Below are 288,358 nucleotides of genomic sequence, written 5' to 3' on the forward strand. Positions count from 1 at the left end.
AGTTGGCCATACGTTTGTGGGTCTAGTTCTGGGGTTTCTATTCTATTCCATTGGTCTATGTGTCTGTTTTTATGCCAATACCATGCTGTCTTGATGATGACAGCTTTGTAGTAGAGGCTAAAGTCTGGGATTGTGATGCCTCCTGCTTTGGTCTTCTTCTTCAAAATTACTTTGGCTATTCGGGGCCTTTTGTGGTTCCATATGAATTTTAGGATTGCTTGTTCTAGTTTCGAGAAGAATGCTGGTGCAATTTTGATTGGGATTGCATTGAATGTGTAGATAGCTTTGGGTAGTATTGACATTTTGACAATATTTATTCTTCCAATCCATGAGCAGGGAATGTCTTTCCATTTCTTTATATCTTCTTCAATTACCTGCATAAGCTTTCTATAGTTTTCAGCATACAGATCTTTTACATCTTTGGTTAGATTTATTCCTAGATATTTTATGCTTCTTGGTGCAATTGTGAATGGGATCAGTTTCTTCATTTGTCTTTCTGTTGCTTCATTGTTAGTGTATAAGAATGCAACTGATTTCTGCACATTGATTTTGTATCCTGCAACTTTGCTGAATTCATGTATCAGTTCTAGCAGACTTTTGGTGGAGTCTATCGGATTTTCCATGTATAATATCATGTCATCTGCAAAAAGCGAAAGCTTGACTTCATCTTTGCCAATTTTGATGCCTTTGATTTCCTTTTGTTGTCTGATTGCTGATGCTAGAACTTCCAGCACTATATTAAACAACAGCGGTGAGAGTGGGCATCCCTGTCGTGTTCCTGATCTCAGGGAAAAAGCTCTCAGTTTTTCCCCGTTGAGGATGATGTTAGCTGTGGGCTTTTCATAAATGGCCTTTATGATCTTTAAGTATGTTCCTTCTATCCCGACTTTCTCAAGGGTTTTTATTAAGAAAGGGTGCTGGATTTTGTCAAAGGCCTTTTCTGCATCGATTGACAGGATCATATGGTTCTTCTCTTTTTTTTTGTTAATGTGATGTATCACGTTGATCGATTTGCGAATGTTGAACCAGCCCTGCATCCCAGGAATGAATCCCACTTGATCATGGTGAATAATTCTTTTTATATGCTGTTGAATTCGATTTGCTAGTATCTTATTAAGAATTTTTGCATCCATATTCATCAGGGATATTGGCCTGTAGTTCTCTTTTTTTACTGGGTCTCTGTCTGGTTTAGGAATCAAAGTAATACTGGCTTCATAGAATGAGTCTGGAAGTTTTCCTTCCCTTTCTATTTCTTGGAATAGCTTGAGAAGGATAGGTATTATCTCTGCTTTAAATGTCTGGTAGAACTCCCCTGGGAAGCCATCTGGTCCTGGACTCTTATTTGTTGGGAGATTTTTGATAACCGATTCAATTTCTTCGCTGGTTATGGGTCTGTTCAAGCTTTCTATTTCCTCCTGATTGAGTTTTGGAAGAGTGTGGGTGTTTAGAAATTTGTCCATTTCTTCCAGGTTGTCCAATTTGCTGGCATATAATTTTTCATAGTATTCCCTGATAATTGTTTGTATCTCTGAGGGATTGGTTGTAATCATTCCATTTTCATTCATGATTTTATCTATTTGGGTCATCTCCCTTTTCTTTTTGAGAAGCCTGGCTAGAGGTTTGCCAATTTTGTTTATTTTTTCAAAAAACCAACTCTTGGTTTCGTTGATCTGCTCTACAGTTTTTTTAGATTCTATATTGTTTATTTCTGCTCTGATCTTTATTATTTCTCTTCTTCTGCTGGGTTTAGGCTGCCTTTGCTGTTCTGCTTCTATTTCCTTTAGGTGTGCTGTTAGATTTTGTATTTGGGATTTTTCTTGTTTCTTGAGATAGGCCTGGATTGCAATGTATTTTCCTCTCAGGACTGACTTCGCTGCATCCCAAAGCGTTTGGATTGTTGTATTTTCATTTTCGTTTGTTTCCATGTATATTTTAATTTCTTCTCTAATTGCCTGGTTGACCCACTCATTCGTTAGTAGGGTGTTCTTTAACCTCCATGCTTTTGGAGGTTTTCCAGACTTTTTCCTGTGGTTGATTTCAAGCTTCATAGCATTGTGGTCTGAAAGTATGCATGGTATAATTTCAATTCTTGTAAACTTATGAAGGGCTGTTTTGTGACCCAGTATATGATCTATCTTGGAGAATGTTCCATGTGCACTCGAGAAGAAAGTATATTCTGTTGCTTTGGGATGCAGAGTTCTAAATATATCTGTCAAGTCCATCTGATCCAATGTATCATTCAGGGCCCTTGTTTCTTTATTGACTGTGTGTCTAGATGATCTATCCATTTCTGTAAGTGGGGTGTTAAAGTCCCCTGCAATGACCACATTCTTATCAATAAGGTTGCTTATGTTTATGAGTAATTGTTTTATATATCTGGGGGCTCGGGTATTTGGCGCATAGACATTTATAATAGTTAGCTCTTCCTGGTGAATAGACCCTGTGATTATTATATAATGCCCTTCTTCATCTCTTGTTACAGCCTTTAATTTAAAGTCTAGTTTGTCTGATATAAGTATGGCTACTCCAGCTTTCTTTTGGCTTCCAGGAGCATGATAAATAGTTCTCCATCCCCTCACTCTCAATCTAAAGGTGTCCTCAGATCTAAAATGAGTCTCTTGTAGACAGCAAATAGATGGGTCTTGTTTTTTTATCCATTCTGATACCCTATGTCTTTTAGTTGGCGCATTTAATCCATTTACATTCAGTGTTATTATAGAAAGATATGGGTTTAGAGTCGACACTTGTTTTATATTTTAATATTTTCCCTCTTAGTTTATAATTTTAGATTTTAAAAATGCCAGACCCGTAATCCCAAGTTCGTCAAGTGTGAAGAACACTTTAAAAAAATGCTTATTTATTTTTGAGAGAGAGAGAGCGAGAGCGCACATACGCATCCACACATGAGCAGGGGAGGGGCAAAGAGAGAGGGAGACATAAGATCTGATCATGACCTGAGCCCCAAGTCGGCTGCTTCACTTACTGAGACACAGGTGCCCCATGAGGAACACTTTTTAACATAAAATGTTTCATAGGTCTTTATATGATTAAAATTAGTTTTTATTAAGTTGTTAATTTTAATTCTAGTATAGTTAACATGCAGTGTCATTAGTTTCAGGTGTACAATATAGTGATTTAACATTTCTATACATTATACAGTGCTCTTCATGATAAGTGTACTTTAAATCCCCATTAATTATTTCACTCAGGATCCCACCCACCCCCCTCCGATAACCATCCATTTGTTCTCTACAGTTAAGTGTCTGTTTCTTGGTTTCTCTCTCTCTCTCCCTCTTTCTTTGTTTCCTTTGATCTTTTCTTTTTTTCCTTAAATTCCACATGTGAGTGAAATCATATGGTATTTGTCTTTCTCTAGCTGACTTATTTCACTTAATATTATGCTCTAGCTCCATCCATGTTGTTGCAAATGGCAAGATTTCATTCTTTTTTTGGCTGAATAATATTCTATTCTATGTATGTGTGTGTGTGTGTGTGTGTGTATAAAATAGATATCTTCTTTTTTAATGTTTATATATATTATAATCTATATCTTCTTTTTTAATGTTTATTTTTGAGAGAGAGAGAGAACACAAGCTGGGGGTGAGAGGGCAGAGAGAGAGGATCCCAAGCAGGCTACATGCTGTCAGTGCAGAGTCCATTGTGGGGCTTGAACCTGCAAATCGTGAGATCATGACCTGAGCCAAAATCAAGAGTAGGACGCTTAATTGACTGAACCACCCAGGCGCCCCTACATACCACATCTACTATATCCATTCATCAGTGGATGAACACTTAGGCTGCTTCCATAGATTGGCTACTGTAAATAATGCTGCGATAAACATAGGGATATGTGTATCCTTTTGAATTAACATCTTTTTATTTTTTGGGTAAATACCCAGTAGTGTGATTACAAGATCATATGGTAGTTCTATGTTTAATTTTTGAGGAACCTCCATACTGTTTTTCCACAGTGGCTGCACCAGTTTGTATTCCCACCAACAGTGGAAGAGGGTTCCTTTTTCTCTGCATCCTCATCAACACTTGCTGTTTCTTGGGTTTTTTATTTTAGTCATTCTGACAGCTATGAAGTGATATCTCATTATAGTTTTGATTTGTGTTTCCCTGATTATCATTAACGATGAGCATATTTTCATGTGTCTGTTGGCCATCTGGATGTCTTCTTTGGAGAATGTCTGTTCACATCTTCTGCCATTTTTAAATTAGATTATTTATTTATTTATTTGTATCGTATAAGTTCTTTGTATATTTTGGATACTAACCCTTTTCCAGATATGTCATTTGCAAATATCTTTTCCCATTCAGAAAGTTGCCTTTTAGTTTTGTTGATCAGTTTCTTTGCTGTACAGCAGCTTTTTATTTTGATGCAGTCCCTATAGTTTATTTTTGCTTTTATTCCCCTTGCCTCAGGAGACAGATTAAGAAAAATGTTGCAATGGCTGATGTCAGAGAAATTTCTCCCTGTGCTCTCTTCCAGGATTTTTATGTTTTCATGTCTCACATGGGGTCCTTAATCCATTTTTAGTTTCTTTTTGTATGTGGCATAAGAAAATGGCCCACTTTCACTCTTTTGCATGTAGCTGTCCATTTTTCCCAACACCATTTGTTGAAGGAACTATCTTTTTCCCATTGTATATTCTTGCCTCCTTTCAGAAAGATTAATTTACCAGATAATTGTGGGTTTATTTGTGGGTTTTCTATTCTGTTCTAGTAATCTGTGTGTCTATTTTTATGCCAGTACCATACTATTTTGATTACTACAACTTTGTAATATAACTTGAAGTCCAGAATAGTAGTACCTCCAGTTTTGTTTTTCTTTCCCAAGATTGCTTTTGATATTTGGGGTCTTTTGTGGTTCCATACAAATTTTAGAATTGTTTGTTCTAGCTCTTCCAAAAAAAATGCTGTTGGTACTTTGGTAGGGATTGCATTAAATCTGTAGATTTCTTTGGGTAGTATAAACATTTTAGCCATATATTTTTCTTCTAATCCATGAGCATGGGATGTCTTTCCATTTCTTTGTGTAGCCTTGAATTTCTTTTATGAATGTTTTACAGTTTTCAGAGTACAGGTCTTCCACCTCTTTGACTAAGCTTATCCCTAGATATTTTATTGCTCTTGGTGAAATTGTAAATGGAATTGTTTTCTTAATTCCTCTTTCTGCTCTTCATTATTAGTGTATAGGAATGCAAAAGATTTCTGTACATTGATTTAGTATTCTGTGACATCACTGAATTCCTTTATCAGTTCTAGTAGTTTTTTTGTGGAATCTTTAGGGTTTTCTATATATAGTATTATATCATCTGCAAATAGTGAAAGTTTTACTTCTTCCTTATAAGTTTGGATGCCTTTTATTTCTTTTTGTTGTCTGATTGCTGTGGCTAGGTCTTCCAGTACTATGTTGAATAAAAGTGGAGAGAAAACATTCTCATCTTTTTCCTGACCTTATGGGAAAAGTTCTCAGTTTTTCACCATTGAGTATGATGTTAGTGGTGGGTTTTTTGTATAAGGCCTTTAATATGTTGAGGTATATTTCCTCTAACTTGTTTAAGAGTTTTTATCATGAATGGATATTGTCCTTTTTCAAATGCTTTTTCTCCATCTATTGAAATGATCATATGGTTTTTATGCTTTCTCTTATTGATGGGACATATCACATTTTTTTTTGCAAATATCAAACCACCTTGCATCCTAGGGATGAATTCTATTTGATTGTGGTGAATGATTTTTTTTTAATATATTGTTGGATTTGGTTTGCTAGTGTTTCATTGAGGTTTTTGTACCTATGTTAATCAGAGATGTTGGTCTGTAGTTCCCTTCTTCACGTGGTGTTTTGGTATCAGGGTAATGTGGCTTCATAGAATGAATTTGGAAATTTTCCTTCCTTTTTTATTTTTTGGAAAATTTTGAGAAGAATAGGTGTTAACTCTTCTTAAAATGTTTGGTAGAATTCACCTGTGAAGCCATCTGGTCCTGGACTTTTAGTTTGTTGGTAGTTGTTGATTACTGATTCAATTTCTTTACTGGTTATTGGTCTGTTCAAACTTTCTATTCCTTCCTGTTTAAGTTTTGGTAGGTTATATGTTTCTAGGAATTTATCCACTTCTTCTAGGTTGTCCAATTTGTTGGCATATAATTTTTCATAATATTCTCTTAGAATTGTTTGTATTTCCGTGGTGTTGGTTGTTATTTCTCCTCTTTGTGATTTTGTTTACTTGGGTTCTCTCTCTCTCTACCCCTCTGTCTTTTGATGAGATTCTGTTGACTTTTCAAAGAAACAGCTCCTGGTTTTATTGATATTGATCTCTTCTATTGTTTTTATTTTCTACATCATTTCTTTCTGCTCTGATCTTTATTATTTCCTTCCTTCTGTTGTTTTTGGATTTTGTTCTTCTTTTCTATCTCCTTTAGGTGTAAGGTTAGGTTGGAGGTAAGGTTAGGTTTAGTTGTCAGGTTAGTTGAGATTTTTCTTGCTTCTTGAGGTAGGCCTGTATTGCTACAAACATCCCTCTTAGAAGTGCCTTTGCTGCATCCCAAAGACTTTGAACCATTGTGTTTACATTTTCATTTGTTTCCATTACTTTTTGACTTATTTTTTGATTTCTTAATTGACCCATTCATTGTGTTGTAGCATATATTCATCCTCTACGTATTTGTGCTCCTTCCCGATTTTTTGTCATTCTAGTTTCATAGTGCTGTGGTTGGAAAAGATGTATGGTATGACTTCAATTCTTGATTTTTGAGGCTTGTTTTTGTGTGCTAATATATGATCTATTCTGAGAGCATTCCATGTGCACTTGAAAAGAATATGTATTCTGTTTTAGTATGGAATGTTCTGAATACATCTGTTAAATACATCTGGTTTAGTGTGTCATTCAAAGCCACTGTTTCCTTGTTGAAATGTTTGGATTATCTGTCCATCTATGTAAGTGGGCTGTTAATGTCCCCTATTATTGTATTACTATTGATTAGTTCCTTTACATTGGTTATTAACTGTTTTATGTATTTGGGTGCACCCATGTTGGCTGCATAAATGTTTACAATTGTTATATTCTCTTGTTGGATTGTCTCCTTTATTATTATATAGGGTCCTTCTGTGTCACCTATTATAATCTTTGTTTTAAAGTCTATTTTGTGGAATAGCAGTATTGCTACCCTAGCTTTCTTTTGACATCCATTGACATGATATATATTTCTCTATCCCCTTACTTTCAAGCTGCAGGTGGCTTTAGATCTAAATGAATCTCTTGTAGACAGCATATAGATAGGTCTTAATTTTTATCTACTCTGACACCCCATGTCTTTTTATTGGAGAATTTAGTCCATTTACATTCAAAGTAATTTTTGATAGATATGTATTTATTGCCATTTTATTACTTGTTTTATGGTCGTTGGCTTTTTTCATTTTTTAAACATTTATTCATTTTTGAGAGACAGAGTATGAGTGGGAGAGGGGCAGAGAGAGAGGGAGACACAGAATCTGAAGCAAGCTCCAGGCTCTGGGCTGTCAGCACAGAGCCCAACATGGGGTTCAAACTCATGGACCATGAGATCATGACCTGAGCTGAAATTGGACGCTTAACCAACAGCCACTCAGGCATCCCTGTTTTGTGGTTGTTTTTGCAGTTTTTCTCTGATCCCTTCTTGCTGTCTTTCATGGTTTATTGCTTTCCTAATGTTATACTTGGATTTCTTTCTCTTTATTCTTTGTATATCTATTACTGCTTTTTGATTTGTGGTTACCATTAGGTTTGTATAGAACATCTTGTCTTCTGCATATAGCAGTCTATATTAAGTGGATGGTTGCTTAGGTTTAAATCCATTCTTTACTGTTCTCCTCATCACATTTTGGATATGTGGTATAATATTTAACATCCTTTTATTTTATGAATCCCTTGACTCATTTTTTCAGAAATACTTCTATTTTTTTGTTTAACTTTTCATACTCTTTCCTTTCCACTCAAAGAGTTCTCTTTACTGTTTCTTGTAGGCCTGGTTTAGTGGTCATGAACTGCTTTAACTTTTGTTTGTATGAGAAACTATCTCTCCTTCTATTCTGAATGATTGCTTTGCTGGATAGACTACTGTTGGCTGCAGATTTTTTTCCTTTCAGCACTTTGAATAGATCCTGTCACTCTTGGCCTGCAAAGTTTCTGCTGAAAAACCCACTGATATTTTTATGGGACGTCTCCATAAGTATGTAATTGTCTTCCCTCTTCTTGCTGCTTTAAAATTTTTTTCTTTATCCCCACTTTTTGCCATTTTAATTACTATGTGTCTTGCTGTGGACTTCCTTGGGTTGATTGGCGGGGGAGTGGAGATCTCTGCCTCCTGCATCTGGATATCTAGTTCCTTCTCCAAATTAGGGAAGTTTTCAGTTATTATTTCTTCAAAAAATTTTTCTTCCCCTCCTCTCTTCTTCTTCTTCTTCTGGGATCCCTATAAAGTGAATGTTATTGTGCTTGATGGAGTCGCTGAATTCCCTAAGACTATTCTCAATTTGCATAATTTTTTCCCTCTCACTTTTTTCAGCTTGGTTACTTTTCATTACTCTTTTAGCCTGCTATTTAAACCATCAAGTGTATTTTTAATTTCATTTCTTGTGTTTTTCATCTGACTGGTTCTTTTTTATCTATTTATTAAGGGTTTCACTGATGTACTCCCCTCTTTTCTCAAGTCCAGTGAGTATGTTTGTGATCATTACTTTAAATTCTCTATTAGGCATATTACTTGTGTCTGTTTGCTTAGGTCTCTTGCTGTGATTTGGTCCTATTCTTTTTTGGGGGGACATATTTCTCTGTCTCCTCATTTTGTCCCTCTGTGTCTGTTTCTGTGTTTTAGGAAAGTCAGCTACCTTTCTTGCTCTTGAAGTAACGGCCTTATGAAGAAGAGGTCCTGTATGCCCTGCAGTGCAGTGTTCCCTGTACCCCAGGGTCTGCTGCTTCAGGGAGTATCTCCTATGTGTGTTGCATGGGCTCTGCTGTTGAGTCTTGATCTCTTTTTCCTTCAGTCTAGTTGTCTGGACAGGTTCTCTTTGCCTGTTGTGGCCATCGTTTGGTCCCCAGGAAGGATGGGGCATGTTTTGACAAGATTTGTGCTGTTCTGCTTGTGACATAAGACCCGCCACCTCTGGAACTGAGGTCTCATAAAATGCACAAGTCTGAGATAAGATGTTGGGGGGTTTGCACTTGTCTTCTGGGGGAGGGGGAGCATAGCACTGGGACTGAGGCAAGTGTGACTGGGAAGGGTGGATCCTTCCAAGCATGAGGGTCAGGCTTGGTGTAAGCAAGTTAGGTAGCAAGTGTTGTTGCAGTGCTGTTTCCCACAGGTGGCCCTGTGTTTACGGAGATGGCACTTGCCAACTCCTTTGTTCATTGTGGAGTCTCTCCATGATCTTTGCCTCTCTAGGCCACACTTTGAGATGAGTGAGTCACTCTCCTGCCTGTATGCCCCAGGCATTTTTCAACCTGCTGATTCTATGCTGTATCTGCAAGAGTTGTTTGTTATGCTGTTTCTTTATAGGTGGGGTCTCTGCTTCCTAATGCCCTTAGGCTCTCCCAGAGCCACCTGCTGAGTTTTATAATTCCAGGCTTTAAGTCCTGCTGGTTGTAACAACTCACACAATTTGTCCATTCTCACTTTCAAAGCCAAATGAATGTTATGGGGATTCATTTAACCTGTGCAGGCTAACTATAATGAGTATTTTTAAATGAGAAAATACATCAGAAAAAGCTATAGTGATGCATTAATATATTGAAGTAAGTCTGTATTAGTCATGGGCTGTGTATGGTGTTGTGAGAACATGAGCTCTAGAGCCAGACTGCCCATGTCCTAATCCTGTTCCTTCACTTCTGGTGTGTGACAAAGGTAACCTCTACATATATCAGCTTCCTAATATTTAAAATGGTGAACAACTGTACTTATTTCATAAAGTTGATGATGGTTCATTGGTATCCGACATGCAAAGCCCTTAGATTACCTGGCACATAGTATATTTATTTGAAAAATAACACACACACACACACACACACACACACACACATATATATATATATATACATACCTACATATATAATGGATTCATTTTTTAGTTAACATGTAATAAATGTCCACTGGGCTGTATAGCTTAGAGACTAAGAATAAAGTCCTGGAGGGCAGGGGCTGTGTCTGTATCACTGGTCTGCATCTTCAGCACTATGCATGGTGCCTGGCAGGTAGTAGATGCCTGAGTTAATGAAATCAGACATATTTTGGTTCCCATCATAGTTCTGTCATCTATAGTCAGCTGCCTAGGTTACTTGACCTCTCAGCTATAAAATGAGGAGAACTTCATAGTTTTGTTGGGGGGATAAAGTATTCATGTAAGTACTTTATAATATGTCACATACTGCATCACAGGTGTTTGTTGTTAGCAGGAATTCAAATGCTGACAGCTTATGGAATTGAAAGTTTGAGATGTTAAATTGTGTATGTCAGCCTATCCAACTGTCTGTCAAACTATAGCTAGAAAGCCCTGCCCAGGAAAGCAATCTGTATCACATCCATTTCATCACTTCCTCCTCTTCCTGCTAACTAAACAAAAAAAGTTTCTAAGTCTTCTTTTGATTGCTCTAGTGTGGAAGGCACTGTTGGATGGCTACTCACTAGCTATTCCTTTCTCTCTTGCTCTCAGAGCCCCAGTTTATTTGGAATGAAGGGAAAGATTACATTTTTGTTCCCAGTCCTTCATTCCCTTTCTGTAATAGAATTATACATCTAAACCTTTTGGTATGTGACTTTGTAGCAATTTCCACTGGAGCTGGCAGAATATATATCCTTGCCCAGTTTGTGTTGGAATTAGCCAGGGAATTTTTTTGGCAAATGGAATGTTACTGTACATGACATTAGCAGAGACTCTGAATGTGTGTGATTTTGTGATTTTTATCTGGCTTCTTGCACACCTACCATTTGCTATGAGACTATTCTAGGGTCATCAGTAGTGCCAGAATAAGAATATGCATGGGGCAGACATGAAAACACACACAGTCTGTATTCAAGCCCAGTTGATCCCAGCCAAACCCAGCAGAATTACAGACGACCTACGTGCCCATAAGTGAGGAACAGATGCCTGTTCTTATAAACCACTAAGATTTTGGGAGTTGCTTATTATGGAATATTATCACAGTGAAAGCTGGCTAATATAGGCACTGCCTGTATATAATGTATATAATATTATATAATTATATACATATTAAATATAATATATACATATACATGTATACATACATATATTAAATGTATATATTATATACATACATATTAAATATAATATGTAATATAATACAGGCACTGCCTGTATATAATATAGTCTGTCTACCTCCAGAAGATTAATCATAATTAATCTAAGCTAATCCTGTTGCCCTTTTCCATACAAGAGAATTTTCCAGATTTGCATGGAGCTAAATGTGGCCAAATGACCCAGTCTTAGCCAGTGAAATATGTAACAACTACTGGAGCTTTTAGGAAAGCTTATGTCAGGGTGGCATTGTAGGGGCTGAAAGTGGTCTTTCCCTTTTCTTCTTTGCTTGAAGTTTCAGTGGTTATCTTGAGACCATAATTGGAAAACACAAAGATGGAAAACTAACAGCTAGCTACACATGATGGAGCAAACAAATAGAAAGTCTAGGCTCCTGATGACATGGCTTAGTGGTTGACCAACATCAGCAACCATCTATCTCTACACTTCTTATTTAGTCGGATTTTTTGCTTCTTGCTTTCCAAGTCATTCTTGACCTACTATCACTGAAATAATGTCAATTTCATCATCTTAGTCACTATTTCTCTGAGGTAAGTGATGAATATGAAAAGGGAGCTATGTGATCACAAGTCTCCTCACACAAACCTTAGGAAACCTTATTTGTTAAGTTATTAGAACCTGGTGTGTGTGTGTGTGTGTGTGTGTGTGTGCGTGCGCGTGCGCATATAGTTTTGTTTGCTTGTTTTTCCTGTGTTGCCTCTTTGTAAGAAGGTTTGTAATAACAATGAACAATTAGCTGATGGTTACTTTTAACCAAAAATGTGGTGGCGACTGATTTGGATATCGTATGCTGGCCAAAACTGGGGACCACGATGTCAAATTGTTATTTCTTAAAAAGAAGCTGGTTCAACCATGGAGTCACACTAAGAACAGCTCTTACAGAGTTGCTGGTGGGTGGGCTTCCAAAGATATTTAAGAAATATGTGATGTGTGCAATACTACCATCTTCAACTTGCACTGGGTGTATCCTCACTGTAAATTTGGAGTATGTGCGGACTGCTACCAAATGAAAAGCAAAAATTGCCAAGAGAGTATTATCTACAAGGTTTTCCTCAGCTGGGATGAATGAAGAGTCAGGTATATGAAGCAAGGAACTTGATGCCTACACAGGTCAGTCTTGGAAAAGTTCTTTATAATGTTGGAGACTGTTCATTTTGTAAGATCAAATGTGGGATAGAGGCAAATTGTCCTTGTTAAAACAGTAAATTCAAGCTCTTTTCAAAGCTAGCCTCAGAAGAAGACATTAAACAGACACCTTTAATGAGAGGAAAAACCTATTCTTAGTGTTATGCTTCTGTAGAATCCCTCAGTCTTGGAAGCAGCAGCTGTAGGCAAGGGTGCAGCCTCCGAGCCAGCCAACAGCATAAAGCTGACCTGTCCAACCAGCACTTTTCCTTTACATTGGCCAGCAGACTCAACAAGAGGGAATGTCAACACAGAAAACAAAGACAAAATGGACAAAAGAATGCATAAAAAATCCTTGATATCTTTCCTTCTTTGGTAGAAAATAAGACTTCTCTGATTTATGGAAGAACCTCAAGGATTGATACTAAGCATGACATTCTGATAACTCGTCACTACTGGCTGTGTGGTAATTGCTTACTGTGCTTGCAGGATCCCAAAAATAAGAGGAACTGGAATGTTTTCAAGGAGTACGGGAAACAGGGTAGCCAGTAATGGTGTCTGGATGCATCATAAATTGAAGGCTGAATTTTGAAAACTTTACTCCCTCATCAAAGAGTTTGATAACCAGTAAGTTGATCTAGTTAATTGTAGGACTATCTTAGTCTATTTGGGCTGCTATAATAAAATACCATAGACTGGATAGCTTAAAAAGCAAACATTTATTTATCACGGTTCTGGAGACTGAAAAGTCCAAGTTCAAGGTATTGAAAGACTTGGTGTCTGGTGAGGGCCACTTCTTGGTTCATAGACAACTGTCTTCTTGCTGTGTCTTCTCAGGATAGAGGCAAGGGAACTTTCTGGGGTCTCTTTTATAAGGGCACTGATGTATTCATAAGGACAGAGTCTAATCACCTCCCAATGGCCCCACTTCAAAATATCACATTGGGGAGTTAGATTCAAAAAATGAATTTTGGGGGAGACACATTCAATCAATAGCAAGGACAAACGAAATTATCACTGAAGTCACAAAAGGAGACTTTTGAATTGTACTTGAAGGTATTCCAAATCTCTTGAAAAATGAAAAGGAATTAGTGATTTTGAAACTTAAGGTCTGGTTACCAGGAAGAAATTTTAGAGATATAATGCCTTACAGGTTTGATGATCTAGTGGCCAACATTCCATTGTTTGAGTACACGAGGTGAGATGGTGAACTGCATTTTTTCCTCTAGGCTACCAAATGACTATGGCCAGATTGGGGTACCAAGATGTATGGTGCTTGTAGACTAATTATTCTGGAAGATCAAAAATGTGGAATAACATCTTTACTGAGATATATCTGTTGCAGCTGGTGTCATGGTCTATGTGGAAATTTCAAAAGGACAGTGACTGAGAGAGAAGTCCTTAAAACTTTCCAAGATAGAAATTTTCATGAACTCATAAAAAAGCAATTTATTGAAGGAAAAGAGAAGCCAAGAACCTTCTGGTACATACATACCACTAAAGACACAGAGAAGTTATTAGCATTTCTTTAAAAGTTATCAGAAAAGCAAGTTCAGGAAAACCCAGCAACCACGATCTTACTAATCAGATCTGGTGTTTAGACCTATCACTAAGAAAACATCTTCATCAAGAGTATGAAGTTGAAGGCTGGGCAATTGTAAGTTTCTCAGAGATGTGGTAATTATCCCAACAGGAACTCCATATGAGGTTCATAACTTATTTAGCTGTATCAAGTGGTTGATGATTTTGTTTCTCAGAGCATTTTAAACAATGTTTCTGGCTTACTAAGGAATTCTGTTATCTGTCACAGACTCATACCAATCATGAAGATAAATTATAGGTGAAGGATGTTATCTACAATGCAGTGAAAGATGCAGTAGCTATACTAAAAGCCAGCAAATCCATTTTCAACAAACCCTAAAGGCCCCAGAGATGCTGTAACCCTGGCACAATGGAAATGATTTATTGGTAGCTGTCAAAACTTTTCAGGAAGGATTCCTGGGGATGTTAAGAATCAAGTTACTTCATTTTTAAAAACTGTGCCTGACTTTTGAGGGTACACTGATAATGTACATCTCTAGTGTTTGCAGATGCTAAATGTGTATATGTAGTGAGTATTTACAGAGCATGCATCCTTAAACTGTGACTTCTTACCTACTATACAAGTGCAGACCTTTTACCAAGCTGCAAAAGCAAAACCCCTTACCAGCTTTGGATCAATACCTGTGGTTATCCCATAGCTACTTATTTGGATAGTTTAGACGAAATGCATTTATAACTATTAGGAATCACTTTGCACAGTTTATTTGGGTTGAATTTTTTTCATGTTTGTCTAAGTAACGCTCCTCTGCATTTTAAGATTCAAAAGAGCAATGGAGGAAATCAACAGCTAATGATGGAGTTTTTATTATACTGCATAAGATTGACGTTATATAGTAGAAATCAATCAACTGGGAGGTAATAATCTTTTTTTTTTTAGTAGCCAACACTTTTTTAAAATGTTTTTTTTTTTTTAACGTTTATTTATTTTTGAGACAGAGAGAGACACAGCATGAACGGGGGAGGGGCAGAGAGAGAGGGAGACACAGAATCGGAAGCAGGCTCCAGGCTCTGAGCCATCAGCCCAGAGCCCGACACGGGGCTCGAACTCGTGGACCGCGAGATCGTGACCTGAGCTGAAGTCAGACGCTTAATCGACTGAGCCACCCAGGCGCCCCAAAATGTTTATTTTTGAGAGAGAGAGGAGAGCATGCATGAGCAGGAAGGAGAGGGGCAGAGAGAGAAGGAGACAGAATCCTCAACAGGCTCTAGGCTCTGAGCTGTCAGCACAGAGCCCAATGCAGGGCTCAAACCCACGAACTGTGAGATCATGACCTGAGCGAAAGTTGGATGCTTAACTGACTGAGCCACCCAGGCACCCCAATAATCTTTTTTTAAATAAAATTTTTTACTTAAATGAAGCTTTGCTGACTTTAAGTGTTAAGTGTTTTGCACTATTCATATAATAAAGTTTGCAAAATACCTTTGCTAAAAGTAATGTAGCATCAAACCATGTAAGGTAAAAACTAATATATTTGCAGAGAGAAATAAATTAATTCATTATCATGATTGGAGACTTCAATACCCCTCTGTCAGAATGGACAGATTCAGCAGGCAAAAATTAGTAAGGACATAGTTGAACTCAACATTATCAATCAACTGAATATAATCAACATCTACAGACCACTTTATCCAAAATGGCAAAATACATATTCTCCTTAGGCTCACATGGAACATTCACCAAGGTAGACCACATTCTGGATATAAAACACACCTTAACAAGCTTAAAAGAATAGAAATCAAACAATACCTTCTCTTAGACCACAATGGAGTTAACTAGAAACCAAGAACAGAAAAATATTAGGAAAATCCTCAAACATGTGGAAATTAAACAACATACTCTTAAATAACACACTGGTCAAAGAAGATATCTCAGGAGAAATTTAAAATTACTTTAAACTACATGAAAATGAAAATGCAATGTATCAAAATACATGGATGCAGTGAAAATAGCACTTAAAGTGGATTAATATACATACAGCATTAATATATATATTAGAAAAGAAGAAATTTCTACAATCAGTATTCTAAATTTCCACCTTAAACTAGAAAAATAAGAGCAAATTAAATCCAAAGTAAAAAGAAGAAAATAATAAGAATTAGAGCAGAAGTCACTGAATGGAAAGCAGGAAATCAATAGAGAAAATTAATGAAACCAAAAGCTGTTTCTTTGGAATGATAAATGAAATTAATAAGCCTCTAGTCAGGCTAATAAAAAAGGACACAAATAACTGATATTAAAAATGAAAGAGAGGACATCATTATAGATTCCTTAGACATTAAGAGATAATCAAGGAATAGTATGAACAACTCTATGCCTACAAGTTTGATAACTTAGATTAAATGGATCAATTCCTTGAAAGGCATCATCTGCTAAAACTCACACAAAAAGAAATAAATGAAGCAAATAGGCCTATATTAATTAAAGAAATGAAATCAGTAGTTAATAGACTTCCAAAACAGAAAGCACCAAGTACATTTGTGTATTCTACCAAACATTTAGGGAAGAAACTATACCAACTCTCTACAATTTTTTTTTCAGAGGAGAGAAGCAGAGGGAACACTTCATAACTCATTCTATGAGGCCAGCATTACTCTAACACTGAAACAAATAAATTGCAAGAAAATAAAACTACAGATGAATATCTCTTATGAACATAGAGGTAAAAATCTTCAACACAATATTAGCAAATCGAATCCAGTGATGTATAAAAAGAATTATATACCATCACCAAGTAAGATTTGTCTCAGGTATGCAAGGTGGTTTCAACATTTGAAAATCAATTGATGGAGAGCCAAAGCATAAGCGACTCTTAAAAACTGAGAACTGAGGGTTTATTGGGGGGGGGGGGGGGGGGGGAAGTGTAGGTGATGGGCATTGAAGAGGACATCTTTTAGGATGAGCACTGGGTGTTGTATTGAAACCAATTTGACAATAAATTTCATATATTAAAAAAAATAAATTGATGTAATCCATCACATCAATAGGTTAAAAAAGAACAATCTAATGATTGTATTAATAAATACAGAAAAAGCATGTGACAAAATCTAACACTAATTAATGATATAAACTCAGTAAATTAGGACTAGGGAACCCTTCCTCAACTTGATAAAGAATACTAAAAAAAAACCCTCAAAAACCCAAAACTAAAAACAACAACAACAAAACCCAACAGCTAACATCATGCTTAATGGTGAGAAACTTGAAACTTTCGCACTAAGATCAGGTGCAAGGCAAGGATGAGGATGTTCCCTTAAACCATTCCTTTTCAACACTGTACTAGAAGTTCTAGCAAATGCAACATGACAAGAAAAGGAATCTGTACAAGATGGGAAAGGGAGAAATAAAACTGCCTTTGTTCACAGATGACATAACTGTCTATGTAGAAGATCTGAAAGAATCAACAAAAAACTCTTGGAACTAATAATTATAGCAAGTGTGCAGGGTCCAAGGTTAATATACAAAAGTCAACTGTTTTCCTATATACCATCAGAGGACAAGTTGAATTTGAAATGTAATTTCAAATTTATATAATACCATTTATATTAGTATTCAAAAAATGAAATAATTAGATATAAATGTAACAAAGTATGCACAAGATTTATATGAAGAAAACTACAAGCTATGAAGTGCATTCTTCTCAATTTGATCTGTTAATTCAATGCAGTCCCAGTCAAAATCCCAGCTAGTTATTTTGTGATTATCAACGTCCTTAATCTAATGTGTATAAGGAGAGGCAATGATCCAGAATAGCCCACACAATATACAAGGAAAACAAAATTGGAGAATTGGCCCTACCTAACTTCAAGACTTACTATAAAGCTACATTAAGACTGTGTGATATTGGTTAAAGAACAGACATATAGAGCAATAGAACAGAATAGAGAGCCAAAAAATAGATGTTAGCTGATTCTTGACAAAGGAGATAGTCTTTCTGACAAATGGTGCTGGAACAATTGGATTTCCACATACAAAAAAGATGAATCTAGACAGACCTTATACCCTTCACAAAATTAACTCAAAACGGATCACAGTCTTAAATGCGAAATGCCAAACTATAAAACGCCTAGAAGATCACATAGGTGAAAACCTAGATGACCTTGGGTATAGTAATGACTACTTAGATATAACACCAAAGGCACAATCCATAAAAAAATATTTGACAAATTAGACTTTATTAAAATTAAAAACTCATGCTCTGGGAAAGACAATGCCAAGAGAATGAGAAAGCCATAGTCTGGGAGCAAAATATTTGCAAAAGACATATCTTATAAAAGACTGTTATCCAAAATATAAAATAACTCTTAAAAGTCAACCATAAGAAAACAACCTGATTAAAAAATAAGCCAAAAACCTAAACAGACACCTCATCAAAGAAGATATTCAGATGAAAGATAAGCATATGAAAAGATGTTTCACATAATAAGTCATCAGGGAATTTCAAATTAAAACTATGAAAGACCACTGCATTCTTGTTAGAGTGGCTAAAATCTGGAATACTGATAGCACAAAATGTTGGTGAGGATGTGGAATGATAGAACTCTCATTCATTACTACTGGGAATGCAAAATAGTACAGATACTTTGGGAAGTCAGTTTGGTAGTTTCTTACAAAACTAAACATACTTTTACCATATGATCAAGCAATTGATCTCCTTGGTATTTATCCAAAGGAGTTGAAAACTTATGTCTACCCAAAACCTGCACACAGATGTTTATAACAACTTTATTCATAATTGCCAAACGTGGAAGCAACCAAGATATCTTTAGTAGGTGAATAGATAAACTGTTGTATTCCCAGACAATGGCATGGTATTCAGCACTAAAAATAAATGAACTATCAAGCCATAATAAGGCATGGAGATACCTTACATACATATTACTAAGTAAGAGGAGACAATCTGAAAAGGCTATGTACTGTATGATTCCAACTGTATGACATTCTGGAAAAGAAAAAACTATGGAGACAGTAAAAAGATCAATGGTTGTTGGGTGCTGTGGGGGTGAGGATGGGAGAGATTAAAAAATGTCATCTTAGATTGTCACATACTCAATTAGCCTACCTGCTGCTGCCATTTCCCAGTATTCAGTTTATGCCATACGGCAACAAGTGGGGCTTCAGTGCATCCTTACACAATTTCTTCAACTAGACTGGTTTAAGAATCTTTAACATCCTCATATCCTAAGAAGTTGAATGAAAGATACAGCAACTATTACAATAATTGACATGACATTGGCAGTATTGGGTGCTTACATAAACTTATACAGAACTTATTTAGTGAAAATGATTCTGGCTTTGTAATAAAAATATGAATTAGAATTTGAGTTGTATCATTTATTCATCATATGACTTTGAATAAGTTACTTAACTTCTTTTGGCCTATACTAACCATCCTTCTGCCTACTGTATAATTACAGATACCAGTGAGGTATTCAATGGGCATTGTATTTGGTAAACTGCAGAGGGGTCTGGATAGGTAAATCTCTATTAATAGTACATGTCCTCAGAACAGATGTGTGCACTGACAGAGTGAGGCAGCAATTTGTATGTGGCTGTTCTGGGGCAGGACATCTGGTTAGAATCTTCTCTATTTCACATGAAGCTTGCCTATATGTGATGATGATGGGCCTGCTCTAAAACTATAAACTGCAGTTTCAGATCCCACTGGCCTATAGCAAATTGACCATATGCACCGTTGCAACTCAGGGACAGGGACTGCATCTTACCTTTTCACAGAGTATAAACCCAAAAACTTGTTAAGTGAAATGAATTTTGGGGCACCAGAAATTTCCAGGCACTTTTGGTATAATTAGAACATTGTGGGTCTTTTCAGGTAAATAAAACTTCCCTGGATTTTGTTCTGCTCCAGTAGAAATCCCTACCTTATTTGCACTCTTCACATACCATAAGAATTAGATCTGTATGTATTTGTCTGGTTAATCGCTCTTATCTGAAATGATAATAAAATTTCTTTTATATCCCTGAGAGAGCCAAATGGTTACACAACAGACAGGTCCCTAAGTTAGGCCACAGTGTGCAGATAAACCGATGGCAGTGCTATCTATCTTCATATGAAGATAAGGTATGAAGCCCAGACATTGGCAACACCTCTAGGTCATAAAATCTAAGATACATGGGGCTATATGGCCCTTGGAGATATTTTATTCACTCAGACTGATTACATTTCTAAGAAGAGTATTTCAGGAAGGCAGGAGACAGCTGCATTCTACACTTTTCATCACCACTCACCTATGGAGCATCCAGATATTTGTGTAAGACATTTGACTTTGCTCTCTTTTTGATACCCTTGCAGGGGTGTGAGGCTAGTATACTTATTATTCACTGGAAGGTAATTGACATGAACTCTGTCTCTGATCCAGAATACCTTATTTGCATATTCAGCATGAAATAATAAAGATAAATATTTAAAACACAGTAGTTTTGGCATAATTATAAAATAATGCTGAATTTCTAGTGCAGGGGAATGATGGGCAAGATGTGGCCTGAACTGTATATGTCTCACCCAGCCCCACACTTAGTTTAGGAAAAAACTTAGAGTATGGGGCAGAGCCTGCAGTGAGGGAGAATTGAAAGGGTAGGAGATTACAGCACAGTTGGGACCTGGGGAGGGCCAGAGACCTCCACTCCCAGAAGGCACGTGGTAACAAGTTAAAGAGGACACAGGAGTGAGGGGTCACAAAACTTGAAGATGAGGTTTCTTTGGTAACTTATCTGCTGCTCTTCTAGGAGCTACACCCCTGGGTAGGGGTAGAGGAGTTCCAGAGGCCAGAGGGAAATTTGGGTGTGTGTCCCCTCAGGTCTAGGGAGGCTCCTCCCCCCCCCCCCCCCCCCCCAGCAGCAACAGGTCCTCCAGAGAAGAACTATCTTAGGAAGAGCCAGGAGGATGCCCAGGATTTGCACACCAGCTAAGGCTATGACAAGTTTGAGAAGAGGTAAGAAGGAGACCAAAGGGCCTCCATAGGGTGGAGATGGGGCAGAGGTAGCAACCATTCGACCACAGCACAGCTAGCTAGGAGAGGCAGAGGCCCCAGCGCTGACCCAGCCTGGTCAGAGGGAGGACCCTCCAGAGGGGTGCTGTGTTAGCTGGCTGTGGGAACTGCAGTGGATAAGGGTGCTGGTCCATTTGGCTCTAGGAGCCTCAAATGTATCTCAAACCTCCATTCTGTGACTTACTAGCACTGTGACCCCAAGCAACTCACCTAACCTTTCTGGGCCTCAGTCCTACCTGCAAAAGAGAGATAACAAGACTACATTTTAATGTGTAACTGAATCCTAAGGTGAGGATTAGATGGCACATGGTGAGCCCTAAATAAATGGTAGGTATTATTCTCATTGTTTAGTCATTATTGTACCTGTGGGGCCCTTAAGAAAATTGGAATTATTTCTGCAATGAGTTGTTTCATGTCTGACTGTCCCTCCACCCCCTTTCCCCAAACATGCACACATGTCTAGATGTAAACACCCAGAGAGCAGGACCAGGGCCAGTGTCATTGTGGCATGGGCAGAGATAGTTGTCAAATCTTGCTTCTTTCTTAATTGTATAAGGAATTCTGCACACCATAGAAGGCTTCCCTAGTCTATTAACATATTCAACAATGAATTATTGCTATCAAAATATTGCCATCTTTTAAAAAAAGTATCCCTGCTTTATTCAAGTGGAAATTGTCCTTAAAGAGAGGGTAAGATTGGCCCAGGGTCACACAGCTGGTGAGTCACGGACTTCAGCCAAGGGCCTCTGTTTCCAGAGTCTATTCTCCCAAACATTATATTACATGGCTATACAAATAGATTTAAAATAACATTTTTTTCTCATTACAGTAATTCAATTGAGAACAGATATAATGCTTCATGTATGAATCATACATGAATCATACTAATTTTGATTAGTCAAATCTATCATGAGTAAACACATTTTAAAATTATTTTTACTATCTTAATTGCAAAAGATATTATATAGTACTCTTGCAGTCAAGGACTATCAGAGCTGGAAGTCACCTCAGAGATGACAGTCTCCTTCCACTTTACTGATGAGGAAATGGATGCCATGGAAGTTTAAGTGAGTTTTTCAAGCAATTCAGTAGAACCACTATGACTGAGTCAGGGGTTGAGCTATACTTTCTTTGCGCTCCAAGAGCATCCTGGCAGTAGATTCCATAACATCCTGAATCAGAAATATGGACCCCTAGTAACTGGCATACAGATTGCTCATGCTAGAGTTCTTCCAAAAGATGTAGAGATATTCAAGGTGACTTAATTTCCCATTAAAAGAGGACTTTGAAAGTGTTAGGAGACAAAGGCAAAATATGGAATAGCAATTATTCTTGGTTCAAGATACTCCCAATTATTGGACATACCAATTAAAGGTATATTTTCTGGGTAGTTTGATCTCTATAGCCAGTCATACATCTCTCTGCTCCTTTATTTAAGGGACCTGAACATATTGGTATATTTTGTAGTGTTCAATGTAATGTTCAACGTTTTCTTTAGGTTGTCTTATAAAGTCACTAGGATATTTTCTACCAAGGTTATGAATTGGGGGGATGAGAGGAGTGTTACACATTGGATACCCTGGAGGGTAGAGTGAAATGGATTTAGGTATATTAAGTTAGCAGGAATTCCAAAAATCTCCCCCATTATAGGGGAGGCAGTGTAGAAAGGCAGAACAGATTATGTCACATAGTGGGAACCATTTGAGAAGGAGTGTTTACTGCCTTGAATGCAGGAAGCAAGGAAATGGTAAAGATCTTAAAATTCAACTTGGAGGACAAAAACTGGTTCAAAGGCAATAGAATAGAAAGGCGAGAGAAACACAAAGGAGGATAAAGGAGCAGGGAGTAAGAGGATAAGCAAGGAGGGGTGTTATCAAAGTTGAAGCTAGATAAATTGCTTGAGAGGAGGTTGTAGCTGGGAAAGTTGAGGGTAGTTAATAGTTTAGGAGGAAAGAAGGAAGTCATCAAGAGGCATATCAGGTGAGGAATCTGGGCAGTTCTGATGACAAACCTGTCATCAGATAGCTAGACAGGTTGCAAAGCACTTAGTCCTGCAGCAATAGAGATAGCAGAAGTAGAATTTTTATAAAATTTTTTGGAATTTAAAAAATTTTTATTTGGAAAACCTTCAGCCTATAGAAAATTTGCAAGGGAGCATTAAATATCCATGTACCCTTTACTTAGATTTACCAGTGGTTAACATTTTGCTAGATTTGCTGCTATCATCTCTATGCATCCTTATTTATTTTTTATTATTTTTAATTTTTTAATGTTTATTTATTTATTTTGAGAGAGAAATATAGAGAATGAGCAGGCGAGGGGCAGAGAGAGAGGGAGACAGAATCCCAAGCAGGATCCGCATTGTCAGCATGGAGCCCAATGCAGGGCTCGAACCCACGAACTGTGAGATCATGACCTGAGCCACAATCAAGAGTCGGGCAGTTAACCGACTGAGCCATCTATGCATCTTTATTTAACAAAACATTTATATTACCTGTGAATTTTTAATATTTTATATCACACTTCACACCTAAATATTTCATCATGTATTTTCTGAGAATAAGGGCACGACTACATTCACTTATCACCTTCAGGAAGTTTAACATTGATATAATCCTATATCTAAAATTTGTATATATGCAAATTTCCCCAGGTGTCTCCAAAATGTCCTTGATGGCTCTTTCCCCTCCTCCAGTCCAGTATCCAACCAAGGATAACACATTGCAATCAGTTGTTATATCTATTGTCTCCTTTAGTCTATAATAGTTCCCTAACTTTATTTTCATTCAAAACTGCCATTTTTTACTCCACATCAGTTGGTTTGCAAAATGTCCCTCAATTTGCACTTGTCTGTTTTCTCATGGTTGAATTTAGATTAAATATTTTTTTGCAGCAGTACCATATAAATGGTACTATGGACAATAAACTATTTGGTAAGTCACAATGCACCAAAGTCCTATAAGCCTGTTGCTGATTCTACTTTTCATCTTGAATATGTGTTTTGGGAAGAGCAAAAGGGATATGCTAAAAGCAGATCTAGACCTCCATGACATAAATTGGATTCATGTCAAAATTCTACCTCACTCTGTGCTACGTATAGCTCAGGAATCGGAGGAGTGGTTTCTATTACTGATAATCAAATCTTTTCCATTTTAGAGCTTATACTTTGTATTTTCCTTTGTCTTAAAGGAACCAATTTATAAAACAGATACAATATGTTTGTATTGTATCAAACAATATGTTTGTATTATATCTCAGATAAACATCAAGAATTAGCCTCAGGATAGATCTGAGTCTTGCTGTGATTCATCTTTAAGTGAAAGTGAAATCCTTCCACTTTCAAGGTAATACATTTTAGCTAGAGTGGCTAAATCTGCCAACTAGTCTGCTTAACATTTATGTAAAAACTTATATTTTTGTGAAGAGCTTTATCATACATGATTCTATTTAATGCTCATAATGATCCTATGAGGCTGGGAGATGACTGGAGCCTCAGGAGATTCAGATGGTCCTAATTTCCAGTAAGACTCCCATCTTTGCTTATTGAGACTGGTTTGCAGCCACACACACACTACCTTCCCCTCTGCCTGCCTGAAAAAGGTTTTTGTTTCAGAATTGGTTACTGGAAAGATCAGATTACCAGAGAAATAAGGTTAACCGAGATCTTTCAATCCACAATTTCTGTAGAAAAAGGCCAGTTCTAAAACAAAAATCTCACTTTAATTTGTTGTTTTAACTGCATGCTACTTGATAAGTGAAGATATTCATTTGCTCATTCAGTTTTCAAACTTTAATTTGGAGCTCACTTTGCTAGATCTAGGTTGACAAGTCGGATATGATACCTGTTAGGATACATGAATATTTGCATGTCCTGTATTCAGGTCTGTATCCAAAAAGATTTAATATCACTTACAGAAATACATGTGGCTTAACACAAAACAAAATAAGAAGAGAAAAAGTAAGTAAACACAGTTGGGGGTGAAAGGAAAAGAATGCCAACAAGATTCATAGGTAACACCATGTAAGCTGTGGGATTTTGTTTTAAAGGTTGAAGGTACTTCATGTAAGCATGTTCCTATCAAGGGGAAAGGAGAAAGTGAAAATTAGAAGAGTAAGGGGTAATGATTGCTGAAGTAAAGTCCCAAGCAGACTGGAAAGAATGGGATAAAACCAAGAGGGTGGGAGTGAGAATTAGTCCCTCATCAACTCAAAGGATGTGCTGGTATACAAGGATGAAGCAGCAATGGTTTTTGTCAGTGTGGAACACAAAGTAAGCCAACCCCTTCTCTTGGTACTGAGGAATGTGGGGAGTGGAGAGCAGCCTCAAATATCCAGTGCAGCCCTATATTCTAAGATTGGAAAAACCCAATCTGTATTCAGGTTTCTTTAGCTACCCCACTGACAGACTAAAATTCATGGACTGTGTTGCCTATGTTGCAGAATATATAACTCCTCATTGATTTCTGGGAGTACTTGGAGCCTGGGACATAGATTTGATTAGATAGGACAAAAACTGTAAGCCTACCTTTTCATCATCTTTACCTTATGGTCTTCTTCATTCAACAAATATAGGTGCTGCTTGTGTGTCATACAGTCTGCTTCCTCATTCCATTTTTTGCTTTTGTTCAGTTTCTGTGCAAATTACTAATGAGGATCTCTAATTCTGTTTATCCAAAGGATACAGGAGTGCTGATTCATAGGGGCACATGCACCCCAATGTTTATAGCAGCACTTTCAACAATAGCCAAATTATGGAAAGAGCCCAAATGTCCATCAATGGATGATGAATGGATAAAGAAACTGTGGTTTATACACACAATGGAATACTACTTGGCAATGAGAAAGAATGAAACCCTGCCATTTGCAACAAAGTGGTTGGAACTGGAGGGTATTATTCTTAGTGAAATAAGTCAGTCAGAGAAAGACAGATATGTTTTCATTCATATGTGGAACTTGAGAAACTTAACAGAAGACCATGGAGGAAGAGAAGGGGGAAAAAATAGTTTCAAACGGAGAGGGAGGCAAACCCTTGAGACTCTTAAATACAGAGTACAAACTGAGGGTTGATTGAGGGGGGGGTGCTCAGGGAAGAGGGGAAAATGGGTGATGGGCATTGAGGAGGGCACTTGTTGGGATGAGCACTGGGTATTGTATGTAAGCAATGAATCATGGGAATCTACTCCCAAAGCTAGGAGCACACTGTATACACTGTATATTAGCTAATTTGACAATAAATTATATTTAAAAATATAAAAATTATATATATTTAAAAAAAGGAGTTCTAATTCTAATCTGTTCTCTTGGGTAAGGTCTGCAGAGATTCAGGTCGAGTGCATCTCAAGCCTAAGTAGGTACAGGATCTTCTTTCTTATTCAGAAATGAAATAATCTTTTAAGCTGCTTGTTTGCTCTTGTCTCTAGCACCAAAGGAGGCTGTAATTAAATCAGCAAAGCCACACACACACACACACACACACACACACACACACACATATATATATATATATATATATATATTTTTATTTTTTTTTTTTTTTTTTTTTTGAGTAGGACTAAAAGAATTCTGGATATGTTTGAGAGCACAATTTGAGAGGGGGGAAAAAAGCCTTAGAGGACCATCTAATGAAACACAGCCCTCTTAGTTTACAGGTAAAAAATTAGGTCCTCAAATAAACTTAATACAAGCACATACCTAGAAAGAGGCAGGGCTGGAACTAGTAGTCTTCTGACTCCTAGACCAATGATCTTTCTGGCATGAGATACTGCTCACCAGATAAAGATTGGCTAGTGGACTCATATTTCAGAACTGCCAAGAGGCATTTCTGAGGGAACAAGAAGTTTAAATTTACCTTCCTATGTGAGCTAGAATATAATATCAATATTTACATTTAAAGTGATTGTTTTCAGAGCACTTATATTCGTCCTTCCGTTAAAGTAGGCAACCACTGTGTAGCAAGGATTATCAAAACTCCACACAACAATGGGAGGAACTGGTGCACTTTCATGTCTGATTATTTCATTTTGTGAACTAAGTGCTCTGATCTCTCAAGGAGTTTCCAAGGCAGAGGTATGTTATGCCTGAAGATGCAAAACTAAGATAGCTATAGCTCTATATATTTATATACAGATACCACAAACTTAGTACTTGTAAGATCAGATTCTTGGCATTTGGGGGGCATGCGGTGGGAATGGGTGCTGTAATATACCACTCTGGCTCTTAGTTTTGTGGTCACAGAGTATCAGAGCTGGAAGAGATCATTTTATTTAATTATGCAATTTAGATGAAGGAACTGTGATTCAGAGAATACGTGGTTTGCTCGTGGTTTTAGAAAAGCAAAAGCAATTTTAACAGTTCAGTCATTGCATCTCTCTGGTCGATTCTACTCTACTCACATTATCCCCTCTGTGGTATACTACTATCAACTTCCAGTTACTTTCACTTCACTTTTATTTCTCCTTAATCTCAATGATAAGTAATCTACCTGGGATCCTAAATCCTTTCTGGGTCTTATCTTTTACTCTTTCATTTAGGATTGTGTGATGTTACAGTATCTTGACTTTGGTGTTGTTAAGACAATTTTGCCATTTTCATGGCTGCCAAGAAATGCAGCTAACAGAAGAAAGCACAATTTTCAGAAGTTGTAGTTCAGATAAAGCAGCCTCATAGAAAAATCAGTGCCTTAGTTAATTTTAACCAAATGGTTATGCTTAACATAATAGGTTTCTTTCTGTTAAAGACTCCATTATAGTCATAGTACAAAGAACTGGAATTATTTAAGACACATTATTACAACATTATAACATATTTTATAGTCTCTTTACTGGTTGCTAGTTTATGAGAAGGAAAACAACAACAAAGAGGAACATTGTTCCAGCACAATAACAATGAGCTTATTCTAGGGTGCCTGGGGGGCTCAGTCTGTTAAGTATCCGACCTAGGCTCAGGTCATGGTCTCATGGTTTGTGCATTGAAGCCCCATGTCAGGCTTTGTGCTGACAGCTGAGAGCCTGGAGCCTGCTTCAGACTCTGTCTCTATCTCTCTCTGCCTTTCCCATGCTCACGTTCCATCTCTGTCTCTCTCTCAAAAGTAAACAAACATTTAAAAAAAATCAAAAAACAATGAGCTTATTCTAATTAATATGTAGGTGTTTAGTTAGCTTAGACTTTTCGTTAAAAATCTGCATATAATCAAGTACCTTGTGTGATACAATATCTAAATTTTATATACTTTTCCTATATTTGGAACATAATAGCACTAGTCAGATAATCAAAACCATTTGTATAGGGAGGGAGTGCTTCATTTTACAGATGAGGAAGCTAAAGTTCAGATTAAAGGACTTCAGCCAGGTCACAAAGCAAGCTAGCTAGTTCTTGTCTGGGGCTAGGACAGTCTAAATCTGAGCTCTCTATTCTGTTGGTTTCTTATCACAATTCCTCCAAAGTTACAGATTCATTTGTAATGCTAACTTGCTGTCTTAAGTGTCTGGGACACAATGTGCTATTCTAGAAAGAGCACAGGATTTGGGATTTGATGGGGAAGGGTTTGTGTCTTTGCTCCACTTCTTGAGAGGCCGGTGATTTAGATACAACTTACTTCCTGTCTCTGGAGTCAGTTTCCTCATTTGTCAAATTGGGGTGACTACCTGACATATGGAGTTGTCGTGGAGAAAGTGTGATGTGTGTGAAATGCGTGGCATGTAGTAAGTGGTTAACATGTTGTCCATCCCACAGTGGGGTGGAGATTGTCTACTTCCTGACGTACAGCCTGCTCTCATGAAAGCACCAAGTAATGGGTTCATGCTGGACAGATAAATTAGATACAATGAGGGAGGAGAGAATGTGAATAATCTTTATCGGTTCACTTATTATGATGGCACTAGTTTTCTGTGTGGGGGGGAAAAACCCCTAAGGGCCAGAACTATAAATCTGCTGGGTAGGTGCAGATTTTAATGACTAGAGTGGCCATTTTCCTTTTATTTGTAGAAATGCCTTTGGAAAAATAAACTTTTTTTTTTTTAATATTAGAGGAGGATTAATTAGAATAATTATTCACAACAGTGTTGTCATGTTTTAGTGTTAGAGTGATAAACTTTTTAGAAAAAGTAATGAAATCCACACTTACAAACCAACTATTCAGATTGTATAATCATTATTTTTAAAATACATGTTCCAAATTTACTTTATTTGATTTGAAACTCTGGAATCTTTTATATATAACTTCAAAAATAAGTATTTCTTAAACTTGGAAGTACCATGTTAGTTCTGAATATAGCAAAATAATAAATTTATTTGTAACTATGCCAATATGTCCCATTCCCTAGGCTGGAGAGCAGGCTGGGAATACTGGAATCCTGGTCATCTTTACCCCAGCTTGCTTTGGGCAGGTTCCAGAGATAAGCAAAGTCAAGGTTATTGTCTCTCCCAGTTTGTAAAGCAGGGTGTCACTATGAGAGAAGAGGCCATTGTGTCTACAAAAGGCAGTCCATAAGAATAGAGAGTTCTGACATTATTTGAGTAAAGTTCAAGTCTAAGGGTGTCCCTGCAAACAGTGGAGATTTTGGTGGTACACAATTAAAAGAGGGCTTGTAAGTAGCTCCATGAGTGCAATAAACTAAAACATAAACCAAATAGTTTACGAGAATCAGGAAAAGAGACAGCTAAAAAGAATCCTCCTGGGATCAGAATAAACCTCAAAATCTGACCTCAAAATTAACCCTGCAAACAGACCTAAATTCAATGGACTAGATTTTGGAAGAATGAATGCTCCACAGAATGTAAATAATATAAAATAGATTTGTGAGTCTTGTGATTCTTCAAAAAGTTAAACACAGGCTTACCGAGTAACCTAGCAATTCCACCCTTGGGTATATACCCAGGTGAAATGAAAAAAATGAAAAATGAAAAAAATGAAACAAATGCTATGGCATGAATGCTAAGTGGAAGAAACCAGCCAAGAAAGACCACATATATGATAGGATTCCATTTATATGAAATGTCCAGATATACAAGTCTATAAACACAGAAGTATTAATGGTTGCCGAGGGTGTGGGGTCGGGTAGGTTGGGAGAAATGGGAAGTGATTGCTAATGTACCGAGTTTTGGGGTGATGAAAATGTTCTGAAATTGTGGTGATGGTGTACAACCCTGTGAATATTCTAAAAAACTCCCGAATGTACACTTTAAATAAGTTGCATAGTGTGTGAGTTATATCTCAATCTAGCTGTTAGTTAAAAAAACTGTATAGGCCTTACTTGGATACTGATTCAAACACACTAAAAAGCCATTTATAGCAATTCTGTTAACATTCTTCGAAATGTGCTCTTATAATTTGTCTACTTGACTGTTCTGACGACACATAATGCTACATTAGTTTCAAGGGAATAACATGGTGATGTGACAACTCTATACATCACCTTATGCTCACCATAAGCAATCATCTGTCACCATACAAACCTTACAGTATCAGTGATTATATTCCCTAAGTGGCACCTTTTATCCTCATCATGACTTATTCTATAACTAAAAGCATGTATCTCCCACTCCCCTTCACCCATTTCACCCATTCCCCCAACCTCTTTCCCTCTGACAACAATCAATTTGTATATTCTTGCCTCCTTTGTTATAGATTAATTGGCCATATAAGCATGGGTTTTTTGTTTTTTTTTCTGGGCTCTCTACTCTGTTCCATTGATCTATGTGTCTTATTTTTGTGCCAGTTCCATATTGTTTTGATTATTACAGCTTTGTAGTATATCTTGAAATCTGGGAATGTGATACCTCCATGTGTTCTTTCTCAAGATTGTTTTGGCTATTTGGGGTCTCTTGAGCTTCCATATAAATCTTATCATTTAGTCAAATTCTGTGAAAAATGCTGTTGGTACTTTGATAGGGATTGGATTAAATCTGTAGATTGCTTTGGATAGTGTGCACATCTTAATATTAATTCTGCTAATCCATGTGCATGGAATATCTTTCCATTTGTGTTGTCTTCAATCTCATAAGTGTTTTATAGTTTTCAGAGTACAGGTCTTTCACCTCCTTGGTTAGTTTATTCCTAGGAATTTTATTATTTTTGGTGCAACTGTAAATGGGATTGTTTTCTCAAGTTCTTTCTGCTACTTTGTGTATAAAAACACAGCTGATATATGTGTATTTTTTATCCTGCAACATTACTAAATTCATTTATTATTTCTAAAAGTTTTGTGGTGGAGTCTTTAGGTTCTATGCATAGTACTGTGTCATCTGCAAATAGTGATAGTTTAGCTTCTTCCTTACCCATTTGAATGCCTTTTCTTTTTCTTGTCTGATTGCTGTGGCTAGGACTTCTAATACAATGTTGAATAAAAGTGGTGAGAGTGGACATCCTTATCTTATTCCTGTTCTTAGGAAAAAAGCTGTTTTTCACCAGAGTATGATCTTCACTGTTTTCCATATATGGTCTTAATTATGTTTAGGTATGTTCCCTCCATACCCACTTTGTTGAGATTTATCATGAATGGATGTTGAATTTTGTCAAATACTTTTTCTGCAACTATGGAGATTTATATTTTTATCCTTCATTTTGATAATGTGGTGTATCCCATTGATTGATTTGTGAATACTGAATTTTCCTTACATCAGCCATAAACTCGATTGTGGTGAATACTCTTAATGCATTTTAAATACAGTTTGCTAATATTTTGTTGAGAATTTCTGCATCTATGTTCATCAGGGATGTTGGCGTGTAGCTTTCTTCTTGTAATGTCTTTGTCTGGTTTTGGTATCAGGATAATGATGACCTTGGAGAATTATTCTGGAATCTTTCTTTCCTCTTCTACTCTTTGGAATGGTTTGAGAATAGACGTTAACTGCTCTTTAAATGCTTGGTAGAATTCATTTTGGAACCCTGGACTTTTTTGGAAGTTTTCTGGTTACAAATTCAATTTGTAACTAGTAATTAGGTTTCAGGTTTTCTATTTCTTCCTGATTCAATTTTGGAAGATTGGTTCTAGGAATTCATTTCTTCTAGATTGTCTGATTTATTGGCATATAACTTTTCACAGTAGTCTCTTATAATCCTTTGTATTTTTGTGGTGTTGGTGGTTATGTCTTTTTTGTTTCTGATTTTGTGTCCTCTTTTTTTCTTGAGGAGTCTGGTTAAAGGTTTATCAATTTTATATTCTGAAAGAATCAGCTCTTGGTTTCATTGGTATTTTCTATTTTGTTGTATTTCATGTATTTCTGCTTTGATCATTATTTCCTGTTTTCTACTACACTTTGTTTTTCTACTTCCTTTAGGTATAAGGATAGATTGAGATTTTTTTTTTTTTTTTTTTTTTTTTTTTTTTTTTTTTTTTGAGGTAGGTCTGTATTGCTGTAAATTTCCCTTTGAACTGCTTTCACTGGGTCCCAAGGATTTTGGACAGTTGTTTTCGTTTTCACTTGCCTCCCTTGTACTGATTTCCTCATTAATCCATTAGTTATTTAGAAACGTGTTTAGATTCCATGTTTGTTTTTTAGTTTTTTTTTTTTTTTTTGGCGGGGGGAGGATTTTTAGTTTACCATTGTGGTTGGAAAAGGTGTGTTATAGGACTCCAATCTTAAATTGATTAAAGTGTTGTGGCCTAACATGTGAACTATCCTGGAGAATGTTCTAAGTGCACTTGAATATAGTATGTTCTGGGGCGCCTGGGTGGCTCAGTCGGTTAAGCGGTCGACTTCCGTTCAGGTCATGATCTCGTGGTCCGTGAGTTCAAGCCCTGCGTCAGGCTCTGTGCTTACTGCTCAGAACCTGGAGCCTGTTTCAGATTCTGTGTCTCCCTCTCTCTCTGACTCTCCCCCGTTCATGCTCTGTCTCTGTCTCAAAAATAAACGTTAAAAAAAAAAAATTAAAAAAAAAAAAAGAAAATAATATGTTCTGAGGTTTTTGGATGGTATGTTCTGTACATATCTGTTATATCCATTTGGTCTAACATGTTGTTCAAAGACACTATTTCCTTATGGATTTTCTGCCTGGATGAACTATCCATTGATGTAACTGGGGTAATATTCCCTACTATTTTATTGCTGTCAATTTCTCCATTTATGTCTGTTATTTGCTTTATGTATTTAGTTGCTCCAGTGTTGGGTGCATATTTACAAGTTTTGTATCTTTTGTTGGATTGATCCTTTTATCATTAGGTAATGTCCTTGTCTCTTGTCATAGTCTTTGTTTTAAAGTCTACTTTGTACGATATAAATATTTCTACCCCAGTTTTATTTTTTTATTTCTATTTGCATGAAGTATTTTTCTGCCTATTCACTTTTGGTCTGTGTATATCCTTAGGTTTGATAGAAGTCTCTTGCAGGTAACACATAAATATGTCCCCCCACTCCAACCCTGTATTTGGATTGACAAATTTAGACCATTTAAAGTAATAGGTATGTACTTATTGTTGTTTTCTGGTTTTCTTAGTACTTCTTTGTTCCTTTCTTCTCCTGCTTGTTTCCTTGTGATTGATGATTTTTAGTGTTATGGTTGGCGTTCTACTTTTTTGTGTGTCTATTACAGGTTTTGGGTTTGTGGTTACTATGAGGTTCATCTATAACATCCTAAATATATAGCGGTCTACATTAAGTTGATAATCACTTAAGTTCGAACACATTCTAGAAGAACATTTTTACTCCCTCCCTGTTTTATGTGTATTTTATATCTTTATTCCTGATTTTCCTATTTCTAATTATGTTCTTTTTCACTTAAAGGAGTCCCTTTAACATTTAAAAAAATATTTGAGAGAGTGCATGTGTGAGCAGGAGAGGGGCAGAGAGAATCCCAAGCAGACTCCATGCTCAGCGCAGAGCCTGACCTTATGACTGTGAGATCATGACCTGAACCAAAATCAAGAGTCACTTAACTGAGCTATGCAGGCACCCCTTAACATTTAAGGCCTGTTTAGTGGTGATGAATTCCTTGAACTTTTACTAGAATTTTGTTTTTTACACCTCTCCTATTTTGAATAGCCTCCCTAGGTAGAGTATACTTGGTTATAGGTTTTTTTCCCCTTCAGCACTTTATGGCATGCCACTCCCTTCTGAGCTGCAGTTTCTGAAAAATCAGCTTTTATCCTTATGGGGTTTCCCTTGTACTTAACTATTTGCTTCTCTCTCACTGCTTTTAAAATTGTTTTAATCTTTCACATTTTAATTATGTGTCTTGGTATGGACCTCTTCGGATTCATTTTATTTGGAACTCTTTGTGCTTCCTGAACCAGAGTTCTTCAGGTTAGGGAGTTTTCAGCTATTGTTTCTTCAAATAAGTTTTCTCTTTCTCTTTTCTTCTGGGGCCCCCAAGAATGTGAATGTTTTTGGTTTGATGTTGTCCAACATGTTCCTTAACCTATCCTCATTTTGTAATTTTTTTTTCCTGTTTAGCTTGAGTGCTTTCCATTAGCCTGTCTTCCAGATGGCTGATCCGTTCTTCTGCATTTGCTAATCTGTTAATTCCATCTATTTTTCATTTTAGTTAATGCAAATAGAATTGGTTTTCTGGATTTTCTCTTTGTTGAAGTTCTGAGTTCTTCCACTCTTCTCTCCAGTCTGGTGAGCATCTTTATGATCATTACTTCAAATTCTATCAGATTATTGCCTATCACTATTTCACTTCTCTGAGGTTTCATCTTGTTCTTTCATTTGGATCATATTCTGCTGTGTCATTTTGCTTCATTTTGTGTTTGTTTCTATGAATTAAGTGGATCAGCTACTTCTAAACTTGAAGCAATGGTCCTGTGTATGGTCATCTTTTGTGTAAACTGTGAATGCCTGTTGACTTTGGCATGGGCTGGGGATGCCCTGGTGGGATGGCTGGGCCTTGAGTGTTCCAAGTACTTTGTACCTGTGTCACCTTGGCAAGATGCCTGCAGCTACAGGAGTACTGACCAGGGGTATTCAGTATCACACTGGGGCTACGGATCTGGGACTCATTAAAGTGCTAAGCTGGTTAGGGTGCTCTGACCTTGCTCCCATCCATGCTATCAATATGGAGGGAGAACATAAACCATGACACTCACCAAGCCCTCACTTGGAGTGAGGGCAGCAGCTCTCCTACTGGTTGACAGAGTTCTAGGGCTGAACACTTTCTATTCTAGTTGCTCTTTTAAACCATGGCTTTTTTCCTGTGCTCCAGGGCAGACAAAACTGTTTGCATGCAATTCCTCAGTACTATTCCTCCACTGCAGTTTGCAGTGTGGGGAGTAGATGTTCTCTCCATTACTGTGTCTCTCTTTGGCTGTTGTGTACGTGGTTTATCTTTTGTTGTGCAGAAGCTGTTCAGTTAGTCCTCAGGAATTGCACCAGAAATATGTATAGATTTGGTGTGTCTGTGGAGAAGTGGAGTTCCGGGTCATCCTATGTCATGGTCTTGGACTGGAGAGTTGTGTATTTTACTGTTTTTGTGTTAATTTTTTAATGTCAATTTAATAGGGATAGAGTAGGAAAACTCCAAATGCTAAATGGTTAGAAAGTAGCCACTTCAGTACTTTAATATAAAACAGAGACTTGCATTCTCCTCTATTAGCAGTGGGACTTTTGGTTAAAAAGTAGTTGTTCTTAGGGCACCTGGGTGGCTCAGTTGGCTAAGCGTCTGACTTCAGGTCATGATTTCACGGTTTGTGAATTTGAGCCCCACGTCGGGCTCTGTGCTGACAGCTCAGAGCCTGGGACCTGCTTTGGATTCTGTGTTTTCCTCTCTCTCTGCCCCTCTCCCGCTCATGCTCTGTCTCTCTCGCAAGAATAAACAAACACTAAAAAAAAACAAAACAGAAAAAAGGTAGTTGTTCTTTGACTCAGTACACATAGTGAAAACACTGACAAAGTAATATCAGCTCTTCTTATTTTCCAAGGCTTTCCTAAAAATTGTGAGTAGATAAGCTTTTAGTCAACAGGCTCAGGGCCAAATGATTTGAATTTAGAATTTTTCAGATTGTAGGCAGCCCATGTTATTTAATACCCTTAGTGGGGTCTGTGGAACACCACATAATCAAATAATTGCTCCACATTTCTCTATGAGAAATAAATACACCAAAAGGTATGAAGCAGGACTACAGAAACATCACATCTGTTCAGGTCTTATTTGGTTATCAAATGAGTTTTGATGTTAAATTTAACAGTATCATCAACAAAATCTTTTAATTTTTGACTATTTATATCTCCAAATTGCAAATAAGGGGACATATGCTATAATCATCTGTGAGAAAACTAGCTTTTTTTAAGGCTGATGTTACTCAAAAAAAGGAGATGGTGTCTATGTGAATGCACCCAGGAACATTAAGAATGATGCAAAGACAGCTTTGAATTACCAGTTATTTAAAAAGTAAATCCTGTCCACATTTAATATTTTAAGAAGAGAAATAACATTAGATGTTTTTGGAGTATCAATGTACAATAAAAAAACACAAAGTGCAAGAACCTTCCCCCATCTCCAAGGCTCAAAGGACAGTTATCCAGCTGTAGTCTACTTTCCTGAATTTTCTTAGTTCTTTTTCTTCAGATTTTGACAACTGATGTAGAAGGTCTTCTCCCAAGTCTGTGTTATTTGTATCCTGGATCTTTTCAGTAAAATCATTTTCTTCATCTGAATCATCACTTTCTTTTCCTTCTTCCATATCTACGTCTTCAGGAATTTCTTCACCACTTTCGTTACAACAGAATAAAACAAAACAACTTAAACACACATTTTTCTATCTAAACAATAAGTTTCTAAGACACCTATGTAGAAATGTAACCATACAGGGAAAGTAAATGAAAAACCTTAATAAGTGCATTTTAAAAATGATGGGTTAGGGCGCCTGGGTGGCTCAGTTAGTTAAGCATCTGACTCTTGGGCTTAGGTCATGATCTCACGGTTCATGAGACTGAACACCATGTTGGGTTCTACACTGACAGCACATAGCCTGCTCGGGGTTCTCTCTCTCTATGCCTCCCCTGCTCTCTCTTTCAAACAAACATGAAATTTTTTTTTAATAAATTACGGTTATTATAAAAAACAGGTGTGTAATTTTTAATCATAGATCAAATCCTTAAACCGTACACACATGAGGTCTTCCTGAAAATTATTTTCAATGTATTTTATTTACTTGGCTTAATCGTCATATATCCTTTAACTACATGTTAAAGCTTAAATAAAGAGAAATACAGCTGACCCTTGGAGAACATGGGTTTGGACTGCAGATCCATTTATACATGGATTTTTTTTTTTTTTTTTTTATGCAGTACAATACTGCAAATGTATTCTCTCTTATGATTTTCCTAATTTCTCTGGCTTATCTTACTGTAAGAATACAGTATACAACACATAAAATGTGTGTTAATTGACTGTTATTGGTAAGATTTCCAAGCACCAGTAGGCATTAGTAGTTAAGTTTTATAGGAGTCAAAAGTTACACACAGATTTTTGACTGTGCAGGTCAGTGTCCTAACCCACACATGTTGAAGCCTCAAAGTGAAAGAACATTCTAATAAAGGCTAACATAACCATCTTGTTTCCCAAAACAATATTTAAACATATTTTAAAAACCGCTTTACCTCTTGGTCTCCTTAGACAGCAGCAATGAGCTTACAAACTTGGAGCACAGGAAGGAAGCAGATGGCAATACATGGGCTGGAGTATGAAGAAGCTAGAGTAAAAAAAACAAGAAAAATAGAGTTTCATTTAAAATGATTTAATGCCACCAGCTGAATGTAACAGGGTTTCTCCACAGAAAAACCAAACCAAAAAAAAAAATTTATTCCCGCCTTCCTATACTTAAGCGAACAATAATCTCTCCCCTCCTGTCAGGTCAGACCATAATAATCTGGAATTGCAAATTTATGTTATTGGTTTAGGTATTAAAACTGCACAGTATACAAATAATTATTCAAAAATTATGTTATAAACTGTATAAAAACTATAATTTAAGGTGCTTTAATGTATTTAATCTGTTTCATGTTGTGAATCACTTACCTCACTAATCGCAGGTATATTTTCTGTTAAGGGTAGTTGTACCAGTTCACTCTCGAAAGCCTCATTTATTTTTTCATCCTGCTGTTCCCTGTGCTTTCCCAATATGAAATAAAATGGGGTTGTTGGAAGACTTTCTTCTGCTAGTAGCTATAAAGATTTAAGACAAAGGGAAATTTCTTCAATAAAAAGAATTGCCTTTGACTCCATAAAAAAGTACTACAGAGTCGTAAAATGTCAAGGATGGAAAGAACTTTAAAAACTATCTAGCATGATTCTTACACTTTATAGGTAAAGCAACTGAGGTCTAGCAGCCCACTTACTATGGGAAAAGCTAACAGTGGACACTTGACAGAACAAAATACTTACCACTGTTTCTCCCCCAATGACAAATGACAGCAAATGGGTTTTCAAAAGGACATAAACCCACAGGAGAAAGAAAATGGGTAAATAACATGTTGGAAGGTGGAAAGCAGGTTCAAGAGTGATAAGTAATTTAGTAGACCCGAGAAAGAATCCTAAGCTGGCTGGGAAGCATTCTGATTTATATTGTGGAATCCTGCAAAGGCCCAGGAATTGGTGCTAACAAATAACCAGGGAGCCAGGCTGTATGTCTGCTTAGAGAGGACTCAGATTCCTAGATCTTCTTTTGAGCCCCAGCAGAGGGCTGGAAGTACATTCTTGGGAGAGTGGAACAAAAGTATGACTTTAAACTGAACTGCTTGGTGGGGGCTGGTGGCAGTGTCGTCACAGCTGCAGGCAGTTGTACTTCACAGAACGTGCTTCCAGGTTGATATCCTCTAGGCAAGAACTTAGAAGAATTTTATCTGGGCAATCATAAAAAGACCTAAAAATAATGACTTTGGAGACTTTCTCAAAAATAGCCAGATGGTGGAGGCCAGCAGAGAAGTTCTACTTAGGCAAAGACCTTCCAAATGACTTTTTTGATCACTTTTAAATAAAAACAGCCAAGAAATCATCAGACTCTGATGAAAACCTCTGAAACGAAAGACACCAAAACAGATGGAAAACACACATATGCAGGATGTGGGAGTATGCGAAAGAGAAAAAAGCAGATAAGATGATAAAGATGAAGCAATCTCCCTGAAAGTAGAAAGAAAACAGGTAAAAAAATAAGAATATTAAAGCACCATTCGAGAAGGTCCAGCACTAAGTAACAAATAGACAAATTGAAGGCAAAGAAGGAATTCTTTCTTAGTCATTTCTTGGATTAAAACTCTCGAAGGGGCGGGGAACCTGAGTGGCTCTGTTGGTTAAGAATCTGACTTTGACTGCTCAGGTCATGATCTCAAGGTTCAGGAGTTTGAGTTCTGCATCAAACTGCGCTAACAGTGCAGATCCAGCTTTGGATCTCTTGTCTCCCTCTCTCTCTCTCCAAGGTTCTCTCTCTCTCAAAAATAAAAAACATTAAAAAAAACAGAACTCTCCACGGGGTTCCACATTTTACTTGGAGGAAAAGCCAAAGTCTCTTATTCATCAAGCCCTACTTTGCCCTACATAAAATGGCAAGCTGCACCCCACACCCATTTCTTCTTTTCCTCCATCCATAATTATCGCTGGCGGGGGAGGGGGGAGAGGTAGAGAGAGAGAGAAAGAGACTCTTAAGTAGGCTCCATGTTCAGAGGAGAGCCTGATGTGGGGCTCGATCCCACGACCCTGGGACCATAAGCTGAGCTGGAATCAAGAGTTGGACACCAAACTGACTGAGCCACCCCGGCACCTCTTACCACTTCTTAAAGTACTACATATTTTACTTATTTCATGCTTGTTGTATCTTGCTGCTAGAGTGTAAACACCATTAAGTTTAGAGACTTGAGTGTTTTTGCTTACTGGTGTACTCCAATCATCTAGAACAGTTCCTGGCCTATACATATTCAACAATAACTTGTTGAACAAATTCAAGGAGTTTTCAGAGGAAAACAAAGCTAGTTTACAGACAAAGGAATAGGAATAAGAATGGTATTAGACTTCCAGTAACACCCAAAGCTATAAAATAGGACAATACCGCCAAAGCTCTAAGAGAAAATGATTTTCAACCTATTACTTTATAACTCAACCAACCACTCAAGTGGGAGAGAACAGAAACATTCCCAAACATCCAAGGTCTTAAATTTGCCTCCTGCGCACTAACAGAATGTGCTTCATCAAAGCAAAGGAGTGACCAAAGAAAGGGGAAAGCTATAAGATCTATTAGAGTAGAGGTAAAATGATTCCCCAAATGATGGTGAATGTAGATCCTATGACAACTACTGTGTAGCAAGTTTGTAAGTTTATAGAGCAATCAGTCCAGACTGAAGCAAATCACAGGCTCCTGGGAAATACTCAAGATTTGAAAGAATACTTAATATACCTGAAAATTCTGAGAGAATATTTATACAACTTGAGCAAATAGAAAACTATACAAATAAGAAGATAATCATTAACCCTAGAGAAAACAAAGTTGCAAATAAAAGAAAAATAATCTGTTGGTTACTACATGACTCAGCTGTGAACTGCTATTGGTTATAATGAATACTGACCTGATTTGTCTATACTGAGAAAACTGGGGAACAGGAAAGGTGTGTATGTTATGTACATGAGGGAAGTGGTGGTGTGAAAAAGAGTAACAACTTGATCAGTTAACAGATAATAACTTAATCTGAAAAATAAAGAATTAGTAACATAGACATGTTTCTTAGAGATAGAGAGGCAAATAAAAACTCCAGCTAGAAGAGTTGAAAGTGATGATCTTTGTGGGTGATGGCAGTGATGTTAACAAGTTTTCCTGAAAGTCTTGTATAACTATTTGACTCTTTAAATCACAAGCATATATTTTTGATATTTCTAAAATGTAGTTTTAATTTGTAAAGCAAATATAATCTCAAAAGAGGCCAAGTAGCTTACAAGTATATGTTTAATTCCACATTAGGGCAGGTGGAACATTCTTCTCATAGCTGAATTCAAACAGATAAGGTTATCTGTGTAGGGAGGCAATGTAGTCTGCACCATTAGTGGCTAAAACATACCTGTTTGCTTGTTGGTGTGAGTTTCTCTTCTGGAGACTTTGTACTGAATGTCAATAAAGTCTGAAAAGAGATTAATGATGCAAAAGCTAAATAAAAATTTGTTGTAGAGTTAAAAAATGAGGTCAATATTTCATCTTGATATGTTTATCTGCCCAAATAGAAAACTTCAAACATATTTAGTGACAAACTGCTGTGACAGTTAAGATTGTTCTGAGAAATCTTATTTAAGAACTGACTAGTAATGAAATAGAATTCAACTGATGGATCAACCAGAAGCCACACTTGTATTTAAAAAATATATATATCAACCACACTAATAGCTACCATTCAAAGGATTTTAGTTGTCTTCTGCCTTTCTATAGTCATGGAGATAATACAGACACTACTTAGAAGAATCTCAAAGGTACGGGGTAAAGTGGTGCTAATATACTTACACTAATAAGACTGCTGTGTGAAGCATAATGGATTCCTTCTTTTGGGAAGTAATCTTTTAATGAAACTGTTCCACCAGTTATGGGCTATTACTCTCAAATATCAAATCAGATGAAAATTATATATATAAAGTGGTTCCCTTTTTGAGGTGGGATGGTTACCTGTGATTTTGTTAGGAAGTAAAACTGGGATCTGTTCAGCCATTGGTAAGCTTCTGAGGTGAATGATTCAGGGACATCTCGTGGAACAAACACTCCCCACTGGACTTCCTCTCTGGAGATATTCTTTTGAATATACAATGGCCTTGGCTCACTAGGTTTAAATACAAACACTAGAGGGAAAAAACAAACAGACAATAACATTTTGCCTGCAAAGGTCAGTTCCAGCCTCAGGTTGGCAGATCACACTAATCCTGGGACTTACCCCATTGAGTAAATGGCCCAGGTCATGATTATTTTAGGCTCTGATTCAACAAATATCTACTGGGTGCCTGCTACGTGCCAAGAAGGTTAGGAATGAGGATATGAAGATAAAAAAAGAGGAAGAAGAATCCCCGTTCCAGAGACCAGGTCCTACTGCAGAAGGCAGACACCAAGATATTATTGCACTATTTTGTTGTAGGTACTAGAATAGGGATCTGTAGAAGTGTTTCAAGAGCATAGAGGAAGAATGATTAAAGCTTCCTGAAATGCTTCAGAGGGGCAAAATCAAGAAACTTTAACTCAAGAAAGGGCAATAGCACACCTCAGGCCAAATGGCCTAAAACAAACATTGGATTTAAAGGCAAGTCTAACTCAAATTATATTAAAGACGTTAAAAAGAAAATTTTGGTAAGAGATTTACTCGTGTTACAAAGTATGGTGTGTACTTACAGTCTGAACCCACTGAAGACCGAGAGATTGCAGCAATATTCTCTGAATTAGGATCAGTTTCCATAACTCTAACATTTAATTTTGCACTCCATTCCACTGGGGAAGGGGGGCAGAGCAGAAAAAGAGCAATTTACTTCTGAGATTTACCAAAAGCTTTTTTAAGCCTGTTATTTAAAGTACATACTCAATTTTTACTGGGACAATCAATTCTATTATTCTTAAGAAGACGGATTTTACATTTCCAAATAATACATGGAAACAAACTGAAAATGTCTGTGGAAGGCTGCACTAAAGCTAGGGGCAGGAAGTGGAAAAACAAAGTACTCCTTCCACATACTATGACATGGTTATTATTTCAGTGCTTTACCGTAGCTGCTAAACGTGGGCAAAATGTTAACCAGAATCACTGTAGAGAATATAAAAAGAGACTATCACATATGCTCATTACTAAGCAACCACCATGCCTTCCAAACATAGTCAACTGAGTAAAATACCAATGAATGAAATGAGTAGAAATAAGTAAGTCCACACTTGTTAGGAGGCTTGTGAAAGGGTACAAATTAAAGCTGTTAGGGATACTGCTTGTTAATGCACATTACAAATTAGCAGAAATACTCCTCACATTGTTATGAGGACAGATATCATGGAAGGCAACACAAAATTATACATAGTAGAGAAAGGCCAGGATAATGGAAATCAATTTATGGCCAATTAGGCAGTTTATAAATAATAGTATGTCTATTATAGGCTTAGCCCTCCAAAATTTGGTGGTATCACATGACATGTGACAAATCATATACTCTTTGGATAGAGACATGAAGATATGACCCAGAAGTCCTAAAATGCTGAAGTTTGATGGCCACTTGTTATATGCTTTGCCAAGTCACTTTATAGTAAAACAAGATCTTACATGCACAACTGAGCAGATTCCAACAGCAAAGAATGCCATTTTCAGTAGCACCAAGAAGATACTTTGAACAAGTCAATCTCCCAAAGCAAAGGTGCCTATATTAAAACCACAAGGAAGTTATCTGTCAGTTCCAGCACACCGAGTTTGGGATTGCAGACTTCTAGTATAATTTTACACAATGCAGATTTTTAGATAGACACATATTTTTGTTTACAACTATCCTGCAGGAAAAAGGGGCTAAAGAGAGCAAAAGGAAAGGTTTACTTAGCTCTTTTATTTCTTTACAAACAGGTTTATGATCAATTTTTTTCTCTAATATGCTGCACAGTATAATTGACACATACTATAGACAACATGTATGTGAAATGTACAAAGGTATTTAACAAAACCCTTTTTTATGCTCGTTTAACGTAGAGGAAGAAACAATATGAATTCTGAAGGACGTTTTACAAAGCAAAATATGTTGGGAATTAAAAACTATTTTGTTCGCCATCTGCAAGTCTGTCCTCAAATGCCAGTTGCCTGAAGTAAAATCGCAGATAACTGATGCTTTTTCTTCTGCCCTTCTTAGATGCAACAAAGTTTCAGTACGACATTGTTTTTATGGGAAAACAGAAGATAAGCATTGTTTGGATCCACTGAGGGTTATCAGCTTCCATTATGTAGCACAACCATGAAAAGTATTTATTATAAAGAAAAAATTTCTGTAGGTCAAGAGTTAAATGTTAATCTGGATTTCAGAAAGGGGTAAAATCACAGCAAATGGTTCACATACCCAGAATTTTTAGCTTCCCAACACTTTAGTTTGCTGCTGACTCTCACTGACCCACAGACTACCTTTAGCAGAAGCATAAATTACCAATGTTTATGTAGAAAGACTCATTTAAGTTAAAGAAAAAAAAAATGATATACTCCCCAAATTATTTACCTTATTTTCCCAGCTCGTTGACAAAATGTACATTTAAGTTCCCATGTCTCTGAATCCCATATTGTAACTATTTCCTCAAAACTGACTGCTAGTAAAGAGCCATCTTCAGAGAAACAACAGTTAGTTGCTTGGTATTTGTGATAACTACCCACAAAGTCACAAGTCCAGCCAACAGCTTTTTCTGTGAAAACATAGATCATATAATTCAGAAGTGGTATAAATGCTAGATAATACTTTAAGGTAGTTATAAGCAATAAGGATTACAAAAGAAGCACAAAAAAACCACCTCCCTGAAACTTTAGAAATGCTACAAAGCTTGATTGGTTTGAAATTTATGCCCATTCCTGGAGATCCTGACCTCCCTCTAGTGGAACAGTGAAGGAACTGCCTTTTTTTTTTTTTTTTTTAACTGTACCCTAACAAAAACAATCAGCACTTAATTAATCAAGACACACAGCATTAAATAAGGTAGAAAATGTTCTTCCAGAATGGATACAACTCATGAAAGAGAAATATTTTAAAACATTTTTTAAATTATGCATTGATATACCTTAATTAACTTACTGTATATATCAGAATCATCTGTTAATATCCATACTTTGAAGTGACCATCTTTACTAGATGTAACCAAGGTGGGGTTTTCAAATTTTTCTGCATTACAGAAACAGAGAGCTGTGATGTGGTCTTCATGTGGCATGTTAACCTTTGTATTAAGAACAAACCTAACAGAAAGGAAATCAATTTATTTTTACATCAGAACAATATGATATATACTGTCATGTAAGAATTTCTTATGGTACATCTTATAAGAGCATCTTTAGGAATGGGCAACTTAAAAATTATCATCTAGACAGACAATTGAGTGTTCTATCTCTAATGGCCACAAGACATAAAGACTTCTAACACATTATCTTTGTCTGCATGTAACTTACACAATATAGAGATGATTATGTATACGGTCAACTTATGGTGAAAGCCTACTGCATTAACTCTGCAAGAAAACTGTACAGAACTCAGATGCCTTACTATCTACCTTTGAGAGAATAAGCAAAAAATGGAACGGCTATGAAAGCCCCTACTTGTGGCAAGAAAATACAGAAGGAGAACTACCTATTCAAACTTCCCTGGTCAGTATTCAATATTTACAGTCATAGAAAATACTTTTTCAAAGCCTGTTTCCAGCTTGACAGGGTGCTGCTATGAAAGATAATCTATGCTAGCACAGTGTACTTAAAAGAACATCAGGAGAAAACTGTCTTGTGATTTTTTAAAAGTCCATGTTATAAGAAGCATGACTAGTGACAATCTATTAATCCCTCCGGGCCTGTTTCCTCACCTGTAAAATGTAGAAAGTAAGTTTTTCTTACAGTATTTCTGTGAAGATCGGTAGGACAAAAGCACTAAGCCTAATTCTTGGCACACACCAAGGACTTGATAAATGGCTACTATAATCAACGTATGAAACTAGTGAACCCATCTAATCAAAACATGCACCTTATACTACAATACACTTCTGCTGCCTACCACTGCCATTTTTTCCGAAGAAGGTAGCATAATGTTAATGAAAGAGCAAAGGAACTAAGAAATTTGGGTTCTAATTTTGGATCTGCTTGAAATTAGGTACTATGTCCTTGCGGTGTCACTTTTTCATGTTTCTTCATTTATGCATTGAGATGACATTAAAACTTGGAGGACACCAATACTTTCTCAAAGCAGAAAGCTTAAAGGCTTTATTTGGAGAATAACACCTCTCTCATTTCTCTAAATCTAAAATTTATCAAAATGAAACATTTTAAAGACCAATGAAACCATAAAATAAAAAGTCAAATATCTTCCATTCTGAAATAGCCACATAGGTAGTATTACCCTTGTGTTTTCTTATTATACAGCCACAGTTTCATTTGCAATTCAAGCTCTGTTTCCTTTTCCTGACGTTGTTCCACTGTTGCAAGCCAGTTACCATAGCAGCCAAATGCAGCCTTTGTTAGCTCGATTTGGATCAGACCAGAATCATTGATATATTCTTGCTGTATAATATCTAACTGAAGGGTTAAAAAAAGAATCCAAAATGTTTATTAATGTAAACACATACATGTTCAAGTTTTTAAGGAATTACAGATAATTTCCAGAATCTATAGTAACAGGTTTTTAAAGGAAAAAAAGGAAATATTTATTAGTTATGGATACCAAAACTGCCATTATTAAGCACATTATATAGCACCAGTTCAGTAGCATTATTATTATTCTCCAATGACCTTAAACTTTAGTGATGACCGACCCATTCACATGATACAACAGAACCTTTAGTTGATAATGCTTGTCTCTTGTTTCTATAAACAAAGAGCTTTACATAAAATCCCAATGTTAAATTCTGTATCATTAAAAATGAGAAGAGCAAAAATAAAACCTACAATTTTTAGGAAGTGAAGAAAGACAGCAACGTTATAAGTAGACAGAATTTTATGTATGGTTGTTTCTTTTATCCCATTCCCTTGTCTATTTACTAAATATGGATCAAGTAACTATTATTTCCAGGCACTGTACTGGAAATGTACAAAGAAATAAATTTCCTTTCTTTAAAGGGTTTAAAGGCAGGGGAGTGATACAGATCATGTGTATAGCCATTATGATAAATCTATAAAGGGTACCGTGGGGCACAAAGAAGTAGGAAGTCTGGATTGTGTTTATCAGGATTAATAAGCATCCCTTTTTACACCAAAAATTTGTGACACTTTACCACAGAGACATATTTGTATTTACAACCCTCATATTCTTATTTCTGTATTCTTGTGACTCAAAGGCACAGCTGTGTGTGAGAGATAGTTAGAATGCAGTCTGAAACAAAAATACGGAGCCAGCATAAGAGCTGACTTACATGTAGATTTAATTTGCAACCATGGCGTCATTAGAACCATGCTGTAAACAATTCAACTAAGTAACCACAGATAGTACTGATAATGTTGAAGTAAACAAAGGCACAGAGTCTTTTTTAGAAGCTACTAAATAAGTTACTTGACCCTAGTGATGCTGTTGGAAACTTTCATTAGATTTAAGGCTAATTAATGGATCAAAATCTTACATTGTACAACTGCTTATCATGCTGGAGAGAATAAAACTGCAAATGGCCAGGTTTTCCATTTAAAACCAAAGCTTTAGTTCTGGGATCAACCATCAAACCGGTGAAGATATTACTGTCTGCAAAAGAAGTGACAAATAACAGTTAAACTCATACAAATATTCACACTTCTAAAATGTGCAGACCCATTGGGTTTTGCAATACCTTTCACTAGGCCTTGAATTACTGCAGAAGCCTCAAGGTTTCTGTGAATGACTATTATTTCTGTGGATTAAAAAAATAAATAAATAAATAAAAAATCATAGATTGGTCAGAACTTCAAGGTAAAAAAAAAAAATCAATTGAATTTATGTCATTCTAAAATACACCAGAATATGAAACTGGTAAGTTCAATTTACTCAGAGTATTATTAGAAAGTCAAGAATTTATTTTGTGATTTAGCTAAAATACTAGAGTTGGGGAGAAGGAGTTTTTCTGGAGGCTTTAAGTTTTATCAATTGTGCATATGAATATATCAAGTGTTAATTCAGAAACTTACCCTAAAAGACACAATTTACCTTGAAACGAGTCACGGCACTAATAGATTGTTCACAGTTATGTTTTTTGAAGGGAAAGGAGGCAGTGAGCTCTGAGATCTACATTTAGGCTCCGTAGTAAGAGAATGCGCAAAAAGTTTTGGAGGCGTATGAGACTGCGCCACCCCTGTCAGAATGCACAGGACTCTTAACGCAGAGTGGCCACATGAGCATTTTTTTGAAAGTGTCATTACATCTGTGAAAGCACAGATGCTCACTTTCTATGCCCACATCATCTCACATGTAAAGGTTTCGAAATAGAAGTGGTACAACAAGAACCAAATACACTTAGCTCTACATTTTCATAAAAATGATCCTGAAAATGTTGGATTCTGGTGGCATTCAGAGTCAAAAAGGGGGTAGAGAAAAAAGGAAGAATGGAAGAAAAAAATCCTCGTTAAATCCTATGCTACTCTTAATTAGATCTCCCATTTTCCATCCCTAGAGTTATAATTTAGGCATTATACAACCCCATCTCCTCACAACAAATTCAGACTTACTATTATCAGAGTGAGAAGTACAGAACAAATCCCCTGCTGGTGAGACTGAAATGTGTTCAATAGTAGCTCCTAAACGGGGGAGGAACTCCTTATTCTTCTCTGTTGCATCGCGCCACTCTACAAGGACAGATTCACGACCTCCACTCAGCAGACTGGTGCCTTCTCATCCACCCACAGAAATGAAAAGCGAAGTGTTTGGGGGGGGAAAAAATCAAAAGAAAAATATAATCAACGTTTAAAATTTCCTTACCATGTTAGAGAAATACACTATTTTTAAAGATATGCAAACAAGTGTCTTCCTAGCTTTTAATAAACTTAAGATAACACACTTAATAATCACTGATCCTAGGATTTTCCTTTCCAACAATATCTGACTCGTTTGTTGCTGACCGGTTCTTCTGCCAATGAGGAAAAACTAAATGAAACAAACATCATCTAGGGCCAGATAGTTTCAATGACAAAATTTTCCAAACATTTAGGAAATAAACCAATTTTATGTTCTTCCAGGTAATAAAAAAGAGAACATTTCTCAACTTGTTTACAAGAACAGCATAACCTTTTACTAAAACTAATAAATTTTAAGAAAATTACAAGCCAATTTCATGACCGATGAAAATTCTCCAACAAAAATATCAGCAAGCAGAATCCAAGGATATGTTAAGAGGATAATATATTGCAAAGTTGAGTTTATTGTAAAAATGTGAGATTATTTTAACACTTGAGAAATAAGTGTAATCAATTCCTACTATGGGATAAAGAGAATAATCATGAGTATCTTAATAGATGTAGAAAAAGTAAATAAACTTCTACACCCATGATAAAATTTCTCAGCAATTTCAGTGCTCACACACAGTGTGACTGGGTGCAAAGCACCAGCCCAGTTTATACTGTTCATATTTGCCTGAACTTATAACCTGTTCTCAAAGCAACTAGAAGTTGTAGCTCATTTACACAGGCAACTAATTTTCTTTTTCTATTAATTCTCTTATACATATACAGGATCAATGCTGACATTTTACTGATAACCATATACCATTTTAACTATTCTCTCTTAGAAACAGTCACGTGGCTTATAATATAAAAACAAGAATTCAACTTTCTAATAAGCCTAGGTTAGTTGCCTACATCAAAGCATTGGTGCAGGGTAGGGTGCCCTGTATTCTTTTCTTCCCTTTGAGTGCCAACTAGCCGAACTACTCCTTCTTCCCCAAGACCCATCTGAAAAGGCTAATCCTAAATGTTCCAAGGCTTAAGTAAAGCCACCACAGATAGCTGTGACTGCTAACTGCTGTGAGAGGTGGCAGACAAGATGCACAAGGTAACAAAATAGAGAAGAGTCGGTGACAATAAGTATTAACCGGTCTTGCCCCAGATTAGGGTAGAGGCCACAGCAAAGAAAATAGAAGTGAGGATGAAGGGCAGAAGAAATGACACTGCCTGGAACATGACATACATATGCACACACACATTCCACCCTAGTAGATCGCCTCATTCACATTCACAATTTTAAATAATTCAGACCTTGTGTTCCATTTTAGCTACATGAGAGTTTGTGTAAATGAGCTACAACTCATCCAATATTTGAAAACATAAATTTTTGAATGAGACATAGGTCCAAATCCCACTTACCAGCTGTGTGACCTTAGGCAAGTTAGTTCTCAACTACAAATCTCACTTCCTTTACATGCAAAAGGAGAAAGACGATGCCTATGTCATGGCTTTAAGAATTAAATGAGGTAGTGCATGTAAAGCACTAGCATAATCATTTGCTCTGATAACCTACAGCTATTCTTATGAACAAGCACTTAACCTTGCAGACATACATTTTAAACAACTAATATGATTTAAATTTACACCTTTCAAACTATAAATGCAGTGAATACTGATCCACATACTTCAAAAGATTATTTTAATTATTAAACTTGCACTTACCTGTCACTGAAAAAGCCAAATCCATAACCATATCATGGTGCCAATGTAAACATGTGTATGTGTATTTCTTATCATCATCAAAATTCCTCCTATTGGAGAAAACCAAAATTGTTATTTTGACCAAAGGCATTAAGTCAGGAAAGTAATGGCATGCCAAATATAATGAACATAATATATGCCAAAAATAATAAATTATATTATTAAGCTTGTAGGTCTCAATGTGTAAAAATTACATTTTCTCTAACCAGAGTCACTTCTACAAACAATAGATCATGGTGTCCTATTAGGTATATGCTCTTGTTACTTGTCTTTTCACTCAAAGCTTGATAAAAAAGTTCTCCTCAATAAAGCAATCAGAGACAAAATGGAATTAACTCCTCCTACAAGCTCAAGCTTACAAATTTTAAAATAGTAAGTCTATGCAATGAAGAGCACAGTAATACAAGAAACAGGGTACCAGCAAAGCCGAATCTCTATCACCAGTAATGGCTTTTCAGTACTATCCTTTTTTCCTGAACCCAGGGATAGCTCTGTTGTGCAGGACTAATATACTATACACATTCACCATACTCTTCATGAGTCAACTGACCAAAGACGAATTTTGCCATCCTTGTGACCAGTTGCTATGCAATCTTCCTTTGGGTGACATGCTACACATGTGAAATTGTTCTTAGCATGTTTCTTATTTCTTGATGATGATAAAGTAAACCTAGAAGAAAAAAAAGTGTCCCTTATTAAAGTCTCTTGGTAAGTGGTGATGTAGTTAAAAAAAAAAGGGGAGGGGGCGGTGGGGGGAGTTTGTCCCTTATTAACCAAACTGGAGAATTCTCAAAATTCACTGAATACAAATACAGGATTAAAAAAAAATATACTGTGTCTAAGAATCACGAATTTGCAAACACTTACGCAGTATAAACTTCACATGACTAATATTCTACCATGATAACTTGGCTACAGAGGCCACTGACTCTGAAATAAAGCCAAGACACTCTTCTCAGTGGCTTTTGCTCGAGCCAAGTTTGTTCAAATTTCTTGTCAATTGAAGCTAAGTTTTAACATTAGGTATGAACAAGCCTAATAAATTATATCTGTGACAACTGGCTAATGTATCCAAAGGTATCAGGATCCTTATTATACTGCAAAGAAAAACAAATGTTAATCCTGACAGGGTAAAAGGGAAGAGGGGAGTGTCACTTGAGGAGTCACCATGCGTGCTTCGCACTAGTCTCCTTAAATATGTTATTTTATTCATCTTTACAACTGTTAGATAGGTATTATGCCTATTTTAAATATATGCTAATTTGAGGTACAGTGAGATTGCAGAAACTAAATTTGACTCATTTTTTTTTCAAAAAAAATTTTTTTAATGTTTATTTATTTTTGAGACAGAGAGAGACAGAGCATGAACAGGGGAGGGGCAGAGAGAGAGGGAGACACAGAATCGGAAGCAGGCTCCAGGCTCTGAGCCATCAGCCCAGAGCCCGACATGGGGCTTGAACTCACGGACCGAGAGATCGTGACCTGAGCTGAAGTCGGACGCTCAAACGACTGAGCCACCCAGGTGCCCCGACTCATTTTAAACCCAGGTATCTCAAAGCCTATATTTACTCCAAAGCCCCAAAACTGGCCAGTAAGCATCACCACCTGGGGTAGCCTTTTCCAACTACATCCAATTTTGACATCGTGTATGAACACCAGAATCTAAGGGGACAAAGAGTTTTGGCTGGACAAAGCTCCCTAGGTGTTTGTGACTAATGATTGATTCTCTCAACCGCATGCATTGTTGTGTTAAAAACTCTACCTCTAAATCCAGTGGTTTCACAATCACTTGCAACAGGAAACTAGACACAACTCTGGATCACAGGTATGAAGATGAAATAAAATTGCAACAAATTTGAGTAAATAAAATGATCAAAAAGGAATTCTTACCTTGATGTTGTTTTCTTTTTGAAAAAATAAACAGACAAGTAAAAGTCCCGTACTGCAGCAACATATTCCCCCTGGTATTTCAAAGAGAAGATAACATTCACAAAAATAGGCAACACTCTTTAAGAAGAAACGTTCTCATCACAAAAGTTAACACAATTAACAATTTTTTTTTTTTCAGATTGAGTATATCAATATAAAATGATATAGGTAGCTATGGAAAGGATACTCCTGTTAAAATAATCATAGAAAATTAAAAGACAAACTTAGGTACTATATCTGAAAACTAAACTCTCTAGCTTTAAGAATAATGACTTGAAATTTTCCCATTAAGGCATAATTTACATACAATACAATGTCTGACATGTATATATCCATGTAACCACCACCACCACAATCAAGAAATCAAGATTTAGAACATTTTCTTCACCTCAAAAATGCTTCCTTGCTCCTCTTTTTAGTCATTTCCCAATGGTCCTGCCCCTGCCAGCAACCAGTGATTTCTATCACCACAGTTTACCTGTCTGTTCCAGAACATCATATAAACAGAATGGTTCAGTATATACTTTTTGTGTCTGAACTCTAGTTCAAAATCACCCTTTTGAGATTCATTCATGCTCTTTTCTGTGTCATTCGTTTCTCTTATTATGAAGCAGAATTCCAATAAATTAATACATATCACAAATTATTTATTCTCTTGAGGAACATTAGGGTTTCCACTTTGGAGCTACTATGAATACTAATCATTCTTGTACAGGTCGTTTTATGGTCATGTTCTCATTTCTCTACCAAGGAGTGTAACTTCTGGCTCATGGTAAGGACAGATGTTTATCTTTGTTCCATATATTCCCAATGCTCAGTACTGTCAGTCTTTAACGTTACGTTCCTCCACCATAAGAAATTAAACCTTTTCAGAACAATGCCAAAATAATGCTATAAACTTAGATTATAGAAACATGCCACCACAATGTCATCTAGGGGCTTTTGGTGGTACCTGATTTTAAAATAAAAAAGTTAGTTATAGGGTTAGTAATAGGGAAATAGTTATAGGTTAGTAATAGGGAAAGGTGAAATAAATCATGGTATAAACATAACAGAGTTATTATTTCTGATGAACATTTAAGTATACATTCATGCTGGGATGTCAGGTGAAAAAAAGGTAAAGAGTCTTCAGATCCTGAGTTTGAGAAAAATTATTTTATGAATGTTTAGGAAAAAGTCTAGGAAGACATTCCCCAAATATCACTGGTAAGACTTAATTTCTCCACTTTATTTTTAACTTGCAAATTTTCTATAATGGGCACACTGATTATGGACAGGAAGACATAATTTTCTAAAGACACAGTCCAAAATGAAAGGATTTGAGTAGCTTTTACATGAGGCAGGCTAAGAAAGAATACAAATGCCAAAATATTGGTATTTTTTGAACAATTAGAGGATTTACAAGAGCAATAGGTATACACAAAATTAAGTATCCTAAAAACTCTATACCAAAAATAAATGCTAAAGCAACGGAACAAACTTCTTCGCTAACAAAAATACTATAACTCAAGGCAACATTCAATCACTGGCATATAAAATGCTCAGAGCAAACATTGCTGAAAAGAGATTTTATGTACAAAATAGGAAACTAAAATTTTACCTCATTTCCAAAGGCAATGCACTTGGGTGACTGGTTTATATAATCCAAAACAAAGGAGAGCTCCTTCGCTTCTATCTCTTGGCTTGATGATTTTGGCAGTTTCACTGAAACCAGCTGAAATACATCTAGCCAAAGGAAGCTATATTAATATAAAGCTTCTCTAGAGAAAATGAACATGTGCACTTATTCACAGGAAACTGTTAATTAGTATTCTAGATACATTTGATGCCAAGATAATAATTCTAGGCCATCTTGAACAAAATGTACCTTCACCCTGGACTGTTCATTTGAATATACAAGTTCTGAATGGCAGTCTAATTTCACAACTCGTATACATACATGCTCTCTCTAAATAGAAATACAAAACAATTTAGCTTACTGGTGCATTCTGTCTTCCAAAGTATTAGGCTGACCTTTACAATGGATATAGTATATCACTGAACTGAGCAGCCAAAGGCAACAAACCAGCCGAGAGCTTTCAGAAATGAGATGTGCTTGCCACATATTTATAGGATAAATCTCTTCTAGAATATTGACATGCTGTTCTCTTTATATCCCATTTTAAAAAAACTCACAAGTGAATATAGCTATATTTTACTATGTATGCTATTTCCTTATCCTCTCAGACATTATAATGAATATGAAATTCTGTAACACATTGATTTACCATTTTCCCATTTTCCAGCCTGTTTAGTATTTGCTTTGAACTCTTGATTCTTCTAGCCTTCTCAGTCATCACAAACTTCACATCCCCAAACCCTGTACATTTGATTTTTTTTTTTTTTTAGTCTTCCCCTCTGCCCACTGCAGGAAGTGGCACCGCCATTTACCAAGTTGCTTAGACTAAATCCTTGAGTTATCTTTGAATTCTCTCTCATATTCCATATTCAAACCATTAGTAAATCTTGTTGGCTGTCTCTTCCAAAGATACCCAGAACTCAATCATTTCTTATCATCTAACTGGTAAGAGGTACCTCTTAACTGTACCCTGTACTTCTATCCTTGTCCCTCTTTAGTCTATTCTCAATAAGCCAGTGAATCTACTACAATTAACATTTCACTTTTCTGCTCAAAACTCTTCAATGGCTTTTTATCTACTCAGAATAAAAACCAAAGTCCTTTCAATGGCATACAAGGCTGTATATTATCTACTCTTCTTTGGATTACTCCAATCCAACCTCCCTCCTAGTCCTCAAACATGTCAGAAATGCTATAGAATATGCTTCCCCAATATGACCATGCGGCTTATTCTTCTCAGAACCTTCCCTGACCACTTATTTAACTAGGTATTTCTCCAATGTTGCCTATTCCCCTCCCCTGCTATATTTTCCTCTAAAACATCTTTCACCTTCTTATATCTTATGACTGATTTGTCTGCTAGATCAGACTAGCAGACTGTTGAGATGGTCCGTTTTATTCTCTCCAACAGAATAGAATGTGGCACATAGTAGGTTTTCAGTTAGACACTAAATGAATAAATTACATATAGTCAAAAAATGATACTATAAAAGATGACGTGTAAATAATTTATTTTTAAACCAGAAGCACACTTCAATATGATTTATACAATTTCCTAACAGAGACTGGTTTTGCATTGTGGAACAAAGATGAAACAAATGAAGAATATGAATTTAAATCTATTCTATGAAATGCTAGTTCAAGCCCGGTTCACAATTTTATCTAACAGCTAACTAGATTTTCATATTCTGAGTGCTCATGATATGGGCCAAGTACTGGAGAGTAACATTAATCCCACTATAAACAGAATTCCAATTAGATTATAGCATTTGGTTTACTCCAAAAGGCAAATGCCAAGGTCTTCACTTTAGATCAGTATTCTACCCTGGTTTGCACATTGGACTTAAACTAGGGAATTTTCAAGTAAACAGGCCCCACCACAGAGAATCTTAAAATTTTAAATTCTTTGCAGTGATTCTAATGTACAGCCAGTGTTAAGAACTGCTGATTTCACTGATACAGATAGCAAGTTTTGCTACAACTATTAGCAACTACTCTTGCAATTGAGAATCACAGTGTTAGTATACAGAGTGGTTACCAACTGTGAGTGATGAGTATAAACACCCGGGGAAATATAAAAATGTAGATTCCTAGACTAAATCTCACAACTAGTGCATCAATGGTCAGTTAGGGAGATTAGGAACCTACATTTTTAGTAAGGATGTGAATACACCTTAAGAATCCACACACTCTTCTATAAAACAGAGCTTAAATACTGAAGAGTTTTATCTAAAATAGTCAACTAGGAGACTTAATTATTTTAAGAAATGTTGCCATTTCCAGAACATTTTTTGGAATACTTTAGAGGTTGTTTATGGGCTAACATAACTAAACTTACTGCTTTTATTCTTTCACATTTCTGACAGATAAATATTAATCATTAACAGACTTCATTCACTAAATGATTTTTAGCTTAAAAACAGATTTAACTTTCAGTTTTAATAAAAGTCCATGATAGAAAACAATCTGCCAATTTCTCCCAGCCAAAACAACACACGAAACCAATCCTCCCCTCAAAAAACCCCCCCAAAAACAACAAAAATACACCGTGGAAAGGATTCACTTAGCTAATGAGCCATGAGGCTGTGTAGCAGACTGCTCAGTAATTACCTTAAAGCTGCTTTCATCTTTGAATTCTGTATACAGCTATACTTTAGAGAGAACACCAGAGGTGCAGCAACCTTCTTGAATTCTGATACTACAAAAATTCTTTGGATATATCCCTCATGTCAATGTTCTGATGTATCAAATTCTCTGCTATAGGGTAATTATTTGTGACCACTAAAGATATTCCAGAAATTCATAAAATGCTCTGAAACATGGCAATTTCAATGAAATATGTTCCAATAATAAAAATGTAATTAATAATTTAATCACACTATTACCTCTTAATATCAAACTGTTTTCTATACCATTTCTGAACAGATTCAGGGTCAAAGGGGTGTTCAATAATGGGTAAAATTATAGTGATACTTAAGAATGACAGATTAAGTTCAGTAGAAAGATAAACTCTAGTCCACCTCTGCAACACAGCTTTGAACTCTGAGCTCTGCAGTCTATTATTACAACTATATATTAAGTAATCATTCCCTCACTATGTATTTCACAACTGGTATGAGGCTTCCCCAAAATAAATCCAATAACAACAGAAGGAACTGAAATGCCAGCTCCAAAAACTGTTAACTTCAGACTAAAACCAAGATGTTAACTTTTGAGAAACTATGGAAACAGTAAACCCATGCTATACAAAACAAAATAAGTTAATTATACTATACCTGGTTTTTCTTTATTTATTATAACAAAGACAGAATCCTCAGCACTGGGTAGAGTAAAGAGGGCATGAAGTTTAAGCCCTACTACGAAAGTCTGAAAGATAAAAAGCACCATATTATTTATCACCTGTCCTCCCCACCCCCCAAACTTACGTTCCATAAAGGGCAGGGATTTTTTTTTTTTTTTTTTAACCCATTTTGCTCACTGCTGTATCCCAACGTCAGAAGAGTATGTGGTGTACAGAATATACTCAATATGTATTTGTTGAATACATTTTCAATTAATACATATAGATCCACATGTGTCTTTTAAATGGTACTATGGTATTCTAATGAATGAATATAAAATTTTAACTGACCTCAAGATCATATTCAATTTCTTTCTTCTGTAAACAATGCTGTAATAACTACACATACATGTTGTTATTTCAACAAGAAATTCCTAACAAGTGAGATGCTGGAATAAAGTTATTTTTTCATTATCAGTTGTACTCTGATTATGTACAAAAGTATCTGTTTCCGGGGCGCCTGGGTGGTGCAGTCGGTTAAGCATCCGACTTCAGCCAGGTCACAATCTCGCGGTCCGTGAGTTCGAGCCCCGCGTCAGGCTCTGGGCTGATGGCTCGGAGCCTGGAGCCTGTTTCCGATTCTGTGTCTCCCTCTCTCTCTGCCCCTCCCCCGTTCATGCTCTGTCTCTCTCTGTCCCAAAAATAAATGAAAAACGTTGGAAAAAAAAAAAAATTAAAAAAAAAAGTATCTGTTTCTCTGCACTTTACCTATTACTAGTGTGTTTTTTTTTTTTTTTTTTTTTTTTGCAGTCTCCAATTTGGAACTGATAGGGAAAAATGCTGTGTCGTTTTTTATTTATGAGATTATACACCTCTTCACATTTACTGGCTATTTGTTATTTTTTTTCCTGGGAGTTACATATTCTTACCCTATGCCAATTTTTTTCCCACTGAGTTATTAGTTTTTCCTTATTGATTTTGGGAATTTTCTGTATTTTAGGGATAATATCTCTTGTAAATATTTTCTTCCAATTTTATTACTCATCTTTTCATTGAAAGTTTAAAATTTTCAAACAGTCCAATTTCTTTTATGGTGTGACTTTTACAACTTGTTTAAAAGGCTATTAGGCCTTCTAAAAAAAAACAATGTGTCTGTCATTACATTATGTTGCCATTCCTTTTCAAAAGATAAAAATGGAAGATCAATCCACGTACCTTTATTAAAATGCCATCTACATAGTCCCACAGTTTAACTGTGCCATCAAAGGAACAAGAATACAACTAAAAGGGTAAAAATAGTACAGAATTTATTACAAAATACAACTTCATTAAGATATTAAACAAATAATTAAGCAAAACAGATGGCATTTTCTGTTCATTAAATCCTTAGCTTTAAAGAGGTAGAGTCACTTACTCCTATTATTTTTTAAAATAGAAAATCTAATCAGAGCTCTGTGAAGTAATTTCAAGTTTTAATTAAAATGAGGGGGAAAAAGTCAATCCTCTATCTTCAAGAAGATGGTAAGTTCTTGAGCTATGAAAATACTTAAGAGCTTGTCTAGAGCCCAGTCCTCTCTTATTAGCAAAACCACTTTCATCTTACATACATTAAAGGACTGCTTCTCAAATGATGAGAATGTCCTCTTAAAAAAAAAAAAAAAAAAAAAAAAAAAAAAAAATCCAACACACTAAAGACCAATACTTTTGTAAACTACAATTAAGTTATCATGCACTCGAATGCTGTGGCAATGTCACAGTGCTCTACAGTTCTGGGTCATTCAATTCCCACACTTATCTCATTGCAGAATGGTAACCAACCTTTTGTGGCACTGGTTTGTGCACCACACTTTGGTAGCACCAGAAGGCCTTAACAGCATGTATTTTTAGCTTTGTCCCAGAGGACTTAATTTTACTAAGGCTACACTGGATTACTTGTTGCCATTACGGTGAAAATACATCACTTAGAACATTTATAAAGAATTTTAAGTTTTCTGAAAGCGGCAATTTTAAGATTTCTGCCAATGAGGACATGGAATCAGAGGACAGAAAATGGTATCATCTATTCAAGTAAAAGAATTATGTCATGTAGAAAATATACATCACAATTACTACATATAAAGAAAGGATCATGAAAAAGGATTAGTAAAACATAACAACCAACCATACAATCACTGTCAAAACACAATGGTTAACACACAAATCCTATGACTCTGAAGTGCAGAGAATCTGCACTCCTCATCACCTCAACCAAACCTTTCAATAAAAGCATTCTCTAACTTTATTAACTTTCAGTCACGTGAATAGATCTTTTATGCAATGATACATGGTTTTTGGCTACAAAACGTAGTCATACCGATTTCACAAATTCCAGTTTTAATGAAAGGATACTGCTGCTAAGAAAAACATCCAAGTGCTACACATAACAATGAACTGTTCTGTTAAACCCTCAGAGGACAGCAAGGAAAGTAAACTGTGCTTGCACTCTGCAGAAAAGCTACTTAATTTTGACTTTCATGTAGTAGCTCATTTAATTTTGGAAAGAAAAGATCCCTGTTACGTTAGGCCCGACTTCTTTGTGATAACAACACAGTGAATGGCGATACAAATAAACCCATTCTTGTATCAAGCAATAACTTCCATGTTGGCAGTAAGTAATCTAGAAAAATGGAACTTGATAAAAAACTAGAGCAAGAGAGGGGTGCCTGGGTAGCTCAGTCAGTTAAGCATCCAACTCTTGATTTCAGCTCAGGTCATGATCTCATCATTTGAGAGATTGAGCCCTGCATCGAGCTCTGCACTGACAGTGTGGACCCTGCTTGGGATTCTCTCTCTCCCTCTCCCTCTCACTGCCCCTTCCCCATTCATGCTCTTTCTCTCTCTCTCTCTCAAATAAATAATTAAAAAAACAAAACAAACTAGAGCACGAGTCAACCATTTTTGAGATGTCTTTAGTGGTTGCTGAAATTTAAGAACAGAATTAAAATGACATTATTTCTGAATTCTGAGCTGCTTTGTGGGGTGAGTGGGAAGGTCTGGACTAAATTAGATTCCCAAGTTTGCCCTGAAATTAACTGGTCCATCCACTGACTAATCCTTCTTGTCCAGCACTGGCCTTAAGATAACATCTGCACCAACACTAAAGAGCCTCATATGTAAAGGAAAAGATCTAAAACATCAATACCTCTTGGCCAGCATTTTGAAAAATGGGTTCCAGAAACCAAAGGGGTTAAGGACATTTAAGCTTGAGAAACACCAAACAGTATGCACCCTTTTTGGATATTTGTAATGCATATAAAAGTATTTGAGAAGATCTACAACCAAGAAATTCATCTAACTGTGCCTAACCTTCAATTTCAGTAACTCACACAGCCAAGAATGTTTTCTTTCAAGCAACATCTATTAGCATTCTCTGGAATAAATGGTTTTACAGAATACAGCATGGGCAATGTAGATCTAGGCTGTGACCCTATTTTAATAACTAAAAATGTTAAAAAGTACCCTGAATCAAAAAAATCAACATATAGGTTTCTGTTGCTACCTGAAAGTAGAGTAATTCTATGAAACCTTTCATAGAAAGGTGGAAATGGTGTAAAACAAAGAAGCAATTACCATTAATTTATACAAACAATTTTGAGCATTCCCACATCCAAAGAATAACCTCTCTTAGGCTTTTCTGATACTTTGGGATTCATCTTGCTAATGGATGTACAACATATATTGAGATAAAGCACAGATGATCATAGCTTAAAGCTATGGTAGTTTGATGCTGAGCAGTTCCTGGGGAAGGAGCCTGGTGGGGCCACTCTCACTGCCAGGGGTGCGTGCTGCCTCTACATCACCCTGCTGCAAAATAAACATGGAATGCTATTTTTGATTTTCATCCTTTTTTGGTTTGTTTTTTTTTTTTTAAAAAAACGAAGTGGCACAATACGAACTTTTGAAAAGCAAGGGATGCATGTATTTTTCTAATTGTAACTTGGTAAGTTTCCCAGCTAAAATCAAATCATAATTTTCTGGTAACAACAAAGCCAATATTACATTTAATTATAAATCATTTGACACCTGTAGATGATTGTTGGGGTTGAGCTGGATTCCAGTCACCAGATTTCTGTGCCCTTGCAATATGTGTACACATTCTTCTGTAGCTGTGCTATGAACTTTAACAAAGTCACCAGAGACACAGAAGATATACCTGGAAATAAGAAAAAAATAAATTTCATGTATTCTGTATACAGCATAATCTTTGTTTTATAGTTCATGAAAAATCTTTTTCACTTGCAACAGAGGTTTCTTTTAAAACCAACAGTTTCAAAAAAAAATAAAATAAAATAAAACCAACAGTTTCAAGAACTACATACTAAAAATTCTGTGCTATGTTCTCACTTACCACGTACCATTACTCTAACAGCATCTTCCCATGTCCCCCCTGCTCTCCATTGTTCACTGGGGACACCACCTTACAAACGCTAAGTCAAATCTCTCTCTAGTTGGCAAGGCCTCTTTTATAGCAAAGTACAAAGACTTTGTGACAGTTTTTTCACTTGTTGTCGAAATGTTGGTTTTGTTTTTGTCTTTCTGGATTTGTGGCTTTCTTCAAAATAGGAGAGGCTACTACTAAATTACTAAAAGGAGTTAAGTGGGGGCAATATTTGGCAATTTTCATTACGGATATAACCACAGAACAGAGCTCATAGTATAGTAGTACAAACCTTCTAGTCTCTACAAAATAAAAAATGTTCTGTGCCTATTACGTAGAACATTATACATGTCTAATAGGGTGCTTTTCCATGCAGTACAGAAGGTACAAACCACAGAATCCCCAGGCCAGATCTCTTCTCTGTGTTCCCAAAGCAACCTGTACATGACTTGATCCTACTACTTTTCACACTGTGTTGCCATTACTTGTTTACAAATATATCCCCCTTCCTTATTAGGCCATAAGCTCCCATCAGGCAAATGCCTTAAATTTATCTTTGATTCCCAATGTCCAATCCAGTTTGTTGAACAGAACCCACTCAATTCTCAGAGATTTTGTAAACTATCTGGATAAAATGAACCAATAAAAAAAATTATAAGATAACAAAAGAGTAAATCTTCTAATGCTGACCAGGATCACTACTACCCTATTTTATCAATTCTAAGACACCTGCTTTTTCACATGTTCACCTCTCTGAAATCAGGATGCATTATTCTAAGTGCCAGGAGGCAATCATGAAATGCCTTGTTTCACTGTCTAAAAGATTAAGCAAGTTCAAGCAACAAAACATCTGAGACATATGGTTACCCTTCTGGCTGGATCCTCCTCTTCATTCCCATGAGTACCTTAATTCAGAGTCTTAACATCTCCAGCCTGGACCTAAGGGCTTCTTACAGTCTCCAGGTGTGGCCCTTCAATTCCTCTTTCCCACTCACACCAGATTAACTTTGCAAATTTGACATTACTTCTCTGAAGATAAAATTAAATTACAGTTTGTCAATGTTTTCCCACTGCCTTTGGGATATGATCTAAACTCCTAAGGCCTTTGGTGATTTGACCTGATCTAAGTGGAGCTACTTTGTCATTTTAAAACTGTCCTCTAGTCAAGTGGTTTACAACTCCACTACCCTCCCACTCCCCACAGACACACCCCATTATACCAAAAGGTTGGCTAGGCATTCCCTGAGATGGTGGTGGGTGAAGGGTACTATGTGCCGGGAAAACTCCCTGATTCTGATATGCTTCCCCAGAGAAAAGGAATTTCCTCTCTCCTTGCTCCTCCACAGGGAATGGCTTTAAATTTGAAAGCAAGCCCCCAAAAGAAACACTCTCTCCCTGCTTTTGTATACATCGCTGTCTACACAGAATACTCTTTCTTTCTGACTACTTCCTTAAGACAGATTCAGCACACGTGAAGCCTTCCTGCATTTTCTCATTCTAGAGCAGCACCACTCTTAATGTGCTTATACAAAAGGTAGGCTTAGCTCTATAAGAGCACTGACCACACAGCATATTGAAGCCTTCCCCTACTAGACTGTAAGCTCTTTGAGGGGAGGAAAGGTGTGTTTACTTACTATAAATAATAATAGAAATATAGTAGGTAGAAAAAGGACACAGTTTTAAGAAGTCAAACAAATGGGTTTGAATGCCAGCTTTACCACATATGGGCTGAATGCTGGGAGAATTTAATTCTCTAAAACATCACTGTTCTCTGCTGTAAAAGGCAGGTAATGGTTTCTCACAGGGTTATTATGAGGACTAAAGGAAACAACACATGCAAATGCACCCTTAGCACACACAGTATGGTTAGCACACTCAAATGCTTTCATAAAATCAGAATACCTAAAACCCTGCAGACAGAAATGCATGTAAAGCATAGACCACAATGCCTGCCACATGATTCAATCAACTTTACTGAAATGGAGAAGTTAGGGATGCTTTCAAACAGGAACCAGAATTTAAATGAGGCTCCAAAGGATGCATAGAGCTGGGAACGAAAGAGAATACCAACATAAACATAAGCTGGGAAATAATTAACACAGTACCTACAAGAGATAGGAAATGACCTAACAAGCAAAGTGTATATGATGGGTTATGTCAGGAAATAATTGGGTAAGGAGAGTCAAGCTAGATCAGGGAAAGTCATGAAAGCCAGAGAAAAGAGCTGTAGATAAGGAAGGCAACAGAAGATTAATAGGGTTCTGAGCAAGACTAGGAATAAGGGTGAGAGTTATGATAGTAACACTTAAGGAAAATTATTACAGCAGTATACAGAATGGTCTGCAAAAGAGTATTTAGAGTTGGACACTAGCTTTGTGGGAATTTAGGAATGTAAAAGACAAGAATGACCTACTTTTTAAATTTTCTATACCTTAGCAACCTAATGCTTAGCACCATGTAACTGTGGGAGCTAAAAGGATGTAATATAAACAGTGCTGGACTGGGAGTCAGTAATAACTGATACAGGAATACAAGCTATTCTCATGTATACCCACCTCACGACTTGCCTCTTGTAACAACCCCCTCAAGTAGGCAGAACAGAGTTTTTGTCTTAGTTCCAAGAGGACCCAATGAACAAGAGGAAACAGATAAAACTCCACGATTCTAGTCTTATTTACTATCTCAGCTTTCTTGATGACCTCCTTGAAGCAAAATACAAAATTACCTTATTCCTTTTTGTATAAATTTTTGTATAGCCAAAATTTTGTATAGCCAACACCTGTAGTACCTTTTAGATAACATCCAAAGCCTTGATGAGTTCATTATGACCCTGTTCATTTGCTAGACAGCTGATTTTAATTACTACTTTTTATATAGACACAAACAAAACCCAAACACTCCACATCTAAATCTTCACCAAATTCCCCAAACTTCAGTACTGATTTTCTACCTACTTATTAGGTCCACCTGGTCGTTTCATAGGTACTTTAAACTCAACAAGTCCCAAAGTGGACTCGCTATCTCATTAATCCTAAGTGCTGATTCACTCCAAAATTGTCTATTCTCTTCATCTTCAATATTATCTTGGTTTAGGCCAAAGTAATTTCTTGTCTGAATGCCTGCATTAGCCTTTTAAGCCATGGTCTGCACTCTTCCAGATTCTTCTCCCACCACTTCCCTATACTTTATGCTACAAACTATACTGACTTTACACACATCACACTACCTACCCCTCCCACCCTACCCCAGCAACTTCAAGCTGCGCACTTCGCCTGGATGCCTTCCCCCAATATCAGTGGTGGAACAAACTCCTGTTAGTCTTGCAAGGTCCCACTACTGAAGGGAAACTTTCACTATATAACTCCCTCCTCTATGCCATCTGTGTACCTCAAGTATGCTAAGTCAACCTACCTCTGATCTTGCCACTCTCCACCACTTATTAGTTTTATGCATAGTCTTCGGATTAACATTCTTGAAGAAACACAATCATGTTACCTTCCACTGCCCTCCATCTAGGGAATAAAAAAAATAGTCTCTTTGGACCAAACAACCAAGAACGGGCTTCACGTTCCTTTTTCAACCTCACTAGCTCTCTTCATATAGTAGTCATATGAGCTAACCGTACCACAGTCTGTTCAATATATTTAGGTTTCTACTCTTCTTGCTTATACTGTGCCCACTATCTGGAACGCCTTGCATCCATATCCTCTAGTCAAAATACCATTCACCTATTTAGGCCTAGCCTAAATGTCATTTCCTCAGCAACCTGTCCATCCTCACCAGTCTGAAGTACTCTCTCTTTAGTAACTCCCAAGGAACCATAGTATGCAACATCTGTTACTAATTATTTTTTTCCTCACTAGACTGTAAAATCTTGAAAATAGGATCAATATTAAAATTATCTTAATTTTTGTCATGTCAGCTTGTTATAAATAATACGTAGCTGACAAATACTTTAAAACGAATTGTAGGACTTGGTAAATGAAACACACTGCATCTCATCCTAAGTTGTAGAAGCACTACACTGGAAAAAGAAACTGGATTCCTAGCTGTAAGCAGAACTTTGACACCTTGAAATCTCAGTTTCTTCCTGATTTATAAGATGAATATCAACAAAGCTCTCTTTCATGTAAAGACCAAGGATTCTTCTTTTTTTTTCTTGCCTCTACTGCTATTTATGAAAACTCCTTCAGTCATGCATGCATTCAACAACTATCATACACCCATAAGCAAGACACTGTGGGGGATACAAACTTTCATAAGATATTACCGTTACTCTTCTAAGACAGAAAGGGTTAATTAACTAAGGGTCACTCGGTCCTTAAATGATTTGAAAACCTCTTTCTACAGGATGTCATTTGTAAATTATACTGACAATAGAGCAATGACAGCTGACACACACTGAGCCATTAAGTACCAGGCTTGTTTTACCTGATTTATATGTATTAAAGCACTTAACCCTCTCAACAACCCTAGGAATTGGATTACAAAATACTATTCCTGTTTTAGGATGAGACTACTGAGACAAAGATAAAGAACTTGCAAAGGTCACACAATGTAAGAACCGGGTTTTGAACCCAGGGAGTAGTTTGGTTTCCAGCTATACTGAACTCCCGAGAATAGAGACCAGGGCTTCCATACGTAATCATTCCGCACAGACTCCAACATCAGTATCACGCATAGTTGCAATAAGGTTGCCAAAATACATCTTTAGGGGAAAGAAGAGTGTGGAGAAAATGGAAATCTTTGATCTTTCAGTAATTCAAAGTCACGACTCTTTCCGAAAAAACACTCCTCGCAGTACTGCAAGGGCAGTGATGTACAGACCTTTGCCCAGACTTTCTCGCCGCCCCACGGCAGAGCTGATTCCAGGCACGTGGGCCCGCCCCCGGTCCCTCAACCACCTGCAGGTAAACTGTTCTGTAAAGAAGCCTCAGCCTGCAGTGCCACGGGACTAAGTGGTTTCTCACTCCTCTAAACAGCACTGAGGCAACGGTTCCCTTACGCGTGGCCTGGGGACTCCCGCACGCGCCCCCTTCCCAGAGCCTAGAACCGCCGGTTGGCGAGTCCGGACTGGCCTGACAGTTCTTTCCTCCCCCTCCCCGGGGACTCACGTCCCTCAGCCCGGCTGACAGTGCGCGGTGGCCCCATACTTAGAATCCGCAGAGAACACAGCTCTCCTAAAGTTCAACTCGCTGCCGCCGCAACGAACCACGCGGACACTCTCCTCCTCCACCATCTTCGCGCAGACGCAGGAACTCACGACCGCCCGCAAGCCCCGAACTTCCTTGACGGAGGCCGGGCGCTAGGGCACGAGTCTCAGCCCACAAAAGGCGTGCACGGGCTTCTCTAGGCCTCAGTCTCAATGGTAGGACCCAGCGCCTGTGCCGCCATCTTTTTTGGGGGCAACTTTAAATTACAACACAGGTAGGAAAGGTGAGACAATGAATTTGTATTAGAAATCTTTGAACTCTTAGTACAAATAAATTCCTCTCTGGCCTGTTAATTTGATTCTACCTACAACTTCGTTCGCCAGAAGGGAAGGGTGGCCTATTGTGTATCACGTGACCTCCAGACGGCCTCCCTTTCCACTCACCAAGGCCTTTCCTTTCTCGGTAGTGATTCGGGCGCTGCGAGATGACGCCAACATATTCGTGCCACCTGGTTTCACCGCTCAGCTTAGTTCTTGGGTGGAAAGGTAGCTTTCTACTATTTGCATAGATGTTTGTCCCTTTCATTAGCCGTCATTTTCTCCTTTTCCGCCGAGCGTAGCATAGGTCTCTACAAAATCTCCGCAACTCCGAAGGCCTTGCCTTTTCCTTTGGACACCTTGGCTCCTGCTCCGGAATTCTGGTGCATCCGTTTTTCTGTTCGGTGGAGCTGCTCGCACCGATCTGACATTCCCTCCCACTTCGGCCCAAGTTCCGACGCCGCTGCTCCCAGTTTGGCTATTTTTTTTTTCTTTTTTTTTTTTTGTGCCTGTTGCTTTGCTTTTAGCTTTTCCATTAGTCCACCTTGCCTGTAGGTTAGGAGCCCCCGAACTCGGAGCATGGGTAGGCCTCTATCACCATTCCTTTTTATAACGCTGTGTACATCCTCTTCGTGGTCCAGGTCTATTAGGGGTACACTTACCTTTATTCACTCATTAAGTACACATTTATCAATCCCCTTGCCGGCACTGTACCACTACTAAGTGAAGAGCCACTGACAGCTTAATTTTATTTATTTTTTTAAATGTCTTTTTTCAAAAATGTCTTATTTTATTTTTGAGAGAGAGAGATTGTAAGCGGGGGAGGGACAGAGAGAGAGAGAGAGACAGAATTTGAAGCAGGTTCCAGGCTCTGCACTGTCAGCGCAGAGCGAGGCATGGGGCTCAAACCCAGAGATCGTGACCTGAGCCAAAGTCATTCGACCGACTGAGCCACCCAGGTGCCCCCTGACAGCTTAATTTTAGCAGGAACAGGTCTGCCCTGTATGTGTTACCTCTTGCTAGGTTACAATTTATCAGTTTTCTGGAGACAAATAATAATTATTGTGAGGTACGGTGCAAAACAGATGGGACCCCTGTCCTGTTAACCTTCCACGGGAGGGACAATAAAATTGTTTTACAAATTAATGACAGATTGTGTGCTAAAGTAAGACTTTAATATGAGAGAAAATGGTTTTCTCTGAGGAGGTTTAGGTTTAACCTGATGAGTATGTTTGTTAAAGTTATGCAGGTTAAAAAATACTTTAAAAATTCATTGTTAATACAGATTTGCTGTAAAATAATTCAGTACAGAAATATGATTAGGATCACTCCCACCCACGGATATCTCTCCACTGCTAAAAGTTTGGTGTGTATGCTTCTTGATATTTTTCTAGGTATCCATATACTTTCACATTATTCTTCAGTACAAGGCACTACATAATTTTTTTTTCCCTCTCTCTAGGTTTTTCACTGCATACAGATTTTATCTCCTTTTTAGTGACTGCATAGTATTCCACAGAGTAACCGTGCCATCATTGATTAAGGCATTTTCCCAAAGGTGGATATTTAGTCATTTCCATTTTGTAAAGTGGCAAATAGTGCTATAGAGAACATGAATTTGTGACAGCATTGCTATAGGAGAGATTCCTAGAATAAGTACTGTAGGATTGAGGGATATCTATATTTTTATTTTGAAGGAATATTTTGTGGAACTGAGATATGTGTTATTGGGGAAGCTAGGGGGAATAACTAATGGCATCCAAAAAAGGGGAGACATTTAACTTTGCTTTGTAGTCTCAAGTTGGGGGGGGTACATAAGGAGAGAGTTATAAGATAGTATGTTTTCTTAAGAACTCATGAGGGAAAAGGACTGATGAAATGGTGTTAGGCAATTTTATTTGGTGTTAGGCAATTAGCAACAATTGAAAGGTAGCCAGGGCTAGGTAATCCATTATTTGAAATTTAGATTGTAATGTGGGGTTTTATCTTTTACTCATTGCTTTATTGGGTGGTTGTTTTCTTACTGTTGAGTTTTGAGATTATTTATTTTGGATACACTTTCCTTGTCAAATATGTGAATTGTGAATATTTTCTTCTGAACTACGGCTTGTCTTTTCATTCTGTTAATAGTGTCTCTCGTGGTACTAAAGTTTTAAATTTGCATGAAGTGCAGTTTATCAGTTTTTTTTCTTTTCTGGATCATACTTTTATTGTTGGACCTAAGACCTTCTTACCTATTCCACACTCATGATGATTTTCTCTTATATTTTATACAAGGAATTTTATGTTTTATAGTTAATATTTAGGTCTGTGATCCATTCTGAATTAATTTACATTTGATTCTTTTTTACAGCCTCTATTTTTTCCATGAAAATTTCTATCTTTCCATTTCTTTTAAGAGCATTTTGCCTACTTTTTGGAGTATTGTTATAGTTACTGAATTAAAGTCTTTTCTAATAATTTCAACATTTGGGTCATCTTGGTGTTGGTGCCTGTTAATTGCCTTTCCTTTAAGAGTTATTGAGATTTTTCTGGTTTTGGTTTTGTGTGTTGAATAATTTCATATTTTATCTCAGACGTAATGTTAAGAGATCCTGGATCCTATTAAAATCCTTCAAGCCTCGGCCATGTTAATTCTGCGTAGTCTCATGCATGCATAGCTCAGAAGTGAGCCCAGTATTAATGATTTAAAAGTTACCTCTCTCCAACTCTTGCTTCTGTGGTATTCTATATTTTTGGGCTTCCTTGATTTTCCTTCTTGGTGTTCTGATTAGAAAGCGCAGGCTTTTTCCTCCCACCTTATTGCATACTTTTCCACAGTAAGGCCTTGTAATGAGGCTATGTGGTAAGGGCAAAGGATATGTGGGGCCATATGGCCATCTCCCTCTCTCCACCATTGTCATTGCTGCTGAGTAACTGTACCTTTATTATTGGATCTCATCTGGGGTGGATCCAGGAGAATTAAAAGAGCTCCATCTCATAGGGGACATTACTCCCAAATGGGGGTAGGAGAAAGAGAGAGCTGCTTCATTTCTTGTCACTTGCTACTAGGTCTTCCTTGGAGTCCTCATCTTCCTACCCTACCACTTGTGTTTACCTTGCAGAGGCAGCTGTTAGTTTATTTTGTATTTTGTTTAGAATTTTTAGCTGTAGTTAGTGGGAGAGATAGAGTAGAGTACCCTAATTCCAGTTTGACAGGAGCTGAAATTCTCTAGGTTAACTTCTTAATAGAATTACTCTGATTCTTGTACATAGAGACTGGTGAGATGTTGCAGGGAGTATGGCCGGAGTCGCACAAGATGAGTCTGCAAACAAAGTGCAGTTAAGTGAAGGTCCTCATACTCGAGTCGGAATGAGGCTGGCCCGACTCTAGAATGAAGCTTCTTTTTATTAGGATAATTGCTAAAGACTACATGCATAAAGTCAGCTAAGCAAGTGTGTTGATCAATCTAATGGTTTAGCTTTTCAAGGTTGAATTTTGAGTTAATTGGTTTCTATAACACTAGGAAGGGTCAGGTGTGAAGGAGGATCTGGCCTTGGACACTGTTAATGGCTCTAGGTGTTCCTTGTAAGCCAGATGCAGTGCTATGTAAACATGTCCTAAGGCTTTGCACCTTCTCCAGCCCTTCCCATTTGAAGTCTTTTCCTTTGATGCTTCTCTCCTGCATCTCCCACAGTATGGAAAAAAGGTTTGAAGCTTGAAGCCCTACTAGGAGTGTCTTGAAATACTGCAGTTGAGAGATAATGGTGGCTTAGACTCGGGCAGTAAGAGTGGTGAGAAATGTTTGCGTTCTGGGTATATTTTGAAGGTAAAACAAATAGTGTTTTCTGATGGATGAAATGTTGTATGTAAGACTATGGGAGAACAGATGACTCCAGAGGTTAGAACTGAGAATTTTGAATATTGAGATCACCATGTTCTGTGAAGGAAAGACTGTGAGAGAACAGATTTTTTTTTTTTTTTTTTTTTTTTTTGCGGGGGTGTGGGGCGGAGGGGGGTGGAACTAGGTATGAGTTTTTTATAAGACATTGAAATGGAGATGTTGAGTAGGCAGCTGAATATCCCGTTGGAATTTAGTGCAGAGATATAAATTTGGGAGTCATTTGGATATAGGTTATATGGAGGGGCAATGAGGATGGCTGAGGTCACCAGTGGAGTGTGTGTAGATAGAAAATGGAAGAGGTCCAAGGACTGAGTCTCTGAGGTACTTTAATATTTAGGGATCAGGAAGATGAAGAGGAAATGAAAAAGATTGGCTAGTTTACGAACAAAACCAGGAAGGTATGATGCCATGAAAGCCAAATGAAGAAAGAGGTAGAACTGATCTTTTTGTCAACTGTGACTGATAGGTTAAATAGCTAGAAGACAAAGAATTGACTGTTGCACTTAGCAATATGGAAATCACTGGGGGTGTTGATAAGAGTAGTCTTGATGGGAGTGCTGGGAATGAAAATCTGATTTGAGTGGGTTCAGGAGAGAATAGAGAAGTGAAATTGAAGATAGTAGGACTTCTAGGAGTTTTGGTGTACAGAGAAAGGAAGAAACATGATAATAGCTAGAGGGAAAGTGAGGTCAAGAGACACTTTTTTTTCCTTTCTGTTTCTAAGGTAAAGATATAGCAGATAGTAGGCTGATAGAAAAGACATAGGAGAAAGAGAAAAACTGACAATCAAAGAAAGTAAGCAAATAATTGCAGGAACACATCTTAAATAGGTGAGAAAGGATGGAATCTAGTGTTTAAGTAGAGGGATTGGCCTTTGCCAGGAGCACTGACACTTCAACCATAGAAACGAAAAGAAATAAAGATGAAGGTAGATGGGAAGATGTATTTATGGGAGAATTTGAAATTTTTCTTTTGTTTGCTTTCTATTTTTTCAGTGAAACAGCAAATAAGATAATCAATTGAGATAAGGATTGGGAAGGAGTTGTTGGAGGTTTGAGGAGAGAGAAGATATGGAATAACCATTTAGGATGGCATTCAACCAACTGTGGCCTGTAGGCCAAATGTGGCTTGTCATCTCTCTTGAAAATAAAGTTTTGGGAACACAGGCGTGCCTCCTTGTTAATATATTGTCTATGGCTGCTCTTGCACTACAGTTTCAAAGGTGAGTAGTTGTGACAGAAATTGTATGTCATGAAAAACCTAAAGTATTTACTGTTTGGTCCTTTTCAGAAGAGTGATGCTGACTCTCGGCTTAGGAGGAAGGAAGGGAGAATGGGGGTGTCTATGAAGACTAGAAACATAGATAATATTCTATTTTTTTACAGAATTAAGATATAATTCAACTGGGGAGTTTCACTGTAAAAGACAACTTTTGTTGTTATACTGATAATTTTTTTTCTCAGATTATCAAAATGACATCTCAAAATTTGAAGATTCTAATTTAACTCTCAGATCTCAATTTAAGAGACAAAGCAATAGGGAAAAACTTCATAAAACTAAAATAATTGCACATTTTAATGACAGCTATGCAAAATAAGCTCTTCAGTAGACTCTGAAGCCCTATCCCCATAAAAATGAACTTACACAAAACTCTATACTTAAGTACCTGGCGTTAATACTTTATGCCTGTTATATACCCAAGGGATAGTCTAGCTATTTATACTAATCTCTTACTAAATTCTCATTACTATATATAAGCTATACATAAGAAGTACCTGGAGTGCTTTAGAAAATAATGAAACCTCCATAGATTCTGATGAAATTGGTCTGCAGTGTCACCTGGACATCAGAGTTGGTTTTTTTTGTTTTTTTTTTTTAAGTGTGGTGAAGTACACATAGTATAAAGTTTTTATTAGTGACATTTAGTATATTCACAATGTTACAGAACTATCACTGTATCAAGAATGTTTTTGTCACTCCAAAAGGAAACTTTTTACCTTTAAGTCACTTCTTATTCCCCCTTAATTGCTAGTGTATAGAAATAAAATGGATTTTTGTGTGTTGATATTGTATCCTGCAACTTTGCTGAATTCATTTATAGATCTAATAGTTTTTTGTTGTGTATTCTTTAGGATTTTTTAAAATTTATTATATCATGTCATCTTTTCTAGTTTGCATGTTTTTTGTTTCTTTTTCTCACCTGATTGATCTGACTAGAACTTCTAATACAATGCTGAATAGCAGTGGTGAAAGTGGGCATCCTTGTCTTATTCCTGATCTGAGGGGGAAGGTTTTCAGTCTTTCACTATTGAGCATCATGTTAGCTGTGGGTTTTTCATAAATTCCTTTTATCTTATTGAGGAAATTCCCTTCTATTTCTAGTTTGCTGAGTGTTTATGACTACATTAATGAGGAATATTGGCCTATAGTTTTCTTTTCTGTGGTGTTTTTGGCTCTGGAATTAGAGTAATGTTGGCCTAATAGAATGAGTTAGGAATTGTTTCCTTATCTTCTATTTTTTTCTGGGCAGCTATGAAGGGTTTGTTTTAATTTTTTTAAATATTTGGTAGAATTCACCAGTAAAATAATTTGACCCTGGACTTTTCTTTGTTGGGAAGTTTGTGATTGCTGATTCAGTCTCTACTTGTTATAGGTCTATTGAGATATTCTATTTATTTTTCTGTTAGTTTTGGTAATTCATAACTTTGCAGGAATTTCCTCATTTCATCTAGGTTACCTAGTTTATTTGCTTGTAATTCTTCATACCATTCTAATTTTTTTTTTTATTTCTGTAAGACTGGTGGTAATGTCCCCACTTTTATTTCTGATCTTAGTTATTTGCATCATCTCTCTCTCTCTCTCTCTCTCTCTCTCTCTTTTTTTTAGTCTGCCTAAACATTTGTCAATGAAACATTTTGTTGATCTTTCTAAAGAACCTAATTTTGGTTTCATTGATTTTTCTCTCTATTCTATTTTATCTTTATTATAACTTTTATTACTTTTCCCAACTGTCTTTGAATTTAGCTTTCTTTTCTTTTCTTTTCTTTTCTTTTCTTTTTTTTTTTTTTTTAAGTTCCTTAAGGTGTAAAGTTAGGTTATTGATTTGAGATCTTTCTTTTTGGGCATTAGGGTTATAGAAGCTTCCCAGTTGATCCTAATGCTAAAAGACAAAAGTACTGTCGTGTTTGGAGACAGTCTAGACCTTGCTTATTGGTTATTTACCTTGAGTGTCTATTAGAAACATCTGAAGATCTAAATTTGAATTGGAAGCATCATTATGGGCTTACAACTTATTTTGTTTTTAAAAACATATTTTGTTGGGGTGGGCACCTGATTTCATCTCAGGACATGATCTCATGGGTTCATGAGGTCAAGCCCTGCATTGGGCTCTGTGCTGACAGAGCAGAGCCTGCTTGGGATTCTGTCTTTGCCCCTCCCTTCCCCTCTCTCTCAAAAATAAATAAACTTTAAAAAATGCATTTTGTTACTAAGCCTGGGTGTGGCTTATAACTTCCATTTTCTACTAAAAGGAAACAAAGCTCCTTGAAGAAATGGCTGACAGAGATGTACAAGATTTCTTATACCAGAAAGCAAGAGAGCTATCAAAGACTACTGAGGTTGAGTTAAATGGACTCAGGAACAACTTGAAGAGGGTCTCACTGAGTTGGGACAATTTGAGTATCAAAAATAATAATTGCAATGGATTGAAACATGTTATGGTTGAAGTCATGAGTTCATAATAATACAAACAAAACAAAGTCATTGGTCATCTTTGGAGGGTATTAGAAATAAAGTTATTACTTCAAAGAACTTACTGAAAAAAAGAAAGTAAGAGTCAAGCGTTTATAATCAGGGGTAAAATGGTGCAGTTAGAGTTTCTCTAGTAGAGGAGCTTTTATCCAATAATAATAGTTTTATAAAACTAATGCTACAATGATCAATAGATATTTCACAGTGGACAATAAACTTCAGAGCATTTTTAAATTTGGTTAAACTCTTACTTGAGAATCAGACTATGTATTTACCAAGGCAATAATACTAAGTCAAGCGGTAGGAGAGTATTGCCTGTATTTTGCAGCCTTAAGCAAGGTTCTGTAAGAAAAAGATTAATGCAGATAAAATTTAGGTCAACTGAATGCTGAGAGGGAAAGACATGGAAAAGCTGGATTCATTACTCTAAGTGGTTAATGAGAGAAGACAGCAGAAAGGCAGAAAATTAATATTTATCAGAGTTAGATTGGGCCAAACGATAAGGATAGTACTACAGGTCTTTCTCCAACCCCTCCCTTTGAGACTGTGAGAGAAACCAGTTGCTTAAATTAGATTATGGGTAGTAACTCTGTATCTAAAACCATTGAAATATTTCATGAAGTTTAAGAAACATTTTCAGATCTCTGATTGAGATATGTCTTACAGTCAATGGAATCTTATAATTGATGACATCTTAATTCACTTTCAGGAACAAGTCATAATGTAATTGTCATTGTCTCTCTAGGCTGGGTCTTACTTGTTATTTCTGGTCACATGACTGAATACCTACAAACTCTTGATATTTCAGTCAACAGACCCTTTAGGGACATTTCTTATTCAGTGACAAATTTCTATAATCAGTCAAGTCTTTCAAAAGGTATAGCTATAACAATTTTTTTGTTTTGTTTTATTAAGAACTCTTAAGTAACCTTGAGGTTTATCTGACACACACATCCTAGGCACTGCGTTTCTCAGAAAGCCCCCATACTTGTAAACTTCTCCCTTATTCCTATATGCTTGGTTTATACTTGATTCAAATTTCTTGACCTGAGTGAGGTTCGAACTAATTCTTATAGTCTCCGGTTCTGCGTATGGTAAGATCTACCTTGTTCATTGTTCTCCATTGCTACATCTGAGGTGGGCATTTAGCAGACTGCTTTTTAGAGGGGCTATATATTTTCTGTGGCTTATTTCATGTTGGTATACATTCATTCAGAGACCCAGGGATCAATTAGGGATTGGGTTGTTGTAAGTAGTTTTAGACCAAACTTAGAGTTTCTTTGAACAAACTCCATAAAAATTGAAGTCATTTAGTTAATTTGCTCTTCATCAATTCCATGGTAAAAGAGTATGACACACTAAACTTAAATTGTCACATGTATAATAGTATTTCAAAAGTCTGTTCTCATATTACTACTATGTAACAAATTGCCCCAAAACATAGTGGCATAAAACAAACGGTTTAATTTTGCTCACAGTTTTGGTGGGTGGCGAATTCAGGAAAGGCTTGACTAGGCACTTTTCACTTGGTGTCTGTTATGCAGCTGTAATCTTACATTGCTGGGCTGCAGTCTTTTGAAGGGTTGATTTGACTGGACATCCAAAATGACTTACTCATAGTTGGCAAGTTGATGCTGGCTGTCAGCTGCAAACTTAGCTGGGGTTATCAACCTAGATAACCTGGCCTCTCCAATGTGCAGTGTCAGGGTAGTTGAAATTTTTACATGTTGGCTGACATCCTGCAGAGAGAATCTCAAGGAAATCATCAATAGCTTCATGACTTTTTATGACCTAGTATCAGAAGTCCTACGGATCCCCACTGCTGTGTCAAAGTAGTCATAATTCAGCATGTAAGGAGCTTAGAAGTCATTACTCTCATCCTCACAGTAAGAAAAAGCTGAACAAACCAAAAATCAGCAACTCTTCTTAGATTCTTCAAAGAATTGAGGTTACAGGAAAAAGTACTGCCCCTGCTCTCAAAACTGAATATAGGTAGATAGAGAGAATCATGACATATTAGAACAGATGCCCAAGAGCAGTAATCACTGCTGGAGCCAGTACTAGAAAAAAAAAAATTGAACTGTAATTGACAAATTATTGGAGGATCAGTGTGGACAAGTTTAAGAGTTAAAAAAAAAAACACATGGGAGCGTAGTCTTAGAAATACCTCACACTTTCATGTGTTTTGCCTTCAGGAACTCTACCAGATTCTTACAGTGAAGATGGGAGATGAAAAGTCCCTCATGTGTCCAGGACACTTTTTTAAAATAGGCCCAGAGCATTCTCTCCTTCTTGACAAGTCCTGCCCTTGATAGCTATCTTACCAGAGCCTAACTGATTGGGATTTTACTGGATTCCCACTGACCAGGGGGAAGGAAAATACTCAACTCTATATTCTCTCTAGCCTTCTTGTCTCACTTAAGATGGAAAAATCTGAGAAGCACTCCTGAAGGTTACAATGTAGGGGAATAGATTCACTAAAAGACTGGGATCTGATCATATCACTGTAGAAACTTCCCCTCCCTCACACTTTACCACCACATCAATAGCTCTGCTGTATAATAAAATGGGTATATAACTGAAGTAACTGCATGACTCAGATCCTGTATAAGGATAAATCTCTAGGGAAGTCTGAAGACAAAGGGAAACCCAAATACAGGAAGGGAGACAAAAATAAGAATACCATAGGATATGTTAGCCTCTGACACTTAAAGCTAAATAAAAGCTAAAGCTACCAAAGCCATAAATATGGCTTAACTAAAGCTACTATAAACACTAACTACAGCCAAACTCCTAGCTAGATAAACACAAAACCTTTTTAAGCCTATTTACCTCAGTTTCTTTTACCCAGTGCATCATGTCTTTCAACAAAATTATGAGGCATATTAAAAGACAAAAACTAGTTTGAAGGAATGGTGGAAGCATTAAAAACAGACACAGAGATGGCAGAGATGTTGGAATTATCAGACTGGAAATTAAAACAACTATATGCTAAGGGCTGTAATGGAAAAAGTGGATAACATGCAAGGACACATATGTAGTGTAAACAGAGAGCTAGAAACTCTGAGAAAGAATCAGAAGGAAATTCTAGCAATAAAAAAAATACTGTAATAGAAGTGAAGAATGTCTGATATGATCATTAATAGATTGGACACTGCTGAAGAAAGAATCCGTGAGCTTGAAGAAATGTCAGGAGAAATTTCCAATGATGAAATGTAAAGAGAAAAAATAATGCAAAGATAGAATAGAATATCTAAGAACTGTGATGCAGTTACAAAAGGCATAACTGTGTGTATAATGGTAATACCAGAAGGAGAAGAAAGAGACATAGAAAAAGAAGAACTATTTGGAGTAATAATGATTGAGAAGTTTTCAGAATTAATGATAGACACCAAATAAGAGATCCAGGGAGCTGGAAGGATACCAGACTGGATAAGTACCAAAAATTTATGCCTAAACATATCATATTCGAACTGTGGAAAATTAAGGACCGAGAGAAGATATTGAAAGAAGCCAAAGGGGAAAAAAACGCACACCACATTAACTATAGAAACAAGGATAAGAATTACATTGGACTTCTCTTGAGAAATGATGAAAGCAAGAAGAGAGTGGAGTGGAATATATAAAATGTTGAAAGCAAAAATCACTAGCTTAAAGTTCCTATTCAGTAAAATTATCTTTCAAAAGTGAAGAAGACAGACTTTCTCAGACAAAAACTGAGGAAATTTATCTCCAATAGACCTGTCCTGCAAGAAATGTTAAAAGAAGTTCTTTAGAAAGTAGGACAATGAGATAGTCAGACTCAGCTCTAAATAAAGAAAAGGAGTGTTAGAGGAGGAATAAATTAAGGAAATAGAAAATCTTTCATTTTTCTTATTAACAGACAACAGTTCAACATAGTAATAGCAACAATTATTGGATGATTATAGCATATGAATAAATGAAATAAATGAAAACAATGTCATGAGGGTGGAAAAGGCAGGAGGTATTAGGGATATTCTGTTTTAAAGTATTTGCACTACCTGTGAACTGGTATTGTGTTATTTGAAGGTGGACATGTATTAGTCGTAAATGTATATTGCAAACTCAAGGACAGCCACTAAAATAGTAATATATATATGTATATACATACACATATATAGAATTGATATGCTAAGACAGTTAAAATGTTTAATTGAAATGAGAAGGCAGAAAATGGAAGAAAAAGAAACAGAACAAGGGAAACATAGAAAACTGAAAAATTTATGGTAGCTATTAATTCAACTATAACAATAATCACTTTAAACATCAATGGTCTAAATACACCAATTAAAAACAGAATATCAGAGTGGATTAAAAAAAGAAGACCCAACTATATGTTTTCTATAAGAGATTTATTTTAAATGTAAAGACACAGATTAAAAGTAAAGAAAGATATGCTATGCTAACACCTTTTTGAAGAAAGCTGGAGGAACTGTATTAATTTCAGACAAAGCAGACTTCAGAGCAAGGAAAATTACAAGCAAGAAAGGGGCGTTACATAATGATAAATGGGTCAATTCTCCCTGAAGACAGCAGTCTTTAATGTGTATGTGCCTAACACCAGAGCATCAAAATATGTGAGGCAAAAACTGTTAGAACTTCAAGGAGAAATAGATTGAATCCATTATTAGAGTTGGAGACTTGAAAGCAGTCCCAAGGCTGCCTAGTTTCAACTAAAGGGGAAGTTGACTGACTTCAAAGGAAGAAGCGGTACCATCATATTGTAGAAAAGACAGGAGACATAATAGTCATCTCTGTAAAATACAGTCCTCAAGAGTATATATTCACACAAAGGAAGTGTCCTCTTTTCCAGGTTTTCCTTCCCTTTATGGAATGTTTTGGTCTCACTAGTTTGTGTGTTCTTGGTGAGGTTACTTTTTGTCAAGGTATATACAGGTGTTGGGATTCTTATGACTGGAGCCTCTGCCAGCAATATAGCTGCTCTATTGATGTTTGCCTGTGTCTCCAACCAGTAGGGAACAGTCTTCTCCTATGCTTTCAGTCATCCCTGAGAGCATATATGAACCTGTGGCAATGTATCCTTTCATTTTACTACACAAGCACTTTTGGAGGATGAATAGGCATGCAGTTAAGAACAGTTTGAAACAGTACTGGAAACCAATGATCTCCTGACTCTCAGGTCCTAAAATATTTATTAGTCCTGGGGATCTTTTTTCTCAGGGGTGCAATTGAATCTCCTTATAATGTGGCCTTTTTTTGTTCTATACCCCTTCTTTTTAGTCATTCCATCAGATGAGTATCTATATCTCAATCAATTTGTATGTAGATAGGGATAAATTTCTTTCCTATGGGTCTTAAGAGTCCCATGCACATTGAGATATATCTGGGCAATCAATATGTTCCCTGAGCATTTTTGGACAGGAGATTTAGGAGGTGGGTATGGTGCAGGAGAGAGGAGGGTGCCTAATTCCACTAACACTCTCTGGCCTGTGGTTTCCTTGTTTGAGGGGAGCTTCAGATCAAATTTGTCAATCCCAGTTAAGTACATTAAAGGACCCATTGTGAAGAGTGTGGGCAAAGGATTAATAAAACCTTGACTCCTTCTACTGTGGTAATGTGACCTTTAGTTAACTTTCTATCTCTGTCCTACTGGAAACCATATAAAGATAGGATATCAATTATATTACAGGCAATATTACTTATGGTAAAATGACCCCTGATTAATAAATTGCATCTGGTTAAGGAGGAACCATAAATGAACCATACATACCTGATGAGGATGCTTTATGCTCCTCTGAGTGTGTTCAGTCTTGTAATTGAGCATGTCCCTCCTGTGAACTCTGAAGTAATGTGTATGGGTTTGGTGCAAGAAATATTGTCTCTTGTGGGACATTTGGCTTTTAAGCAGGGCAGCTTCTTGCCAGATGAGATGAGGTTGAGATAAATAATAAAGGTAAATTGAAGTTATAATTTTTAAATCTCATACCCCCAGGCATCACCTTATAAGTGACCTTCTTTGGAAACTACTGCCTCAGAGATATCCCTTTAAGACACAGACAATTGGAGAGGGTATCTGAACTAAGGAGCCAATCAGATTCTCCCACATAGGAATTTGGGATACAAAAGTTGAAACTGAAGGCCACAAGGATTTGGATTCTGAAGCTGCAAGTTATAGTGAGGTCATTTGTGTGTAGAAGAGATATCAGAGAAGAATATCTTAATTTGGTCTATGGGCCTACTATAAGGTTAGAGACGAGTTGTTTTTATATTTAAGTGAAGTATATTAGTACTTTCAAAACATGACAAGAAATAGAATACCTATTGCCAAACTTAGTATTCTTTTACATTTTTAATTTTAATTTTTAAGCTTTTTTTAAATGTTTATTTTTTTGGGGGAAGGGGAAGACAGAGGTGGGGACAGAGGATCTGAAGCAGGGTCTGTGCTGACAGCAGAGACCTTGATGTGGGGCTCAAACTCACGAACCATGAAATCATGACCTGAGTGGAAGCTGGATGCTTAACCAATTGAGCCACCCAGGTGTCCCTATTTTTAAGTTTTGATTTAAATTCCAGTTAGTTGGTATACAGTGTAATATTAGTTTCAGGTATACAATATAGTGTTTTAATACTTCCACACATCACTCGGTGCTCATCAAAGTGCACTCCATCCCAATCCCTGACCCACCTTCCTTCTAGTAACCATCAGTTTGTTCTCTATAGCTAAGAGTCTGTTTCTTGGTTTGCCCTCTCTCTCTCTTCTCTCTCTCTTTTTGCTTCCAAATTTTTATTTAAATTCTAGTTAGTCAACATATAGTATAATATTGGGTCCAAGAGTAGAATGTAGTGATTCATCACCTACACATGATACCCAGTGTTCATCATAACAAGTACCCTCCTTAATGCCCATCATCCATTTAACCCACCCTCCTCCCCCCAGCCTCCTTCCACCAACCCTGTTTGTTCTCTGTCGTTAAGAGTCTGTTATGGTCTGCTTCTCTCTCTCTTTTTTTCCCCCTTCTCATATGTCCATCTGTTTTGTTGCCTAAATTCCACATGAGTGAAATCATATGGTATTTGATTGACTTATTTCGCTTAGCATAATACACTCTAGTTCCATTCTCGTCATTGCAAATGGCAAGATCTCATACTTTTTTATGGCTGGGTAATATTCATATATATATATATATACATACACACATGTATATGTGTATACATACATATATATACACATACATATATACATACATATACGTTCATACACACCACATCTTCTTTATCCATTTATCTATTGATGAATACTTAGGTTGCTTCCTAAGTATTCCTAAGTATTCAAGATTTGAATATATCTTCTGCAATTCAGTAGGTTGCCTTTTTGTTTTGTTGATGGTTTCATTTGCTGTGCAAAACCTTTTTATTTTGGTGTAGTCCCAATAGTTAATTTTTGCTTTTGTTTCCCTTGACCTAGAAGATATATTTAGAAAAATGTTGCTACAGCCAGTGTCAAAGAAATTACTGCCTGCATTCTCTTCCAGGATTTTTCTCACATTTAGGTCTTTAATCCATTTTGAGTTTATTTTTTGTATGGTATTAGAAAATGGTCCACTTTCATTCTTTTGCATATATCTGTCCAGTTTTCCCAGCACCATTTATTGAAGGGACTGTCTTTTCTTTGTTGTATATTCTTGCCTCATTTGTCAAATTGACTATATAAGTGTGGATTTATTTCTGGGGTCTCTGTTCTGTTTCATTTGTCTATATGTTTATTTTTGTGCCAGTACCATACTGCTTTGATTACTCCAGCTTTATAGTATATTTTGAAATCTGGGATTGTGATACAGTTTTATTCTTCTTTCTCAAGATTGCTTTGGCTATTTGGGTCTTTTGTGGTTCCATACAAATTTTAGTATTGTTTGTTGTAGTACTGTGAAATATGTGGTTGGTATTTTGATAAGGGATGGAATAAATCTGTGGATTACTTTGGATAGTATGGACAGTTTAACTATACTCTTCTAATCCATGAGTATGAAATGTTTCCCCATTTGTTTATGTTGTCTTCAGTTTCTTTCACCAATGATTGATAGTTTTCAGAGGTTTGTCAGTGTTTTTTGATGTTAACAGATGTGTGCTTTTTTGTGATCAAGACAATATACTGTTCTGCCAGATATAATTCAGTGCTTCCTACATTGTGATAAAATAGTTCCTACTTATTGGTTGATGATTAATTAGTATGTAAATTATCTGTGAACCGACCCTATGTTCCTAAAACTTTGATAATATTTGCATACCAGCGGTTTGAGCTGATGATGAAGACTTCAGAACTAGGTATAAAAGTTATTATTTACAAACTTCAAACTATGACTGCAAAGGTACAGATATACCACATGGTGGCAGCAAAGGAACATCATTAATTTTACAGGTTTTGTATTCTACTTGTCTATGAGACATTGTAATTGTCCTATTAGCACAGGAAAAAGATTTTTAATGCCTAATAAGACTAGGGAAATGTTATTGAATAAGCATTTCTTAATTTTAAAAAATTCAAAAAGCTTTTTGTATCTTTTTCTTTATTTACAAAAACATCTCTTTAAAATTTAACATGCCATGTTGTTTTAGAATCAAATTCCTTTACTTTCTTATCCCTCTCTACTGTAAAATTTTCATGAGCATTAGGGGCTGTTCTTTGACCTTTAGGTTTTGAGACTGGAGTCACTGGTGACTCCCAGGATATTAGACTGTGTAGAATGTGGACCTATACAAATTCCAGCTGTTGATGGTACATGTAGTTCTTTTGCAGACAGGCTTCTTAGGCATGTTGCCTAAGTTTAATTCCATGTATAAAGTCATTCTCAAAGTATGTAAACTGAAACAGATGTTAGTACTCTGAGAATGCATTTGGTGCACGAAGGAATAGTTTCCTTGCCTCTTATTCTACCCCTACTTTATTTTGAAAGCTCTTTTGAATAGAAAAGGGCCTCTAGGGAATCATGTAGTGTCTTTGACCCCATTAGTGTGTAGAAATTCATTCCTGGGAAACAATTGCCCCAAATAAATGTTAGAATCTGCTTTAAAGTCCTTCTTTAATAACCGTATGGTTCTATTTCCTTCTCTGTAAGCTTTGTTTAACTATTCTTTAATTAGGAAGCTATTCACTCTAACAGTACAAACCAAACTAGATCTTACTGATACTGTGATTTAAATAATAACTCTGAACTGTGATTTTCCTAAAGATTAGCAGTAATAAAGGCAGATGTTTTGCAACACCTATATACCTTCTTATTACTATGTTTTGAGATATTAATGTACCATATTTGAAAGTCTTCCCAAACTGAATTATGTTGATAATAGTTCATAGAGTTCAAGTCATACACTCGGTGATTCCAAAAATTTCCAGAAAAAAAACCAAAAAAAACAAACAAACAGAAAAAACAAAAGTAGAGTTACTGGAAGTAGTATCTGACTTTTCTTTACTTTCTTTGTATCTTATTTCCTTCCTCTTCCCCTTTCTCCTTTTCTTTTTTCAAAGATATTTGTTAAGGGCCTACCCCAGGTACCATGCTAGCCTTAAAGACAGATCCTGGTGTTAAAGAAAGACATACAATTAAAAGTCTCTGGCAGCACAGAAGAGCCAACCCACAATTCTGGGGAACTAAAGAAGACTTTACAGAGGAGATAGTATTGGAGCTAGGCATTGAATGATGGAGGAGAATTTCTCTTAGCAGTGAAAGGGAAGGCAGATTTTCTAGGCAGCAGGATGATATGAGCATTATAGGGTGGGTTTGTGGAACCTGGACTCTGTTATGGTTTTCTTCAGATACTGGGGTGGGGGATGTGGTAATTAGGTGATGAGAATGGAAAGACAGGGTGAGGCCAGAATTAGGTCGAACGGTTTGGAAATATAAATGTAAAATCTTTTTTAAAATTAAAAACTAGTGATTATAGTTTTAAATTTTTGATACATAATTTATAATATGTTCTTGATTCATAATAATGTTTTGATTTATGTTACTTCAGGGTGGTAGTATGTGATCTTTTTCTGTATAGTAAAAGTTAGATAGATATCATAATGAGCCGATGTTCTTAAAGTTAGTGAGTTACCTTTTACACGCATCAGTAAAATACATCAATTGAGTAAAATTTATGCAATTCCATGTAATTCACATAATTTTGTTACATAAACCCAAAAGTCTCCTTGAATTTGTCTTTATATTTAATCATTCAAGTTCATGATATTTAGCTACTAGATTAAGAAGCAAAGTTTAAGTGAAAAATTATGCAGATGTATAATTATAATGCTGTATTGGTAATTAATATTGGTAATTTGGCCTTTATTAATGGGCAACTTAGCTAAAAGATAGCTCTTGTATATGTTACATATAACAGGAATAATTTATGTATTAAATGTAACAAACAGAGTTTTCCTCACAAAGAATGGACAATATTTTCCTTAGAAAGTAAAACCCAGGTTCAAAGTATATGTGGAGAAATTCATGTTCAAAAAATAAATTCCATGTTGTTTATTCTAGTTTTTAGAATCACTGATGAAAGTGTTTCATTAGCTGTAGGTTTTTTTGATAATCCTATTTTATAAAAATAAGTTAAATTTTTCTACTTTTGATTTTAGTATTTGTTTTATTCTCAAATCATACATCTTTTGGTCTTGCTACCATGGTCTTATTTACATGGAAATGACTGATGCTATTTGTTGGGGCAATTGTGGATGTTTAAAAAAATGTTGGTAGATGTTTCAGAGTATTTTATATATCTCATCTTTCTATTGGATCAGAATAAAACATACTTCTAAATGTAGAAAAAAGCATTCATATTGCTTTCTTCCATTTAATGCTGACATTTAACTCCTTCTTTATTTTTTCAGCCTGAATTATACTTCTAAAACAAACAAATTCTTAGTACTTAGCTTTCCATTTTAAAGTTCTCAGCAAAGTGCAGTTAGGGAGTGGATAGAAAACTAACATGATATTCTTCAGGTTTTCTGGTCTGCTTGAGTGATTTCATAAATAAATTGTAAAGCTTCAGTAATTTCATTTATGAAAGTCACTTGAAAAAAATAATTCACTAATAATTTTGTCACAAATTCAGTCTTAGAAAGGGGTGTTATAAAGACTGTGTTTTTTATTTTTTGCATTAAGATAATTTTCTTTTTATTTTTGAATTTTATTTATTTAAATTTAAGTTAATTAACATACAATGTAGTATTGGTTTCAGGAGTAGAACCCAGTGATTCATCACTTACATATAACACCCAGTGCTCATCCCAAGTTCAGTCCTTAATGCCCATCCCCCATTCAACCCATCTCCCCATCCACCTCCCCTCCAGCAGCCTTCAGTGTGTTCTCTGTATTTATGGTTTGCCTCCCTCTCTGTTTTTATTTTTTTTTTTCCCTTCCCTTCCCCTATGTTCATCTGTTTTCTTTCTTAAATTCCACATACGAGTGAAATCACACAGTATCTGTCTTTCTCTGGCTGACGTACTTCTCTTAGCATAACACACTCTAGTTCCATCCACGTTCTGTTTTTCAGATGAAGTAAATCTGAAAAGTAAGGATTTAAGTGGTAATTTCAATCTGAATTTTCATAATTTCTTAAGGTTTCTCACCTCACCTCCCAGTTAGAAGTATAATCTAACTCTTATTTCTAGGACTTGTCAGAGAACGTATTGAGAAGTAAAAAAAAATTCCTCGTTTCTTTGAATTCCTTACACAATGTTGTAGGACAATGCTAATTGAGCAATTAGATTTGCATTTCTGATTGACTAGGGCATATGTCCCAGCATTGAGTGGATTTATGGAAATCAATAAAATGTAAGGGTATTTAAAGTAAGGCTAGTGGTAAAAAGATAAACTAGTATGTATGAATCATGGTATTTAAATTTTTATTATATTCCAATTTATTTTTTAAATTTTTTTTGAGATTTAATTGACATAACATTGTGTAAGTTTAAGCTGTAAAATGTATTTATTTGATACATTTATATTATATTCCAATTAAAGAATGACCATCAAAGGTCACCATATTCACTGAGTTTTATTCTCTGTGTTGCTTTCCTTTTTATAATTTATATGCTGTGGTCTTCAAACCAGAATTAAGAATTAGGAGTCACAGAAAATTTTTTTTAAAACACCTTTATTGGGATATAATTAACAAAAATTATATATATTTAAGGTGTATAACTTGATGTTTTGATAGACACAGATGTTTTTAAAAGTCTGAATGTAGTATTCCAAGTCTGTTTACATAGCAATGCTATCGACACATTTTCAACATCACACCATCGGAGAGGCAAAAAGCAAAACTGCACATATCCAAGTTCTGTGGTTTGTAATGAGCAGGATATTAATGTCAATGAGATTTAATTACCTTCAGCTTCAGCTTCAGGTATAGCCTCTTACTTCAGATAACTGAGTGTTATTTCTCTTTAGATTTGCATTTGCTTCCCATTGTCCTTCACTCAGAAAGAATAATGGCTTTCTGACTTGGAGTGGGCCTCTTGTGCTAAATAACTGGCTGACGAACACAGCACAGTTTTTTACAACACAGACGTCAGAGTGGATTTCATCTTGAACTGTAAATCAAGCACATGAATCAGGGTCAAGATTAACAGGTTAACAGCCCAGGTTAATAGAACCAGTCAACTGAATCTTGGCTTGATCAGCCTTAAGTAATGCACTCTAGTTTCACCATCAAAAATACTGTACCCATCCTCAGTGAAAGATCTTTCATCTGCCATAACAAGATCTGAAGTTTAAGTGTGACTGGAAATACAACCTTAATATTTTTCTTTTCCTAGAAAATGAAAAACAGAGAATCTCTCATTTTCTGACATGCCAACTGTTACAAATGTCTTAAAGCAAAGAAAATGGAGTCTGATTTTGTTCAGTACAACAGTACTAGTTAAAGAAGTGTCTTGCTGCAGTGTTTCCAAAAGTGAATTTATTTGTTGCTTTAGAAAGAAATTCTGCTGCCATTAAAATTATGTCTCTGGGTAGGTGGTTCATAAACAGAGAACCTGGAAATGGAATCAGTCTCTTGAGCCTATTTACATTCTTAATCATCCACAGCTGCTGAGCTCTTGGAGGCTTTTGGATTTTTCAAAAACAGAGTCTTATCTTTTGCGATTAAAATGTTAGATCATGATCACATAAATACAATGCCAAGTAACAATAGTTTAGAAAACTAAGTTTTGAGGAAGGTGGACATCCCTTTCAATGTGTAGTGAATCTCTTTTTAGGTACTTTGAGCTAGCTTTTAGCACATATTAAAAACATTTCCTTTGATGCAAAACAGCTGTAGCTATGTTTTGAGAGATGTAAACATTTCCTTCCACCTCCTCCTTACTCTTACACTTTCCAGACTCAAGGCAAAGGATTTAAAAACTTTGCAGTTTCTTCTTACCATGTACTTCCTATGACTGTTTACCTTCTAACTAACATTTTTTAAGAAAACTTTTACAGAATGGAGTTTGAACACTTACTTGAAGCAAAAATGGTTGAAAAACATCATTTTCTTGAAAATTTGGTATAATCTTAAAACACCTTCTTAAGGTATAGCCATTGACACATTTTCAAATGCATTTCCTGCTTGGGAAGAACTTGGCCAGCACAAAGAGTACAAATTAATACATGTCCACAGATATTTGGGTTGTAACAGGCAAGCCAATTACAGTACTTTCCCTTTAGAGTTTATAGGAAATGATCCTTCCAGTTTCTTCAACCCATATAAATTATAGCTCTATCTTTCTTGCTTTTGTGATGATTTATCTCGGGCTCTTGTGTGAACATTGTTAAGGTCTTGCATGCACCAATTCTGAATTTCCCACACTTTAGATATATTAACAAATTAATAACTGTTTCTTGTATCTGAAGAATACCATGCCCAAGGGGCTTTTAAGATATAAGTAGTCCAGTCTAAGCCAGTTTTCATTTTTCCTAGACACATGGCTGTAGGTGAGAGCTGGGTCAATCATGTTTAGTTACAAACCTTTTTCCATATAGATATTATCTCCCAAGACCCTCAAGGAGTACATTTCCTGGTGGGGTTTGGCAGGGGAAAGAACTTGATTTTAGACTGAAGTGAAGTGCTGGGGCACCTAGCTCAGTCAGTTGAGTGTCTGACTTCGGCTTGGGTCATGATCTTGTGGTTCGTGAGTTCGAGCCCCACGTGGACTCACTGCTGTCAGTGCACAGCCTGCTTCAGATCCTCTGTTTCCCTCTCTCTGCCCCTCTGCTGCTTGCACATGTGCTCTCTCTCTCTCTCTCTCAAAAAAAAAATAAACATTTAGACTGAAGTGAAGTGCAAGGATAAGACTATAATTGGTGGCAGGAAATATGCACTAAAACTGATTTTTCAGATTTTAGCAATATATGCTTTTGGATGGCCTTGGATATTTCTCTTGGATGTTAGTCAACTTTTAGTAGTGTCTGAGATGTTACTATGTCAGAGATGGAGTCTACCATTTCTTCATTTTATTTGTGAAATGTGTTGTTTCCACAAAATATACATTGGAATGTATCTTAAAAAACATTAATTCTGTGCTTTTATGTTAAGCAAACAAAGCTGGACAAAATAAATCAAACTGTATGTTTCCATTTATATGAAGTTCAAAAGCAGTTCCAAATGTGAGAACTTTCAGGGAAGCTGGAAATAAATATTCTATCTGGTGGTAGGGATGTGAATTATATGGTTGTACTCATTTATCAAAATTATACTTCTAAGATTTTTGTACTTTATGTTAAATTGTACCTTAAAACTGTTAAGAATAATAATTGAATGGGGATGGAGTGTGGAGTGGCTGAAGATACGGACAAAATAAGAATGGCCAAATATTGATAATTATTGAAGTCTGGTAATGGATACATGAGCGTTCATGTACTCTTCTAATTACTTATATATGTTTGACCTAGTTTGTAATAAAAGTGAAAATTGACATCTTAGTGATTCTGACGTGCAGCTAAGGCTGAGAACCCACTGATCTAAGTAGATTAGAGTAAGAGCAAATTGTGTTATGTAAAGCTTGAGCCTGGCCACCCTTTGTGAGGAATTAGAAAACAGTGTCCTAATACCATAGCTGGAATTAAATTTATCAAGTCTCTATTATTATCTCTAGTGCACTGAAGAGGAGATGGAGACCCATGGGAGCCAAGTGTCTGAACAATGCACATAACTGTAGCTCTGGGGCTAAAACTGAGAAAAGATACATCTTGCCTCGGTTTGTTCTGGAAATTACCCTGGTGGCTCTCTCTTCTCCCTTTTGGTGGCTTTGCAAAAACTTGGTTCAGCAGGAGCATGCTTGTTCAGTGAGCATAACAAGATCTTTCACTGACACCTGCTATGTTTCTAATAAGTAATAACTTTATTTGAGCTGCATATGCCCCCTTTTCTTTAAACATTCTTTCACCCAGGAAGCTCCCATTGATGAATAATCCACCTGAAGTTTATCTTGCACCCATACCACTCGACAGTGATACACGGGCAGGGTTTTTTACAGGATGAACGTAGCTCTGCCCAGTCCAGTTGCTCTGTTCTGTAGGATTATAAACACTCCTGGTATCTTGTGCAATCTGATGTTTTCTCCAGTTGTAAGTTTACTTTCTAATAAACCTTACTTTATGCTTATACCACCTATTTATAGGGCTGTTTTTCTGTTTCCCTTGAACAATGGTTGTTGACCATGAAGGTAAACATAGTACTCATTCCAGTGTTAATTATTTTGTTTTAATTAATTGTGGAATAGTTCAAATGGAAGTATCTGCTTTCCAGTTATGTCAAACTAGTAAGTGGTAGCTTTGGCTTCTCCTAGCCACCATAACCCCAGAACACTAGAGTCTAGTAACAGGTGGATCACCCAGAATTCCCACAACAATGGATATGCTAAGAAAGTAAAAACTAGAGGCGGGGGGATAACTTGAGGATATGTCAACATTTACAATATCCTGGATGCTGGAGCATTTTTGCTGGATTATGTTTTTTTTTTTTTCTTTATCCTTTTTTTTTTCCTCCAGATTGCATTCCTGATATAGACTTTCAGAGCTACCTGAGACTAGTGTGAATGCACCAATAATCTGGCTGGAAATATTTTTTTAAGATTGCAAATTTAAGTGATATAATGTAGAAGAAAGAGAGTAGCCAAAAGCCAATAGATAAAAAAATTGAAGTTAAAAAGAGCATGGGCCAGAGAGTTTCATTATTGTCAGTTGTAGACTTGGGTTACTTAAAATCAGTTCTGTTGAGGATGATTATAAAGTCTGGATAAACTATGAAAAAGAAAAGAATATCTCTATGAAGGCATTAGATAGCTACTAGTATTTCTAAGCCAAGATCTGAAAGAAGATGGAAACTAATAAAAATGAGCCCAGGATTTGATACTTTCACCTTCAAGGAAATTGTAGATCTCAAGAGCGAAACCAGTGGTTGAAATGCTGAGAAGCCGAGGGAAGCTTCTTTGAGTATTATGGAGGTAGAGGAATAAAAATTGGAGCTGAGGATTTGTCAAGGGGGTAGACTCCATTAAATAGGCTACCTTTTCAGGTGGGACCTTCAAAGGCTGCTTCCTAGAATAAGGGTAAATCAGAAATTTACTAGCCTTGAAGGCCAGGAACTGAAGGCCAGTTTCAAATCATATTGATCTCTAATTTGGATTAAAGCAAACTTCTCTTGGCCTTGATGCTTACCAAAAGCAAAAGTAGATTATCTGGAGGAAGATAACATCACCCAGATCTTCAGATTATATTTACAGTCTTAAAATCTGCAGCGTTTTTCATCCAATAAAAACCTAATCCACTCTTAGAGAAGTAAAATAAATGACCCAAACAAAGGATGATAGAAATATGCTCTCAGGAGGTCCAGGTGCTGATGTTCCCAGATTTTAAAATAATGATGATTAATAGTCAAGCGGAAGAATTTTGGCAGAAAACTGCCAACTGTAAAAAAGTCAAATAGAAATTCTAGAACTCTGAATATCTGAAATTAAGAACTTAATGGGCACCTTACTAGCATATTTGGTATGACTAAAGAGAGATTTAGCAATTTGGTATATGGAAAATAAGAAAATGTTCTGATAGAATCACAGAAACAAAAGAATAGAAAATGTAGAGAAGAATGTAAGAGACATGAGACAATGTGCAGAGGTCTGATATATGTGTAATTGGAGTTCTGTAAAAAGAAAGAGAATGGGGCAGAAACAATATTTGAGGAGATAATAACTGAGAAATTTCCGAAACTTATTAAAGAAGTCAAGTCATATATTCAAGAAGTACTGTGTACTCTGAGCAGGATAAATATGGAAGGGAAAAAAAACATATCTAAACAAATCATAGTAAAACTGCTGAAAATCATAGCAAAAAATTAAATCAGACTAGGAGAGGTTTCATTGTCAAATGAACACAATGTCTTACAGTTGACTTTTCAATAGAATAGAAACAATGGAAGACAGAAGATAGTATGATTATGATTTAATGCAAAGAAATGTGTAATATAATATATATCAGCCACAAAAATTCTATCCTATAAAATAATAACCTTCAAAGAGGAGGATGAAGTAAATATTTTTAGGTAAACAAAAACTGAAAGAACTTATCTTCAGAAGATCTGTACTAAAAGAAATAGTAATGAAGTACTTCACATAGAGGGAAAATATTTCTACCTGGAAGTGTCGAAAATGCAAAAAGGAATGAAAACCTATGGAAAGAGTAAATACATGGATGCATCCAAATGGTATTGATTGCATTAATCAGTGCTACTGTCCTGCTGGTTTTAAAATACGTAACAAAAAGAGCATAAAATTTGAGCAAGGGGAAATGGAATACAATTATTCTAAAGTCCTCACATTGTCTAAAAATGGTATATATACTGTTAGAGTTAAAAGAATCAAGGATGCATGTTCTAGTTGTAGAGTAAACTTAAAATTTTTTAAAAAAATGTTTGTTTATTTTTGTGAGAGGGAGAGAACGCAAGTGGAAGAGGAGCAGAGAGGAAGACACAGAATCAGAAGCAGGCCCCAGGCTCTGTGGTGTAGAGCCCAGCGCGGGGCTTGAACTCAAGAGTTGTGAGATAGTGACCTGAGCTGAAGTTGGACACTTAACCAACTGAGCCACCCAGGTGCCCCTGTACAGTAAACTTTAATATTAAAAAGAATGTTTAGCTAATAGAAAGGAGGAAATGAAATAATAAAAACTACATAATTAATTGAAAATAGTGCAGGAAAGAAAACAATGCTAATTTGCAAGATTGAACCCCAAAAGATCAGTTATTTAACATGAAATGTAAAGAGATGAAATATAACAATTTCAAGGCAAATATTATAAGACTTGATACAAAAACAAATCCCAACTACACTCTGTTCTGATACTCACGGGTTGAATATAAGCACACAGAAAGGTTGAATGAAAAAGGATTATGGAAGATACATCACAGAACAGCAACCAAAAGAAAGTTGGTATAGACTACAAAGCAAGAAACGTTGTAAAATGTTGTAAACGTAACATTGTAAACACATTGTAAATGTAAAAGGAGATACAGATAATAGGTGTCAATCTTTTAGAAAGATATAATTTAAAATTACATGTGTCTAATGAAATGCCTTCAAAATATAGAAAGCAAATATTGCTTTTACTAAATGTAAATATGGAAAAAACTATACCAAAGTGGGAGACTTATAACCTCTTTAAATAACTGCTAGTTTGAGCAGATATAGAAGAATATTTGAATAATAACAAACATTATTTAATTTGAATAATAAAAAGAAAATTTGAATAATAACAAAAATTATGTAATATATAAATATTTAGCACACATATAAACTTACACCCTGCAACTGCAGAATACTTAATATAAAATATTTCCCATGTGCTTGGCTACAAAGAGAGTCTCAACACATTTAATCAGACTGAACATCAGAATATGTTCAGTGAGCACAATTTAATTATTCTAGAAATCAATGACTAAATTTCAACTAGAAAATTACCAAATGTTTGGAAATTAATAAATACCATAGTGAATAAATCCCTGGGTTTAGAGAAGAATTGCCATAGAGATTAGAAAACATTTCAAACTGAATGCTAATTAAAATATAACATATTAAAATTTGTGGAATGCAGCTTAAGTCCTGCTTAGAGGAGAATTCATGGTCTTCAATAAATTTATTATAGGATAAAGGCTAAAAATAATTCATCTTAAAATCATTAAGTAGCAAATTAAACTCAAACTAAAAATAAAAGACATAATGAAGGTAAGAGTAGAAATTAAGGAAATAGAAAAAATAATGTAATAGAGCAAATTAAGAAGCCTAAATTTGATTTTTATAAAAGACCAATAAAATGGATAAAACTTCAATGTGATTAATCAAGGAAAAAAGAAAGAAGGCACAAATGTCCAATATTGAAATGAAAATGGGGGACATCACCACTGATCTTACAGACATTAAAATGGTGGGAAGGAAATATTATAAGCCAAATTAGGCTAATACATTAAAAAGCTTAGATAAACAAGTTACTTAAAAACTCAACCTAACAAAACTGACATGAATGAAAGAGAAAATATGAATCCTTCTAGATATTAAGTAGAATCAATGATTGAAAGCCTTCCAAATGGGATTAAGTTTTACCTTTAAATTTCTAATACCAAGTAGAATGTCTGATATATATAGCTCACATAATAACTAGTTGACTGAATAAATAAGTCTCAAGTATTGAAATATTCCTACCATATTGCCAATATGTGTCTCCCCTGTTAAACTATGATCTTGAATGGAACATGGTGTCTTAGCTGTCTTTGTACCCCCAGCATCCGGCACCAGTATTTATAACTGATCAACAAAGTTTTGTTGAATAATTGAATTAAAAAGGAAGAGAACTACTAATGTTTAGTGTCTGTCTTCTAGACACCAGGATCTATGCTAGGAACATTTACATAATTATCTTATTCTTTTTTTTTTTTTTTTTTTTTACACATTTTTATTTGAATTCCTTCCTGGGAATTTAAAGCAGGGGAACAAAAGCAAAAATAAATTATTGAGACTTTGTCAAAATAAAAAGCTTCTGCACAGCAAAGGAAATGACAAAACTAAAAGACAGCCTATGGAATGGGAGAAGATATTTGCAAATGATATATCTGATAAAGGGTTAGTATCCAAAATATATAAAGAATTTGTACAACTCAACACCCAAAAAAATGAATAATCCAACTAAAAAATGAGCAGAAGACATGAATGACATTTTTCCAAAGAAGACCTACAGATGGCCAACAGACACATGAAAAGATGCTCAACATCACTCACCATCAGGGAAATACAAATAAAAACTACAATGAGATATTACCTCACATCTGCCAGAATGGCTAAAATAAAAACGCAAGAAACAACAGGTGTTTGGTGAGGGTGTGGGGAAATGGGAACTCTCTTTCACTGGTGCAGCCACTCTAGAAAAACAGTATGGAAGTTCCTCAAAAAGTTGTCGTATTCTTAACAATACTTCTATGACAGGAATTTTTAGTCCTATGAGGGGAAATTGGGTAATTGACTTGCGTATGCTCATGAGTGACAGAACCAGGACCTGAAGTATCTTTAAAGCCCATTTCTTTCCTCTATATCAGTGGTTTCCAAATTGCCTGCATGTACCCTGGGGGTACTCAAGGAAAATATTTTAAGAAGGAACAAACTGGGAATGAAAGTTTGAGACAATAATTTGTCTGAGATCATACACATCAGCTTTTCATCTAGCTCATTTATCATTAAGAAAATATCTATAAATTGCTTAAACTTTACGAAGTTTAGCAAAGCTAATATTGATACCTTGGGACCAATGGTAATAGAGTTTTCTAAATTCTGAATAAAAGGATCTTGGTTTCTACTCTCACTCAAATATTTTGATTCTGATCTAGTAGTTTATATATATTCTCTGTAAATGGTGTATTCTAAATATCAACAAAACAAAAAACAAAGTAGATACCACTTCTCATGCAAAATTGTGAAGTCAGCCAGTAGCTTCTTAAGTGTGGCTTTCTATGCTGTCTTTGCTCCAAATTTCATTTAGAAATGTGAACTATCAGCTATGTTTTCCTAAGATTGTTAACTAAAATAATGTAGTAGTGACAAAAAATTCCAAGTTGTATCTGGAATTTCTAAGGTAAAAAATAAAAGGAGAGCTCGTGGAGTTTATTGAAGTTCATTATTTTTTGTTTTGTTTTGGATTCCAAGTGTATGCATAGAGGTGGTTTTATAAAATGGAAAAGGAGAGATTAAAATTTGGCCTGTAAATTGTGATGTGACCTTGATAGATGTTGCTTTCCAGCATATATCTACTCTATGGTTTTCTTTATAAATTTTGTTTCATTTATTTCATTAATTCATAATGTAAAAAATTATCCTTGTTCCAAGGATCATGATAAGTATGAAACCATTTTAAATGACATTAAAAAGTGTGCAATAAAGTATGACACAGAACTTTTCAAAATTGTAGGCACTTTTTGACAGTTTCTCAACTTTTAGTTAAATTATTCTTGGGGCGCCTGGGTGTCTAAGTCAGTTAAACATCCAACTTTGGCTCAGGTCATGACCTCACGGTTTATGAGTTTGAGCCCTGCCTTGTGCTCTGTGCAGACAGCTCAGAGCCTGGAGCCTGCTTAGGATTCTGCGTCTCCCTCTCTCTCTGCCCCTCCCCCACTCTCACTCTGTCTCTCTGTCTCTCTCTCAAAAATAAATAAATACTAAAAAAATTATTTTTAATTATTCTTGTAGCATCATCTGGGAGTAATTTTATTGACTTAGAAATTCTTTTTAGAAGATTATGCTTATAGTGACTCAGACATTTCTCTGGTATCTTTTTTTATCCAAAGAGCTTTGTGGAAGTTTTAATAATGATCATTGTACTCTTTTTTTTTTTTTTAAACGTTTTTATTTTATTTTTGAGACAGAGAGAGACAGAGCATGAACAGGGGAGGGGCAGAGAGAGAGGGAGACACAGAATCTGAAACAGGCTCCAGGCTCCGAGCTGTCAGCACAGAGCCCGACGCAGGGCTGGAACTCACCGATCGTGAGATCATGACGTGTGCCGAAGTCGGCCACTTAACCGACTGAGCCACCCAGGCGCCCCAATGATCATTGTACTCTTAAGAAAATAACACAAATTCTGGAACTGCTAAAAACCATCTCATGGAAAGACAGACCTAAAATGAACAATTAAAATGTGTAAATCAAGACTAGTTATTATTCACTCTAGTTTAGAATATTTATTTTGCTTTGAGCAAAATGTGAATCTCTGGGACAGGGACAGTTTTTAATTAGGTAGAATGAGCCTTCAGTGAGCTTCACTTCATTTTATTGCACACCTTTTCCCTACTCCATCTTGCCTCTTATTCTTTGTCTCTTTATAAGCCTACAGAGATGAAAATATTTTATAAATCTCTGACTCTGTCATGTGAATAGTTTGCTGAATTAACCCATCTAGGTTATTTTCGGCTGTTCTAACAGAATACCATAAACTGTGTGGCTTAGACAACATTTATTTCTCAAAGTTCAAGAGGCTAAAGTCCTAGATCAGAGTGCCAACATGGTCAAATTCTTAGGGGAGGTTCCTCTTCCTGTTTGCAGATGGTCGTTCTCTCATTGTATCTTCACATGGCAGAGACCAGAGAGAGGAACCAAGCTGTCTTGTGTCTCTTCTTATTAGGGAACTAATCCCATTATGAGGGCTCCACCCTTTGACCTAATTACTTCCCAGTGGCTCCATCTCTGAATACCATCACAAAGGCAAATAGGATTTTCAACATATGAAGTTTGGAAGGGACACAAATGTTCAGTCCATAGCATAACTCTTCCAAGAATATTCATATTTTAAAAGGGAACCTTTGCATGAAGAATTGTAAAGGGATACTTTTTTTTTTTCCAGAATCTTCCTGATATTCCTTAGTCATATCATGTCTTACTCTCGCACAGCGCATTACCTACTCTAACTAGGTTAAGGTCAGTCTTATCCGGGAACAACTTAACTTTTCTGCTGGAGGGGTAGATCTTTGAAAAGAAACCACAATAATAACTAGTACGTAATTGTAGAGGGTTGGTTGCCATGGTAACTTGTAATTAGGCGGTGTGCCAGAGGAAAGGCCTGATTTAGGCTGATTAATATAGTTGAGCAGAGGAAAATGCCTATGAAGGATGATAAAGCATAAAAATGGTTGAGAAGGTGTGAAAATTAAATGGACAGTATGTCTTTAAGGCATTAACAGCAGAAAGGCAGTTGGGAACTAGTGTTGTGTGAAGGCCCTGCATGCCTTGAAAAGCCAGACGTTAATATGTCTTGCCACTGTAACTGAGAAACACTGAGAGGATTTTGGCATAAAGGAAAGGCTCTTTAAAGTTCACTTCTTTTGGCATTCTAGGAATAGCAGAGCAAAGAGAAACTGCAAGAAAGGAGGGATAAAAAGTAGTTATTGAAAAATCTAGTTATCACTTTATAACTGTTTTTTGTTGATTAGCAAAGAGTTTGTATCACTGTTGTCTAGGAGAATCCAACTTTAAATCTCTCTGTTACAAACAGCATTCCTCATATCATGAACCCATCCCATCAACCGTCATACATTATACAGATAGTGCTTTGACAATGACTCACATTCTAAGAGAAGAAATTAGTCTTGTAAAATATAAGTAGAGATGTTAGTTAGATTGTAGAAAGATAGGTTTCTCTGGTTTTAACAAGCATTTGGGCTGATGGTAATATTAAAAAATGAATTAACAGGAATGTGTCAAAACTCTTAAAATATGAAAATTTCCAGCTACTATAAAATGAGACATGGTCTAGTCCCATTAGTTATTAGTTTTATTTTATAGTTAATTTCTTTTTAAAGTGTTGAACTGAAGAATAAATATAGAAGTTACCAGGCCTAAGCCTGGACACGTGTAGTATCTTTAGACATACGGAATGAAGTCACAGCTGGAACCAAGCTTCTTTTTACGTTTTTTCTGTAAAAAGGATTTGGCGATTTTAAAAAAGTCAGAAAGAGGGAAGACTATGAGTTCCAGGGGCACACATAGAATGTTAAATTGGCTCTGCTAATTTAAGAAGCAAATTGGCAATGAGTTTATTTTAATCTACTCTTACAGTAAAGTTTTTCATTTGTCAGAATTCTGTGCAGTAATCAGGAGTAATAAGATATGACTCAGGGGGCAAACTGGATGTAACTAGTATACAGATTTTTCCTTTTACAGATAGATGTGGCATCTCTTTGATTAATTCTCCTTGTCTGGTGACAGTACTGTCAGAGTAGCTACTTAAGCTGCTCAGGTGATTGGATAATTCATCACTAAACTAAATCCAAAGAGAAGATGCTGAACAACGCTTCCGAGCAAGGTTAGAAAATAGGTGGTCCTTCAAAGGATCGCCTACATCTTGGGCCATGTGGTGAGCGTGATTGCTGAGCCCATGACTCCTAGGACAACTGCAGTGAATTCTTATTCTGTCTTACCCCTTCCTCCTTCCACTCTGCTGCAAGGCTGAGTCCAAGCTGTTTATAATATGGGAGTGATTGATGGAGGGAAGCCATTTCTACTGGTAATAGGTAGAATGATTTGCTTCTTTAAGTCAGGGGATGTGGAAGCACATTTTTCCTATAAAGTCAGATGAAGATGGAAGGCATATTCTTTACTGCTAGAGGTAGGGAAATGTAAAGTCTGATTTTGTTTTAAGAATGAGGGAAAAATGACAGATAATCATTTGATATGAATGTGAAAGTTTGGGACAATTAGGAGCACAGGAGACATAACTGCTCTTGTAGAGGATAAGGTCAAAGTCAGTATGACATTTTTGAGGAAGTATTTCTTGATGTTGAACACATACTCCCAGTTGTTCTGGTTGAATCCAAGTCCTATCAACAAAGTGTAAAGATATCTGTTCTTAGGTTCTTAGCCGCATTGGCGGCTTTTGATATCCCATAGTTTTCCTTTCCAGATTTATGTGGAATTTTGAGTTGTTGAATTAAGTTCAGTGTCTAAAATTTCAAAATACTTTATAACTGGATGCATACAAGTAAAAAATAGTTCTATACATTTCAATATTAAATTTGCTCAAATTCCACATGTGAGTGAAATCATATGGCACTTGTCTTTCTCTGACTTATTTCGCTTAGCACATTATTTTATTTTTAAAATAGTGAGAATAAAGGAGTATTATCATGTATTAACATGGCAAAGAGATATTTTAATAAAGGATAAACTAATATCTCAGCTAAACATTAATAACTTACATAGAATAGTTCCTACTGGGAACACTATTTCAATATGATGTCATACTGAGATGCATAATTGATATAAGGAAAACATATCCATTTAAATCACAAGAACTAGTGGCTAATTAGCAACAACATCAATGGCAACAAATTAAACAATTTAGCATGTAGAATGAACTATTGTGATCCAAATCTTTTTTCAAGCAAGTTTTAATATTCTTCCTTTTATATTCCAGAAATAAGACACTTAATGAATATACCTAAAAAGGCTTTATAAATTCATCTTTTCAGAACTAACAACTCTGTTCTTTATACTAATGGAGGAAATCAGGTGGATGCTCTCTGAGAAGAGTATATGTAATATAGCAGATAATTAGTTCCTATTCCTAAAAAGGAATGGAGAGTAAATTACACTTTGTACATCACCTGCTCTGAGTCACTATCTTGCTATTTTGTTCATATTATCATGTTGTTTACCCTGGTTCTGTTTTTTGTGTCTACAATCAGCCTTTGCCTAAGGAACTAGCAAATTAATTTATTTTATTTACTAGGAGCAATGGGTTCTCATTTTAAGTTTGCCAGCAGTAGGTGGAACCATAGCCATAAGTCAGAGATGTTCTCCACAATTCTTGCTTCCATATAGCCCAGGAGCCTATGCAGCTCCAATACTAAACTGAATTCCCTATGTCTGTTAGATGTTGTTCATAGAACAAAGGGTTAGGGGGTATCCTATCCTGTTGAGGTAACAGGATTGATTTCTAATCTAAATCTCAATGCCATCTCAGAAGATCTAGCCAAATTTGAGTTTCAGAGCATTTGTTACTTTCAAAGGAGTGTTATTGCTTTGGATACCTTTCAAAAATAAGTAATTTTTAAAAGTCTTTGAAAACAACAACCACTAATTTCCCTAATGACTTTCCTTTTAAGCCAACATTAATAACTTTGCATTTAAACTAAACAAAACTGATGACCTAAAGGAAAACTTTATTATTTTAAGAAACTAGCTCCAATTATTATAGCAGGAATCTTATCCCAAGGTGACAATTTCAGAGAATGAAAATAGTTCAATTTTAATGAATTCCAAAAATAAATTACTCATGCCTTGCTAATTTGGTATAAGTGGCTCAATTTGCTAAGTAAATCAGGGAAATGGCTTCTAAGTACTGACTACCTATTCTTACCTTTGATGTTTAATTTTCTTGTATTTGGTTACATTGTAAAGTGAAGGCTGCAGTTGGGAACTCATTATTAAGATCATTAAACAACCTGGAACATAGGTGAGCATTGCCCATACTGTGTGTTCTTTATGATATCTGAGAGCAGGGCAGCCACTGTGTTTATATAGCTTCTTATCCCAACATTTTATTCCTGGCTTATCTCTGTGTGTAGCCCTTACTCTATAACCATTTTCCTCCCTCCCTCCCAACCCCACTGGCCATGCCTGGTTAGGTGGGCATCAGCAGTCAGATTTGATTTGATTCACATTAATTCTAACTTGGTCTGTTCCATTCTTTTGGGGCCTTTTTCTGCATAGGATGTGTGAGCAGTCAAGTTTACCTTTACTCTTTGATCCTGAAGAAATTTTACTAACCTTTGGTAGTTTCAATCGTTATGGCTTTATTTCTTAAAAATAAATATTTTATTTATTAGGCCTGTTTTTGTCCTTGCAAACATTTTTGGCAACTCTTGAGTCATGCCACATAGATATGTTCTGGTGTGACCATGCCTATCTTGTTTCAAAGGTCTGAATCATCTGGGTATATGCGGTTCTGATGTGTGCTGGTGAGCTCCTGGGCTTGGGGTGAGTCTGGAGTTACACAGAATCATCCTTTGGGGACCTATTTTATAATCTGCTTTATTTAGGCAATGTTATAGCCTGGACTTACCAGATTTGGGGCAGGCCCTACAGATCCAGGAGGTTTATTAGAATTTGCGTCTGTTCCAGGGCTCAGTCATCTTGTTCATTAGAATGATAGACCAGTGTGCCTCCATTGACTAATGTGTTTTTCCAATTCAAAATACTTCATAATGTTTCCACGTTTTATGAAATTTACTAAAGGACAAAATGCCTTGTTAGGATCTTACTGCTTGATGCAATAATGTCTTCCTTCCAGTCTCTGGATATATTTAGATTTACTATAACTCATTAATACTAGCAGGTCATTAGAAGTTAAGATTTCTCATTGTAGTGATACTTAGTTTGGATTGGAATAGCATTTGTTTTCATCAGTGATCCAGTTATTAATTATGATATGGTGTATGGTTGAGGTATAGGGATTAGGAGCTCTAGATGATTGTATTTTCTTCTTCTGAAAATATAACAGGAATAAGCAATAATGTCATAGCCCCTTTACAAATTTCAAACAGATCATATGTATAGTTGTAAAGCCACATTGCATTTTTCCAATTTAAAATTTATAGAGTGATTCTACACTAAAGATTGGACTGACAGTTTGGATTTGAGCATTATAGACACTAGAGCAGGTAAATTCTCTGAGGAACAAGGTAAAAAAGGTCTTGGAAAAAATTTCTGGAATCTTTATCATTTGTCCATAAAAAGAAGTTTTTGTTTAGTATAATGAATAAAATGTGTCCCCATATTTGTGTCTTCGTATTTCTCTCTGAATCTTACTTCTTCAAAGTAATTTATTAAAAATTCCTAAAATAATGTAGTACTATCATAGAAACAGAATTTTAGAACCAGAAGATATCTGATTTACAATATTTAATCATAGTTACTCAAGATAGCCTGAGATAGGATGTTAGGAATTGTTCAGTGGTTTTTCCATTAGCATTTCCTGGAATCAGAGGAATTGCCTAAAGCACTGGGGATGATCTTAGGCTGTGCTGGTTAGTATCAGTACCTATAACATAGAAGGGACTTAGAAAATATTTGCAGAATGAATGAATGAGAGAATGAATGAATGGGAGAGAGGAAATATACTGGATGGACTGAGTATACTGGATGGATTCTGTGCTCAGCATTACTATCACTTATGTTATGAAAATAAAAGGAGCACAATACCCTTTTAGTTTGTGAATGCAGTAAGCTCTTAGTTCCTAATTTTATTTTCCTTCTCCTTTCATCCTATTTGCCTATAGTTTATTTTTTACACATGATATTTTAAAAACATAAATTGTATGCTACCCTATTTCTGCTTTAAAATCTAATGACTTCCCATTGAATTTAGTACAAAAATCCAACCATTCATCATGACCTACAAGTACATGCTTGCCTATGTATCCATTGTCATCCCCCATAGATCTTTTTCTCTCACACTGCATACCAGTCACATTGGCCCTGTTTCAGTTCATAGTTCAGCAAGCTGAACTTCAGTTCAGCAAGCTTCCAACTCAGGACTGTTGTACCGACTGTTCTCTGGACCTGGAAGGCAGATCTGCACATACCTGGCTTCTTCCCATTGTTTAGTTCTCATCAAAGGTCACTTCCTTAAAGATGCCTTCCTTGACCATCCCACCACACTTCCATGATGCTCCCTCTAGCACTCCCTGCCAGGCCACTCTTTATTTGTATATAACAATAATGGCTTCATGATACTGTCTTCCAGGGCAGTCATCTTTAATGCTGTGTCTCAGTGTCTAGAACAGAAACTGGCACAAATTGAATGAGTAAATGCTGAATTTTTTAAATGCTCTACCAGAAAGAGTCAGGAATGAGCTTTGAAGATCAATCCTGTACCTTGTCTGAGCTCCCTCAGTGCTCTGTGTATACATGTGTAAATGCTGTATTACTTCCTAGCTCTTTACCAGCCCATCTTATTCACCAATTGTAATCCCTTAGTGGGGAGGGCTCTCTAACATCTCACAGTGCTGGACATATCAGGGGATTTCAGTTATTTGGAGAAAAGATGTTTAAACTTATTAAGCACCTATTTGGCAACATAGAATGAAAACAGATGTTACTTTGGGGTAATATTTATTTAAGGATTAAAGACACAGACTCAGAAAAACTCATATAACCTTGGGAGGTAGTTAATGTGGTAGAGAATGCTGGTTGCTTGCCTTCCAGATCCCTTCTCTATCTCTGCTTCTACTATAAGAACTCTGTTTTTATTTTAGACAACCATGGGTCTAGCAGAAAGATTCCATTTTCTCGCCTTTCTTGTAGCTAGGGGCAGAAAATGATATACCAATAGATGATGTTAGGTGGAGCTTTGGAAAGCTCTTATTCCCCTGTTGGCTTGAAATATTTGGTTACAATATTTTATAATTTCTCCCACTAAGGAGTAGATTCTATTTCCCTATCCTTTGAATATGGGATGGCCTTGTGATTTTCTTTGGTTAATAGAAGGCACATACTTGATAAATTATTAAGAGAATAGGTTTGAAAGCATATTTGAAAGCTTTGAAGGAATTAGGAATTCTTAACCTTTTAAGTCCATTTGTTATATTAGGGTTAGCCCAGGCTCTTTAGGTATAATGTATTTCTTGTCATTACTGCTTAGTGAAGAAGTCCCTAATTTCTCTAAGGGGTAATAGACTTGGGTCAGAGAGAAGAGGGGGATGAAGTTCAAGACATAAGAGGAGAGCTAACCTCCTTTTTGGCATGAGGATTGGTGGACAGAAGTGATAGCCAAGAGGCAGAATATGGAACCAATGAAATATGTGTTCTGTTTTTCCCTCTCTTGGCTTTAGCCTGGGTTGAAGGGATGTTTGGGAAGTTGATGGGATGTCAGTGTCATATGGCTCTTTCTTACTACCCTAACTGGGACTCAGGGAGAGGATTGGGGGTTGGGGGAAAGACCCTAGCCAATGTGGGGAAGGGAGGGGTTTGGACACTAACATGAGAGATAGTCAGGTGAGGTGACCTCATGGCAGGGGTTGAGAAAAGGCCATCAGGCCAGGGCACTGGGTGAAGGCTGCAGGGTAACCAGGAGTTTGAAGCCAGTAAGAATGGAGAAAAAGCTGAGTTGGCTAAAGGAAGAGGCCAATTTCTTCTGGGAACAAAGTCTGAGCCAAAAGAATGGACCATAAATTTGCTGGTCATAAATTGCAACAACAGAAGGCAATGGGGCAAACAGTAACTAGGAGGCCAGGGGACCTCAATTCAGAGACCAACACATGCCAGTCCAAGGACTGGCATGAGGCTGAAGGCCCCTTTACTCCAATACCAGGAGAATACAACACCTAAAATGGTTGTGACTTTACTGGAGGTTGGGCAGGAAGGGGCTCCCATAAGAGGATTTTTATTCAACTGAGAGAACATTACTTGAGCATTACTCGGAGGGTAATGACTAGAATGTACTGGAGATCTCTCTGTTTATATTTATGTCTCTAATATGTCTATATTTAAATCTGCTAGGTATTAGGTGGAGACACAGGAAACAGATTGGTTTTAGACAAAATAAAGAACTTTGGTTTTGCTGCACATCTGAGTTTTTATGTCAGTTACATTTTATGAACCTGTTTTGCTTGCTTGGCTGCAAGAAGAGAATGTTGGCCTAGAAGCTCTCCAAGGCTCCTTCTAGCTTTCCATGTTAGAGTTTCGGCACATTTGCATTATTTGTCAGACTTCTGCGGCAGCCTCCTTAGAGGTCTCCCTACTTCCCAATGACCTTTCCTGAGATTTCTGTCTCTCATAGTAGAGCAAAAACAGACTTTCCCAGATGCCTCTTTATTCATGGGATTTCCCTGCTCAGATGAATATTGTCTTTAAAACTCCTTTCAGGGATCTTAACACTGTCCATTGCCTGTTCAGTATGAGGCCCTTTGTGGGATCAGATGTACTAACCATATGTTGAAAACTTGATTCTCCTGGTCTTGGTCTTCTTTTCCAAAAGGCATCTCTGGTCTTTCAACTCTGGAGCTTTAAACTGTGCTCAACACTTTCCTTTTTCACATTAGCATCAACTGGCTTTTGATTAGCCCTCCATTATTGTTTTTACACCCTGAAAACGATACCTCAGTGATGTTAGACACACATTTTTATTTGCTGCAAATAACAGCAAAAGTGTGTGTATGGTCCATTTTTCTGAAGCTTTTTTTTCAAGTCGCTCCCTGCACGCATCAAGGGACTTGATTTTTATAATTTATGCTCCACTTAAGTATATTCTATGCAGTTCTTCCCTTGGAAGAAAACTCAGACCCCATAACATAACATTTCTGGAGGTTGTTCTCTGGTTACTTCAAGTCAAAGAACAGAGTTGAAGTTTAGTAATTAAAATGTCCAAACTCCTGTGCTAATTAAAATTTTGATTCTGTTTTGTATGTGTGGCTCTTTTCCTCTCTCAGAATCAGCAATACACAAGTAGGAAGTTGGGGAAAAGATGGGGGTTATGGTCTTCTCTTTGCTTTTCCCTTTTTCTACTCTTCCTATGTTACCAACCACATTTTCTGACCCCTCCAGCACCACCCTACTCCTGGCCCAAGCAACAACTGTCCCACTTTCTTCCACTATATATTAGGTTAGTCTGTTCTAACTTTCACACAAATGGGCTCATGTAGTTAGTACTCTTTAGTCTGGTTCCTTTTTCTCAGCCTAATGAGTTTCATTAGTTTTCATTCAAAAATGAGTTTCATCCATGCTGCTTGATTAATATTTTTAATTCTGAGTAATATTATATATTCTGAATATATTAGTTTGTTTACCCATTCTCTTATTTATTATTTTTCTCTGTGTGTTCTTTTGGAAATTGTATAGATTTAGCTTTTATGTTAGAACTATGTGCATTTTAAATTATATTTTTGTATCATCTTATGTAAGGAATGGGGTTCATTTTTTTCCATGTGTATATTCAGTTATTCTGGCACTATTTGTACAAAAGCCTTTCTTTTCTCTCTTGAGTTTCCTTGGCACCATTGTCAAAAATCCATTAACCACATGTGTGGCCCTGTTTAAGAACTTTTATTCTGTTCCACTGACCATAAATTTATCCTTCAACCAACACTATGCTGTTATGATTGCTATAAGTCTTGAAATTAGATTAAGCCTCCAAACTTGTTTTAAAAATTTTTTGGACATTCCCATGTCATTTATTTTTCATGTGAATTTTAGAATCAGATTATTGGGTTCTGATTAGGCTGCTGAGATTTAACTTGTAAACATTAAAAAAAATCCATCCCTTTGCCCCCCTCCTTCTCTCTGCATCAGTTACAATCCAATCTTTATGTAAAATTACCAGTATTATAATATGATGAGAAGGCCATCTATGTAATCAGTAGATGAAATTAAAAAAAAGAAAAACTTTATGGGATAACTTTTAAAAACTTTTTTTCTGCTTTAAACTGTGATATTTAATATTTGCTAAGTAACATCTTTAAGCATAAACATCTTAACCTGTTGGGAATTATCTTTCTTTTCTATGGGCAAGAGTCCCACAAGTGGGATTATTGAATCAAAGTTCATGTAAATTTTAAATTTTGTTGAATGAAAAATTCTAAAGAGAATATTGGCAAACAGAATACTATAATGCCTCCAAAGAATAATACATCATGACTAAGTAGAACTCATCCCAGGATGCAAGGTTATTTCAGTATCAGAAACCGAGGAGTTTAATTGTTTACATTTACCAATTAAAGAAGAAAGCTGTATAATTATATCAATAGATGCTGAAAATTTTGAATAGAAGATAGCAGTTACTTATTAAAGGCTAAGTGCAATAAGAATAGCAGAATATGCTTAATTAAGACTGTCAGAAGTAAATAGCAAATATTGTTCTAAATGATGAAACATTAAATAAATTTCTGTTACCATTAGAAAAAGGACAGAGATGACCACGTCTTTATTATTATTCAACATTATTTTAGAAGTTTTCTAAAATGCAATAGGAAGAAAATGAAAAAATAATGGAAAAGAAAACAATGATTTTTCTTTTTCTTGTCTATGATATATCTTTGTATCCTAAGAAATTGTTTTGGACTGAAATGTGTCCCCTCATCCCCTTCCCCATCCCCAAACTCATATGTTGAAATCTTAACCCCCAATGTAGTTGATCATATTCAGAGAAACAAAAGAAGTAAATAAGGTTATAATAAGCTCATAACAGTTGAACCCTAATTCACTATGACTGGTGTCCTTATAAGAAGAGGAGATTAGGACTAGGACACAGACAATACAGATGACCATGTGAGGGCATGGTGAGAAAGCTTGGTTTTCTCCTGCAAGCCAAGGAAAGAGGCCTCAGGAGAATACAAACCTGTCAACATGTTGATCTGGGACTTCCGGTTTTCAAAACTGTGAAAAAAGAAATTTCTTTGGAATTAAGCCACTTGGACTGTGGTTTTTTTGTTAAAACAGCCCTAGAAAACAAATATAGACACCCATGACAAGTTCATTCGAGTGAAAATGTACAAGTTATAGAATGAGAATTTAGTTAGATGGCTGGATAGAAGATATATATACACCAAAATGTTTTTCTATATTGTTTATGATCACCTATACATAGAAATCAGAAAAATTATAAGTAGAATTAACTGTATGACAAAGATAAATTTTGATATCATGATCTTTAGCCACTTGTGTAAACACTGGCTATTATTTTATTTATTTATGACTGTCTAAAAGGGAAATTCTTTGGCTTTAATACAAAAGCATTCAGCTTTATACCACCTTAAGTTTATTGCTGCCCTGACAATAATTAGGCATGTAGATAGCTGTTTATTTCTTTTATTAAAAGAAAAGTTTAAATTATTGGGAACATTTATTGTTAAGTAGTTATTTGAATTATAATAGATGTGTAACATTTTATTTTATTTTTGTTAGTATTTTTTTTTTAACATTTATTTATTATTGAGAGACAGAGAGAGATAGAGCACGAGCAGGGGAGGGACAGAGAGAGAGAGAGGGAGACACAGAATCTGAAGCAGGTTCCAGGCTCTGAGCTGTCAGCACAGAGCCTGATGCGGGGCTCGAACTCACAAACTGCGAGATCATGACCTGAGCCAAAGTCAGACACTAAGCCGACTGAGCCACCCAGGTGCCCCAACATTTTACACATTTTATACATTTTAACAATGCTTGTTCTTCCAATCCATGGGCATGGAATGTTTTTCCATTTTTTTGTGTGTTCTCCAATTTCTTTCATAAGCTTTCTATAGTTTTCAGTGTACAGACTTTTCACCTCTTTGTTTAGGTTTCTTCCTAGGTATTACATGGTTTTTGGTGCAATTGTAAATGGAATCAATTCCTTGATTTCTCTTTCTGCTGCTTCATTATTGGTATATGGAAATGCCACCGATTTCTGTGCATTGATTTTATATCCTGTGACTTTGCTGAATTCATGGATCACTTCTAGCAGTTTTTTGTGGAATCTTTTGTGTTTTCCACATAGAGTATTATGTTGTCTGCAAGGAGTGAAAGTTTGACTTCCTCCTTGCTGATTTGGATGCCTTTTATTTCTTTGTGTTGTCTGATTGCTGAGGCTAGGACTTGCAACACTACGTTGAGTAACAATGATGAGACACTGTGATGGACATACTTGTTGTGTTCCTGCCCTTAGGGGGAAAGCTCTCAGTTTTTCCCCATTGAGGATGATATTAGTGGTGGGTCTTTCATACATGGCTTTTATGATCTTGAGGTATATTCCTTCTATCCCTACTTTCTTGAGGGTTTTTATCAAGAAAGGATGCTGTATTTTGTCAAATTCTTCTGTGCATCTATTGAGAGGATCATGTGGTTCTTATTCTTTCTTTTGTTAATGTGATGTATCACATTGATTGATTTGCAGATTTTGAACCATCCCTGCATCCCAGGAATAAATCCCACTTGATCATAGTGAATAGTTCTTTTAATAGTTGGCTCCAGTTGGCTAGTGTCTTGTTGAGAATTTTTGCATCCATGTTCATCAGGGAAATTGGTCTGTAGTTCTCCTTTTTAGTGGGGTCTTTGTCTGGTTTTGGAATCAAGGTAATGCTGGCCTTGTAGAATGAGCTTGGGGTCTTTGCTGGGTTTTGGAATTAAGGTAATACTGGCTTTGTAGAATGAGTTTAGGGTCTTTGGCTTTGGAATCAAGGTAATACTGGCCTAATAGAATGAGTTTGGAAGTTTCCTTCCCTTTCTATTTTTTGGAACAGCTTCAAAAAAATAGGTGTTAACTCTTCTTTAAATGTTTGGTAAAATTCTCCTGGAAAGCCATCCAGCCCTAGACTCTTGCTTTGGGAGATTTTTGGTTACTAATTCAATTTCTTTACTGATTATGGGTATGCTCAAATTTTCTATTTCTTCCTGTCTCAATTTTGTTAGTTTGTATGTTTCTAGAAATATGTCCATTTCTTTCAGATTCCCCAATTTATTGGCATATAATTGCTCATAATATTCTCTTATTATTGTTTGTATTTCTGCAGTGTTGGTTGTGATCTCTCCTCTTTCATTCTTGATTTTATGTATTTGGGACCTTTCCTTTTACTTTTTAGTCAACCTGGCTAGGGGTTTTATCAATTTTGTTGATTCTTTCAAAGAACCAGCTTCTGGTTTCATTGATCTGTTCTACTGTTTTTTTTTGTTGTTGTTGTTTTTTTTGTTTTTTTTTTGTTTCGATAGCATTAATTTCTGCTCTGATCTTTATTATTTCCTGCCTTCTGCTGGTTTTGGATTTTATTTGCTCTTCTTTTTCCAGCTCCTTAAGGTGTAAGGTTAGTTTGTGTATCTGAGACCTTTCTTCCTTCTTTAGGAAGGTCTGGATTGCTATATACTTTCCTCTTATGACCCCCTTTGCTGCATCCCAGAGGTTTTGGGCTGTTATCATTCATTTGTTTGTGTTATCATTTTCATTGGCTTCTATGTACTTTTTAATTTCCTCTTTAATTTCTTATTTAACCCATTCATTCTTTTTAGTAGGATGTTCTTTAATCTCCAAGTATTCATGGTCTTTCCAAATTTTTTCTTGTGGTTGATTTCGAGTTTCAAAGCGTTATGGTCTGAAAATATACATGAAATGATCTTGATTTTTTTGTACTTGTTGAGGGCTGATTTGTGTCCCAGTTCATGATTTATTCTGGAGAATGTTCCATGTGCATTTGAATTCTATTTAAAAGCTGTTTGAGGTAGGAAAGATATATCAATGATGTCATTTTGCAACTTTATTCACGTTTTCTCATTCAGTCTTCTTTTGTGCCATTACTGCACAATCTTTTCCATATATAGAAGGCTGCATGAGATACCTCAATTATTTATCATCTTGACATTATCTGTGTACTGCTCCATCTTTTTTTGTGATTCTTCCATGATTTTAAGTAAAATGTCAAGAACTATTACTTTACTTTTCACAGAATTGATAATACCTTTTAAAAACATTTAAGCAATATAGAAATGTACAGATAAGATAACAAAGTACCTTCACATCCCACCTTTTAGAGACAGATATAAATATAAGTAGAATGACTTTTTAGCCATTCCTCCATGTATACATAGTGGAGAAAAAGGAACCCTTGTGCATTATTGGTGGGAATGTAAATTGGCATAGCCATTATGGAAAACAGTGTGGAAGTTCCTTAAAAAATTAAAATTAGGACTCTCATATAATCTAGAAATCCCCTTCTAGGCATATATCCAGTGGAAATTAAATCAGTATCTTGAAGAGATATCTGCAGTCCCATGTCATTGCAGCATTATCCACAGTAGCCAAGATATGGAAGCAACCTAAGTGTTCATCAATGGATGAATGGATAAGAAAGATGTGGTATATATACACAAAGGACTATTCAGCCAAAAAAAAAAAAAAAAAAAGAAAAGAAAAGAAAAAAAAAAGAAAAAGAAGAGAAAAGAAGAAGAAGAAGATCATCTTACCATTTGTGACAACATGGATGAACATGGATGAATGTGGAGGCATTATACTAAATGAGATAGGCCAGAAGAGAAAGATAAATACTATATGATCTCACTTATATGTGGCATCCAAAAAAAATCAAATTCATAGAAACAGAGAATATAATGGTGGTTGCCAAGGAGTGGGAGTGTGGGAAATGGGGAGATGTTGGATGAAGGGTACAGACTTTCAGTTATAAAATGAGTAAGTCTGAGGATCTAATGTATAGCATGGTGACTATAGCTAATAATATTATATTGTGTATTTGAATGGATGTGTTAGCCAACTTGATTGTTATAATCATTTCACAATGTATACATATATCAAATCATCACATTATACCCTTTAAATATATTACAATCTTATTTGTCAATTATACCTCCATAGAGCTGGCACTAAAGTTTGCTGGTGAAATGTCTTGAGGCTAGCTTAATTTCTTAATTAGGTTATCTATAGGTGACTCATTTTATTCTCTTCCTAAAATGGTGGATTCATTTTTTTTAAATCCCGTATTTAATATAGAAAAATGATCAGATGGCATAAATACATGTATAAATTATAACAAGATCTATATTAACTATGCTTTTATTATTTTAAAATTCTAGCTTTTAAAATTGTCTATTCCATTATGCTTTTTCACTTAAAAATTAGGGACAAAAAAAGTCAAATTTCTCTTATACTTTTATATTTATTTTTTGTAGTATGTTTGGTCATTTTATACTGTTATGTTTCAATTCTAGTTTTAGCTTTAAACCTTTACATCTATTTTTTATTCAGCTTATTTAAAAAATATTATGTAGGTTAAAACAGTTTACTATTGTTATTTTTAAATTTCTATTTACTTATTTACTATTTTTACTTTTTAGTTAATTTAAAGTAAGAAGGAAAAGTTTTGGGTGACAGTTTTGAACTTAAGCACAATCCACATTCCAAATACGGGAGATTAGATGCTCTATTTCACAGTGGTAGGTTCTGGAACAGCTCATCTACCTAGATAGACCCCATTATCCCATTCCATTTATCACTGACATTCTTAAAATATTTCATGTGAATGATTCTGAGAACTCACAGACCAAATTCCTTGCAATAAAGATAACCACCAGCTATGTGATTAGCATTTTTAACTGCTGAGACTTTCTTTCACCATGTTATCCTTCCCTTTAAGAGGAGTTACATATTCTAAAATCCATAAACGACCAGTGTATATTGAACAAGTCAGGTTAAATAAATGACCACTGAGGAAGTAGGTGGGTAATTCCAATTAGGGAAGAATCTTAATAATGTCAGTGATTTAATTTCATACAAAACCTTCGTTCTTACTTACTTTTCTGGGAAGAATTATAGAAGAGGTCTCTGAGGTTATAGCTTTGTCAACTCCTTCCAACACTAGCGTGCCACGCAAGGAGTTGATTGTCAACATGGTGTACTAGAACATATATAAGCTTGGAGTTATGAGCCTCAGAATGAAATTTGGTTTTGTCACTTAGTATGAAAACTTGGACAAGTTATTTAACATTTCAGAGGTTTGTTTCTTCATGTTTATAATATGATAATGCCTAATTATTATGAAAATTAAATGAAGCAATGTCTGTAAAGAACCGAGGACGTAAAAAATACTCAGTGTCAGATACCTTTTCTTGAGCTGGAGTAAATCCCAAATACCTTTGAAGAAATGTTGTTTTGCTTTAAGTACCTTTTACTTTGCCTGTCTGTGACCTTTAATAATGAGATGTCAACATTATGATCTGACAGTTCATTTACCAGAGGCTAAGGGTCCCCTTTCATCTAGCCATAAAAAAATACCTGCAGAAAATGAAAGTGACATTGCTGTGGCAGATAAATATACTGTTAGTATAAAAAAAGTTATTATCATCAGAGGAAGGAATTTTGCCCTGAGGGTTTCAGTCATTCAGATTAAATAGGAATTTAATTTTAGGAATTTCAGTGAAACTGCAGCCTTGAATCATTTACTTCTCTTTTATCAAAAATGTTAAATCTGAAGTTTATATGTATGAAAAATTGTTTAAAAACTGGGTAATTCATCTGTAGTCCTTGGGAATTATGGATGGGCTCCAAGGGGTCTGTGAACTCCCTCAAATTGTATACAACACTGGTATGCATGTGTATTAGTGTCCTGAGAGGTCTGTAGTATTCAAGTGATTCTTAAAAGGGTTCAAAGGTCACATAGAATTAAGAACCACTTCTTAAATTGTCTGACAACTGTCTCTGGAGAAATTGGACTGTGAGAAGATTATTTTTGGACCATATTAACTTAGCCTGATGTGTAATCATCTTCTCTGAGTTTTGTTTTAAAAATATGCCTATAAAATATAATAAAATAAATAATAGTCATAGAACTCTTCCAGAAAATATTTCCATATAATTTCCACATAATTTTCCAAACATATTTCTATATAATTTCCAGAAAATTATAAATATAATTGTTGAGGGGAATGTTCACTTTTTACTCAGTGTTTCATCTTTCACACATAAAAGTTTCGGCGAGAACTTTGTTTTAGAATTCATTGTCAGAAATATCTTCTTCCTCTTTGTATCTGCCATGTTAGCTTTTTTCCCTTTTAAATAAGAATTAGATTATTCATTCTATATATTATAGTATATTATGTTATAGTATATGTTATGTTATATTACGTTACATTGTATTATATATTTCTAGTATAGTTAACATACAGTGTTACATTAGTTTCAGGTGTACAATACAGTGATTCAGCAATTTCTTACATCACCCAGTGCTCATCATGACAAGTGCATTCCTTAATCCCCAGCACCTATTTCCCTCATTCTCCCCACCTCTCCTCTGGGAACCATAAGTTTGTTCTCTATAATTAAGAGTTTGTTTCTTGGTTTGTTTCTCTCTTCCTCTTTTCCCCTTTTTGTTTGTTTTGTTTTGTTTGTTTCTTAAATTTCACTTATGAGTGAAATCATATGGTATTGTTTTCCTCTGACTGACTTATTTCGCTTAGCATTATACTCTCTAGCTCCATCTATGTTGCAAATGGCAAGATTTCATTCTGTTTTATGGCTGAATAATATTCTGGTGTGTGTGTGTGTGTGTGTGTGTGTGTGTGTGTGTGTGTATGTGTACACCACATCTTCTTTACATGTTCAGTCAGTGGACACTTGGGCTGCTTCCGTATCTTGGCTATTATAATTAATGCTGCAATAAACATAGGGGGTATGTGTATCCCTTTGAATTAATGTTTTTGGGTAAATACCCAGTACTGTGATTACTGGATCATGAAAGAGTCTATTTTAAACTTTTTGAGGAACCTCCATACTGTTTTCCACAGTGACTGTACCAGTTTGCATTCCCACCAAAAGTGCAGGAGGGTTCCCCTTTCTCCACTTTATCATCAAACCTGTTTTCTCTTATGTTTTTGATTTTAGCCATTCTGATTGGTGTAAAGTGATATCTCATCGTAGTTTTGATTTTCATTTTCCTGATGATGAGTGATGTTGAGCATCTTTTCACGTATCTGTAGGCCACCTGTATGTCTTTGGAGAAATGTGTTCATATCTTCTGCCCATTTTTAAAATTGGATTATTTGGTTTTTGGCTGTTGAGTTGTATCAGTTCTTTATATATTTTGGATACTAGCTCTTAATCAGATATGTTATTTGAAAATATCTTCTCCCATTCAGTAGGATGCTTTTTAGTTTTGTTGATTGTTTCCTTAACTGCGCAGAAGCTTTTTATTTTGATACCGTCCCAATCATTTAGTTTTGCTTTATTTCCCTTGCTTCAGAAGACATATCTAGAAAAGTGTTGCTATGCCAATGTCAGAGAAATTACTGCCAGTGCTATCTTCTAGGATTTTTATAGTTTCAGGTCTCACATTTAGGTCTTTAATCCATTTTGAGCTTATTACTCATTCTGTATTTCATTTTTACCTTGTTTTTCAGGCAACTAAAAACCAGAATTTAAACTAAATGACAGAATCTAAGTTGTTCTTAAGAATTTTCTATTTAAGGGGCACCTGGGTGACTCAGTTGGTTATGTGTCTGACTTCGGCTCAGGTCATGATCTTGTGTTTCGTGGGTTCGAGCCCCACATCAGGCTCTGTGCTGACAGTTCAGAGCCTGGAGCCTGTTTCAGATTCTATGTCTCCTCTCTCTCTGCCCCTCCCCTGCTAGTGCTCTGTCTGTCTCTGTCTCAAAAATAAATAAACATTAAAAAAAATTTTTAAAAGAATTTTATATTTCATTCATCTGTTACATGGCAACAATTTTCTATTTTTTTTTAAATTTTTACTTGAGAGAGAGAGAGCGAGCGAGCAGGGGAGAGGGACAGAGGGAGAGAGAGAGAATCTTAAGCAGGCTCCATGCCCAGCACAGTGTGGAGTCTCACGGCTGAGAGATCATAACCTGAGCCAAAACCAAGAGTGAGACACTCAACCGACTGAGCCTCCCAGGTGCCCCAACAAGTTTCTATTTCTAATTGTATTTATTATATGGGATTTTGCTGTAAACTGTGTCACATATTTTATATAAACAGTAGGATATAAATATATGTACATTAAAAAAGAAATCAATTTTGGAACTGGGCATATTGGAGTAAAGGAGGGGAAGATTTCCTTCATCACAATGATCAGAAAATAATATTCTTCAAAGAGAGAATCATAATAAAGGAGGAGAACTTATGTTATAATATATTATAAGTAGATCATTTATGTTCAAGATTAACTCAGATACCTCTTGAAAGAAAAGGATATGCCCAACTGTTGGGTGCCACTTATGCCTTTAAAAAGTGGGTCAACTGTGACTCATAATCACAATTCAGGCCTCTCAGAATAACTCAGCACATTTACTCAATACAAATTATTAAATAAATGGTTCACAAAAGAAAAAAATCATGTATCTAATGTGTTTACTCTATAATGATGCATGATTCTTTTCCTTTCAAATAAAATCACTGTAGTATTCACAACTCCTTTCAGGGATGGAGAAGGAGGAAAGAGTGGAGAGATTAGGATGGGTAAATACAGAAGCTGCAAGGTTCTCACTCATGAATCAGACTTGCAAAAATAACATAGTTAAGAATTTCATAATGGCATAGCAAGATTAGTGTGAACCTAAGAAAGGCTCTTGGTAAAACCTGGATTCATTTCATGTTAACGTATAATTGGTTCAAATGTTCATTTATTCATTCAAAATATATTTGTGGAGTTTCTACTTTGTATAATTACAGTTGAAGAAATGGGACACAGACATGAAAGCACCAGTGTTTCTTGTCTTTGAGGATCGTGTTCGTCATTTATGGGAGATCAGTAATAGTATTATGACCTAGTGAGAGCAACTAAGTCTGTACATAGTGCTCCAGGAACATTGGGGTGACAATGATTGACATGCCCAAGTTGAGAGAAGGCTTCAGAAAAGCCAGTTTTTCCCTGGGTCTTGACAAGTAGGAATTGTAAAGCAGAGGAAGGAAGGGCATGGAAGGCAAAAGAAATGACTTTCCAATGTCTGGGGATGTGAAAAGCCATACTGTGCTTGAGTATAGTCCAGCATAGTTGGAATGTAGCGTATGTTCTGGTTGGCACATGGTAGAAAGTAGGGGCAGATGCAGCTAAAGTGTTTGGACTTTGCCCTGTAAGATAAATTTTAGTCATTTAATTATTCATACACTTAATTGATGAGGTATGTATTAATTAATTTCATAATTTTAACACAATAATAATATTAATCACTATTTATTTAAGAAATTTAGAGTCTTTTCTACCTGTTCTCTAATACTGGGATTGGACCTCTGCATAGCTTGTAAAGTTGTGGACATAATGCCTTTGTCTTACTCATGGACGAACACTTATTATTTCGCATATTACAAGTGGATGTATGTGCTTTGCCTGTGTTAATGATTATCAAAGGAAAGGTGGAATACTTATTCCAATATTTATTCCATTTAAACTGACAACTACTGGCACGCCTGGGTGGCTTGGTCGGTTAAGCGTCCGACTTCGGCTCAGGTCATGATCTCACGGTCCGTGAGTTCGAGCCCCGCGTCGGGCTCTGTGCTGACAGCTCAGAGCCTGGAGCCCATTTCAGATTCTGTGTCTCCCTCTCTCTCTGCCCCCTCCCCTGTTCATGCTCTGTCTCTCTCTGTCTCAAAAATAAATAAACGTTAAAAAAAAAATTAAACTGACAACTACTAAATTTAGGATTTTTCATGATTGCATAGATACATAAACTCGAAATTGTAATAACTTTTCTGTACCCGAGAATACAAATGTACTTATGTTCCTGTGCCAATATTTATAGAGTGGTTGCCTGGAGCATTGTTTTGAAAAAGATTCTGAGATTGCACCCTCTGGGTGCAGAGGGAAAGAATACTATAATTGATTAGCAAATCTTCTATGTGCCAGAAGAGGGGAGTTGCAGCCATGTTTTTGTTGTTCTTGGTTATTGCACTTAACCTGGGGCCAGGTTAAGATTTCGCTATTTATGCCACAAATACATTCTATTTTGTTTTTAAAACATACCAAGAATATGATAAAAAGTTAGCCAACTGTAGTAGCCTGGAGGCCTCATCTTCTCAGAACTTATGCTGGGTAAACTATGGAAGATATGATGTATTTGGTGATGGAATAATTACATAAGTTTTTCATTGTTGATAGTGAGTCTAGAAAGGATAAATACATAAAGAAAACTAGAGTTTAAAATGGAAAGTCTTAGAAGGTGATCAAATACCAGTATTAACCAATAGTATAAAATGCAAAGATTATAAGTATAAAAATTCAAGTATTCAATAAAAGGGAATCAAGGAACAAAATAAAGTATAATATTTTATTAAGGCCATAAAAAGCAGCCTTTGCTTACACACACTGTGGAAAAGCTAGATGCATGAAGTCATCCTGCGTACCAGAAAAATAGAAAAGAACAGAGATTTTATTCTCCCTGTGAAAGACAAGAAGAGTGAGAGCTGAGCTGGAGTTTGGGCTGAGTTGAAAGCTTCCCCAGGACGAGTAGATTTCTTTCTGCTGTTCTGATCTCTGCTAATCTTAGAACTTTGTTAACATGCTAGTAGAAAGGGTCATGCAGAATAAAACTACTTTTTCCTTTTTAGTCACTCCTTCTTAATTCCAGATATCTGATTATTTTCAAATATCATAATTTTTATTAAGTTGTGATATTTATTAACTACTTTGGACCTACTAAGATCTTTGACCAATTAGCTATGAGACTAATTCCAGATCTGTAAGTCTACTGTAATAATAGATAATACTGCACTGGACAAACTTCCCCATTGCCCTAAAACCCAGACTAACTTGAGAAATTAGAATTCTCTCTATAAGGATTTAAACATTGATAAACAGTGTACAACACACATAAACAAAACACAGACATCAAACTAGTCGACAGAAGAAGCCATTATTCCATTTTTGAAGGTAAGAAAATAATCATAAAATCAATAAATTATTGATGATCTCTACACATTACTGCTCAGTAAATAAAAATGGGGTCTTCAACCTATCTAAGCAAAATATAGTTATGAAGTAATGCTATCTGGTAAAGCAGATTGGTGTAGAAATAAATAATAAGCAGTTCAATAATTCTTATGTTCATTTAAAATATCTCAGTAATTACATTTTGTACTTCTGCAGACTCATTCTTTTTTTTTTTTAAGTTTATTTATTCTTGAGAGATAGAGAGAGACAGAGCATGAGCAGGGGAGGGGCAGAGAGAGAGGAGGAGACACAGAATCTGAAGCAGGCTCCAGGCTCTGAGCTGTCAGTACAGAACCCGACGCAGGGCTCAAACCCATGAACCATGAGATCATGACCTGAGCCGAAGCCAGATGCTTAACTGACAGAGCCACCCAGGCACCCCAAGTAGACTCGTTCTTAAGTAAATACAGGCCTTCTAAATGCCTGTTTCCCATTTTTATTAGCTTACATTTTAATTGTTTTCGATTCATGTACTTAATATAGGTGAATACACATGTATATATTTATAAATATTTGGGGTAAACTTACATCTTGGTATATAATATTTTCTTTACACTTTGTTCAGAACATATTTGACAATTAAATCTCCTAAGCAGTCATATTTCCTGTTAACTTTATTGAAGATTAAGATGCTTCATTCTCCTTTGTTTGGAAGGTATTTTTAAACAAATCAATAGTGTGAAAGGACAATTTGTAATCTGTTATACATTGGTGATTTATATGTTTATATTTATTTATTTATTTATTTATTCATAGCCTTAGCTCACCCATAGCTTAACCCAAATGCCCACTTTAAATTTGGAGAATACATATCGTATTGAGTACTAAATATTCATCTTAGAAGATTTTTGAGTTGCAATGCTTTTAAGCACAACAAAAATTCTTTGTAAAAATTCTTTAAAAGCTCCAGCTATCCTTTAATTTGGTGCTCTTCATATAATACTAAGGAAAAAGTGGATCTTTGATAATTTTTTTAAGCAATGCTTCCATTAACAATACATGTTCTGGGGTGCCTGGGTGGCTCAGTTGGTTGAGCATCTTACTCTTGATTTTGGCTCATGATCTCATGGTTCATGGGTTCGAGTTCCATGTGGGGCTCTTCATTGACAGCTCAGAGCCTGCTTGGGATTCTCTCTCTGCCCCTCCCCTGCTCATGTACTCTCTCAAAAAAAGTAGATAAACTTAAAAAAAATACATGCTCTATAAGTGTGGCTTTCCAGTTTTTCCATAAAACTGATCTCTAGCAGTCATTTAAAAAATATGATAAATTAAAATTCAATAAAGATTATTTTGAGGTCATGGTCAATTTCTAAGAGTGATCTTTAAAAAAGGGTAAAATTAGACCACAGGAACGTCAGCACATAGGAATCTGAATCTTTTCCCCTCAAGAAATCTAAACTGTGAGATTGTCCTAGGAAAGAAAAATATATGTGAAAAATAATTTATTAATTTAATATTTAGCAAAATCTGTGCCCTACTCGGTGCCTTGTCACGCATGCACTATACCAAGTGTCATTTCATTTTTCATATTCTACTTTATAGTCAAATATTCTTTCTCAATTCACAGTTGTCCTTTTACCAGATACTTCTCCCATGACTGTTTTCTCAGATAGGGGTTTATGCATGCTGCTTCTCATTCCTTTATAGGGTGTTTTTTTGAACAAAAATGAAATTGGTTTCAAGGATAAGTTCTGTCACGTGTGTTTTCACAGCAAAAACAGCACATCGTCCCATTGCTTAAAAAGAAAGAAGTTCAAAATGGGCATCTAGAAGCTATGCCAGGGCCTTAGGCACATGGGGGATTAAATGCATTTCATGAGTTGGAGATACTTTTGCTTACAGGATACAGGAATAGTAGAACTGATTAACTTTATATATATATATATACATACATATATATATATATACATACATATATATATATATATATATATATATATATATATATATATTTATTTATTTATTTATTTATTTATTTTATCTCTTTCCTATCTTTTCTCCCCCGTCCCCATTAGCTGTGTTCTTTTTGTGTTCTTTTAGGATTTAAGCTTCTCATATTGAAGTTAGTTTCACATGATTCTGAGATCATAAGTATATGTCCCTGCCATATTTCTTCCCATACACTTCTTATTGATGTCATTCATAAATATTACTTTGAGTTTGATTATTTGTAGCCATCTAGAAAGCCTGGCACAAAGAAAAGTGTAAAGGGATTTTACTCAGTAGGAACTTATAAGACAAAAATATCAATTTAAATGGAAGAATGCATGCTTGTTTTGAAAAGTAGAAATGAGAGAGGTTCCTATTCTTTGTGGGTCTTAGTCCTCAGTGCTCATACTGAAATTCTTTTCAGATATCTTTCTTAGTTGATGGATATTTGGACAGCAGAGAATACCTAGGTATCTTTGTAACTTTTGAGGTTAACCCAGTTTGGTAATCAGTAAGATCAATAAATGTTTGACTGAACTGAAAAGAACCTTTTGTAGTTATCAAGCAGTAACTGTAAGCAACACTGTAATGCTTGGGACTGAAAAGGCTATTATGAAAATTGAAAGAGTCATATTTTCCCTGCTGAGATATTAATGTCTGCTTAGCTTGAGCAGAAAAAAAGGGCTACCTCTGGGGAGGGAGTGAGGTAATGTAGAAATTAATTTTGCCATGAAATGATCCAGAACAATCTAGGGCATTCTGAAGTTAGTGCCAAGTGTAGCATATGAAAAACTGTTTTTTAAAACATGTCAACTTTCCCAAAATATGAAGTCATTGCCTTTGGTACAAACTGATTGGCTTGCAAAATTCACCCTCTGGAATAGTCCTAACATCAAATATGAGGGAGTGAGTTCATGAAAGTATTCAAGAAATAAACCTTGTTTATATAAATATAATGAAGTCTGCAAACATAAAATGAAGTAATAAATCAACATGTCATGTTCTTTAAAATGTGATTTTAAAATATATCCACTTATGCAAAAATGCTTAATCAGAGGTAAAAAAAAGGGATACATTCCATTTTATAATGATTTTATTTTTGGAAAAAAATCTGTATTTACTGTTTTGCTAATGATGTGAGTGATACATGCTCTTTGTGAAACCCTTAAACAATACAGAAGACCTTAAAATAAAAAGTGAAAAATCCTCCTGCTAATCCACTTGCAGAGATACTGCCATTTATAGCTTCTTAAATAATTACAGAATTTTCTCATATACGTATAAACAAATAGTACAAGATAGACTTTTCTCCATTTTCAATGTTTTATTTATATATAGTATGCAAACTGGATAAAAGTATTTTAAAAAGTTTGAAAAAAATGGACATACATGACCTTGAGATATATCCATGAAATAATTGTATATTATTTATAATATATGGATTTTAGCTAATCCTGAATCAATTTTAAACATTTTACTGAATTGAAAGTAAGCACTCTGTTAATGGTTAAAATTAGTGCCATAATAACCATCCTGTACTACCAATCTCAGAAAATTATAAACTATAGTAAGTCTTTGTGAATGTGTACTGAACACTTCACTCTGTTCTAGGTGTTTTCCTGTTTTCCACCAATTAATTTAACCATTGCACCATTTCTGTGGAGTAGGATTAGGATTCTCCATTTATAGTTCTAAAAACTCGGCACTTAGAGGGTAAGTAACTTGTCCAGTGACTTCAAACTCTAGCATATAGTGGAACCTGTTTCCATTTTATTCTTTTTTATTGAAATCCTGTGTCCATCCTTAAAAGGACAATGAACTTTATTCAATATTGATGTTTAAGTAACTAAAGAGTGAATATATAATTGAATTTTCTAAGAACATAAATATTAAAGCCTATCAGAATATAAGTGTTAAGAGAACAGAAGCTTTTTCTTCCTCACTCTTTTGCCCCTCTGCTTTTAGGCCTAAAGTAAGTATTCACTTAAAAAAATGTTTTTTAACTTAACAGAAGACCATGGGGGAGGGGAAGGAAAAAAAAAAGTTAGGGAGGGAGCCAAACCCATAAAAGACTCTTTTTTTTAAAAAAATTTTTTTTTAATGTTTATTCATTTTTTGAGAGACAGAGACAAAGCATGAGTGGGGAAGGGGCAGAGAGAGAGAGGGGGACACAGAATCCGAAGCAGGCTCCAGGCTCTGAGCTGTCAGCACAGAGCCCAACGGGGGGCTTGAACTCACAAACTGTGAGATCATGACCTGAGCCGAAGTCGGGCGCTCAACCGACTGAGCCACCCAGGTGCCCCATAAGAGACTCTTAAAAACTGAGAATAAACTGAGGGTTGATGGGGGGTGGGAGGGAGGGGAAAGTGGGTGATGGGCATTAAGCAGGACACCTGTTGGGATGAGCACTGGGTGTTGTATGGAAACCAATTTGACAATAAATTTCATATTAAAAATGTTTTTTAATGTTTATTTATTTTTGAAAGAAATAGCACATGTGCATGCCCCCAAGTGGGGAGGGACAAAGAGAGGGAGACAGGATCTGAAGTGGGCTCCACACTGACAGCAGACAGCCCAATGTGGGGGGCTGGAACTCAAGAACTGGGAGATCATGATCTGAGCAGAAGTTCTATGCTTAATTGACTGAGCCTCCCCAGGCACCGCTCATTTTTTTTAATCAATGAATTATACATTTCCACATCACAGTTAGTTTTTTTTAAAGGACCTATAGCTGAACTGCTTCTCCTTTCCATTAGTGCATACATTGTACTGAACACAGGTATTTAATAAGTAATTCAATCAATTGTATAATTCCAGTCACTGAATAAATGCTATGAAGGAAATGAAGTATGGTTTAGGTATATAGATTTGTGTGTGTGAGTATGTGTGTTTGTATAAATAGGCTATTTATTATGTATGTGTTATGTTGTATGTCTTATATGTGTATGTTGTATGAGTGATGGGTGTGAGTGTGTGTATATTATGTCTACATTTTGTGTGCCAGTCGTGTGTATGTATGGATTGTGTGCATTGAGTGTGTATGTGTATGTTGTACACAAGTGTGTTTTATTTTAGACTGAGCAGTGGGCAGAGATGTTTTTGAAAATGCTTTATTTAATTGCAGACTAAAAGTTTATGTTGTTAGAGTAAGACTTATATAATTCTGTTGGCTTTAAACTATAAATGTGACGGCGAGGAAAGAACTAATACGCATTAAACGTCTTCTACTTTCATGTATTATTTCATTTAATTATTACAGTAACTGTATAAAGGAGATGTTGTTTGTATCCTATAGATGAAGTAGGGTGTGAATTAGTTTAGGGCTACCATGACATCAACAGGCTTAAGGAGAGGGATTCAAAATATATTTCTCTTACTCCAGATTCCATTGCTCTTTCAGCTTTACCACACTGCTTGTCTTAATCAGTTTGGGTTGCTGTAACAAAATACCATGTACTGAGGGGCTTAAAAACAACAGACATTCATTTTTCACAGTTCTGGAGCCTGGGAAGTCTAAGATCAAGGCCCTGGCAGATTTGGTGCCTGCTGAGGGCCTACTTCCTAGTTCATAAGCAGCCATTTTCTTGCTGTGTCTTTACATGGTGGAAGGAAGAGAAAGCTCTCTGGGGTCCGTATGATAAGGACACTAATCTTGTTTATGGGGATTTCACCTTTGTGATCTAATCAGCTCCCAAAGACCCAATATAACATTACATTAAGGGTTAGGAATTCAACATAAAGTTGAAGGCGGGGGCACAAACATTCAATCCATAACACCGCCTTTACTAAAAATGGGAAAAAAACCCAGCCATGGGTAAAGAAGGAGAGAGATGAAAGTACAATTAAAGGTAGAGAGAAGAGAATTCAAAATTTCTGATAATGGAAAGAATTAAAAATAATAGGAAGTCATTTGATGTTTGTTATGGCAAGATAACTGACTTGCTGAATTAAATGAGCCAAAATATGGAAAATACAGAGAGCAATGCCTGGCATATAGTATGTGCTGTATGTGTTAACTTTTATTATTATTACTAGTCTGGTAAATTTATAAGTGAAGCTAATACAGGATATCGACACATGAAGTTTATGTCTTTTATCAATGAATGAGGAATAATTGAGTGCACAGTATAGGTTAGCTATGTATTAACACGTTAGTTCCCATAATGCAAGCAGAAATAGTGGAAAAGTAACACAAATCAATCAAACATTGACTTGGTTCACTTCAGTTGACTTCTGTTGACCTGTTTTTTGTTGACTTGTTGACTTCAGTGTTAGGTAATGCTCATAGAACTATCACAAACATATTTGGAAAGTTTGTTTTGGAAATACATAGTTCTTAGAAATGACCAAGAGTTCATTTAGGCACATTATCATAAAGCGGTAGTTCCTATCTTTTTTGGTGCCAACATCTTCCTATTATAACAAATGAAATTCATAGTTATTAGGTAATCAGTTAATAAACAATTTAAAAATCAGAACGTACAGATATTTAAAAAGCTTTTAGAAAGAAGTTTGAGTAATCACAACCAAAACAAATGTACCAAATTCTCCCAGTTCAAAGGCGGAGATTACCAGATTGAAAAATGAAAATAAAATCAGCTATATTCTCTACACGAAATATACATCTAAAGGAAAGGGCTACAAAAAGTTTGAAAATTTAAAGAATGGAAAAAATAAGCAAATCCCAACTAAAAGAAAGTTGTCATTGATGTATTAGTGTCAGACAAATATATCATTAGAGGATATTGATGTTGATCCAAAGAGTGGTGTCTGGGTGGCTCGATTGGTTAAAGTGTCCACTTAGGCTCAGGTCACGATCTCATGGTTTGTGGGTTTGAGCTCTGCATCAGGTTCCATGCTGACACTGTGGAGCCTGCTCGGGATTCTCTCTCTCTCCCTCTCTCTGCCCCTGCTCTGCGCTCTCTCTCTCTCTCTCTCTCTCTCTCTCTCTCTCTCTGTCTCTTTCAAAATAAAGAAACTTAAAAAAAAGAATTTGACAGTTTTTAGAGATAAAATAGGTTAGGGAAGTTCAAAACATGTCTATAATATTATATTTGAGCATTAGTGACACATGTTCTAACTTAAATTACAGTAACTGTCTTCTTTTATTTTTTTTATTTTTTTATTTTTTTTTGTCTTTTTTCAACGTTTTTTATTTATTTTTGGGACAGAGAGAGACAGAGCATGAACGGGGGAGGGGCAGAGAGAGAGGGAGACACAGAATCGGAAACAGGCTCCAGGCTCCGAGCCATCAGCCCAGAGCCTGACGCGGGGCTCGAACTCACGGACCGCGAGATCGTGACCTGGCTGAAGTCGGACGCTTAACCGACTGCGCCATCCAGGCGCCCCGAGTAACTGTCTTCTTTTAATTGAACCTGCATTTTACATTCTGGACTTTAGTTTGTTGTCTAAATAAAATATTTGTGTTATTGTTATTTTGGTGTTATAAAATATTGGTGTTATTATTTTGTTGTTTGTAACATAGAGGCATGTTCTCATAGTACAAAGGAAAAAATCCTTTCTATTCCAATGTTGCAGTAGATTGTTGTAGTAGATTAACGACTTTTATTCATTAGTGAGAGAATAACTTTAAGAGGAGTTACTTCGAACTCCAAGAACAGTCCTTTCCTTTTTCTTTGTGATCACCTGAATAAGACAATTAATTGTGGTGCCTGGGAGAGCTAATTTATGATGCCCTCCCCACAAATGGATAGGACATAGAAATCGCATCATCTATTAGACAACAAAGTCTCAGTTGTGGCAAAAAAAGAATTAATGACTTTCCTTTAGGTATAAACTCATACAGGTCCTTTCAGCATTTATGCTGTTGTATAAAGACTATTATAGCAAGTTGTGGCATTATTCCAAATTAATACCACACAATAAATTTTGTTGGACATATCATACTGGTGATTTTATGTAGTAGGTTGTTAAAAATTCTCTTGCAGTAAATATGTTGATTTCAGTGTTAGGTAATGCACACAGGAAAGCATATTAACAGGAATTTAACTGCTAAATGATGTTGGCATTTGCTTACATGTGATTGGTGTTTTTGGTGATGAAATCCACAATAATTGTAGTATATTTTTTCTCAGAAAACTAAAGATTTTCTTAAACATATGCTGTATGGTGTATGTTGTGCCGTGTGATATATATCAGCACTTGTAGTTGCCACTCGGCCAAAGGCTGTTGACATGGATTGATAGTTTTCAGTAAGGGTGTTTTCATTGCAAATGAGATACCTTAAGAACTCAGAGTTGTTGAATAAAACGGTACATTTAAGATGTGTTTTTGGACTGCAAATACAAAGATAACACAATTATATATCCTCAAAAGGAGCTTGTTTATCTTTTTTTCTTTTGATCTCTAATAGATTTTCTCATTTATAAAAGTGGACAATAACTAAGCTATCCAATTCACGGAGTTGCTATGAAACAATAGAAAACAAATACAAATATTTGTTATTTGTTTATGTAAGCTGGAACAGGGATAAAAGGGGGTTTTATAATAGATATTTGAAGATAGATGAATTAGAAAATAAATTTGTGTCATAAAGGAAGATGTTTGACTTAAAAGTTAAAATCCATTAAAATCCAGATTGCTTAGAAGTGGGTCCTATCCAGGTAAAGACTGTCATAAAAACAGATGGCTGATGATTTTCAGTAATTTAAGGGTCTTGGTGGGTAATACTAATTCTACTGCTTTGTGAAGATGACTGAAACATATCTGAAGGACTTGATACTGGCAAATCAGAGCAATAGGTTGAATTACTAGCAGCTATGACAGCATTGAAGGGTCACCATTATAGGTAGAGTTTTTAAATTGCTATTTCTATTAAATAAGATACTGGTCTTGGAGCTAAGCTCTGAGGAAGAAGCTTTTTGGGTGAAGCAACTGAGTCTGTCTTGTCCATTTTGTACCAGTGGAGAGTGGCCTCTTAGCATAGGGAGTGGTCCTAGGGCAGTGGTGTGACAGCACCAGCAATATGGGAATGGGAGTGAAGTATGTCTGGGAGAAATAACGTCCTGGAGTTATACTCCAATGAAGTAATCAAATTTAATCTAGCATGGAAGTCAATATGGAATTTTGCTTTATCACAAAATTATTTTAATGAGGCTGTTGTATATGCCAAGAAGCACTTGAGTAGGAATTAAGTGACCAACTGTCCTGGTTTTTCTGGGATGGAGGTATTTCCCAGAACATGAGATTTTCAGTGCCAACCTGGGACTGTCCTGGCAAACTGGGACCACTGATCACTTTAAGAGGAAAGTATCAGATGTGGTCATGGGCTCTGAATTGTACAAGTTTTTCTGAGTCTGCACTGAGGAAAAGGACCTCAAGAATGTCTTTGGAATATAGTTTTATCCAGTTTTCTCTGAAGAGCAGGAGTGAGGGAGAATTTCTGTGTATATTACTGAGTATATGAGTTATCACAGTAGTTTTTCTATGCACTACATTTACTAATGAAATAAAATGGGATTGTGTGCCAACGCTTATATCCCTTACAAAAGTTTCTGGTAGAAGGATTGACCAATCCCATTCTAAGGATGTGAGAAGGACCAGGGAGAGGAAAAGCATGACTTGCCTGATTTAAGGAAATCTATGACAAGGACATAATCAGGAAGATGGGCAAACCTCTAGAGGAGCTGGGATAACAGCTTGAAGTTCCCGGTCCTTGATCATTTGCATGTAACCAGCACTTGGAGATGGGAGCAACAGCATAAGGAAGTGGCCCATCTTCAGTCTGCTTACCAAAAAGAGAAGCTATAGAGAGGGGTGGCCCTTTAGTAACACTAGAGAAATTTCCAGTCTGTCTTACAGATTGAATAGGCACACACACACACACACACATACATAAAGTTCTGTGCTTGGTACTTGGGGACTATGATGGTAATTAAGCAGAAAGAGAGCTATAGGCCAGAATTCTCAACCTTAGCACTATTGGCTTTTATGGTTGGATAAATGTTTGTTGTGAGGGGCTGTTCTGGGTTGGTGTTGGTTGGTAAACAGAACCCTTGGTTTCTAATTACCAGAGATCTCTGGTATCTCTCCCGAGTTGTGACAACCAAAAATGTCTTCATACGCTGCCCAGTGCCCCTGGGGGGCAAAATAGCTCTTTGCTGAGAACCATTGGTATAGATAATAATAGTACATAGAAGCGAAAGAGAATTGATATACATCACAAGACAGCATTAATGGACCTTGTTGAAGTAGGACTTTGTTGGAGAGCAATGTTAATAATCATGGCTGTTATATTCTGAATACTTACTATATGTAAGGCAGTGAGCTATAAGTGCTTTACATTTATCATTTCAATCATTATCATTAGAAGGGACTTCTGGGGTTGGTGCTACACAAGGTAAAATAAATGAAGCACTCACAAGAATCCAAGGGTACACTTCTATAAAGTTTTTTTCTTTTTTTCTTTCTTTTTTTCTTTTTAAAAATGTTTTTATTTTTGAGAGAGAGCAAGAGCACAGTTGGAGGAGGGGCAGACAGAGAGGAGGACAGAGGATCTGTAGCAGGCTCTGCACTGACAACAGAGAGCCCTGACACCTGGGGCTCGGACTCACCACATGGGGCTCATACTTATGAACTCTGAGATTATGACCTGAGCTAAAGTCAGATGGTTAACTGACTGAGCCACCCAGGCACCCCAGACTTTTTTCTTTCATGGATTAAAGACTGTATAAATATAGGTAAGAACAAATACCTGTAGCTGCACCAGTAACTGTGAGTTTATCCGTTTGTCCTATAAACCCAGGAATTCTGATAAATACTATTTCACAAAATCCCCAAAACGGGAATATGTTTAGTGCCTTTATAACTGTATTAGTTGCTTTATTAGTATATTCCTGATAGATTACTTCTGTTTTGTCTAGGCTTTGGGGAGAGCTGGATCCTTCTGTTACAATTTTATAAATATGATTAGAAGAATTTCCCCTAGGTGAATTTCTGGGTTTGCACATTTAAGGTCTTTTCTACCTTTATGTACTATTTTCTGTTGGGAGATACAGGACGCTGTGTATGCCTTTCTCTCACAGTGACAGTTGGGTCAGCACAGTAGATTGTAGAAATGGATGTGAACTACAAATATAGTCTACTAAACTCACACTAAATGGATCACCAATTCTAGTTCTCCTGAGCCAGATCCCAATGCCACCCACAACTGAAGAGAAATTGTGAAGTCAGATCATGAACTTGTACAGTGCTGTATGCCAATTTTATCTCAATAAAACTGGGGGGAAAAAAGAAGCTCTAATGGAGATGAAGTTGATCTTATATTTGATAATATTTTGAAATCTGTTATTATTCCCAAGAGGCTGTTGATACTATATATTTTTCTAGATGGGTGATCACATAATTGAAATTATTATTTCAAAAATAAATAATATAGGAAAACTTCATAATTAATTCATAAATAACTTGAGTAAAAAATACATCATAATCAAATAGGGTTTATTCTAGGAATGTGAGGACACCAGCATCAGAAAAATCTATAAGAGTAATTTACAACACTAATTGACTAAGGAGAAGAAATATATAATAACTTTAATTATATATGGAGAAAATTTGATTAAGTTCAGAAAACATTTATGGTTAAAAACTGTTAGAAACCTAGAAGAAAGAAACTTCCTGGACTTGATAAAGGTTATATACTAAACACCTTTGGCAAATACTATGCTTAATGGAGAAACTTATATATTACTTTTAATATAGGTGAGAAGACAATGATTTTATTATTACTAATAATATTTAAAAAATTTTTGGAGGTCCTAGAAAATGATGAAAGGAAATGAAAAAAAAAGTATGAAAAAAGTTAGTTTTAAGGGGGAGGAGAAAAAGCTGCCATTTTATAGACTTTGACTATTCATTTTTTTGATTACCACTTAACATTTTTTTAGTATTTATTCTATTTAAGTTCTCTATTTCTTTTTATGCGCCTTGGTATTTAATACTCTCTTAGAAATTATGCATTTCCTCTAGGCTTTAAAACTTATTAGCATAGAGCTGTCCAAAAACTGCTTTATTATTAAGAAAATCTTACGTCTATAATTATTTCCCTTTTTCATTTTGTATTTTTTTGTGTTCGATCCCTTTTTATTCTTATCAGTCTTATTAGAATTTTTATATTATTAAAATACTTTTCAAATAACTTTCTTCTGTTTTTGTTTACTATATTCTTTTTGTGTGTGAATTTTCTGTTGCTCTATTTCCAATTTGTTGAGCTGAATTTATTTTTAAGCAATATGGCTTATAATTTAATTAACTAATTAATAGCAAAATTAACATAATTTTCTTGCATTATAGTAAAAGAAAATCTATATGATATTGATCTTTTGGAGTTATTGACTTTCTTTGTAGCCCAGCACATGCTGTATTTTCATACAATTATGGGTGTTTGAAAATAAAATGTTTTCTCTGTTTTTCGCATGTAGAGTTTGATGTGTTTTATATATAATTGTATTGTTTGGGTTTTCAATATTTCTACTCCTTTTTTTTATCTGTTTGATTTACAATTTCTGAGAAAGTTGTATTACAATCTTTTTAACTGTTGAATTTATCTACTTCTTCCTGCACTTGTGTTTATTGTTTCTTGGCATAATTTGAGTGAATATTTATAAAAAAATATATATCCCATGTTTTTGGTGGATGTATATTCTTTATTGCTTTTTTAATAAGAATATAATGTCCTTTTTCTTTATGATCTTTGTACTTCAAATTCTTATGTATCCAATATTAACATTATTGCCACAGCTTTTTTGGATTCTGTTTTATTTTCAGCTTTCCATGCCTTTTAAGACTATCTTTCAGGGGTGCCTGTGTGGCTCAGTTGGTTAAGCTTCAGACTTTAGCTCAGGTCATGATCTGGTGATTTGCAAGTTTGAACCCCGCGTGGGGCTCTGTGCTGACAGCTCAGAGCCTGTAGCCTACTTCGATTCTGTGTCTTCCTCTTTCTGCCCCTCCCCCACTTGCATTCTGTCTCTTTTCTCTCTCTCTCAAAAATAAACATTAAAAAAAAAAAGACTGTCTTTTATAGCCAATATGTAGTGGGATCTTATTTTGTGATCCAACCTGAGAATCTTTTCCTTTATGAGTAAGTTTAATTTTTTCAAATTTATTGAAATTACTGTTATATTAAGAACTAGTTCTTTCACCTTATTTTATATTTTTCATGTTTTTGAAAATTTTTTTTACATGTTTACTTGTTTTTGAGAGAGAGAGAGAGAGTGCGTGAGTGGGGAAGGAGCAGAGAGAGAGGGAGACACCAAATGTGAAGCAGGCTCTAGGCTTTGAGCTGTCAGCACAGAGCCTGAGGTGGGGCTCGAACTCCTGAACTGTGAGGTCATGACCTGAACTGAAGTCTGACACTTAACTGTTTGAGCCACCCAGGTGCCCCATATATTTTTCATATATTTTCTTTCTCTTTCTTTTTCTTCCACTTTTTCTTCTGCATGCTAAAAGTAATACATTCTATTTTTTTTAAATTTTTTTTAACGTTTATTTATTTTTGAGACAGAGAGAGACAGAGCATGAATGGGGGAGGGTCAGAGAGAGGGAGACACAGAATCTGAAACAGGCTCCAGGCTCTGAGCTGTCAGCACAGAGCCCGACGCGGGGCTTGAACTCACGGACCGCGAGATCATGACCTGAGCCGAAGTCGGCTGCTTAACCGACTGAGCCACTCAGGCGCCCAATACATTCTATTTTTTATAGTGATTGCCTTTTTCTTAAAAGTCCTACTCATGCTTATTTACTCCTGTTTGATTAATGGAATTTATTAATATCTGCATATTCGCTATAACAAGACAAGCCCTGTGCCGTACTCTCTAATCCCTTAATTTCTTTCCAAAACCTAATCATATGACCAAAATTTTGCTTCTAGATTTTTATAGATATACTTTATATTTTGCTTTTTTGGTAGGATTTTTATGACAACTATTCATTTTGTCAAGATATTTTGTTACATTTATTTTCCATATCACTTGAAAAAATTCCTGATTATTTTCTTTTTTGTTTGCTTAATTTCCCCCAAAGTGTTTTCAGCATGGACCTTTGTATGGAAAACCATCTAAGGCCTTGTGTCTTAAGTTTGGTTACCCAGAAGAAGCCAGGGATTTACTATGAAAATATTCACTAAATATGACTAGTAGAATGGAAAACGGAAAAGTATGAAGCTAAGCAAAGATGAGATTTTAGGCAAAGTCCTAGCCTTTGCATGATTCTGTGGGGAGAGCTGGAGCACAAATAAGACTTCAGAAATTGTCCCACCTTGAGAAGGAAGCTGGGCTTTTATATTCCCACACCAGTTATTCATTGGCTATGGGCTGCTCCAGTAGGGTGTAAATTTCCAGGCACTTCTTGTTCTTTGAGAGTGCAGTTGAAACTTCTCCAGTAGCCAAAGGGAAATCTTCTGAATTAGTTAAATCTACCCAAAAGGAAACAGAGCATACAGAGTCTAAAGGATAGACACACAAAACCAGTAAGTGAGATCTAGGTAAAACATCAGTTGTGTCCACTATTGTCCATCCCTTCCTCTGCTGAGATTCATTTAGTTCACACAGAAAGATCAATCCATCGTACAATGGCTTCTTCTATATTTTGAGTGGTCACAATTTCTGGAGGAAAATTTACAGCAGGTATTTAATGAGATGAGCTATAGCCCTTTGTCCTGAATTTGTAATTAATGTTTATCATTTCTTCCTCTACCATCCATTCTAGATTCTTCTCACTCTGGCTAGAACCTCTGCTATTCTAGTGGTTTGGCCAGAAATTTGAACCTTTGGGTACCATGTCCTTATAATATAACATGGTTGCTTTAATTATCTTTTTACAGTTATTACTGGGCAGTGAAATAAATACTAATAGATATGACAGTGGATCAACTTAGTGTCAAATACATTCCTCCCTTCCCCAACTTTCTAGCATCATCTTTACTTCCTCATTATGATAAGGATCAATTACCCCTACTGGTATGGTAATCTTTTTTTCTGCCTACTTGTCTATCAGCACAAGGATCCCAATTTTGACAATTGTAGCTTTCATTTTAGTGAGACTCATAAATTGGTCCCTTGGCAAAAGCATCCTTCTTCTGGGAATCTGGAACATTAGACCTAAAAGCCTAGATTTGTTGGGACAAGAAACACAAAATTCCTTAAGAACTTACCTGGGGATGACCTTAAGAGCCACTCCTACTTCTAAAATGTAGTTACTGAATCCAGAAAAAATGGTAATTTGGTTTCGGGTATATGTAGTATCGTGAAAGAGAGTGTCCCAAACATACAGAGTGTTACCTCCTGGCTTGTACCTTAGCTATACCTTTCAAGTTCCCATTCTAACATTCTACCAAACTGATAGCTTATGGATAATACAATTCTTTTGGCCAGTTGATCTCATGGTTATGTGCTCACTGTTGCACATCCTTTGCTGTTGGATGGTTTCCCTGGTTCAAAGCAATTTTATATGGAATTCCATGTTACTAAGTCATATTCTTTGTGAGCCTTAGGGTAGTTATGTTGGCTGAGATAGGGCAGGTAGGAAAAGAAAGTCCATACCTAAAATACTTGTAAATCTTGGTGAGAACAAGTCATTACCCTTTCTTGGTGAAAAGAGTCACCAAGGAGAGCCTATATTATTGACTTCCCATCAGGAAGATTGTTGATCTTGAAGAATGATCTTAACAAGGTCTCAGTTTTTATATCTGTTGCTAAAATTACTATATATATTCAGCAGAAGCACTACCCAGATGAGCTTTGGTTGGGGATTGAGCCCATGTATAGACTCCATCTCTTCCAGCATCATGATTGTATTCTTGGGCCCATTGAGCAAGTAGTAAGGTGTCTAAGTACAGAAGCTGGCAGACAGCTACTGGATAAATCATCATGTTTACCCGGTTGTTTAGTATGTTTTCTGTAATTGGTGCTTTCTCAGGGGCATTTAGTGTGTTTCAAGGATGCTCAAATTTTGTGCCTGTTCCCACAGGCTCATCTATACATTTCTTTCTAAGACTTTCTTATCTCTGATCTTCTAATCTTGCTCTTTCCTAGCCTCTGACCCACCAGGCCAAATCATTTTCCACTGTCTATGTGATTATATATATTCTTATCTTCAGCCAGTTATTTAATTTTTTTTTCAGAAAAATTGGATGACCAGCTGCACTGCTCCAAGTTTTGCCCATTCAGAGAATCTCTACTCACTGCTGTCTTTCAGATCTCCCCTTGAGTTGGGCTTCAGTAGTCTACTTTCATCTTGCCTCAACATATCTAGTAGACCATCCATGAATCAGTTATGGGTTTTTTTTCTCTGTCAGCTGGTTGTAAGAAACTGTCCCATAAGCCCATAGGTATAAGAAAATGGTGAGTTACTGGTACATGATCAACCCAATCGTGAAGCTTACTTGTGTCTTTTAGATTTTCTTGGTTCTGTGCTGGAGGTACCTGGATGGCACTGATCTTGAAAAATGTGTTGTTGGGGTGCCTGGGTAGCTCAGTTGGCTAAGTTTCTGACTCTTGGTTTCAGCTCAGGTCATGATCTCACAGTTTGTGAGATTGAGCCCTGTGTCAGGCTCTGCATTGACAGCGTGGAGCCTGCTTGGGATTCCCTCTCTCTGTCTCTGTCTCTCCCTCTCTCTGTCTCTCTCTCTGCCCCTCCATGCCCTCTCAAAATAAATATATAAACTTAAAAAAATGTATTGTTTCTGGGGCCAGTTAAACCTTATAACTTTCTCAGGTCTAACAGCATCTGGTTCATTATGGGCAGCTATGCTTGATGGTCACTTGCTTTCCAGTGGTCACACATTTAGTTTCTACCATAGCCCGAGAGCATGCTAGGTGCTGATTTTTAAATAGGATACAATTCTCTACTGTAGAGAGCATGACTTTGACCTAGAACCTTAGGGGTCTGTGCTGCGACTCTCATATTGGGTCTTGACAGAGATTCTACATAATGTTAATTACGTATATAAATATAAATTTGTTTAGTACTATGGGGCCTGGTGGGATGTGTGGCCCAAGTGGCAGGGTGGTTTGTACTTTGGTCTGTATTTACTACAGAACTCTCTTTTAAGTCATTTGATAAGTGGATTGAAACAATATTCTCAAAGGCCTCCAAGTGCTATACTTCTTTCTAAGTGGTAGGAAGTGAAAGGTGCAATAACTTGCCCTTTACCTTGGAAAGGATGTTATAGCATGCACCAGACCACTGGACCTCTAAATACTTGACTGATATATCAAGCCCTTAGGTCTCTGTAGTATCCATAGCCCATTTTTAGGAGCTTGTGTATGTTGTTAGGACATTCAGAGTGCTTACCATTTCCTGCTCACCAGTTCTGTTTATCAAGTTATCCATATATTGCACCAATGATATGTTCTATGGAATGTCTAGATGATCAAGGTCCCTTAGGACTATGCAGTGACAGAAGAAAGGTGATTCAACATATCCCTGGGTGATACCATAAGTGTATAGTGGTTATTAATTTCAGATGTATGAGAACTTCTTTTAGTACCTTCCTGATGGGTATCCACAAGATCAGTAGCTCCATAACACATACTAGAGGCCACGTTGACCTGTAAAAATACCACATTTAGCAAAAAAAAGTTGAAATTGAGACTAGTATTTAATTAAATTATGGATTATACTGTCATCTGCCTTGGTCCATTTGATTTTTTATGACCAGACTGGTGAATTAAATGGATTCCTAATGGGAAACACCATCCCTGTATTTATAAGTCTTTGAGTTTGGCTCTAAACTCTGTCATTCCACCTAGAATACATTATTGTTCTTGATTTCCTATCTTACCTGATGTGGGGTGTTGTAGTGTGGTCTCTGTTATCAGAGTGATTTTAGATCCTGAATTCAGTAGCCATCAGAAGATCCTGGTTCCCCTTTCCTCAATGTAGTTAGTTGATAAATGACCCTAAGTCACTGTGGGGAAGGACTGAGGGAACCACTACCATCAATTGCTCTGGTATTTTAGGGTCTTTCCTTAGAGAGATATGACCTCTCCTTTAATTGATGAGTTCTTGTCTAAGAACTGACTCAGTATGGAATGCAGGTGAAAGATTGCAATTTTCCATCAGGGAAGTTGATATCATCCTTCTGTTCATCCATTCTTGATCTCTCTTGAATCTGTCTTTCATCTATCTCTCTGTGTGTCTATATGCCTGTCTATCTCCCTACCTACCTCCTACCAGCCTATCCAGTTATCCATCTGTCTTCTAAATATCCCTCATCTCAAGAAACTCCTTTGTTACTATTTGTTTTGCTCGTAGGAACCATGGTTTATTAGTCATCATGATAGTTCTCTGTGGGTCAGGGTGCCCCAGATATCATTTCACCATGCTGCCAATTATAGTTATTACATGTACCTCTCCTCTGACAATTAAGTGCTGCCAGCTGCCTCTGCTATTCTGGAATCCTATCATCCTCATTGATATTAGGGAGCCATGTTTAATAACAGCATGTCCTGTCATCAACTTCAGCTTGCAGAGGACAGCCATTACTAAAATTCTCAGTAATTGTGGCATTTCTCTCTCCAGTGCATTCCTTATCACCATAGTTAATGAAATGTTCCCCAACCCCTTCCAGGGAAATTCAGCTGGTAGATTCTCAAGTCTTATGTAATAGAATCATTGTAGCATGTTCACTTGTCTGGGACATTTGCTTCCTGTCCTCAGTACTCTACTAGGACAGTTCTAACATCTTAAATGTATTGAAAAGAAAGCCACATTTTCCCCAGGCTTGCAACAGCCATCCAGCAGCATATCAGAAGTTGCCAGGGCATTAAGTCCTGAACCACAGAGAGTGCCCCCATATCAACAAACTTTCTCTGATCCAGCTTTAAATTCATATCCCCTTCTGGCTCAGAATCTTCAAGAGCCACTTCCAGGCATGCTGTCCTGCTTCCTACAGGTTCACATTAGCAGGACTTTATAGCAGCTTTGGTAAAAAATCCCTTTTCTCACTAGCATTGAGAGCAATTCTCAGGTCAGGTTATGCTAACATTTGGTCGTAGATATTCTGTATTAGACCGGAAAGGAGATAGGAGGCAAATCTGAGGAGGGTGGCATTTTCTTTTTCTTTTTCTTTTTTTAATGTTTGTTCATAGAGGGAGAGAGAGAGCACGCGTGCACATGCATAAAATGTTTTTAATGTTTATTGATAGAGAGGGAGACACAGAATCTGAAGCAGGCTCCAGCCTCTGAACTGTCAGCATAGAGCCCGATATGGGACTCGAACTTGTGAACTATGAGATCATGACCTGAGCTGAAGTGGGAGGCTTTAACTTACTAAGCCACCCAGGCACCCCAGGAGGGCAGCATTTTCTAGCAAGCATCTGCCTCAGTTGAGGCTTCTGCATGGTCTTTGGGCTACCATTTAAAATCAGTGTTAAATGAGGTGAAATAATTTCCTTCCATCTGTTTTGGAGGAATACATATTCCTTCAAAGATTGTACATGGTATAAGAACTTAATTTTTGTTTTCCTTTTTTAGTGATTTTAAGTTTATACTTACAAATGGGACTTAAACATTATTCAGTGAGTGAGACTGAAAACATTCTCAAGAATATTTGAAGTGAAAATTTACCTAAACCAAGCTTATAACATTTAATTATTGGCCTGGATATGAGTTTGGATTCTTAATTTAAAAACATGGAGTATTTTCCTACTACTATTTAGCACTTTCCACTGGATATTTCCTCACCAAGTAGAAATGAGTCTTACTCAGAATAGGAAAGCTGATATGTTGAATAACTTATTGTTCACATTTGGCAGTTAACTGCAGAGATGTAAAGTTAATAATATGCTTGCCAGGAAAGTTATAAATCAAAAATGAAAAAAAAATTCTGGCAGTGAAGACACAACTGGAACATTTTGCACTAAGACAAGTAGTTAATCATCCAGCTCTGCTCTTGGTTAATAACTCATAGAATGTAAGAAGGAAACAAATGACCGATATTTTCCCATCATCATGGCTTTAGTGTACTGCGTTGACAGAATACTGTTGGTAAAATTAGGAGAAAAATTATAGGCAGAGGGAAAGTGGTCTCTTTATTTAAGGCATAAGTTGAACACTTTTTGTTGGCTTGCAACATTTATAACACTCTACACTCTTCTTCAACAGCCCTGTGACCTTATAAACTCATTATGTGATTACCTAAAGACTATATAGGTTAAAATTCTTACTTTCCAAGCTCTGTGATTGGTGGTGATTGATAGCTTTGTGAAAAGACTCAAGATGGTAAATTTGTGATTTGTAGTCTTGAAATCATTGTCTTCTCATTTGCCTGTATTTTTTTTTTTTTTGAGAAAGCACATGCATGCTAGCATGAGAGGAGCAGAAGATAAGAAAGAGAATCCCAAGCAGGCTCCATGCTCAGCGCAGAGCCTAATATGGGGCTCATTCTTAGGACTGTGAGATCATGATCTAAGCCAAAATCAAGAGTCAGACACTCAACTGACTAAGCCATGTAGGCAACCCTCTTTGGCCTGTATTCTATGCATCCTAGCCTGTATAAGAAAACTGACAAATGCCTTAAAAATATGATCTAATATATTATTATCCTGTTAATGATATTTATGTTATGTGATCACATTATTTTCTTTTTCTCATCTAACTGTTATAGTTATAGGCATGAAATTGAACTTTATTAATTAGCATTGTATTTTCTGAGGAAGTTTTTTTCTTGAAGCTTTTTCTTTTTTGTAATCCATGAGATTATATTATTATTTAAATTGTATGACTATTTTAACAGATTTCTTAAAATGGATTTAGGACAATTTAGAAATTGTGTCTTCAACTTTTGAGGTGAACTCAAACTTTTGTTATTTTATTATGAATCCATTAATCAACAAATTAATCACTTAGTCAAAAAAATATAGTGAGTATGATATGTCTCAGGCAGTGTAATGTAACTGTGTTTATTTTTTTGTAATTCAACCTAAGCTTTCTTTTGAACATCCAGTCTATCTAGATGCAGAAAGCTTAATTTAGTAATTTTTCAGTACATGTAGTGGACTTATTCTCTCTCTGCCTGTCCTCTTTTTGAAAGCGAAAATGTTTCACTCATTTAGCTTAAAGCCCTCCATACTTCTTGAACTTCTTATGTCCTCCAACTATGCATAAAATCATTTCTGTTCTCTCATGCCACTGCTTATTTGGAGTCTGATAGCATGCTTCTTCCTTTATCAATAGATAGGAAAGACAGAATAAGCTTTCAGTACTTAAATATATTAGAGATCTATTTACACTTACTTGCAGTGGGAATAATAGAGGATGGAGTCCATTCTAAGAGACTCACATAAGCATCTTACTCTATTATTCTTTTTACAAGTTTCTTCTTGAAGGGTGCCTGGGTGGCTCAGTTGGTTAAGTGTCCGACTTCGGCTTCGGTCATGATCCCATGGTTTGTGAGTTTAAGCCCCATGTTGGGCTCTGTGCTGATGGCTCAGAGCCTGGAGCCTCCTTCCGGTTCTGTGTCTCCCTCTCTTTCTGCTCCTCCCCCACTCATACTTTGTCTCTCTGTCTCTCAAAAATGAATAAATGTAAAAAAAAAGAAGTTTCTTCTTGAATGGGAAAGCTAATTTCTTCATCCTTCATTGGTTAAAGCATTTATTTTATGTTTTATATTGCAGACTTTCTGACTTTTTGTTGTTTCTTTGTGGGCTTTAAAACTTTATTTTTAACGTCAAGAACTGAGAATTTATTTCATCCTTTATTTGTTCTTTCTGCATTTCTGCTAGAATAACCCTGTTCTGAGGATAAGTATAGTATTATTTCACTGGTCCCTGATTTGAGGAGGGATGTCAGTTAGAAGGAAGTGTGTATGTGTGAATGTTGGGGGTAGTGGGAGTAGGCAGAGGTTGGGAGGGACCACACTGGTAAGTAATTCACATGATCATCTCACCACACAGATATTGATTTGGTGTTTATTACAAGTCAGATTCTGTCTCAGGTATCATGAAGGAGATAAGAAGATATATTCCTGTTTTCAGAGTCCTTGCTGTTAGTGGAGGGAAAGAGAACAAAATATGTGAAATAATTAAGGTGTAATTAAGAAAACACATAATAAAAATGGCAGAAATCTCCTTGATTTTGGCCATAGCAACTTCTTACTAGACATGTCTCTGGAGGCAAAGGAAATAAAAGCAAAAATGAGCTATTGGGACCTCATCAAGATAAAAAGCTTCTGCACAGCTAAGAAAACAATCAACAAAACTAAAAGGCAACTGATGGAATAGGAGAAGATATTTGCAAATGCCATATTGGATAAAGGCTTAATATCTTAAATCTATAAAGAAATTATCAAACTCAACACCCAAAAAACAAATAACCCAGTGAAGAAATGGGCAGAAGACATCAATAAACACTTTTCCAAAGAAGACGTCCAGATAGCTATCAGACATGAAAAAATGCTAAACATCACTCAACATCAGAGAAATACAGTCAAAGCCACCATGAGATATCACCTCATACCTGTTAGAATGGTTAAAATTAACAATCCAGGAAACAACAGATGTGACTATGCGGAGAAAGGGGAACACTTTTGCACTATTGGTGGGAATGCAAACTGGTGCAGCTACTCTGGAAAATGGTACAGAGGTTCCTCAAAAAGTTAAAAATAGAACTACCCTACAACCCAGCAATTGCACTGATAGGTATTATCCAAAGGGTACAAAAATGCTAATTCAAAGGAGCACATGCACCCCATTGTTTATAGCAGCAGCATCAAAAATAGCCAAATTATGAAAAGACCCCAAATGCCCAATGTCCATTGACCGATGAATGGATAAAGAAGTGTATATTTGTGTGTGTGTATATATGTGTGTGTGTGTGTGTGTGTGTGTGTGTGTGTGTGTGTATAATGATATATATAATGGAATACTATTTGGTGATCAAAAAGAGTGAAATCTTGCCATTTGCAGCAATGTGGATGGAACTAGAGTGTATTATGCCAAGCAAAGTAAGTCAGGCAGAGAAAGAAAAATACTATGTGATTTCATTCATATGTGAAATTTCAGAAACACAACAGATGAACATAGGGGAAGAGAAGGAAAAAAAATAAAAACAGAGAGGGAGACAAACCATAAGAGACTCTTAAATACAGAGAACAAACTGAGGGTTGCTGAAGTGGAGGTGGGTAGGAAGATGGGCTAAATGGGTGATGGGCATTAAGGAGGGCACTTGTTGGGATGAACACTGGGTATTATATGTGATAAATCACTGGGTCTACCTCTGAAACCAATACTACACTGTATGTTAGCTAACTTGAATTTAAATAAATAAATTAAAAAATACATAACTAAATGTCAAATTGGGCAATGTACATTCTATGATGAAACTACTGTGCATAAGAGAAGTACAGAAAGACTGGGCTGTGGTAATGAATCCAGAGTTGGTTCTAAAAGTTGGATAAAGTTTATATAAGATGAGAAAATGGTTAAGAGCATTTAAGATGAGATAAACAATGTGAGCTAAATAAACATGAAGTGAGTATGTAAGCATAAGGGAAGCAATAGCAGGATTGTTTTTTGTTGTTGTTTTTTTGTTTTTGTTTTTTTTGGAAAAGAGATTGAGTTCTTGGATTTAGGTGGAAATAAGTTAGGTTGAAATAACTTAAATGCAAAAATTTCAAATTCATAGAAGTTATGCTTCCTGCAGCAGATAACAGAAGATTATGCAGAGGCATACTAAATGCTTTTGCAGAGGGAAGGGATGATGGAAGCCTAGGTGAATTCAAGACTTGAGGCTGTTGTGACCCAAATTTGAGATGATAAGTGCTCTGAAAGGAGTTATATATGAGTGTAATGATAATGACAAATGATAGGAAGATCTGAGAAAAACAAAATGGGATAATATACTGATAGGGCAACCTAGTTTTTAAGCTTCATGTTATATTTTTCTCTTTTCCTTCCCGTATTCAAGTAAGTATTTGTTTCTGGGCTCATTATCTCAGGGGAAGTGGTGGAGGATGTGGCTAGGTGGAAGTATAAAACTTGGTTTTTGTTTTAGAAATTTAAACCTCATAATAGAGGAAGGATTTGTGCAATTGGTAAAATAAAGTAGACATAAATGTAAAGGAAAGTGTCTTGGCTGGATATTTGAAGGGACAGTTGCTTGACACTAGAAAGAAATAGGTTGGGCAGGGAAGAGAAAGCCTAGAAAGTTTATGGTATTTTAGAGATCTGAGGGTTCCATTCTCCTTCCTGTCAATGACCTTGAGGGAGTGGAGTTTGAAAAGATGCTATCAGGCAATACTCCATGAGACTTTTAGCAGATGGGGAATGGAAAACTTTGTGGACATATTCGTATGCTTCAAGAAGGGTAATGAAACTGCACCTGAAAGACCATAATGCTTTTACATGATGGACTTCTCAGTGGTAATCTCTACATGAGAAGTGATTGAGGGCCATATTACTTTCTCATCTCCCCTGGTCCTTAACACTACAAGATCCGTTCCTATTTTTAAACCTCAATGCAACCCTGGAGAATAGGAAGAATCTTAAAAAAGACTCAAGTTGTACTTTCCAACCTACCTTACAGATTCATAATACCAACAGTGGGTTAGTGGGAGATACATTTGCATTTACAGCATATCTGAATTTGTAGGCTTCATTCATCCATGCTACAATAGTGATAGATCCATTTTATCTCATATGAACACAAACCATTTCTTAGGATTAATTTACTAAATGTTAAAATAGGTTTTTTGGAAAATACTTGTGAACATGTATCTTCTTTTTGTTTTTTATATTCACTCTTTCAATAAAGAATTATTATAAGCTCCTAGTGGGAGTCAGTCGCTAGCAATATGAAAAGAATAACACATAGGCCCTAGCCTTAAAAAGCTTGGTCTAGTAAGAGGACACATGTAAACAAATGATTCTGTCTGTCTCAAATTCATTGTGGAACAATTTAGATTATAAATAAATAAACCAATAACTCACAAATAAAAATTTTATATTCTATTATGTATACTGAATTATATATTTAATCTTGTGGTTATATAAGGAGGGAATGAATAGTTTATTCATAAATATATAATATTCAATAAGAATTTATTGGGTGAGAATCTGGTATAGAACACTATTGTTGGCTGGAGGAAGGATGAAAGGAGGGATGGATACTAAGAATACTGTAAAAATCTTCTTAACTTTGAGGAATATGACATTTAGTTTTGAAAGCAGTGTGTGTGTGTACGTATATATATGCATATATATCTATATCTATATATCTATATATCTATATCTATATCTATATCTATATCTATATCTATATCTATATATATCAGGGAAGCAGGAGAGATTGGGGAAGATATCATTCAGTGTTTAAATTACAACTGGTGGAAGAGTGCCTGGGTGGCTCAGTCAGTTAAGTGTCTGGCTTGGCTCAGGTCATGATCTCATGATTTCATGGTTTGTGGGTTCGAGCTCCCCATGGGCTCTGTGCTGACAGCTTGGAGCCTGGAGCCTGCTTAAGATTTTGTGTTTCCCTCTCTCTCTGACCCTCCCCTGCTTGTGCTCACTCTCTCTCAAAAATAAATAAGTAAACATTAAAAAAATAAATTACAACTGGTGGAAATTGTAGGCAATCAGAATGAGTACACATGGGAAGGCAATGAGATGAAAAAGAGAAAGGGAAGACAAGAGACAAATGACCTCAGGGAGACAAATGTTGGAGGTATAATTGTGTGAATCATCCAAGAACAAAATGTGAGTGAAATATGTCATCAAGGGAGTATCTGAAGTATTGAGTATTGAGGACTAGTCACTAAGCTGTGTTAAATGTCCACAGCCAAAGCCTTGAAGGAGAATCTCAGGGAGAAGGGAGATGAACTGCCTAGGAGGAGTCACTGAAAACTATGTGAGGAGTCAGGGCAAAGCAGTTCACAGAAGAGGAGAGTCCACAGTCAAGTGTCAAATGCCACTCATGAGTGGTTGCAAAGAATCAGAACTGAGATAGGCCAATCTAAGAGATCCTTCCATGTTTTTGGAAGATAGAGTTCTCACAATTTTTTTCACCTTCTTTCCTCCCTCTTTCCACCATGTACCTTTTCCATTAATTCTTATGTTTAGTTTCCTCAAGGCCTCAGTTTTTATTTTGATTTTACTTTATTTTCACCAAATGTATTTAATATTTGAGTAAGCAATACTTGCACATGGCAATAAATTAAAATTTAAAAGCTATAAAAAGTTACATAGTACAGGGAAGATGGTGGTGGAGTAGGAGGACCCTAGGCTTGCCTTGTTCCTCAAATACAACTAGATAACTACCAAATCATCCTAAATACCTCAGAAATCAACCTGAAGACTGACAGAACAAACTCCACAACTAAAAGTAGAGAATAAGCCACATTAAAGAAGGTAGGAAATGTGGAGATGTGATTTGGGAGAGAAATGGATCATGACCAGTGCAGTGGGGAGGAAGCCATGGTCGTGGAGAAGAACAAGAAACAGACTAACAAACAGAGTAGTGCATGGGGAAAATGAATCCCCAAAGAAGTTGGGTTGGAAAGTGAGAGGGGCCAAATTTTGTGGGTATTTGCAACAAGTGGGGCCTAAAGACTGTAGTTCTAAAGGTCAGCAAGACTGGCATGGAAACAGCTATCTGAAGAACACCTGGGGCACAGAGTAAGGAAGTTATTTGTTCATCCCAGAGCATGTCCCAGAGAGACAGCATTCATGGAGAGACCCCTCCAATGGCAAAGGAACTTGCGGGGACCATTTTCCTCCTCCACTCCTCAGCATAAACACAGAGCCATCTGTGGGAACTGGCAAAGTGCCAATTCTGGCTACCCAGAATTGCTTACATGAAGCCCTGCCTCTCTCTGCTCCATTGGAGTTGCCTTTCCCAGCCATGCTTGCCTCCATTCCAGCATGGCAGAGCCTTTCCCCAGAAGACCAGCCTAAACCCCTGCCCACACCACATCTCTTGACCCAGGAGTTTTAAGGGCCTTGGTTCTAGGGGCAGTGGAAATAAGTCTCATTTAATAAGCAGAGCACACATAGTTAAATCTTCCCATATTAAGGCCAGGGACCAAACACTGCCTCCAACACAGGCAAGGAGAGCCTCTGTAGAGCCTAAAGGATAAAATTGCCAGGATACAACAACAGAGCACATGGAGCACACATTGGAGACATTCCCAGAAGCGCTAGACCCTGGGGAGTAGGGGACACTAAATGGCAGGGCATTACAGGACCTGTTGTTCATAAGGCCATTACCCTCAAGAACAGGAGATGTAGTTGACTTTCCTAACACACAAAAGCAGGCACAGAGACTTAGAAAAATGAGAAAATAGGTAAATTTGCCCCAAATGTATAAACAGGACAGAAACCTGTAATTAACTTTCCTGATAGAGAATTTAAAGTAATGATCATAGAGATACTCACTAGATTTCAGAGAAGAGTGGAAGGCATCAGTGAGACCCTTAACACAGTCATAAGAACATAGCAGAACTAAAGAGTTTGATATATGAAATAAGAAGCATGCTTGGTGGAATGAACAGCAGGCTGAAAGCAGAGGAACAAATTAATGACCTAGAAGACAGAATAATGGAAGGTAAATAAGCTGAACAAAAGAGAGAAAAAAAGAATTATGCAAAATGAGAATAGACTTCAGGAATTCAGTGATTCCATCACACATAATAACATTCATATTATTGGAGTCCCAGAAGAGGAAGAGAGAGAAAGGGAGATAGAAAATTTAGTTGAAGAAATAATAGCTGAAAACTTTCCTAATCTGGGGAAGGAGACAGATATCCAGATCCAGAAGGCACAGAGAACACCCAACAATTCAACAAAAGCAGATCCACACCAAGACATATTGTAATTAAATTGGCAAAATATAATGATAAATTAAAAAAAATTTAAAGCAGCAAGACCAAAGAAGACAGTAACATACAAAGGAAACCCCATAAGGCTATTATTGGTTTTTCAGCAGAAACTTTCTAAGCTAGAAAGAAGTGACATGATATATTCAAAGTGCTGAATACAAAAAATCTGTAGCCAAGAATATTCTATCCAGCAAGTCTATCATTCAGAATGGAAGGAGAGATAAAGAGTTTCCAAGACAAACAAAAACTAAGGAGTTCATGACCAATAAACAAGATCTACAAGAAATATTAGAGGGAACTCTTTGGAAAGGAGAGACGAAAAGTGACAATATGAAGGTAAGAAACACAAAAACAATAAAATAAATATTTCTGTAAAAAATAAGTCAAGGAACTCACAAAATAAAAGGCTGGAAAGTATAATACCATTTACCTAAAATGTGGGGAGGAAGGGAATAAAGTTCAAGCTTAAACAACAATCAATATAATATAGATTACTATATGGAGAAGATGTTATATACAAACCAAATGGTAACCACAAATCAAAAGCCACTAATAAATATGCAAAGAATAAAGGGAAAGAAATTCATATGTATCACTAAAGGGAACCAGCAAACCATGAAAGGAAGACAAGAATGGGTCATAGGAAATCTTCGGAAACAACTATAAAACAAATATTAAAATGGCAATAAATACATATCCATCAACAATTACTTTAGTGTAAATGGACTAAATGCTCCAATCAAAAGATATAGGGTGACAGAGTGGATAAAAAAAAAAAGCAATACCTATTAATATACTACCTATAAGAGACTCATTTTAGACTTAAAGACACCTGCAGCTTGAAAGTAAAGGGATAAAGAAACATTTATCATGCAAATGAATGTCAAAAGAAAGCTGGAGTAGCAATATTTACATCAGACAAAATAAACTTTATTTATTTATTTTTAAAATTTTTTAATGTTTATTTTTGAGAGAGACAGAGACAGAATGCGAGTGGGTTAGAGGCAGAGAGAGAGGGATCTGAAGCAGAATCTGAAGCAGGCTCCAGGCTCTGAGCCGCCAGCACAGAGTCCAACGTGGGGCTTGAACTCACGAGCTGTGAGATCATGACCTGAGCTGAAGTCGGACGCTCAACTGACTGAGCCACCCAGGCACCCCCAAAATAAACTTTAAAACAAAGACTGTAACAGGAGACAAAGAAGAACTCTATATAATCATTAAAGGGACAATCCAACAAGAAGACACAACAATTGTAAATATGCCCAACATGGGAGCACCCAAATACATAAAACAGTTAATAACAAACATAAAGAAACTAATTGGCAATAATAGTAGGGGACTTTAATCCCCACTTGCATCAATGGATAGATCATCCAAACAGAAAATCAACAAGGAAACTGGATTTTTTGAGAGAGGGAGGGCACAAGTGAGCGAAGGGCAGAGAGAGAGAGAGAGAGAGAGAGAGAGAGAGAGAGAGAGAAGTGGGCCTCGCCTGAAGTAGGGATTGTGTTTATCCGAAGCGGGGCTTGAGCTTACCTGAAGTGGGGCTTGAGCTTACCTGATGTGGGAGTTGAACTCATGAGCCATGAGATTATGACCTGAGCCAAAGTCAGATGCTTAACTGACTGAGCCACCCGGGCGCCCAGGAAACAGTGGCTTTGAATGACACACTACAGCAGAGGGACTTAGCAGATATATTCAGAATGTTCCATCCTAAAAAAGCAGAATCCACATTCTTTTCAAGTGCACATGGGACATTCTCTGGAGTAGATCACATATAAGGCCACAAAATAAATCTCAACAAATTAAAAAAGATCAGAGTCATACCGTACTTACTGATGGGGAGGTGGGCAGGGGGATGAGTTAAATAAGTGATTGGTGTTAAGAAGGACAAATAATCCAGTGAAGAAATGGGCAGAAGACATGAATAGACACTTCTCTGAAGAAGACATCCACATGGCCAACAGACACATGAAAAGATGCTCAACGTCGCTCCTCATCAGGGAAATACAAATCAAAACCACACTCTGATATCACCTCATGCCAGTCAGAGTGGCTAAAATGAACAAATCAGGAGACTATAGATGTTGGAGAGGATGTGGAGAAACGGGAACTCTCTTGCACTGTTGGTGGGAATGCAAATTGGTGCAGCCGCTCTGGAAAACAGTGTGGAGGTTCCTCAAAAAATTAAAAATAGATCTACCCTATGACCCAGCAATGGCACTGCTAGGAATTTACCCAAGGGATACAGGAGTGCTGGTGCATAGGGATACTTGGACCCCAATGTTTATAGTAGCATTTTCAACAATAGCCATATTATGGAAAGAGCTTAAATGTCCATCAACTGATGAATGGATAAAGAAATTGTGGTTTATATACACAATGGAATACTACTTGGCAATGAGAAAAAATGAAATATGGCCTTTTGTAGCAACGTGGATGGAACTGCAGAGTGTTATGCTAAGTGAAATAAGTCATGCAGAGAAAGATACCAATGTTTTCACTCTTCTGTGGATCCTGAGAAACTTAACAGAAGACCATGGGGGAGGGGAAGGAAAAAAAAAGGTTAGAGGGGGAGGGAGCCAAAGCATAAGAGACTGTTAAAAACTGAGAACAAACTGAGGGTTGATGGGGGTGAGAGGGAGGGGAGGTATTGAGGAGGTATTGAGGAGGGATGAGCACTGGGTGTTGTATGGAAACCAATTTGACAATAAATTTCATATTAAAAAAAAAGAAGGGCACTTGTTGTAATGAGAACTGGGTGTTGTATATAAGTGAGGAATAACTAAAGTCTACACCTGAAACTAATATTAAATTGTATGTTGACTAACTGGAATTTAAATAAAGTCTTGGGAAAAAAAACCCAAAAAACAAAGTTATGCTATGCATCTTTTCTCACCATAGTACAATAAAACTGCAAATCAGCCACAAGAAGCAATCTAGAAAGAGCACAGATATATGGAGAGTAAATAACATGCTACCGAACAATGAATGGGTCAACCAAGAAATCAAATAAGAAATTAAAAAAAAAACACATGGAGACAAATGAAAATGAAAACACAACAATCCAAAATCTTTGGGATGCAGCAAAAGCAATTGTAAGAGGGAAGTTTATAGCAATACAGGTCTATCTCAAGAAGAAAAAAAAAAAGAAACCCTCAAATAACCTAGCCTTAGACTTAAAGGAACTAGAAAAAGAACAGCATACAAAACCTAAAATCAGCAGAAGGAAGGAAATAATAAAGATTAGAGCAGAAATAAATGATACAGACACCAAAAAACCCCAATAGAACAGATCAATGAGACCAGGATCTGGTTCCTTGAAAAAATCAACAAAATTGATAAACCTCTAGTTAGATTTATCAAGAAAAAAAGGAGAAATGACTCAAATAAATAAAATCACAAGTAGAGAGGAGAAATAACAACCAATATCACACAAATACAAATAAGATAATATTATGAAAAACTATATGCCAACAAATTGGACAATCTAGAAGGAATGGATAAATTCCTAGAAACATATAAACTACCAAAATGGAAACAAGGAGGAATAGAAAATTCGAACAGACTGATAACCAGTAAAGAAAATGAATCAGTAATCAACAACTCCCAACAAAAGTCCATGACCAGACAGATTCACAGGAAATTCTATCAAACATATAAAGAAAAATTAATGCCCATTCTTCAACTATTCCAAAAAATAGAAAAGGAAAGAATATTTCCAAATTCATTCTCTGAGGCCAGCATTACCATGATACCAAAATCAGATAAATATACCACACACAAAAAAAGAACTACAGACCAATATCTCTGATGAACATAGATGCAAAAATCCTCAAAACAAAACAAAAACAAAAAACAAAACAACAAAATGAATCCAACACATCAAAAAAAAAAATCATTCACCATGATCAAGTGGAATTTATTCCCAGGGTATAAATGTGATTCAATATTCACAAATCAATCAACATGATATATCACATCAATAAGAGAAAGAATAAAAACTATATGATCACTTCAATAGACACAGAATAAGCATTTGACAAAGAACATCCATTTATGACACAAACCCTCAACAAAGTAGGTTTAGTGGGAACATACCTCAACATAATAAAGGCCATATATGAAAAACTAACATCATCCTTAATTATCAACTCTCAGTTTTTCACCGAAGGTCAGGAACAAGACAAGGATGTCCACTCTCATTTGTTCAAGGTAGTACTGGAAGTCCTAGCCCAGCAATCAGACAACAAAAAGAAATAAAAAGCATCCTAATCAGTAAAGAAGAAATAAAACTTTAACTATTTGTAGGTGACATTATACTGTATATAGAAAACCTGAATGACTCCACCAAAAAACTGCTAGAACTGGTAAATGAATTCAGTAAAGTTTCAGGTTACAAAATCAAGTTACAGAGATCTGTTGCATTTCTATACACCAATAATGAAGCAGCAGAAAGAGAAATTAGGAAAATCATTCCCTTTTTTTGAAAAAAAAACCCAGGAATTATAATTGCAGCAAAAACAATAAGATACCTAGGAATAAACCTAACCAAAGAGGTAAAATACCTGTACGCTGAAAATTATAAAACAATGATGAAGGAAATTGAAGATGACACAAAGAAATTGAAGAAAGACATTCTATACTCATGGATTGGAAGAACAAATATTGTTAAAATGTCTATACTACCTAAAGTAATTTACACATATAATGTAATATCCATCAAAATACCAACAGCAGTTTTCACCGAACTAGAACAAACCATCCTAAAATTTGCATGGAACCACACAAGGCTTTACATAGCCAAAGCAATCCTGAAAAAGAAAAGCAAAGCCGGAGGCATCACAATTCCAGACTTCAAGTCATATTACAAAGGTGTAGTGAGCAAAACAGTATGATACCAGCACAAAAACAGACACAAAGATCAATAGAACAGAGTATAAAACCTAGAAATGGACCCACAACTATATGGTCAGTTAATCTTTGACAAAGAAGCAAAGAATATCCAATGGGAAAAAGATAGTTTCTTCAACAAATGGTGTTGGGAAAACTGGACAGCAACATGCAAAAACCTGAAACTGGACCACTTTCTTACAGAAGAATAAATTCAAAATGGATGAAAGACCTAAATGTGAGACCTGAAACTAAAATATCCTAGAAGAGAACACAGGCAGTAACGTCTCTGTCATCAACCACAGCAACATTTTTCTAGATATGTCTTCTGAGGCAAAGAAAACAAAGCAAAAATGAACTATTGAGACTACATCAAAATAAAAAGCTTCTGCCCAGCAAAGGGAATAATCACCAAAATTAAAAGGCAACCTATGGAATGGGAGAAGATATTTGTAAATGACATATCTGATAAAGGGTTAGTATTCAAAATACATAAACAACTTATGAAACTCACCACCTGAAAAACAAATGATCCAATTAAAAAATTGGCAGAAGACATGAATAGACATTTTTCCAAAGAAGACATATAGATGGCCAACAGACATATCACTATCACTTATTACCAGGGAAATGCAAGTCACAACCACAGTGAGGTATCACCTCACACTTGTCAGATGGCTAAGATTAACAACACAAGAAACAACAGGTGCAGGCAAGGCTGTGGAGATAAAGGAGTCCTCTTGCACTGTTGGTGGGAATGCAAACTGGTACAGCCACTGTGGAAAACAGTTGGGAGGTTCCTCAAAAAGTTAAAAGTAGAACTACCCTACAATTCAGCAACCACACTCCTGGGTACTTACCTAAAGAATACAAAAACATTAATCCAAAGATACATGCACTCTTAGTTTATAGCAACATTAATTACAATAACTAAACTATGGAAGCAGCTCAAGTGTCCACTTATTGATGGAAAAAGATGTGGTACATATATACAATGGAATATTATTCATCTATAAAAAAGAATGAAATCTTGCTATTTACAATAACATGGATGGAGATAGAGAATGCTAAGTGAAATATGTCAGCCAGAGAAAGACAAATACCATATGATCGCTTATATGTGGAATTTAAGAAATAAAACAAAGGAGCAAAGGGGAAAAAAAGAGAGAGAGATAAACCAAGAAACAGACTGTTAACTATAGAGAAGAAACTGATGGTTGCCAGAGGGGAGGTGGGTGGGGGGGATGGGTGAAATAGGTGATGGGGATTAAAGAGTACATTTATCATGATGAACACTGAGTAAGTAATGTGTTGAAATGTTGAATCACTCTATTGTACACCTGAAACTAATAGAACACTCTATGTTAACTAACTGAAATTAAAATAACTTTAAAAACAGAAAAGTATACAAAAAGTTATAAAAAGGTGTAAAGTTACATAGTATATATTGTGCTAATATATATATGTATACATTATATATACATATATATTATATATAATATGTGTATATATATATACATAACAAACATACAATGGTCCTAGTTATTCATATTATCTTTTCACCTAACAATTATTATGGGGATTTATTATTGTTTATGAAGACATTCCTAGTTATTTTAAGTGCTAAATATTATTTCTTGTGTGAATATAGCATAAAATATTCTATCCCCCACTGATAGATGCTTAGGTGATTTCCAAGTTCCCAGTCTTAAAAACCATGCTGCAGTGGGTATCCTTATGTATGCTTCCTTGTGAACATGTATGAAAATCGTTGGGTAATTTTCTAGAAATGCAATTGCTCGTTTGAAAAATATGTGCCTTGATCATTTTTATTAACAGTGGGCCTTAATATGAAGTAGCCTTTGTGTTAGGTAAGACAGCAACAGAGCATATGTAGAATTCAGTGGTTTTTCTGTTTGTTAGCCAGATGGAAATCAGTGAATGAGACTCCCAGAGCCAAAAACTCTGTTGAGAGATTCTCACAAGTAGTGTGTAGCAGGGAGGAAGACTCATCAATGTGGCAGTGGCAGGAGGGCAGGACTCTTATTCTGATATTAACCAGGATTTTAATCTTGTAAGTTTCCTGAGACATTACAGAAAGTCCTTTGTTTGAAATACTTCAAAGTCAGAAAAAAAAAACAAAAACCCAACATGTAGTTCAGAAGGTAGAGAAATTAGAAACATCTGGTAAGTTTGGTTGCCGACCTGGCTTGTGCTGACATGGAGATGTAATAACCAGGCGGTTGACTAGTCCAGTCTAATTTGGGTGAATAATATTTTCTCAGCAGTCTCCTGGCCACAAACTATCAAAAAGCAATGGGAACATGCTGTAAAGTGCCTTGATGCCCAGAACAATTACACTCTGGAAACATTCTCTTGGCTGGCTGAATGTGACCTATGACCACGGCTCAGTTCATTCCACAAACAGAATTAGTCACAGAGCACATGTGAAATAACACTCTTTGTAGGACTTTTCTTGTGTTAATTTTCTAAGTGCATGATGCCATGATGGGTGCTCACACTTTGGAATGCTGTTTATTACCTCATAATAGCAGGGATGGAAAATAATGCAACACTTTTCTTTATATAATTATACCAGTAGCATTTTCCCCATGTGGTTATGGATTGTACTTTTTTCAGAGCTATCTTATATATGAACGAGGCCAGTATAAGAATCTGGCTTTGGTTTTAACATATTTTTACTATCGTAATGTCATGCAAATAACATGCAAGTTACTTGTGTTCTAAGAAATGTATTGATTTTCAGTTCAGCCCTGTTATCTGTCTGATCACTTTCTTTTTAAAAAAAAAATTTTTTTTTAACGTTTATTTATTTTTGAGACAGAGAGACAGAGCATGAACGGGGAGGAGCAGAGAGAGAGGGAGACACAGAATCTGAAACAGGCTCCAGGCTCTGAGCTGTCAGCACAGAGCCCGACGCAGGGCTGGAACTCACGAACCGTGAGATCATGACCCAAGCCGAAGTCGGACGCTTAACCGACCAAGCCACCCAGGCGCCCCTGTCTGATCACTTTCTGATCCATCTCTGATCTCATGAAGGAAAATTAATTACTTCACTTTCATGTAATATGTGTGTATTTCAGACATAAACCAGTTGATTTACTTGTCACTTTGCATTTTAATTTATTTATTTATCTGTCTCCAACTAGGTGTCTACTCCTCAAAGTTAGGAGTATTTTATTTTGTAAACTACTCTTGGTGACTGTCAGAGTGCCAAATTCATAATAAGTAAAGAATAAATGTTTATAACATGAATGTATCAGTCAGCTAATCAGAGACCATGAGGTACTTTGATATAAAATCCAATCTAGCTGCTAATCATTTTTCTCCAGTGGGTACATTCTTGCATTTGGGTTTCTTAAAAACTTTTTTTTTACTAATCCATATTGTTGGGTGATTTTCCAAAGGCAGCTGTGAGTTTCTGAGTATATATTCTGAAAGCATCAGTATGTAATTCTGTAATTAGTCAAGATAGACCAATTTTTTGGTGCCACTTTCAAAGACTTCTGAAGATTCTGTTATTTGATGGGAAGAGTTTGTTCTAACTGAAAATTATAGTGTCTTGCTTTCTCCTACACCGGGACATTATAGCCTAAGAAATGTCTGAAATACTGCATCAAATTAAAGAAGCTTCAAAAAGTATCTCTTATCAGGAATCTATTTTCTGAATTATTTGTAAACTGCATCATCAAAGTGTGTCTATCAAGCACTGACATGCAGCTAGTACATCCCTGAGTACCAGACCGATTAAGTTGTCTATGTAGACCCGTGATGCAGCACAGTTGTGTTGTTTTTACAGTTCTTTTCAATTCTGGATTCTGTATCCCTCTGATTTTGCTTAGAATTCTATTTGCTTGAAAGTTGAACATGAGGTTTAGTTATTGATTCTTCCTTTGTAACTTAAAAATTTTTTTTTAATGTTTTTATTTTATTTTTGAGAGAGAGAGAGCACAAGCAGGGGAGGGGCAGAGAGACAGGGAGACACAGATTCAGAAGCAGACTCCAGGCTCTGAGCTGTCAGTACAGAGCCTGACATGGAGCTCGAACCCACGAACTGTGAGATCATGACCTGAGCCGAAGTTGGACGCTTAAACGACTGAGCCACCCAGGCGCCCCTGTCACTTTTAATTTTCAAAAACAATCCTTCCTAGGCTGCTGAAGAAAGCATTTTCTTGGGCCCATTCTTCTCAAAGCTCCTGCCTTAACCTTTCATTTTATGTGGGCTAGCCCAATTTGATGTCAAACCTTTGTTCTTTCTTTTGTAGGAATATAGGTGCATTAAGGTATCATCAGGCAAGACACAATGATGTTATTATATACCTTTTCTGTTTCAACAGGACTAAGGGATGTGATTCAAAATATGAAAGTCAAGATTTTACTTACAATAGAGAATGTTGGGATATATGTTAATAATAGAGTCAAGCTATGTTGTGTAGCTTTGAGAAAATTATGTAATATTTCCAAGTTTCCTTCCTTGTCTTTAAAATATGATGAAGGTTGTAAATGATTCTGTTGAGTGTCTTGTGTAGCTGATACATAGTAGGCACTAAAAATGACAGCTAATAGAATTTAAAGCTGCAAAAAATCCTGGGAGAAATAATCTTTCTGAGCTTGGTATATATGTGACATGCATGCTGCCACTCCATGTGGCCCTGCTAATGGGTCAGTAACTTTTCCATTGTTTCTGCGTGCAGCTCTAGGATTACTTATAAGTAGCCAATGCCAGGTAACCAAAGAAGAAAAATGAGTTGAAACTGTTTTTTCATCCCTCATAGAGTCCAATCCTTTCATATTGTAGGAGAGAAACCTGAGGCCTGGAGAAGTTACATGATTTCCTCAAGGCGGTATGCATTTAGTGAGTGGTCAGAACCTGTACTAAAGTCAGAACTGTTAATTCAGATCTCTTTCATTGCAATATTGGTCAGACTTATGCACCTTCTTTCATAATAACCAGAGCCGAGACTCATTATCACTTCCCATTTTTTCTCAAGCAAATAAATTAACCCATGATTTTTTTTGAATTGGTATCTACTGGTTTATATAAATGAACCCTACTGACCATGTTACACTGGTGATTATACGTATTTTTTTAAAAGCCATGGTGTTTGATTCAAACCTTCTGTTCTATTGGCTTTCAGAAAAGAAGCCCGAGGGCCAGCAGATGTAGAAGGAGGTATAATCAAGGTAAACAATTAGATAAATAGAAGAAGTTTCCTAAGGAAGACTAACTCTAAACATTTTCCACATCTTCTTTGATCATTTGACTTTTTTTTTTTCTGGTCTGTTATATTATGCTGAAATTTTGGGTTTGAATCCTCTGAAGCTGGCAGCAGTTAAATTAATCCTTTTTACTGAGAACATGCTCATGCTTGCTAACAATTACAAAATTAATTTGGACTTCTTAGCCAAAGGAAAAACAGGATGAGAAAAGACAACGCAAAGTCTCTTTTCTCATCACTTATGCCTCCACCCCCACTGTTTTTTGTTTGTTTTAGTTACATTTTCAAATATTCTCTCATTTTCCCATGTTCTGCATTCACTTAGAAAATCTTCTAATAGCACAGAGGACAAACAGGAGTTCCAGAAGTGCTGACTCATCGCAGCAGAAGTCCAATGGTTTGGCAGGAGACTTAATTTTAAAATGTTGAAATTGGCCCTTTTAAAAATAAGCCCATGGCAGCAGATGTCACTGTTGGTCCATCTTAACTTTAGGGCACTTCTTGAGCAGTGTTTGCTCTGAGCCTATGAGCCCCAGCATCCTAGGTGTTAGGCAGCATTGTCTTGTGGGACATTTCACGATGGTCTGTAGCACTAATGTGAGGGCCAATTTCTTACCCCTGGGGCCCAATTTAACTACATAGAACTTTTAATATTATGATTATGATTCTCATTCTAATGTCATCTGCCTTTTTAAAATAGGGATCTTTTCCTCGAGGCTCAAATTGTCTTTCTGTGTGTCATTTCCTAAGCATGGAACAGCTTTCTTTTTTTTCTGCTAGGACATGTTTATTTATTCATGTATAGATTTCCTGAGTTCATGTATAAATTTCCGTAATTCTTACATTTTCTAAGGTACTTTCTTCAACATTAATTTTTTTGCTATTAACTATGATGCAGTCAACTTTCACTTTTCTGAGTAAATAATTTGTGCCAGTTGTCTACCTATTGTCTTCTCAGTTTCAGGTCCTCCTTTTTGACTCTATTCTGTGGTACTAGGACCCTGCAAATTTCATTCCTCAGATTTTCTTGCCAGATTCTTGGAGGTTTTAGAGTGGGTCTGGAAGGTACTGGGGATTGGGCTTTCTATATAATGAGAGAGGGTATAGACTTTTACGGTTTTAAAATTTCTACCATTCTTCTTGGCCTCAATTCCAAAATGGCAGTTCTCCTAAGATCCTGCTGGTGGCCCCAGCTATGGAAGTGACTCCAGCCTCCAGATGCTTTTGGCACTTCCAGAACAAGTCTTATTGTGTTCCCTTAGAAGTTCCAGCAGCAGCCAGCCCAAGTCCCTTTTTTAAAGCATCCACTCTGGGACCTTGATCTTGTAGCTTCTAGGTTCTGGTTTTCTCCATCTTTTCCCTTTGGTACTTTAACCTCAGGCATTGTGGCTGTTTATTGAGTGTCCTATTTTTGCATATGCAGCCATCTTAACACCTGCAGAACCAATTCCCTCCAATAAATTCCCTCTGTTAAGTGTGGGTTTCTATTTTCTTAACTTGTAAAATCTCTCTCTCTTCTCTCTCTCTAGTCATATATATTTCAAATTATATTTAATGTGAAAAGTAGGAAAAAAGCAAGTAGCAAATTCATTGCATTGTTTCTTTTTTTTTTTTTACTATTTATTTATTTATTTATTTATGAGAGAGAGAGAGAGAGAGAGAGAGAGAGAGAGAGAGAGAAACAAAAAACAGAAACAAGCAGGGGAAGGGCAGAGAGAGAAAGAGACAGAGAGAGAGAGAGAGAGAGAGAGATACAGAATTGGAAGCAGGCTCCAGGCTCTGAGATGTCAGCATAGAGCTTGATGTGGGGTTTCAACTCATAAACCGTGAAATCCTGACCTGAGCTGAAGTCGGATGATTAACTGACTGTAGCCACCCAGTGCCCCTGACTTTAAAGTTTATTTATTTATTTTGAGAGTGAGAGTGAGCGTGCAAGTGGGAAGGGGCAGAGAGAGAGGGAGAGAGAGAGAATGCCAGGCTGGCTTCACGCTGTTAGTGCAGAGACTAACACTGGGCTTGGTCTCACGAACTGTGAGATCATGACCTGAGCTGGTTGCTTAACTGACTGAGCCACCCAACCATCCCATTGCATTGTGTTTCTGATTTATATTTAAAAATGCTTCCCTGATTTGAGTCTTCAGCATGAGATATGTATGTGATGATTTTGACTACTTGATATGGAATATGTTTTGTGAAATGTGTATATACCTCTTGATAGGATCAAAGCAAAAACTGATGTGAACATTGATAGTAATTTCTCATCTCAAAATTTTTGCCTATGGGGTTCTAGTTAGGTTTTACAATTACTAAAATCACTTGATGCCTGTTTTCTATCCGTGATCTAATTTATACTTCATTTTACAGAAAGCAAACCAAGGCCTTGGAGAGATGAAGGGGCTTCCTTAAGGTCATACAAGTGAGTTGTTAGAAACCTAAAGCAGAACTCAATCTAGTTTTCTTTCTTTTGCCTCAAGCTGCCTTTAGTTGCTCATGATTTAACATATATCCAGTGCCAGGATTTGTTAGCATTTGGTAAGCAATGAACATAAATAATGTAATAATCCAGGGTTTCTTTGGACTAATCATAGTTACATTAATGTGCCATGCTGAGAACTTTAATTTGGAAGAGGTAATTAAAGAAGTTGTTGCTTTCTATGAAAGTCAATTACTTCTTTATACTACATGTTTATTCATTCATTCACATTCAGTGAATATGTACTACTTAATTAATATGTGCTATTATTAATATGTATTAATGTACACTTATTAATATGTACTAATGTACATGTGTCAGGGTATTAGTATCATTTTGACTGTTTTAGATCTGTCAACATCCCCTCTTTCTGTTCACAGCAGTGTTTGCATAAATTGGGCTACATTAACTTACTCTACTTCCTCAATTCTTTTCTTTTTTTTTTTTTAATTTTTTTTTAACGTTTTATTTATTTTTGAGACAGGGAGAGACAGAGCATGAACAGGGGAGGGTCAGAGAGAGGGAGACACAGAATCTGAAACAGGCTCCAGGCTCTGAGCTGTCAGCACAGAGCCCGATGCGGGGCTCGAACTCACAGACCGCGAGATCATGACCTGAACCGAAGTCGGCCGCTTAACCAACTGAGCCACCCAGGCACCCCTCCTCAATTCTTTTCTATTAAACCCCCTACAATGTAGGTTCTGCTCCTTTTCTGTTGAAACAGTCTTTGAATTCGCCAATGACCTACATATCCCCCAATCCAATAAACACTTTCTTGCTTTTGTCTTGACCCACTTTCTGTTGCAATTGACGTTGTTGACCACTCTCCTTCCTGAAAACTCTCCCTTTCTTCCTAGATATTTCTCTACTAAGTTCTTCTCCGTTTCCTATTGCTAGTTCTCACATCTCCTATGTAGGATCTCAGATATCAGTGACCTCCAGATCTCTGTTCTTGGTCTTGTGCCCTTCTCATTATATTTTCTCCCCCACATGACCCTATTTTGTCTCACTTTCTGACCTTCTACCATCATTTCTGGGAATCTGAAGATTCCCAAATCCATGTCTCTAACCTAGACCTCTTTCATAATCTCCACTGTACATCTGTTTGCTGGAAAGCCACTCCATCCACAAATAGCTTTGTTCCATCCATACCAAAGCACTTGCAGCTTTTGTTCTTATCATGTTCCATATCTCTGTATTTCAAATCTTACCCCTATTTGGAATGCTTCACTTCTTGTTCACTTTCTTCATATAGTTAAATTTTTTTGAAAGCCCAACAACCTCATTTCAAATATCTCAGTTTAAATGCCTTATTTAAAACAGCTCCCTTAGTTAAAATATTTCTTTGAGAAACATTCCTGCCTGATACTCTATTGTTCATACTTCTTTTCTTGTTTATACTTTTCTTTTACTCAGACCACAATCCTAATGCTTGACTGTTACCATTGCTTTGCTTTTCTCCCTTACTAGTTTCTTTTGGTAGTCTCCAAAGATGAATGCCATCAATATCTCATCTTCCTGTACATGTATGCTGCTTCTCACATAAAGAGAGGGAGGCTCTTTCCCCTCTTCTTGAATGTGCACTGGACTTTTGACTTGCTTTAGCCAACAGAGTTTGGCAGAAGTAACATTCTGAGATTTCTTAGTGCAGGCCCCAAGGGGCTTGCAGCTTTCTTGTCTTTACCTTTTGCATCCTAACTGCCGTGCTTTAAAGATATTCAAGTTAGACATCTGAATGATCAGACGTCACAGAGACACCCTGAAGAATGAAGGCTATTATGGACATTCTAGCCCTAGTTAAGCTTCCAATGAATGTAGCTATACGAATGACCTCTTCAAAACTGAGTAGTTGCTCTCAAGTCTAGTTACTTATCAGAATCATCTGGGGAGCTTTAAAAATTATTGCCTCTTGGAGGCTTTTATTTGATAGGTCTGTGCTGTAGCCCAAATCTGTTTTTAAAATACACTAAACTACGGGATACCTGGCTCATTCAGTCCAAGGAGTATGTGACTCTTGATCTCAGCTTTGTGAGTTTGAGCCCCATGTTGGGTGTAGAGATTACTAAAAATAATTAAAAGAAAAGAAATTAGGAAAGGCTCTTCACATTTTTGAGTTTCAATTTCTCCACCTTCAAACTGAGGATAATATTATGTATTTTAAAAAGCACTAAGCTATTATCTACAAGATGTATTTCTGATGATACAAAGGGCTGTTTTGGATTGTTCAGAACACTTGTGAAGGTGGATAGAAGATAGTCTTTTTCTATTTAAACAGAGGAAATATGTACTCCCAGAGAAAGAGACAAGAGTAATAGACTGTTGAAGGCATCTAGATTAACTAAACAAGGGGTTCACAAACCTGTATGCAAATCAGAATTGCCTGGGAGTTTGAAAATACCAATGTCAGTACCTACTGCAGAACAATGACGTCAGAATCTCTGGGTATCAGTCACCGGCACCCACTGCAGACTAATAATATTAGAATTTCTGTGGGTGGAGCATCCAGTGGTGAGAACCATCTTGAACAGAGGTTTGCAAATGGTTTCTGTAAAGGGGCAGACTAAATATTTTTGGCTTTGGTATTTGAAATATTATTGGCCACATGGTCTCGGTCCCATTACTCAACTCTGCTGTTGTAGCACAGAAGTAGCCATAAATAAGACATAAACAAATGAAAAATGCTCATGTTGTAATAAAACTTTATGTATGAGCACAAATTTGAAACTATAGTTTTCTGACCCTTGAACTTGAACAAACAACACCTAATTTTAAAAATTTTCAACTTTATTGGGATAAGATTGGCATGGACAATTGTTAGATATTTAAAGTGTACATTGGGTGATTTGATATACATATATGTTGTGAAAAGATCCCCTCCCCATCTAGTTAATTAACATACCATTGCTTCATGTATTTATCTTTTTTTCTTTTTTTGGTGAGAACTTTTAAGTTCAAATCTATTTGCAAATTTCAATTGTACAAGTGTTATCAACTTTAATCACTATTTTTTATCTGGCAACAAATTTTCTAGTCTCTGTTTCTATGAATTTGCATCCCCCACCCCTGGATTTTACATATAAGTGATGCAGTATTCGTCTTTCTCTGTCTGGCTTATTTCACTTAGCATAATGTCCCCAAGGTCCATCTGTGTTGTCACAAATGGCAGGATTTACTTCTTTCTCATGGCTGAATAATATCCCATGGTGTGTGTGTGTGTGTGTGTGTGTGTGTGTGTGTGCAGATGTATCTTTGTTTCTATCTCTATATCTATATCATCTATATCTATCTATATCTCACATCTTTATCCACTCATCTGTTGATGGACACCTAGGTTGTTTCCTTATCTTGGCTATTGTAAATAATGGTGCAATGAACTTGGGAGTGCAAATATCTCTTCAATATTCCATTTTCATTTTTTTTGGAAATCTCTACTTTTAGGCTTATTCTTCCAATTTTTAAATATTGCCAACTAACTGAAAAAAAATTAAATGCTGTGTAAGTCAAACTAAACATGCGTCTGGGCTGGACCCAGTTTACTGCATCTGTGGAGAGTCTGAGCCATTACAGAATCAAGACGGGGTTGGGTGTGGAATCTGGGAGAGGAATGTGTCAAAGAAAGCGTGTGTGAGGGAAATGACAGGAGTATAAGAGAGATGGAGCGCTGGGCTAGGGAATAGAGTAGTAATGAGTCATTTAAGGAGTCAAAAGAGATCAGTTCTTCCATTTACATTTCTATTAAATAACTTTTATTGGGAAGATGCCAAAATATTTTATAATATTATATTTTCTCTCATGTCTGTATCTTTATAGTTATTTTCAGGAAAACAAATAGCATCATATGTAGATGATGGGAACTGTTAAGAACCAGGTGGTTTATTATTCAGGACTTTAGGGAGTAGAAAAGGAAGGAGTAGGGGAACTGTCTAGGAGTGGAGAATAGGCCTTGGAGTTCTGTCTGCAAGTAGAGTGGAATAGGGGAAGAATGAATATGAGGAGAAAATGTACCCCAGGAATGATATTCAATATTTAGAGTGGAAAGAGAGAACTGGGATTAGACAAAAGTGGAGAATAGCCAGGAATCAAGTCCTGGTGGGCTGGGAGGTGTTTTGGCAGTGTTGGTCAAAGCAGAAGCCAAGGTGAGGTACTGAACTGGGTGGCTAAGATCAGAGCCAGAACTATTGAATACAGAGCCAGGGATCTGGAGGCAGTTTGGAAAGATATGCAAGGGGGACTGTGCCAACAATATGTACCCCCTGGTTTGGGAGTTTTCAAGTGGGAAAATTGCTGAGTTCGTAATACATATTATGTAACATAGTAATTCTTCTTAGGCTATTCTTTAAGTCAATGTTGAATTAAGAGTTAAACTAGATTTAAAATCTGGAATTTTGGTTAAAAAAATTAAAACATCCAAACATATCATCTTTCCAACAAATGTTTTTTAAACAGACCTTTCAGCCAAGTTGCCTAAGAACAACAGTTGATGAGAACTGCACGTCTTCAAACACTGTCTACTGCAGGATGGAAGCAGGAACCTCTGGGAATATCTGTGAGTCATAAAATGTTGTAAGGAACTTTCCAAAACGTTTTCTTGCTAGGATGGAGAGTTCTAATCTCATATTGGCAGGCTCTGTTGGCCACAAGGTACACTGTTTACTTTGATTCCTATTCAGCTGTCCTTCATGACCTTGGTTTATCAAGTTTTTGATATATTAGAACAGAAGACTTGCATACAATGACAAGATTGTAACCCCTTCTGTTCTTCTGGTCTCTTAAAAGAAATACAAATAATGATCCTAATCTATGCTTCCTCTGTGAGTATGTTTAATTCAGTTGTCTTTGAAGGAAGTAGTTTGGATTACTCCCACAATTTTGAAAGCTTATAGTACTGGTAATTGAAGACATACGTTTTCTTTTAATTAAAAAAACATGTCAAAAAGCACTTCATAATTCTGTCAGAAAAGGGTATTTCTAAGTGTGGTGTGTCTGAATGCACTGGGGTCATTTAATCTAGTTTAAATATTAGTGCTTGAATTTGGAGAAATATAGACAGAAATGCATATCTGATGAACATAGCTATCAATGTTAAGAATGGACCAAAAAGTGGGCCAGAAAAAAGAATACCCAATCCTTTGCTCATAAATTCTTTGAGTCTGAATAATTTCTCAATTTATTGTTTACAGATTTTTTCTATTTTTATTTAGTTTTTAAAGCAGAGGTTCAAAAGGTTTTGATTATTGTACAAAACTGTGCAGTCACCACCCAAATCATTATGTAGAACATTTCCATAACCTAGAAAGTTCCCATGTGACCCTTCTAGTCATTCTTCCACCACCCCTGTCCTCCACACATTAGAAACAGCAGGGATTGGTTTTGCATGTTCTTGGACTTTATAACAGTTGAATCATAGAGTATATACTTTCTTGGGTTTGGCTTCTTTGGCTCAGCATGTTTTTAAGATTCATCCAAATTGTGTGTTTAAGTTGTTCATTCCTTTAAACTGCTCAGTAGTATTCCATTGTATAAGTATATACCACTGTCAGTTCTTTTGATGATAAACATTTGCACTGTTCCCAATTTTGGCTATTATAAATATGGATGTAAAAGTCATTTTATAATGTATGTTTTAATGTCCCTTAGGTAAATACCTAGGAATGGGATTCCTGCATCATAAGATTTTATAAGAAATTGCCAAACAGTTGATTATACAATTTTACAATCTTATCAGCAATGAATGGAGTTCCATATCCTTGTCATCTTTAGTATTATTAGTCTTTTTGTTTTAACCTCTCAAGCGAGATTGAAACATTAGTACATTATGTTTTTTGTTTTTGTTTTTGTTTTTTTGCATTTCTCTGATTACTAATGATGTTGAGGAACTTTTTGTGTGTTAATTGACCATCTCTATGTCTTTCTTTATGAAGCATCTCTTTGATTTTTTTTACATATTAAAAAATGTGCTGGTACTGCCATTACTGGGTCGTGGGGTAAATCTATTTTTAACTTTTTGAGGAAACTGCATACTGTTTTCCACAGTGGCTGCACCAGTTTGCATTCCCACCAACAGTATAAGAGGGTTCCCATTTCTCCACATCCTCACCAACACCTGTTGTTTCTGGTGTTGTTAATTTTAGTAATTCTGACAGGTGTGGGTGGTATCTCATTGTGGTTTTCATTTGTATTTCCCTGATGATGAATGGTGTTGAGCATCTTTTCATTTGTCTGTTAGCCATCTTAATGTCTTCTTTGGAAAAATGTCTGTTCATGTCTTTTGCCCATTTCTTAACTGGGTTTTTTGTTTTTTGGGTGTTGAGTTTGATAAATTTTTTATAGATTTTGGATACTAACCCTTTGTCAGATATGTCATTTACAAATATTTTCTCCCATTCCAAAGACTGCCTTTACTTTTGTTGATTGTTTCCTTTGCTGTACAGAAGAAGAAGCTTTTTATCTTCATGAAGTCCCAATAATTCATTTTTGCTTTTATTTCCCTTGCCTCCAGAGATATGTCTAGTAAGAACTTGCTAGGCCAAGGACAAAGAGTTTGCTGCCTGTGCTTCTCTAGGATTTTGATGGTTTCCTATATCACATATAGGTGTTTCATCTATTCTGAACTGATTTTTGTGTATGGTGTAAGGAAGTGGTCCAGTTTCAATCTATATGTTACTGTCCAGTTTTCTCAACATTTGTTGAAGAGATTGTCTTTTCCATTGGATATTCTTTCCTGCTTTGTTGAAGATTAGTTGACCATATAGTTGTGGGTCCATTGCTTGGTTTTCTAGTATGTTCCATTGATCTTTGTGTCTGCTTTGTGCCAGTACTATACTATCTTGATGACTACAGCTTTGTAATATAGCTTGAAGTCCAGAATTGTAATGCCTCCAACTTTGGTTTTCTTTTTCAGGATTGCTTTGGCTATTCAGGGTCTTTTGTGGTTCCATACAAATTTTAGGATTGTTTTTTCTAGCTCTGTGAAATGCTGATGGTATTTTGATAGGGAGTACATTAAATGTGTAGATTGCTTTGGGTAGTATAGACATTTTAACAATGTTCTTCCAATCCATGAGCATGGGATATTTTTCCATTTCTGTGTCCTTTTCAACTTCTTTTCTAAGTGCTCTATAATTTTCAGAGTACAGATCTTTTACATCTATGGTTTGGTTTATTCCTAGGTATCTTACTGTTTTTGGTGCAATTGTAAATAGGATAGATTCCTTGATTTTTTTTTTCTGCTATTTCATTATTGGTGTATAGAATTGCAACAGATTTCTGTATGTTGATTTTACATCCTATGACTTTGTTCTGGCAATATTTTGGTAAATTCTTTAGAGTATTCTATATAGAGTATCATGCCAACTGCCAAGAGTGAAAGTTTGACTTCTTCCTTGCCAGTTTGGATGCCTTTTATTTCTTTTTGTTGTCTGATTGTTGAGGCTAGTATTTCCAGTACTGTGTTAAATAACAATGGTGAGAGTGGACATCCAGTCTTACTCATGACTATAGAGGAAAAGCTTTAAGTTTTTCCCCATTGAGGATGATAATAGTTGTGAGTCTTTCATATGTGGCTGTTGATGTATGTTCCCTCTAGCCCTACTTTGTTGGTTTTTTTTGTCAAGAATGGGTGTTGTATTTTGTCAGATTCTTTTTCTGCACCTACTGAGAGGTTCTTATCCTTTCTTACGTTACTGTATGTCACACTGATTGATTTGCAAATATTGAACCATCCTGTAACCCAGGAATAAATCCCACTTGATAGTGAATAATTCTTTAAAGTATTGTTAGATTAGACTTGCTAGTATCTTGTTGAGAATTTTTGCATCCATGTTCATTAGGGGTATTGGCCTGTAATTCTACTTTTTAGTGGGGTCTTTGTCTGGTTTTAGAATCAAGGTAATGCTGGCCTTGTAGAATGAGTTTGGAAGTTTTCCTTCCATTTCTGTTTTTTGGAACAATTTGAGAAGATAGGTTTTAACTCTTCTTTAAATGTCTGGTAGAATTACCCTGGAAAGACATATGGCTCTGGTCATTTTTTTGATGGGGGATTTTTGATTCAATTTCGTGTTTATGGATCTGTTCAAATTTTCTACTTCTTCCTGTTTCAGTTTTGGTAGTTTGTGAATTTCTAGGAATTTGTCCCTTTCTTCCAGATTGCTCAGTTTGTTGGCATATAATGTTTCATAATATTCTCTTATAATTGTTGGTGTTTCTGTGGTGTTAGTTACGATCTCTCCTCTTTCATTTATGCTTTTATTTATTTGGGTCTTCTGTTTTCGTTTTGATAAGTCTGGCTAGGGGTTTATCAACTTTATTAATTCTTTCAAAGAACCAGCTCTTAATTTTGTTGATCTGTTCTACTGTTTTTTTGTTTTTTGTTATTTGTCTGTTTCTATATTGTTTATTTCTGCTCTAATCTTTATTATTTCCCTTCTTCTACAGGCTTTAGGCTTTATTTGCTATTCCTTTTCTAGCTCCTTTAGGTGTAAGGTTAGGTTGTGTATTTGAAACTTTTCTTCCTTATCAGGTAGACATGTATTGCTATATACTTCCCTCTTATGACCACCTTTGCTGTATCTCAGAGGTTTTGGACTGTCATGTTGTCATTTTTATTTTCTTCCCTATATTTTAAATTTTCTTCTTTAATTTCCTGGTTAACCCATTCATTATTTAGTAGAATGTTCTTTAACCTCCATGTATTTGCGGGTTTCCAAATTTTTTCTTGTGGCTGGCTTCAAGTTTCATAGTATTGTGGTCTGAAATTATGCATGGTATGATCTCAATCTTTTTGTACTTGTTGAGGTCTGATTTATGACCCAGTGTGTGATCTATTCTGGAGAATGTTCCATGTGCCTTCGAAAAAAATGTGTATTCTGTTGCTTTAGGATGAATATTCTAAACGTGTCTGTTAAGTCCATTTGGTTCAGTGTGTCATTCAAAGTCATTTTCTTGTTGATTTTCCGCTTAGATGATCTATCCATTGCTGTAAGTGGGGTGTGAAAGCCCCCTGCTATTATTGTATTATTATCAATGAGTTTCTTTATGTTTGTTATTAATTGATTTATCTATTTGAGTTATTTCAAATTGGGGGCATAAATATTTACAATTGTTAGATCTTCTTGTTGGATAGACCCCTTACTTATGATATAATACCCTTTTTAATCTCTTGTTACAGTCTTTGGTTTAAAATCTAGTTTGTCTGATATAGCTATGGCTTTCTTTTGATGTCCCTTAGCATGATAGATCATTCTCCATCCCCTCACTTTCAATATGGAGGTGTCTTTAGGTCTAAAATGAGTCTCATTTTTTTTAATCAATTCTGATACCCTGTATCTTTCGATGCGAGAATTTAGTCCATGTATAATCAGAGTAATTATTGGTAGATAAGAATTTAGTGTCATTGTATTACCTGTAGAGTTGCTGTTTCTGAGAGATTTTCTGTGTTCCTTTCCAGTCTTTGTTGGTTTTGGTCTTTCCCATTTAAAGGGTTCCTTTTAATATTTCTTGTAGGGCTGGTTTAGTGGTCACAAACTCCTTTAGTTTTTATCTGGGAAAGTCTTTACCTCTCCTTCTGTTCTGAATGACACAGCTTGTTGGATAAAATATTCTTGGCTGCATATTTTTTCTCTTCATCATGTTCAATATATCATGCTACTTGCCTTCTGGCCTGCCAGGTTTTTGTAGAGAGATCTGCTGCTGACCTGATTTATCCTCCCTTGTAGGTTAAGGATTTATTTTCCCTTGCTACTTTCAGGATTCTTTCCTTTGCTCTTTATTTTGCAATTTGTACTATGATATGTCTTAGTATTGGCTGGCTTTTGTTGAATTTGATGGGAATTCTCTGTACTTCCTGATTGTGGATGACTGTTTTCTTCCCCAGATTAGGGAAGTTTTTAGCTATAATTTGCTTAAATAAACCTCTGCCCCTTTCCCCCTCTCTTCTACTGGGACTCTGTTGACACAAATGAGTTCCCTCAGTCTACACTCATTATCTAATACTTTTCTTTCCCTCTTCTTTTCAGCTTCATTATTTTCCATAATTTTATCTTCTGTATCTCTGATTTGTTCGTCTGCTTTGTTCATCGTCATTGTCATTGCAACTAGTCAGTTTTGGATCTCAGTTAATAGCATTTTTTTTTTTTTTTGTTTAGGACTAACTAGTTTTTAGGTCTCTTATCTCCACAGAAAGGGATTCTTTAGTGTCTTCTATGATTTTCTCAAGCCCAGATCATTTCCTTATGATTGTTGTTTTAAATTCTGGTTCAGAGTTATTACTTATATCTATTCTGATTAGATTCCTGGCTGCAACATCTTCCAGTTCTCTTTTGTTTGTATGGATTCCCCTGTCTTAGTATTTTGTCCAGGTCTCTGCCTTCTGTGTATTTAGGAGAGCCTGTTATGTTTCCTGCTCCCGAGAGTAATGGCCATGTTAAGAAGAGGTCATACACTGTCCAGGGCCTGGCACTTCAAGAAGATTTTATGGTGTATGCTGTGTTCACCCAGCTACTGTGTTTTGGCTGCTCTTTCCCTCAGATCAGTCCTCTGTAGAGCTTCTCCTTGCCTGGAGTGTTTGGACCTGTTCTAGTGTGTGGTGCATTCTAACTAGGTGTGTTTTGGTCTGCTTGTTAGAAAAGGCTAGATTCTATTTTCCCTGGACCAGCACTTTATGATCAGTAGACTTGGTACATGTTGGGGGTTTGTGCTCATCTTCTGTGGGAGAAGCCTGCTGCACTGGTTCTCAGGCAGACTTGCCCTTGTAAAGATGCACCTGCAGGGTGCAGTGATAGGGCTTGGGGCAAGCCACTCCAGCCTCCACTGGGGGTGCTTTGTTGATCACTGAAGTCTATGCTGATGGGCAAGGGGGAAATGGTGTCATCCCACTGTCTCATCCCCTGAGAGGGGAGTTTGCACCCGCCACCATTCAGGAAGCCCTCACAGAAGAGTGAACAATCTCCCCTCTCTGTCCCAGGCTTCTGTCAGAACCTTGCCTTCATCCTTTCTGTGTCTGAGCCATCCAGCTGTCTGGTGGTACAGTACTCTTGTATTTTATTTCAGGTGTGTGACTGGGTTTCAAAGTTACAAATTTTAGGGACCAGGCAGGGCTTAGACCCAAGCTAATTCTCTGGGGGAGGGTCTCACTACACTGTGGAGAGTGCCAGTTTGTCCCAGAAAAGTAGTTGCATGACTGTGTGGGGCTGAGTATGCAGTAAAGTGGAGTGTAAAGCTGGCTTCTAGGTTAGCTCCTTTCACTAGGTGCCTCTGCTTTTATGCTAATTAAAAGGACCACTCAGTGACATCCCCTTCTCTTTTGTCCCCTGAGAGACAGTGCCACCTCTCCCAAATACACTCCAAGAAGGTGAACTGTTTCTCCCCATGTGACCCAGGAGATCCTAAGAGCACACTGTCCATTCCTGGGGTCTGCCCTCCTTCATCACACTAAGCCCACCAGACACAACCCCAGCCCCATCACCACTAAGCCCACCAGACACAACCCCAGCAATGGTGTAGACTTCTAAAGCTACAATTTGAGCTTTACTGCCTATAAAAACTTGCGATAGTCAGCCCCTCTCCTTTGCCTAACGTTTTTGGGGAAGAGTTTTTCTTGTGCAATCCCCTGTGCACTGCTTTCACTCTTTCCCTCTCCTCTCTTTCTCCTCTTTCTGTGATCAGGGCTCTTCCTCTCCACAGCATCTGCAGTTCTTCTTCCAATCAACTCTGAAGCTCCTACTTTCCACCATCTGGTCATTTGTCTCCCTCTGGATGTGCAGTTTGTTCTCTCAGTCCTCATATTGATTTTTGGCTGTTCACAATGATTTGATATTTTTCTGGATGTGTCTGAGGGATGAGGAAAGTATAGGGTTCCCCTACTACTCCACCATCTTAACTCCTCTGCCTAAAGGTTTTATTTTAAGGTAATCCCTATATCCAGCATGGGGCTCAAACTCACAACTTCGAGATCTAGAGTTGCATACTTCACTGACTGAGCCAGCCAGGTGGCCCTTGCAACCTGCTTTTTAAGCTTAATGATGCTTTGTAAATTTTAACTTGCTCTAATTGCTTTTTTTTAAAGTTCTTATTTAAATTCCAGTTAGTTAACACGCAGTGTAATAATAGTTTCAAATGTACAGTATAGTGATTCAACACTTTCGTAGAAAATCCAGTGCTCCAATAAATGAACATAGGTGAAGGGAAGGAAAAATGAGATAAAAGTAAAGGGGGAGATAAACTATAAGAGACTCTTAACTCCAGAGAACAAACTGAGGTTGATGGAGGGGAGGTGAGTGGGGGGATGAGCTAAATGGGTGATGCATATTAAGGAGTGCACTTGTTGGGATGGGCACTGGGTATTACATGTAAGTGATGAATCAATAAATTCTATTCTTTATATCAAAAAAAAAGAAAAGAAAATCCAGTGCTCATCACAGCAAGTGCACTCCCTAATCCCCATCAACTAATTTACCCATCTCCCCACTCACCTCTCTTCTGTTAACTATTAGAAAAATATCTATTCATGTCTTCTGCCCATGTTTTAATGGGATTGTTAATTTTTGGGTGTTGAGTTTATAAGTTTTTTTATATATTTTGGTAACAGTTTCTTCTTTATAGTTAAGGGTCTGTTTCTTGCTTTGTCCCACTCTATCTCTCTTTTTTCCTTTTCTGTTCATTTGTTTTGTTTTTTAAATTCCACCTATGAATGAAATCACATGGTATTTGTCTCTCTTTGATTGACTTTATTTGCTTAGCATAATACTTTCCAGGTCCATCCATGTTGTGCAGATTGCAAGATTTCATTCTTTTTTATGGCTAAGTAATATTAACATATATGTGTGTGTGTGTATATATATATATATATATATATATATATATATATATTCATGTCTATCTATCTATGTTATCTATCTATATCACATTTTCTTTTTCCATTCATCAGTTGATGGAGGTTTGGCTCTTTCCATAGTTTGGCTATTGTAGATAATGCTGCTATAAACATTGGGGTACATGTATCCATTTGAATTAAGGTTTTTGTATTCTTTGGGGTAAAAACCTTTTAGTGCCATTGCTGGATCATAGGGTAGTTTTATTTTTAACTTTCTGAGGAACCCCCATACTGTTTTCCAGAGTGGTTGCACCATTTTGCATTCCCAACAGTTTAGGAGGATCCCCCTTTCTCCACATCCTTGCCTACACATGTTGTTTCTTGTATTGTTGTATTTCTGACAGGGGTGAGGTGGTATCTCATTGTAGTTTTGATTTGTATTTCTCTAATGATCAGTGATGTTGTACATCTTTTAAAGTGTCTGTTATCTGTATGTCTTCTTTGGAAAAATGTCTATTCATGTCCTCTGCCCATGTTTTAATTAGATTATTCATTTTTGGGTGTTGAGTTTTATAAGTTTTCTTTATATATTTTGGACACTAACTCTTTATCAGATATGTTATTTGCAAGTATCTTCTCCCATTCTTAGGTTGTATTTTCATTTCTTTTCTTTTAATCTTTCAGTGGGATAAACTTGAAACTCTCAAATATATGCAAATGTATAAGAGTAAATAATTTAGGAAAAATCATTGCAGATCACACACACACACTTATACATACGAATGATTAAGTGCTAAGTAGGTGGAAAACATGTGAAAGAAGATGCATGTGTGTGTTGGAGAGGTATGTAATTGTTTACGGCAGTGCTTTTCAAACATTTCTGTTGAAGGACCACTAAAGACAAAAAAGAAGAAACATGGATGGTAGGGAGTAAGAGAGGAGTAATGAGGTGCAGGCTTTTCTTCATGTCATGTTTTAATTGAAAAGTTTATGTAATTTTCATTTTATTTCATGCCATATTCATTTTTGTCTTAATATAAAGACAATAATAGGTACAGTTATTTTATTCTCAAATATGATTAAAATAGACACCTGAAGGAGCTATGTCATGTCTAGCTTTGCTCTTGAGCATCTCTTGGCACAGTAAATCATATGTTGGGGATTTGCATACTTTTATTTGAGGAACACAGATGTATAATGATGAATAAATGAATCATAGTCTGGTGCAGCTTGTGTATTTGGAGGCAGCATTCTGATTCTGACAGAGGTTTGCTTGTCAGTAGCTAAAGCAGCTCTGTCAAAATTTCAGCCCATTCAAAGAGGCTGTATACACAGATGCCCCCAAACTTCACTGTCTTTGGCTTCTCTTCAATCCCATCTCCTAGGATTGGGGGAGGAGATAGAGTGATATTTGTTTCACAAATTAATTGAAAGTAAAAGTAGGTAGTAAAAGTTTAATGGTTTGATTTTTAGCTACTTTAAAATAACACCTTGTCAAAATAACTTCATCAAAATATCATTTACCTGTTAGGTACTATTACTTGAAGAAGTTAATAGAGAAAGAAAAACTTTAGAAAGAATATGCTGTGGTGTAGAATAAGTTTAAAGGGCTTCTTCTTGGGCCGATTTGATAAGCTCATGACAATTAATCCTCCTTTTTTGAAAAATTGAATTAAATAACTAGAAGAAGGAGGTGTACAGAGGGAATCAACTAATTCATGACCGACATAGAAATCAAAGGCCAGAAGATAGTGAGAGAAGTGGAGAATTTAGTAAAAATGGGTAGTCGAGACAGGGGAACTCCCTAAACATTTTGATTAGGCCATAAGTAGTGTCACATAGGTTGACACTACTGGTGAGGGAAACTTAATTGGTATTTTTTTGCCCTTATATTAGTTTGCTAGGGCTGCAGTGACAAAGTACCACAAACTGGGTGACTTAAACAGCAGAAATTTATTGTCTCACAGGTCAGAGGCTGGAAGTCCAAGATCAAGGTGTCGACAGGATTAGTACCTTCTGAAGGCCGTGAGGGAAGGATCTGTTCCTCTCTGTCTTGTAGATGATCATCAGTATGTTCACATGGCATTCTCCCTATATGACTACTTCTATGAGCAAATTCCTCCTTTTTATAAGGATACTAACTAATTGGGTTAAAGCCCACACTTTATTCACTGTAATTACCTTTGTAAAGATCCTTTCTCCAAAAAGGTCACATTCTTGAGTTCCTGGGGGTTAGGACTTCAACATGGGCAGGATGGCGGGGGGCGGGTGTGTGTGTGACACAATTCAACCTCCAATATATTTCTTTGTACTTTAATTTCATTTTATAAGTTAGTTTCGCACCAACTCTCCTCTCAGACACTGGGATGAGATGAAATATTAATGTAGTTTGAATTCAGCCCTGGCTGGGACTGCTCATATCAGTGGTTGCAGACACAAGTGCACTACTGTGGGTCAGATATATAGTCTAGAAAAAGAAACAACATGATGGTATCTCAGTTCTGTGTATCATGCATCTGTCTAGAGAATTCAGGAGCTATGAGTTACAAAACACTTCTAAATTTAATACTAAAGAGAAAACGTTTGTTAGGGACAAGTGAGTGCTTATGTTTTTATTTCATTAGAATTACAATCACACTTACTCTCCTATATCTTGGTCAGTCAGATACTCTTGGACACCAGCTAATCAATTTTACAATTTTTAAATTTCAGTTTGAGACGTTTTGCATGGTGACACACAACTGCTTTTGTCACCTGCAAATAAGTGTACCTCTAATGTAATTTTACTGGGTCTGCACTTTAAACATAGAAATGATTCTCATTAACTTAAAGTCACCTAAGTTTTGGATTACCTGCTTTTGGGTTTTATATATACTTTCCCCCCTCCATCAATGTGGGTGAAAATGGGTTCTTGGCTTAAGTAATCAAACTGGCAGATTAAATGGTTTGGAAAATTTGGTAATACATAGAAATAAATTATTGAAAAATTTTATATGTTCTTTAAAGTCAAGAATATTATTAAGAGTCATTGCTAGTCATTAAGAATGTGGCTTCTTGAACTACACAATCTTGGTTCAATCTTAGGACCTAATAGTACATGATAAATGTTTATAATATTACCTGAAATACAGGAAGTAGTCTATATGTGTCATTGTTTATTGCTATCAAAGAACAAAATATATTTAAAAGCAATAACATGAAATAACATCAAAACCAAATGAATATTTCTTATAATTTATATGGAGAAAATAATGCTAGAATAATCAAAATCACTTAAAAATCTCATTCCTACTAAAATTCTAGCTAGGAAAATTGATATTTGAGACTTTGCCAGTAGGTATATACTATCCATAAAATAATATTAATGACTTGAACTCTGTGGCATTTTAATTACTATAGAACACCATGCAGATTAGTGTACCATTCTGCAGAAATGACTTCACAAGTTCTTTTTTTAAAAATAATATACCTTGGACTTCATATAAAGGCTAATAAAAATAAGATTATAAATAATCTCTTTATATTTTCTGGAAAACCACCATCTATTATTCCGTGTGTAAACAATCACTTGATACATCCCTTTAAAAAATAATTTATTAATAGGGAAATGTTTCTGGGGCACCTGGCTCAGTTGGTTGAGCGTCCAACTTTGGCTCAGGTCATGATCTCACTGTTCGTGGGTTCAAGCCCCCTGTTGGGTTCTGTGCTGACAGCTCACAGCCTAGAGCCTACTTTGGATTCTGTGTCTCCTCCTCTCTCTGGCCCCTGCTCATGCTCTCTCTCTGTCTCTCAAAAATAAATAAATGTTAAAATAGGGAAATGTTTCTTTTGCCTGACAAACTTCTCTGCTTCCTTTTATCAAGAAACAAGAATAGTAAGCCCGTTGTCTTTATTTTTGTGCATGGGAAGGCACAGAAATGGCAGTGAGTTCAAAGAACTTTCTTTTCTTTTCAAATTTCCACATGTTTTCTCTATGCTTGTGAGCTGGTTAAATGCAGAGGATCTGGCAGAAAGACCCTTTCTAAGGAAGGGTCTGGAATATGGTCTTATCACAAGATGAAAAGAATTCTGATCACTAAGACACTGCTTGAAGGAAAGATGTCCTGAAGAGTTACCCAACCAGAAATATACACATTGGATTTAGCATGACAAAACAATAACAACAAAACTAAAAAGACCCCCCCCCCACTCCAATCATGTATTGGTCCTAGACTGCTGAGAGATTTTTTTTTTATTGTTTGTTATATAGTACCTGGCATATACCTTGGCAACCAGAGTGTTAAAAATGTGCAGTGATAGGAATTTATTAGTTTTGTTTCTGTTTTGTGTACTAAATTTCTCCTTCTTTTCTTCCTTTTTCTTTCTTTCTTTCTTCCTTCCCTTCCCTTCCCTTTCTTTTTCTTTTCTTTCACTTTTCTTATTAATTGAAGTATAGTTTACATATATTATTATAAATAATATTATTAGTTTCAAGTATAAAACAGTGATTTGACCATTAATAGATTATGAAATGCTCACCAGTAAGTGTAGTTATCACTGTACATATCATACTTCTGTCACCATACAAAATTATTACAATATTATTGACTATATATCCTTTGCTGTATTTTTCATCCCTCTGATTTATTTTATAACTGGAAGCTTATAGCTCTTAATCCCTGTCATCTATTTCATCCATTTCCCCATCTCCTTCTCTTTAGCAACCACCATTTTTTTTTCTGTATTTATGAGTCTGTTTCTCTTTTGTTGTTATTGTTGTTGCTGATTTGTGCTGTTTTAGATTTTAGTGAAATCATTTGGTATTTTATGTGTTTCTTGAGATGAAATAGATAAGGATGTTGAGTGGGTTGCTGGCTCTTGAAGCTAAGACTTTTGGTATCATTACGTGTTGCTCATTATCCTAAAATGCTGGTATGAAAATGGTTTCTGTTGACTTTAGGGAAACTTTAAAGTTCTAAATAATAGTATATAATATTTTGGGAGATTTCAGTGCAAAAGTTTAAATCTTATAATCGTGATTATGGTAAAGTCCCTGGGAAATTTCAACATTTAATCATTTGAATAGGCAAATACCTCTAAAATACGCTGTTACTTAATAGCAACTAACTAAATTAAATTAAAGTGGATTTTCAGTGGACTCTAAAGTTTAGGATATAGGGAAATAGGAAGTCCATTATAAAATTGCCAGGTTAGGTGAAGAATTTAGTACCAAACTTTATTCAAATAAAATAATTTTCTCAATCAGTGGAACATAATGTCATAAACTCCAATTTTAGTTCAATCACAATATAAGTTTTGTCATATATAGAAGCAAAATCTTATTTGTGTTTCAGTTTCTGATTTTCTGTGATTTAGATACAGACAAATGCTTTCTATGGGTTACAGACAGCATAAAACTCTTTCCTCCAGAAATACCTTCTCCATGTACTTTTAAGGCATTTTCTTAGATTTTTCATGAAAAAAAGATGCAATAAAATAAATATCTTATGGAGAATACCTTATGTTTTGTTTCTTCTGAATTTGAAGAATGTTATATTTAGCCTTAATGAATAAATTAAATCTCAAAGAATTTCTGTCTAGGTTACTTCTACAGTAAAACCATATTGTTCACCAAATTAACCATGTTATTTCTTCAGTGACAGTCTTTGATATAAAGTGATAGTTGATATAATTTCAGCAATCTCTAGTAGATATATAAATCCATTGTTATTTACTGTACTTTTAGAAATATTACAAATGATGAGGTGGCGTCCTTGGTTAAACATCCTGGGTAGCTCAGTTGGTTAAGTGTCTGACTCTTGATTTTGCCTCCAGTCATGATCTTATGGTTCATGGAATTGAGCCCTGCATCAGGCTGTGAGCTGACAGTGTTGAGCATGCTTGGGATTCTCTCTCTCTCTCTTTCTCTCTGCCCCTCTCCCACTCATGCTTGTTTTTTTTTTTTCTCTCGCAAAAAAAAAAAATATATATATATATATATATATATTAGAAAAGAAATAATACAAATAATTAGTCAATTTCTTTTCTTTAGAATATAAACATAAATAAAGACATAAAAATGTTATAACTTCAAATATAAAATTACAGGGATTCTTATTTCTCAAGTCTTTAATGATCCTAATTCTAGGAGATAATACGTTATTTAAACAGGCCCCATGAGCTGGGTAGGGCATTAAAAGGTGTATTTTAAGCATGTTATTATTCCAGTGTAATTAATAGTGTCACATTTATGTTTGTCTTTTATTCCACGAGCATTTAATGTTCTAAACATTGAGATAGATGCTCTCACAGATTATCTTTTTTTGGGGGCACCTGAATGCCTGAGTTGGTTAAGTGTCTGACTTGATTTTGGCTCAGGTAATAATCTCATGGTTTATGAGTTTGAGCCCTGCTTCAGGCTCCATGCTGACAGTGAAGAGCCTACTTGGGACTCTCTCTATGCCCTTGCTTCTCTCTTTGCCCCTCCTCCACGTGGGCATGCTCTCTTTCTCTTTCTCTCAGAATAAATAAAGTTAAAAAAGTGATTATCTTTTTTCATCCTCATAAAAAATCCTTTGAGGTACCCATTTTCCTGGAAAGGAAATAGTGTTTAGAAAGAATATATGACTTCTCCAAAGTCACCTTTGTAGTCTTTATGGTGGCATCACAAAGATGACCCCCCCCCCACCCCCACAACATGTCTGACACCAAAACCTATGCCTGTTTCCATTTGGATTTACTTTGTGTGTTCTAGAACCATCTTAAGCATATACCATTAACCCAATCACTACTTCTGAGATTTAACCTCTCTTCAGAGATCTCCCTTCTTCTTGCTATGGCTCCTGGAGACATGTCTACTTCTATTCTCTGAGGAAGGTCATAACCTTATTTTTTGGGGGTTCTTCTCCTCTAGGGACTGACTGAAAAGTGAAATACATTTATTCTCTTCTTATTTCTTGCTCCCAAATAGAGTTATTTTTATTTCTCCAAGTTGGCTAATGCAGAAGCTATTTTATTTCTATACCTCTAAATAAAGTGGAGAAAATAAAGAAAATCTGGGAACATTCAAAGTTTCTTAATTTTATGACATCTCTGGATGAATAGGCTCTTATGTAGTTTCTGACTGTCTTCTGAGAATGTAGACAGTAGATTTTTAAAAATATCCAGCCACAGAAGAAAAGACAGAAATGTGCAGAAAGATATTTCCACACAAATTTGCATGCAGAGAAAAAAGACAAACTGTAAAGGAAGTATAACATATAACGTAGCAAGGAATATGTATTTTAAGTCAGAAGATTGTGAGTGGTATTATTAAAGCATCAGAACCTTGACCTTACTTGTTTCAAGTATCTTTGTATAACAATACTTAAGGGTTATCTAACTTGAAGATTTGTGCACCCCATGGAGGGATTTGAAGTACAGGGTAATCCTATAGTTTTCCATGAGAACTGTTGTCAGTATATCCTTATGTATGATGAACTGTAAAGGCCATAGAGGACATCCTTATATAATTCTCTAGTTCTACCTTGCTCCCACAGTTAGTCCTTAAAAATTCTGGGTGTTCCTTTTTTTTTCCCCTAAGATGTCATGTAGTTGGATCTATGTTCAGAAAGAACTTCTTGATTTAGAGCCACTTTTTATTAAGTTTTTGCTTAAGCATGTACTTCAATAGAATATGGAAGCACAAGGACTGACTTGGAGTTTAAATCAGACTGATAATTTCAGAAGGCATTGCTATCTTTCCAAGCATGAGTTATTTGTCAGTGAAAATGATGCCTTCCTTATAACATGTAGGTATCTTCAAGCAATATTTATTATGGGCTCATCATATTTAATAGCCAAAAACTATATTGTGCCATTTGTGAAATGCACTCCTAAAATGCTGAAATATGTTTGTTCTACAAGTAATAGGCAGAATGTTAATATCAAGTTTTGGCAGTTCATCCGTGCAGATTAGATAGAATTGAGGTGTATATCAATGTGGGTTCATGGGTTGAGGATACAGGATTTCCTAAACTTGATGCTATCTCTGCCTGACAAAAATGCAGCATGAGCTTAAGTGATTACCTCAAAGCAATTTGAGGACATCAGTGAACTAATGGAGTTTCCAAATTATTATGTTTTGAAAACTAATGGAATTACATATCAAAGTGAATATTAAAAACTAATTATTTTAGAACTTCAGCTTAAAACTTTAGCTTAAAGATATACCTTCTTGGATATTAATCTAGAAAATTCCAACTATTAATTCTATGCAAATAACCATGGGTTCAATATGATATTTTCCTGACTACTTTTAGAGAAAAAGAACACAAAAAACAAAAAACTTCAGAAAATGGTAGCCAAAAGCTATGGAGTAACATTAAAAATGTGAAAATTTGTTTCTGCAACAGGATACTCAGTGGCAATTCTATGTTCAGTGTCTAAGGTCAGGGATGAAAAATCTGAGGCTTAAATTTAAACAATTTAAAGAGAACTGCCCCAAAGAAGGAATTATTAACACTCCCCTTCAGAGCTGGGAATAAATAAATAAATGTCAGAACTAACACTTTTGCATCAGCCATCCCCACCCCCCTCCTTTTTATGTGAAATGATTAGACTGGGGAGACAGGAGTCATCATGAATATAGTTATTATATGAGAGGCTTCACTCTTTCCCCTCCTTGGGGAAGAATAGAGATGCTTTCTTTTCTAAGGCCAAAATGGGAGTAAAAGTGCTCCCAGAGAATCGCTCATAAAGAATGGGAGTTCTTACCAGCTGGCATTGTGTTTCTTGATTGGATGTCTGCTTAGCCAGCAAACTTGCTAGTCTATTTCTTGGCCTATTGCACAAAGGAAAAACACAATGAGAGATTGTTGGCAGAATGAAAAGAGCCTGTATTCTTATTATCTGGTGTAAAGATGAGACCAGGTGTATAACAAGGAAAGCAAGCAAGCTTAGGCCTGCTTGCTCACTAATATGGACTGAATGTTTGGGTCCCTCCCAAGATTTCTATGTTGAAACCCTAATCCCCAGCGATCATATTTGATCTTTGAGGTAATTGGGTTTAGATGAAGTCATGAGGGTAGAGCTCCCATGATGAGATTAATGCCCCCATCCTCTTATAAAAAAAGGCAGAGGCACAAGATTTCTGTGTATGTGCACATGCCAAGGAAAGGCCTTGTGATGACATGGACAGGAAGAGGGCCCTCACCAAGAACCCAATGGTGCTAGTACCCTGATCTTAGACTTCTGGCTTCCAGAACTGTGAGAAATAAATGTTTGTTGTTCAAGCCACACAGTCTATGGTGTTTGTTATAGCAGCCTGAGCTAAGGCACTCACACTATAGGGCTTCTTGCTAGAGAGGGAGGTCCCAACAGGAAGAGGTAGTGGATGAATTGCTAGGGAAAGCAGTTGGGATTGGAAAATGAGGCTGACCTGCAGCTTATCCTATTTTATCAGAGAACTATAGTTTAAGAGGACCTCTTAAGATTTTCCAAGAACTTGTACACCCTTCCCAGGAGAGTTAAGCATTTGGATGGCTGCTATCCATAGGGCATCAATGCTCAGCCAATACAGAGAAGGCTAGAATAGCAGCCAGTTAAATAAAGAGGCACTTGCTCCTCTCCCTTTCCCTTCTCCCTATGCCTACAAGTGAAGGAGGTAGGCCTTGAAGGAAAAGGGCAACAAAAAGAGAATAGGGATGTATAGATTTCCCTTTAGTCCCTACCCTATCACTACCCCAGCAGTCCAGGTCCATTCTCATGCTTGGGTTTGATGAGATTTAGATTGAGTTTGAGCTTGAAGTTTTATATTGGACTTAATTTTATAACCAAAAATGACTAGAAAATTATGGAATCTACTAAGTATGATACCATGGGATGGGAAAAAGAGATTTGGCAAAGCATTGAAACCAGTGATTGAAAAAACAAGTGATTTCATGTTTATATTCCAACTGTTAGAGATTGCAGTGGCCTTCATTTGATAAAATATATTTCATTGTATTGGCAAATAGAATAGAGAAATAATGGGAGAAATGTGCACTGAGAGGCCGCCTCTTTTACACTTCAGCTTCTGGAAAAAGTAAGAATTTTAAGACTTTGGGTATTAAGTTACAATCAACGACATGAATGGCATTTTTGTGATTGTGGTTTTATATGGTATTAGACTTCTATGAAGAATGTTTAAAAGAACATCTTACATAGTATAAAAAAAGTCTTGATTTTCTTCATCAAATAACAAATAAATTGTCAGTTGTGTGAGTTCAAAGGCAAGTCGCCATGAATCAGTTTTTGAAATAGACACATCTAGGAGATGCCAGTTTGCATTAATGATTCCGAAGGAGTACAGATGGGAAAGTAGGCAGCCTCTGAGAAATTGGAGCTTCCCGGAGAGCCCCAGACACCTGTGTTTTTAAATAATGACACTCTATATTATTATTTAAGGAGTCCCCATTTTATGCTAAAAATACAGATGTTTCTCATATGTTTTTAAGATATGTTTCATGGATTTGATCCCAAGAGTCACCTTACATGGTTAAAATATACTGAAGTTTTCTCCTCTTGATATTACCATCATCTTATAAAAAATAAAATGGGATATAAATTTCATCCTAACCTATTAATATAAAAAATGAAGCTTGAAACCCTTCAGACCAAACAACCTCTTTCCACCCCTACTCTGCAAATATGCTCCCAAATAAAAATGAAGGGCAAGAACTATATACTTAAGATAGGCCTATGTATTCTGCTGTGGCAAAAAGCTAATCATAACCTAATCAAAGAGGCTTACTTTTCATTATGGAAAAAATATTGAAAATTAAAAAGACAAATTAGTTAAATGGTATCATTATTTTAAGTCTTGTTTTCCAACATGTTTCTGTTTTACATTTGTCCTTTTGTCCATTGTAATTAATGAACTAAATCCAACTTTGCAATATTATAGGATTATTTTTGAGAAGGGTAGTATAGTGGATTGATTTTAGACGTTAATAGTCTCTTATTAGCTTTGTGACTTTGGGAGTGCTACCTAACCTCTCTGTGCTGTTTTCTCATCTGTAAAATGAGATAAGAACACAAAGTATCTTGAAGAGTTGTGTGAATACTAAACAACAATAATATGATATGTTTAGGTGTGTAGCACAGAGTGAACACACTGTAATGTTAGTTGTTATTATGTAGGTGTGAAGATGGGGATATAGGATTTTAAGAGAAATGCAACTGACAGAAAAGTTAATTGAGAGATGTTGTGAGGGAAAATAGATAAGAAACCAATGACAGAGAGGGAATTAAAAGTGAGTTTAACATTACCATTTCTTATCCTGACCCCAGCTGCTTGATGAGGGTAAATTCTTGATGACCGTGGCTGAGAGGTGTGTGTGTGTGTGGGGGGGGGGTCTTCTTCCTCCTGCCTCCAGCTCATGAATTGGAGGTTCTTCCATGTGTGTGTCATTGTTGAGAATGCTGGGACCCTGACTGCCCTTGTCCCAGCTCAAAAGTTGGTGGTTCCACACCAGGAGGGATAAGTTGAGAACTGATGGGGTCTTTTGGGAGATGTAAGTTTCTTTACATCTTACACTACAGGAAGGGACATTCTCTGTTTTCTTCTCCATTTTTTGAGATTGTATATAACCAGCAGGGCACTAGCCTGAAAATAAAACCAAGAATAAAGAAGAGTGGAGAAATAGAAAGAACCTAAGCCTTTGAAGATAAAGTTTAGCCATGAAAAGAGTAATGATTGGCACAGTAGGGAGTCCAGAGGTCCAATGAAGTCCTATCCTGAGATCCACAGAGACTCTAGACCTCCTGATGAGAGGTAATAATTATTTCCTTAACATTTAAACTATCTTAAGACATGGTTGCTGTTAGGGTGCCTGTCTGCCTCAGTTGGTTGAGCGTACAACTCTCAATTTTGGCTCAGGTCATGATCCTAGGGTTGTGGGATTGAGCCCCACATCTGGCTCCATATTGAGCATGTAGCCTGCATGGGATTCTCTCTCTCTCTCTCTCTCTCTCTCTCTCTCTCTCTCTCCCCCCCCTCTCCCCCCCCCCCCCCCCGCCTCTCTCTCACTCATGAGCACTAGCTCTCTCTCAAAAATAAAAAGACAGGGTTTCTGTTACTTGCAGCCAAAAGCATTGTAACTGATAAATATTAATTTGAAAATAGTTATTTTAGTACAAAACTTTTGTACTATAGAATGTAATTTATTGGAGTTTTTAGAAACCTTTTTTATGTTTGACTAATAAACTTCTTTCCACTTTTAATTTTTTCTGTGACCTCTTTAATTTTTATTATTCATCAAAGGAATTATTACATTTGTTTTTATTATTATTATTTTTTGTCTTTTTTCCTTACTATTTCCTGGGGATTTTTCTTTTCTTTTAGTAAAGAGTTTTGGCTTCTAATTTTAGTTTCTATTTACACCTTCTTTGCCTTTGCCAACTTTGAATTTTCTGTCTTGTGAGAGATGACTCAACATGTTCTGGTTATAATACATCTCTTTGTCTTTCTTTAAATATATTTCCATTTATTCAGTTCCTTCTGCACCTTGGGAAATCCTATGTGATAGAATAAGTGAAACTACCGATGTGCTTTCTTACCCAAAGTTCTAACCCCATTCTCCATCTCTGTCCAAAGAGGGAAATAGAGCCATCATTTGTACAGGGGGAAGGAGGGTAATGTTGTTGTAGGACATGGAGAGCAAACAAAGATACCAGATTCTCCTAAGTGGCATGAAGGTATGTTTTGAATGGCAGTGGCAACCCACAGATAAGCTCTGCACCCTCTATATGTAGCACAGTCCTGTGGTCAGAGAAATCTCCTGATTGGGGATAAGGAATATTTTGGGGGTAAAGAAGAGGAAAAAGGGTAGGCATTGAACCTGGCTTGTGTTCCTCACCATGTGTCAAGGATAAGAGAACAAAAGGGTCTTGTCCCACTTGGGTCAATAATGGTTGCAACTTCACAAAAATGGTAAGGGGAAGAGCAAACACTGCACTCACCCATAAAGTTCCAGCAGGAACCATAAAGTTTCAGCAGGATGCAAGATCTTTCCTCTGCCACCTGAGGTCATGGTAGGACTTGGACCTTTCAGAGGCCCTGAGGACAAGGGATAGAACTGAGAACCTAAGAATTATTATGGCATGGATTTTATACACATTCCTGGAAGATAGCATCAGCCTCAGGGAAGAGGAAATGGAGACAAAGAGACTATGATTGCATTTTAAACTGAGGTAACTGAAAATCACTCAGGTGGATTACATTTACTATAAGGTGACTCAATTAGGTTTTTACATTTGGCAGCATGGGGCCTCAGAGTCAAAAAATTAAATTAAAAGAAAATAAAATAAACTACATTTTTTCACATATGAGTTTTGTGGGATATTGTAACTTCATAGAATCTGAATTGCATTCTTGGCATTTTTAGAAATTCATTACCCTGGAGGCATTTCTTCACTCTTTTCTCCACAAATCCCAGCACCTTGACAAATGCTGCTTTTGCTTCCTCCTGCACGACATCTCTTGGATACAGTGTTTCCTCTCCGTCTTTGCCACCAAATTAATTATCCAAATTCCAGTTATTTGTCACCTGGACAAATTATTATGATATCTTTATCAGTGTGCCTGCCTTGTTTTTTCTCATCTCAGTAAGTTTTATGATCTTGTAACTCTTTGTCTTATAGTAGCATGTACTGTCTTAATTCATTCTTTGATTAGACCTCTCTAACTTTCCATTTCATACAAACCTATTTAGTATGATTTGGAGACTAAGGAGATATATATATATAATATATATATATATATATATTATATATATTTTTAATATATATATTTATTATATATATATTTATTATATATATATTTATTATATATATATTTATTATATATATATATTTATTATATATATAATATATATATATATAAAACAACCAAATATTTTTTTGAATGTTTATTTATTTAATTTGAGAGAGAGCAAGAGATAATTTCAAGCAGGTTCCACACTGTCAGTGCACAGCCCTATACAGGGCTCCACCTCACAACCCCATGACCTGAGCTGAAATCAAGTCAGACACTCAACCGGCTGAGCCACCCAGGTGGCCCCATCCTAATACTTGAATTGGTGATTCATCTTCACTCTTCCAACCACTAAAGTAGTTGTTTCTTGTGGAAGTGCTATTTGACACAATAGGTCAAAGACATAGGTGTATGTCTTTAGGTTTATATTTTAATACTTATAGAACATGATGAACTAAACCAATGCAGATCATGATCTGAAAATATTATCAAAAAACTATTTTAGAAAAATAATTTTCTTAAATAATTTGAGGCTACATTTAAAATAATTTAAAATACAGTATTGTCAATGAGAGAAAAGGTAATTTACAAGTGCCAGGAAGTGAGAGAAATAAAGGCAGAGTGCCAAATGGTAGCTGGGACAATGAAAGCTCACAAGGGTGTTACGTTTGATATAGGCTCTATGGGATGAGAATTTAATACCCATAGAAGGATGAGAGCCATGTCATTTGATCCACATGAACTGGGGAGCTGGTATTGAGTACTCAGCATAAAAAACAGTGCTTTAAAGTAGTGGTCTGCTTGCAAAAATGGAACTAGAAACACAGACCTTGGGAGGCAGCCTAATAATTTGCTCTCTGTTTTGGGCTTCAAGTGGAAAAAAAAAGATACTAGTGAGAAACTGAAACCCTGGGTCTGCTCCAAATGGGGTTACAATGAATATTTCCTGAATGGTATGGGAAATACAGGCTGAGAAATTGGAATAAAAACCAGTCAAAAACCATTAAAATCTAGTGTGTTCTGTGAGCAAAAAAAGTACAAAATTGATCTGTCAGGACAACTCAAGGAATAGAGGACTCTGTGGAAAACACAGACCCACTGAAGAAATTAAAAATCATAAACTACATTAGCAAATGAACCACTGTGAGGGAGAGTAAGCAGGCATAGCAAACAGGAAGATTAGCACTCTCAAGAATAGAAAATAATAAACAATCTCAACGCATCTTTAAGTGTAGTTGTTAAAAAAGATAAAGGTGGAGCAGAATCCACAATGAAATAAGAGGACAGTATGAAATAAAACATAAGAAAATAGAATAATATATAAAGAGACATAGTTCAGGAGAGAATTTGTGGAAACCTGAGAGAATCATCTAGACTATAGCACAGAGAAATTAAGAGATAGAAAATAATAAAACACAGTCAATAGATATAAAGGATAGAACATGGATGTTAAATGTGTATCTGATGGGAATCTCAGTGGTGAAAATAGGGAAAATGAAAAAATAGCTATAGTACAATAAGTTATTGGCTGAGAACCAGAGGTAAAGAAGACAATCTATCAAAATAAAATAAAATAAAATAAAATACCCACCTAGAAATATCAGAATGAAATTGTAGAATACAAAGGGCAAAAAAATCTTAAAAGCAAGCAGAGAGAAGGACTACTATGGACAAAGTCTGAAGGACCAAACAATCATTCAAGTGTGGGGGACAAAATAAAGACATTTTGAGATAAATAAGAATTGGGGGGATACTTCCCACAGATTACTGAGGAAAGAATTATTAGACGACAACCTAGAAGGAAGAAGGGAATGAATGAAGCAAATGGAGACAAATAGGCAATAAAGATGTGGGTTAACCTAAATAATTAACTGTGTAAAGTGGTTACATTTTGGAGAGCTTAAAAACAAGGTAGAACTAAAATACCAGATAAAAATAACATGGAAGATGGCAAAAGAGTTCAGAACTAACTGTTTTATAGTTCTTTTTTAACAAAATTTTTTTAATGTTTATTTATTTTTGAGAGAGAGACACAGAATGTGAGCAGGGGAGGGGCAGAGAGAGAGGGAGACACGGAATTTGAAACAGGCTCTAGGCTCTGAGCTGCCAGCACAGACTGGCACAACTCACAAGCTGTGAGATCTGACCTCAGCCAAAGTTGGAGGCTTAACCAACTGAGCCACCCAGGTGCCCCATATTTTATAGTTCTTGTGTATTGCATATGGATAAAGATGTTGATGATTTTTCCTAGATAGATAAGTGACGGTTTTTCAGGGTAACTATTAAGAATGGAAATAGACCTATAACAAAAAATAGTAGAAATGGGGAAGGAAAAGAAGAAATTGATTACATGATTAATTTGATTAAGCTAAAAACCAATCTAAGAAAGAATGAAACAAAACAAAGCAACAATAACAACAATAACAACAACAGCAAACTCAGATTCTACCTAGTAAAATGTTTTAGAGGTTTATTTCAATGAAATGACTTAAATCAGAGAAAAGCAATTTTTGTGGTAATATGACTGGATTTTCATATTGGGATCATATTATTTTAGGACCGAAAACAAGTATTTAAAATAGTCTAGTTAGGTCTCTTCCTTGTATTGTTGAGGAAGTTAAGACTCCGAGATTAAATGCTTAAACCACAGGTTTAAGACTAGAATTTAGTTTCAGGGCGCCTGGGTGGCTCAGTTGGTTGAGCGTCCAACTTCACCTGAGGTCATGACCTCACGGTTCATGAGTTTGAGCCCTGCATCAGGCTCTGTGGTGACAGCTTAGAGCCTGGAGCCTGCTTCAGATTCTGTGTCTCCCTCTCTCTGCCCCTCCCCAGCTTGCACTCTCTATCTCTGTCTCTGTCTCTCTCTCTCAAAACATAAACATTAAAAAATTTTTTTAAAAAAGACTAGAATTTAGTTTCACTTAGGGTATTGTTCATGAAATTTATCTGGAAGCCAGAAAACATAGGGCTAATGCTGAGTAGATGTAATCAGCTGTCAAAATTGAACCTGGCTATAGCTGCTTCTTTCAAAATGGGATAATTATTGTCATTTAACAATTGTCAATTATTGTCAGTTGTCAATAATTATTTATGTATCAGTCAAATTAGGAGAATTCTTTGGGCATTTTAAGGCCCTTGGATAAAAATATAGTAGTAAAAATAAGCATTTATTAAATAAGATTTTATTTATTTATTAGATAAAAATAAAAATCTGTGTTATAGATTTATCTAGAAAAATAATTGAAATTGAAATTAAGGTGAAAGCCATCATTATTTGAGATACTAGAATATTTTGTATTTTCTTTTATAAATATTATTAAAAATACTATTTTATATAATCCAAGATTTGAAACAAAACATTATAGGATATAGCAAGCTCTCTTTTTAAACCAAAAATCATTAATTGTTCATAGAGGGGGAAAAAAACAGAAAACTTTTCCGTAGTACAGAATGAGGAAAATTTTACCAAGATATGAAAATTCAAGCTATGATGAAGAGAAATGACCTTGTCCACACAATGAGTCACAATTTCCAAGTGAGTTTCTTTGTGAATGTGGCTTATAATCACATTGTATGGTATGTCTGAAGTATTTCTAGAATGAGAATAACAGCTACTCTGAAAGAGTTTATCCATCATTAAATTTAAATTTAATCAAATGTAATAATACAGTTATGGGGGGAAAGATGCCAGGAATGAAATAATAGATTTCAAGTATAAGAAATTAAAACAGAAAATGAAAATGAATTCAAAATTTTATGGATTTTGTCATTTTGTTCTTAAGCAGTTGTAGGAATTAATGAATGTTTGAAATAGCATGTGTGGCAAAATGAGAAAAACTGCTTTCTATTTACTGCTAGAATGTAGTTAAGAGTATAGAGCTAGTTTTTCTGATCCAGAGACCAGAGCTAATTCCTCTGATTGGAAACTTAAATCTTCCAGTCTTCTGTCTCGAGTGAGTACAAAGATAACCACTAGGACACCGGCATTTCTTTAAACCTTTCAGAGAGAAGACTATCTATATCCAAAGTGTGTGAAATCAAAATGTTTATTCAGATTTATGGACTCAATCCATGGAATTTAGTTAAGAATCACTATGCCTTCCTTTATTTTTTATTTTTCAATATATGAAGTTTATTGTCAAATTGGTTTCCATACAACACCCAGTGCTCATCCCAAAAGGTGCCCTCCTCAATACCCATCCACCACCCTCACCTCCCTCCCACACCCCATCAACCCTCAGTTTCTTCTCAGTTTTTAAGAGGCTCTTATGCTTTGGCTCTCTCCCACTCTAACCTCTTTTTTTTTTTTTTCCTTGTCCTCACCCATGGGTTTCTGTTAAGTTTCTCAGGATCCACATAAGAGTGAAACCATATGGTATCTGTCTTTCTCTGTATGGCTTATTTCACTTAGCATCACACTCTCCAGTTCCATCCACGTTGCTACAAAGGGCCATATTTCATTCTTTCTCATTGCCACATAGTATTCCATTGTGTATATAAACCACAATTTCTTTATCCATTCATCAGTTGATGGACATTTAGGCTCTTTCCATAATTTGGCTATTGTTGAGAGTGCTGCTATAAACATTGGGGTACAAGTGCCCCTATGCATCAGTACTCCTGTATCCCTTGGGTAAATTCCTAGTAGTGCTATTGCTGGGTCATAGGGTAGGTCTATTTTTAATTTTCTGAGGAACCTCCACACTGTTTTCCAGAGTGGCTGCACCAGTTTGCATTCCCACCAACAGTTATGCCTTCCTTTAAATGAGAGTTCTTAACTGACTTCATTAAATATTTTGAAAGTTTAATTGCATGTTTCTTTGACATAATGTATTTTATCAGCATAAAAGAAGAACAGCATATAAAATTTAGAAACACTTTTTATTTACTAAAATGTGCTTATCATCAAGGATGAAGTCCAGTACTTTAGAATCTACAACAATGCCATTATCTATGAATTTGCACATTTTTCATGGCCTGCCTAATTCAACCAAGGGTCCTTATATGCAAAGACATTTTCCCTGGTTTTGAGGTTTAATAACATTCATGTATTCATTCCTTCTAGCATACCTCCTTCTAAAAGGGATTTGAGGTGTCCTATGTATAATAAAGTGTGTGCATCTGTGTGTGTTTTCAATAACTATCTAGAAGATGGAATCTCAAATTCATTTATTCAGTCCAAATCCTTTGAGCACTAGACTCAATGCAAGTTCTCAAAATATTCAAATGGGATGTTGGAAATTCTAGAAGATACACTGATACATGTTCAACTTGTTCAAATCTGAATACTACACATTAGTATTATTACATTAATATTGTATATTATTTTAGAATAAAAATCTGATGCACATTATTTCTGTTATGCAAAAAGGCCTCAGTATTTAGCTGGTAGTTATCTCCAATTCCTCAATTACAGAATTCATTTTTTAACAATTTTTATTTCTTTACCATTATAAACGTGACCAAAAAGTAATGTTAAAACTAGTAAAGGACTATGAATTGTATTTGGGAAGTATTTTGAGGAACTTGTTTTTGGTCATTTTTTTTTCCTGGGATTAATAATGACCAAAACATACTTCCTTACTGTATTTTGCAAATGTACATCATTGTAAACAAACCTGATACATGAAAATAGGAATTTATACATAATGTACATTAATGATTAAATGTTTCTTTATAAAAGGATTATTTTGCAAATAACGCATAATTAACTGCAAATGAAAGGTTTTCTAATACATTGATTGCTTTTGATTTCATTATATCATTTTAAAATAGGTACTGTAGAAAATTTTTATAAATAAGAAAATAAAAGTCACCTGTATTACAGCCAGGGATTTCATTAATAATTTTTGTTTAATTTTCCCCAATTTCCTTCAGTGAGATTACACACACACACACACACACACACATTTTGTATACTGTTTTTTCTCTCAAATTTTAGAATTTTTCTCACACCTGTAGATATTCCTTATATGTATATTTAGCTTTTGCATAAAAGGTTGGAGCTTTTGCATAAAAGGTTGCTTAGTATTGATATAGCCTTAATTTATTCTCTAGTTCCCTTATTATAGAACAATTTTTATTGTTTTATTTTTATTCGATAATTGTACATCGAATGTTTTCATGTATAAATCTTTGTGTTTTTAAATGACATCATTAGGATAGAGTCTTAAAATAGAAATTATTGTGTCAAAAGACTAAAATATATTTGAGATTTTTGAGAGAGATTGTTAAGTATTTTCTGTAGGAAATTTAATCAATATAATTTTGTTATGTATGTATTGACAGTACTTCCTTATTGTATACCAATTATTATGAACTAAATGTCCCCCATTCATATATTGAAATTCAATCCAGAATATGGTTGGAAGAGGGGACTTTGGGCAGTAATTAGGTCATGAGGATGGAGCCCTCATGAATGGGATTAGTGCCCTTATGAGAGTCCATGGAGCTAGCTTACTCTCTTTCCACTATGCGAGGATATAAGAAGTCTGCAGTCTACAACCTGGAAGAGAGAGGGCTCTTGCCTGAATTTGGCCATGTTAGCTTCTGATCTCAGACTTCCAACATCCTAAACTGTGAGAAATAAATTTCTGTTGTTTATAAGCCATCCTGTCTATGGCACTCCTTTATAGTAGACCAAACTGACTAAGATATTGTTACATATATTTTAATTTTTCCTATTTTTATGCCTTAAAGGCTATACTTTATTGCTTTAATATTTATTTCTTTGCCAATTTATGAGATTAACAATGTTTTCTTGTTGTTAATTATTCATATTCTTTTATTATGAAGTATACATTTAAATCATTTACCAATTTTCTTGTACATTTTTATTGTTTTAATTGATCTCTTAGAAGTTTAATTTCTTTGATTATTTTTTTCTAAAACTTTTTAAAACATTTTTTATTTTTGAGAGACAGAGACAGTGCGAGTTGGGGAGAAGCAGAGAGAGGGAGCCACAGAATCCAAAGCAGGCTCCAGGCTCCAGGCTCCATGCTGTCAGTACAGAGCCTGACGCGTCTCAAACCCATGACTGTGAGATTATGACAACTGAAGTCGGAAGCTTAATTGACTGAGCTGTCCAGGCACCCCTTACTGATTAAAATTCTTAAAAGACCCTCCAAAACCACATTGGAATTTTAATTGTATTCCATTTCCCTACAAATTAATTTTAAGTGGATCAATGTTTGCTGTGTGTCCTCTTAAAGTATGTTTCCCACCTACCCCATTTCCATCAGACCTTTTTCTTCATTTAGGGACCCATAGTATTTCAGGGAAGATGAGCTGATCAGTACATTCCATCTTTCTTGTCACACGGATGGTGGGCTAGTCACCTAAGTAATCCAATTACAGGGAATCTCAGTACTCCCAGGGGATGCTGGGGAAAGAAGCCCATACTTGTGGCTTTGGATGGAAGATATAGGCAAAGAACTGAGATAGAAAGAATTTATATGTTATGTCATTGTTGGACCACTGGATCAGACTTCATTTGATATGTCTGGATTTTTTTAGTTTGAGATCTACCAAGTTCTCATTACATTTTAAAGTCAGCTTTAATTAGATTTATTGTTACTTTTAAATGAAAATATTTATGTTGACACTACATCATTATAATATTCTTTTTCCATATCATAAACATGGTATGACTCAATTTCCTTAAGATTTCTTTTGTATATGTCAGGAAAATTGTATTATTTTCTTCGACACACATTTCTTAATTATTTCTGGATGCTCTAGTACATTTTAAATTACTCCAACCTCAAAACCTAATTTTGTATAAAGCATTATAGCAATACATGAGACTAAAGTGAAGAAATAAATAGTGATAAAATAACAAATAATGTTGATGCTGGTAATCTCTTGTATAGTAATACTATGATCTAGGCACAGTTCTATTATACATTGGTATATATAATCTCATGAGGTAGCTCTAAATATGATCCCAATTTTATGGGTGAAAGAAGGGAGGCAAAGACATAAACTATCCAAAGCTTGTGCAACTAATTGGTCAGCAGTACAGCTGGCTGAAATCAAGCAATCTGGGCCCCAGGGTCTGTGCTCAGAACCGCTGTATTATACTGCTTTTTAATTACAACTGTGCCTTGAATCCTTAAGAGCATGTAGCAAAAATGGCTGTGAATGATTAATGTCAAAAGTATTTGTGAGCTAATAGAACTGTATGAAACAAGTAGGTCAAGAGGCAGTTTCTAAGTGCTGGAGTTCCTATCAACTCACTAAGATTCTTAATGGTGATTTACTGTGGTTTCTGAGTGGGGCTAACGGCTGAAGGAATGATGACAATTCAATATAATTCCTTTGACTTTACCCCCAGAGAGTTTTATTATTGACTGTTTGATCTTGCATATAGAGATTTTTAATAACTACATAATCATACTGAGGAAAACACATTTTCTTTTACTTTCAGGTACTAAAAATTTCAGTAGGAAGATCAGCACAAGCAGATAAACAATCTAACACCTCTGTATTTTGCAGAGGAGAGAGGCAAGGACTGGACTTGTCTGCAATAGCTTTAGTTACATATGCATGGTCATAAACTTGTTACAACATGCTGGAATCAAGATCTAGAAAATCAGAGGGAAGCAAATCAATTTTTTCTCAGCTATGACTCCTGTTCAGAAACTGTTGGACATCTGTTCATTCCATAAACACCAGGGGGCATACTTTCTTTTCTGATCTTTTTTCTATGGAGATGTTGACATCTGTTGAACACTGCCTTTGCTCTTCGCTCTTGCACGTATATAATACACAATTTTAAAAATCCTTGAATGGCTTGATCTCATAGAGGTGAAACAATCATAATTTTTTTATCTTTGATATGTTTGAGAAATTACTAGGTAAATTACATTTAAAATTCAGATAGATGAAACCCAAGTTAGTGGATTTCCAGTTTAATTTAGAAATCATAAGTAAACTAGATGTCCAAAAGTTGTTGGAATTTTACTTTTTTTTTTTTGCAGATTAGTAGAGTATGGAATTTGGAGATACATTAAGATTAATCATCATATATATACATATATATATATATATATATATATGAATTTGCAGCTGGCTTTGCAGGTGTATGGCTCTAAATCTTATAAATTGACATGATTTGTTTAATATCCACTTTATAACCTTTATGATACCACTGATTTTAGCATCTAATCATATATTTCATTGTTCTGTGTGTGCAAATCATTTCCTATCATCGAGAGTAGTTTTTGAAGGTGGGCATAAGGAATCTGTTGGAGGAGTGGGAGTTCATCAAATACTTGTCAAGCGGAATGGAAGAGAGGCCTGAAAGTGGGGCTTTTCCACACATATACATCGTTACATCTCCCCCAGCACTCCCTTTATCCTTACTTAAGTCACTGGTCCTGTGTTCAGTGTGCTTGTGACACATCTGTACCGAATCTCAGTGGTCAGTAACAAAACTAGAAAGGCAAATAACATTATGTATTCAGCTGTTCTTTAACTTTTTGTGGAAAAATATTTCTTAAAAATTTAATGATAGTAGCAAGTACCATTTATTATGTGCCAAGTACTTTGCTGATGTTATTTAATTAAATTCACAATAACTCCCTGAATTAGGTACTATTATTTTTTTCACTTTTACAGAAGACACTGAAACTTTCAGCTGATAAGTGAGAGAGCTGGGATTGCACTGTGTTCTAATTCCTGGCCACCATGGATGCTCAGGGATGGAACTGACACTTCTTAAACTTAGGCAGATTGTCTCAAAGGCATAAACTAATTTTTTTTCTAGGAAGTAGGTAATAAGTATTATAGTATTCACTCTACATTAATATCTATAAGGTAACATTTTTTTCTCAGCTTATTCTTCATTTTGTTCCTGTTGTGAAAAAATAGTAGATGACAATTTCTTCCTACAAAGAAAACTTTGAATCTAAAATTGGTTCTTGTCTTATTTTTTTTCCTTTGCTAGAAATAGGCATTCTGAGATTTTATTTTATTATATTTTAAATGTTTTTTTTTTTAAATGTTTATTTATCTTTGAGATACAGAGACAGAACATGAGCGGGGGAGGGGCAGAGAGAGAGGGAGACACAGAATCTGAAGCAGGCTCCAGGCTCTGAACTGTCAGCACAGAACCCAATTAGGGCTCTAACTCATGAACCATGAGATCATGACCTGAGCCAAAGTCAGATGCCCAACTGACTGAGCCACCCAGGCACCCCTATTTTATTATTTTAAAACTTTGGAAGGTTTAACAGAGAAAAAGTGGGGGAGGGGCAGAGGGAGAGGGAGACACAGAATCTGAAGCAGGCTCTAGGCTCTGAGCTGTCAGCACAGAGCCCAACAGGGGTCTCGAACCCACCAACTGTGAGATCATGACCTGAGCCGAAGTCGGATGCTTAATTGACTGAGCCACCCAGGCACCCTGATGAGATTTTAAATATTAGACAAAACTAACTCTATGTTGTATTTATGAACCCAGAAGTAAATTAAAAATAATTTTAGAAGCTATGTGCATTCATTTAGAACAATTCTTTTTAAACATTGTGTTCACTTTTGAAATAGTACCATAAAGACTCTTAAAATCATTTAAAAGTAGAAATCTTGTCTGTGTTCTGGAGTGTCTTCAGGTTGTGCCAGTGTCTCACCACTCTCAAGATACGCCTTTTCTGGCTGTAGTCAAGTGTGACCACCGCCTGTTTTTCCCTCCAAGTGCCTCCCATGGAAATTCTTGAAAAATAAAGCAACATTTCAGCCCACACTTTAATGAGTGGACTGGAATCCCTATGCCTTTAGATATCTCAGTAGTGACTCATAGGATTGTCTAGCCCTCGCTTTCCTAACATTTTCCATTCACTGTAAGTTATTTCTTCATCTTTTTTTGCTGCTCAAAAGTGCTTTTCATGTCTGCCAGCTGAAAAACTAGAAATAAATAAGACCTATAGTTCCAAATTTGAATGTGCTATTTGAGCTTTTTAATGAGCCCTAGTGATCTGGTGTTTGGCAAAAGTACCATCTGAAAATGGACAGTTAGGATGCAACTAAAAGCTGCTTGACTATAATTTACTAAATGCAGTGCCAAACTGTGCAATCTGACCAGCCTGTGCCATTTAAGTGCTCTCTCTGTCCTCAGTCATTTGTTTTACCACATGTGAGCTTCTGTGGAGGCACCTTTAGGCCACCCAAAGAATCCAGGTACTAAATCTCGAAGTGTAATTAAATTAAATAAATGGCTGCCTGGGGAAATAAGGTAGTGTTGAAACATATGCCAGTGAGATGTTATGGAATATTATGGTACTGATACAAAATGTGTTCATCTGGTGTTCCTTGAGGAAATGGGTGACGTCCTAATTAAATGATCTGTTCAGTCAGAAATGTTCATGCCTCAGCTGGCCATTCATTTGCTTCACAGAAAGATTCTCTGGTTATAGTTAATAACAGAAAAGTATGAAAAAATATTATAATAAAGAAATTAACCTCTAAAGGACATTCTAATCATCAAAGGAATTTCCCCAGGGACACTTTATCTTTAAAAATCTTTCCCCTTTTACTTTAAGAGACCGCTTTTACCACTAACTCTGAAACTATGTCTTTGACGCTGTGCTTGGTTGGAAGCATTATTGCTAGTGGGATGATGCCATGTTAGATTACCCAGGTGCATTCTAGTCCTGCCTTGTAGTTGTGGTATGTGACCTTCTGAGAATTAGTTATTTTATCTCAATTTCAGCTTTTCTTTCTATAAAATGAAGATAATATTTCTTGCCTTCCCTATCTTCTAGGATTTTTGTGAGCACCAATTGAAATGATACACATGAGAAACTGCACTATGAATGTAGGTTATTAGAACTCAAGAGATCTTTTCAAATTGTTTTAACTCTCTCTAGAGGTGCAGGACCTGGAATTACAAGCAGTGTTCAGGCGTGGATGGGTCCCAGACTATAATAAGTAAAATACAGTTGTGATTTTTCAAACCTTGGGGAAATTTTGAAATGTGCTCTAGCATTAGGGGGAACAGTGCAAATTTTTGTCGGTGGCCTATTTCAGAAGACAGATGTTCATATTCAAGCATAGCAGTCAGCAGAGGGGTTTACCAGGCCTTGCTCTGTGTTTCAATTTTTCTCTCTCCTTAAAGGATATAGTCTCAGAAGAACTCTTCCCACTTGTGCTCTCTCATTATCTGTCTCTGTTTTTCTCTTTCACACACACACATGTGCATGTTTACACAATAGTAAACTGGAGGCTACCTCAGAAGTGTCAATATGGATATCATAGAGGAAGTGGCTTCATAAAATAAACAAAATTAACAAGAACAACTCCCATCTCTGAACAATAAAACACCCTGGTAAAGTTTTTGTTACTCAAGCATGCCTTATATTCTTCTTGTCAATCCTCAGGTTTGCAAGAATCAGCTGTATTTGGCTGCCACATTAAAACAAAAAAAAGTGGTCATTGATTAGGAACATTCAAAAAAATAGAATTAAAAGACTCTTCCAAAGAATTTATTACTAATTCTACTTTGAAAAAAACCTTTGAACATCGAGTGAGTTTTGATAAGATCCTTGGGTCAGAGAAAACTGTGGTAAATCTATTCAGTAAGTATTTCCTTTCCCTCTTTTACAGTGCTTAAAGAGTTCTGTTTTTATCTAACACAAGAAATACTTCATTCTCTTTGTATGAGGCATTCTTGGTATTTTTACCTATTCTGTTAACAGAGCCAGGTCTGTATAAAAGCCTGTTTCAACATGACATATTAATTTGAATTGTAGGTTATAAGAAACTTGTTACTAATCTTGAGAACTGAAGTATGTTAGGCAGGACAAGCTAGGTTATGCTTATCAAATCTGAGTGGCTTAGGACCTGGAAGGTTTACTTCTACTGTGTGTCCATTGTGGGTCACACAGTAGAGCTTTACTGATTGATATTAGTCAGAGGCCGAGGGTGACAGAGTAGTCAGATATCTGCCTGACCATGAGTGGTCCCCTTGCCAAAGGGAAGGACATCTGCAGGATCTCCCATTGACTTAGAAGAGACATGCATCTCAGAATGTCTCATGCCCTCCCAACCAAAAGAGGATCAGAAAGCGTAACTTACAAATGCCTTGAATGGAGGTAGACCCAGAAATATTTGGCAAATAGTGCTAGTGACTGCCACAACAAGTGAGGACAAGTTCTGAAGAAATTAAAAACCTGGCTGATCTTTTTTGAGAGCTAACTATGTGTCAATTTCTGTGCTAAATGATTTCCATACATTCTTTCATGTAAATCATATAATGAGCCTATGAGGTGAGTTGTATTATTATATCTATTTTAAAACTGGGAAATGAGATGACATGAGATGAGAACAGTTTAAGTAAATTGTTGAATGAAACAGAGACAGTGAATAGCCAGTCAGGTCTTCCTGACCCCAGAGGTAGCAATTGTTATGCTTCACGTTTTAAAAACATCCACAGTTGTCAGTGTTTAGATTTAAGGTGATGGACATCATGATGGAGATCTATATATTTCCTGTGCTACCCATGACAATTTCACTCTTTTCTGTTTGCAAAGAGGAGCCTAATGAGGAAAAACCAACCTGTTGGCTGAAGATGTTTATCCTGAGAAAACTGGAAGAGTACCATATATTCTAAGGATTCCGGTTCTCACTAGTTAAGCTAAGCAGCATTATTCTTTGTAACATGTAATTTTAGAACATTTTTCTAGATTAATGGTGAATATGGTTCAGATTAGTGACTGACTTTGGATTCATATGGTTAAGTTTTGAAGTTGCTAGAATGATTTTCAAGCCCAAATTTTTAGAAATAAACTTAATTTTAGGATAGTCCTATTTTATTTACAGAAAAAATATGAAGATAATATGGAGAGCTTCCATATTCCCACACCTAATTTCCCATAGTGTTAATATTTTACATTACTTTGGCAGATTGGACACAATTAATGAACCAATATTGATACCAATATTGATACATTATTATTAAGTAAAGTCCATACTTTATTCAGATTTCCTTAGTTTTTATGTAATATCTTTTTTTTTTTCTGTTCCAGATCTCACTTAGGGTACTTTATGTGTAGTCATCATGTTTTCTTAGGTTCCTCTTACTGTGACAGCTCCTCAGATTTTCTTATTTCTGATAATCTTGACAGATTTGAAGAGTACTGGTCAGGAATTTGTAGAATCCTTCCATTGATATTTGTGTGTTTGTCTCATGATTAGTCTGAGGTTATGGGTTCTTGGAGGAGGAACATGGGGATTAAGTTCGGCCCACATTTTGCTCTTTCAAAAGCTTCATAGACTAATTTTTTTCCTTTCTTTGAATTTTCTCTGCTTTGCTTTGCTTTCTCTTATCTTCCTTTTACTTTTCTGGTTCCCTTTCTCTTTTCCTCTCTCTCTTCTCTATTTTTTTCTTTCCTTTCCATCCTTCTCCTTCCTTCTGATCTTCTTTCCTTCCTCTTCATTTTCAAACAAGTCTGCATTTACTTTTTATTTATTTTATTTTTTTTTATTTTTAACTTTTTATTTTTTATTTATTTTTATTTTTTTTCCAATATATGAAATTTATTGTCAAATTGGTTTCCATACAACACCCAGTGCTCATCCCAAAAGGTGCCCTCCTCAATACCCATCCCCCACCCTCACCTCCCTCCCACCCCCCATCAACCCTCAGTTTGTTCTCAGTTTTTAACAGTCTCTTATTCTTTGGCTCTCTCCCACTCTAACCTCTTTTTTTTTTTTTTTCCTTCCCCTCCCCCATGGGTTTCTGTTAAGTTTCTCAGGATCCACCTAAGAGTGAAACCATATGGTACCTGTTTTTCTCTGTATGGCTTATTTCACTTAGCATCACACTCTCCAGTTCCATCCACGTTGCTACAAAAGGCCATATTTCATTCTTTCTCACTGCCACATAGTATTCCATTGTGTATATAAACCACAATTTCTTTATCCATTCATCAGTTGATGGACATTTAGGCTCTTTCCATAATTTGGCTATTGTTGAGAGTGCTGCTATAAACATTGGGGTACAGGTGCCCCTATGCATCAGCACTCCTGTATCCCTTGGATAAATTCCTAGCCGTGCTATTGCTGGGTCATAGGGTAGGTCTATTTTTAATTTTCTGAGGAACCTCCACTCTGCTTTCCAGAGCGGCTGCACCAATTTGCATTCCCACCAACAGTGCAAGAGGGTTCCCATTTCTCCACATCCTCTCCAGCATCTATAGTCTCCTGATTTGTTCATTTTGGCCACTCTGACTGGTGTGAGGTGATATCTGAGTGTGGTTTTGATTTGTATTTCCCTGATAAGGAGCGGCGTTGAACATCTTTTCATGTGCCTGTTGGCCATTCGGATGTCTTCTTTAGAGAAGTGTCTATTCATGTTTTCTGCCCATTTCTTCACTGGGTTATTTGTTTTTTGGGTGTGGAGTTAGGTGAGCTCTTTATAGATTTTGGATACTAGCCCTTTGTCCGATATGTCATTTGCAAATATCTTTTCCCATTCCGTTGGTTGCCTTTTAGTTTTGTTGGTTGTTTCCTTTGCTGTGCAGAAGCTTTTTATCTTCATAAGGTCCCAGTAATTCATTTTTGCTTTTAATTCCCTTGCCTTTGGGGATGTGTCAAGTAAGAGATTGCTACGGCTGAGGTCAGAGAGGTCTTTTCCTGCCTTCTCCTCTAGGGTTTTGATGGTTTCCTGTCTCACATTCAGGTCCTTTATCCATTTTGAGTTTATTTTTGTGAATGGTGTGAGAAAGTGGTCTAGTTTCAACCTTCTGCATGTTGCTGTCCAGTTCTCCCAGCACCATTTGTTAAAGAGACTGTCTTTTTTCCATTGGATGTTCTTTCCTGCTTTGCCAAAGATGAGTTGTCCATACGTTTGTGGGTCTAGTTCTGGGGTTTCTATTCTATTCCATTGGTCTATGTGTCTGTTTTTATGCCAATACCATGCTGTCTTGATGATTACAGCTTTGTAGTAGAGGCTAAAGTCTGGGATTGTGATGCCTCCTGCTTTGGTCTTCTTCTTCAAAATTACTTTGGCTATTCGGGGCCTTTTGTGGTTCCATATGAATTTTAGGATTGCTTGTTCTAGTTTCGAGAAGAATGCTGGTGCAATTTTGATTGGGATTGCATTGAATGTGTAGATAGCTTTGGGTAGTATTGACATTTTGACAATATTTATTCTTCCAATCCATGAGCAGGGAATGTCTTTCCATTTCTTTATATCTTCTTCAATTACCTTCATAAGCTTTCTGTAGTTTTCAGCATACATATCTTTTACATCTTTGGTTAGATTTATTCCTAGGTATTTTATGCTTCTTGGTGCAATTGTGAATGGGATCAGTTTCTTTATTTGTCTTTCTGTTGCTTCATTGTTAGCGTATAAGAATGCAACGGATTTCTGTACATTGATTTTGTATCCTGGAACTTTGCTGAATTCATGTATTAGTTCTAGCAGACTTTTGGTGGAGTCTATCGGATTTTCCATGTATAATATCATGTCATCTGCAAAAAGCGAAAGCTTGACTTCATCTTTGCCAATTTTGATGCCTTTGATTTCCTTTTGTTGTCTGATTGCTGATGCTAGAACTTCCAACACTATGTTAAACAACAGCGGTGAGAGTGGGCATCCCTGTCCTGTTCCTGATCTCAGGGAAAAAGCTCTCAGTTTTTCCCCATTGAGGATGATGTTAGCTGTGGGCTTTTCATAAATGGCTTTTATGATCTTTAAGTATGTTCCATCTATCCCGACTTTCTCAAGGGTTTTTATTAAGAAAGGGTGCTGGATTTTGTCCAAAGGCCTTTTCTGCATCGATTGACAGGATCATATGGTTCTTCTCTTTTTTTTTATTAATGTGATGTATCACGTTGATTGATTTGCAAATGTTGAACCAGCCCTGCATCCCAGGAATGAATCCCACTTGATCATGGTGAGTAATTCTTTTTATATGCTGTTGAATTCGATTTGCTAGTATCTTATTGAGAATTTTTGCATCCATATTCATCAGGGATATTGGCCTGTAGTTCTCTTTTTTTACTGGGTCTCTGTCTGGTTTAGGAACCAAAGTAATATTGGCTTCATAGAATGAGTCTGGAAGTTTTCCTTCCCTTTCTATTTCTTGGAATAGCTTGAGAAGGATAGGTATTATCTCTGCTTTAAACGTCTGGTAGAACTCCCCTGGGAAGCCATCTGGTCCTGGACTCTTATTTGTTGGGAGATTTTTGATAACCAATTCAATTTCTTCGCTGGTTATGGGTCTGTTCAAGCTTTCTATTTCCTTCTGATTGAGTTTTGGAAGAGTGTGGGTGTTTAGGAATTTGTCCATTTCTTCCAGGTTGTCCAGTTTGTTGGCATATAATTTTTCATAGTATTCCCTGATAATTGCTTGTATCTCTGAGGGATTGGTTGTAGTCATTCCATTTTCATTCATGATTTTGTCTATTTGGGTCATCTCCCTTTTCTTTTTGAGAAGCCTGGCTAGAGGTTTGTCAATTTTGTTTATTTTTTCAAAAAACCAACTCTTGGTTTCGTTGATCTGCTCTACAGTTTTTTTAGACTCTATATTGTTTATTTCTGCTCTGATCTTTATTATTTCTCTTCTTCTGCTGGGTTTAGGCTGCCTTTGCTGTTCTGCTTCTATTTCCTTTAGGTGTGCTGTTAGATTTTGTATTTGGGATTTTTCTTGTTTCTTGAGATAGGCCTGGATTGCAATGTATTTTCCTCTCAGGACTGCCTTCGCTGCGTCCCAAAGCGTTTGGATTGTTGTATTTTCATTTTAGTTTGTTTCCATATATTTTTTAATTTCTTCTCTAATTGCCTGGTTGACCCACTCATTCGTTAGTAGGGTGTTCTTTAACCTCCACGCTTTTGGAGGTTTTCCAGACTTTTTCCTGTGGTTGATTTCAAGCTTCATAGCATTGTGGTCTGAAAGTATGCATGGTATAATTTCAATTCTTGTAAACTTATGAAGGGCTGTTTTGTGACCCAGTATATGATCTATCTTGGAGAATGTTCCATGTGCACTCGAGAAGAAAGTATATTCTGTTGCTTTGGGATGCAGAGTTCTAAATATATCTGTCGAGTCCATCTGATCCAATGTATCATTCAGGGCCCTTGTTTCTTTATTGACCGTGTGTCTAGATGATCTATCTATTTCTGTAAGTGGAGTGTTAAAGTCCTCTGCAATTACCACATTCTTATCAATAAGGTTGCTTATGTTTATGAGTAATTGTTTTATATAGTTGGGGGCTCCGGTATTCGGCGCATAGACATTTATAATTGTTAGCTCTTCCTGATGGATAGACCCTGTAATTATTATATAATGCCCTTGTTCATCTCTTGTTACAGCCTTTAATTTAAAGTCTAGTTTGTCTGATATAAGTATGGCTACTGCAGCTTTCTTTTGGCTTCCAGGAGCATGATAAATAGTTCTCCATCCCCTCACTCTCAATCTAAAGGTGTCCTCAGGTCTAAAATGAGTCTCTTGTAGACAGCAAATAGATGGGTCTTGTTTTTTTATCCATTCTGATACCCTATGTCTTTTGGTTGGCGCATTTAATCTATTTACATTCAGTGTTATTATAGAAAGATACGGGTTTAGAGTCATTGTGATGTCTGTATGTTTTATGCTTGTAGTGATGTCTCTGGTACTTTGTCTCACAGGATCCCCCTTAGGATCTCTTGTAGGGCTGGTTTCGTGGTGACAAATTCCTTCAGTTTTTGTTTGTTTGGGAAGACCTTTATCTCTCCTATTCTAAATGACAGACTTGCTGGATAAAGGATTCTCGGCTGCATATTTTTTCTGTTTAGCACAGTGAAGATCTCGTGCCAATCCTTTCTGGCCTGCCAAGTTTCAAAAGAGAGATCAGTCACGAGTCTTATAGGTCTCCCTTTATATGTGAGGGCACGTTTATCCCTTGCTGCTTTCAGAATTTTCTCTTTATCCTTGTATTTTGCCAGTTTCACTATGATATGTCATGCAGAAGATCGATTCAAGTTATGTCTGAAGGGAGTTCTCTGTGCCTCTTGGATTTCAATGCCTTTTTCCTTCCCCAGTTCAGGGAAGTTCTCAGGTATTATTTCTTCAAGTACCCCTTCAGCACCTTTCCCTCTCTCTTCCTCCTCTGGGATACCAATTATGCATATATATTTCTTTTTAGTGTATCACTTAGTTCTCTAATTTTCCCCTCATACTCCTGGATTTTTTTATCTCTCTTTTTCTCAGCTTCCTCTTTTTCCATAACTTTATCTTCTAGTTCACCTATTCTCTCCTCTGCCTCTTCAAGCCGAGCCGTCGTGGTTTCCATTTTGTTTTGCATTTTGTTTAAAGTGTTTTTCAGCTCCTCGTGACTGTTCCTTAGTCCCTTGATCTCTGTAGCAAGGGATTCTCTGCTGTCCTCTATACTGTTTTCAAGCCCAGCGATTAATTTTATGACTATTATTCTAAATTCACTTTCTGTTATATTATTTAAATCCTTTTTGATCAGTTCATTAGCTGTTGTTATTTCCTGGAGATTCTTCTGAGGGGAATTCTTCCGGTTGGTCATTTTGGATAGTCCATGGAGTGGTGAGGACCTGCAGGGCACTTCCCCTGTCCTGTGGTATATAACTGGAGTCGTGGGCGGGGCTGCAGTCAGACCTAATGTCTGCCCCCAGCCCACAGCTGGGGCCACAGTCAGACTGGTGTGTGCCTTCTCTTCCCCTCTCCTAGGGGCGGGATTCACTATGGGGTGGCGTGGCCCCTCTGGGCTACTTGCACACTGCCAGGCTTGTGGTGTTGGGGATCTGGCGTATTAGCTGGGGTGGGTAGGCAAGGTGCACGGGGGCAGGAGGGGCAGGCTTAGCTCGCTTCTCCTTAGGTGATCCACTTCAGGAGGGGACCTGTGGCAGCGGGAGGGAGTCAGATCCGCTGCTGGAGGTTTGGCTCCGCAGAAGCACAGAGTTGGGTGTTTGCGCGGAGCGAGCAAGTTCCCTGGCAAGAACTGGTTCCCTTTGGGATTTTGGCTGGGGGATGGGCGAGGGAGATGGCGCTGGCGAGCACCTTTGTTCCCCACCAAACTGAGCTCTGTCGTCCGGGGGCTCAGCAGCTCTCCCTCCCTTTGTCCTCCAGCCTTCCCCCTTTCTGAGCAGAGCTGTTAACTTATGACCTCCCAGACGCTAAGTCGCGCTTGCTGTCGGAACACAGTCCGTCCGGCCCCTCCGCTTTTGTCAGCCAGACTCGGGGGCTCTGCTTGGCCGGCAGGCTGCCCCTCCGCCCCGCCTCCCTCCCGCCAGTCCGTGGAGCGCGCACCACCTCGCCGCCCTTCCTACCCTCTTCCGTGGGCCTCTCGTCTGCGCTTGGCTCCGGAGACTCCATTCTGCTAATCCTCTGGCGGTTTTCTGGGTTATTTAGGCAGGTGTAGGTGGAATCTGTGGGATCAGCAGGATGCGCGGTGAGCCCAGCGTCCCCCTCGCCGCCATCTTCCAACCTTCCCTTATCTATTTTTATTGCATTTACTTTTTAAATATTAATAGTATATTTCTCTACACAAAGGTTCAATAGCTCTTTACCTCCTTGCATTTAACTAAAAACCCTTAACTATTTTGATGACATAGGAGGCAAATGTATACACTGGTGAAGCTGAATAGGCAGCCCTTGAATATTATTTCTCAGTTTTATACTTTAAGATGTAGAAAACTATATATGCTTGATTTGTTCAATAACCATCATAGATTTTTAGTTGTTTCTCTTCAGATTGATTTTATTTTTTTTTAATTAAAAAAAATTTTTTTAACGTTTATTTATTTTTGAGACAGAGAGAGACAGAGCATGAACAGGGGAGGGGCAGAGAGAGAGGGAGACACAGAATCTGAAACAGGCTCCAGGCTCTGAGCTGTCAGCACAGAGCCCGACGTGGGGCTCAAACTCACGTACTGCGAGATCATGACCTGAGCTGAAGTCCGACGCTTAACTGACCAAGCCACCCAGGCACCCCTCTTCAGATTGATTTTAACAGAAAATATGATGCATATTATTTGTAGTATCTAATAGCAATTTTGTATTTATTCTATGATTTAGGTCTTTTAAAAGTATTCAAATATCATCAAACACAAAAACTCTTCTGAATCAAGCAATTTACTCTGATCCTGCCCACATGTACTAACCTCTTTTGTCTCTGTATCCCACTCAGATAGCAAAATCACTGATGTAGGAAAGAGGAATCAAGGATCCACATAGACATATAACTCAAGAGTGGAATGCAACATGTGTACAAATAATGTGCTAGAAATCAATCCATCTTATTTCTATATAGATTTCTATATAGATAAAAACAAACAGAATTTTACATTGTTATGTGACATTTCTTAGAGCTAATATATGCCTTCTACTAGCTTCTCTAATAATTTTCTTTACTCTGGTCATAGTTTTATTATTTTTGTATTACAAGTGCAATAGTTGGCAGTGACTATATCAGACAAGAAACCAGAAGGATTAGGAGTGGAATTGCTGATTCTTATATTACCAACATTTATATTTGTTTTATAATATCATGCTTTTTTTTTTGAAATGTTTAGTATCATTTTATCTTTGCACTAACATTCCAGAGAAACACATAAATATTTTAAATACATTATCATATCTATATATTTCCAGAGCTGAATAAAGAGCTAGTATGGAGCTAAAAAATTATATGTCATCAAGTTTTATTTTATCTTTATTTATTTCATTTTCACCTTTTGATTATTAATAATGGCAATGTTAATATGTTCACAATGTGGGGTCCCACTTCCTACTGCTGATATGCAAAGGATTTTTAGGTCAAAGAACACTTGATTTGTCACTGGCCCTAGTGGGTCTACTTGCTGATTAAGTAGAATGTGGATCTTTCCTTTACTTGACTTCTGAATTATGGTTGTTTGTATCATAACTCCTCAACGCTTCAGATTCCAACATTGTTGGAGGTAGCATTAGGTGTCTCTACAAAAACTAACTCCCAGACTCCCTTGTAGCTAACACAGTTATGGCCACTGAGTGAGAAATGAAAGTTCAATGGGTATTTTTGTAGAATTAACTGAGGATTTGTGGGGAGTTGAACCTCTTTGGGATGGGGGTTGCTGGATATGGAATAACCATCTCATAACCCTGAAGTAATGGAAGATGCTGATGATTCTATGTTGTTGATACATTGGCACGAGACTGCTAACCTCTAAATTTGAAAGTGAGGGAGGCAAACTTTTTTTTTTGATAAGACATTGCAGTTGGATTTCTGACATATATCTGAATGTTATTCTCAACATATATTACTTCCCCTTGGTTATGGTAGTGGTGGCAGGGGGCAGTTCATATTCCGGAAGTTCCTGAGGTCTGACTGGTGATGTGTGGATGAGATGTGCATGTTTAAAGGACTGAGGCTAAGTGAGAACCTACCCTTACCATTTTCAACATTTTGTACCTTGACTACATATGCTTAGAGACTCACTGCTCTCTGCTGTGATATTCTGTGTTTTAGACCTTGCTCCTTTTTGATCCCTTGGCAACTTATGAAATTTTAATACACAGATTCCTTCCAGATGCTCTAGTCAACCATCTCTCATTACTGTCCTCCACTTGCCAGCCTTGTCCCATTGCCTCACTTGGCCTGATGAGAGAAGGATTTCCATTTTTATATGCCAGGCACACTCAGAGCCTCTGCAGTTAGTTGCTGATACTCTGCTTAGGAAACTCTTTTTACATGTATATCCTCAACCTCATTCCCTCACTCCCTTCAGGTGCCTGCCCAAATCACCCCTGATCACCCCTTCACCTTCTTTATTCTTTTTAATGGCACTTACTTACTTAGTAGTTTCTTTATTGTTTGATCTTTTCAGAGGAATCTAAGTTCCCAAAACCAGGGGCTTTGTTTTGTACATTGCTATATCTCCATAGATATAGTACACACTCAGTAAATATTCGTTGAATGAGTAAGTTTTTTTGTAGACAGCTGAATTTAATTGTTCTTAGAGATGATATTACTGGCAGCCATTCTGATCATTCAGTGTAGTTGGTAATCAAAAAATTAATATGGGACTGAGATTCTTTGCCTCATTAAACAAACATAAAGATGGGTTGGTGAAAGCCACATTTTTATCCTTTAGTCACTGCTTGGAGAGTCTGATTTTTTGAGACACTGTCTGCTAAATATCCAGTAAACTCAAAGTATTTACTCATGTAAACCATGCCATTCATTGCAATTTTACATGAGGTAGGCTGCCCAGCTGTAGTTCTTTCCTAGTTATTCATAACCATGTGGCATTTTAGGTCAGTGGTTTGATGCATAAAGCTCCTTTTACTATTACTGAATATGATGAACTAGTTTGGCTTTTAGTTCAATTTATGTTTAGATGTACAGTTCCACTTTATATCAGTTTTATGAAATGAACATGTCTGCTGATTTAGTTGAACTCATTAGTTTTTATTTATAGAATCAAAGCAATAATAATAAAAATATCCATGCTGGCAATCTCACAGGGGTTTTATAAGGTTAAGTGATATAATAAATATTCAAGGTTATTATAAAGCTAATTTATTATAAGATGTACATATACATTGTTTTAAATTCACTTTTATACATTCCAATAAGAAAAAATTGTATACTTATTAAATAGTGTTAGAATTATTGGTTAATAAATTATAATCCTGTGCTTTCTTGAGTGGGAAGCTGCAGATTGATTCAAAGTCAATTATTTCCTTCTTTTTGACTGAAAATTGATTTATAGCTGGGTAATTGCTTGGATTTTATCCCTACAGATACATAGAAATCCTTCAGACTGTGAGCCTTAATTTATCAAACAGATAAGAACTATTTCACGATATTTGCCCAAATGTAAAATGTATATACTCTATCCTGACAATGCAGAAATAATTGAAATAATATTGTCAAGAAATTCATTTGGGGGCTGGAATGGATTAGTAAAATTCTCTGAAACAAACCATATTCCAGATCTCTTATTTTCTTCTTTTATAGTTTATTGTTGAATACCTGTATAATATTAATTCTTATTGTATACTATCTGATATTAAGCAAAAAGTGTAAGAAATTGTTAAAATTGACTTGAAATGGAGAGCAGACTTGCAAATCCCCTCAGCAGACATAACCATTAAAGCCATGTAAGCAAAACCAAATCTAACTTATTTTATGAACGTAAGAGAAACTTAACTTAGTTTATTTCTTGTAAATGCCCTGATAAACATAAAAGAAACTTAAGTTATCTCCCTAAACATGGTATAAGATAATCACGGTTAGCCAATCCCCAGCTACCTGGAAAACTCCATAGTCCTAGTAAATCACTGTGATGGTTAAACAACTTCCTGATTTTCGCTCCTTAAGTCATCCTGTGATACCATGCCTGAGTTTCATATCACTTTTAAATTTGAGAGCTCCTGGTTTGGGAACTTTTCTTATATGACAAATAAACTCTTAGTCACTACTATTCATAGCTTTGGTGGTTTTAATTTTGCCATTTCTGAATTTTTGACAAATAAAACCCAAAATTGATTTTAAAATAATTATATGAAGAATAGAGTTTGCACAGTAATTTCAAGCATAGTAGGAAGCAACAGCACCTATACCTACAAGAATGATCCCAACAGGTAGTTATACTATCTCAAAATAAATGCTGCAAAAATGTGGAAAAAGAATTCTTTAAATTATTGTAGGGAAGAATACATGGCTCATGAAATTCCAGGGAACAAGGAAATCTATGTTGGGATGATAAGTTTAAATTAAAAAGAACTAATTTTAGCTTTCCATTTGAATAAACCCTTTTGCATTACATAAGTTTGAAACTTGAAAACTTTAAGCTTTTCCCTTTCCCAGTGGTATCTTTCCAACTTCTTACTCTGCTTGTGAAATACTTTAGACATATTGTACCTGATACTTATATTTGTACCTGATACTTATATACTTATACTTCAATTCAATTCAGCAATTTTTATAGACTCTTTTTAATAAACTATCTTACAAAACACTAGCTACAAAAATAACAAATCCTTATCTTTAAAATTTTATTTTTATTAGCCTTTTAAAAATTAGGTTTTGATATCTGGTCTAAAAGTGTTTGTGGCTTTCTGACTTCCTTACAAAAGTGCTATATTCATTATACCTTAACTACACATGCTAAAGATTTGACAGTAGCCAACTCTTATATATGTCAACCAATTGAAAGTGGTTCTATTTTCCTATCCATTATTATATGTTTGTTTTTTAAAAGAATCTGTCATTTAAGTCTTTAGATATTTCTCTTCACTGTTGTCTAGGAATCTGTGTTTTTTACTTTTATCTTATTTGCTTGTTTTTCCTTTTATTTTGAAAGCTTACCCTCTTCTCTCCAATCTGTGTCATTTTTCCTTTATATAGTAGGGTATGTCTGGTTTTTTTTCATTTTTTATTTCTTTTTATCTTCCTACCATTGTTTTCCTTCAGTGATGCATTGAACGTAAGTTTACTCCCATCTCCTTAATGTTGTAAGTATATGGAATAACACATTTCAAAAGAAGTACAAATTAAACAGAAGAATTTGAAATAAGCATAAAAATTTTTTCTGAGAGCTAAAGGAGTATAATAAAACATGAGGCAGAAACAAACTCTTATGGAGAGGAACCAGTTGGAGGTGATGGCTATGAACACATGATTATTAAGATAATGCATTAAATTGAACTAAAAGGAAAAGATTCAGCTCAAAAGCTCATTAATGATTTTAAATTTAAGGTCAATACACTCTCCTAGAAGGCATTAGAATGGGATAATGTGATAGATTGAGAAAATAGTTAAGAAATATGGAGAATTAAAAGAAGTATCCATATCTAATAGCAGTTCCAGAAAAAGAGAAAAATTTTAAAAAGAAATAAAAGTATTTCAAGAAATAATAACATAGGATTTTTAAGAACTGAAGAAAAATGGAAGACTTCAGACTGAAAGAGCTCAGAATATGCCAAATGATATATAAGAAAAACCCTGCAAGAGATCCTTTATAATGCATTTTAAGAGTGAAAGCAAAGAAAAATTTCTAAAAGCTGTTTGAAATCAGGGCTCATGCCCTCTAATGTTTTATTTTCTATTTCTCCCCAGAAGTGTGCTTTGCAGGTTGTTGGTATACAATAAGTTATTTTGACAGACCTGTATGTTCTCTTTAATTATGAACCAAACAAAAAGGTAATGCCATCTGCTATCCTCCAGGAAAATTTCCTGAATAAAAGCCAAGGTGGAAAACTCTACTGTCACTGAGAAATGACTTTGTTAATTAATTTTCCAGAAATTAAAAAAGTATTTGATTCTTCATGGGAACTTAATATTTTTTTTTCTAACTTTAGCTATTCGTGCCCCAGTTTCTGGCCAGGAGGAGAATATCTAATTCAGCTTACAAATGGGAAGAATACAATAAAGATACAATCAATTGTGATTTAAAAATGTGGCAGAAAATATTTTCTAAGATACTTTCCTATTTATTAAGCAGAACTTTAACTGAAATACAAATATTTGTGCACACACATGTATGTAAACTTTATGTTCCTCGTAATATCTAGTCACCCCCAGTGTTTCTTGTTTGGGTCACATTTCTGGAACTAACATTTCTCTAACCCTAAGGATGTCATTTGCACAGCAATTCCTGGCTATGTGTATAACAACCTTCAGATTATCAGGTTATAATATCTGAGAGATAACTTGAAATCACATCAAAGGATTATTTGAAAAAACGCCTAAGGTAAATTCTGTCCAACAACTAACTTAGGAATAAATATAATTCTTTATATTTAGCTTAAAGTGAGTTTCTCTTCTAAGCATTTACATCTATGTAGGCATGGTTGTCTATAGTCAAGGTCCTAATTCACCTTTGAGTCATCCCTTATTCCTCTGTGTCATGTGGTTCTGGTCAAAAATTTCAAGCCAAGACTTACCAGTTGGCGGCAGGGTTTCTCAAATACTTCCACTTAGCTTCAAGTAAGTCATCTACTTTGATTCAAGCATAACTTTAGACCCAGGCTTTGTTTGCTACACTACGTTGTTGAAGGTGATACACTGGGCCCAGTAGTGCTTAATTTGCCTTGTGTGCTCATAGCTCATTCTCAGTACTGATTATCTCTTTGTTTGAACCACTAGGATTGGAAATCACGTCTCCTATTTTACCAGGGGATCCTGCTTTAGCCCCATGACCACAGACTTAATTATGTTATTTTTCACATAGATTATTTTTCATATGGAACACCCTGGATACACTGATCAGTTTGGCTTTATCTCCTGCACTGACCATACCCTGTCTATTCTGGCTTTATGGCTAGTACTGACTGCACCACAGTACATATTTACAGTTTCTATGATTTCTTGCTCTCATTTGAACATCTCTCAGGTGTCTGCTGCTAGCGTATTGGGAGTGCGGGTGATTTATATTCCTGGAGGAAACTCCCTATTTTTAGCAGTAAAAGTAGTGTTTCCGGGGAATCTTACTTGGACCTCCCTAAGACTCATTCACTTTGGAAACCTAAAAATATTCTGATTTTCCCTATAGGGGAAAGAAATTTCCTAACCCCTACTCAAATACTGCCAGTGGGGACTGGAAAATCACCATTGTTTTCTCCAATGTATTTGGTAAAGTAATAAATAGACACTGACAACTGGCCAATTTTTAAAAATATTTTAAATAAGCCTGTGATGAAGATGCTGGATCTGTGATTAACTATATGTAATTACAATACAGGGTGATCTACTTTGGTTTTATTTTAACATATATTGTTTCCATAGGATTTGTGTATAACTTGAGGCTAGCAAGGCTTTTCTTGTTTCTGAAACCTAGTGTCTTCCCAAACTATAGCCTGCAAAGGACTCTGCCCTGTGATTCTTAAGTCTAGGAAAAATGGCTAGGTAGGCCTTTGTAATGTCTGTAATGTTTTGCTTTTATGGGACATAGAGAGGGGCAAGGATTTATGATGATTGATTTAAATTCACAGGTAATAATTAACCCAGCCCCTGGGTTTTCAACCCATTATTTAACCAAATAAGCCATACTTGTTCTTGCTTATTTGATTTACCTTAATTCTGTTTTGTGCTTCAGCGAATTTTAGGGCCATGTTAAGAATATTTTGATTAACTTATTCATATGTGTAGATAGCCCCTAGATAATTAAAAGATCTATGGTTAGAGAACTTCTTGTTTTGGTTTGTTGGGTAAATAATAATACTATTAATAAATAGTACTTTTATTCAGCACTTAATATATGTCTATTATAAAATTATGTATATTTGATACCTAAATTAACTTTTACATATAATTTTTTTATTATCGTCATTAAAAATGACAAAACAGAGTTATAGAGGTAAAATAATGTCCCCGAAGTTTCATAGCTGATACATGACACGACAGAGTTGAGATTCAAAAGCAGATCTGTTTTACTCCAAAAAATCAACTTAATCTATAATGATCTGCATTCATGAAATATACGTTTTCTACATTAGAAAAATATGAAAATTAAAATGCAACCAAATTAAGAATTGAATTTTTAGACATGATTTAAGCAATGGAATGGGAAGTTCAAAATAACAGAAGTAATGGAAATAACTAAAAAATATTGGAAAACTGCCAAAAAGTACGAAATAAGTGAATATATTATTGCATAGGAAAAAATAAATCTTGTATTTTTAAAATATATTAAATCTAAATTATGATGCTATTTTCCAGAAATAATATAAAAACATGCCAACTTCTGTTTAAATATATTTTTATATATACTTTTCTAAAATGCTAGAGCCTTAAGTGACTCAAACTTGTGTAATATGACTCATAAGTGAGCAATTCCTAAGCAGAATTTAAATGTGGCAATAAGACAATAATTGTATGCAATATGGTGAACATTCATTTTTATTTATTTTTTATTTTTTATTTTTTATTTATTTTTGGGACAGAGAGAGACAGAGCATGAACGGGGGAGGGGCAGAGAGAGAGGGAGACACAGAATCGGAAACAGGCTCCAGGCTCCGAGCCATCAGCCCAGAGCCTGACGCGGGGCTCGAACTCACGGACCGCGAGATCGTGACCTGGCTGAAGTCGGACGCTTAACCGACTGCGCCATCCAGGCGCCCCTATGAACATTCATTTTTAAAATCTAGTACATATTTAGCAGTATCTTGGAAGTCTGATGTCATTGGTGAAATCAGAAAAAATTTCCCAGGTTTTTCTATGTCCTTAACCTCAAAGGAAACAGTTTACCATAAGTAAGCCAGTGGGTAAGACATCTCAGCAGACAAAATCCAGGAAATATATGGCATTAAATAGTGTGTGGTGATCATTACATGCAATGAATAAAAGTCCCCAAACTTGGCCAACTTCAACTCTGCCTTTAACATACGGACTGCCTAATTTGGAGAAAAGAAATACAAAAGTTGGTTTTGTTTGAGATAAAAATTTGAAATCCTAAGCTGTCTGTGTAGTGCATATGACAGATAACCACAATTTCCTAGTGGCTTAATGTGTGACCAATAGGAAGGAATATGTGTCAGTATTTTTCTTCTGGGCCAGAAAGATAATTATTAGTTTGAACTGTAGGAAATTGGTGATATTTGGGCATTTTTTACCTAAAAAGTGTCAATTTCATAAGGCTCAACCTGATACAAGTACTAAATCAATTGGTCTATCATGTTGGCTTATTGTAAGTAATTAAAAATAATATTATTTTTTAGAAATAAAAAAGCTTTCTATAGTCTTACATATGTGCAGTTAATAGATTCGTTGGTGGTATTTAGAAGGAAAGGCTTAAAATATAATGCAAAGCAAATTAATGGTAATCTGTAAGATTTGCCTCTAAATTATGAGCAGTAGCATTAATTCCAAGAGGTTGAAATTTTTAAAGAAAGCATTCTCTTTTATTTGAAAAAATATATATACAAAATTAAAGGAATATTCCATGTTTCAACTATTATATATTCATTAATTTACTATATAAATAATATTTTGAAAAAAGTTGTTAAATGGCGAATTAGAAAAATATGCTGCAGATATTTAGAAGGCAATATTTTGTTTTTTTAATGAGAATAATATAATCCTAGTAAAAATACTTTGCTAACATAATTTAAAAATTATGAAGTTTAGAAAACAAGTGTCACATGGTTGAATAAATTCTATGCAAAAGTAAGAAAGATTTGTAATGGAATAGTAAGTAGTCTTAAATATTATTTTCCTGTTAATTGGCTCAGAGCCTCAGTAAAATCCACTGTTGTGTGGTCAAAGTTTGATTAACTATAGCCAAAAAAAATTAAATCCTAGAAGAGCTTCCCCAGCCAAGGCCTATTCTTTTAGAAATAATTGATTTAGCAGAGCAAAACTGGAATACCATAACTAGAGATAAGACATGGGTTAAGTAAGATAAAAATAATTATACACAGGCTTAAAAAAATAATAATGCCTATTCAATCACTACCTCCAGTTCTTGCTTAGAAGAATATCAATGCATTTGGTTTTGACTTTTTAACTATAGTGGTTGACCATGGACACTAGAAATATTTGAAACTATAAATTGTAAAACAGGAAACAGCAGTATTTTTGAGATTAACATACTTATCATGATTCAGTATTTATTATTTTTAGTTTTTGGCATGACATAATAACTCCCTTTACTGCAGTTTCCCACAAAGATGAATGAAGGAAGGAAGGTGGCCATCAAGTACCTTATCAAGAAAGGCCTTTGCTTTTGTAGTAGGAAAAACAGGTACCTATAATTCTCTAGTGATTTCTGTCATTTGCTGAGCACATTCTAGGGGAAGGTCTATGTTTTTATGCAGAACCTTGGGCTGAGCCTAATTGTTCACAATAACAAAGAGCAGGACGGTCAATGTGGTGACAATGATACAAGAGAAAGGAGATGGTACCTGCAAGACTGAACTTTAGGAAAAAACAGACCTTGTGGCCAAAATCTGGGGAAAATTAAAGAGAGCTATGAGTGAGTGAAATGTATGTGCACCCCCTGAGACCTTGTAAATCTTCAGCAAAAATACTCAAATTATAATATGCTTGCTATAAATGGATTTCCTGTTGATGCTTGTCAAGAATTCTAATTTTGTATTGGTGTTGTGCCAGAGTTAGCCTGAGTGGACAGGAGGGTAACATACATCAGGATTATACCTTAATTATCTTATTAAAATCTCACAACAATCCTAGGAGGTACATATTGGTATTTTCAATGGTGTTTGAGGAAACTAAGGCCCAGAGAAATTAAATGATAACCTATGGAAGGACATAGGCTGTCAAGTGCTAATAAGTGATACAATTTTGAATCAGAGCTCACATTCAAAACGTTTTATACTTTCTGTCATCATACTGCCTTTCATCATGGCAAGGTAATTTTATCTGAGACTTCAGTACAAAAGCACAACACATGTCCACATTGCTATTGTTTGAGATCAGAAAATAGCCAGTGTTCTGGTCCACCTAATTTGAAATCTATCTTTCCATAGAATACTGTAAAGTAAAGCTATTTGTACGTTCTTCTGGTTTGTGGATGGTAGAGGAGAACCACTCAGTGATTTACGCTGGCATTCTTGGCCAAAAGCAGGTTATAATCATTTCACAAAATTGGTGGTCCTGAATATCTGTGCTGCTTGTCCATGTCCACAACTGGTAGAGAATTACACTCAGCTCTTTTCAGACCCTCTATGGATTTTGTTGTCTGGGTTTGAGATCCATAGCTAAAATCTAGAAAACTTGGAGTAGAATCGCAGGAAAGCCACTGTATGATTAAATAGTTGGAAATTGAAATTTTTAAGGAAAGTTGGGGGCTATTCAGCCTGGAAAAGAAAATGTGAGGTGTGATTTATTAGCTCTATTCTAGTATGGAATTAAATTTTTTCCATACAAGGGAAAGTAATCATCTATTTCCTAGCCACGTTATAGAAAGAATTATTGGAAAGGCTTAAGATTTAGGTTATTCAAGAAGAATTTCCTGATCATGAAAATGGTTAAGTATTGCAGTTGGTAACCGACCAAATGTTTGGAATCTCTCATTTCATTCCACTAAGATGAGGCTAGACTTTTTGTCTCAGAGAATTATACAATTTTAGGGACATGAGTGATCATCTTATTTAATATCCTTCTTTTACTAAGGCTCTAAGGGGTTAAGCAACTGCTCAGAAGTTGCTAACACTCAAGTCTCATGTATAGAAAATTGTCTTAACCAAAAGCTACACATTGTTTTCTTCCCTAATGTATAGCTCTGTGCAAAAAGGGTATTGTTTTAATGGTGAATTAAATTTATACGAAGTAGCCACTAGTAGTTGCGTGTATGTGCCCTCTAAGTTTTGTTTGTTAAAAAGAGATGATTCATCTTTTGGCCAACTGGTAAAGTGAACTTTGTGTATTCTTTAAAGTTTATTCCCAGAAAAAAGCCTATTGTTTTCTATATGCTCACTCAAAGTTGAGAAATTTCTTTTATTTTAAACCATTAAGTAATAGGTAAATCTATACTTGTCAGACATGGATTTTCTCTGAACCTCAGACACAGTAATTCTCATTGCTTATTACTATTTGGAGGTAGGGTGTTTGTCTGAAAAGTTGTTTCTAAGTGAAGAGTATGTTGAATAGAATTTGCTCAGATGACTAACATAAAAATAGCATGAGGTCTGGAAATAATTTAAACTTCTGCCACATATTCAGTAAGCCAGAGAAATGGTGCTGGAACTGACAATTTTAGGCAACAAAATGAAGTTTTATTCAAAGAGAAGAGAATGTTATATCTAAGAAGTGAAATGATAACTTTTGTTCTTGTGGAAATAATGACAATTTTCTTAGAATTTTTAGTTTGGTGCTCATAAGACTGAGTAAATGAAAAGACCATAGTAATGAAGAACTTCCGTTTTAAATGATAAAAGAAAAAAAAAAGAAAACACCTCTGTGACCCAAAGGGTGTGGGAAAAAATAAACCGGAAGTCTATCTGAATATTTACTGAATATAAAAAAAAGTAGAATTTTTTTTAATGTCAGTTTGGAGGTAGGGAGACAAATGAAACCTAAATATATGGAGATATATTTTTGTGCTAGTAAATAAAAAAATATAGGAGGAATTGTAATATTTATGAAAATATTAAAAAAACAACAACAAATGGATTGATTAAAAGCACTGAGCTATGAAACCAACTAAAATATATCTGGCAAGACTCTTAGGATGAGTTTGGTTGGCTCACTTGATTTGTTAGAGTCATTTTCATAGTCAGCCAAATGACTTTTAGTAAATCCCTTATTCTTGACCCTAAAAGCATTTCTGTAAACATAAATATAATGTAAGATACATTATCTATATTTGCTCTAATTACTGCTGGTCCATTCAATGGAGTCAGCCTGCTCATGTGAATCATGTCTCTAGGAACTTCTAAAAGCCGAGCCTTGGGCAGCAATCTCCATTCTACTCTGCATTTGCTATCGTGGCTCCTCAGTTCCCTGGCATTCTTATTTTATTGCTATTTTAAGATGATATGCACATGACATAGGAATTAATTCCCTTTTATTTCTATATACATTACTCTTATTTTATTCCTTAGCCCTTAGACAACCACTTAAATGCATTTAATGTGTATATTTTCATTTGTATGTGTTTCTGCAAAATGAATATTTTTGTGCATAAATTTTAAATAATGAGTATATACCCTTTTTTTGGTCCAGGCATCATATTGTTGAGATTCCCTCACATGGAAACATTGAAATATGTGCATCTAATCTGTCTCATTTGAGTGGTTGCCTAATACTACACAGTATGTATCTACTGTATTTTACCTGTACTTTTCTACTGATGGGCATGCAGGTTGCCTTCAACTCCCCAGGACTACATATTGCACCATAATAAACATTTTCAGAGATTTTATTATGTAACCATCCAAGAATTGTTGGATAAAAACTACAAACACACACCTAAGAGTAGAATGGCTGGGTCATAGGTTATCTGTATATTTCATTTGACTAGTGACAGAAAACTCTTTTGAGGCAATATTTTAGTTTCTTTCTTTTTATAACAGTTTTACTGTGCTATAGGTCATATACTATAAATTCAACCTTTTAAAGTGTACAATTCACTGTTTTATAGTATATTCACAGATGCAAACAGTAATAGTATTTAATTTTGGAATATGTCTTTTTTGTCTGGTTTCTTTCACTCAGCATAAAGTTTGCAGGGTTCATCCATGTGCTAGCATATATCAGTACTTCATTTCTCTTTATGGCTGAATAATATTCTATTGTATGGACTTACCATATAAATGTTTATCCACTCATCAGTTGATGGACATTTGGGTGGTTTTCGTCTTTTGGCTATTATTAACAATGGAGGTATAAATATTGGTGTACAGATTTTTTATGTGGACATATGTTTTCAGTTCTATTTATATACCTACAAGTGGAATTGCTGGGTCATATGGTAACTCTGTTTAACTTTGTGAAGAGCTGTCAGAGTGTTTTTCAAAGTGGCAGCATCATTTCACATTCCTACTGGTAGTATATGAAGATTTCAGTTTTTCAACTTCTTTGCCAGCATTTGTTATTATCTTTTATACTGTAGGAATTCTTCATTGTAACAATTGTTATTATCTTTTGATTCTAGGCATGTTAGTGGATGTGAAGTAGTATTTCATTGTGGTTTTGATTTTCATTTCCCTGATAGCTAATGATGTTGAACATCTTTTCATATGCTTAGCAGCCTTTTGTATATCTTCTTTTGAGAAATGTCTATTCACATCTGCTGTGGATCAAATTGTGTCTTAAAAAGATTTGTTGAGGGGCGCCTGGGTGGCTCAGTCGGTTAAGCGGCCGACTTCGGCCCAGGTCATGATCTCGCGGTCCGTGAGTTCGAGCCCCGCGTCGGGCTCTGTGCTGACAGCTCAGAGCCTGGAGCCTGTTTCCGATTCTGTGTCTCCCTCTCTCTGACCCTCCCCCATTCATGCTTTGCTCTCTCTTTCTCAAAAATAAAATAAACGTTAAAAAAAAAAATTAAAAAAAAAAAAGATTTGTTGAAGCCCTGACTCCCTGATACTTTGAATGTGACCTCATTTGGAAATGGGGTCTATTATTTTCTTTTGATTATTCTTTTGGTGTCATACAAGAAACCATTGCCTATCCAAAGTCACCAAGATTTACTCCTCTGCTTTCTTCTAAGAATTTTATTTTTTTGTTCTTACATTTAGATCTATGATTTATTTTGAATTAGTTTTTATACATGGTCTTAGTCTACCAGGGATTTTTAAAATAACATTTGGCCCTTTATAACTGTCCTGAAGAATCTATCTGCCCCTCAAAATGTTCAAACAATTGGTACCAATTCAGTATGTTCCTCTGCACAACTGTGATTGCTTAAATGGAAGATCACTTTTCTACTAGGTCTACTTCTGCAATCTTTCTTTCCCTCTTCAACTTGTACAATATTTTAGCTAAGTAAAGAATTCTTTTTAGACAGTACTTTTTCTCCGAAATTTGAAGATGTTATCTTGTGAGAAATGGTCTTTTTTTTTTAGGTCATCTGTCCTTTTTCAATTGCTTTTAAGATCTTCTTTCAGCTCTACTATGAGGCATACAATCAAATTTCAATTTTATTGTTGTTTCTTTTTGAGTCTGAGGATTGTTTTTTATTGGGTTGTACATATATTTATCATATTCAAACACTTAGCATGGACATTCCTGCTTATAACCTGCTTTCCTCTAGAGTTAATGATTATTCTGATATTTACTGTATATATCTCTTTGCTTTTCTTATAAATATACTACTAATTTATGTATCTCTAAACAATAGTTTTTTTCTGTTTTTGAACTTATAAATATAATCATATAGTAAATGTACTTTTTAGTCTACCTTCCTTTTATTAAATTTACATTTTTAAGATTTATCTATGCTAATGCAAATAGTTGTAGTTTTTTCACTTTCATCACTGCATAGTATTACTTTGTATAGATATGCCAGTAGTTATTTATCCATTTTACTGTTAATGGGCATTTGAATTATTTCTGAATTTGGGCTTATTAAATTATTGCTGGTTTGGAACATTCTTGTACATGTATCCTGGTATAGACTTTATAGTACACAAACCCTTTGTCAGTTACATGCTTTTCAAATATATCCTCCTGGGTGGCTTAGTCATCAAGCATTGGACTGTTGATTTTGGCTCAGGTCATGATCTCAGGGTGTGAGATCAAGTCCTGTATCAGGCTCTACACTGGGTGTGGAGCTTACTTAAGATTTTCTCTCTCTTTCTCTCTCTCTCTCTCTCCCCTCTTCCCCACTCATACTCTCATAATTAATTTTTTGATTTATTTATATATATGTTTAAATTTATTTATTTACTTTGAGAGACAGAGAAAGAGAGAGCATGAGTGTGCATGTGACCAGGAGAGGGGCAGAGAGAGAGGGAGAGAGAGAATCCAAGCAGGCTCTATGCTGCAGAGCCTGACATGGAGCTTAATCTCAGGAACCATGAGATCATGACCTGAGCTGAAACCAAGATCAAGCTCAACCCACTGAGCCACCCAGTCATCCTTATGATTTACACTTTTGTGTTTGATTAAAAAAAAAGTGAAATCAGAAATATGTTCTATATTTTTCTGTAATTAAAAATATGTTTTTCTTGTTTAAATCGTCAATTCATATTAAATAGTTCATCTTTTTCCTCACTGCTTTGCAATGCTCCATATTTTATACGCAAAGTTATTTATTTTTATTTTTTTATATTTTTGATGTATATTTATTTTTGAGAGAGAGAGACAGAGTGTGATCAGAGGAGGGCAGAGAGAGAGGATGACACAGAATTTGAAGCAGGTTTCGGATTCTGAGCTGTCAGCACAGAGCCTGATGCGGGGCTTGAATCATGAACCGTGAGATCAGGACCTGAGCTGAAGTTGGATGCTTAACCAACTGAGCCACCCAGGATCCTGGCAAAGTTTTTTTTTTAAGTTTATTTATTTATTTTGAGGGAGAGGGTGCAGAGAGAGAGAGAGAGAGGGAGGGAGAGAGAGAGAGAGTATCTGACGGTGCAGAGCCCAAGACAGGGCTTGATCCCAGGAATCGTGAGATCATGACCACAGCCAAAATCAAGAGTTGGATACTTCACTTACTGAGCCACCCAGGCGCCCCTCTAAAGTGTTTATATATGCATGCATTTGTCATTGGGTTCTTAATTTTGTTCCATTGCATCATTTGTCTTTTGCTGAACCAATACAACACATCTTATTTATCATTTTGTATGAATTTTAGAATTAACTTGTTATAGAGAAAATAGTCCCATGACATTTTTTTTGGTATGGATTTTATATAATACATTTGAAGAAATGTGTAATAGTATTTTATTTATCAGATTGTTTTGCATATATTTTCTATTTTTGTGGATTGTCCTTTCATTCTATTAGCAGTATATTTCACAGAATGGAAATCTTTAATTTTAATGAAGTTAAATTTATTAATTATTTCTTTCATGCATCACATGTTCGGTGCTGTATCTAAAAAGTCATCAGCAAACCCAAGATCATCTAGATTTTCTACTATGTTATCTTCTAAAAGTTTTATAATTTTGAATTTTGCATTTAGGTCTGTGATCCACATTGAATTAATTTTTGTAAAGGATGTGAGGTCTGTTTCTAGATTAATTTTTTTGCATATGGATGTCTAATTGTTCCAGTACCATTTAACGAAAAGTCTGTCTTTTCTCTATTGCATTGCCTTTGCTCCTTTGTCAAAGATCAGTTGGCTCTATATCATCTGTATCTATGTATCTATATCTATAGCTATATCTATATCTATATCTATCTATATCTATCTATATCAATGTAATCTATATCTATCTATCTATATATTTCTGGGCTCTATTCTGCTCCATTGTTCTGTCTAGTTTTTCACCAATACCACATTGTTTTCATTACTGTAGCCTTACAGTAAATCTTAAAATCAGCTAGTGTCAGTACCCTTTGTTCTTCTCTTTCAATATTGTGTTGGCTATTGTGAATCTTTTGCTCCTCCATGTAAACTTTAGAAGCAGTTTCTCAATATCCTCAAAAAAACTTGCTGGGGTTTTGATTGGGACTTCATGGAATTTATAGATCAAGTTGGGAGAATTGATATTTTGATAATATTGAGTTTTTCTACCTATGACCATGCAATATATCTCTATTTAGTTATTTTTTTTTCATTCATCAGTTTTCAGTTTTCCTCATACAAATCTTATACATGTTCTGTTACCAAAGTATTTCATTTTGGGAGATGCTAATGTACATGGTATTGTGTTTTTAATTTTATCCATTGATCATTGCTGGTACGTGGGAAAACAATTGAGTTTTGTATATTAACTTTGTATCCTGCAAATTTCCTATCACTTATTAGTTCCAGGAGTTTTTTGTTGTGTGTGTGTGTGAATTAATAATGGAAGGACTGAGGAAACTAAAAACTTTTAGAGACAAAAACTGAAGGAGGTAGAGTCTGCACAGGTGGTATCTTTTTTTTCCTTTGTGGCTTACATTTGGTGCTGCTAATATTTTCCTTTTCAACTGGAAAGCTAGCTGGCAGTAACTTTAAAGGAATGGAATAATTTCAAATTATTTGTATATAATCTTATTTAAAAAGTTAGAATTTGGATTAGAATTCTTATTTTGAAACTGTTCTTTTAATTTTTAGTTCATTAGAAATTGAGATTAAACCATTTAATAAATTCTTAGATGGTAATAGTGACAAAAATATCGATTTTTATCAAAAACTGATAGAAAATAGTTACACTTTTATGAAGAATACTATTAGCTGATGTGGATTCTTTTACTTGTTATGCCTTGGGGTTGTGTTTGAAAATTCTTTAACTGCTTTCATACCTCTCTGTATTTGGAATTGCTTACCTTTTCCTCTAACTCTGCCTTTTAGATTGTCTGTTTAGTCTGTTGCTATAGCAGTCACTACTATGCTTCCTAATGTTTGGCTAAAAAGTCAAACTTCAGCTGGAGGTGATAGACATGGCAATTTTGCTTCAGCAATTGGCCAAAATAAAGGATGGTGTGAATGGATGGGAGGATTGTGACAGTTTACCCCAAATTCTGTGTGAGTCTGAGCTATGTATATCACAAGTTGAAAGAATAGGAAATCTAAGCTTGGTCACAAAGCCGAATATATAAAGTAGTTACTGTCTCTTAGAATTAAGACCAAAAACTAGCTAGCAGGATGTCTGCTTCCTATGCATTGTATGATGAAGGAGATAGATTTTTATGAGTCACATTTTCTCCTGACCAGCAGCCAATTCTCTTTTCTGACTGACTGACTGACCAAATGTCAACTATCCTTTGGAGGTTTCGTGGTTTTTTTGGTCAATCTGTAAATCTCATTACTTTTCTAACAGTCTTTCCAGAATTTCTTTTGTATTTACTTTTCCATTATTTTCTGCATAGTTTTCCAGAGTGTACTTTACTTAAGATACTATTTTCCACATATATGCATATGTAGATATGAGAGTTATTTTGCTTAAAAAATGGAACTTCAAAAGTTATAATTGCACTGCTGTATTTTCATATTTTAGCTATTAATTTTTATTAATGTGTACTAATTTGAATTAATAGGAATACTGAAGATGATGAATGGATTCTGTGTGATTATGTTGACTGAATTATATTAAGCATAATTTTATCCTCAAAATTCTGGATAGAAAAGTTTGGGTGAACTGTCAGAGAAGAGGAATTCAATGGATTTCAGAAGTAATTATAAAAATTGTCAAATAAATGTCAAATATAGATGTGCCAGTCTTTCAGAGAGTTTGAATATGTTGAATATGTCTGACCAGATCACTTGTTTCTGACAACCTTATTGTCAAATCACTGAAAACACACAAACATCTGTTCTATTTTTTAACATTTCATGGAAGGAGAATAACAGTGTTCATCAGTTACTAGATCTAATGCTTTACAAAGTTCATTGGATGGAAGATTTTCCTTTTATATAACCTGAATTCCTCCTACTGTAATGTAATTTCCCTTTTACAGATTTTAAATGGAGAACATCTGGTCACCATCTTTCTTTCTTTCTTTCTTTCTTTCTTTCTTTCTTTCTTTTTTTTTCTTTCTTTCTTTCTTCCTTCCTTCCTTCCTTTTACCTTTTGCCAAAACCATTAGCAGAACCCTGTCCTCTGACCTTTACTATTCAAGTCTGACCCTTAAAATCCCACTATTTTTGTCTGTGTCCACAGGCATGGTCCACAGGCAGCAGATTCTTTGATTGCCTCAACCTCATTGGATACCTTATTTTTTTCAACCTTTGTTAGACTCAGCTCCCATTAGCTGGGTCCACTGATTTTCACATCACAAGTCAGCTTTGCTCCACTTTCTAAACCAAATAGGGCACTCAGATGGTGGTAATAAATAGCGTTAGCTTCCCATGGAAGCTGACTCTTAATTATTCTCCTAATTCTAGAAACTGGGACATCCTCACTGGTCAGTAGTCTATCTAAATAGCCTTAGCTGTCAGTTAGACTTGGTATTTGCTGGTCACTGCACTCCTAGATCACCCAACAAAGTCACATCTCTCTATGCTAAAGGTTTAAAATTGAAGTCTGTGGGTAACTTTCTAAGAAGCTGTGAATCCCCTGAAATTTCCATAAGACATCATATGTGTATGTATTTTTTTCCTGACATTGTACCTTTCAGCAGTTTCTCAAAGAGGCCTGTAATACAACAAAATTCATAAACAACTTATATTTTAGAGATGTATGCTGGATTTAAGGATGCAATATCATATCTACGGGCAATATAAAATAAAATTAAAGAAATAAACACTTTACTTACTTCCATATGTCCTTGTGCCTAATATTGGGTGTTTCCTTTGGAACTTGATAACCCACTTTGCCCTTATCTATCTCCTCCCTGTGTGGATTTTTAGTAGTAACTGGGATCTCAGCCCAGTTGCCAAGGTTCTTCGGGCCTTGTATATTCTGCCTAGAAGACAACTGCCAGTTTGTTTAGCTACCTAAACTTATTTGGCTTCTTTCTTCTGTTAAGGACCCTAATATCTCCATTTGTAAATGTCATCAACAATAGAGCAGTCCTGACTTTGCCTTCCTTCCCAGGCTTCTTAACTCTATGTGGTCAGTTACTATAGCCAAATATCTCCCAATATTTGTGTCTACCTAAAGGGTAAATCTTATGTCAGGGTCCATCCAGCCTCTTTAGTCACTACATCAGTCTGTGTAGCCATCAGCCAAGTGCGAAGATATGAAATATGAAAATCTGGATCTCTTAGTCTAGTCTTCTCATGTCATGTTTTTTATTATAATCAGGGAAGAGAGACACAAAAAGGGAATAATTAAGTATATGAGTAATCATATTCCCTACACTTAAAAAAGAGATAAAAGTCTAAAACTTGGTCTAAATTTGGAACAATATGATTGGAATTGAGACTGCCTTGGAAAATTAGTGACATATGGTTGCCATAGTAAAGGAGAACAATCACATTTTTACTGTGTGAAGTTAAAAATAACCTTGGAAAATTAGACTTGAATGAATATTACTCTGGGACTTTATAAATGGAAAATCTTAGAATGGCTTACCACTTTCAGTTATATATTTTTTCACATTTTGAGAAGGAAATTTTTCTTTGGATAACAACTGTTCTGCCACCAAAGCCATTTCTCAGCTAAAATGGACCACGGGTTCATTACAGATTACTTGACTGATGTGTGTAAAAGGAGTCACAATTCACTACTTTCCTACTCAGATTTCCTACTCAGATAAGCTTTACTTCTCTAATCTGCTGTGTTTTGATGGTGAGAGTCATGGTTGGATAAGGTTGAAATTATCAGAACATCACTAGAATATTGGACCAGGAAGGGATCTTAGAGACCATATGGTCAGCCTTTTCAGTTGAACAGACAGATGGAGGTTTGGCAGGTAATTTGCCTAGACCCATTTGGCTGTCAGGGCTGAGGTTAACATCCATTCTCCTGTATGTTCTTCTTGTGTCACCATTCTTGCCCCCCTAACCACCTGGATATTTTCTGAGCTGCTGCAGTTCCCTGTCCTTCCTTCAGGTGAGAGAAATAAAATCCCAATATGAAAGAAAAAGAATCCTTTTAATATTGCATGCCTCCCATTTTGCACACAAACTCAAACACATATCACCTCCCCTTACAATCTTCCACTTGCAGGTAGGATTTAATTAAGAAACTCCATATTGCTCTTTAAGCAGTACTGGGCCCAGAATTACTATGTTAAACAAAAATTGGACACTTTCATTTTTTACTGAATTAGTTATCATCTTCTATTCCCAATAAGATGATAGGGTGTTACTAGCCAAGATATCTGTTCAGAAAATGATGATAATTTAAAATTATAGAGAAAAAGCAACAATACAATGAATTATTTTGGCCACAGAATTAGATACCATTAGGGTAGTTATTGGCCCAAATATTTTAGTTTTTTGTGGAACAGTGGAAGAAAATATGGGGCAGATGGTCACTCTGCCGAAGTTTGTGGTATTATCTGTTTAATCATCTGGAACTATACTCTTAACATTGACAGAAATTAAATTCACAGCAGAAATGACAGGAATTAACCAAACAGAACTTATTTTTACAATAAACTTAAATATGCTTATTTCACAACAAAAGGGATTAGGTGTATTTTATAAGAGATATTATAGGGGCACCTGGGTGGCTTAGTCAGTTCAGCATCCAACTCTTGGTTTGGGCTCAGGACATGATCTCATGGTTCATGAGTTCAAACCCTACGTTGGGCTTCACACTGAGTGTGGAGCCTGCTTGGTATCCTCTCTCTCTCCCTCTCTCTCTGTCCCTCCCCTGCTCACTCTGTCTGTCTCTCAAAATAAATAAACTAAAAAAAGTGATGTAGTATGCTTATAGCTAAAAAGACTTAAATGGGTAAGATAAAATATATACATCTCCATTTGAGGTTATATTATATCTGGAAGAATTGTTTTAAAAATATATTTTATGATAATTGTTAACTGGCGGGGGCAGCCATTATCTTATTTTTCTCTCTATTCCTAAGATCTGCTCCATTTACCTACATATCATGCATGTTTAAAGTGTTTAATTGACAATGATGACATTAATTACTGTACCTGTGGTAATAAACACTAAATCTAAATAGGATACAGATATTTTTGTATTTCAAATTCCAGTTCAAAAGGCAAAATCTGTTTTATGGTCATATGCTAAAATTAAATTTCATTACATTGAGAGTTAGATAATGTTTTCTGTATATTATGAGATAAATGACATAATAAAACATTAAAATCAAATAATCAAAGGAACTCACAAGCCTTGATGTTTGCACAGTTTTTGTATATCAGAATCTCATGGATTATTTAAGTTTACAAGCATCATATGATGCAAATAGCAAAAATAGCAAAATGAAATAGCAAATATAGCAAAAATGAAAAATTTCAGTGTGCCACAATTAAAAAATGGTCTATAAGAGACATCATCTAAAAATGAAGGAACCTTGCATAAAAATGTAAATAATATTTTGGTAAACATGGTGGGGGCAAATTGGTTCTTTCATATGTTGCTGTACCTAAATTAGTGCAGCTCCTATGAAGGACAATTTAACAATGTCTACTAAAATTATGACTGTAGATAACCTTTGATTCTGGGTACTTATCCTAAAGATAAACTGAAAGGTGTGTAACATGAGTAATGTGCATTTCACCAACTGCAGTATTGTTTGTAATAGAAACGTTTATAAGTAATTTAAATTCCAATAATAGTGGATATGATACATTCAAAAAAGTATGCAAAAAATATTGATGGCACTCTGTTGATTTGGAAAGATCTCCAAATTTACTTTCCTAATTAAAAGTCCTGAATTAGCCAGCCTTACTCACCCAGTTGCATTTAAGTGTGGATAACTGGGAGCCTGGAGAACCTGAGGGGAACATAAGTTCTCTGAAGCTCTCCCAAGAGGGCAGGAAGAGAAATGGTCAAGGCTCTATGCCTTGTTTATCCTTTGAAATTCATCAGTTTGGTTAGTCATTTTTCTACCTCACTGTGAGAAGAGAAGCCTTGGATAGTACTGCTATTTGCCCTCATTCTGTCTCATTCTGTAGACAGGAGGGAAATAAGTGTCCCTCAAGACAAACCCATCTTCCCACGTTCAATCTTTTGTCCCTCCAATCTATGTAACATGTTACCATAGAGTGCTCTCGCAATACAGTCTCATTTACTGTTTCCACAAAGACCTTCTGAAGCTTCTTGTTGCCTTCAAAAATGAAACAAAAAATTTTAAATATGCCTTCTAGATTTTCTAGACAGGAAGGTGTGGACTGAATTTTAACGCCCACTGAATGAATCCTCAGTACCAAGTGCTCTGCTTGGGATATAGCAGACATGCACTAGATACATCCGAGTGTATAGTAAATAAATAAATAAATAAATAAATAAATAAATAAATAAATGCTGAAGGTCAAAACCATTCTCTAATCACCTATAAAACCCCACCTCCCTCTTCCAACCCTCCATATACTCTGTCCACTCCACATTATCTGTCAGTCCCTTCATCCTCCTTGTACTTTTAAGGCTGATGTTCCAGAGAATAAAATATTCTGCCAGTTCTTTTCTATCACAGTCTCATGTTTCAAGGTGCTTGAGTGCCACTCCCCTTATGAAACATTATCTGATTTCCCTCAACAAGATGAATAGTTTCTCCTACTTTGCTCTTGCAACATGTTTGCAATTCACTTTAGTTCTTACATCATTCCCCCACCCCGCATGTTATAAGTAAATATTTTTATAGCTATTTTACCAATTAGATTATAAGGTCTTTGAGGGAGCTTATTTTATTGTATAAAGTGTCTAGCATTGGAAACAGCCTGTAAGAATCAATAACTTTTTATCAAATTGAATCATGTCAAAATTTAAAAAAACATAAAATATTTATGTATTTGACAGTGACCATTTTTATGCACAAAGAATTATTATATCATGGGCAGCATAAATTTAGTTTGTTTTGTGAAAATATTATGATTTTTCAAACATTTGTCCAAATAATAGTGGGTTTCAGAACAGAGATTTTGGGAGTTGGGGTTGGGGAAAAGAAGGTGGAGAAAAAGTAAGAGTACAGATGGCATTAAAATTACCCTATAAATTTTATTGCACACTGGAAAGAATGTCAAATGACTACACAAATTTGACTGTTTTAATAATTAATTGGGGAGTGCAAATTTTTGACTCACATGGAATTTGTATTTGAACTAGACTTTTAATATTTTGGATTTTAACTATTTTTAAATTAACTTAATCACATATTCATCTAATCAGCATTTGAAATTTATGTTTGGATTCTTAGACTCATATCAACCAAAGTGGTTGGATCAGAGCACATCGTTCTGATAATGTGGGAAAGAACCTGGCCAGCCTATTTTCTATTGGCGGAAGGGGGAATGACATCTCACTTTTACCTTCTATGACTTTAAGTTTACTCCTTGGGAAGGGAAGTAAAATGGAGTGCTCAAATGCTTTCTTTGTATAGTTTATTAATAAGCATAACAGCTGTTGCGGATAGCAGGATAGAGTTCATAAGGTACAGAATGATTATGATGCCTTTAGAATGAAAGAAGCGTGTCCTGATGCTTGCAAATGATAGGAGTTTTGTTGCTAGGTTAAGCAAGAATCTGTGAGTTGGTTTACTTCCCAAATGGGCCAGAGGTTCACATTTTTCCTGGCATCCCTCAGCAGCATTTGCTTTTAATGCAGTGAAATACTGTCTTTTGGCTTCTGGTGACAAGCAGGGGTAGCCTGATTCTGTAATGTCAGTGTAATGTCAGGGGAAATGTTATATGTCACACAGGGCCTCGAGTGGCAGTCGTTAGTGTGGGAGTGTTGTCAAGGGCCCAGGCAGGAACACAACACCAGAGGCCAGGAGAAGTGGCCATGAGGATGCGGTCTGCCCTGCGCGTGCTCAGGCAGGTTTTTTTCCCTTCTCAGTCTCAGGCTTGGAAATCTGGAGGACACATGTGTTTGCCTGGCTGCCCTCCCAAGACATTATAAAGCCCTGCCCAAGATCTTTTAGTGGAACAGTGATATCGGTTTAAATCATTGGCCATAGAAACCTTGAGTTTCTAAACTAAGTATAAGCCAACCAATATTTACACCCCTCATAACTGCTATTTGCGAAACATTTAGATGCCTGCCCACACGATGAAATGTAATGTGACCCAACCAGGATAAACAACTATCATCTCTGTTAAATTATAGCACAGCATATGCTTAAAACTTAGAATTATCTTAATTGAGAAGATTTAAGTTTCACTTGTTGGAAAGACTTTGTGAGAATAATAAAATATTCAAGGGCAATCAACAGAAGACCAAATTGTATGAACTCAAGATTACTTAATGAACACCTTTCAGATTACTTCCTAGCAACAGGTTCCACGGCAATGACACATGAAAGGTTATTATTGACTACAAGGACAGTCAGTTTATGGCAATAAGAAATTTATAATCTATTTGGTGGCTTTCATTTGAATTATTTCTCACTGCATGAGTGAGTGATTCAATAAATAGTTATGCATTGGATTTATTCTTCTAAGAATTCTGATCAGGTATAAACTCTGATCAGGGGTAAAGCACCAGAAGAATTGCAGTGGGGAAGTGATTCGTGGAGTAGTGAGGGGAGATGAGTTATATACAGCAAGCCCTCAAATGCAAGATTGTATGTGGTAAGGTTCAGGATGACTCAAAGTCCTATGAAAGTTCAGGGGCTTCTTTGGTAAGGTTTTTAGAGAACTTTGATCAAATTTAATTCAAACCTTATTAACTTAAGTTCTGGGAATTTTAAAGGTGACTAAACTGTGGACTGTGGTATTAGCCTGGATTTGGGCAGATGGAAGTGTGATCCACCAGAGGTAAAAATGCAGTATGTGTAGAATATAAGGAACATTTAACAAATTTGAAGACACACAAAGCTGGGAGGGAGACCTAAAGCCTGAATGATGCATCTGATTTTCCACATTTTAGGGATATAATTTTATAGCTAACACTTATAGAACACTTAATTACCCAGTCACAATGCCAATACTTGGCATAGATAATTGAATTTAATTCTCACAGCATCTTTGGGGGTAGATATTGTGATTATTTACACTTTACAGATGAGAAAAAAGGATATAAGGAAATGACGTAAATCAGACAGTAAGCGGGAAAGACAGGACTGGGACAAAGGAAGTCTGACTCCAGAGCCACATAACCATTAAATCTCTTTGTGAAACTCATTGGTAATAACTGAAAGGTTTCTTAGGAATGAGATCCTTCACTTCACTTCAGTTCCACTGCCTTATTTAGCTACCGCCACCTCTCATCATTACTGTAATACTGTCAGCTTTCTTCCATGCCACTAGACCTCTCCTCTTCAAGTTTACTCTAACATTGCCTCCAGAATTACCTTTGAAGAATACAGATTTGATCATATCACTCCTTTGTTAAACGGATAATGTCTGGTTGCCTTTAAGAGCAAGCTCAGACTTCTTAGTGTGGCATATCATTTCCTTTATAATCAAGCCCCAGTCCGGTTTTTCTTCACAGCCCCATCATCTGCAACTCCACCCTCTCCTCAAGCCTCTCAAATATCCTAGTCATACTCAAATATCTTCAGCTCTGAAACTCTAAAGGAGCTCTAGAGTCCCTTCAAAATACTGTTTCTTAAGTCTCCTGAGAATTCACATATGGGAAAAGTTAAAATAGTAAGAAATAGATGGAAAAAATAGATTGAAGTTCAAAAATAAAAATAAAAAAGACACTGAGTGACAGACTAAGGGGTTTGAATTTCATCAAATAGACAATGAAGAACTGCTGAAGACTTTCAAACAAGGAAAGAACCCATCATGGTGGCTCTTTAGAAGGATTAATTTGTTGGAGTAGGCAAAATTAGACAGTAGAAAGATTTTTTTTCTGCTTAGTTCACTGATGAATCCCAGGTGCCAAGAACACTGCCCGGAACACAGTAGGTGGCTCTATAAAATGAATTCCAGAGCATCTCCTGGGAATTAGTGCTTATACAATCTTGTTCTCTCTTTCTCCATTTTGACCTCTGTCTCTCTCCTTCACACAAATGTGCTCTCTCCCTTTTTATCCATTCTGATCTCTTTCTTCATTTGTTAATAAAGGATAATTTTTAACTTTATTACTATAACCATCATAATTCATATTCAGCAAATATTTCGTGATTATCTATTGTGTTCCAAGATGAGTTTGAGAGGTATTTTCACACTTGATCACATGTAATTCTCACAGGAACCCAATGGGATAGGTATTATCACTCGCGTTTTGAAACTTATTGATGCCAAGAATCCACACCATTAACCAGGATAGATTTTTTGGATCCAAGTCTTGATCTCTTTACACCAAAGCAATTTAACAATGCATATTTTGATTTCTTTTTGGTCTCTGACTAAATTATGGTGACTGGTTTAGCCACCCTTTTAAAATTAAAATAAAAATTGCAAGAGGTAAAGGAGTGAAGATGGGATGATGGCTCTGGAGTGGAGTAGAGTTGAGGCAACTAGGGATGTGAATATGTTAGTCTTGGGTGAGGGAAGAAATAGCGTGCAGTAAGTAGTATGGGGATACTTCTGCACCAAGATAATTTATAGGGTATGGTAGGGAATGAAATTAAGCGCACTAAAGTGGAACCTTTAATTAGTTTTGGAAAGGAATAGGAATATTTATTCCTTACATGAAAGAAGAAAATAGAGAAAATAGTAGTGCGCTAAGATGAATTTTCAAGTAGGAGAGGGAAGGGGTTGCAGGAAATCACATCAGTAAGTTTAGACACTCTTTTGAAGATTCTAGCTAAAATGACCCCAAATTGGTTGAACATAGAACATTTGGAGCAACTGGCTAAAATATTTGTCTCTAGAAATGCAAAAGAGCCTTATTAAACTTCATTACTTGGTAAAGAGCATGGATTATGAAGTCAAATTGCCTGAGTTTTAACCATGCTTCCTCTATTTACCAACTGCAAGATCTTAGCAGTTACTTAATCACTCTATGCTTTAGTCACCATCTATAAAATGGGATAATACAGTAGTAACTTCATAGGTTTGTTGTGTGAATTAAATGAGTTAGTATATGTAAAGCTGTAGGAATGGTATTCTTTATACAGTAAGCCTTAAAATAAATGGGAGCTGCTGTTCTAGTCCCCTACAACCTTAAGGATCTTGAATATTGTTTATCCTTTTCATATAATGTGTATTTTATTTGGAAGGTATAGCTTAGCTATAGACCAGATGTCAAATATGCTATTCTTTCCTCCTCTTTACAACCATACCCATGTACATGGAATGATATATGGATAAGAACACTTAATCCAGCTGAGATCTGTGACTGAGTGGTGTCTTTGTTATTTGAATATTTTATTTTTAATTAAATAATTAAGCAGGAGTATCTAATCAAAAGTGACCATAGATAAAAGGACTGCTTTTAAAACCTTTATTTGGAATTCTGTAATAAAATGACAAAGATAACTATTGTACTTCAAGTATGCTAAAACACCTAATAAATTCTGGATTATTTTTAAATACAGAAATCTTGGATCCTGAATTACCATAGGAAACTATAACCAATCTACTCCTTAGTTATAAATTAGCAAGTTGCTGGAATTTGGCCATAGCATATATAGGAAAGCTTAAAGTTCAAAGCCAACTGGAAAAGAATATAAACTTTGCATTAATGACAGGTTCATTTCTTTAAAACTGCTACCTTCTTTTGATGTGACATGTAGACAGTCTCTGAATTTTCACTATTTTGGTATATGATTGCAACTAGTGTTACCAATGGTATTACATTTCAGCGGCCCTCAGAGAGGATTTTAGCAAAGGAAAAAATAATCTGATATAATGCATGTCTATCCTATATATTGCTAACTTCATCCCCAGAACTGTGTTTTGGTATAATCTTTCTTGGTATGCCAAAGAAAACTACAGAATTGGCTACCCCTGTGACAAATGGTTAAAAACATTCACTGCAAATTTTGAATTAAGCCAACTAATGCATTCCCCCCCCCTCCAGATCCTTTGAAATATTATAATAACCTTCTTTTTAGTGGACTAATCTTTTAATCTATCTACCAAAGAAGTCTAACAATACTTTAAAGGTGTTTTAATGATGTGGAAACATAGCTTGACCATATTATGCAAAGTGACCAGATATGCACAGGAACTTGAATTGTTACTCAACCACAAGAATTTCTCAGAAATTATTGTAGAAGAGTAGTGGATAATGGATTAGTCTATTTTCTCAAGAAAGTGTTAGTTTAAAAGCTGTAGTAGAAATTAAAAGGTAGAAAGGATGGGTAAAATCATCAGGGTTAATTTTGTAAATCACAGATTATAGTAAGAGGAAAGTACTTGAAATATTTTCAATATATTACATGTATGAGTACATCTATATGGTTTTATAGAGACTGAAAATTATGATGAAATACAATATTCTCTAAAAGTTGTTTTCCATATTAATAAATGTTTATATAATACACATTAATATTTATCCTTTGTCTCATTTCAAATTAGTTTTTCTTTCAGGAAAAGTGCATGCAAAATAAACTCGCCATTTATACAGAGCTGTTCTTCCATTAGTGCTCCAGCACTTGCTGCCAAATATTTTTGAAATAGTTTGAAATATGTATCACAATTCAACATCTGTTTCTTCTCCAATTTTTTAAAACATGGAAATAGCTGTAGATAAAGGAAATTTCTCTGAAATGTCAGACTTTATTGTACAAACATAAATTATGACATACAAAGCTGTATCCTGGGAATGAAAACTACTAATTTGGACATTGATAAAAGCACATGCTATTAGGATAAAAACTGTGACATTTTGTAGATTAAATATATACATTCCCTTTTTATAATGTTCGGGAGATAATAGTAACAACTAACTAAAACTAATGTTTTTTTTAAGTGCAGCTAAATTATTTGGGGAATTTTTCCAAATGAATTATAAGTTAATTTTACTCCTAGAAAGTAAGAATATGTATTGATTTTAAAGGTTTTGAACATTCATCAAATAAATATATCTTTAGAACTTATCATTGTTCAATGCATTGGGTTATATGCTATGTTGTGTTAGTTTAGAAACTAAAAAAAAAATTGAACTAGCCTTTCTAAACTAATGTGCCATGTAAACATCAGTGTGACAATAGAGATGTTGAAAAAAAAAAAAGATTCCCTATGGGCAGATACATTGATCATTGATCATTTTGGGTTTCTCTGCAGCAGAGCTTTTCAGACTCTAATATGTATTATAAATCTGGAAGGGGGGTATGGGAGCATATTTCACAATCCTTTTTAACCACAGAACCTCTTTGGGGAGAGAGGATGGGGTACACAGCCCCTTTAAATCATTACCCACTGATTTGCGAACACTAAATAAGACTGCTGGGTAAACAGTCCCCAGCTGTCAAATGGTTCTCTGTCTTTTATTTGGCTCTCTGGGATTTCCCAAGGAAAGGTTCATTTCTTACCTCTTCTTTAATTCACTTCATAGTCCTCCACCTTTACCTTTGTACATGCCAACTCTCTGGGCTGTTGTCCAATACTCTGCTCTTCACTTTGATGCTTCTTGTACCATCTTTGATGTTGTCAGCATAATCTTGACCTATCTGCACTGGAGCCATGACCTGCCCAGATCCCTTGTTAAGGTTCAAAGACAACCAGCTTCTCTGCTACCTATGTTTGAACCTTCTCACTATTTGACCTGTGTTAGATCAAGAGTGACCTCTTTTATTTGACCAGCAGAGAAACATTTCCTTCATCTCAGTCTTGCTTTTTGTTTTGTTTACAAGTGGAAGGGCAATTGTTATTCCTCAGAAAAATTGGCTTGAAGTTCTTTGGGTAGGAAGCAATAGAGTTGTTTCACATTTACCCCATAGTTTTCTCTTTCTCAAGGACCGCAGGTAGCACTCTCCAGTCCGGAAGGCTGGATCTGATTTCTTCAAATATCTCTTTAGGCTCTATCTTCAACCACCAGTATCTTTTACTAAGAAGATATTTTGCTAAATCTGGCCCACTGGACTGAAATTATTCTCCATTTATGCTTTTTTTCCATTATTCCATATTCTCTATTCCATATTCGATATATTCCACATTCTACACTTAATGATATTTCTTTTAGGAAAGCCTCACTATCAGCCTATTATTTGGCTTTAGTTACATTTACCCATCCCCACACTGCAGTATATCACATGTCTACATATAACCAAAGCCCAAATGTGGACAGATTCAGTTTCTTTCTATGTGGCTCCCTAGTCTCATGTGGTCAAGGAAGATTAGCTAAGTGCTATTGAGGATGTCACCAATTTTATTTGCTACAATTCCCAGCCTTAGTTTTGACATAGCTGGGACAACTCTTTTGATAAATTATTCTATGAAATAAATATATCAAACTAGAACTAATGAGAAATTAACTGATGCATGACCTGTCATAATTTGAATTATATTTCTGGGTTAGAACTAGGTTTTTCCATTATTTGTGAATCGTTGGAAAGTTTCATATAATATACTTTATTTTCCTAGGAAGATTGATTTTTTCCATATGTCTGTTTAAAATAACCAAATATTATCATAAATATTTATAATGGTCCATGAGTAAAATTGACAATATCAACAAATCTCTTTTTGTTAAAATATAATTCATTTTCATCACAGGCAAAATGCTTTTGTGATTTCCATAATATTAGCCATGAAATGGTTCAACAGCACATACCACAAGCTTCTCCAGTTAGAAGAATCATACTAAACACAAGTTGTAATGGTAATGATATGGAAAACATGTTTCAACTCTAACTCTACCCAAATTGTAAACTGTTCTTCCAAGCAAGATTAACTCTAAAAATGTCCCATTACCACACTGCAATTAAGAATATGAAGGATAAAAACATACCAATGGAAGGAAGCCAAAGGAAAGAATAATAAGAGAAAGAATTCATCTGTAGAGAAATTAGGGAAAATGCACAAGTCTTCTGGACACTATATTTTTGGACAAAGCTAATGTAAGAGATCAACTGATAAAGATTTAAGTTTCAGAAATGTCTTAAAGAATGTATGAGACTAAAAAAATCAAGTTTAGTGGCACAAATGGCATTCTACAAGGTCCATATTGCACAGGACAGAGTTGTGCACACAGAGGAGGTGTTCGGGAAACCCAGGAAGAGGCATTCTCTTTAGACCTAAAGAAAATTCTGTCTTGGCTAAAAGTTGAAACTGTCTTGATTGGTGAGGACGAAGATAGAAGTTCATATTGGATCCCAACAGTATATTATTTAATTTAAGAAATTTTAAATATGCTGAAATTAACTTTAGAGTAAAACACATATAGTATGCATACCATAGTTTGAGCTTCATCATCTCAAATAATCAATTTAGTTTTTACCTAAAGCATCTCTTCCATGTATTAAATTTATCTAATTGTTGCAATTAAGTTTGTGTGCCTAGAGTGAGTGATAGCAAGGAAGTAGTATCTTTTATAAAATATTGCTCTGTTGTATTTCTGTTGTGGTCTGTTGAATTATTTGAATAGAAAAAAAAGAGGCATGAATGCTACTCTCATGAAACCTGGAATTTTTATAAATTATAAGAAACCATAGTCATAAATCCCACAGTTTGGTGCTAGATTTTTGCTAGATTGAACATAATTGCAAAAGACAAATACCTTCTCCTTCTTTCTTCCATCCTTTCTTTTTTCCTTGCTTCCTTCTGCCTTTCCCTTTTGCTTTTTTCATTTCCTCTTCTTTCTTTCTTTCCTTTTCTTTCTACCTGTTTTCCCCCTTAAAATCTAATGAAGTTAAATCTGGCCTATCAAATAAGGCTATGTTTATTCTCTGATATATCTACCTCACTTTCCTCTCCTTCCTGTAAGCTTCTGGTATTCTTCTGCCCTCCATCCTTTTACCAAATGGAAAAGGATTGATCACCACTCACTTGGCTTTAGTATTCCTAGTTTGCTTTTTTCTTTGCCCTTTTCTTCCTGAGTGGTTATATCTTCCTGATCCATTCAGGGGCTCACTGCATTCCTATTAATTGATCCTGTATCCTCCATCAAAACAGGGCAGAGTCTCATATCATGAGACCCTTGGCTCATTTATTTTGGTGTCTCCATTTAGTCTTGGACACCATGAGTATAAGGTTGGAGGGATTTGGACTGGCCAGGGTGCTCCATCCTATATCTGAAAGCTGCTGGGAACTGAGAGGTCTGTGTCTTAACTTTTTCAGCTTCTGCAGTATCATCTGACAGTTTACTCTCTGCAACCCCTTCCCTTATCCATTGTTTATTCTTTCCACCATGAAGTTCAGCCTGCTGTATGGTTTTCAAATTTTCTACTTTATATTTTATTTTTGAAAGCATATTTTAAAGTTAACATATTTCAATCTGACATTTTCAGCATTATAGTAATGATGTTTATCACAAAAATATGTATATTTAAATGGAAGGCAGCAAAATTTGAATTGGACATAAAGGATGGGTACAATGCGAACAGATAGGGTTTCAGTTAGAAGTGATCACAGTAAAGTAGGATCCAATAGGGTATATTTGTCTGTGAGGGATACAGTGAAAAGAAGGAGGGCTTGGTGCTGGCTAGAGCTGTATTTGAACCCTAGATGTGCTGCTGCTGCTGCTGCTGCTGCTGATGATGATGATTATATAGCCTTGGGCAAGACAATGCTCCTCTTGAAGCTTCAGTTTCAAGAACTGTGTTCTTCTGTCACTTGTGTCAGAGATAAATGAGGATATATGGTAGGGTGAGGTGATGATTATATTTGATGTAGAAGAAAATAAGGCACCAGTGAACATTACAGAAGGTTGAAGAATGAAAATTAAAGTTATATAAAACAATATTAGTATACAATGAGGGATTAATGGATCTTTTTTGTCTGAGTGTCAAGCTACAGTTGATCCTTGAACAACACGGGGGTTAGGGGCACTGTTTGCCCACCCCAGCCTCATGTAGTTGAAAATCTGCATATAGCTTTTGGCTATCCAAAAACGAAACTACTGATAGCCTATTATTGACTGGAAGCCTTACTAATAACATAGACAATTAACACATATTTTATATGTTATATGTATTACATATTGTATTCTTATAATAAAGTAAGCTAAAGAAAAGAAAATGCTTTAAGAAAATCATATAGAAGACAAAATTCATTACAGTACTGTGCTGTATTTGTGGGGAAAGAATCTATGTGAAAGTGGAGTTGCACGATTCAAACCTGTGTTATTCAAGGATCAACTGTATTTTGGTTTTGATGATAAAACAATATGTGACTAGAGTTGGAAGTTTGAAGTCCAGTTTTAGGGAACACATACCAATGGATAGGAAAATCAAAATATAATGAACATGGGTTTGTTCATGATGTGTATTTCTGAGCATATTTTGATGTCTTAGATTTTTCCTCCACAGATTTATTGACTGATTCATTGATCCGTTAATCCCCTATCGTATGTCACTAATGTTTATGTGTTATTCAGTAGAGTTTCAAAAGTAGACTTGACCATGTGGAAGAGTCAGTGACCCTGGAAATTAGAAATTGGAAATTATCCAGTAAGAGGAGCCGGAAAAAAAGAGAGAGAGAGAAGAGAATGAAAAAGAGTGAAGAAGCCCTATGGGAGTTCATTACTACAAGATCTGCCTTACAAGAAATGCTAAAGGGAGTTTTTGAGTGTAAGTAAAAGAATGCCAATTAGCATCATAAAAACACAAAAAGGTAGCAAAAATCTCACTGATAATTGTAATACGTAGTCATAATTAGACTGCAATATAGAAATAGTGGTGCATAACTCACAACTTCAGTTTAAAAGTTAAGAAAAAGAATGTAACAAAAATAACACAAATACATAATCTGTTATTAGTTACACAATATAAAAAGCATATAAATTGTAGCAACAATAACAAAATATGAGAGGAAGAGTAGTGAAAGTGTCAAGTATATAATTCTACTGAATTTAAGTTGTTACCAGTTTAAAATAGGGTGTTATAAGTTTAAGATATTTTATGTAAGCTTCATGGAAATCACAAGGGAAAATCTGGTACTACCAGATTTTGTGTAATTACTGATTACACGAAAGAACACAATAAAGTGAAAGCATACTGATACCAAAAGACATCAAAACAGAAAACAGATAGTAGGATAAGAAACAAGGAACAATGGATCTACAAAACAACTAGAAAACAATAAAAAAAATAGCAGTAGTAAGTCCTTACCTATTAAAAATTACCTTATGCATAAATGGATTAAATTCTCCAATCAAAAGGCATAGAATGACTTAAGGGTAAAACAAACAACCAGACAAAAAACAACATCAAAAAGAGATCCAACAATATGCTGCCTGTAAGAGACTCATTTTAGCCTTAGAGACACTCATAGAATGAAAAGATGAAAAAGACACTTTAAGCAAATGGCAACCAAAAAAAAAAAAAAAAAAAAAAAAAGCAGGGAGTACCTATGCTTATAGCAGACAAAATAGTTTAAATTAAAAATGGTAAAAAAGAGACAAGCTAATTATATCATGATAAAGGGGTCAATGCATCAAGAAGACATAACAATTGTAACCATTTACACACTTAACATTGGAGTACCTAAGTATATAAAGCAAAAAATAAGAGAGGTAAAAGGAAAAATAAATGGTAATACAATAATTATTGGTGACTTTAATACCCCACTCTCCACAATGGATAGACCATCTGATACAGAATCAATAAGGAAACAGCAGATTTGAACAATGCTGTAGACCAAATGGATCTGATAGACTACAGAACATTCTTTCCAGCAACTTCACAATGCAAAGTCTTCTCAAGCACACATGGAACATTTTCTAGGTTAGACTAAATATTAGGCCATAAAACAAGTCTTATCAAATTTGAGAAGATTGAAATCGTACCAAATATCTTCTCTAACCACTATGGCATAAAACTAAAAATCAAAATGACACCACTTGTCATTAGGGAAATGCAAATGAAAGCCACAAAGAGATATCACCTCATGCCTGTTAGAATGACCATTGTCAAATAGACTAGAGACAACAAATGCTGGTGTGGATGTGGAGAAAAGGAATGTTCATTATTGGTGGGTTTGTAAATTGTTGCAGCCACTATGGAAGACAGTATGGAGAATTCTCAAAAAATTAAAAATAGAACTACAATATGATTCAGCAATTTCACTTCTGGGAATATTTTCAAAATAATGAAAACACTAACTTGAAAAGGTATCTGCATGCCCATGTTCATAGCAGCATTGTATATAATCGCCAAAACATGGAAACAATTTAGTGTCATGGAACTAAATGAAAACATCATGGAAACAATGAGTGATTGGATAAAGAAGTTGTGCGTACACACACACACACACACACACACACTCTCTGAAATATTGAGTCATAAAAAAAATGAGAAAATCCTACCATTTGCAGCTACATGGATGGACCTTGAAGGCATTATGCTAAGTGACATAAGTCAGAGAAAGACAAAATACTGTGTGATCTCACTTATATGTGGAGTCTAAACACAAAAACAAAAACAAACTTGTGGTTACCAGAGGTGGGGAGAGGGGTAGGGAGAATTGGAGGAAGGTTGTTAAGAGGCAGAAACTTCCAGTTATAAGATAAATAAGTACAAGGGATGCAATGTAACTGGTGACTGTAGCTAACACTGCTGTATGATATATAGGAGAGTTGTGAAGAGAGTAAATCCTGAGTACTCATTCCAAGGAGAAAAAAGTTTTTCCTCTCTTTTTTTCTTCTTTCTTTTCTTTTTATTGTATCAATATATGAGAAGATTGATGTTATTTGAACCTATTGTGGAAATCATTTTCACGATATATGTAAAACCATTATGCCATGTGTCTTAAATTTATACAGTGATGTATGTCAATTATTTCTCAATTAAACTGGAAAAAAATTTAAAAACCAGAAGATCTGTCAACTCTGGATCTATACTCCCTCATTACAATGATCAACTAGACGTGAGTATCTGGTAACTCTTTTGTTAAAGTCCTGCAGTCCTTCAATTCAGCAGTCTTCATTTGGGATCCCTTTGCTAATGGATATTAACTTCCTGAACCCTAGGGCATTTGAACTTTTGATCTCTGTTGCAAAAGGATACATAATGCTACTTTCAGCAGTATCTAGCAAATATTTAATTTTTCTAAGTAGTTAATTTTTAAAAAAGTGATCTCTAATTATGTTTGGTTTCTTATGTACATTTTCCTAGCAAGAGATACAAATATTCTAGTTCTGTTTAGAATCTTATTTCTCACTGAATGTGTATCCATTTGAACTTTGAATTCATACTTCAGGTGTATGATTCATTGTCAATGTACAAGAAAAATCAGGTCTGTGAAGCTGCAAAATGGGAGGCCCAGTTCCTGGCCAGCAATTAACTCATCAAGATGGTAATACTCAGTAAGACACCTTTGGACATGTCCTTCTGGCTACCTTATTTGCATTTTGAAACATTAGCACAAGGAAAAAAAATCATGTTTATGACAGAGCCGCTGAAAGGATCTAATGATATTGGAACAGTGCAAATTCTCAAGCCAAAAAGAAGTATAACTGGAAATATTCTGAAAAATTAGCATGAACTTTTATTACATGCATATATATTTCAACTCTTCTGAATGCAGAAGATAATAGCTTGCAAAGAGTATATTTTCTTCCTGAATCCCATTGATAATTTTAGTTATGATGAGGATATTTAATTTCAGTGAAAAGCTTGACTAAGGTCAGTTCTTATTTTCATTTGGCTCAATGAAAGCTTCAGAATGGATCTAATAGCTCTAACACCTAATCTTAAATAACATGATGACATTTACATTTATTTGAATCATAACTAGACCTTGAGATATTCAGTGCCAAGGAAATCAAAAGCCCATCAAATGTAGAGTTATACTTTCTTTGTCACATTTAATTATTATTTTTTGGCTTTCATAAACTTCCATGAACAAATGAAAAATTTGTGCCAAATAAAAATATAGATTTTGGTTCATTATTAAAAATACACACTCTGTCATTACAAATTTGTATGGTCCATAGTGGTTAGATATATTACCAAGATAACCAAAATACCAGCTATTATACATAGTTTGGTTCTTCCCACAGTAATGTTTTTATTATCATATCCTCAAACTCATCAACTTCTCTGAGGTACATTCCTTTTTAACACTGGGCCAATGTGATTCCTCACTCCTTTGAATTCTGTGCTACTTATTATGTGTGTTATTTTATATGTAATTAAAAAAGCTTTTTTTTAATGAAATATGGCCTTTTGTAGCAACGTGGATGGAACTGGAGAGTGTGATGCTAAGTGAAATAAGCCATACAGAGAAAGACAGATACCATATGGTTTCACTCTTATGTGGATCCTGAGAAACGTAACAGAAACCCATGGGGGAGGGGAAGGAAAAAAAAAAAAAAAAGAGGTTAGAGTGGGAGAGAGCCAAAGCATAAGAGACTGTTAAAAACTGAGAACAAACTGAGGGTTGATGGGGGGTGGGAGGGAGGGCAGGGTGGGTGATGGGTATTGAGGAGGGCACCTTTTGGGATGAGCACTGGGTGTTGTATGGAAACCAATTTGACAGTAAATTTCATATATTAAAAAATAAAAAATAAAAAAAAAACAAAAAACAAAAAAAAAACAAAGTAAAATAAAAATTAAAAAAAAAAAAAAAAAAAAGCTTTTTTTTACTATAATATTGACTTCTATTTCACTTCTCGAGCCCAGGTGCCTTGTTTGCTGCTATTGTGTTGTAGTGGTAAACATTTCTATGATCTTACTCTCATCCTCTTTTGTGAACTCTATAAAATAAGAGATAAAGTTGAAAGAAAATAAAAGAGAATGAAACAGAAGGATAACATAATTTTTAGAGAAATTATCACAAATAGAGCGTATTGGAATGGGAAGCAATAGTGTTACCAGAGGAAAGACAGAAGAAATGGAACAGTAAAGTATCTAGGAATATAATTACAAAGAAAAAAAATTTTTAAGTTTATTCGTTTTGAAAGAGATCATGAACATGTGTGGGGAGGGGCAGAGAGAGAGGGAGAGAGGGAATCCCAAGCAGGCTCCATTCTACCAGTGCAGAGCCCAATGTGGGGTTTGAACCCACGGAGCATGAGATCATGACCTGAGCGAAAGTCAAGAGTTGGACACTTGACTAACTGACATACTCAGGTGCCCCAAAGAAAAACTTTCTTGAACTGATGTAAACGATCAAAAGCGTACAACTTATTACAGAAAAAATAAATAGTAATGAATTGTGAATCAATCCTGGCGATGTTATTGGACTTGAAGAAAAAAGAAAAACCTCAACACTTACAAAGAATCATTTCTAGTGAATTGTGGACTTAAATGTAAGAGTTAAAGGAGTAAATCATTTAGAAGAAGAATAGGAGGACATCTTTATGACTTTGGGAGTAGTAAATATTTCTTAAATAAGACACACAAACTGCTAGATATAAAGGGAAAATTGATAAACTAAAGTTAGGAACATCTGCTTATTATAAGATAACATTAAGAGAGTGGGTGGGAGAAGATATTTGTCATATTATAAACATACACACATGCATATATAAATAATAAATGTCTTATTTATGGAATACATGAAGAATGCCTACAAAATAAGAAAAAGTGAGACAACACAGTAGAAAAATTGCAAAGACCTTGAACAGACACATCACAATGAAGGACATACAAGAAGCCTATAAACATATGAAAAGGTGCTCAACTTTTGTTAGTCATCAAGGAAATTGCAAATTGAAACCAAAATGATAGGTCACTTTGCAGTCACCAAATTGGCTAAACTGAAAATACCAAGTGTCGGACAGGATGTGGAGTAACTAGAACTCTCATAAACTATTGATAGGAGTGTGAATTGGTATAACCACTTTGGAAACCTACTTTTCAGTATTTAGTAAAGCTGAATACCTATCCTATGATCCAACAATTTCACTCCTTTGTATATATATATTCAACATATGCTTACCAAAAGGAATGGCCAAGATTATCATAGTAGTGCTATTTGTAATAGCCCTGTGTCAGGGATTGCCAAGACCAACCCCCAAGTTTGATGATTCACTAGAGGACTCACAGGACTCAACAAGCCTAAAGTCATGTTCACAGCATAATTTCTTGTAGCAAAAGGGTAACAAAGCAAGGCAAAATCAGCACAGGGCAAAGCTTATGGAGCAAAGTCCTGAGGCAGCCTGAAAAGCTTCCAGAATTCTATCCCAATGCAGTCACACAGGACATGCTTAATTATTCCAATAAGAAGGTATAAATAACATCTGTGAAATGCTGTCTACCAGGGAACCTCTGTAGAGGTCAGTACTCCAGGTTTTTGCTGGGGCTGGTCAAGTATGCAGCCTTTACATGGCATGCACCAGAATGCCAGTCTTCCAGAAGGAAAGCAATGTTCACATAAACCATATTGTTTTTATAAACAGTCTGGATACAATGAGCCTTTTAAAATAAGGGTGGCAGGAACCCTTTCCAAATGCAAGTTCTCAGCTACCAGCTAAGGGCCAATAGTGTGTGCAATCCAGTCTAAGGATGACAGTCAGTCCTGCTATAGTTGGTTGTTTTTGCACAAGCTTCAAAGTGGATTTAATTCAAAAGTGTATCAAAAGTAGAATGGAAGAATGCATAAATAAATGTATATTCATACAATGGAATACTATATAATAAAGAATTATAATCCAAACTCTCATGCAACAATATGTATGAAACATAATGCTGAGCAAGAGAAACCAGACATAAAAGGATAGACATCATATGTTTCTATTTGTATAAAGTTTAGTAATAGGTAAAATTAGACATCATAGTGATTGAAGCCACCTGGGAAGTTATAACTATTATAGGGGAGCTTCTGAGATATTGATACTGTTTTGTTTATTGATTTCAGTGGTGGTTACATGTTCACTGTGTAAATATCCTTTGGGTCAACACTTATAATTTGTGCTCTTTTCTGTATTATATTTCAATAAAGACTTTACTTAGAAAGTTTTTAAGCTAAAAAAGTAGACTCCTGCATATATTTAGGCAGAAGAAACAAGTTATTTAGAAAGCAAGTAAAAGAGTTTTCTGAGTAAAATAAAATAAATAAAACTTCTTTATAATATTAAGACAACAAAAATATATATAATTTATTGAATGTTTATGCCAGGTATTCTAATGAGTTGCATTATATTGCTCTATATTCTTCAGTATGATAGCCACTAGATACATGTGCTCACTGAGCACTTGAAATGTGGCATGTCCAAATTTTATATATGCTATATGTTTAGCTATAAGGTATAAGTACAAAATATACACCACATTTTGAAGACTTAGTATAAAAAGAATGCAATATCCCATTGATATTTTTATATTGTTTACATATTGAAATGACAATGTATTATTGAATATATTGGGTTAAGTAAATATATTTTTAAATTTAATATATATTTTTTAATGTTTATTTTTGAGACAGAGAGAGACACAGCATGAGCAGGGAAGGGGCAGAGAGAGAGGGAGACACAGAATGTGAAGCAGGCTCCAGGCTCTGAGCTGTCAGCACAGAGCCCGACGCGGGTCTTAAACTCACGAACTGTGAGATCATGACCTGAGCCGAAGTCGGACGCTTAACGGACTGAGCCACCCAGGCGCCCCAAAATTAATATATTTTTTTTGTTTTTCCCCTTTAAATGTGAGTGCTAGAAAATTTAAATTTATAACATGTGGCTCATGTTATGTCTCTATTAGATAGCACTAATACAGTACATGTCATTAATTTCTTACATCTAACCTGAGAGATAATAGTCCCATTTTACAGATGAGAACACAGATTTAGAATACAAAGAAAAGGTTATGTAATTTTTAAATATCACATAACAAGTAATTAGCAGAGCTAAATTATATATATATATATATAATATGTACATATGTATATGTATATATAATATATATATATATATATATTATTGGTACTGTGCTGTTTACCTCTCTGCTATATTCTCAGAATACACGGGGCATGATTTACCAGAATTTTAGGAAAGAGTGAGTGATTCAAGAATTCTATATTTCACCAAGCTATTATTCCCATATAAATGCAACAAAAAATTTTCTTATGTACCCAAAGGCTCAGAAATACATTACTTACATATCTATCATACCAAAATCTCCATCTAAACACTCAATTCAGCTAGTTAGGGGGAAAAAAAAAAAGAAAGAATTGTCGAATGGCAAGTCCATGGTGTGAAGGGAGTGGTAGTGGGGTTTGAGTCTATTTAAGCATTTAATTGAGTCTAATTAGTCTAATTATTATCATACATAGAATTATAAAAGATAAATGTAATCCCTTGAATAATATGTATTATAATTTTAAATAATTTTTTTAAATGTGACAATTTTTTGTGATTTCAAAATCCCAGAGCATAAAAGCAAAACCAGGGTGTGTGTAGAGAGGTGGAAAAAGGTTGAGAAAGTATGTAATTTAATAATTTCTTCAGAGGTAATCAATAGAATTTATTTCATTACTGAACCTGTTAAGCTGTCAACTATACCCTTATGTCATTAAAAGATATAAAAGTAAACACTAATGGAACTACAAACAGAATTCACAATTTACAATATCCTGAGAATAGGTATCATAGAAAAATAGACCATAAAATAAAAGAGAGAAAAGAAAGAAAATAGCACAGAATCAGAAATAAAACAGAATCTTTTTGTTTATTTATTTATATATTTTGAGGAAGGAGAGGCAGAGAGAGGAGGAGAGAGAGGATCCCAAGCAGGCTCTGCACTGATAGAGATAGAAAGATTAAGAGCAGAAATATGATATAACAAATATAGTCTTAGATTTTATTTTCTGAATACAAAAGTAATGCTGTAGTAGCAGAGTTATGTTTAATGACTCCAAGGCATCTATTTCCATATGCTTTTCTCATTTCTACTTTTCATAGTTCTTAAGTCTCAAATCTTGTTGACTATTTAATATGTTTATATTCATTGACAAGCAGCAGCACAATTTAGAAATGTTAACGTCTCATTTTTAATCATCTCTGTTTAACTTGTGACTACATGTAGTTTTGCTTTAGAATGTAGCAATAACATTATTCTTAAATGGAAGCATTTTAAACACTTTATCTTTCCTAGATCTCAGCCTCTAATTACCTGGAAACAAAATGAAGGCAGTAAGAATACAGGTACAGACACCAACAGGAAAACAATAATTTGTACCCTCAGTATAATGATTATATATATCTTTGATTTGGAGACTATTGTTTCTAGATATTTTCTTTAGACTAAAATTTCTTGCCTTTTTTGGAGAAAATTCTGAAATAGCAAACTTGGTGTGCCAGAAATCTATCTGCATATTCTCTTAAATATTATTGATACATCAGTATTCCCAAGCCATAGCAGTTTTGAGGCATAAACTCAGTCTCAATTATAGTCACACAATAGAATGCATTTTTTTCAAGTGTGATCCCATCCATTCTGTATTTTTTCCTTCCAAGATTTTATTTAAATTCAAGTTAATTAACATATAGTGTAGTATCGGTTTCAGGAGTAGAATTTAGTAATTCATCACTTGTATATAACACCCAGTGCTCATCCCACTTAGTGCCCTCTTTAATGTCCATCTCCATTTAGCCCATCCCCCCACCCACCTCCCCTCAAGCAACCCTCTGTTTGTTCTCTATAGTTAAGTCTCTTAGGTTTGCCTCCCGCTTTGTTTTTATCTTATTTTGTTTTTCCTTCCCTTCCCCTGTGTTCAGCTGTTTTATTTCTTAATTTCCATATGTGAGTGAAATCATATGCTATTTGTCTTTCTCTGACTGACTTATTTCACTTAGCATGATACACTCTAGTTCCATTTATGTTGTTACAAATGGTAAGATTTCGTTCTTTTTGATGGCTGAGTAATTTTTCATTGTATGAATATATACCACATCTTCTTTATCCATTCGTCAGTTGATGGACATTGGGTTTCTTTCCATAACTTGGCTATTGTTGATTTTGCTGCTATAAACATCAGGGTGTATGTGTGCCTTCAAATCTGTATTTTTGTATCCTTTGGGCAAATACCTAGTAGTGCAATTGCTGGTCGTAGGGTAGCTCTATCTTTAACTTTTTGAGGAACCTACACACTATTTTCCAGAGTGGCTACACTAGTTTGCATTCCCACCAACAGTGTAAAAAGTTTCCCCTTTCTCTGCATCCTCACCAACATCTGTTGTTTCCTGAGTTGTTAATTTTAGCCATTGTGACTGCTGTGAGGTCATATCTCATTCTGTTGCATTTCTATATACCAATAATGAAGCAACAGAAAGAGAAATCAAGGAATCAATCCCATTTCCAACTGCACCAAAAACCATAAGATACCTAGGAATAAATCTAACCAAAGAGGTAGAAGAGATGTACTCTGAAAACTGTAGAACACTTATGAAAGAAATTGAAGAGGACTCAAAGAAATGGAAAAAAAAATCCCTGTTCATGGATTGGAAGAATAAACATTGTTAAAATGTCTATACTACCCAAAGCAATCCACATATTCAGTGCAATCCCTATCAAAATATCACCAGCATTTTTCACAGAGCTAGAACAAGAAATCTTAAAATTTGTATGGAATCAGAAAAGACCCCAAATAGCTAAAGTAATGTTGAAAAAGAAAAACAAAGTGGGAGGCATCACAATTCCAGACTATAAGCTGTATTATAAAGCTGTAGTAATCAAGACAATATGTACTGGCACAAAAACAGACACATAGATCAATGGAACAGAATAGAGGACTCAGAAATGGACCCACAACTACATAATCAACTCATCTTCAACAAAGCAGGAAAGAATATCTAATAGGGAAAAAGACAGTCTCTTCAACAAATGTTGTTGGGAAAACTGGACCACTTTCTTATACCATACACAAAAATAAATTCAAAATGGATGAAAGACCTAAATGTGAGACAGGAAACCATCAAAATCCTAGAGGAGAACACAGGCAGCAACCTCTTTGACCTCGGCTGTCGCAAATTCTTACTAGATGTCTCTGGAGGCAAGGGAAACGAAAGCAAAAATGAACTAGAGACTTCATTAAGATAAAAACCATCTGCACAATGAAGAAAACAATCAACGAAACTAAAAGGCAGCCAGCAGAATGGGAGATGATATTTGCAAATGACATATCAGATAAAGGGTTAGTGTCCAAAATCTATAAAGAACTTATCAAACTCAATACCCAAAAAGCAAATAATCCAGTTAAGAAATGGGCAGAAGACATAAACAGGCATTTCTCCAAAGAAGACATCCAGATGGCTAACAGACACATGAAAAAATGCTCAACATCACTCATCATCAGGGAAATACAAATCAAACCCATCCATTCTTTAGAAATGCCAGCGCTCTTTCACCATTGACTCCTATTGTTCTTCAGATATTTTTTCCTCTCTACTTCAGACACAAAGCCTCCAATCAACTGCAAGAGAATCACCTATTTTTTTTTTCCTGCTTTACTTCATTGTGGTAATGTTTCCTGTGTTCCCAACAGGGAATTTTGTCATTCATGCTCATTCAAGTTATTGCTGTGGATGCATGCAAGAGAGGTTGCAGTTGCTCTCTGGAGTTGAGTGCTTGCAGCTACATCATGATTTTACTACTGATTTGCTGCGGTCTACATGTGAGCTGTTGCCTGTGTCCGATGTTGAGGGCACTGATAGGTGAATCATCCCCATCTTTTCTTACTGCTACCAAAGCCACTGGCTCTGTCTTCCATCACTGCTGAAGCTGTCGACAACAATGTCTCTAATGCCTTGCATTTTGAATGATATATATATATATATATATATATATATATATATATATAATTGAAAATCTATAAAGACTATATATATAGTGATTTATTGAAAATCTATAAAATTTATAGTTATTTGAGTTTTGATATTTACTCACTCTTTTATCATAGCCCCTTGCTTTAAGATGCAAGTTGGAGTAAATTAGTACTTTTTTTGGACAGGCACATGATAATTAAGAATCATCTCTTTCTTATGTCAGTCAATAGCATATCCTTGCACCAAATCTCTGTCACTTAACTCTTCCTTCCATTTCAGATCAACTATTTATCAAAGCAATGTGGCACTGGCATAAAGACAAACATACAGATCAATCAATGGAATAGAGAGCCCAGAAGTAAACCCTTCCATATGTGGTTAAATGATTTTTAACCAGAGTGCCAAGACCATTCATTGGAGAAAGGGCAGTCTTTTGCACAAATGGTGCTGAGAAAACTGGGTGCCCACATGCAAGAAAATGAAGTTAGACCCTTACCTTGCATGATATACAAAAATTAACTTGAAATGAATCAAGTACCTAAGTTTAAGACCTAAAGCTATAAAACTCCTAGGGCAAAACATAGGGCAAAAGCTGCATGACATTGGATTTGACAATAATTTCTTGGATCTGACAAAAAAGGGACAGGCAACAAATGAAAAAAAAAAAAAAAAGACAAATTGGACTTCAAGCAAACTGAAGATTTTTGTGCACCAAAAAATGTCAACAGAGTAAAACAGAGTAAAAAGGCAACCCAAAGAAGTGGAGAAAACATATGAAGATCATGTATCTAGTAAGGGATTAATATCTGGAATTTAGAAAGAATTCCTAAAACTCAGCAACAACAACAACAAAAACCCCAAACAACCCAATTCAAAGATGGGCTTGAATAGACATTTCTCCAAAAAAGATATACAAATGGCCAAGAAGTTCATGAAAAGACACTCAATATCCCTCATCATTAGGGAAATGCAAATCAAAACTACAATGACATACCATCCTACAAACCCAATATGATGGCTACTATAAAAAAAAAACAAAATAAAAAATGTTCTTGAGGATGTGGAGAAATTGGAATGCTTGTGCTGTATTAGTGGGAATGTAATCTGGTCTAGCCACTATGGAAAACAGTAGGTGGTTCCTCAAAAAGTTAAAAATAGAATTACCATATGATCCAGCAGTTCCACTTCCGGGGATATAACCAAAATAACTGAAAACCCAGTATCAAAGAGATATTTGTACATCCATGTTTATTTCTGTATTATTCATAATAGCTAAAACGTGGAAGCAACCCAAGTGTCCATCTATGGACAAGCAAAATGGAAAAGCAAAATGTGGTATTATACATACAGAGGAATATTATTCAGCCTTTAAAAAAAAGAAATGCTGATATATGCTACAACATGGATGAACCTGGAGGACATTATGGTGAGTGATGTAAGCCAGTCAAAAAAAGGAAAATACTGCATGATTCTGCTTAGATGAGATACTTAAAAGCAGTCAAAATCATAGAGACAGAAAGTGTAATGTGGTTGCCAGGGGCTGGTGGGAGAGGGGAAAGAAGAGTTATTGTTTAATGGACATAGCATTTCAGTTTTACAAAATGAAAAAGGCTATGGAGATGGATGGTGGTAATGATTTCACAACATTATGAATATACTTAATACCACATAACTGTACATTTAAAGATGGTTGACATGTTGAGCATAGTACCTTCTAGTTCCATCCAGGTAGTTGCAAATGGCAAGATTTCATTCTTTTTGATTGCTGAGTAATACTCCATTGTATATATATGCCACATCTTCTTTATCCATTCATCCATCGATGGAGATTTGGGCTCTTTCCATACTTTGGCTATTGTTGTTAATGCTGCTATAAACATTGGGGTACTTGCGTCCCTTCGAAACAGCTTACAAATTAGTCAGAGAAAGACAAATATGACTATATGTCACTCATATGAGGACTTTAAGACACAGAACAGACGAACATAAGGGAAGGGAAGCAAAAATAATATAAAAACAGGGAGAGGGACAAAACATAAGAGACTCAAATATGGAGAACAAACAGAGGGTTACTGGAGGGGTTGTGGGAGGGGGGGCTAAATGGGTCATGGGCACTAACGAATCTACTCTTGAAATCATTGTTGCACTATATGCTAAATAATTTGGATGTAAATTAAATAAAATTAAAAAAAAGATGGTTGAGATGGTGAATTTAATATTATGTGCATTTTATCATAATAAAAAATTGAAAAAAGATGTTATCAAACAAAATGGAAGACTCATTTCAGGTAGCTAGGGAGTCAAGCCAGTTGTGTATGCACATAATAGGCATCCACATTAATGAGTGCATGGCTATCTTAAACACAATTTCATAGATTTTTTTTAATGTTTATTTATTGATTTTTGAGAGGGAAAGCAAGGAGGGGTAGAGAGAGAAAAAAAGAGAGAATCTCAAGCAGGCTCCTCACTGCCAGTGCAGAGTCTGATGTAGGGCTCAAACTCACAAAGTGTGAGATCATAACCGGAGTCAAAGTCAAGAGTCAGATACTTAACCTATTGAGCTACCCAGACATCCCTTGTAAATGCGTTTTTTCCACAAAGTGGACGTTTTTTAGAGAGGGGATCAGAAGTGTTGCGTGTGGATGAGCATTTCAAGTTTTTGTGAGGTTTTCTTTCAGAAGAGGCTCTCCTCTTTCTTTCCTCCATCCTCTTGGGTTCCTATTATTTCTGGTAAAATTATTATTTCTTTATCTCTGGTAGAATTATTATTATCATTATTATTATTTATCATCATCATTGTGGTAAAAAGCACATAACATGAAATACACCCTCTTAAATTTTTAAGTGAGAAGTACAATATTAATAACTATAAGCACAGAATGTTAGATGTATGTATGGTCTGCTCTTCTCTTTTCCTTCCCAAGGAGAAGCCAGGAGGTAGGAATTTCCTCTCCATTGTGTGATGCTGTGCCAGGGAGAGGGATCATGGCAAGACAGTGCCGTGAATTTTCCCACCAGCTTCAGTGTGGCCGTGCGCTCTCCTGGGGAGCAGGAGCCTATTACCTGTCTGGATTTCTCATAAAGGGAATTCTGCATATTGTTGAATCAGTGATTCTGTCGGAGGAAAGAGGGTCTGTGGCATCCTATGCCACCAAATTGCTGTCGTTACTCCTCTGTCATTCCTCTGTTTAGTACTTGTTCTTGTTACCCACAGAGGCTTTTATGGTTTGAGTACTTGAGAATGTGATTGCCAACAAATCATGCTCTGTGCTTTTTATCTGTATTGAAGGAAACAGTTAAGAGATAAAGATGTAATGATAGACACTATTGAGCACTTGTACTGCATCAACAGTTATCCTGAGTCTTTAGACAGTGATATTTAATTTTCACAAAAAAACATTGTGGATATGTTACTCATATTTTCCCAATTTTATAGAAGAGGAAACATATTCACAGAGAACATATTTAACTTGCCCCAAATTATGCAGCTTATTAGTAGAAGAACTGGGAAGGGAAGCAGGAAGTTTAACTCCAGAGCCCATGCCCGGGAGCCAGCGACAGTACATGGTAATTGTCACACTTGTGTAGCTTACCTCGGTCGGTCGTTGTTCTAGAAGTAGAAAACAATAGGAAAAAACAATACAAGAACATAAAAATAGAAGAAAACTCAGAAAATCCTCAAAATTCAGTGTCCAACTTGGAACATGCATTATAGGTGAAGGGGTTTTTGTTGTAATTTGTTTGTTTTTGCTGTTGTTCTGATTCTGTTTTTAAAGTTATTTTTATTTTTCATAGTTGAAAAGTATTTTTTTTGTTTAAAAACAAGCAGTTTCAAAACACTCCTCATATTCTCTTTGTTGTAAATAAGAAAAAAATAACAGCTTTATCTTCTAGAAAAATAATGAAAAGAGAATACAATTGGTGTTTTGCCAAATTCAAATATGGATCTCCCTGAGAGTCTGTGATAATTAAGATATAGTAAGGGTTTTTTAGGTTGAAATAATATTAGAAATTATTTTTAAGATGAAAGAGGTTTTTTTTTTAATATATGAAGTTTATTGTCAAATTGGTTTCCATACAACACCCAGTGCTCATCCCAAAAGGTGCCCTCCTCAATACCCATCACCCACCCTCCCCTCCCTCCCACCCCCCATCAACCCTCAGTTTGTTCTCAGTTTTTAACAGTCTCTTATGTTTTGGCTCTCTCCCACTCTAACCTCTTTTTTTTTTTTTTTCTTCCTTCCCCTCCCCCATGGGTTTCTGTTAAGTTTCTCAGGATCCACATAAGAGTGAAACCATATGGTATCTGTCTTTCTCTGTATGGCTTATTTCACTTAGCATCACACTCTCCAGTTCCATCCACGTTGCTACAAAAGGCCATAGTTCATTCTTTCTCATTGCCACGTAGTATTCCATTGTGTATATAAACCACAATTTCTTTATCCATTCATCAGTTGATGGACATTTAGGCTCTTTCCATAATTTGGCTATTGTTGAGAGTGCTGCTATAAACATTGGGGTACAAGTGCCCCTATGCATCAGTACTCCTGTATCCCTTGGATAAATTCCTAGCAGTGCTATTGCTGGGTCATAGGATAGGTCTATTTTTAATTTTCTGAGGAACCTCCACACTGCTTTCCAGAGTGGCTGCACCAATTTGCATTCCCACCAACAGTGCAAGAGGGTTCCTGTTTCTCCACATCCTCTCCAGCATCTATAGTCTCCTGATTTGTTCATTTTGGCCACTCTGACTGGCATGAGGTGATATCTGAGTGTGGTTTTGATTTGTATTTCCCTGATAAGGAGCGACGTTGAACATCTTTTCATGTGCCTGTTGGCCATTCGGATGTCTTCTTTAGAGAAGTGTCTATTCATGTTTTCTGCCCATTGTTATTTTGCAGCTGGTCCTGTTGGGTCAGATTGTCATGAATGTGTTTCTTCATTTCTAGCCTCCTCCTTGTGAAACAGCTCCTGTCATAGCAAAGGTCCTGGAAATCCAGCCACCTGTTCCTTTATCTGCTATACCCTAGAGCAGCCCAGCAAGCTTCCTAACTTGGATCCTGGAGTCCTGTTGTCCCTGTTCCCACACAACTACCTCTTCCCGATTTTCTGTGAAGATAGCTGGGGATCAGACTTGAGTAGGTACAGTCAAGTGTTTTGATTCAGCTTAATTGTCCTCCAAGAGGCTTTAGCATAAATATCTCCATCATATTTCTTTATTATACCAACCCTGGTCGTTAATATTTATAAGAATATTTGTCAGTTGTGTGATTTCAAAATGCTGTAATTGTTTTGATACACACTGAGATTGACTGACTTTTCATTTACTTGTATTCTTTTGTGATATGTCTGTGTCCTTTGCTTTTCTGTTAACATTTGTTTTATGGTTTGTAAAAATTCCTAGCAAATTGAGTATATTAACTCTGCTTTTCAAATAATTTGTAAATATTTTCCCACATCTCTAAAATTGTCTCACTTCCAGATATGGTTTTTGGGTGCATCGATGGTTTTGATTTATCAAGTTCACATTATGCTTAAAGTAGCTCATGCTTCAAGCTTATATTTCTTAGTTTTATAAAAATGATCCTTCTGTTATATTTTATCTATCTCCCATTGTATATTTTATCTATCTCATCTAAATTAAGAGGACAACTGATTTCTGGGGAGATTACATTGTATGAGCTAGGGAACTCTATATTTTTAACTGTGAGTTGGAGAACCCAGTGCCATTTATTTTTCTTGAATATATTTGATTTTTGTATTTTCTCATTAAGGGAAAAACTGGTTTTTGGTTTGATCTTTGATGTTCTGTAAGCATTTTGGTTTACATTTTATTCTCAATCCCCATATCTTCCCCCTTCAGGAGACTGGCAGTTACTTTATGAGATAGTTCTTCCACCTTCTTCCTTTTCTCTCTTAGCACTCCTTGGTACCACCTTTCCTTGCTCTTGACTCTCACTTATAATTCACTTTTATGTAATTTTCCTCAGAAGTATCCCAATCTCATAGGATTTTTAATAAACTTTTTATGGGAGTATTATATGCATAAAAGTGTACATGTATTTTCTCAAAAAACGCATGTAGTAGTAATTAAATAATTAAAGAGTCTTGTGAACAACCCAGAAATCCCCCCTTTGCCAACACCCAATCAGTACCTTTACTCTTCCCTCAAATTAACCATTGTTCTGATATACCATAGATTAATTTTTTCTGAGTGTTATATAAATAGAAATATACAGTATGTACCAACAACATAATATTGGTTTTTTGCTCAGCATTATGCTTATTTTTGCATAATTTTCCATAATTATAGATCATTCATTCTCATTGCTGTGTGATTATAACCACAAATTTATCCATTTTGTTGTTGGTACACATTTGGCTGGTTACTGATTTTTGGCTATAAATAATCATTTTGCTGTGAATATTCCAATACATGTCTTTAGGGGAACATGTACATATCATTACAACCTGATTAGCTTTTCTTAGATTTCCTGGCTTATTTTTGACCTTCTGACTGCCTAGATTGGTCTACTATTCCCAGAAACCCAATGATTGAAGACCCAAATTTGAATTTTGAAAAACAGGACTATGGATTAGGCAAATGTAGGCCAGCCTGGTTATATGCATATAATACTGTTCAAACATATAGTTTTTTGCACTAAATCTTGTGTGTGAAATAGTCTGGATAAGGAAAAAAACTTTAAATTTGGATGAGAGAGGTGCCTTTTCTGACACGGCTTCATTTGGAAGTTGTTTTGGCCGAGGTTTCTTATGTACTAAGTCATTTGGGGAACTTTATTTCCTAATGAACATAAGCTAGTAAGATATTTTAGTATAAAACTAATTCATACAGGAGTACATTTTTAGCTGATTTCACTTAGATAAAACCCAGATATTTGTCCTTTTTGATGGAACTGTAGAATTAATTTATTAAAGTTCTTGAGTGTTATCCATGGGTTATTGTGACATACAACCTGGGAACACTTGTGTTGAGTGAATGAGAATTTCTCAGCACAGGAGACTAGAGCAACCTCATGTGAAGTCGCTCTCAGGACCAGTGTGACTGACTCTTGCCCTGAGATCTGTTTTTCATATGTTCAGTGATGTTCTGCATTCAGCCTGCGGCAGAGCCATACCACTTAATTCTGGGAGGCTTTCTACTGGGCATCAGTGATTTCCTTTCCTAAACTGCAAACACAACTGCCCCTTCTGTGGAGGAAAGCAGACAGGTTTGCCTTGGCCAAAGTCTAATGGCCCAGAGTCAAGCCCTTAAGTGCTTTTTCAAGTGCCCAGGATCGGTCTGTTTGGTAGCCCAAGAAGGAAATTACCCAGTCATTTCTGTTCTGGCATTTACCAGTACACAGATGTTTCTTTTGATTTTGTAGGAGAACAAACTTGAACTGGCACTTTTCCTGGAGAGGAGGATACAACTGGTAGGAGATATAAAATATTTTGTATTGACCTAGATGTATTAGAGAATATATTATGAAAAATAATACTCGATAATATTTTTATCCAAGTGTTCCTTGTCTGTTTCACATAATAGTGTTAGAAACTCCCACAAAACTCTAGCAAAAGCTTGAAATTTACAGGTATCTGTTCCAATGTTTCTTAATATGTGGACCAAAGCCCTAGTCCTTGGGACTAGTCTTTGGGAAAGGGGCCTAAGAATTTCCATTTTTATCAGTCATCTCAGGTAATTTTGATGTACACTAACATATGAAGACATATGGCTTAAACTCCAAAGCACACTCAGCTGAATTTACTCTACTAGCTAAAATCTATTTGAGAATAGGAGGAAATTTAAGTGACAACAAAATGATACCAATTTACCTGGATCAATTGAAATAGTTAAGCATTATTTTAATTGTTTAATTTTAGTCATGCCCTAGAATTTTTTTTAAGGCTTCAGAGATATAACTTAGAATGGACTCTGTGTGGTGTAACTGTCTCATGAACACATTCATTTATCAGAAGCTAAATGCTTTTCAATTTGATCTTGAATAGACCTGCATTATAGACAATTCCATTCTGTAGACAGTAAGGTTATGGTAGACACATGGTGTACATGGAGCTAGGCTGCTGAGGTCTTCTCCAGGACGCACTTTTTTGTCTAGCGTCATTAATTTGTCACATTTTGGTTCAACTTTTATAACATTGCCATGAACTGTTCTTCACTCTTGTTGCCATAGAGGAGCAGATGAGGAGAGAAGAGAAAGACAAAAGTGAATGAATTTTTTTTAATCTATTAAATGGGAAACCTGGTCTACAAGAGTTAAGAGGAGCTCGTGTCTAAATTCCATGCACCTTCTTTTTTTTAGTAACCTATATGTAAGCTTATCTGTTTACATTTCTTAAATAATTATCTTTTTGTACCCATTCATCAGTTGATGGACATCGGGCTCTTTCCATAATTTGGCTATTGTTGAATGGATAAGGAAGATGCGGTACATATATGTATATACAATGGAATATTACCTGCCAATCAAAAAGAATGAAACCTTGCCATTTGCAACAATTTGAATGAACTAGGGTATATTATGCTAAGTGAAATTAGAGAAAGACAAATAATAAGTAGTAAATAAATATAAGTGATAAATACATCATATAATTTCACTTATATGTGGTATTTAAGAAACAAAACAGATGAACATAGAAGAGGTAAGGAAAAAATAAGATAAAAACAAAGAGGGAGGCAGCCGCTATAAGAAACTCTTAAATACAGAGAACAAACTGAGGGTTATGGAAGGGAGGTGGATGGGGGGATGGGCTAAATGGGTGATGGGCGTTAAGGAGGGCACATGTTGGGATGAATACCAGGTTTTACATGTAAGTGATAAATCACTAAATTCTACTCCTGAAACCAATACTACACTATATGTTAAGTAATTAGGATTTTTAAAAACAGTATCTTTTCATAAAGAAGTTATAATACTTCTATATATACTTCTATATGTAATTATATAACTATATATATATATATATATATATATATATATATATATATATATAACAGTATAATGCTAATACTGTCAAAAACAGTATCTTTTCATAAAGAAGTTTAGGGGTACCTCAGTGGCTCTGTTGGTTGAACGTCTGAATCTTGATTTCAGCTCAGGTCATGATTACAGTTTGTGGGATTAAGCCCCATGCCAGCCAGACTTTGTGCTGCTGGCAGGAAGCCTTGCTCTCCCTCTGTCTCTGCCCCTGCCCTGCTCACATGCACTCACATACTCTCTGTCTCAAAATAAATAAATAAACATTAAAAAAAAAAGTTATAATGTTTGGATTTGGCTTTATACCAAACATGTGCTTTCAGTGTTAATCTTAGCAGTATTATTTCCTTTTTAACATTTCTTTCCTTGCTGTCACTTCCTACCCTGAGGATTTAAGTTTTCCGTGTCTCTGTGAATGGTAAAATCTTAATTATACCCTGATTGGCAAAATATAAACCAAGCTTAATTACTAGTACCAGATACTATTCTCTAAATTTTTCTCTATTTTAAAAAAAGAATCAGAATAACGTCTCTCAGCTATTTAAGGTAACTTTTAGAGAACTTCAAACTGGTTTATGCTGTAACTTTTTATAATTTGGAGTGTTTAAGAGTTTGAGTATTACTTTATCATCTCCATTTGGTTTCTGCTGAGCTATAATGTAATAGCACTTTGCCTTTGTTAATTGTGTAAATGTGGATTTATGGACTTTATATTTTTAATTACAATTTTAGGAAGGTTTTTATAAATTACTATGTACTCACTTATTCATTCTTTCAACAATTTATTTTAGAGTACTGATTGTTGGTCAGCCACTCTTCTTTGTACTGGAGATACAACGGAGGACAAAATTGGCAAAAAGCCCTGATCTCATAGAGCTTTTTGTAGAGGGAGGAGATAGGCAATGAAAATAGCAAATATGAACTGTAAGTTAAAAAAATATTGCTATGGGGTAAAAAGAGTGGGGTAAGAGGGGTGGGAAAGGTTGGTGATGATCTCCATGCTTATGATCTTGCTTACATACCACAGAGCATCAGAATTAACATTGGGATGCTAAATATTATTTACATTGGGTCTTTTACTTTATATAGTGTAGATACCTGTGTTTTATTTTCTAATTTATAACTGGGATTACTGATGTGTTTCAAGAATCCCCTGAATTTAAAATTTTCCTAAAATATGGCCTTATCTGGATAGTCTACTTGGAAAGTATAGCTAAGTGAAGTTAAAAAAAATTTTTTTTAATGCTTATTTATTTTTGAGATAGACAGAGCACCAACAGGGGAGGGGCCAGGAGAGGAGACACAGAGTCCAAAGCAGGCTCCAGGCTCTGAGCTGTCAGCACAGAGCCCGACACAAGGCTTGAACTCATGAACCCAGAGATCATGACCTGAACCGAAGTCAGATGCTTCACTGACTGAGCCACCCAAGTGTCCCTAAGTGAAGTTTTATTTAAAAAGACAGACACTTAAAATTGTCTCTATTGGTTAAAGTGGGACCAGTTGGCATATTAAACCCCAGTAGAAAATTAGTACTTGTCTTTTTTTTTTAGTGCACTGAATTTATGTTAAAGTTGTAAATTTAAAATGCATTTAAAATAATGAGTTCTCTCACTAAAGAATTTTCTTCTCACTAAGAAATAAATTTCAGCGAAAAATTTTCTAAGTCATTAAGAGTTTGAAAAATGGCTTAGACTCATACTTAGAATGAGGAAGGAGAAAATTGGGCAACTTAAGTTATCTTTAGAGTGCTTGCAGTAAGATCTGAATACAACATCGAGTAAATGGGCTTTGGGCCAATAATGGACATGAAAATAGGCTACCTATGTCCCCCTCCAGGAGACTATTGCCCAGCTATCAACTCCTTCAGGGTGGGCCTCCATTGCAGAGTGTCTCCTTACCTGATGTCATGTCCTTCTTATAGAAGGCCACAACTCACGACAGCCAGGCAGACATTAAAAGTCTATTTCAGCCCCACATGGACTGTTGTGATGGGCCATGTGTATTCTACAGACAACTGGCTGCATAATTTTCAGGACTCAATGCAAAATGAAAATGTGGACCACTTTATTCAAAACTTACTAAAAAGTTCAAGGAGATGACAGTGGAGTAATGAACAAGCACAGGGCACTTCTATTGCACCTACACAGCTTGTAAAGCTGACCCTGGCTCCACAGCATCCCTGATTGCTTGGCCAAGGTGCTGTGAGGCTTGCATTGCAGTTCAACCTGGATTCCAAGCCAAGTCTTGTGTAACCAACCAATTACCTTATCCTAAAAAATATAAACTATACTTTTGCTGGTTCACTTATAGCTCTAACATGATATGAACAACTCTGGTATCTATAATTCTGTTTTATATGTTATATCCTAATGTTTTACAGTGTAATCTCTGCCTTCCTACCTAAGTCATCATGAATATGATGCTTTTATTCATCCAGTTCATTTTTGCCCTTACGCAGAGGTGCCTCCAGATTCTTACTCAATTTGAGAGAAGTCTTCTATAAGAAAAAGAGTATGAAATTACAAATACAAATTTGGTATGCAAATTAATATTTGCTTAAAATGAGACAAGAAATAATAGTAAATATGAATTTAAAAACCAGACAAATGCCATGTACATAGAAGTTTTCTGACTGAGCTTTAACCAATCTTTTTAAGTTAATGTTTTTGGCTTCTACTAGGATACTTCCTTCTTGTTATATGTGAATTTTGGTATAACTAATAATTGTGAAAAATATACTAAACTAATAGTTCAACTCACTTGAACACAGCTGATGATTGGAAGAATTTTCTAGACTAGTTTCTGCTTTCATGCATTTCAAAGCTTATATTTTCTCCACTATTTCATTGCAAGGCACCATAGGACATGTTCATGTTAACATATACATTCTAGCCCTGAGCCTTTGTGTTAGTTGCTGGGCCTGTGAGCACAATGGGCAGGAGTATTTCTGGAAGTCATTCCTATACTGGGTCTGCTAGCAATATCTTAACTATATGTGGAAGGGACTGTGAAAAAATAAATATATCCCACTAAATCAACAATAAATATATCCCCAACTCAACTCCTTTGTTGAATTCTCAGTATGCCTATGGCTGCTCCAACACTACTGGATCATAAGGGAAAGTGTGACAAAGAAGTCAGCATGGAAAGTGACCTTAATTGATTACAGTTATAATATCTTATGTTTTTCAGATTTTGTAAAGATATGATTATGTGCACTATTGTTAGGGCACATGCAAGAATTCAGAAGAGTAAATATACTCAACTTGTTTACACTGATTACAGACCTGATCCTCTTTAAGGAATTTCTGACCTCCACAGTTGATGTTTTTCTATGACAATAAGATGCTGATGCCCGTCTTTTTGCAGGAAGTAAATAAATGCAAAGACTGTAGGGAGCTATTCAATATTATTTGTAACTAATGAATCTTCATTCTTAAATAATGAACCAGTGTTAATTTTTTTAATAATTATTTTATTAAATTCAGGGCACCTGGGTGGCTCAGTTGGTTAAATGTCTGATTTTGGCTCAGATCATGATCCCACGAACCTTGGGATTGAGCCCCTCTGCAGGGGCTGATGGCATGGAGCCTGGTTGGGATTCTCTCTCCTTCTCTCTCTATCCCTCCCCCACTCATGTGCACGTGCTCTCTCTCTCTCTCAAAATAAGTACATAAACATTTAAAAAAAGAAGAAGCTTTATAGTTTAAAAAAAAAAAGAATTATTATTATTTTTTTTTATTAAAGGAGGCAGGCCCATTACAATATTGTCACATGGAAATTTACTCTTGCCTCCCCCCCTCCCCTTTCTTTTTAGTGTTCTTTCAAAGTAAACTTTTGCAATTTCTTCATGTTGGTCCTCACTGATCAATTAAATATTCATGGCTTGGTCCATACCTTTTTCCCCAACAAATTTAGATTTTATTAGATCTATTCAATAATAAAAATATGTACATTTTTTGAATATACATAATACGTCAGAAACAATGCTAAGGGCTCAGAGTATTACTGAGCTTATTTATTCCTTAATAACATTCTGAGGTGGTATTTCTATTTTCTCTGTTTGAAGGAATGGAGACTGAGAAAGCCCAGAAGCCCAATTTCACATAGCTAGTGAGTACAAATATCCAGAATAGAATTTAGAGTTGCTTGACCCCAGTTTGTGATCTTGACCATTTTATTATGCTATTTTTTCTTTAGAATCCTACTAGCTACTCTGTAATATGACTTATTTAATCTTATTAATACATCCTAGTGAATATACAATCTCTAGCACTAGTAACAATATAATATTTTTTGTTTGTTTACATCTAGATGTTGAAATCTGAAAGCAGCAGATAGTTTTTGTATCTTTGAATTCTCATCTTCTATAACCTAGAGAAAAGAATACTGCATGAATAAGTGAGTTAGTGAACTGATGAATGAATCTAACGACAGCCAGTAGAGATTAGTGGCTTGACTCAAAGGGGTCACATTGTCTATAGAGAATTTTTAAAAACTAAACTACTGAGTGATGATCTGCTTTATGTTATCAGCCTCCACTGGCAATTCTAAACAATGTCAGTAACAAAATAATCCTATCCACCTGGGTGGATCACTCTCACTGTGCCACCTCCCCCTCCAAGCAATTGATCTCAAATCAGGGTACTGGATTTTTCAGTGAATATTTGCTGGCAACTATTTGAGGATTATCTTGTTTCTCAAGTAATCAGATGCCTCTTGGCTTCCCTTGGCTTTCTTGTGCACCACTTTCTATTCCATGCAGGTTTGAGGCTGTTGGTGGTTTGTCCCCATACATTTGGATATTGGCCATCTAATTTTGTTGTAACTGTAGTCAATGGGTTTTAGTTTTACTCTTCCTTCCATTTTTGGTCAGGTTTCCTGGAAGGCCTAAAAACTGTACTGTTTCTACTTTTGTCATTTTCCCAGAATCCCCCTGGGTATTTTAATTTTTAATCTTTGTCAGTATGACATGAGAATGGTAGCTTACTGTTTTTAACTTTTCATTACTTGATTTTTAGTAAGCCTGATAATTATTTTCATATGTATTTATTTATTATTGGCCTTTTTTTTGTAATTTGCCTATTCATAGTTTTGCCCCCCCCCCCTTTTTTTTTTACTGGAGTCTGCCTTTTTCTTAATGATATGTAAGAACTCTTCTTAAAATATCAATCTTAATTCTTTGTCTATCACAAGTTATGGTAACAACAACAACAACAACAGTAATAATAATTTGTAATGGTGTGGCACTTGTCATCTAAATTTATTTTGAAATAATATAGTTTTGAACTTTAGCTGAATCAATTTCTCAGTATTTTTTCTTTGTGGTTTTTGGTTATATTTAGAGAGACCTGCCTACTGGTTGTTGAAGAATTTAATAAGTTTTACTGATGAAAAATATTTAACTAATGTCACTACAGGGCAAAGAACAATGAAGTCTTGGAAAACAGCCTATTGTCTTAATATGAAATGATACCAAAGTGTTGTTCCCATTCATAGATGATCTCTACATGTTCTGGTGTATTAAATAAATAATAACTAAGGTTTATTCAGTGCCTTATAATTTAAAGACATCTTTCACTTACAAAATTTGGGCCTTACAATAGAAAAATAACTGCCTGAAGTCAGCAGCAATGATTTCCTTTCCAAGTGAATTCTGACTAATTCTAAATCTTTCTTGTTGTTAAAGGATCTGAAGGTCAGTATTAGCAACTACAGTAAAAAAAAAAAAAATCATGAGCAAACCAGTTAGCAGACGTTTGCCAGGAAATGGATTGTTTGCAGATTATTTGGCATGAATCCCTGTAGAGAAGCAAATCTGTTCCCACTTCTTTACTCTGCTTTTCCTGCCTGCTCTGTTCCACAGAAGCAAATGTTTAGGTATATTTGAATCCTCCACACTAGGTGTTTATACTGAACTGACCAAGATAAGTTATAAAGACCAGATGATATTTAAATATTACCCCTTTTTTCTACAGTTGATATCTATATTTAAAAAAATTACAGAAGATTATACTTTTTAAGGTTTTCTCTGTTTGGTATTAAGTTAAAAGTTAAAGAAAGCCATATAACACTTTTATGTGATTTGGGGAATTATTTCTTGAATAGAGGGTTTTTTTTTTTTTTTTTTTTTTTTTTTTTGGCTTGTTTTTTTTTTGTTAAAGTCTGTTTAAGTCAAAGTTAGTTCCTATGATGCTGCAATTTTGGTGAGTCAGAAACAAACCATATTTGGACTTTCAGTTTTCCACTTTCAATGGCTTCCTCTGTCCTTTTTTTTTCAAGCTCAACAAATGTAAAATATTTTAATCAAGTGGAAACAGACAAAAATGTGACTCATTCTACTCGGCTGAGGATTGGTTTGCTGATGTCATCCTAGTTTCTGCCGCCAAATCATTCTAAGGCTTAAGATCAATCTAGGGGATCCTGCATTTTAGTGTAGGAACTAAAGCATTTTGTTCTGAACTGTCTTTATCTCCCTTTTCCCTCTGCTTCATGTTTCCTTTCAAAGAAAAAAAAAAACCTCTTGAATAGTTTCATACTTTTCTTCTGTGTCATAGCACATATATTTCCTTTCATTCTCTGTGTCTCCATTTCACTGCTTAATATATATTTCTTCTGAAGACTGTTTGCTATGCTTTATGTAGAAAAAAGAGCCATAGGATTTATACTTAACAGCTCGAAAACTCTGCTCACTCTCTTTCTGTAGTCTCCCTTTCAGAGCAGGCATTACCATCTGCTTTCATGACTTTATCTTTGTTCTAAGAACTCTGTTCTGAGAGCTCTGAAATTTGTATCTTTATGTCAACCATTTAAATGATCTGACTCAAATTCAGCTTTCAACTGACATCACTCCTCACATGTCCCACAGGCTCCTTTAATTCAAAATATTCAAAACTGAATTAATTATTCATACCAGGTACCCAAACTTGATATTTTTAAAAAATTTCCATTATCATTAATAGTTTTATCATCCACCCAGTCACCAAAGTATGTCTTTGAATTTAATTTTTTTTCACTTCTCCCTCTCTATGATTCCTTGAATTCAAGAATTCAATCCCTTTTTAGTTGTTAAAAGGAAAGACTTTGGAACCAGAAGACTGGGGTTTAAATCCTGTCTCCACCATTACTATCTGTGTGCCCCAGTGCCTGTTACTTAAAACCTCACAGTTTTCTTGTCTATAAAATGGAAATAAGTATAGTATCTTGTATCATAGGGATTGTGTATATACACAGTGCTTGGTGTATTGTAAGTGCTCCATAAATGTTGACTATTATTTTCATCATCATCTTCACTTCTCCCAGCTTTTTTGATTTACTTTATCTCTTATCTAGAATATTAAAATTGTTTTTTAATTGGTCTTCTAACTTTGGTTCTTATCACTGTATTTTGCAACCAATAGGGAAGTGTTTATGTCAATCAGGGTCCAGTAAGAACAACAGAAGCCACATGTGGACAATTGGAGACATATTGAACAATAAGTTATTAGAAGACGGAAAGAGACATGACTCTGGAGTATTATTCAGAAACTAGAAAATTAGAGGAATGGCTTTATGGATGGAAACTCAGACTTGGGGGAATGGGCAGTGCCTGGAAGTTACTGGTACCTCCATGGGGGCCTGAAAAGACTGGCTTTGGGAAGGCCACAAGAAGCCCAAGTACCATGGCAGGGCGACTCTGACAGAAATACGAAGCAAACAGGAAGGAGAGAGTCCACTTTCCCTTTTACGAATCTTCTAGTGTCCCTTTCCAGTCCCCTACTGGCAGATTCTAACAGAAACAGCTGGCACGACAGTGATTTGCAGTCTCAGCATTAGCATTCTAGAACAAAGTATAGATGTATGGATTGGAGATGAGTATCAATAGCTTAATAACCAATACAGTATGCTTTCTTAAACACAGATCGTCTCTCCTCCTCAGCTTGGAAATCCCCAGTGGGTCCTCATTGACTGTGGGATGAAGTTCAGACTCTTCATACTCTGGTCACAATCTACTTTTTTCATCACTTTTTCTAATCTTCCCTCTCCTCCCTTATGACTGACTGCCCCCACCCCACCTCCTAATTTCTAGTCCCTGCTTCCCATGCCCTTTGCTCTATAGTCCTCAGTTCATTCTCCTGAAACATTTAATACTTCCATTGTTTTACTTCTGTTGCCTCTTCTGCGTCCTTTATATTTTGACAAAATCCTGTTCATTCTTCAAGAGTAAACTGTTCCATCAAACTGACTTCCAGATAAAATTAATGACCGGTTCCTCTGTACTCCCATAGATTGTCCATTCATTCAAATCAAGTATGCATTAATCCCTTATTATGTTACAGATATTATGCAAAGCATTGTACATACATGGTGAACCAAATGCCCTTGGTCTCTGCTGCATGGAATTTCCTGAGGAAGTGGCTTTTGAACTGGGATTGAAAATAAGTAGGAAAAGAAGGGTGGATTGGAGGAGAACACTAATGGATTTGGTTTCAGATAAGCTGAGTTTGACACTCCTTTAAAACAACCAAGAGGAGAATTAAGAGAACTGTTGTATAAATGAGTGTGTAGCTCAAAAGTAAGAGAAAAGTATATTGAGACTCTCTAGCATACACATTCCAATTAAGATTTTGGAGAGAGAGGAGAGTAAAGAAAAGAAGATGATAGTTAAGTTTTTAATAACTGCAACAAGTAAAGATTGAGAGAGGGAAAATGACATCAAAAGGAGAGAGTGATCAGAGAAGCAGGAGTAAAAACAGAAACAGGAAAAATTGTAAACATATGGAGTAGCAACAGTGTTGAATGCTCCCAGGGTTTGATAAGGTAACCATGTGGACTTCTGCATGGGACTTAGTGATCACAGGGGGACCCTCTTCAGTGGGAAGGTGGTCCTGCTGCACAGAGTAGAGCAAAGAATGAGGAAGTGAAAGTGAAAACAGCTAATGTAGAGAACTTGTTCAAGAAATTTGGCCAGAAAAAGCAGTGACCCAGGGCACTTATTTCCTTCTATTATACTTATTTATCAGCTTTTCTAAGCCGCTAGAATGTGCACTTCCTGTGGGCAGCTTATTGATCTTTTTAATCTTAGCACTTAGACCAGAAACTGGCACCTACTGGAAACTTGAAAAAAGAAGTTGTATGACTGATGAAGGTCAGTAAAGCAGATTCAGTGAAACTGTAAAATAACTGCATGTCTCAGTCTGTTTGGGCTACTATTACAGAATACCACAAATTTGGTGGTTATAAACAACAGACCTTTATTTCTCACAGCCTTGGAAGATGGAAGTCCAAGGTCAGGGAGCTAGCATGGTCAGGTTCTGGGGAACGCCCTCCTCTGCATTGCAGACTTCTCATTGTATCCTCACATGATGGAAGGGACTAAGGATCTCTCTAGAGGCTCTCTCTGTCTCTTTTTTTTTAAGTTTATTTATTTATTTTGAAAAAGAGACAGACAGACAGACAGACAGACAACATGAGCGGGGGAGGGGCAGGGAGAGAGGGAAAGAGAAAAAATCCCAGGCAGGCTCCATGCTGAGCCTGATACAGGGCTCGATCCCAGGACCATGAAATCATGGCCTGAGAGAAAGCAAGAATCTGTGTTTGACTGACTGAGCCACCCAGGCACCCCTGGAGGTTCTTTACTAAGGAGGTTCCATTCATGAGAGTTCTACCCTCATGATTTAAACACCTCCCCAAAGCTCCACCTAGTGATACCTTTTAAAAAGGGATTAAGATGGGAATGCAAACTGGTGCAGCCACTCTGGAAAACAGTATGGAGGTTCCTCAAAAAACTAAAAATAGAACTACCCTACGACCCAGCAATTGCACTACTAGGTATTTATCCAAGGGATACAGGTATGCTGTTTTGAAGGGAAACAAGCACCCCAATGTTTATAGCAGCACTATCAACAATAGCCAAAGTATGGAAAGATGGAAAGAGCCCAAGTGTCCTTCGATGGATGAATGGATAAAGAAGATGTGGTATATATATATATATATATATATATATATATACACACACACACACACACACAATGGAGTATTACTCGGCAATCAAAAAGGATGAAATCTTGCCATTTGCAACTACTTGGATGGAACTGGAGGGCATTATGCTAAGTGAAATGAGTCAGTCAGAGAAAGACAAGTATCATATGACTTCACTCATATGAGGACTTTAAGATACAAAACATGAAAATAAAGGAAAGGAAGCAAAAATAATATAAAAAACAGGGAGGGGGACAAGCATAAGAGACTCATAAATATGGAGAACAGACAGAGGGTTACTGGAGGAGGTGGGGAGAGGGGATGGGCTAAATGGGTAAGGGGCATTAAGGAATCTACTCCTGAAATCATTGTTGCACTATATGCTAACTAATTTGGGTGTAAATTAAAAAAATAAAATAACTAAAGAAGTTGAATTAGTGTAGGTGCTACATTTATTTTAGTTTTAATGTATTAATCAAAGTAATTACATGTCAAATGAATATGAAGTTAATATATTAAAATTATTTTTGATATGTGGGGAGGCTTTATTATTTTAAAATTAAAAACAGATTGATCATTAGATTAAAATGTTATTATGAAATGATTTTTTGAGAAATCAAATGTTTTGTAATTACAAAAATCATTTGACAGTCAACAAGTTGCTTATTATTGGATTTACTTAAACTTTTGTAAGTTTGTTGATAATAAATTTGTGTTTACATAGGGATAATTCTATTATGTCTCAGTTTGTCATGCATTTTACTTAATATTTTAAAATACATTGTTGATTTATGGCACTAGAATGAAACTGACCTAGATTTATGTCACAATGTATTTATGAGAGGGAAAATAGTTGCATCAATGCAAAGGGTATTGTAATGGGACTAATAATAATAAAATACCCAGTAGTAGCATAAAAAAATAAAATAAAATAAAATTGCTCAGGGTAAATAAATAAATAAATAGGGATTAGAATTTTAACATATGAATTTTGGGGGAATACAGACATTCAGCCCATAGCACAGAGCAAGCTCTTTGTGGTTTAAGTTCAACAGAATGGAAGCTGAAATGCTTATTAATTTTTTTTCCCTGAGTTACTATTGGCCTAATTTTGAAAATGTGTTTCAATGATGCAAAAATACTTTGTATACTTAAAGTTAACAATAGGGGTTGCAGAAACCAATTAGAAAATATAGCCAATTTTTCAAAATATAACTTCACAACTCTAGTCTACATTCTTTTTTTTTTTAATTTTTAATGTTTATTTATTTTTGAGAGACAGAGAAAGACAGAACGTGAGCAGGGGAGGGGCAGAGAGAGAGGGAGACACAGAATTTGGAGCAGGCTTCAGGCTCCGGGCTTTCAGCACAGAGCCCAACGCCGGGCTCAAACTCACAGACTGTGAGTTCCTGACTGGAGCCAAAGTCGGACACTTAACCAACTGAGCCACCCAGGCACTCCTGCATTCTCTTGTTTAAGTTTGAAAAGTCATACATGTACCCTTGTTTGATTCCATTTTAACATCTACTACAGAAGAAAACTAAGTTTTTGTTTGATCTGCAATGGTGTTGCTAGTTTCTTTTAAATATACTCCAATCTTGTGGGAGCACACATGGCCAATTTTTCAGTCCTTAATTGCACAAATCCAATGTTATGTTTACAAAATCACCTTTGCTACTTTTAAAAGTATAAATTAAACTATGTATAAAAATTATCTTGAATATTTCCAATCAAGGAATCTTAATTTAGGCTTCCAAGTTTCATATTACCTAGACATGCTTAGTGAATTGCTACTCACAATATAGTTGAAAATAATTCTACAAACTTTACAAGTAGGTGACATTCTTATCAAAGCCATCTAATGTCACCTTTCAAAGCTGTGTGGTCCCCTGTGGCAGCTCTTCCCCTCTTCACCTCCCACATTTTATTAATCTCTAACAACTTCCACAAAATTGCTGTCACGGTGAGTATGCTGGGCAAATACTGTTTCAGGTGTGTTGTAAATGACAAAGATTAGTGGATTTTCCTTCCTTTTCAATGGTATTCAGGCTTGGCTCTAACACTTCAGTTAACAGGGAACTACTCCTTAGCTCAAAGGACTTTTATTCATCACAAGATATATTTTTGGAGAAGAAACTTCTTATTTCCCCTCAAATCACAATGTACAGACAACTACTATTTCTGCCTCTGAATGTAGCTGTCCTGGAGGGCATATACACCCACTGTGAATCCACTTGTGTTCTCCGTGCAAGCTGAGTGTTGTATGTCCTTAAGATTCTGACTGCTGTACTTGTCCTCCTTTGTTGAATTTACTCCCCTGAGGCTCCTTTCAGCATTTGGGTTGAGGTAGGATATTCTTGCTCTTGCCATCTTTTGTGTGGTTATAGTCATACAACCTGACTTTGACATATTTCTAACCACTTGTCCATCTTATGGAGCCCATCAATGAGCCTGAACTCACTTGAATCATCTCTTTCTCTATTCCTAATCAGTGATGTCAGGGGCCCATTATCTCCACATATCTCCTCTTATCTTCTCCCACTACATACTCAGTTCTTCCACTCCTAGGCCATGGTGTGACATACACACCTAATAATCATTTTTAAAGTTTTTTTGTAGACTTAGGAGAGGCTAAGAGTAGTTTGTAGCAGGGGAGGGGAGTAATTGCTCTTCTACTTGAAACAGATCATTTTAGGAAATAAGGATTTTGACAGGGTAGTATGAGTTTGGTCCTGTAATTACTTAAAAACTCCACCAGTTTTTCTTTATGTGATATCTTGATTCTGGCGTGTTACACAAATTCATAGTTAAGAATGTTCATTACTTTTGCTTCTCTAGTAAATTACATATCCTTTTTTTAAAAAAATCCTTATGATCTGATCACTTACAGGAATTATAGGAAATTAAAATAGGAGTGTAGACAGCCAATAATTATTGACATCTACTATTGGTCAAATATCTTATAATGCAATTATTTTACTAATCTTTATAATTACTTCACCATTTAGGGAACATTATATCCATTTTACACACAGGCAAGAATGGCTCATAGAGATGGGGTTAGGTCATAAGTACAACATGGACATAGGAATCTAACCCAAGGCCAAATACTGTGCTGTTTCTAAACATTAATATTCAGTTCAATAATTTTAGTAAGACTTAGAGATGGCCTATTTTCTCATTTAGAGACATAGCCCTCATAGTAATTAAGAATATAGGATTTGGGATTAGATTTCCTGGGTTTCATAACTTTTCTCTGTTATTCACTGTGCTGAGGCTCTGAGCACATTACTTAACATCCCCAAACTCAATTTCATCATTTCTAAATTAGAGATGATGATGGTAAATATGGAAGTAGGTTTTCCTTCCAGAATTGTTTGTGCTAAAGGAGATGATCCATGGAAAGCATGGTGCTGACTGGTATAAACTAAACACAAAAGAGTTGTTCTTTTATTAATTCAGATATTTTGACTTAAAAATAGCATTCTTCTCTTTTGGCTAACAAAATAGAAAATAGAAATAGGAAATAGAAAAAGCTATTTGTTCAAGGCAGGGATCTCAACCTTCCTGTGAGTTTCCTCAAAAAGTTAAAAATAAAACTACCCTATAATCCAGGAATTGCCCTTCTGGGTATTTACCCAAAAAATACAAGAACACTAATTCAAAGGGATACGTGCACCTCTGTGTTTATAGAAGCATTGTCTATAATAGCCAAATTATGGTCTATCAGCCCAAGTGTCTGTCAACAGATGAATGAATAAAGATTGTGGTATATATATACATATATTCCATATATATTGGAATATATATTGGAAGATGTGGTATGTATGTGTGTGTGTATATATATATATATATGTATATACATATATATGTGTGTGTGTATATATATATATATATACATATACATATATATATATATATATATGGAATATTATTCAGCCAAAAAAAAGAATGAAATCTTGCATGTGCAATGGCATGGATGGAGCTAGAGAGAATAATGCTAAGTGAATAAGTAAGTCAGAGAAAGACAAATACCATATGATTTCACTCCTATGTGGAATTTAGGAAACAAAACAAATGAGCAAAGGAAAAAAGAGAGAGAGAGAAAGATGTAATGAGAGATAAGCCAAGAACAGACTCATAACTATCGAGAACAAACAAACTGATGGTCATCAGAGGGGAGGTGGGTGGGAGGATGGGTGAAATAGGTGATGGGGATTAAGGAGTGCACTTGTCATGATAAGCACTGGGTGATGTATGGCATTGTTGAATAGGTATTATTTTACACCTGGAACTAACACTATATGTGAACTATACTGGAATTAAAGTACAAGATAAAAACAAGATAAATTTTAAAAAGAAAACATGAAATAGAAGGAAATTCTTCAATCTGTGACAACATGGATAGACCTTGAAGACATTATGCAAAGTGAGATACGTCAGGCAATGAAAGACAAATACTACATGATATCACTTATATATGGAGTATAAAGGAACTAAACTCACAAAAACCTAAAGTAACATGATGGTTACCATGGTCCAGGGTTTGAGGGAAAAGGAGAGATATTGTTTAAAGGTTCAAATTTGCAACTAGTAATCAGATAAGTCCCGGAACTCCAGTACATAGTATATACAGCATATGGACAACAATATTGTATTATAGTCATCAAACTTGGTAAGAGACTAGATCTTGGTTATTCCCACCATAAAAAGAAATGGCAATTATGTGTTGTGATGGAGGTGCTAACTATCACTACAAAGGTAATCATATTAAAATTTGTAAATTTATCAAGTCAACATGCATACCTTAAATTTATATGTTTTATGTCAAACATAATTCAATAAAAAGGAAACTGATTTCCATAAAAAAAGAAAATGAATGGCAAGTATTCTATCACTTTCACCCCACCATTCCAAGTCCTAGCAGACATAATTAACCCAGCACAATATTATTTCCTGCTTAATGCAGAGATTTGTCCTAAAGCTTTTCCTAGTAAAATGTTCCAGGTGGTCACTATCAATCAATCAGGAGTCAGCCCACAGGATGAAGTCTTTTGAAGTCTATTTGTAGTCTTTGTGAAATGTTCATTAAAGAAAATAATATTGGGACAAGAAATATAAAGGGAAAAATTAAGTAGGGAAATATTCTAGGGTGCTGAGATTCAGGTTTAAAGATGAAATGGATTTGATAATTTGAAAGTCAGTTTAAGCCAATTCGACAATTACTGAAGCGCAAATAGGTCTAAAACTGAATCAGTAGGGAAGTCAGACACACATGAACATGTAATTTAGAAACAAGGTAAGGTGTAATAGGTTGTGGTTAATTAGTCCAGAAAGAAGTCCTAAAAATTTCCAAAAATGGGACAAGTAAAGCACTAAGGGACCATTTGGTCATTATTCACTCAGCAAATGTCTTTGGGCAAAGCCCTGCTTGGTAAATGAAAAGGTACTTCTTTTTATTTCCATTTTGAAATGCTAAAGACCTAAACTTCTCCATAAAATAGCATAAATTATTAAATTGGAGAAATAACGTTTATGTGGAATTAAGGTTGACAGGGAGAGCTGTGGACCAAGTTCTCCAATTCTATTCGCAATAATTTTCCAGCATTGCTCTTCAGAATTTCAACGTGAGATATTTCACTTTTATTGAAATTCTCAGACATATGTAACTGATTATGCATTCAGTTAAGTCTCTCTTAGGTTAAAAGATCACCAGCTCTTCTGAAGTTTGCCTGTGCTACATTTGTGGCAAATAGTAACATATCTAACTTGGAACAAGAACTATAGTCATGTAAGGTGTGGCCCTCAATATTGAACCTGGAAGTATTATGTTACGACTGACATGGTGACAAAAATGCTTAATGTAGGTCACTTAATCTACAAAAATTAAAAAAAAATACTCAGAATGGCACTCTGTTCTCTAAACTTGCTGATACATTGCAACTTTGGATATTCTTTTATGTCTGATTCAGCAGTTTTAGAAACACTAAAATACTCCTCATACAGCTGTGTTCCTATTTGCACAGACCCCACATCTGCCAAAGCAAATACTGGTCTGCTCCCTGTAATTCTACTGTGCCACCAGAGTTTCTCCTGTATTTATGGGATGGGTGTGTTGATTGTAAGTTAGAGTTCTGGTGTTTGGTTCTTGACTACGTTGTACTTAAGTTCATTCTATTTTTTTTTTTTTTTTTTTTTCTCTTTTGGTTAGAACTTGAAAGCAATGCCACTTTTAGATTTGGGAGGGTGCAAAAAAATAAGGCAGAATAATTATATTATAGTCATGATATATCCTCATTTTATTTCCTTGACTTGTATGTATGTTTGAAGGACATCTTTTCTCTTGTTTCCAAACTATACTTTAAAAACTCCATTTCAGACTTATACTTTATCTGTACCAGTGCAAAGTTACTGAGCTTAAATTTCTCTCTTAGCATTTTAACATATTTCCATGCTACTAGAGAAAAAAATATTTAGCAGATGAGAAGCTTAGAGTGTATCTGTAATAATATGGTTCTCAATTGAACTCTTAAAACTCTTTAAAGAGTAAATGATTTCATTTAAACATTGATAAATTTAAGTATAACAAGCAGTGAAATATGAGTTATTGAAATTGTTCTCTAGGAAAGGTTAATGAATGACCATTATGTCTCTGATCCCAAATTCCCTTATCCTCATTCTCATTCATACTTTCTGGCCAAATCGTCCAACAAAGATAATGATTTTAATGATTCTCAAATTCATTATGCCCACAGTGAATCTTCCTTAAAGCGAATCATTCCTCAAAGTGAATGGTGGAATCTCATATTCTAATCTGTCTCCTTCATTTATGCTACATGCTTATATACTACTTGTATCATTTCTTTATTTTGCTCAGCAGCTCTCTTTTCTACCACATGAATTCTAAACCTGGAAAAATTAACTTCTCCTGCTTCTGAATATGAAACCTCTGCCTAGTTCTGGCCAGTTCACTTATTGCCTCTTGACTAAGTCAAAGTTATTCCATCCTCCACACTTTCCTTGCACTTATTTTTCTCACCTCTTTCCCCTTTATTCAAACCCTACCTTTCCTCATGACCCAGTCTGATAACGTATAGCTTTTAACTGCATAATTCAGTTTATTTACATTTACTACAACTTAATTTTTAACATTGCATTTTATTCTTCTGATTACCCTACTTTTTCTGTTTTTTCCATTCTTGCTTTTTCAGGGAAGAGGTTAATAGAGTTTAGTTTTTTATTCACATTTTAATCCTCCATCCCCAATTATAATGTATTTTATACATTAATTTATTTCTTCTTTTAATTATTATCCTAGACATTTTCACACACATATTAAAATTAATAATCTAAAATTAATATTTTTAACTTCTTACCAACTAAACCAGGAGCTTAAAACGCTTTACTTCCCAATCCCAACAGGTATATACAGTTTTAGTTTTGATTTATTTTATTAACCCATCTGACTTTTTAGAAATTGTTTTATATGGTGAATAATTGTTTAGATTTTCCCATACATATAAAATTTTCTTTGCTTGCATTCAGACTTCTTTTCTGAGATAACTTTTGTTTTCTCCCTAAAGTGTATTCCTAAAGTAACTACACTGACTTCTGGTTCCTTATATTGTAGAGAAAGCAGCTTTTAGTTTATTTATTGTTCCTTTCACAGTTATTTGCCTTTCTTTTTCTAATGCTGCCTTTATAGTATTTTGTCTTTGGTGTGCTGCTGTTTTAATATAATGTGCTTCAGTTTTTATTTTCTTTTCCTTTATCTATTTATTTATTTATTTATTTATTTAACATTTTCTAACTTTAAGGATCAGGTTAATTTTCAATTTTGAAAATTATTAGCCATTATCTTTTTAAACTATTGCCCCTTTCCCATTTTCTTGATTTTCTTCTTTTGGAATTTTAATTAGATATATGTTATAGTTTCTTACTCTAACATGTATATCCTTTTTTTTTTTAATTTGAGATAAAGAGCATGCATGAGTGGGGGAGGGGCAGAGGGAGAGAGAGAGACAGACAGAGAGACAGAGAGCATCTTAAGCAGGCTCCATGCTTAGCACAGAGCCCTAGGTGGGGCTTAATCCCATACCCTGGGATCATGACTTTAGACTATATCAAGAGTCCGATGCCTGGGGCGCCTGGGTGGCTCAGTCAGTTAAGCATCCAACTTCAGCTCAGATCATGATCACATGGTTTGTGAGTTTAAGCCCCATCCTGGGCTCTGTGCAGACAGCTCAGAGCCTGGAGCCTACTTCGGATTCTGTGTCTCCCTCTCAGCCTTCTCCCACTTGTGCTCTCTCTCTCTCTCTCTCTCAAAAATAAATAAATATTTAAAATAAAAGAGAGTCAGATGCTAAACCAAGTGAGCCACCCAGGTGCCCCTAACCTCTATACCTCTTAATGTCCCTTTTATTTTTCTTATTTTATTGTTTTTTTTATGTTGCATTCTGGATATTTTCTTAAATTATGTCTTCCAATTCACAAATTCTCTCCTTAGCTATGTCTAGTTTGCTTTTGGATTATAATATTTTGTATGATTCCATTTTATCTCCATTATGAACTTATGAATAATACCTCTTTTTAATACTTTGCTAGTGGTTGCTCTAGGGTTTATAATATACATTTTTGATTCAAAGTCAACCTTCACATGCAGTGTTAAACTTTACAACACTATAATTCCACTCTCTCATTCCCATTTTTATACTATTTTATCATATAGTTTACTTTTTCATATGTTATAATTGCTATTTTTGTTGCTTTAGACATTCAGTTGTATTTTAGAGTAAAAAACAATACTAAAATATCTTCTGTATTTACTTTTATTTTAACCTTTTCCAGAGATATTTATTTCTTTGTGTGGACCCACACAATATTTCTATTCTATTGCTTTGCTTGAATAATTCTTTTTAACTTTTCTTATAGTGTAGGGCTTCCAGTAATGGGCTTCCAGTAATGAATTATCAGTTGTTGTTTGTCTAAAAAAAGATCTTTATTTCTTTTTTATTTTGAAAGATGTTTATACTAGGTAAAGAATTTTTTATTTCTTTCACTACTTTAAAAATGATATTCTATTGTCTTCTGTGTTTTTAGTCTAGTTGCCTTAAGTATTTTCTCTTTTACCTTTGGTTTTCAGAAGTTTGAATGTAATATAGCTAGGTGTCTTGTTTCTCCTCTTTGGTATTTATCCTGCTTGGTGTTCTCTGAGTTTCTTGAATCAATATTTTTAATATATTTTATTGTTTTGGAGAAACTCTCATCCACTCTCTCCCCAAGCATTACTTTTGCCCATTATCTCTTTCTTCTTCAATTTGTGTTACTACCCCATCTTCTTTTCATATTGTTGGAATGCTGCCTGCTTGGCTGCCCTGTAACCTCAGGCTTCTGTTGGGTTAAAGAAAAATATGATTGTGAAGGTTATCTGGCTTTTATTTATTATTAGAATGGGAGCAATGCACTTGTTAGCTTTCTACTTCCTACCTAGAAGTGAGATGCCCTTTTGTTCTGAAATTCATTTTGAGATAGTATGTAATGACTTTTAGTGATGGAAGATGTGAAAATTAGTACATTTTATTTTCCTTTCTCTTCTCCAGCTCCTTAATTTGGGTTAGTTGTTATTTAGGCCATCAAAAACACATGGTTTTTCTTTTCCTTCAGTCATAATTTTTTCAGTTTGTAGCATGCATAATCTTTTCACATGGAATCCCCATTTTACTGTACTTAAAGCCATCTTTTGATTAGCTGAATTTGATCACTGCAGATTTTTTTTTAAAGATTAATTATTGAGCCACTTTTCATTTCCCTCAGTATTTTGTGGACATCACTCCATATTTTTTCTGGTGCTGAATTTTACTATAAAAATTTTCCAAGCCAATTTAATTTTTCTCCTTTGTATTGGACTTTCAACTGCCTCAATATTTATATAATTTTTATATATCATGAAAATTCAGTAAATCCAACAAGATATGACCTGGTGTTGATCATCCAGTAACAACTTTGTTATGATACATGTACTCTTTCTATATGTATACTTAAGATGTTCTTTCTTTTAATTTAAAATGTTCTTTTCTCTCATATCTTTGTATATATTTTCTGTTTCAATTGTTCTATTTTTTTAAAGTTTATTTATTTATTTTGAGAGAGAGAGAGGGAGAGAGAGGGAACACACATGAGCAAGGGAAGGACAGAGAGAGAGAGGGGGAGAGAGAGAATCCCAAGCAGGCTCCACACGGTCAGCGCAGAGCCTGATGCAGGGTTTGAACACATGAACCATGAGGTCATGTCTGAGCCGAAACCAACAGCTAGATGTTTAAATGATTGAGCTACCCTCGTGTCCCTCCACTTGTTCTGTTTTATAATTCAAGAGCACCAATTGTGTATATATGGAATTTCTGATTTCTCTAGTCATCTAATATTTATCATTGCCTTTGTATATTTGAATAATTGTATTATCTTCCACTTCATTTTTGTGTAAGGACCTCTAACTTGTTCACTATCTCTCTGTTTTCAGTAATATTTATTACATTTCTTTTATGTTCACATATGACTTTTGTGTTAAATATTTTTAATTTTATCTTCCATTTCTTTTTTGAATATTGATAAACTTACTTTATATCTCCTATTAATATATAAACTTTTGGTCTCATAATTTATTGTGTGATTTGTTAATAGAAATAGCATATACTAATTTTGTTGAGAGTCTGAAGAACTCTTGGTGTAAACTATGTGCCTTGTTTTCTTATGTGTTGTCCTGTTCTTCCTCTGCCTTCTGCTTGCATTTATTTTCTCCTTTTATTTTTTAGTTTCCATGTTGGCAATTAACAGGGCTGGAAATTGTAGAAAACTAGAGAAAGAACATTAGCAAAGAAACAAGGTAGAAAGGTCTATAGCTTTGATTGAGATTTATTTTCTTGAACACTCTGTCAAGGTCCGTCTTCACTTAGTTCTCAGGATCCATGATTGGCATGACTGACTCTGACATTTGTAGTGAAGCTCTCCTTCTCCTTTCTGCCAACCCATCCTTTCCCATAGACTTTTGAGCTTTGATCTGGTAAATATTAAAGGTCATTTGATTAAGATGCTATGCTACCTCCTCATTCATATATATATATATATATATATATATATATATATATATAAAATTATTGAAAAAAGTAGAAACTATATGGCTGAATAACTACTATTTGGTGATAGTGCATTGTAGTTGAGGGAATGAACTCTGGAATAAAAAATACTGGTTTGAAACCCAATTCCAACCACTGTCTTTGGCTGATTATACTTAACCATTCTAAGTTTTGGTTTTCTTATCTTTGAACGTATCTCAAGATAGTGTTTGCATTAAATGATATAATGCCTGGATAGCACTTAGTAGAATGACTGGCACAAAGTGTTCAAGAAATGTAATTTTTCTGTATTTTCATTATACGGTTTTGCTTTTAAGCACTCTTAAATGGGTGAAATCCTTATCCACAAGTTGCTAAAGCAAATATCTGCCTTGATCTCACCTGGTTCATTTTTTCTGTTATCATTTTGTATGTCTCTCACCAATACTCTTCTGTATCCAACCAACACTTAGATGCATTCTGTTTTTGATAGATTGTATCTATCAGGATCCTGGCCAACAAGAAATGAAATCCTCCAAAGGGATAAAGGAGGATAATGAAAGCACTCTTAACAAAGGTGTGGGAAGGAAAGTAAGACCAATAGCAAATGGTAAAGCACCCAGGGCCTGATTTTATCACCTCTAATCCTAAAGGAGAAAAAGAGGAGAGAAGTTACTGGAACCTGGAGAAATACTGCTGTAGGAAAAAGCTACTCCACAGGAATGTAGCCATTCTCTAACCACAGCCTGGCAGGAGGGGGCCAGGAGAATAAATACTCTGACCTCATTCTCTTCCTGCTTTCCAGTTCCCTACTGTGCTCCCCAATGGCCAAACCATAACAAGTAGCCAGAGGACAAGATTGTCTGCTGATGCAACCTATAAATGTCAGCTTCTTGGGGCAAAGAGATGTGCAAAAAGGATGGCAAGTGAATCTGAAGGGGCAAAAGGAGAAAACCAAGTAATCTGTTGCTTCCTTTGGGAATTTATTATATTGGGATAGAAACTCTAACTGTACAAAGTTCTGTAGAGCTGTATTTGTACATAATTTAGACTTTAAATTGAATAACCTTTATCAACTGAATTTTTAGAGTTCTATTTTCTTAACTGGCTACTCTACAGCTTTGTGATTTGATTAATTCAAAACAATTTTGAAGGTTGTTTAACATTTTAAAGAGAAGAGAAAAAACTAAATGTTACCTTAATAAATCTTACTCTGTAGTTACTTATAGCAGTGTCCCCTGGTTCATATTTTTTGCTAGCATTAATCAGATATTTTTACATTTAAGTGTTTAATGACCATTCATATGTGGATTATATAAATCTTTGCTGAGTAAGAACAAAATTAATAAAGTACCCAATAGGGGTGCCTGAGTGGCTGGGTCGGTTGAGCGTCCAACTCTTGATTTCGGCTCAGGTCATGATCTCATGGTTTGTGATCTCCACACTGACAGTGCAGAGCCTGCTTGGATTCTCTCTCTCTCTCTCTCTCTCTCTCTCTCTCTCTCTGCCATTCCCCTGCTTGCGCTGTCTCTCTCCCTCTCTCAAAAATAAATACATAAACTTAAAAAAAAAAGTACCCAATCTTCCTTTTTGATCATAGGCCTGCCCAACAATTCATATTTATGGGAATCCAGCTCACAGAAGGTTACAAAAAATTAATCTTGATTCTTTCTCCTAGCCATAGTCTACTAAAGAGATAAAACATTATGTGAAAGCATACATAATAATATACATCACCATATTACATGTGGGGAATTAACTATTCAGGTTAATAGGTGCATAGGACTTTAGAGAAGGAAAAGTATTAACTTGGTTAAATGAGTGAATGATTAAATAAAATAGTTGATGAATAAATTATATATTAGGGTAAAATTGGCCTAATGTTAGCCATCATTTCTTTTTTTAAAATTCTTATTTAATTTACATCTAAGTTAGTTAGCATATAGTGCAACAATGATTTCAGGAGTAGATTCCTTAGTGCCTATTACCCATTTAGCCCATCCGCCCTCCCACAACCACTCCAGTAACCCTCTGTCTGTTCTTCATATTTAAGAGTCTCTTATGTTTTTGTCCCCCTCCCTGTTTTTATATTATTTTTGCTTCCCTTCCCTTATGTTCATCTGTTTTGTATCTTAAAGTCCTCATATGAGTGAAGTCATATGATATTTGTCTTTCTCTGACTAATTTCACTTAGCATAATACCCTCTAGTTCCATCCAAGTAGTTGCAGATGGCAAGATTTCATTCTTTTTGATTGTCGAGTAATACTCCATTGTATATATCACATCTTTTTTATCCATTCATCCATCAGTGGACATTTGGGCTCCTTCCATACTTTGGCTATTGTTGATAGTGCTGCTATAAACATTGGGGTGCATATGCCCCTTCAAAACAGCATACTTGTATCCCTTGGATAAATACCTAGTAGTGAAATTGCTGGGTCATAGGGTAGTTCTATTTTTAATTTTTTGAGGAATCTCCATACTGCTTCCCAGAGTGGCTGTACCAGTTTGCATTCTCACCAGCAGTGCAAAAGAAATCTCTTTCTCCGCATCCTCGTGTTGGCCATCATTTCTAATGATTACTTATTATTATTACTTATCTATACCCCTCAAAATTGTGACTTATATATGTTCTGAAATGACAGGTAAGGACTCGATTTTCAGGCCTGTAATTTATTTTTCATTTATTATGAAAGCAATTTTCAAACGATTAAATTGACCTCTCACACATATCATTGAAGAAAATAAATGATTCTAGCCTATAGGTCTACAAACCAATAAATAAAACTTTTTCTTGTCCCTCCCATCTTTCTAGTAAGCCTTCTATCCTGTCTTTCTTTACCACTAGATTTCTACAAAATTGGTATCTCCTACCACATATTTCCTCTTTTACTATCAATATGTCATCCAAGTTAAAAAATGAACTTCATACAATTTCGTATTCATAAGGTCCTTTGCTCATAATCAAATAATCACAGAGTGGTGGTAGGAGAGCTCACTTTATTCCAGCAGTACTACAAAATATGAATGATTGCCAGACAAGATTATATACTTATAAATCCATTAATTATCTTAGTTATATATAGTTATATTTATTATATAAAAATAACATTCATCATCCCAGCCTCCATATGGAAAATTGGCAGGATAAAGTGTAATATATACTTCTTCCAGGGAGGAGTAATAAAGTCCTAGATCTAAATATATATCATACCAAGGTTTTAAAGTTTAAGGTAGCAGAATAAAAACCAACAAGAGCCTATGGAAAATTTTTCCCATATAAGAGAAAAGCAGTAATCCCATATGGGTTATCTCATTCCTTAAATATATTGAGGAAATACAGTCTTCATGCACTTGTATGAGCTTTTGCTGGAGTTGTCTTCCCCTGGAAATTCTCATGGCTAGCTATGTTTGTCATTTGACGTTCAGCTTAAATATCACTAATAAACTAAATAGATAAACCTGAATAAACATTATTTTAAAGCCAGTTCAACAGCTGCAACATCCACAACAAAGTATGTGTGTGCCTCCAGGTGCCTTCATTTATCATCCAGAAGCTGGAGAACTTCTGGATGATAGGAACTCTCTCTACTTTCCTTTATTTGTAATATTTTAGATTGGGAACAGCTTAAGTAACTAATAATAAGGGAATAGCTCAATATGTTATAGAATGGATGTGATAGAGTATTATACAGTCATTAAAAGCTGTTCATAGAATTTTTAGTAGCATGCATTAAATTCTTATGTTAACTGGGAAAAAAGCCGTATATTAAGCAAGAGATTACATATTAAAATGTATTCTTGAATAAAAAGTATTTGAAGAGAAATAAATGTTGTAAATGTTAAGCAATGATTGTATTAAGGTGGGTGGTGGGTTTATAGAGAAATGATTTTTAAAATATTTTCTGCATTTTCTCTTCTCTAGTGTGGGAGGGAAAGCATGTCCTACTTTGTAAACTTGAACATTAAATACTGTATAAACATGTAGAAGAAAAATGGACATGCTTGGACTATGGTATAAATAAGTGTTTCTCAAATTTTTGGTTCGGTCTTAGGAGCCCTTTGTGCTTTTATAATTATTGAGGATCCTAAGTAAAGTTTAGTAGATTATACTTATTGATATTCACTATTTTAGAAATTAAAACTAAGAAATTTTTTGTTATCAATGAATTGAAAATAATAATAATATACCCATTTTGTGTTAACACAAATAGTGTATTATTATGAAAATAGCTATACTTAACAGAACAACAAGCTAATGAAAAGAGTGGCACCATTTTACATTTTTGCAAATCTCTTTATATTCAGGCTTAAAAGCAAACAGCATGATTCTCATATTTGCATCTGATTTCAATCTGTTGCCATTTGTTGTAATAGTTAAAGTATATGAAAAAATCTGGCCTCATTAATATATGTACTTGGAAAAGGGAAAACTTCACAGACTCACCTGTAACACCCCAAAAAAAGATCTTATGAGCACCCAGGAATGCTTAGACCTTCTGAAGTAGGGATGAACTGGAAGTCAGATCTGGGTTTTAGTCCTGCATGCTTTACTTACTAGTTGTTTAACTTTTGCATGTCATTTAACCCTACTGCACTTAATATTAATTACATATAAAATGAGATTCTTATCCCACTAGATGTTTGAGAAAATTCAATGGGGTGTAGTTGTGAAAGTCCTTTGCAGTATCAAAACAAAGATCTGGGAATCCACACAGGTCATTTTTGTGTTTTCTCTATGTAACCAAATAAAATCTTTTATAGATAGTTGTGTTTGAAACTCTCATAGTCATAGATAGTAAAGGAATAATACTTAGTTATGTACATTACTTTTAGGCAAATGGAAAGTCTGTTTTTTTTTTCAGGAGGATATCAGACACTTTCATTATTCTTTCCCATCTTTTCTCTACAAGCACTCTCCTTTTAGTTCATTCTATTTGATCAGCGCTCAGATGGAAGTTCTTTCTGAGTTCAGGCAGTCTGAAGGGAACCCTGCCAAACTAAGGGATTGCTCACTTGTCTTGTCCTTTTACCCACTGAAAATATGTTTTTAATGGCTAAAAATAACTGCAGGATCCCACACTGTCCATTATTAAGCAAAGAATTGAATAAGGTTCTTCTCAAACAGTCTGCTTGTAAGAATAGTGATAGCTTATATTTCATTAATTTTTAGAATTTATAAAACTCATTCATGGATGGTTCCTGTAGTAATACTTTGGAATATGAAGGGGCTTTCACTTGCTCATTTTCCAAACAAGGAACTGGGCTTTGCTGATGTATGGAGCTCTCCTTAGGTCAAGTCGTTAGTCAGAGGCTGCCCCAGGACCAGAGCACATATTTCCCATGGCCCAGTATTGCCAGAGAGAATATTGGTAGAACAGTCCTTTCAGAGAAATCACACTTCAAGTTCTTAATGACAATAAAGGAGTTTTTGTTAGGTTCCTTTTTTTTTTTTGAACCTAAAATTAGTTTGATTATACTTGCAATTCATTCCCTTTCTTCAGGATTTGGAATTTGGAATGGTATTTATTTTT

The 288,358-nt window shown here is 35.7% G+C and overlaps 1 protein-coding gene, 1 long non-coding RNA gene and 1 pseudogene across 5 annotated transcripts; 2 read left to right on the plus strand and 1 right to left on the minus strand.

Annotated features, from left to right (window-relative positions):
- Positions 1-12,073: 12,073 nt before the first annotated feature.
- Positions 12,074-14,423, plus strand: LOC125911385 (lysine-specific demethylase 3A-like; annotated as a pseudogene).
- A 21,092-nt stretch (positions 14,424-35,515) lies between these two features.
- Positions 35,516-66,903, minus strand: WDR75 (WD repeat domain 75). Of its 2 annotated transcripts, none has more exons than XM_049615351.1 (21): positions 66,688-66,903; positions 61,180-61,309; positions 58,333-58,398; positions 57,113-57,203; positions 53,820-53,944; positions 52,181-52,251; positions 50,841-50,960; positions 50,252-50,340; positions 48,320-48,478; positions 47,449-47,508; positions 47,248-47,363; positions 46,035-46,210; positions 44,733-44,890; positions 44,169-44,349; positions 43,241-43,335; positions 42,331-42,426; positions 41,620-41,789; positions 41,027-41,086; positions 38,004-38,150; positions 37,586-37,677; positions 35,516-36,694 (listed from the first exon to the last, which is right to left on the minus strand). In XM_049615351.1, exons 1-21 carry the CDS (start codon positions 66,771-66,773, stop codon positions 36,490-36,492), a joined length of 2,493 nt encoding a protein of 830 aa, XP_049471308.1. In that variant the 5' UTR covers positions 66,774-66,903; the 3' UTR covers positions 35,516-36,489. The 2 variants fall into 2 exon arrangements, with proteins under 2 accessions (XP_049471308.1, XP_049471309.1); XM_049615352.1 differs by lacking the exon at positions 66,688-66,903 and adding an exon at positions 64,946-66,653.
- A 217-nt stretch (positions 66,904-67,120) lies between these two features.
- Positions 67,121-164,502, plus strand: LOC125911479 (uncharacterized). 3 transcript variants are annotated; one of them, XR_007454331.1, is made up of 6 exons: positions 67,121-67,232; positions 71,884-72,110; positions 122,612-122,713; positions 156,884-156,929; positions 159,329-159,380; positions 163,884-164,502. It is a non-coding gene; the product is annotated as an uncharacterized LOC125911479 (long non-coding RNA). The 3 variants fall into 3 exon arrangements; XR_007454333.1 differs by lacking the exon at positions 159,329-159,380; XR_007454332.1 differs by lacking the exons at positions 122,612-122,713; positions 156,884-156,929; positions 159,329-159,380; positions 163,884-164,502 and adding an exon at positions 74,419-75,093.
- The last annotated feature ends 123,856 nt before the right edge of the window (positions 164,503-288,358 follow it).

This window comes from Panthera uncia (assembly GCF_023721935.1).
Source record: "Panthera uncia isolate 11264 chromosome C1 unlocalized genomic scaffold, Puncia_PCG_1.0 HiC_scaffold_3, whole genome shotgun sequence".
Classification (NCBI taxonomy): domain Eukaryota; kingdom Metazoa; phylum Chordata; class Mammalia; order Carnivora; family Felidae; genus Panthera; species Panthera uncia.

Bases quoted from the DNA above. Each gene is read 5' to 3' on its own strand.
- WDR75 (XM_049615351.1), bottom strand. From the start codon at position 66,773: ATGGTGGAGGAGGAGAGTGTCCGCGTGGTTCGTTGCGGCGGCAGCGAG. The intron at 58,399-61,179 runs GTGTCAAATGAT...TTACCCTTTTAG, and splicing joins ACCCCAACAATCATCTACAG to TTGTATTCTTGTTCCTTTGA. The intron at 47,509-48,319 runs GTAAGTCTGAAT...TTTAATCCACAG, and splicing joins TACTTCTCACTCTGATAATA to AAATAATAGTCATTCACAGA.